The 256,753-nt window shown below is 41.4% G+C and overlaps 7 protein-coding genes, 2 long non-coding RNA genes, 1 other non-coding gene and 1 pseudogene across 37 annotated transcripts; 7 read left to right on the top strand and 4 right to left on the bottom strand.

Moving 5' to 3' along the window:
* Window positions 1-17,858: 17,858 nt before the first annotated feature.
* On the top strand, window positions 17,859-18,767 carry FELCATV1R1 (vomeronasal 1 receptor felCatV1R1). The gene is given in 1 exon segment (NM_001167473.1): window positions 17,859-18,767. A coding segment is annotated over 1 exon segment (909 nt).
* An 11,326-nt stretch (window positions 18,768-30,093) lies between these two features.
* On the bottom strand, window positions 30,094-31,085 carry LOC101100524 (annotated as a pseudogene).
* Window positions 31,086-32,555: 1,470 nt separating this feature from the next.
* ZNF283 (zinc finger protein 283) lies at window positions 32,556-49,550 on the top strand. 14 transcript variants are annotated; one of them, XM_045045707.1, is made up of 5 exons: window positions 33,954-34,178; window positions 34,871-34,922; window positions 39,824-39,911; window positions 41,745-41,871; window positions 47,753-49,550. In XM_045045707.1, the coding sequence occupies exons 3-5, from the start codon at window positions 39,903-39,905 to the stop codon at window positions 49,417-49,419; spliced, it is 1,803 nt and encodes a 600-aa protein (XP_044901642.1). In that variant the 5' UTR covers window positions 33,954-34,178; window positions 34,871-34,922; window positions 39,824-39,902; the 3' UTR covers window positions 49,420-49,550. The 14 variants fall into 14 exon arrangements, 13 of the variants coding, with proteins under 13 accessions (XP_044901652.1, XP_044901646.1, XP_044901641.1 ...); XM_019819441.3 differs by having other exon boundaries at window positions 34,868-34,922; XM_045045708.1 differs by having other exon boundaries at window positions 33,954-34,259.
* A 5,851-nt stretch (window positions 49,551-55,401) lies between these two features.
* Window positions 55,402-90,040, top strand: LOC109494782. Of its 2 annotated transcripts, XR_006590199.1 has the most exons (4): window positions 55,402-55,931; window positions 66,259-66,307; window positions 80,471-80,572; window positions 89,509-90,040. It is a non-coding gene; the product is annotated as an uncharacterized LOC109494782 (long non-coding RNA). The 2 variants fall into 2 exon arrangements; XR_002149830.3 differs by lacking the exons at window positions 80,471-80,572; window positions 89,509-90,040 and having other exon boundaries at window positions 66,259-66,571.
* Window positions 69,046-91,910, bottom strand: ZNF404 (zinc finger protein 404). Of its 5 annotated transcripts, none has more exons than XM_045045720.1 (5): window positions 91,708-91,761; window positions 90,774-90,858; window positions 80,435-80,510; window positions 77,496-77,622; window positions 69,046-70,690 (listed from the first exon to the last, which is right to left on the bottom strand). In XM_045045720.1, exons 3-5 carry the CDS (start codon window positions 80,441-80,443, stop codon window positions 69,168-69,170), a joined length of 1,659 nt encoding a protein of 552 aa, XP_044901655.1. In that variant the 5' UTR covers window positions 80,444-80,510; window positions 90,774-90,858; window positions 91,708-91,761; the 3' UTR covers window positions 69,046-69,167. The 5 variants fall into 5 exon arrangements, with proteins under 5 accessions (XP_044901655.1, XP_044901654.1, XP_003997749.2 ...); XM_045045719.1 differs by having other exon boundaries at window positions 91,687-91,726; XM_003997700.5 differs by lacking the exon at window positions 90,774-90,858 and having other exon boundaries at window positions 91,708-91,910.
* Window positions 91,911-103,077: 11,167 nt separating this feature from the next.
* Window positions 103,078-172,108, top strand: ZNF45 (zinc finger protein 45). The gene is made up of 13 exons (XM_045046936.1): window positions 103,078-103,376; window positions 118,952-119,105; window positions 119,198-119,270; window positions 121,282-121,332; window positions 125,498-125,624; window positions 126,945-127,040; window positions 131,759-133,589; window positions 156,887-157,058; window positions 157,171-157,261; window positions 159,612-159,738; window positions 160,260-160,352; window positions 161,694-161,788; window positions 167,767-172,108. The coding sequence occupies exons 4-13, from the start codon at window positions 121,318-121,320 to the stop codon at window positions 169,158-169,160; spliced, it is 4,041 nt and encodes a 1,346-aa protein (XP_044902871.1). The 5' UTR covers window positions 103,078-103,376; window positions 118,952-119,105; window positions 119,198-119,270; window positions 121,282-121,317; the 3' UTR covers window positions 169,161-172,108.
* A 4,153-nt stretch (window positions 172,109-176,261) lies between these two features.
* On the top strand, window positions 176,262-196,475 carry LOC123378931 (zinc finger protein 234-like). Of its 5 annotated transcripts, XM_045045705.1 has the most exons (7): window positions 176,262-176,439; window positions 178,425-178,496; window positions 181,646-181,753; window positions 182,863-182,957; window positions 185,634-185,777; window positions 186,604-186,691; window positions 193,652-196,475. In XM_045045705.1, exons 4-7 carry the CDS (start codon window positions 182,949-182,951, stop codon window positions 195,517-195,519), a joined length of 2,109 nt encoding a protein of 702 aa, XP_044901640.1. In that variant the 5' UTR covers window positions 176,262-176,439; window positions 178,425-178,496; window positions 181,646-181,753; window positions 182,863-182,948; the 3' UTR covers window positions 195,520-196,475. The 5 variants fall into 5 exon arrangements, with proteins under 5 accessions (XP_044901640.1, XP_044901637.1, XP_044901636.1 ...); XM_045045702.1 differs by lacking the exon at window positions 186,604-186,691 and having other exon boundaries at window positions 176,263-176,439; window positions 181,646-181,717; window positions 185,634-185,760; XM_045045701.1 differs by lacking the exon at window positions 186,604-186,691 and having other exon boundaries at window positions 176,263-176,439; window positions 185,634-185,760.
* Window positions 196,476-207,633: 11,158 nt separating this feature from the next.
* LOC111556191 (zinc finger protein 226-like) lies at window positions 207,634-221,990 on the top strand. Of its 2 annotated transcripts, XM_045045700.1 has the most exons (6): window positions 207,634-207,760; window positions 208,283-208,330; window positions 214,148-214,204; window positions 215,302-215,428; window positions 216,267-216,359; window positions 219,789-221,990. In XM_045045700.1, exons 3-6 carry the CDS (start codon window positions 214,190-214,192, stop codon window positions 221,972-221,974), a joined length of 2,421 nt encoding a protein of 806 aa, XP_044901635.1. In that variant the 5' UTR covers window positions 207,634-207,760; window positions 208,283-208,330; window positions 214,148-214,189; the 3' UTR covers window positions 221,975-221,990. The 2 variants fall into 2 exon arrangements, with proteins under 2 accessions (XP_044901635.1, XP_011288234.3); XM_011289932.4 differs by lacking the exons at window positions 214,148-214,204; window positions 215,302-215,428.
* On the bottom strand, window positions 218,963-219,046 carry TRNAQ-UUG. The gene has a single exon. It is a non-coding gene; the product is annotated as a tRNA-Gln (tRNA).
* Window positions 221,991-222,134: 144 nt separating the features above from the next.
* LOC109494780 lies at window positions 222,135-241,036 on the bottom strand. Its single transcript, XR_002149828.3, has 3 exons — window positions 240,926-241,036; window positions 231,238-231,280; window positions 222,135-222,936 (listed from the first exon to the last, which is right to left on the bottom strand). It is a non-coding gene; the product is annotated as an uncharacterized LOC109494780 (long non-coding RNA).
* Window positions 241,037-241,303: 267 nt separating this feature from the next.
* On the top strand, window positions 241,304-253,942 carry ZNF227 (zinc finger protein 227). Of its 5 annotated transcripts, XM_019819436.3 has the most exons (7): window positions 241,304-241,436; window positions 243,402-243,471; window positions 243,914-243,975; window positions 245,027-245,112; window positions 246,084-246,210; window positions 247,271-247,393; window positions 250,873-253,942. In XM_019819436.3, exons 5-7 carry the CDS (start codon window positions 246,177-246,179, stop codon window positions 252,987-252,989), a joined length of 2,274 nt encoding a protein of 757 aa, XP_019674995.3. In that variant the 5' UTR covers window positions 241,304-241,436; window positions 243,402-243,471; window positions 243,914-243,975; window positions 245,027-245,112; window positions 246,084-246,176; the 3' UTR covers window positions 252,990-253,942. The 5 variants fall into 5 exon arrangements, with proteins under 5 accessions (XP_019674995.3, XP_044901634.1, XP_006941226.3 ...); XM_045045699.1 differs by lacking the exons at window positions 243,914-243,975; window positions 245,027-245,112 and adding an exon at window positions 246,960-247,048; XM_006941164.5 differs by lacking the exon at window positions 245,027-245,112.
* Window positions 253,943-256,753: the final 2,811 nt, after the last annotated feature.

Raw genomic sequence — 256,753 nt, 5'->3', positions numbered from 1 at the left:
ATTATGGTGAGGTATGTTTATTCTAAACCCACTTTTTTTTTGAGAATTTTTAGTATAAATGGATGTTGAATTTTGTCACATGGTTTTTCTGTGTCTATGGAGATGTTCATATGATGTTTTTCTTTCATTTTGTTAACGTGGTGTATCATATCAATTGATTTGTGGATATTAAACCATTCTTGCATCCCTGGAATAAATCCCACCTGGTCATGGTGTATGATCCTTTTAATGTATTGTTGAATTCAGGTTGCTAATATTTTGCTGAAGATTTTTACATCTATGTTCATCAGGGATATTGGCCTTTAATTTTTTTTTTTTGCATTTTTTTTTTTTTTTGGCTTTGGTATCAAGATAATGCTGGCTTAGTAAAATGAGTTTGGAAGTATTTCATCTTATTCAACTTTTTTTGGAATAATTTGAGAAGAATGGGTATTAATTTTTCTTCCTTCCTTCCTTCCTTCCTTCCTTCCTTCCTTCCTTCCTTCCTTCCTTCCTTCCTTCCTTAAATGAAATTTATTGTTAAATTGGTTTCCATACAACACCCAGTGCTCATCCCAACAGGTGCCCTCTTCAGTACCCATCACCCAGCCTCCCCTCCCTCCCACCCCCCATCAACCCTCAGATTGTTCTCAGTTTTTAAGAGTCTCTTATGGTTTGGTTCCCTCCCTCTCTAACTTTTTTTTTCCTTCCCCTCCTCCATGGTCTTCTGTTAAGTTTCTCAGGATCCACATAAGAGTGAAAACATATGGTATCTGTCTTTCTCTGTATGACTTATTTCACTTAGCATAACACTCTCCAGTTCCATCCACGTTGCTACAAAAGGCCATATTTCATTCTTTCTCATTGCCATGTAGTATTCCATTGTGTATATAAACCACAACTTCTTTATACATTCATCAGTTGATGGACAACTAAAAGACAACCAACGGAATGGGAAAAGATATTTGCAAATGACATATTGGACAAAGGGCTAGTATCCAAAATCTATAAAGAACTCACCAAACTCCACACCTGAAAAACAAATTATCCAGTGAAGAAATGGGCAGAAAACATGAATAGACACTTCTCTAAAGAAGACATCCAGATGGCCAGCAGGCCCATGAAAAGATGCTCAACGTCGCTCCTCATCAGGGAAATACAAATCAAAACCACACGCAGATACCACCTCACGCCAGTCAGAGTCGCCAAAATGAACAAATCAGGAGACTATAGATGCTGGAGAGGATGTGGAGAAATGGGAACCCTCTTGCGCTGTTGGTGGGAATGCAAATTGGTGCAGCCACTCTGGAAAACAGTGTGGAGGTTCCTCAAAAAATTAAAAATAGACCTACCCTATGACCCAGGAATAGCACTTCTAGGAATTTATCCAAGGGATACAGGAGTACTGATGCATAGGGGCACTTGTACCCCAATGTTTATAGCAGCTCTCTCTCTTTTTTAATGTTTATTTACTTTTGAGAGACAGAGAGACAGAGGCGTGAGTGGGGGAGGGGCAGAGAGAGGGAGACATAGAATCTGAAGCAGGCTTCAGGCTCTGAGCTGACAACACAGAGCCCAACGTGGAGCTTGAACTCACAAACCACAAGATCATGACCTGAGCTGAAGTCAGATGCTTAACCAACTGAGCCACCCAGGCACCCCCAGTATTAACTTTCTTTCAAATGTTTGGTAGAATTCACCTGTGAAGCCATCTGGACCTGGACTTTTGTTTGTTGGTTATTTTCACTACTGGTAATTTGTCTATTCATATTTTCTATTTCTTCATGATTCAGTCTTGGAAGATTGTATGTTACTATGGATTTATCCACTTTTCCTGGGTTGTCTAATTTTTTGGCATATAATTGTTCACAGCATTCTCTTGTGATGCTTTATGTTTCCTTGATATTGGTTGTAATTTCTCCTCTTTCATTTCTGATTTTATTTATTTGGGCCCTCTTTTTTTCTTGATGAATCTGCTAAAGTTTTGTTGATTTTGTTTATCTTTTCAAAGAACTAGCTCTTAGTTTCACTGATCTTCCTTTCTTTCTTTCTTTATTCCTATTTCACTTATTTCCACTCTGATCTTTATTATTTTCTTACTCCTACTAACTCTGAGTTTTGTTTTTTCTTCTTTACCTAGTTCCTTTAGGTTATGAACTTCCCTCTAAGAACTGCTTTTGTTGGATCACAAAGCTTTTGAAACATTGTTTCCATTTTCATTTGTCACAAACTATTTTTTTATTTCCTCTTTGGTTTCTTGATGCCTTGGTTGTCTAATAGCAGTTGTTTAGTCTCCATGTGTTTGCGTTTTTTTCCAGTTTTCTTCTTGAAATTGACTTCTAGTTTCATAGCATTGTGGTTAGAAAAGGTGCTTGGTATGATTTCCATCTTCTTAAATTTATTGAGACTTGTTTTGTGACCTAACATGTGATCTTTCTGGAGAATGTTCCATGTGGACTTGAAAACAATGTGTATTCTTCTGTTTTGGGATGAAATGTCCTGTATATATTTACTAAGTCTCTCTGTTTAATGTATTGTTTAAGGCTAATGTTTCCTTGTTGATTTTTTATCTGGATGATCTATCCATTGATGTAAGTGGGGTTATTAAAATGTCCTACTATTATTGTATTGCCGTCTATTTCTGCATTTATTTCTGTTAACATTTGTTTTATGTATTTAGGTACTTCTGTGTTGGGTGGATAATTGTTATAAATGTTATATCCTTTTGTTGGGTTGACCCCTTTATCATTATGTGATGCTCTTCTTTGTCTTTTGTTAGTCTTTGTTGTAGAGTCTGTTTTGTCTGCCACCTGAGCTTTCTTTTCATTTCCATTTTCATGGTATGTTTTTCCCATCCCTTCACTTTCAGTCTGCAGTATCTTTAGGTTTGAAGTGAGTCTCTTTTAGGTAGCATGTAGAAGTGTCTTGGTTTTTTGGTGTTTTTTTTTTTTTTAATCCATTCAGCCACCCTGTGTGTTTTGATTGGAGAATTTAATCCATTTACATTTAAAATAATTATTAATAGATATATACTTACTGCCATTTTGTTAATTGTTTTCTGTTTTTGTAGCTTCTCTCTGTTCCTTTCTTCTTTCTCTCTATGTTCTTTTGGTTTGACTGGTTTCATTAGTGTTATATTTAGATTCCTTTCTCTTTTTCTTTTGTGTATTTACTATGGTTTTTCTTTGTGGTTACCATGAGGTCCACATATAATATCTTATGTATGGAGCAGTCTCTTTTAAGTTGATGGTAACATAATTTTGAATACATTTCAAAGCTTTATATTTTTACTTCACATGCTCAACATTTTATGTTTTTGATGACACATTCTGCATCTTTTTATTTTATGTATCCCTTCACTAATTATTGTACTTTAAATTAATTGTGCCACTTTTGTCTTTCACCTTTCATACTTGCTTTGTAAGTATTTTATACACTACCTTTATTATTTATTTACCTGTTCCAGTGAGATTTTTACTTTAGTATGTTTTATTATTAATTATGCCTTTTCTTTTTAGTTTAGGGAAGTCCCTTTAACATTTCTCATAAGGCAAATTTAGTAATAATGAACTGTTTTCGCTTTTGTTTGTCTGGAAGACTTCTAATCTCTTCTTCAATGTTATATAGCCTTGCTGAATAAAGAATTCTTGGTTGGCAATTTTTTTCTTTCAACACTTTGAATATGTCATGCCACTCTCTTCTGGCCTACAAAGCATTTGCTGAAAAATCTGCTGACAGCCTTATGGAGTTTATACATGGTGTGTTGCTTTTTCTCCTACTGCTTTTAAGATTCATTCTTTATCCCTAACTTTTACCATTTTAACTATAATGTGTCTCAATGTGTTTCTCTTTGGGTTCATCTTATTCAGAACTCTCTGGACTTCCTAGATCTGGATGCCTACGTCCTCCCCCTAATTAGGGAAGTTTTCAGCTATTATTTCTTCAAATGAGTTTTCTCGTTCTTTCTCTCTCTCTTCTCCTTCTGCGCTTCTGAGACCCCTATAATGTGAATGTTCGTCTGCTTGATATTATCCCTGAAGTCCTTAAGGTATTCTCACTTCTTTTAGTTCTTTTTTTTTTTTTTTTTTTTTTTTTTACTTTGCTGTTCTGGTTGGGTGTTTTCAATTGCTTTGTCTTCCAGATTGCTGATTTGCACTTCTATTTCATCTGTTCTGCTGTTGAAACCCCCTGTGTATTTTTCAGTTCAGTTATAACTTCTGTTTGGCACTTTCTTATAGTTTTTTTAAATTAAAAAAATGTGTTTATTCACTTTTGAGAGAGAGACGGAGACTCTCTTTGTTGAGGTTCTTGCTGTATTCATCCATTCCTTTCCCAAGATAAGTAAGCATATTTATGACCATTACTTTGAACTGTTTATCAGGTAGGTAGGTTATCTCCTGTGAGGAAATAGGTTTTATCTACATAAATGGGTTAGAAAAAAGCTTAGGGAGGAAAGCTGCCACCATGGGGCAAAAGCACCCAAGGTTAGCTAGCGAGATATTGTAATAGGATCACAGGTAACTTGTTATATCACCTGCCGGAAATTACTCTCCATTTGTTGCCAATGTACCTGATCACAAACACCACTTGCCCCCAAACCCTTTGCTTCTTACTCACGTGAGTTAATGATTACTATCTGATTGTTTTCTTCACATTTACCATATTTGTAAGATCTTGAGAGCTCCATAAATACGGAGACGAAAGCCCTGTTTGGGGCTCTTGTCTCCTCCCGAACACTAGCCTCTCTCATATTCAGTTCTGTGTTTGCTCTCTTGTTGGACAATACAGAACCTCAGAATCATAGTCTGCGACAATCTCCATTGCATTAAGTTCTTTTTCTGGGGATTTCCCTTTTTATTTGGTCTGGGACATATCACTCTGCCTTCTCGTTTTGCCTGTCTCTCTGTGTTTGTCCATATGTATGAGTGAAGGAGTTACCTCCCTTATTCTTAGAGGAATAGTCTTGTGTAGGAGCTGTTTTGTGTGGCCCCAAAGCACAGTCTCCCCTGGTCATTGGAGCCAGGCACTCTAGCCATCTCTCATGTGGGCTGTGTATTTCCTGGCCATGATAGGGTTGCAGCTCCTGCATGGGGAGGGTGGGCCTCGGGGAACTAGTTGGCCTGGTTGCAGCTTGGCTCCTGGGCAGGGAATGTGGGGCTTGAGCCACTTGCCTGTCCTGGTTATGGCTTGGTCTCTGCAAAGGGAGGACAGATGCATGGAACTTGGCTCATCTGTGGCTTATATGCTATGTAGGAGGTGTAGACTATGGGGTGCTCATCCAGCCAGGTTACTGTGGGGTGGAAAAAACAAAAATCACAGTTGAGAAAGACAGGAATAAGTAAGTTGACAACTAGCTCTTCTTACTGAAGGGACATCAGTAAAAAGGGTGCTCCAATCCCTCCTCCAGTGCTAGCTGGCTAGAGGGAGGGCACCAAAAATCTTGCCTGTTGGTTCTGTCACCAGCAAATTAGGATGAGATTGCAAAAACGGTGCCTTCCAGTGCTTCTGCCCCCAGTAAAGTCCCTGCAGGTTCCTGCCTCTCCAGTCACCACTTGGAAGTTAGTAAATGGGTTTCCCTCATTTGTGATCTGGGCACTTTTTAGGTTTTTTTAAATTAAAAAAAAAATTTATTATTTGTTCTTCCAAATTTTTATTTAAATTCTAGTTAGTTAACATACTTAAGAAGTAGTTAATAGTGGCTTCAGAAGTAAAATTCAGTGATTCATCAACTACACACAATACCCAGTGCTCATCATAGTAAGTGCCCTCCTTAATATCTATCTATCACCCACGTAGCCCACCCCCCCACCCAAATCTAGGCACTTTTCAATGTGTTGCTTTTGTGCTGGATCTCACGGCGAGTAGGTTTGCGTGCAAAGCCTTTAAGAGCAAGATCTCTATTCCCTATAGTTCAATGATTCTCTTGGTCTTAATCCCCACTGGTATTCAAAGCTAGATGTTTTTCTGGTACTGGGATTGTTTTTCTGGTACTGGCTCCCAGGGTTAAGGTTCCTGGTGTAGAACATTCCCTCCTTCACTCCTTGAGGGAATGTTCCATATTTTTGGGATCCCTCCTGCTTGTGGGGTCACTGTGTCTTGGGTGGAGGCTTAGGTTAGGCTGTGTCTCTGCCTCTCTTACCTTTCTTGAAAGTCTCTTTATCTTTTGTTGTGGAAGCACTATTTACCTATTTCTCAGGTTCTTTTCAGAGGAAAATTATTCCATATGAATCAGTAAATTTGTTGTGTCCAGGAGAGGAGGTGGGTTCAGGTCTTCCTATGCCACCATCTTGAACCTACCCCCCTCGCCCCACCTTTTTGTCAAATTAAAAAAAATTTTTTTAAGTAATATCTACATCTAATGGGGGTTTGAACTCACAACCCCTAGATGAAAAGTTGCATGTTCTACTGGCTGAGCCAGGTGCTCCACACCCATTCCTTTTTAATGCTATTTTAAATGGTATTACTTTAAAATTTCATTTTATAATTGTTTTCTAGTTTATAGAAATGTAATTGATGTGTAAACATTGACCTCATATCTCCCAACATTTCTAAATTTACTTATTAGTTCTAATTGTAGATTCCTTTGGCTTTTCTATGTACAGTTGTATCATTTGTAAATACAGCTTTACTTCTTTTCCAATCTTTGTGCTTTTTCTTTTTCTTGTATTATTGCACAGTATGAAATTGAATAGAGTACGCATTCTTGTCTGTTTCTGATATTGCTGTATAGTTTGAATATCACCTCTGTTCACACTTCTCAGAGTCTATATCATCCCCTAAACCCTTCAATTTATCACCTTCACAACAGTAAAACATCAAGGTCATGGGCAGTGGGCCCTCTGTCCAACCATGTAGCCTCCAGGATTCAAGGCCAGCATCTAGGCAGGGATCTAACTGAATTTCTCAGGGCCTAACTGCTCATCAGGGTTAACTCCACATCCTGGGGGCCTGGGTGTATGGGGGAGAGACAAGGAGGTCAAGAAGCCATGAGATACCTCTCAAATCCTCTGTCCAGAGTCAGTTTCCTTGCACATCTGTCTGGGAGTCTACTCAAGAAATGCTTCATCAGTATCTTGTTCTTGATGATATCTTTTAAATCATTAAGTTTGATATTGGGTAAAGTTGTACATGACTACTTAGAGTTCTTCTGGTTGTGTTAACATGTTAGACAATAGGAGGGAAAAGAACCAATTTGTTGGATAAACACATGGAAAAATAGTGGGATAGCCATGGGGGTAGACTGAGTCTTTTTTATTTTTTAATATTTATTTATTTATTTTGAGAGAGAGAGAGAGAGAGAGAGAGAGAGAGCGAGCAGTGGACAGGCAGAGAGAGGGGGAGAGAGAGAGAATCCCAAGCAAGCTCCATGCTCAAAATGGAGCCAGACAGGGGCTTGATCCCACAAACTGTGAGATCATGACCCAAGCTGAAATCAAGAGTCAGACCCTCACCCAGTTGAGCCACCCAGGCACCCCTGAATAGGGAGTCTTAATTGAGTTTTAGCACTTTCAAGATAGCTGGTAATTAAAACAAAGTTTGGTGGTTTCTCCTTTTTCCTTTTTGCATTTGATGATCTGAGGAAAAAAATACGAGGGTGCTTTGGAAATTGCAAATAATGGATTTTTCATTAATTAGGAATGATCTCAGTGGCATGGAGGAAAACTTAAATACAATTCCCAGATTCCCAGACCCTTAGTGGACAAATACAGGATAAGATTGTGGACCTAGAAACTGGTCCAAGAAGAAAGATACCAGTATTTTAACAGGAAAAGTCACAACAAATACATAAAAGGCTATTAGACCCGAAGGCATGATCAAACCCCTTTCTTTGGCAGCATTTGTATAGTTCTGACACTGGTCTAAAATATGGTAATAATATTTTTTAAATATTCTCCTTTTTGCTTAACAAAGCTGTAAATAAAATCAAGAAGTGAATATTTTGAATTAACATAGTACAAGCAATGCTTCATAGATTAGCTTTGAAATGAAGGATAATATGGAATGGTAGAGAATCATGATATCATGAAAATAAAGGCCATTTTCTTAAATTGTATTGTGGAAAAATTTAAAGGTGCAAAGGTGTTGAAATATTGGTTCAATGATCATTTAAATTCCTACAATCTAGATCAAAATTATTAACAGCTGTCACACTTGTTTATTCTATCTGTATTTCTGCACAAGTTATCTTCTGATGCATAAGAAATTGCAAATAAAACCTACTGGCTTAAAACAACAAACATTTTATCTTCTGGTAAGGATTGACTGGACCCATCACTGTTAAGACCTATCATGTGTCAATGGTCAGTTGGTGGATTGGATGGTGGCTGCACGATCTAAGATGATCCCATTCACAAGACTGATAGTTGGCTGGCTGTCATCCAAGCCTCAGTTCTCCTCCACATGGCCTCTCATCCTCCAACAGGCTAGACTGGACTTTTTTCTTATAGGAGTGGCAAGGTTCTAAAGGGCAGCAAGAAAGGGCAATCAACAAGTACTTCCAATCAACAAGTACTTTTTATGCCTCTCCTCAAGTTATGTTTGCTAACTTGTCTCATTGGCCAGAGCAAGTCACAAGGCTAGCAGAGAATCTGTGTGGAAGGGCAGTAAGCAAAGGTATGGATAGATAGAGGCAAATAACTTGTGGTTGTTTTTTCTATCTATCTATCTATCTATCTATCTATCTATCTATCTATCTATCTATTATTGTCGAACCACTAAAAGCAAATGGAAGATATCATTTTGCTTCACTCCTAAATAAAAATCCTGGAGTAGGCAAGGAGTTTCCCTTCCCTCTCTGCGGGTTATTTTTATTACTGTTTCCCCCTGCAGGTTATTTTTAACAAGCTAAATGATTTGAACACACACACACACACACACACACACACACACACACCACATTCCATCTGTCATAGGACATCCCTGCCCTCTCGTGTGCCCAGTCATGCAAATACAACATCACCTTTCCCACAGTGTGACACACTCTTGACTCTATCACGCGCCCAATGTTCACATACAAACCCTCCATCATGTGTGTGCCTCACCATCATGAAAACACACTCGGGCTCTGTCCCACGCCTGTCCCTACATCACGTGAGCTAGGGAGACACCTGACTCTATTTTGCCCACCTTCTCCCTCAAGTCTGTCACACCATCACCTCCCTCAGCTGCTCACGCCTTCCACCTCCTAACCCCACCGTCAGCTGGGGTCAGAGGGCTTTACGTACTCTCTACCTGTGTTGATTTCTCCTTTTCAAAGACTTGCTCACACGCGGAACCCTAGAGCCCGCGGATGCTCTAGGGGACCTCGGAGACCCTCCATCATTGGGAGCCGGTGGCCTATGGGAAATGTAGTCCAGTGCAGGAAAAGCAGGCGACTAGGAAAGCCAAGGGCCATTGGACCGCCCCGCCTCGGGGGTTTCTGGTAGTTGTAGTCAGTCTCTCAGTGCGCAGGTGTAGGCTCGAGCCAACCTTGCACAGGGAAAACTGTCAGCGTGGGGTAGTTTGGTGCACGTCCAGGGCTAGTGGGCCCCTGAGTTCTGCGGTCGGTAAGGCGGAGTGTTGTGTACGGTGGCCAGTGAAGGGTTCCAGCCCTTGGAGCAGGGCTCGGAACATGTCAGGTGGCGTGTGTGTGTACACGTATGTGTGCCTGGCGCGTCAGAGGATTGAGTGGCGGTAGACGGATGCAGTTCTTACTGGCAGATTCTCAGAACACTTGACACTTGTTTTAAACACAACCATTATTTTTAAATTATGTAAACGTATAATAAATACACTAGTAACTACGCTAACAAATAGTCCAACGCATCACTTTCTAATTATTTTATTATCTGTGCTCTTGAGATTATGTCTTTAGGGTCTGTATGGTGAAAATAACTTTATCACGATGTACTACTGCGTATCCCTTCCCAGCTCCACCTTCGGCGATACCACTTTGGTGGCTAGAAATTGGCCATGATGGGACTGTTTACACTATGGGAATTGACAGTCACTACAAATTAGGCTTGATTCATTGTTTTTGTTGATTGTTTGGGGATGGGGGAGCTCTCCAAAGTCTGATCTCTTGCTCCTAAGTGTCCTTCCGACGCCCTCTTCTGGTAGAGCGTGCTATTTGCGCTCACTTTGAAGGAGAAATACGTAGGATAATCCCTTTGTTTATCCCAGAGCGTATATCGAAGCGTGCATTCGGAGCTGAAGCGATAAAATGATAACAGAAACAAATGTCATACCACGTTTTCAATTATCAAATTTCAAAAACAAATCTAGATAGCATACAATATTTTTCAGAATGTGGGGAAATGAGAACTCTTGTAGGTCGCTGTTGGGAATGACTACAGCCTTTCTAAAATTAAATTGAGTAGTAGCTATCCCAATGTCTGAAGGCAACCCCCTAACAGCCAGTGTTTTTATATATAGGAACATACCCCACAAAACTTCTGACTTGAAAGGAAAAGATGTGGCGACAGTAATGCTTACTAAAGCCGTGTTTGTAATACTGAAGAGCTCAAATCAATCTCAATGTTCACTTCTTGAGGAATTGTTAGTCTATGCTGACCAATATGGTAGTTATTTGTGGCTATTTAAATTTAAAGTTGTTAAAATCAAATGAAATTTAATATTCAGTTCCTTCGTCACACTAGTTACACCTGAAAAGCTCCTTAGCGAATGTAACCAGTGGTGACCGCATTGGACAATATAGATATAAATAAAACATTCCCAAAGTCACAGAGAGTTATATTGGGCAGAGCTGGCTTAGACAAGAATTCAGCAATAAAAAGAATGAGTTAGAGCTCTATAAGACTGACCTAAAAGAGAGGAGTTGTGTTCAAGCAAAGAGGGCAAAGAGAACAGCATGATCCCATTTCCATATAAAATAGATGATCTTTGTACATATATTCATTGTACAGAAAAGTCTGATAGAAGATCTAAAAATGTTAATTTTGGTCAGTTCCGTAGAGAAGGAACGAGTAGAAGAAGATTCCTCTACGTCAGAGTCTTAACAACAGAGTACAAACTGATGGTTGCCAGAGAGGAGGGGTGGAGGGATGGGTTAAATAGGTGATAGGGATTAGGGAGCACACTTGTGATGGGTACCGAGTGTGGTATGGAAAATTTCGAATTATTATATTGTATACCTGAAACTAATATAACACTGTATGTTAACTGGCTGGAATTAAATAGAAATTAAAAAAAAAAAAAGATACCTGTGATTCTTTCATCAAAGAAGATGGCTGTTGGGTGGGACACCACCAGTGACAGCCACACTGGGAAAAATCTTCACATCCGAGGAGCAGAGAAAGACGTCTCAGACCTGGAGGAACTCAGCAGTTACGCCAACCATCTAAACTGTCTAAGGGAACTCTAAGGAGAGGGCATTCAGCCAAATAACACTTAAATCAGAACTAAGCTTTCAGTGAAGGGGGGAGGAGGTGAACACCAGGCAGTGATACTCCTGCTCTGACCTTTCAGTTCCTTTCAAAGCCTCTGAGCACTTTCCCCTCTTGAGGCTTTTGTAACGGCAGGAATTCTCTTCTCCCTGTCTTTGCCTGAGACACGCATCCTCTTTTAGCTGCAGCTTAATTACTGATTTCTCTTACCGGCCTTCTTCTACCCCAAGTCACGTCATGATCACCCCCCACTGGTTCTCAAAAAACCCTCCTCTTTTTTGTTCTTGTCACTACTTGTTACATGGGTAATTTTATGTTTATGATGTTCCAACTATTCTATTTCTCTGTCATCTGGTCAAACAAAATGTCCATTAGGGCAAGAATTTTGACTCTTTGACTATTCATCAATAGCGGGCATCAAAAAAACTATGACCCCAGGCCAAATCTGACCCGCCACCTGTTTTGCACAGCTAGTGAGCTAAGAATCATGGTTATTCCATTTTTAAGCGGTTGAAAAAAGAAAGATGAACAATATTTATGGACAGTTGAAAGTTATAAGGTTCAGATTTTACCGCCCATAAATAAAGTTTTATTGGAACACGGCTACACTAGATTGCTTACATATTGTCCATGGCTGCTGTCCCACTGCTATGGCAGAGTTGAGTAGTTGCAACAGAGACCCCGTCTAAAATTCTTACCATCTGGCCCTTTCCAGGAGAAGTGTGGCAACACTGTACTCAGTAGAGAGACAAATGCCTGGCAGATCATGGAATCTATTGGTCCAAATTCAGTGTATCACTTAGATGTCAGGCATTTACCTGAAGAGCTTTTACTTTTTTCAAAGTTTATTAATTTATTTGGGGACACCTGGTTGGCTCAGTCGGTTAAGCCTCTGACTCTTGATTTCAGCTCAGGTCATGAACTCATGGTTTGTGGGATCGAGCCCCGAGTCAGGCTCTGCGCTGACAGTATGGAACCTGCTTGGGTTTTTTCTCCCTCTCTCTCTGCTGCTCCCCTGCTCTCTCTCTCTTTCTCCCCAAATAAATAAACAGGCTTTTAAAAAAATGAATAAAAGCAATCACTTGTTCAGCAGTGGGATGACAAGAGGCCCCCCTAGAGCTAACAGGCAAAAGGAATCGTTGGCTGCTGAAAGGTCAAGTTTGTGGAGTCAGACAAGGAGACACTGGAAGATGAAAATGTCACTGTGGGGACATGGGAGTTTGCACTCATCCACACAAGTCCCCTCTGTACCATTCTCAAGACATGTCTGTTTCCACATATCACAGAAAAGTTTCTCTACAGGTTATGTTGGTCTCTCTGGGTTTTTCTCACTAAGTGTTGCTCATGTTATTTATTTCTCTTGGGCCAACAGTTTCTCCGGGATATTATCAATTCCCCTTGTAGACACTGTCATTGCTACTGGTGACATTATAATTGCTGCACTGGTGGGAAATGAGATCATGGTGTCCCTTATCTATAACTTGGCGTCAGGTGCTTTCTCACACTCTCAGGCATAAACCTCGGCAGTGCCAGACTCACTATCCAGGTAGCAGAGATCTGCTTGGTGAGTTTTTTTTTCTTTTTCCTCCTTTTAGAAAATATCAGAAAAAGTCACTTTCAGTGTTAGAGCTTTATCTTAGAATCCTAATATGCTTCTTACCTGGGAAGCGATGCGTGCGATATTAAATCTGAGGATTAGAGAGAAATACATTACCTTCAGGAGGGCACTAATATATCTCGTGTTTATACTTTATTTGGAGTTATCCTCTTTCCCTTGATTTCCTTTTTGTTCTTGGCTTCCTGAAACCTCCTGTCCATCCTGTCTCACTATCAGACTTGCCATAAATCTCCTACTTTCTCTTCCAACCTTTTAAACCCTCTCTTTAAAGTTGGGGACCACAGGGGCGCCTGGGTGGCGCAGTCAGTTAAGCGTCCGACTTCAGCCAGGTCACGATCTCGCGGTCCGTGAGTTCGAGCCCCGCGTCAGGCTCTGGGCTGATGGCTCAGAGCCTGGAGCCTGTTTCCGACTCTGTGTCTCCCTCTCTCTCTGCCCCTCCCCCGTTCATGCTCTGTCTCTCTCTGTCCCAAAAATAAATAAACGTTGAAAAAAAAATTAAAAAAAAAATAAAGTTGGGGACCACAGACTCTCCACTGTAGGAATATTATGATGAATAAGTAATATACGTGTCTGGCTTTAAGCATGACATTTTTTTCTTGTTTTCTCAGTGGTCAAAACTGGCTTCAGAAGAAAGCCATCCCTTTGGGCAGTGCGAGGAAAAGGCATAAATCATATCCTTCTCAAGTTCTTCTTAGACCAAAGGAGAGAAATGTAATTGTTGACTCTAACTCTCTTAAGGAGAGAGATATTCCTGAATTTATTTCCCAGAATCAATAATGAACATAAAGCCACTCATTGACCACATCACCAGTGCTGAGCCAGGGTCATAAATGGGCCATGGCATTAAGACAGGAAATCCTGAGTTTGGGGCTCTAATTCAGGGAATTATCCCTAGGTCTGACCCTACCCTGCCCTTGGTGTGACAGGAAATGAAACATGCCATCAGGAAAATGTGCCATACAAGGGCAGGGCCCAGCAAAGAGCCCATTGAATATAGAGTTATTTTTAACATTAGTTGTTGGTACCTGCAGGAGCCATGTGAAGGCCACCACCTGGCGTCCCCCCACCTGGCTAGAGGCCACTGCCTAAAGAAGGGCTTTAGGTCTGCCTTTTCTGTCTGAGTATGTGACTTCCTGCTACCTTCCCTTTAATGACTGACTCATTAAAGGGAAAATAGCTAGCAGTCCTTTGTTGCCCTTATATATAGTACTCTTTTTTGACAAAGGAAGCCTGGATCCTAAATATTTGGATGTCCTTGTTCTTTTTTCTTTTCTGGGTGTTTTTTTTTTTTTAATGTTTATTTGTTATTGAGAGAGAGAGAGAGAGAGAGAGCAAGCAGGTGAGGGGCAGAGAGAGAGGGAGACATAGAACCGGAAGCAGGCTCCAGGCTCTGAGCTGTCAGCACAGAGCCGGTCGCGGGGCTTGACCTCATGGACTGCGAGATCATGACCTGAGCTGAAGTCGGACGTTTAACTGACTGAGCCACCCAGGCACCTGTCCTTGGTGGTTTCATATTTTATTTTTGGAAAATGTAGAACACTAACATGGTCTGAAAACTCAAAAATATATGAAATCTTATTATCAGAGAAATGTCCTTCCCTCTCTTAACTCTCTTTTGAGTCTGGGAGCATGCACTCTCCATCCCTGCCTGGTAATCTCTCTCTTGTGGAAAAGTCACAAGGCTCTTGGTGCCCTTCCTCAGTATAAGGAGAGGAGAGGGGAAGAGCTGTAGGTCAGAAAGCCCCAGGTCCCACGGAACCACTAATCCTGCACTGAACCCCAGGGGCGCCTGGGTGGCTCCGTCAGTTGAGCCTCCAACTTCAGCTCAGGTCACAATCTTGCAGTTCATGGGTTAGAGCCCCGAATCGGGCTCTGTGCTGACAGCTTGGAGCCTGGAAGCTGCTTCCGATTCTGTGTCTTCCTCTCTCGCTCTCTCTCCCCCTCCCCCTGCTCACACTCTGTCTTTCTCTCTCTCTCAAAAATAAATAAACATTAAAAAAAATTTTTTTAGGGGCGCCTGGGTGGCTCAGTCGGTTGGGTGTCAGACTTCGGCTCAGGTCACGATCTCATGGTATGTGAGTTCGAGCCCCGCGTCGGGCTCTGTGCTGACAGCTGGGAGCCTGGAGCCTGTTTCGGATTCTGTGTCTCCCTCTCTCTCTGACCCTCCCCCGTTCATGCTCTCTCTCTGTCTCAAAAATAAATAAACGTTAAAAAAAAAATTTAAAAAAAAAATTTTTTTTTTAAAAAACCCTGCACTGAACCCCAAGTTCGGTTGCCCAGTCGCTTGAAAGGCCAATACTCAAGAGACAGTTTAGATCAGAAAGGAATCTCAGCTTTATTCAGGAGGCCATACATCTGGGGAGAAGCTGAGCACTTGTCCAAGATTTCTGCTTGGCGCAGGGCTTTGTTTTGTTTTGTTTTTTTAATTTTTTAAATGTTTATTTTATTTTTGAGACAGAGAGAGACAGAACATGAGTGGGGGAGGGGAAGAGAGAGAGGGAGACACAGAATACAAAGCAGGCTCCAGGCTCTGAGCTGTCAGCACACAGCCCGATGCAGGGCTCGAACTCTTCAAACGTGAGATCATGACCTGAGTTGAAGTCAATGCTCAACCAACTGAGCCACCCAGGCGCCCCTGGCCCAGTGTATTTTAAAGAGGTTTAGGGATGAGTAAAGGCAGTGAAATAGTCTGTAACTTTTCTTTCTTTCTTTCTTTCTTTCTTTCTTTCTTTCTTTCTTTCTTTCTTTCTTTCTTTCTTTCTTTTATTTTAAAGTAACCTCTACATCCAACATGGGGCTCAAAACTCACAACCCTGAGATCAAGAGTCACATACTCCACTGACTGTGCCAGCCAGGCACCCCTGTAACATTTCTTGATTACATGTGGAGTCAATGGTGCCAGCGACAAGTATCACCTCAGTGCTCATGGGTTGTACGAGGGGCTCCAGTTTCTGTTCTGTGATGTACAGGACTCTGTTCTTTCTGCAAAGGAGGGCAAGATCCACAGATACACAAAGGGAAGTCAGGAAAATCATTTGTGTGACCTAAAACAAAGAGCATTTTACTAAAAGAAAAAAAAAATTGCTAGGCTAATTATAAATTGAGGTGGCTTCAAACAGATTTGCTGACCTCTGTAGCACAGGAAAATTCTGGTCCTTCTCTCCTCAAGGCCAGTTATCTGTCTGCTATGGATCTAAGGACTTAGGTCAGCAAATAAGCAGTGTGTTAACTTGAAGGCAGTTAACCCTTAAGACCAGCTGGAGGGCTGTTTACAACTCCTCTAGAAAACTTCTCTGGCTCCACTTTAAACACTAACAAGGGAGCAGAACTTTATGGGGGAGATTTCTTCCATAATCTGCCTTTCTGGGTTTTGGTGGAGAAAGAAGAGAGCGTCTGGGGAGAGCTGATTATCCGACCTCTGATGTCATCATTTTCTCAATTCAGCAAGACTTTTAATCTTCCTGGATAAGCCCCTCCAATGTCATGCCACCTGAGATATGGCTATCTAGTGCTACGGATAGGGATCAAGAAATATCCTGTAACTATGATATAAGGGAGAAGCAAGTGCAGAATATCAGAGCTCTCCAAAATTATTTCCTTCTTCTGCATCCATCAACAAAAATGTTTCTAAAGCTTGTGCATGTAATATTCTCTTATGATGCTTAAAGCCTATCTATGTCTACTGTAATATTCTTTTACCATGATAAAGTTGTTAGTTTTTTCCCTTTTGTCTTGACCATATTTACCAATGTTAGACTCATTTATATATCTTTTATATTTTTGTCAATTATAGTTATTTTTATTTCTGTTTATTATATTATCTTTAGTGCTGTCTTCCTTCTACTGTCTTCAGTAAAATTAGGAGAATGCATAGTTTAATTTTAAAATGTTTTTTTTTTCAGTTTAAAATTATTCCATAAAATCTGTTAAATCAGGCAGCCTGACGACGTTATTCATATCCTCTATATTTTACCTATTTTTGTGAACTGAGTGGCATTCTCACAGAGAAATCTGTTAAAATCCATCTTGTGTCCTTATATTTCCCAAAGCTTTTTATGTGTAAAGAGACAACTGTCAGTTCAAATCTTACAGGGTTGAGCCATTAACATGAACGGATAAACCTGGTTTCACGAAGGCTGTTATGAATTAGGGGGTGCCTGCCCTAGTCAGTGGAGTCGACATTACCTGGCTCCATCAACCATTTATTATGGGAGAACAGTGGTCACACCATAGAATTTTCTAATTAAAAAAAATTTTTTTAATGTTTATTTTTGAGACAGAGAGAGACAGAGCATGAACGGGGGAGGCTCAGAGAGAGGGAGACACAGAATCTGAAGCAGGCTACAGGCTCTGAGCTGTCAACACAGAGCCGACGCAGGGCTCGAACTCACGGACCGCGAGATCATGACCTGAGCCAAAGTCGGATGCTTCACCGACTGAGCACCTAGGCGCCCCAGCATTTTCTAATTTTTAAAAAGAAACAAAAACTTTCAGATCATGTAGAAGTTGGCAGAGAATCTAAAATATTTAAACTACAGAGTGGGAAAAGGAAGTGAAATATTGGGACCATAAACTTACCATTTCCTACCCTTGTGTAGCCTATGTTTAGAAAACTGTCATTCATAAATGTGCATCCACATACCCTAAATGAAATGCTAGCAAATCATATACTCTTGGAAGAGAACTAGGTTCCTCTTTCAGAGTAGTTCGACTCAATATTTGTATATCCAATAATATGAAGTAGGATTTTGCAAAGAGTAGTAAAGGTGAAATTTGTTAATAATGAATTTGCCATGCTAAAGAAAATAATGCACATATTATTTCTCTCTAGATCATCTGGCTTTGAATAAAACAAGCTCCTTCTGGGCATTGACATTATGGCTTCTTGTGAGTTTGTAGTGGGGATTCTCTTTCTCTTCCAGACTGGAACTGGGCTCCTAGGGAATTCCTTACTCCTTTATTTCTGTTTGTTGACTTTGTTCACTAAACACACTAAGAGACCTACAGACCTAATTCTCAACCATTTGGCCTCAGCCAACTTTCTGATCCTTTTCTCTAGGGGAATCCCTCAGACACTGGCTGCTTTTTGTTTGGACAATTTCCTGGGAGAAGCTATGTGTAAGGTTGTCTTTTATACTCACAGGGTGGCCCGAGGGGTTTCTCTCTGCACCACCTGCCTTTTGAGTGGCTTCCAGGCTATTACTATTAGTCTTAACAATCCCAGGTGGGCAGAACTCAAACTGAGAGCTCCTAAGTTTGTTCAACCCTCCTGTTGCCTCTGTTGGATTCTTCATCTCCTGATAAATATTGTCATGCCAGTGAAAGTGACTCACCCAGGGAGTACTAGAAACATTACAAAAAGGGATTTTGGACTGTGTTCTGTCAAAGGGTCCAATTCATTCATAAGCTCACTCTGTGCATTCCTGTTTACCTTCCTTGATATTTTGTGTTTGGCACCCATGGGTTGGGCCAGTGTCTCCATAGTGCTCTTCCTGCAAAGACATAAGCAGAGAGTCCAATACCTTCACCACACCAGTCTCTCTCCCAGAGCCTCCCGAGAGACCACTGCCACTTTTACTGTCCTGCTTCTAGTGAGCTTGTTTGTTTCCTTTTACTTTCTGTCCTCTATCTTGTCACTCTATATGACTTGCGTTGTCAACCCAAGCCTGCAGCTGGTGAACATCGGTACATTCCTTTCTGCTTGCTTCCCAGCTTCCAGCCCCTATGTGCTCATCAGCCATGAAATTAAAGTCTTTGTCAGTTGTAAAACAAAAATCTCCAAATAGTCCGTTTACAAACAGCTACCCTTCATTCCACAATTTTTTTGAATACAAAATATTCGCAACTGTGAGTCTAACTGTGGACTCATTTAAAATATATCCTGGTTATGTTTCAGTGTGAGATTTGTCTCGTGATTTAATTTTCTAAATGCATTTAGTTTCTTGTTGAATATTGCCTTCCAATGTAGCAAAATATGTTCCATTCTCTGCAGAAATTGCATAACCCAAGAAAAATGGGCTCACTTATTTTGACACTTGGCTTCACCCTAATGACATGGCAGGACCTATATAATAACCTTAATAGGAGACCCACTGGATACTCTTTGTGCCCTACCACACATGATCTGAATTCGCTTTCAAAGGCCTCATCCTTTAATATGAATCAGCCAAAGGCCAGCAGTCATTTGAAGAAACATTCTACCTTGATAGAAAAACACAGGGATGGGGGGGGGGGAAGTAACATGGAAAAAGACAAAGCATATTAAGGAAGTAGAATAAAGTCCTGCAATTTGTAAGTAATATCATTGATGAGATATGAAATTCCACTGCATGCATGAGGCAAGGATAGGATGCTATTAAAATGAATGACAGAAGACTAAAATGAACTTTTGGGAATCAGGACCATGACAGAAGAAAGTACTCAGGCAGAGGGGTTGGAAGGTAATATGAAGCAACCTCTAGGAAATTGGAAGAAGGGGAAAGAACACTGGAAACATTGGAAAAACAGCAAAACTTTACTGGATGAATAATAGATAGCGCTTGGAGAAAGAAATGTAAATGTGGAGAGGAGAATAACATCAAAGAAATTCTACAAGATGGTTTGTCACATCCATTAACAGACTAACGGGGCCTATTTGTTTAATGGGAAATGGATCAAAATAAGCCCATATCTAAATTTTAAAATATTGGGGAGACTAATATTCTATAGTTCCATCCATGGCATTGCAAGTGGCAAGATTTCATTCTTTTTTATGGCCGAGTAATATTCCATTGTATGTATTTCACTTATGTGGAATTCAAGAAACAAATGAATATTGGGGGGAAATAAAGAGAGGCAAAGCAAGAAACAGACTTGTAATTATAGAGAACAAATTGATGGTTTGCTTGGGGGGGCAGTGGGCTGGGGATGGGTTAAACGGGGGATGGGTATGAAGGAGGGCACTTGTGATGAACACTGGGTATTATATATGAGTGATGAATCACTAGCTTCTACACCTCAAACTAATATTGCACTGTATGTGAACGCACTGGAATTTGAATAAAAACTTGGATGAGAAAAAAGTATTGGAGAGAAATAACAACTTCCTAAAGATTCTGGAGAGCAAACAACTGGTCGTATCCAAAGGGAGGAAAATCAAAATGGCCTCAGGTTTCTAAAGAGCAACATTGAAAACTGGGATGTGATGGAACAATGCTGTCAAAGTTCTGAGATAATGATTTACAAACTCAAATTGGATACCTGTCAAACTAAATTTAAAAAAATTTTTTTAACGTTTATTTATTATTGAGAGACAGAGAGAGACAGAGCATGAGCATGGGAGGGGCAGAAGGAGGGGGAGACACAGAATCCAAAGCAGGCTCCAGGCTCTGAGCTGCCAGCACAGAACCAAATACGGGGCTCGGACTCACAAACCGCCAGACCATGGCCTGAGCTGAAGTAGGACGCTTAACCAACTGAGCCACCCAGGTGCCCCTCAAACTAAATTTTTTTAATGTTTATTTTTTAGAGAGAGAGAGAGCACAAGCAGGGGAAGGGCAGAGAGAGAGGGAGACAGAATTCGAACCAGGCTCCAGGCTCTGAGCTGTCAGCACAGAGCCTGACATGGGGCTGCAACCCACAAACCGAGAGATTATGATCTGGGTTGAAGTCCTACACTCAGCCGACTGAGCCACCCAAGCGCCCTGGATGCCTGTCAAACTAAACTCAGGGATGATTTAAAATAAAGGTGTTTTCAGGGGCGCCTGGGTGGCTCAGTCAGTTAAGCGTCCGACTTTGGCTTAGGTCATGATCTCACGGTCCGTGAGTTCGAGCCCCATGTTGGGCTCTGTACTGACAGCTCAGAGCCTGGTCAGATTCTGTGTCTCCCTCTCTCTCTCTGACCCTTCCCTGTTCATCCTCTGTCTCTCTTGGTCTCAAAAATAAATAAATGTTAGAATTTTTTTTTAATTTCTAAAAAAAATAAAGATTTTCAGGAAGGCAAGGTCTCAAACTATTCTATTAATGCTTTCCCAGGAATTACTGAAGGCCAAACTCTGTAAAGAAAGTAAGTGAAAAAGGGGGCGCCTGGGTGGCTCAGTGGGTTAAGCGTCTGACCTCGGCTTAGGTCATTATCTCGTGGTTCATGAGTTTGAGCCCCACATCTGTGCTGACAGCCCAGAGCCTGGAGCCTGCTTCAGATTCTGCGTCTCCCTCTCTCTCTGCCCCTCCCCTGCTCATGTTCTGTCTCTCTCTCTCAAAAATAACTAAACATGTGAAAACAAACAAAGAAAGAAAGAGCATCATATATGAGCTTTCTGAGAAAAACTAGAAGAAGGATGATCCAAATTTTGTTTATGACATTGAAGTTGAGTTCCCACAGGATGAACAACTGCAGTCTTGTGGCTGGGACACAGAGTAAGCTGATGAATTCTGCTATATAAAAACCTCAAAAAAATATATCGGGCTGGCAGAAAATCTATGTTTATACAAAAAGTGTATGAACGCGGTTCTAGCAAAATCCATTAAAGAACACTAAATGAACGTGTTGGGTCATGTTTGGATTGACCATGTTACTTTTCAAAACTGGGACATGTAGAGTATCTACTACTTAGATGCATGAGGAAAATAAGGAAAACAAAATATAGGAATCTGCATTTAAGGAGCTTACAATCTTGGGATGAGCACTAGGTGTTGTATGGAAACCAATTTGACAATAAATTATATTTAATAAAAAAAGGAGCTTACAATCTAAATGCAAGATAAGTAAAAAACTTGTGAAAAGCTAATTAACAGTATTAGGCAGAAAAAATATTACAGCCACATGCTCTTTAAAGATTAAAGAGGGTCACAATATTCAAAGATACAATGTCAGAGAATGACCTAGATTGTAAGGAAGTCATGAAGTAGCAATGGAATAACATTAGCACTTAAATCTAAATCACAATCTTCCTGACTCACCAATCAGATGTGGACTCCAGAGTCCATTCAAAGATTAGCGTTTCCTTACCTGGTTGTAGATAACGTTGTAATTGGGGCATTTTCTGTCTCCTACTTGTGTGTTACCCATAGATACTGCATTTTTCCTCTTATCTCATGTTTGATCTGGGTTTTTTAGTTGCGCTGTTGTTACATTTTGCATTTGTTTGTTGAGGATGTGTTAAGCAATTCAGAATAAAAGAAACCAGGGGTCCTTAAAAAAAAAAAAAAAAGGATTGAAGAGGGTCAGATTACCATAGGATAGGACAGTCAGGGAAGACTTTGTCCTTTAGTGGTGAGATCAGACTTTGCCTGGTGCTTGAAATGGTAGTATTTGGATAGAAGTTTATATAGAATTCCAGGTGAAGGAAACTGGGAGGGAAAAAAAAGGCGAGGGGAGGAAGGTAGTGGTAAAGAGATAGGGATTAGGATATTTTATTTGAGGAACAGTAAGCAGATTACGGTTTGATAAGGTTGGAGGGCATGGATGGTTACCAGGGGATTATTCTGTATGCATTATGTCTTTATATGTATTTAGCTCTGTTAGTTATGTAGGTTCCTCATCTATTTGTTATGTATTTAACTCTGGAGTAGAAGAATGCCCTGCAGTTGCAAGTGGGTGTCATTTGATGGACAACAGGGGAAATCTGTGCCCCTGGGATCAGGAAATATATGCTAAAGACTTTCTGAAACCCTGAAGCTCTTCCCATACATAGAGGTTTGCTTGTAAAATGGGAAATCTACTCATAGTAAATGAACATAATAAAGGCCAGTTTAGGCCTGTTCTTGAGTTTGGACCTACAAAGAGAACATCTTTGTTGAACAAGGTTTATGTGTACAAATACAACTTTTGTCATATTAGAATACTGTGTAATTGGCAGAAATTCTGTTTTCTGCAAGGAAATTCAAACTCATTAAATAAATGTTTAAACATTTTTTTTTTAAAGAAATATACTAGGTAATATGGAGAATGGTAAACGATGGGATCAGAAAAGTGACGGGGGCAGATCACGAAGGAGATTATAAGCTACACAGGCCATGCTTCAGAGTTTGTCATTTGGCTTTCGTTGTGTGGAAGCCTTTTTTTGAATAGTTACTTCATTCTGTTAACTGTTACACAGCTGGGCTGTGGGAACTGAGTATTTTGTTCTGATAACGCGATCCTGACTTCCGTCAAACTCAGCCATCTCTGATTTCCCATCCTGCGCGCCCATTTTTGTCATCCATTATCTACAAGGCTTTCTGGAAGCTGATGCAAAATTCAAATACTGGAATCCGTATTTACCCTACCAATTTAAAGTATAAAGAAATTTAAGAAAATAAACACAGGCTTACAAAATCATCGAGTGTACTAGAGAAAAGAGATCTAGACAGGACTTTCAGGAAGTAAAAGATGGCCAAACTGGAAATTTTATTTCTGCAGTAGATTTCTGTCACAGACAGGAGGGTGGGATGTCATGAGGGTACCACCGGAACTGTCATGTTCAAGACCCAACACCATAGCTAAATCTGGGCATTAGAAGCCTTTGCCACTGACACCTCATCGGACTTTCAACATTTTAATAGCTAATAATTGGGGATATAACCTTCTGTAAATAAGATCATTATCTCCACAACCTTGCCTGACAGACCAATCAGCAGGAAACTAGCATGCCTCACTTCTATCTTCCAAACATCAGCCAAGTGTTAAGAGAACTTAAATTTTATTTGGATTTAAAGAAAAATGTAAGACAATTTTTAAAACCTAGTCCACTCCCACTAACCTAGCCAAAAAGGAACTGGTGAGTTTATATTTTTTAGCATTACAGCTTCCTCAGTTCAGGAAGGCACACTGAGAACACAGTGGATTGATCCTGAGGGTCAATTTACATCCATCAACATAATCGAGAAAAGATTAATCTAGAAACCAAAGCATGAACATTACAAAGTCTGTTAATATAATTCACCGTATCAATTCTGAAAGTAAAAATTCAGATGTTACTCTCTCTAGAGTCTTTTTTTAAATTCCAGTATAGTTAAACGTATAGTTAAATATACAATGGTATATTAGTCTCATGTGTACAATATAGTGATTCAATAAATCCATACAACTCAGTGCTCATTATGGTAAGTGTACTCTTAATCTCTCTCATTTATTTCACCCAGCCCCCCACCCCCCTCCCCTCTGGCAGCCATCAGTTTGTTTTCTATAGCTGAGTCTGTTTTTTGGTTTGCTTTTTTTCTTTGTGTTGTTTCTTAAATTTCCCAGGCGAGTGAGATCATATGGTATCCGTCTTTCTCTGACTGACTTATTTCACTTGACATCCATCCATGTCATGGGAAATGGCAAGGTTCCACGGTTTTTATGGCTAAGTAATATTTCAATGTATATAGATACCATCTCTTCTTTATCCATTTATCTATCCATGGAAACTTGGGCTGCTTCTGTAATTTGGCTATTGTAAATAATTAATAAACATAGTGGTGCAAATGTCTTGTTGAAATGGTGTTTTAATATTCCTTTTTAAATGTTTATTCATTTCTGAGAGAGAGAGAGAGAGAGAGGGAGGGAGGGAGGGAGGGAGGGAGAGAAAGTGAGCAGGGGAGGCCAGGGAGTGAGGGAGACACAGAACTCAAAGCAGGCTCCAGGCTTTGTGTTGTCAGCACAGAGCCCAACGCGGGGCTCAAACTTACAAACTGAGAGAACATGACCTGAACCGAAGTTGGACTCTTCACCGACTGAGACACCCAGGTACCGCAATATCTTTGGATAAATACCCAGTAGTGGAATACTGGATTGTATGACATTTCTATTTTTAATTTTTTGAGGAACCTCCATACTGGTTTCCACAGAGGTTGCACCAGTTTGCATTCCCACCAACATTGCACGAAAGTTCCTTTTTCTCTACATCCTCACCCGCACTTGTTTCTTGTATTTTTTATTTTAGCTATTCTGACAGGTGTGAGGTGATATCTCCTTGTGGTTTTGATTTGCATTCTCTGATGATTAGTGATGTTGAGCATCTTTTCATGTTTCTTTGGACCATCTGTATGTCTGCTTTGGAGAAATGTCTGTTCATGTCTTCTGCCCACATTTTAATTGGATTATTTGTTCTTTTGGTATTGAGTTGTATAAGTTCTTTTTTTCCTTTCACCGATTTTTAAAAAATTTTTAATTTATTTATTTAAATTCAAGTTAGTTAACATACAGTGTAGTATTTTTTTAATGTTTATTTATTATTGAGAGAGAGAGAGAGCATGAACAGGGGAGGGGCAGAGAAGGGGGAGACACAGAATCCGAAGCAGGCTCCAGGCTCTGAGCTGTTAGCACAGAGCCCGACGTGGGGCTCGAACTCACAACCTGTGAGATCATGACCTGAGCCAAAGTTGGACATTAACTGACTGAGCCACCCAGGCACCCCAACATACAGTGTAGTATTGATTTCAGGAGTAGAGCCCAGTGATTCGTCACTTACATATAACACCCAGTGCTCATCCCAACAAGTACCCTCCTTAATGCCCATCACCCATTTAGCTCATCCCCCCCCCACCTCCCCTCTAGCCACCCTGTTTGTTTTCTGTATTTAAGCATCTCATGGTTTTTCCTCCATCTCTGTTTTTATCTTATTTTTCCTTCTCTTCCCCATGTTCATCTGCTGTGTTTTTTAAAATCTATGTGAGTGAAATCATATGATATTTGGCTTTCTCTAACTTATTTCGCTTAGCCGAATACCCTCCAGTTCATCCACATTGTTGCAAATGGCAAGATTTCATTCTTTTTTGATCACCAAGTAGTATACCATTGTTATTGTATAATTATATTATATTTATTATATATATATAACATAGATATTATTGTATAACATGTTATTGTATAATTATATTATATATTATATAATTATATATTATATATGTGTGTGTATATATGATATATTATAACATGTTATTGTATAATTATATATTATATAATTATATACTATATATGTGTGTGTGTGTATATGTATATATATATGTATATACATAATTTGAGGCCTCTTATTTGGTAGGGAGGCCTACCATTCATGCATCCTGTGTTCTGACTCTTCAGAGGGCTGCCCATTTCTGTCTAGCTTCATCCACAGCACTTAATACCTGAGGGCTGCTGAGAACAAAAAAAAAACAGGTGGGGAACAGCTTGCTGCAGTCAGTATGCTTTGGTTTGATCAGGAGAAAGAGCATAACCTGAGGCCTCTCCCTTGGAAGGGAGGGAGAAAGGTGGAGCATGCACCCAGCTCCATGCAATCCAGAAGGCTGTCTGAGGGACAGGTATCTGTTTTACCTGACTAGGGCACAGATGCGGAGTCAGCATACTTGGGATGCCTCCTGGCCATTGAGAACAAGGGAGAGAGGAAAGCTTGTTGCTATAGAATGAGACAACTTGCAGTCCCACAAACCTATACCAGAGGTAGTAAGAGATCACATACTTCTATAAAAGAAACCGGCAAACCTAACTGAGAAACTGTACACACAGGCCCAGAGAAGTTGCACCCCTCCTAAAAAAAGGTCTCAGAGTCTTCCAGAATCTCTTACCAGGCTTATTGGTAAGGGTCTTCTCCTAAATGAAGCCAGTCCATAAAGACTGGAGAAAGTGGTTGTCTTTTGAAATGCATGGATCTTAACACAAAGTTATGATACATATAAAGAAATAAGCATGGCCTAAACACAGGAGCAAAATAACCCCCCAGAAGTTGGTCCTAAAGAAATGCAGTTATATGACTAACTTAAAAATAATTCAAAATAATCATCATAAAGATGCTTTACATGCTCAAGAAAATGATGCATGAACAAAATAGGAACACCAACAAAGAGACAGAAATTATAAAAAAAGAATCAAAAAGAAATTTTAGGACAAAATAATATAATTGAGCTGAAAAATTTACTAGAAGGGTTCAACAGCTGACTTGATCAAGCAGAATAATCAATGCATTCAAAGATAGATCAATTAAAATTATACACTCAGAGAAATAAAAAGAAAAATGAAAAAAAAAGTGAAGAAAGCCTAAGGACTTATGGAATGACATAAAGTGGACCAATATATGCATTATGGGAGTCCCAGAGAAGAAAGGAAAGAGAAGGGGGCAGAAAGCTTATTTAAAGAAATAATGGCTAAAAACTTCCCAAGTTGGGCAGAAGAAAAGGATATCAGAATCAAGAAACTCTGTAGACTTCAACTAGGATGAATCCAAAGAAATCCACACTGAGACACTTTATAGTTGAGTCTTGAACAATGTGGGAATTGGGGGCACTGACTCCATCTTTTCAACATGCAGTCAAAAGAAATTCCATGTATAACTTTTGACTTCCTTTAACCTTAATAGCCTACTGTTGACCAGAAGCATTACTGATAACATAAATAGTGACTAACATATATGTTGTATGTTATCTGTATTATATACTGTATTCTTACAATGAAGTAAACTAGAGAAAAGAAAATGTTATTAGGAAAATTATCAGGAAGAGAAAATACATGTACAGTACTGTACTGCATTTGTAAAAAAAAAAAAATCTGTGTGTAAGTTGACCTGTACAGTTCAAGCCCATGTTGTTCAAGAGTCGACTATATAATCAAATTGTCAAAAGTCAAAGACAAAGAGTATTTTGAAAACAGCAAGAGACAAGCAGCTTGTCACGTATATGGGAAACCCCATAAGGCTCTCAGCAGATGCCTTGCAGGCCAGAAGGGAGTGGGATAATATATTCAACATGCTGAAAGAAAAAAAACATGCCAACCAAGAACTTCTATATCTGGCAAAACCATCCTTCACAAATGAAGGAGATGCAGAGACTTTCCCAGAAAAGCAAAAGCTGAGGGAGTTTATCACCACTAGACCTGCCTTACAAGGAATGCTAAAGAGAGTCCTTCAAGTTGAAATGAAAGGATGCTAAATAGTAACATAAAAGCATACGAGGGGCTCCTGGTTTGGCTCAGCTGGTGGAGCATGCAACTCTCGATCTCTACATCATGAGTTCAAGCCCCACGTTGGGCATAGATTACTTAAAAAAAAAAAAAAGCATATGAGGGGTGCCTGGCTGGCTCAGTTGGAAGAACTTGCAACTCTTGATTTCAGGTCCTGAGTTCGAGCCCCACATTGGGTGTAGAGATTGCTTAATAAATAAAACTTTAAAAAAGCATATGAAAGCATAAAGCTCACTGATAAGTTCACAGACAAATACAGCATACTATAAAACTGTGATGGTGGTGCAGAAATCACTGTATGGTTTAGAAGTTAAAAGAAGTATAAAAAAGCTGCAACTATTAAAATATGTTAATGGAGGCACAATATAAAAAGACACAATGTATGACATCAATAACAAGGTGAGGGGAGAAAGGTGAAAGTGTTGAGTATTTCTTTGCAAGTGAAATTAGGCAGTTGTTAGTTTAATATAGATAGCTATTTAAAAAATTTTTTAAGTGTTTATTTATTTTGGGGAGACAGAGAGACAGAGCACAAGCGGGGGAGAGGCAGACACAGAATCTGAAGCAGGCTCCAGGCTCCAAGCTGTCAGCACCGAGGCCAAAGCGGGGCTCGAACCCACGAAGTGCAGTATCTTGACCTGGGCTGAAGTCAGATACTTAACCAACTGAGCTACCCAGGCACCCCCAGATAGTTATAATTACAAGCTGTTTTATGTAAACCTCATAGTAACCACAAAGGAAATACTTATAGACTATACCCAAAAGATAATTTGAAAGGAATCAAATCATGACACTACAAAAAAATCAAGGAAGCACAAAGGAAGAGAGGAAAAGAGGGAGGAAAAAAAGCCGTAAGACAGGGGTGTCTAGGTGACTCAGTCAATTGGGCACCTGACTTTGGCTCAGGTCATGATCTCATGGTTGATGGGTTCGAGCCCCATGCCGGGCTCTGTGCTAACAGCTCAGAGCCTGGAGCCTGCTTGGGATTCTGTGCCTCCGTCTGTCTCTGCCCTTCCTCTGCTCGAGCTCTGTCTCTCTCTCAAAAAATAAATAAAAATGTTTTTAAAAAGCCATAAGACAAACAGAAAATGACTAACAAAATGATAATAGTCTTTCTCTATCAACAATTATTTTAGATATACATGGATTAAATTCCCCATTCAAAAGACACAGTGTGGCTGAACGTATAAACATAATCCAACTCTATGTTGTCTACAAGAGAGTAATTTTAGATTTAAGGACACACATAGGCTGAAAGTGAAGTATGGAAACAGACTTTCCATGCAAATGGTAACCAAAAGAAAGCAGGGGTGGCCATAATTGTATCAGACAAAATAGATTTTTAAAGTTTTTTTTAACTTTATTTATTCTTGAGAGAGAGAGAGAGAGAGAGAGAGAGAGAGAGAGAGAGAGAGAGATATGGACTGCAAGCAGGGGAGGAACAGAGAGAGAGGGAAACACAGAATCTGAAGCAGGCTCCAGGCTCTGAGCTGTCAGCACAGAGCCCAACGCGGGGCTCGAACTCACAAACCGTGAGATCATGACCTGAGCCAAAGTCAGATGTTCAACCAACTGAGACACCCAGGCGCCCCAGACAAAATAGATTTTAAGTCAACAAATGAAGGCCATAAAATATAAGGTGAAAAACACCTGAAAGCCTACTAGCTTGTGATAATAATTATTATTTTTTATGTATCTTTTAACACACATATGTAAATAACAGCGGTGTAGGTATGCCTTTTACACTTTTAACGGGAATTTCTTTTTACACAGGTTATGTATTAGTTTCTCCTCTGTACATACCTTCACAAGTTCCCACAGTCCCCTTGGGTAGAACATGTTAAAAATCGGGTGTACATATCCCCCTCCCAACACACACAGTTGCATTCAATTCCTATACCAAAAAAGTTTTAAGATCTCATCACGAATAAACAAATATTTACAACTAATGAGGAATATATCAAAGTAACAGTATACAATTATTTAATATAATCCAGTTTAAGAAATACAATACATAAAATAATTGTGCTTTGTTTTCTTGTAAGAACAGCTCAGCAAAATAAAATTCCAGTTTATTGTTGGAAAGCACTGTTTCACACACACTTCAAACAGGACAAACAATAAATAAACAGCAACTTCATAGACAAAAAAGGGGGAAAAAGAAATTTTATCTTGGCCCTTTTTCATTAAAATTTTTAAAGTTTATTTATTTTGAGAGACAGGCTGCATGGGGGAGGGGCAGAGAGAGAGAGAGAAAGAGAGAGAGAGAGAGAGAGAGAGAGAGAGAGAGAGAGAGAGAGACACTACCAAGCAGGTGCAGGGAAGCATCTCACCAACTGTAAGATCATGACCTGAACCCAAATCAAGAGCGGGAGGCTTGACCCACGGAGCCTCTCAGGCGCTGGTAAGTTTTGATTCTTTTCTCCTCCCTTGTTGCAGATTCCCGCTGTGGTTCTGGGGGGCTGGCAGAGCAAGAGGTCATCTGTGGGTGGCGCTCCCCACGATGGGACTCTCCACTCAAAGATGACCCTCTTTACATTTTCGGACTGGACGTGGGGGATGAAGAGGTCCTGGTGGCATTTTTTGTCGTTGTTTATCAAGTTTAACTTTCCCTTTTTCACTGTCTAGTCATCATCATCGATCTTCCGCTTCGTGGTGTCCACATCAGCATCCTCACCATCTTCCGCTGCCCGTGTGTCCGTAGCTGCCTCGGCCTCATCATCTTCCTCTCCATCCTCTTGCCTCACCTCGGCCCTCCACCTCCTTTCCCTCCTCCCCTTCTTTGTCTTCCTCATCTACCTCATCGTCGGCCTCCTGCTCCTGATTTTCCTCATTAGTGTTCCCATCAGCAGGTGCAGCTCTTCCCTTCTCCACCTCCTCCACAACTTCCTTCTTCTTCTGTAAGTCCTTGGTGGCGATATCGGAGCTGGGGTCCACGGCCGTGCCTGAAATGATGGGGCATGCAAGCGAGAGTTGGAGGACCATCATGGAGCAGGCATGCGCCCGAGGTGGGAGAGCGGGTTACCCGAACAATGCAAAGATGGCTTTTCAGAGCAGCCCATGGGGCCATGAAATGGCTTTGAATCCCTTTAAAAACTACCTTTTCATCTTTCCTCCTCTCTGAACTTCCCACATTCCTGAATTTTATTCACCATGCCCTTGTTTTCCATTGTCTTCCACTTAAGCACAAAATATCATTGTTTTTCTTCCTTTTTAAAATTTAAAGTTTTTTTAACATTTATTTATTTTTGAGACAGAGAGAGACAGAGCATGAACGGGGGAGGGGCAGAGAGAGAGGGAGACACAGAATCGGAAGCAGGCTCCAGGCTCCGAGCCATCAGCCCAGAGCCCGATGCGGGGCTCGAACTCACGGACCGTGAGATCGTGACCTGAGCGAAGTCGGACGCTCAACCGACTAAGCCACCCAGACGCCCCTCCTTTTTAAAATTTTATGAATGAAACATCCTGCAGATATATTTCTATGGCTCAATGCTCATGTTATGATAGATTCAGTAACTTTCACTGCTATGTACTATTCTGATGTAAAGGTACTCCAGACCTAATTGTTCACCCTACTTTTGATGGGTGTGTTTCATTTCTAGATTTGTTACTGCAATATTAATGAGAGCATTGCTACTGTGTTTGATGACAGGGAAAGCATTTTAAGAATTTGTGGCTGTGATTAAGGCACTTAGGGGGAAGCAAAAGACGGACTTTTGGAAGAGGAACAACAACAAAAAAGGTCAAACAAACAAACGTTTTTCTCCCCAGGAACACTGAGGAGTTTCTTCTGAAATTGTGTTAGAAAAGGAATTTTATCTTCTTCCCTAACAGTATAACCATTAGCTCTTTATCTTTGTTTCTTTTTTTTTTTATATGAAATTTATTGACAAATTAGTTTCCATACAACACCCAGTGCTCATCCCAAAAGGTGCCCTCCTCAATACCCATCACCCACCCACTCCTCCCTCCCACCCCCCATCAACCCTCAGTTTGTTCTCAGTTTTTAAGAGTCTCTTATGCTTTGGCTCTCTCCCACTCTAACCTGTTTTTTTTTTTTTTTCTTCCCTTCCCCCATGGGTTCCTGTTAAGTTTCTCAGGATCCACATAAGAGTGAAACCATATGGTATCTGTCTTTCTCTGTATGGCTTATTTCACTTAGCATCACACTCTCCAGTTCCATCCACGTTGCTACAAAAGGCCATATTTCATTTTTTCTCATTGCCACATAATATTCCATTGTGTATATAAACCACAATTTCTTTATCCATTCATCAGTTGATGGACATTTAGGCTCTTTCCATAATTTGGCTATTGTTGAGAGTGCTGCTATGAACATTGGGGTACAAGTGGCCCTATGCATCAGTACTCCTGTATCCCTTGGATAAATTCCTAGCAGTGCTATTGCTGGGTGATAGGGTAGGTCTATTTTTAATTTTCTGAGGAACCTCCACACTGCTTTCCAGAGGGGCTGCACCAATTTGCATTCCCACCAACAGTGCAAGAGGGTTCCCGTTTCTCCACATCCTCTCCAGCATCTAGAGTCTCCTGATTTGTTCATTTTGGCCACTCTGACTGGCGTGATTTATCTTTGTTTCTATCTACTATTTGATATCTGAAGGAAAAGTGTCAGAAATGTCAAAGAAATACAAATATTTTAGGTTCAAAATTGCCAACTGCAACAGAGGAATCAGGCACTGTTTAGGAAGTGGTTTTTGTATACTCAGGATATAACAAAATGTAATGACCACTTTTTGAAATAAGACAAGTAGTGTTCTGATGGACTAATTATGTAGTCTCAAACAGGTTCCTTGCCTTGCATGACCTATAAACTAGTACATCTGATTCCCTAATTCTGGGCTCTGTTCTAATCTACCTGCGTTCACAAGCAGGAAATTATTTCCTTAGTCTAGGGCTTTCAAAGTTATCTGGTTAAGTACCCTTAACATCACAGAAGAATGGAAACCTACAGCAGCCACTCTATGACTGGATATTACTTTGATTTCTTCTTGCTTTTAAAACGTTATGCCAATTTGCATTCTTTCCCATAAAGCATCATTGATTCATTATAAAATATCTAAATTATTTGGCGGATAAATTGTAAATATTTTTCTGCATCTTAAATTTGATGCTCCAAGAAGATGTAATTGTACCACTCTTAGAGATAATGAAACTGTGGAAATAATGAAACTCACTATCCTAACAGTTACAATTTTCCAGGTACATATAGCGATTGGCAGTCAGATCATCAAACTAACACATGCTAGGCCACACAACACTGCACTGTTTTTCGATCTCAGCTGGACAGTGATCCACTTTCACAATCACCATAGTATGCAAAAGAAAAGCCTATTAAAAAAACTTCACAAATACTAAATTGTCCTCGGTTACTGACATTAACACACAATGTCCCAGATCTCATCTCTCAGTCCTACGGGGACCTTTGCACATGATCACAGTATCAATTCACGACCACGTATTGTTGCTTTTCTCTTGAAAAAATATATAATCTCTAACAGAAACCACCTTACACGTAAGGAAACAAGGATTCACACCAGCAGAAACTATCCCATGAATATAAACAACTCCACACGAGGTCCTAGTCACCGAATTGGACCCACAAACTCAGAGCCACACGTATCCATCTGTTCAACCCGCCAGACCCTACTCGAGGCCCTCGTAAACCAGGTAAGCCCGTGGCCTCGCTCAGGGTTATTCCCACGGACCTTACTTGCGATGTTGCCGCCCATTGAAGCCTAAGTCCCTGGTCATATCCCCCCACGCCCCTCTCCGCCAACGCTCCCCTTCCAATCTCTAACACTCTCAGAATGCATTCCTCAGCCTTCCTTGAAAACCATCTAATTCTCCCTCAGTCACATCGAAGATTATTGAGATGTGATGTTCGCCTAGCCGGGACCTACTCGCTGCAGCAAAAACTAGAAGTTCGGGTTGACTTTGGAAAAAGCGCCTTTGCTAGGCGTAGCCGAGTTGCATGCTGGGAGCATTCTAAGGGTCCTGGGTCCCAGCTTCTGAGGATTTGCCCGCCGTGGACTACATTTCCCAAAAGTCTCCGCGCACAGGTCTTCTTCCGGGCGGGGTGAGGTTGCCCGCGGAGAGCTCTTTGGATGGCCCGGTTCTCGCCCTCCGAGGACTTGCCGTCTCTTATTTCCCATAAGCCTGTGGGTCCGTTTCCGGTGTCCTGAAGGTTCTCGGGCTCCGCGCGGTGAGTTGCCCGCGTCGGAGGAAGTAGTCAGCGCCGGGTCAGAAGCCGCAGCCAGTGTGGGGGTGACTTCGGGAAGCGCCCGAGGTGAGGAGGCCCGGCTAGCGGACTGGGTGTGTCGCGTTCGGAGCCTCCAGCCTGTGTGTGCGCTGGCGGCTGAGCAGGATGGTGCGTGACAGGGCCGGGGTGTGCCTCCGTGATGGTGTATGCGATTGGGAATGTGTGCCCGGGTGATGGGGTGCGTGGCCTTGTGGTTTTGCTTTGGCTGTGTGCTCTGGGTTCCCTCTAGACTTTCTTTGGGCCTGCCAAAGTTAAATGCCCGCAAGAGAAGGGGTCCTACCCTAAGCCCTAGAGGGAACGTTTCACGCCAAGAAGGCAGAGGGCTAGTCTTGGGATGAGAATCGTACATCCGGAAGTGTCCTCGTGACACGCTTCTAGGAAGGCGTGATGGGGGAGGCCCCAGAGGTAAGGTTCGTAGAAGGGGCGCGCGTCTCGGGGCTCCTTGGGAGCCAGCTACATGTTTCAGAGCAGCCAGACCTTCGTGCCCAGCAGCTGCTGTCAGCTCAGAGACAGATTGCAACCTTCCTTCCTTTCAATTCCGTTGCGTTTTGTGTGGCTGAAGGTGAATACGGCTCTAGGCGGTGTTTCGGTTTTCCTTTTTTGTTTTTTGGTTTTAGTTAGGTCTGTGCTCCAAGAAATGCTGGTGTCTCATGAGTCTTTCGGTGTCCCCCTCCCGCACCCCCACCTGCACTCCCCCCTGCTGCCGGGTTTCTAAGAAGGATCCTGAGGAGGAGGGAAGAATTGTTGCATATTTTGAAGTCAAGGATCAGGGTGAGTTTGTGTTTCTTTATTATTCACACAGTTAACTTTCGTTTTTAGATCATGAGAATATTTGCTTTCTTGGCCTGAAATATCACTAGTAGTGACTATCCTGGGTTTTCCTCCTGATGAATGACCTACCCTGCTCATGCATCCCTCTTCTTAGTCTCCCCTTATTGACCTTACTCTCAATTAATAGCCAGCTATTCAAGTTTGAAAAAGTGATCTAGTAGAGGAAATCTTAACCTGAGGTTTTGTCCCATTTATAATTGCCAGATGATCACAAATCTCTTGGATTTGAGACCGAATTTTTTTTTTTTTTTAATTTTGTTTTTTCAACGTTTATTTATTTTTAGGACAGAGAGAGACAGAGCATGAACGGGGGAGGGGCAGAGAGAGAGGGGGACACAGAATCGGAAACAGGCTCCAGGCTCCGAGCCATCAGCCCAGAGCCCGACGCGGGGCTCGAACCCACGGACCGCGAGATCGTGACCTGGCTGAAGTCGGACGCTTAACCGACTGCGCCACCCAGGCGCCCCATGAGACCGAATTTTTATAAATATTTGTAAATTTATTTTTTTAGTGGGCAAAAAATGTCTATACTTTCATGAGATTGTCGAATGTACATGACCCAAAAAAGATCCAGCTCCATTGGTCCGGGATTAGGATTTAATAGCTGCGAAGGAGATTTTACAAGATTAGTGTCCAGTGATATGGAAACAGTTAAGTAAATTGCAGTTGTCTCCTGTAATGGAATAATGTGTACTTGATAAAAATTATGTTTATAAAGAATCAGAAGGAAAATGTAAGTAATAAGATATTAAGTAATAGTTATAAACAAAAGTCCTCAAGAATATTGTGAGTTCTATATGAATCCCATTCAGTGAGAGTTATGGGAGACATTATTCTCAAACATTTTTTTTTAATGTTTATTTTATTTTTGAGACACAGAGCACGAGTGGGGGAGGGGCAGAGAGAGAGGGAGACCGTGATTCCGAAGCAGACTGCAGGCTCGGAGCTGTCAGCACAGAGCCCGACAGGGGCTCGAACTCACCAACCGTGAGATCATGACCTGAGCTGAAGTCGGATGCTTAACCAACTGAGCCACCCAGGCGCCCCTGAAAGACATTTTTCAAGGATTGTCTCCAAAATGTTTTAATTGACCGCAGTGAACAGGTGGAGGGGTGTAGCCACACTTGTTGAGCATCTGTTCTGTACCAAATATTATTCTATTTATGTGCATATGTTTCCTTCCTCAAGACTTTGAAGGTGGCTTAACGTAATTGGTGTGTTGGTTTCAGGGGAATCTTGATAATGAAAGTGTCTCAGTGTAGGGGTCAGCTCCAGCTCCAGCATGTTCAGCAGCTGGTCAGTGTACTTTGTTTCTGGCCCACTGATCTTCAAGGTTGGCTCTGTTTTTTTCAGTTTTCTTAATGACTGAAATATGGCCCTTCCCTATCATTCAGTTTTTTACATTTGGAAATATCTTTATATTTCTGGTTATGGAATTAATGCAGGTTTGTTGCAAAAAATTCAACAGTCCAGGGAACATAGAGAAGGAAATTAGAATTACATCCTCTAGAGGTAATCATTCTTTAAAAAAATTTTTTTAACGTTTTATTTATTTTTGAGAGAGAGACAGAGCGTAATCAAGGAAAGGACAGAGAGAGAGAGGGAGACACAGAATCCGAAGCAGGCTCCAGGCTCTGAGCTGTCAGCACAGAGCCCGATGCGGGGCTCAAACTCACAAACCGTAAGATCATGCCCTAGCCGATGTCGGACGCTTAACTGACTGAGCCACCCAGGCACCCCTAGAGTTAATCATTCTTAATATTTTGGTGCATTTCTGTTTAAAAATTTTTTTTCCTGTGAGCCTATGTGTCTGGTTTTGTTTCTGCTGAATAAGATAACAGTAATTGGTGATACAACTGAATTGAAGACTCTCTAGCTTTTATTTTGATGGAGAAGTCCAACCCACGTGTGGGTTTTGTTTTACTCTTGAATGTGCAGGAAGAAGAGAGAAGTGTTAGTGATTTCTTCTTTATTTAAAAACCTGAAGTATTCACAACTTTTAGGAATGTAAACACCATTTAAAAGTTAATTACAGGGGCGCCTGGGTGGCGCAGTCGGTTAAGCATCCGACTTCGGCCAGGTCACGATCTCGCGGTCCGGGAGTTCGAGCCCCGCGTGAGGCTCTGGGCTGATGGCTTGGAGCCTGGAGCCTGTTTCCGGTTCTGTGTCTCCCTCTCTCTCTGCCCCTCCCCCGTTCATGCTCTGTCTCTCTCTGTCCCAAAAAAATAAATAAACGTTGAAAAAAAAAATAAAAAAAATAAAATAAAATAAAAATAAAAGTTAATTACAAGAGCCTCAAAGACAGACTTTCAGAATTAGATTATTTTAAAGGTTATTTCCACAGAAAATGATGATAATTTCCAGTGTCTTTCTTCTGTCTTATAAAAACCTATTTTACAAATAATATTTCCAAGGACAGATATTAATAACAGAAGGTAGAATAAGAAGGTTATAGTTATGGACATTTAATAAACCACCGATTTGCACAGAACAAGATCACACCTCTGGTTAATGTTCTCCTATTGACATCTAATTGGGTTGTATTTTCTGAGCCAGCTTTATGATGTTGAGTCCTGTCTCTATCTGCAGCTTCTGGGAGTGGGGGGATATCTCCTCTGTGTCTTTCTGAGAACCTGTTGTGCTTATGTTGTTATTTAGGAAGAATAGTGGGCTTAAGGCTGGACGGTGAAACTTTAGTTAACTTTGTAAGAAAACACACCTGAGAAGCATGGATTTTATTATGAAAATATGGAAAGGGTCATTAACTTTTCTTATTATAACAGAATAAGGGACAGTAATCTCCATTTTCAGTAATGGCTAAAACTTAGGTTAAGTAATTATCGTACACTAGGTTTTTTTTTTGTTTCTTTTTTTAACATTTATTTATTTTTGAGATAGAGACAGTGCTCGAGTGGGGGAGGGACAGAGAAAGAAGGAGACACAGAATGTGAAGCAGGCTTCAGGCTCTGAGGTGGGGCTCAAACTCATGGACTGTGAGATCATGACCTGAGCTGAAGTCGGACGCTGTATTTATTACCTGAGCCACCTAGGCACCCCACTATTTTTTTTTTTTTTTTTTTTTTTTGTAATTTAAGAAATCTCTACACTCCACATGGGGCTCAGACTCACGACCCTGAAATCAAGAGCCTTATGCTCCTCCGCATGAACCAGCCAGATTCCCCTATCGTACACCAGTATTATATGTGGATTTTCTTACTTAATCTTCAGTGCAGCCCTCTGTAGCAGACAGTGTTCCTATCCTTCTCTTATTCTTTTATTGACGAGGAAATAGAAGTGTTGAGAAATTGGTCACTGTCGAGCCCAGATTCACATCCTGAAAGTCGACACCAGAGCCTTTATCTTAATTTCAGATACACTTCCCACATTGTGTATCCTTTACAAACCTGCCTGTATCACCAAGAAATTATGTGTGTCTTTCTTCAATTAATATGGTCTAATACCACCGAACTAATGAGGGCACAGCAGGCCACAGTTGAGCAAACCTTTTGCTTACTGTTAGGTAGTTTCTAATTCTTGGTTATCTCATAAATGATTTTTGGTTGAATATTCTTGTGTAGACATCTGTACTTCTCTAGCTATTTAAGGACACGTTTCCATAAGGGAATTTTGGGTAAAAATTTGTCCCAAATTTAAGGCCCTGAGATAGGACTTGGGTAGTGATACAGTAACTGAAAGACATGGTTGTTGCCTTTAAGACAAGGAAGACTAAATTTACATAGGAATGAAGTTAAGGCTGCCAGCAACAAAGGCCAAGAAACAGCTCTGGTAACCTGTCTTGGAAACTCATAGGAAGGTAATTACGGGCAATACTGTTGGGTCACGACTGGTTTTGCAGAGGCAAATAGAATTTGTCCTGCGTGTTGGATACCCTGTAGTTTGTATCCTACTAATGTTAGTTGCTAAGTGAGACCAGTAGGATCAGTTCCGCAATTATCAGGAGAGTATCCTGTCTAAAAAGACAAGTTCAGATATAAAATAAACCCATGTGTCAGAGGACATGAAGAGAAGCAGGATTGAGATCTCATGAATATATCCATGACATTTCTTGGGGGAATTTCAGCCACTTTTTTTCTAGGCAAAACGGGAGTGTATGTAGAAATTATATTAGTTAGTATAATGCATGGCCATGGTTACAACAGTTATGCAGAATACTTAAACAAAAAGAACATTATGACCACAATAAAAAGAAAACCCTTATTGTATATAGATGTATAACTTTCTAAACACTTTTTTTTCCTAAACACTTTTTTCATCTGTGGACACGTGATTGTCAGTCTTTTCTATATTGTTATACACATACAATTTATAAATATAATCATATTATACATCCTGCAAGCTGTATTTTCTATTGACAGTATATTTTGATTATTTCCCCTGACTTAGCTTAGTTTCTCGTATTCTGTTGCGTGTATGTTCTGAACGCGTTAAGAGGTCAGCTTTTTGGGCTCAGGCAGTTGTACATCCTGTCCACCCCTGTGTCTTAATCAACCTTCTTGAGCCCCGAGCCCATGAAAGATGTTCTCACTTGGACTGTGTTGCTCTTTCTCAGCTCGGAGAGGCAGAATGGTGGGAGGGAGATCTGGTCTGGGAAGGACCGGTGGTCCAGCCTCAGTCTCATATCAGCATCCCCAGTATCAGGCACTGCCAGAAACCTTCCTACTGAAGGACCTTCGGGTTTGAGGGGAGAGTTTAGATTTCAAAGATGGTGTGGGAGTGTGAGGGGGTAGGAGGAGGAATGGCAGAGGCAGAAGTTTATATTAGCTTAAGTCAGGATGGGAGCACTTCACATCTGGTCTAAAGCTTTTTTTTCCCCTCCCCAGCTCTGACTTTTCTGGATTCTGTGCTTCACCAATAGAGGAACCCCATGGATTATTAATTAGTTCTTGCAATTCTAGAACCATGACTGATGTAAGTTGGTTATTTCTCTCTCCTTGAAATACTGTGATTTTTAGGTCATATGAATCTTTTCCTTAATTGTCCGAATGCTTTCTGCATAACAGAACCCCACTCCTGAACCTGCCTCTCAGTTCCCCCTGTGCCAGTAAAGGATAGTGCCAAGTAGCCCAGTGTCCTTCGTATGCGCCTTTCCATTCAGTGTCGTCATGGTCATTGAACACATTCAACATCTGTGTGCTCGGTCTTCTATCAAGAGCAGCGAAGGGATGGAATCTTTTGAGGGAAATACTTGAGCTTCTGTCAAAGAATAACTTGAAGAAATGTAGTTAACAGCACACTTTTACTTATATATAAGGAAAACCAGCAGTAGACTGATTTCATCTATTAAAACACCAACGATTTATTTACAAGGGAAGGAAAAAACGGGAGAATGAAGACTGTAGACATTTTGAAAACAACAGTTATTCCTTTTTCAGGTTAAGGTGCTGATTGGCTGGCATCTAGGAAAGAAGCCAGTCAGGATACAATGCCCTTAGACAGCTGGATGGTCACCCAAGAGAACAATTTCAGTTGCTTGTGCCTTCTCTGGAAGAGCTTTGGTGTTTACCTAGGACATATCCATGGTAGGCTGTCTTGGGTGGTGCCCTTCGTAATCACTTCTGTCTTTGGTCCACTAGGGCTGCGCCATTTCCCTTATCAGAATTCCTTATTCCCATCTCAGGTCTGTGGTGTGATGAGTCAGTGATGAGGGTCCCATTTGGTCATACAGGCAAACTTGGAACTTCTTCATGGACCTGAGTCTCCCAGAGAGAGAAGATGGAATTTGGGATTTCTTGGGCTCAGCCTCAGTCTCTGTGAGGCTTTGCAAGGCTTTTTGGATGCAGGGGCTTGTGAGTGGGTCTTTCCAGGGAAAGTGTGGTTCCCCAATCAATGAACACCAGTGTCAGAGTCCATTTGGTTATTGACCAGGATGCACAGCTCTTGGTGACACCTGTGTCATATATGATGTGCTCTATTGGCAGTCTCCTGCTTGGGAATGAGGAGGGTGTCAGGTGAGGTGTGGTTGATGGTAGCAAGTAAGAAGGTGACTGAGATTTCTAAATACCGGATGATAGTAGATTTCTAGAATTAAGAAAGTCTTTGGAAGTTTTGTTCAACCTAAATGTATAAATATAATGGAGATACTAATTTCATATACCTATATGATGAACTGAATGCAGCTAATAAAAACATGTATTTGTAAGATGTGTAAGAAAAAAATGCTTACATTGTAATCTAATGGAATGGTTTACTTGAGGCTTAATGATAATCTGTAATTTAATGGAAGTCATTTTTCTGAAATAGAGATTTTATAGTGCATTTGGGAAAAAAATTTTCTTATTTGTGTTTTCTGTTCCTTAAAGACTGAAAGGGAAAAGATGGTGTAGCAGTTTACGTTTATAAAGAATTTACGAGGCAGGCACATAGCAGGTTGTATGTATGTTTACATACTCATAAACAACCTCCCCCCCCAACACCACTTTTATTTAATAGAAGAGAAACTGGGATTATTTTATATATTATCAGACAAGTCTAGATAGCTTAGTTACCTATCTCACAATATCCAAGAAATTTTTTCTGCTGTAACAGGATTCTTCTAGAATGTGTAACACTCTGCTTTAGTTGTACTAATTTCTTTACTTTTCTCTACCTATATGTATCACAGGCCTCCAGCCTACTTGGTTGTTACATTTTCCTCTTCTTGCGGTTTATCCTTCGTAATCCTTTTTCCCCCTCTTAGAAATATTTTCTTAAATTCTTAAATTTCTTTAATTTCTCAAGTAATGTATGGGTTTTTGGTTTTAGGGCTTGGTGACTTTCAGGGATGTGGCCATCGACTTCTCTCAGGAGGAGTGGGAGTGCCTGGACCCTGCTCAGAGGGACTTGTACGTGGATGTGATGTTGGAGAACTATAGTAACTTGGTCTCATTGGGTAAGGTCATCTGCCTGAAATACTTGAGAATCTTCTCTGCACCATTGGCTTTCCCTGTGGGAATTATAGGGCTGTCTTTGAAGAAACCAGGTCAATTTCTTCTCCCTGTTCTCAAAGGGACGACTTAATATTTGTTGGATTAGAAATGGGTTCAGCAAGCTCCTTGATCGTCCCATACCTTCACACCTTCCTCTGGCTTTTCCTGTAGTGGTCTCTCTTCTTTACAAGGAGCTGGATTTGCATTCTGGGGCATTCAGTTCGTAACCATTGTCAAAGAAACCAGGTTTCATACCGTGTTTAACTTCAACGTGTCTAACGATTATCTGTGTGCTTGCTCCTCAGAATGTGATTGTTAATGTTTGAGGAACCATAGGAAGACCAGAAGAGAGTTAGTGAAGGAGAGGATACCAAGAAGTTAGTGAAGGAGATAGGCAGGGCTCAGACGGTAGGCAGTTTTGTTGGTTTGGGGGAGGAATGTGGATTGTTTTCTGGGTGATTAGAAGCCTTTATTTGGTTTACTGGGGTTTTAGCTTTTTTTTTTTTTTTTAAGTTCATTTATTTATTTTTGAAAGAGAGTATGTGAGCAAGCGGGGGAAGGGCAAAGAGAGGGAGGGGAGAGGGAGAATCTCAAGTAGGGGTTTGAGACGTGAGGCTTGATCTCACTGAATGGAAATCAAGAGTTGGACGCTCAACCAACTGAGCTACCCAGGTGCCCCGGTGTTAGGTTTTTTATTGTTAAATATTACACACATACCTAACATCAGCTGCTTCTACCAGCTTGTCTTTTTTTTTTTTCCCCCCCAAATTAATATTTAAATTCTAGTTAGTTAACTTATAGTGTCATAGTGGTTTCAGGAATAGAATTTAGTGATTCATCACTTACATATATAAGTGAATGAATTAATGCATGAAGCATTAAAAAAAGAAATACAGTTGCCAGGTCCTATCCCAGACATGCCGAACAGAGTCTACGTTTACACAAGATCCCTAGGTGATTTTTATACACATCAAAGAAGCACTGCTCTTTGTTAGTTTTTGACCCACATGCAGAGAGTGCAGCTAGAAACAGGGTCCTGATGTACTCCGACTTTCAAAAGAGCCCCTTCACTTTATGCAGTGGAGGATTGAATAAACAATTCATTTCACACTAAGCGAACACATTCCTTTCAACATGTTGGAGGCTGAAAGTTGGGATCTGTGAACCTTGTATTTTACAAAGTTAAACTCTACACAGAATTCAATCCTAAAAATGTCTCCTGAAACTTCTTTTCCTGTTAGCAAAATAACAATAGTAACTCTGACAATATTAACACTTAACACTGTGCCAACCATACGCTAGGCTGTGTTGTTTTCTCTTTTTTAAGTTTATTTATTTTGAGGGAGAGAGAGAGCACATGTGCATGTGAGAGCTCGGGAGGGACAGAGAGAGAGGGAGAGAATCCCAAGGAGGCTCCATGCTGTCAGTGCAGAGCCTGACGTGGGGCTCGATCCCCACAAACTGTTGAGATCATGACCTGAGCCAAAATCAAGAGTCAGCTCCTCGACCGACTGAGCCACCCAGGCGCCCCAAACCAGGCTGTGTTCTAAGCAGAGCAAGTACATTAGCTTAATTAACTTCCACAACATCCCCATGAGGCAAGTATTGCTTTTATCCCCTTTTAATGGATGAGAATACAGAGACACATATAGTGTAAGTGACTTCCCGGGGTCACACAGCTGGTGGGAGAAGGTTGCAGCAATTGAGCCTGCAAGGAAGTCTGGCTCATGAGCCTGTATTCCGGACCCTCGAATATGCATTTAAAAAATATCCTTTGTGGTGAAATGGGAAATCTTCACTAAACTCTTCTGCTGTGTACCCAAGTGTGGTGCGTGCCTGGAAAACCACTGGTGCAGGTGTTTGAATTGTGAGTTAAACTGGCTGTTCTGTTCATGGGACACCACTTTGTTTTTGAGAGAGTGCCCAACAGATGAACTATTACACGATTACTGAGACTTAGGGAGTTAGAAAAATTTTCTCACAAGTGAGCCCGCCACTTGAAAGACAAGTAACAGTATTTTTTGCCAGTGATAGAATTCAGACTTTGAAGTAAAACTTAGAATTGTGTGAAACTTACATCTACCATTTTGAGCTTTTACAACTTCCCAATACGTAAACATTTTTCTGATGAGATAGAAGGTAATATTAACACACGATTTTTTAAATATTATGTAATGAGATGTGTGAACATTTCGAAGATCTGCATAACTCCACGAGCCACCATTTTTCACATGACCAGTGCACGATATTACAAAATTATGCCCGGATAAAAGATCATTCAAAGTGCAGTGGATTTTAAGGTAACTTAATATGAAAAGTTCATGGGTATATTTGCATATTTCACCTTGCAACTAACCTTTATGAAACTATCCCTTCTCAAGTTTTACTGTAGCATCAAATAGTAACATACCCACGGTATCAAAGAATAACAGTTGCATATATGTGGGAGGACAGTTGCATATATGTGGGAGGCTAGATTTCCTTCGTATACTTCAGTCACAATAGCATATTGCCATAGAGTGAATGCAGAAGCAGATACGAGAATCCAGTTGACTTCTGTTAAGCCATATATTAAAGAGAGTCACAAAAAATTAAGATAACACTTATTTTTTTGTTTTAGAAAATGTAACTTTTATATTTATTGTACTGACAGAGAATGATTCATTATTTTCAAGTGAATTAATAAATATCTTTAATTTTTCCATTTTAATTTCTAGTATGGTAAATATTGGAAACTTGCACAAACAAAAGCTATTTTGAGCCCTCAGTGATTTTTTTTTAACATTTATTTATTTTTAAGTGTTTTTATTTTATTTTTTTGAGGTGGGGGGAGCAAATGGGTGAGGCGGGGGGGGGGGGGGAGAGAGAGAGAGAGAGAGAGAGAAAGAAAATCCCATGCAGGCTCTGCACTGTCAGTACGGTGCCAGAAGTGGGGCTCATTCTCACCTGATGCAGAACTCAAACTCACGAACTGTGAGATCATGACCTGAGTGGAAGTCGGATGCTTAACCGACTGAGGCATCCAGGTGCCCCGGTTTTTTTTTTTTTTAACATTTAAAAAGTAGTTAAATCTCTTTTCATTTACTCATATTGTTAAGCCTTCCTTACCAAGTAATTGTAATATAAGCTCTTGCATGGCAGTTCAGATTGGTTGAACTAAATTCAAGTTTACTGAACTATCTGTTGATGCTAAGCTATACAAAAGTGCATTGCATTTAGTTTATATTTGGCCATCTCAAGGTAGTTGTAAGATTAGATTGGTCAGTTTAAGTTCTGTGACTTCCTTTTGGATGTACACACAGTTCTTATACCCAAATGTTCATGTATACAAAGAAATAAAACATCGTTAAGTAAAGCAGCAATAGTTACTACAGTTTATCTATGACCAGTTAAACATCATTAAAATTACTTCCCACAGGCATATCCCACAGTACTCCTCTACCCTTTAATAAGTCACCTAAGATGTCATAAAATCACCATTACACAAAAATACTAACCTTGTATATTTTGTATTGCAAATACACTTATGCATGAGCAAGCAAAGAATTCACCAATGATTAAGAGTATAAGGGGTTCTGAGACCGAGTTTGAGGACTACTGCAGCAGATGATGAGTCTTGCACTATATGGTCTTTGTGAGGCCTCAGATGAATGCCTCTTTCCGCTCAGTCTGGGTTGGTACTCCAAGTACCTTGTGGAGAGTCACTGTATGGATGCATAAATTAATATTTAGTTACAGATTCATGGCTCCTTTACTTGCTAAACCATGAGCTACAAATTCCAGCTGCCTTAGCAGTCCTGAACTCAGATACCAGTATCCTTTGCCCAGTGAAACCACTGCTGTATATTTGGACTTCATTTTCCTGTACCTTATTTTGGAGGACGCAGCCAGGCAGAAAGGGTGAATATAAAGTTCTCCTAAGAATTGTCTCTAAAAGTTTTTCAGCCCTGTGTCTGGTACACTGTTTGTTTTTTAATTTTTTTAAACGTTTATTTTTGAGAGACAGAGCACGAGGAGGGGGAGGGGCAGAGAGAGAGGGAGACATGGAATCTGAAGCAGGCTCCAGGCCCCGAGCTGTCAGCACAGAGCCCGACGTGGGGCTTGAACCCACGAACCGTGAGATCGTGACCCGAGCCGAAGTCAGTTGCTTAACCGACGGAGCCACCCAGGTGCCCCATCTAGTATACTGCTTTATAGCTTTAGAGCTGTTTATAGTGTGAGAGTAAGTCTAATACCAGATTTTTCTTCATGGCTGGGGCTGGAAATCTCTCATCTTCATTTTGAAGAATACTTTGTGCTTTATATAGAACTTTAGGTTGAAAGCTTGCTTTCTTTCAGCCATTAAAGTTATCATTCCATTGTCTTGTAGCTTCCATTGTTACAGATGTGAAGTCAGCCTCAATTCTTATAGTTGTTCTCTAACTTTAATGTCCCCCCTTTGCCTCCTTTTATTATTTTTCCTTTATTTTCAGTTTTAAACTGTTTGATTATGATGTTCCCGGTTGTTGCTTTTCTTTGTATTTATTCTGCTTGCAGTTTGCTAAAAAGTCGATTGCTTATTTATACATTTCATACATTTTAAGAATATGGCAATAATAATCTTTTCAAGTACTTATTTGGCTCTTTCTGGAACTGCTGTTGTCTGAAGTTGGATTGTTTAATATTGTTGCACAGGTCTGACTCTATTTTTTTTTCCCCATCCTTTTTCTCTTTGCGCTTCAGTTTGGGTTTTTTAGTTGTAGAATTTCCATTTTATAATTTTAGAGTTTGTGTTTCTTTGCTGAAATTTCCCATCTGTTCTCTATCTTTTCTTCCAGAATCTGTAAAATATAATTCAATGGCCTTGCCTGCTGATTCTAATATCTACGTCAGCTGTTCTTTGTCTCTTTTGTGTTTTTTTTGGGGGGCTGGGGGTGTGATTTTAGGTCACACTTTCCCTGTTCCTCACCTACCGCATAAATTTTCATTGTGTGCCAGACATTTTGAAGAACAGTAAAGAATAGATCCCTGCCTGTTTCTCAAATCAGCTATTTAGGGGGAGGGGCTGATAACTCAGATCCCCCCAGGCTTAGAGCTGAGCTGGGACTGGGTCATAGCTTTCATTAGTTTCAGTTTATTTCTGGTTTCAAATTAGATTGAAAAATTGTTCTTTGCTCTAAACTTCCTGCATGACCACTGATGTGCTTATCTCTTTGATTGTATCAGGATTTGAGCTAAGTGGAGGTTCTATTACAGTTTTAGTTGGTTTTGTTTCACATGTTTCACCTCCAGTAGATCCTTGGAACTTAGTAGTTTTGTCTGCTTTCATCCCAACACCAATCCCTCAGAAAAATTCCTGTGGAGTATTATGTAGCTTAGTGTTTTGTTTTTTTAAGTGTAGTTGACATACAATATTAGTTTCTGGTGTGCTTGATTTTCTAGATTCCAGTTCATGATGCCAACCCGCATAGTTGTGAAAAAGTTCAGCCGAACCACCCCTGTGCACATAAGGGCTTGCTTGATGGAAAGGCATTTTGTGTAAGGGGTCATCCACACAGGAAGATAAGGAACTTGTTAAAATGATCTTTGAGGAATCCTCCAGAAAACTGTCAGATCAGAACATTAAGAACATAAGAGCTGAAAAGTCAAAACTGAGATTGTTGTTCCAACAGGGTAGACACTTGATGCTTAGGAGTGAGCTCAGGAAGTCTTATAATCCAGTTCTTTTATGGGTATTCTTTCTTTCTTTTGTTTTTTTTTTTTAATGGGTATTATTTCTAATTTGCCTTGTATTTCTATTGAGGGTTTTTTTAATTTTTTTCTGGTAAACGAAATAAAATATGTGGTTTTCTTGTTTTCTTTCAGATTTGGAGTCAACATATGCAACCAAAAATAAAATTTCAGAAAAAGACATTTTTGAAATACATTTTTCCCAATGGGAGAGGACGGAAAGAAGTAAAACTCTTGGCCTTGAGGCATTCATTTTCAAAAATAATTCTAAGTGCAAAAGCAAATTGGAGGGACTACAGGGACATCAAGAGGCATACTTTAGTCAAATGATAATTAGCTATGAAAAAATGCCCACTTACAGAAAAAGCAAATCTTTTAGTGCACATCAAAGAATTCATAATAGAGAGAAACGCTATATTTGTAAGGAATGTGGGAAGGCTTGTAGTCACGGGTCAAAACTTGTTCAACATGAGAGAACTCATACGACTGAAAAACACTTTGAATGTAGTGAATGTGGGAAGGACTTTTTTAGTGCCTATCAACTTACTGTGCATCAGAGATTCCATACTGGTGAGAAACCCTACGAATGTAAGGAATGTGGGAAGACCTTTAGTTGGGGATCTAGTCTTGTTAAACATGAACGAATCCATACTGGTGAGAAACCCTATGAATGTAAAGAATGTGGGAAGGCTTTCAGTCGTGGCTACCACCTCACTCAACATCAGAAAATTCATATTGGTGTGAAATCTTACAAATGTAAGGAATGTGGGAAGGCCTTTTTTTGGGGCTCAAGCCTTGCTAAACATGAGATAATTCATACAGGTGAGAAACCTTATAAATGTAAAGAATGTGGGAAGGCCTTCAGTCGTGGTTATCAACTTACTCAGCATCAGAAAATTCATACTGGCAAGAAGCCTTATGAATGTAAAGTATGTGGAAAGGCTTTTTGTTGGGGCTATCAACTTACTCGACATCAGGTATTTCATACTGGCAAGAAACCCTATGAATGTAAGGAATGTGGGAAGACCTTTAATTGTGGCTCAAGTCTTATTCAACATGAGAGAATCCATACTGGCGAGAAACCTTATGGATGTAAAGAATGTGGGAAGGCCTTCAGTCGTGGCTATCACCTCACTCAACATCAGAAAATCCATACTGGTGAAAAACCTTTTGAATGTAAGGAATGTGGGAAGGCTTTTAGTTGGGGTTCAAGCCTTGTTAAACATGAGAGAATCCATACTGGTGAGAAGTCCTATGAATGTAAAGAATGTGGGAAGGCCTTTGGTAGTAGCTATCAACTTACTCGACATCAGATATTTCATACTGGTGAGAAGCCCTATGAATGTAAGGAATGTGGGAAGACCTTTAATTGTGGCTCAAGTCTTGTTCAACATGAGAGAATCCATACTGGAGAGAAACCTTATGAATGTAAAGAATGTGGGAAGGCTTTCAGTCGTGGCTATCACCTTACGCAACATCAGAAAATCCATACTGGTGAGAAGCCTTTTAAGTGTAAGGAATGTGGGAAGGCCTTTAGTTGGGCTTCAAGCCTTGTTAAACATGAGAGAATCCATACTGGTGAGAAGTCCTATGAATGTAAGCAATGTGGGAAGGCCTTTGGTAGTGGCTATCAACTTACTGTTCATCAGAGATTTCATGCTGGTGAGAACCCTTATCAATGTAAGGAATTTGGGAAGACCTTTGTTCATGGCTCAAACCTTGTTCAACATGAGAGAACTCATAGTAATGATAAACCTTATGAATATAAAGAATGTGGGGAAGCCTTTATATGGACAACTTAAATGAGACAATTGATACTGATGAAACTTTATGATTGAAGAGATGTGAACACATTTTTTATGTGTACGAACAATACAAGGAGAATCTTACTCTTGAGAAAACTTATAAATGTAGCGAATGTGTAAAACCCTTACCTGTGTGTGGACAGTTTACTTGATATATCAGAAAATTCATACTAGTGAGAAATGCTTTGAATATAAGGAATATGAAAAGACCTTTAGGATTTTGTACAATCTTATTGAACATCAGTTTATACCGATGTGAAACCATTCAAATGTGAGGAACGTGTGATGATCTTTATTCTTGGCACAAAGTCTGGTAAACATTGGAGAATTCATACTCATTAGAAACACTTTAAGGAATGTAGGAAGAACCTAATCGTAATTCAGTTTTTGCTCTGCACATTAGAGAACTCATACTGCTGTGAAATATTATGAATGTAAGGAATGTAGGGAGACTTAGAGATGTGATAAGTATCTCAGGGTACATCATAGACTTCATTCAAGTGAGAAACCCTTTAAATTGGGATGTAGGAAGGCCCTTAGAGAAGTACTACTAAAACTTGTCTAGAGCCTACTGCCAGTCCACAAAATTGTTACCTGTCCATCATGAGATGAATGCAGAAAGCGAGAGTAAATGCTTGGAAATTTTTATAGCAATTTGTTACTGCCATAAAATTATATTTTATAAAAGTATCAACCACTTTATGAATGATTAGAAATTAAGAACTTTGCCCTTTTCCAGAAATGACGTGAGAGACAACATTCACAGTTTCAAGAACATGACACAAGTCACAAGACGATTTAATTAGAATAAGAAACCCCTCACTGTCACCTCTCTGATTAGAATGGCAGAATATTCACACTATAGGATGATTTGGCTAATGTGAGACACAACTTCCTTATGCTTATAAAAGCATAGAGAATTTACAATAAACATGTTCGTTTAATGAAGGTATAGAAACGTTCTAACACTACCTGATCTTTTTTTTTTTTAAGTTTATTTTATTTTTGAGAGAGAGCAGAGCACAAGTGGGGGAGGGAGAGAGAGGGAGACACAGAATCCGAAGCAGGCTCCAGGCTCTGAGCCGTCAGCACAGAGCCCAATGCAGGGCTCGAACTCAGGAACTACGAGATCATGACCTGAGCCAAAGTCTGCGCTCAAACGACTGAGCCACCCAGGTGCCCCTATCCAATCTTTATAAAACTTAAGTGAATTCCTCCTAGAGAATAACCCTATTAATGTAGCAAATGTAGGAAATCCCTCCCTCATGGCACAAACCATACTCAGTGTCCTCACAATTCCACTTCCTTACTACCTTTGGGATGTCGGGCCAAATGCTCCTCTCCTCTGGGCATCATCTTTAAAATGCTAGTGATAGTAACTTTCTGTCCTGTTGCAGAGATTGGGCAGATTTAGTATGCATCCGATCTTTGGAAGAATATCTGGTATGTAGCGTATGCTCAATACAAACTTGCTATTGTTCTTATTATCCTCATCATTAGTATTACTACAGTGAATTCTTAGGAAGAGAATGCTCATTGGTGTAATGAATTTAGAAAAGCTTTCATAACCACTCATCCATCTAAATTTCAGATAGTCCATTATGGATACAATTTAGAAAAACAACTCGAAAGGGTTTTTATTCAGTTTATCCCTTAAGCTGCATAAAAAATGAAGGCTGAAAAGAAATGTGGATTTAGAAAGTGTTAAGATGTTGGGAATGTACCTCTTGAAGTGCAGGGGGTGTAAAGCAATTTGCCTGTAATGAATCCCAACAGAGAGGTAGCCAGTAGTTAAAATTCTCTGTTCATATTTCAAGATAAATTACAAATTAAAAAGAAACAAAAAGTTGTGCATTTGGGAATTCTTTCCCCAGATATTAGGACAAATTTCAGACACTGAAAAACTTAAAGAATAGTATAATATCCATATATTCTATTTAGAATCAATAATTGTTAACATTTGGTCATATCTGTTTTCTCTATGAATTTATACGTACATATGTGTATGTATACTCATGTCATTTGACTTACGATGTAGAAATTATGACACTTCCTTCCTGAAGATATTAGCGTGCATCTTTTAAGAATAAGAACAGTCTTGGGGTGCCTGGATGGCTGGTCAGTTAAGTGTCCAACTCTTGATTTTGGCTCAGGTCATGATCTCATGGTTGTGAGATTGAGCCCCATGTCATGCTCCATGTTGAGTGTGGAGCTTGTTTGAGATTTTTCCCTCTTCCTCTGCCCCTCCACTGCTCGTGCTTCCTCTCAAAAAAGATTTTTAAAGAATAAGCACAGCCTTTAAGACCATGGTCATACAGGAAAATTATCAGTAATTCTGTAATATTCTTTTATATTAACTTTATATGTCCCAGTACTCCCAAGCTACACTATTGCTTTGTATTTTCTTTTTATTTTATTTTTTATTTTTATTTTTTAACATTTATTCATTTTTGAGAGACAGAGGGAGACAGAGCATGAGTGGGGAAGGGACAGAGAGAGGGAGACACAGAATCTGAAGCAGGCTCCAGGCCCTGAGCTGTCAGCACAGAGCCTGACACGGGACTCGAACTCACGAACTGTGAGATCATGACTTGAGCTGAAGTCGGACGCTCAACCGACTGAGTCACCCAGGTGCCCCTGCTTTGTATTTTCTAATGAGCATCTCATCTATACTCATGCATTGCATTTGGTTTTCATGTCTCTAGATTTTAATCTTGAACAGACTTAAAAAAATGTTTTTAACATTTATTTTTGAGAGAGAGGGAGACACAGAATCCAAAGCAGGCTCCAGGCTCCACGCTGTCAGCACAGAACCTGACACAGGGCTCAAACTCACAAATCGTGAGATCATGACCTGAGCTGAAGTCGGATGCCTAGCCGACTGGACCATCCAGGCACCCCCTTGAACAGACTTTTTGAAAATTAAGGAAAGCTGGTTTGTAGAATCCCATGCATTCTAGATTTGTTTTTTCCCTCGTGGTGAAATTTAAGTGTGCCTCTGTCCTTTGTATCTCTGATAAAGTCAGGTTAGAGCCAGAAGCTTAAACATTTTTGGCCAAATACATCATAGGTGGTTATAGGTACTTCATATTTGCAACACACCAGAGACACTTGCCAAAACTAAGTTTGCTCATTTGATTCTGATGGTGACTGCTAGAGCTCCCCATCATAAAGGTCCATTATACAACTACTTGGCCAACTACTTTTGAAAATGTAGTCCTATCATATGTATATATAAGTTCTGAATTAAAGAGAATTGAAACAATTATAGGTTGTTCGAAAAGTGATGATGAAATTGTGTATCAGAACTTGTAGAATGTGCCTGAAGCTCTGTTCCTTGGAAAATGCCTTTTAAAGTGTCTTGGAGAAAACCAAGATGCATCTGGCCAAATGGAGGGCCAGACCTATGCCTTGTTTTCCCCAGTATCTACATGGTCCCTGTCACACTGAACTAAGAAGCTGTCAAAATAACAAACCCTAAGCCAATATACAGAAACCATTTATACCACTAAAATTGTCCCAGAACTTCTGAAGTTATGTGTCAAAAATTACCAGTACTGAATAGTGCTTGAGATATCGTGGGAATCCCTGGTTAAAGAAGCTTATGAAGTAGCACTTACTAAATCTCTCAAGGAAAAATCAAACGCACCGTATCAATTTATTGGAAAACTAAAGAGTATTCTAGTGAATAAAGTTGTTCAACTTCCTTTAAGTTGGTGTATCTCAAACTTTGCCATGGAAATACAGATTCCCAGTATGTATTTCCATCTTAGGGATATGAAACTGTATTGGGAAATGCTGCCATAAATAGAGGCCCTAAAGTTGGGCATTTCAGTCACCAAACCTGCCTGGGAGCTATGAGGGAACGGGCAGTTAGCATCATGCTCTCAAACAATTGCCTTCTAATGTTTTCTCTTACTCGTGAGTAAAAATCTTTGTTGTAGCTAAGTCGAAATGTCTCCTGAGTCTTACCAAATGTCATTTCATCATCCCTTCCTGCAATGTATAGTATTTAATTTGTCAACATGATAATTTATATTGACAGATTCTCTTGAATCTTTTTCCCATTCCCGGATAAACCCAGGTTAATTGTGTATATATTTTGATGTATTTTATTTGATATATTTATTTTACTTTGATATATATTTTGTATGTATTTTGATGCACTGCTGGATTTCATTTGCTCCCACTTAGAATATTGACATCTTATGAGTGAGATTACATAATAGTGTTATTTTTAACACTATATATACATATATATATACACATATATATATATACATATATATATATACATATATATACATATGTATATACATATACATATCATAGATATACATATCTATATGTATATATATATATCTATATATATATCTATATCTATATACATATTTGTATTGCAATTACCTGTTCTTTAAAACTGTATTGGGGTGTTTTGAATTGGAGATCTTTAATCACATTTCTAGTTCTATCTGTTGATTTTTCTTGTCTTTGAATTCTGCTTTGGACACAACAAGTTCAGAGTGCCCAGCATAGTTCCTTTAAGGAGACTTTTCAGCCATGTTGTACCGGTCACGATCCACATAAACGAGCATTCCAACATGGCCCCTCATTGAAAATCCTTCATTATGTGTTCTTGGGAATACTATGTTGGGAAGTCAGAGCTCCTCATCAGACTATTATGATCATACTTGTACATGTCTTTCTCCATATACTGGAAGTGGAGTTGTTTGGGTTTGGTCAGGGATATATGCTTGTGTTCAACTTTAATTCTTCTAAATACATTCCCAAACAAGTGTACCAACTGGCACTCCCACCAACAGTTGTATGAATGTTCTGCTTTCTCTATATCCTTGACAACATTTGGCATCAGTTTAAAACAATGTTTGCTACTCTGGTAGGTATCATGGTTTGCATTTCCTTTTTTTTTTTTTTTTTTCTGATTATTTATTAGCTGTTTGGATATTCTTGCAATTTCTCTACTCCTTGCTCCTGACATTGGATGCATTAGGTGTATCTGGTTTCACAAAGCATTTGTAAAACATGTAGGGCAGGATGTAACACCTGGGCAGTGATAGGCAGTGACTGTGTGTGTGTGTGTGTGTGTGTGTTCATCCCCCAGCAGACATGAGCTGGGTGATGGCTGTGGTGGAATCAATTTTATCTTTGCCTCTCTAGCTCCCAATATGGGCCATGACCCTTAGTTATTTGATGTAGTTAGGATATACTCAGCAAAAATCAGAATACCAAACTAGCTGAAGCAGTGAGGAAGTATACTGAGTCAAATAACAGGCTCTTGGGAGGAGAGGAGTTTCCAGAGATTTTTGATTCATCAGCAAAAGGAAATATTCAGAGACGCAGATTCTCTTCTGGTTTTTTTTTTTTTTTTAATTTTTTTTTTCCAACGTTTATTTATTTTTGGGACAGAGAGAGACAGAGCACGAGCGGGGGAGGGGCAGAGAGAGAGGGAGACACAGAATTGGAAACAGGCTCCAGGCTCTGAGCCGTCAGCCCAGAGCCTGATGCAGGGCTCGAACTCACGGACCGCGAGATCGTGACCTGGCTGAAGTCGGACGCTTAACCGACTGCGCCACCCAGGTGCCCCGATTCTCTTCTGTTTTTTACTATGCATTCCTCAGTGTTGACTAGGGTACCATGATGGCTGACAGAGTTTTAGACATTATATACAGGCATGACAATATTCAGGGCAAAGAGGATGAGAGATCATTTTTGTGACTTTTAGGAGCAAGGAACATTTCCCATTAGCCAACAGTGTATGTCTGCTTTTATCCTAATTGTTAAATTGGGTCACAGGTAATTTCTGAAATAATCACTGGTATTACTTTAAGTTAATCACAGACTCTTGAAGGTTTTATTTAAATAAATAGGTCAGGCTCAAAGATTTCATTATCTTTTTTTTTTTTTTTTTGAGAGAGCGAGCGAGCACAAGCAGGGGAGGGGGCAGAGGGAGAGAGAGAATCTTAAACAGATTCCACACTAGCCCAACATGGGGCTCAATCCCATGACCCTGTTATGACCTGAGCTGAAACCAAGAGTCAGACACTCAACTCACTGAGCCACTCAGGTGCCCCTTCATTATCTTTTTATGCATGTATGAAGAAAGAACCAGTGATCCTTTATTTTAACAATAACAAAAAATTTTACATGTATGCATGTCACAAAACAGATGACAATTTAAAATTAAATGTATATATTAAGACCACCAAACATAATCACAGACTAATCAGAGGTTTGCGTTTATTTCGCAAAGACAACAAAAATTCTGAAGTAGTCAATATTATTAGAACATTTACTAGTACTTTTTTATCATCTGATTTTTTTGTGTGTGTGCAGCTATGAGGGACAGGGGAGATATTAATGGTTTAACCTTGTAAAGTGTTTTTTTTTGTTCCCAGAGTCAGAGAAGCCTACTCTTTTAACTCCTGGAATTCTGTTAGTTTCAAGGATGAGAAGGTCAAGGTTGGCAATGTGGAAATGAAGTCAAAGGTGTAAGTAGAATTGGGGGGAATGTATTTGCTAAGTTTATTTTTATAGCACACAAACATAGTGCTAAATACAAAAGAAGGGTTATTCTGTCCCCTTTCCTATACAATGACTATTCAGAGAAAACTACATTTTTCATCTTCTTCTGTATTCTTGGGCAGATATTCTGTATAAAATAGCAGAATATATTGCCTCAGAGTAGACATTCAAGACTGAAAATATTCCATTAATGCCTCATAATTCAGTGTCACCCATATGCCATTATTATGGATTTCACCAATAAAAATTTTCATTCAGTTTACTTTTACTATTCCTGAGTGTTTACTGTGGAGGAAAGGGTCTACATTATCCTTGGCCACAATTTTTAAATATTATCCATTCTTAATGCTTTTTATGCCTGTTGCTCAAGAGATGTTGTGATTTCCTCTACCACCATCACTATGGTAATTTTCTTTACTTCTCTCCTATGTTGAATTTTTAATTTTCTTTCATTTATCTGGTGGAAAACCTCTAGTTGCTTTCTTAGAAGTGATTTTGAAATCATGTGGTTAAAAAAATTATTCTACCCTTCTGTTTCTAGTGTCTCCTTATTTGGGTCATATTGTGTTAAATTTATGCCTACGTATAAATGATTGCTTTTAAAAGTCTAGCTCTTGAGGTAAATGCCTGATGTCTAAGTGCTACACCAGACTTAGACCAATCCATTCCATTACCTGCCAGGCATTGTTCTCCCTACTGAATATAGTGCAGGGGTTGGCAGATTTGTTTCTGTAAAGGGCCTGACAGTCAGTATTGTAGTTTGTGAGCCACAGGGCCTTTTTTTGTTTTTAAATGTTTGTTTATTTCTGAGACAGAGAGAGACACAGCATGAGTGGGGGAGGGGCAGAGAGAGAGGGAGACACAGAATCCGAAGCAGACTCCAGGCTCTGAGCTGTCAGCACAGAGCCCAACGTGGGGCTCGAACTCACGAACTGTGAGATCATGACCTGAGCTGAAGTTGGTTGCTCAACCGGCTGAGCCACCCAGGCACCCCTTCATGGGGTCTCTACTTGATCACAACTACTGAGCTCTGAGGTTGTAGCATGAAAAGAAGCCATAGATGATATGTAAATGATTGGGTGTGGCTATGGTCCAATGACATTTGACAGGACATTGAATCTTAAAATTTTCAACTTCCACAAAGGACTGTCCTTTGATTTCTTCCAACACTTAAAAATGGAAAAACCCCAAGGGGCGCCTGGGTGGCTCAGTCGGTTAAGCGTCTGGCTTTGGCTCAGGTCATGATCTCACAGTTCCTGAGTTCAAGCCCCGCATCGATCTCTGTGCTGACAGCTTAGAGCCTGGAGCCTGCTTCGGATTCTGTGTCTTCCTCTCTCTCTGCTCCTCCCCCACTCATGCTCTGTCTCTCTCTCCTTCAAAAGTAAATAATTTTTTTTTTAAATGGAAAAACCCCATAACCTCAAAATGTAAAAACTGTTCTTACTCTGGTGATTGGCCATCGCCAAACAAAAAAAGACAGTGAGCCAGATTTGCCCCATAGGTCATAATTTTCTGACTCCTTTTAAAGATGAATAACTGAAAAGTCAACAATCATGCTGTAATGGACATTTTATTTGGCCTTTGGAGATGGACTTAGGAAAATCCAAATATAAATAAATATAAAATTACACATTATGATGAATGATAATGAAGAACAAGAAGGATTTTTTTTTGAGAACCAATGATGGGTGATCTTGATTTAAATATGGATATAAAAAAAAGGCCTGTAGGAGAAATTAATAAATACACTACAGTTTGAAAGATGAGAACACATTCCTATGGCAAAGACCAGGGGAAAGAGAATTCCTGGTACCACAAAGTCCCCAAGAAAAGAAAGTGCTCGAGACTCAGAGGAACCGGAGGAGGTTCAGAGATGTGGGAATATCAGTGCTGGGTGTTCACCTCATCCCCCTCCTCTGTGAAAGCTTAGTTCTGATTTAAATGTTTAAATGTCATTTGGCTGGATCCCCTTTCTTAAGAGTTCCCTTAGACAGCTTATGTGGGTCACTTACAGTAAATGGCAGAATTGCTGAGCCCTTGTATGCCTGAGATTTCTTTTGCTCTTTTATCAGTCTGGGTTCTCCAGAGAAACAGAACCAATAGGATAGATAGAAAGATAGAAAGAAAGATTAGATAGATGATAGGTAGGTAGGTAGGTAGATAGATAGATAGATAGATAGATAGATAGATGAAATCTGTAGAGTACTATATATGTATGTCAATCCATCTGTCTATCATCTATTGAACCAATAGGATGGAAAAAGAGAGAGAGGTAGGCAGTCCAAGAAGTCCCAAGATCTGAACTTGACAAACTGGAGACCCAGCAGAGTCAGTGATACATATATCACCATATACAGTGCCAGTTGGAGTTTGAAGGCTAAAGCTGATGATGGTTTAAGTTCCAATTGGAGTCTGAGTCAGAAAGCAGGAGGAGACTGATGTCCCAGCTTCAAAACAAACACAGAATTCTTTCTTATTCAGCTTTTTAATTCAATGCAGGCTTTCCCTGGCTTGGGTGTGGCCTCCTCACACAGGGGAGGGCAATCTGCTTCACTCAGTCCTGATTCAGGTGTTCATCCATACAAGACACCCTCACAGACACACCCAGAAATAGTGTTTAACCAAATACCTGAACACCTATGGCCTAGTCAAACTGGCAGATAAAATTAACCATCACAGCTGTGATATGATAGGGGGATTTTGGCTAAAGCAATAGATGCAATTCGTGTTCACCCTAACGATCATTGTCAGTTTTATTCCAGCGACAACATGCCTACCCCAAGGAGGGGGACTAAGTAAATTATGTTTATGCTTAATGTGTCTGGTGCAGTGCTAAAAGATTCATATAGTTAACCAATTTAAATCTAGCAACAAAACCCTGCATGTATGGTAATATATTGCCATTATAACAAAGAGGAAAAATAGAGCTTATGAAAGTTAAAAAACTTGTCCAAGGCCCACCAACTTCCAAGAGGGGGGACATGGATTTGAACTGAAATGGTTGTGGCTTAACCACTCTTTATATATAATCTTTGATTATACAAATATTAAAGAAGGAATTATTATCTTCCTAAGGATGAAGAAACTTGAATTTCAAATTTTTATCAACTAGTTAGAATTAGCCAGTGTCTAGTATCATATATACTCTTAAAAATGCTGTTTATATTACAGATTTATATTTTAGGGCACATCTACAATTATACAAAATTGGGGAGACCTATTTTTGTATGTAACCTGTTTTTTCTTATTTCTTGAAATGTTGTGACTATCAGCCATTATACCTCTACATAATTACTATTATTAACACCTGCCCAGATTCCCATTTTTAGAATACAATACTTTATTTGCCTATTCATAATTATTGTTTGCTAATATAATTAATCCTATGGAAAATAAATTTTTTTTCACTCTATCCATTACTGCGAAGTATTCTTTTATTTTTGTTTATTTTTTGTTTTTGTTTTTAATGTTTATCTATTTTGAGAGAGAGAGCACATGTGCACATTGTAGGAGTAGGGGTGGGGCAAAGAGAGAGGGAGAGAGAGAATCCCAGGAAGGTTCTATGCTATCAGCCTGGAGCCCAAACCTGGGCTTGATACCACAATCTCACAAACTGTGAGATCATGACCTGAGCTGAAATTAAGAGTTGGACGCTTAACTGACTGAACCACTCAGGTGGCCCTGAAGTATATTCTTTTAAATGGTTGCTGGATTAAAGAACATATTTTATTTTATTTTCATTTTCTTAGAACATACTTATTTTTTTTTAATTTTTTTAGAGAGGGAGAGAGAGAATTCATCATCAGGGGAGAGGGGCAAAGGGAAAGAGAATTTTAAGCAGGCTCCATGCTCAGCATGGAGCCCAATGCAGGGCTTGATCCCATGACCTTGGTGTCATGACCTGAGCTGAAATCAAGAGTCAGACTCTTAACCAACTGAGCCACCCAGGTGCCCCTAGGGCATATTTATTTTAAATAAGGACATAAAATACCCTCTAGGAAAGTTGTATATGGATTATTTTACACCAAATTAACTTGGAATTGATAGCACATAAAATTTATGGTACAATGGATATTATTTTTATAAAAGTTTGCCAGTTTTTAGGCTAATACGTAATATTTAGTAACGTTTCTACTCATGTCATAAATTTAGATATATTTTCGTGTACACATTTGTTTTATTAAATCTCCATTTATATCCTTAGCTCATTCTTTTTCATATCAGAGTGTTCATCTCTGTATTGCTGTACATAAGCTGCTTACTGAGGTGCCTGGCTGACTCAGGCATGTGACTCTTAATCTCAGGATTGTGAGTTTGCACCCCACATTAGGTATAGAGATTACTTAAAAATAAAATCTTTAGGGGTGCCTGGGTGGCTCAGTTAAGCATCTGACTTTGGCTCAGGTCATGATCTCACAGTGCGTGAGCTCAAGCCCGACATCAGGCTCTGTGCTGACAGCTCAGAACCTGGAGCCTGCTTCAGATTCTGTATCTCCCTCTCTCTCTGCCCCTCCCCTGCTCACACTCTCCCTCTCTGATGGATTACATGGTAATTCTATAATCTCTGTTGGATTATATGGTAATTCTATATTTAAAATTTTGAGGAATCATCATAGTTTTCCACAGCAACTGCACCGTTTTACATTCCTGCCAGCAATGCACAAATGTTGCTGTTTTTTAACGTCTTCATCAACCCTTGTTATTTTTTTTTCTTTTTAAAACATTTTTTTAATGTTTGTTTATTTTTGAGAGAGAGAGAGACAGAGTGCGGGGAGGGGCAGAGAGAGACAGAATCCAAGGCAGGCTCCAGGCTCTGAGCTCTCAGCACAGAGCCCAATGTGGGGCTGAAACTCACCAATCACAAGATCATGACCCAAGCCGAACTGACTGAGCCACCCAGGCACTCCTCTTTTTCTTTTTTTAAATAGTCATCCTGCTCAGGGTGAAGTGGTATCTATTTGTGGTTTCGATTTGCATTTCTTTAATGATTAATAATATTGATCATCTTTTCATGTGCTTTTTGGCCATTTGCATATCTTCTTGGGAGATACATATATTCATTTGCTCTTTTTAAATTGGGTTGTTGTTTTGTTGTAGAGTTGTAGTAATTCTTTATATATTCTGGATATTAATCTGCCAGATAGATAACCTGAAATATTTCCTTTGTTTCTGAGGGCCGCATTTTCACTATATTTATAGTAACTGTTGATATACAAAGGTTTTTAATCTTGGTGAAGTCCAACACATCTATTTTTTCTTTCCTGTGCTTTTAGTGTTATATCCAAGAAATCACTGTCAAATCCAATTTCATGAAGATTTCCTCCTATGTTTTCTTCTAAGAATTCTACCAGCTCTTAGTTTTGATCCATTTTGGGTTATTTTTTGTATATGGTGTGAGACAAGGGTCCAGCTTTATTCTTCTGCATGAGGGTATGCAGTTTTCCCAGCATCATTTGTTGAAGAGACTGTTCTTTCCCCATCGAATGGTCTTGGCCTCCTTGTCAAAATCAGTTGACAGTATAGTATATGGGTTTATTTATGGTCTCTCAATTCTGTTCTATTCATGTGTATGTCTATCACTTATGTCAGTAACAGTTTTGATGATAGCTTTGTAGTAAGTTTTGAAATCAGGATGTGTGAGTTCTCTAACTTGGTCAATCTTTAAACAACCCATATACATTTTATTCAGTGCTTGTTAAGTACATGGCTTTTATAATATGCTCATAAGATCAACATATTGATCATGCAATTTCTATCTGTTTGAACTTTTTACTGAGAGATGTGTTAAAATCTCCCACTATGTATATGGATTTGTCTGTTACTCCTTGTAGCTTCTAGCCTTGTTTTTGTCTCCAGGTCCATTCATTTTGTAACATCCCAAGTAGCCTCAGCATTATTGCCTTTTCAGTTAACTTTTTCATTTTTGCCCCAATGCAGATTTAATATTCTCAGATACTCAGCTCTATAACATTTATAGAATATCTATCAGCATTTGAGATAATTTTTCTATTTTACTGAGCATTTCCTGATGTTTTGTAGGATTTTTCAAGTTATCTAGTCTGCTCCAAATAGAAGTCTTCATATTATTTCATGAAGTCCTGCCAGACTCTGTTTGTTTTCAGTGCCTACCTACCTCTGCCCCCTTTACTCTTATTTCATAGCTCTTAGTTGTACGGCATTATAAGTGTCATTTTATTGGTCTTCCTTTCTAACTCAACAGGCAGATCTTTGAAGGGACATACATTTCAGATTCATCTCCGTGTCCTCAGTAGAAGAGCTATCTCTAGGTTAAAAGAAGGTTCTTGGTCCCAAAATCCTGACAGGAAATGAAATCACAAAGTGTCAGAGGTCATGATTGGAACTAATGCAAATTTAGTAAATAGTAGGCTCATGGAAGAAGTACTTAAAATATTTGTTTCTGGGCTAGGTGAGAGAAGGGCCAATCACATGTCTGAAGGGGATAATTTGGGTCTAAGAGTTCACAGGAGTATTTACTTATCCCAAGCTTTAGGGCAAAAACCTTCATCCTTACAGTGCCCAGGACTTACGTCATGTATCTGGTTCTGTCAGGAATTAAGGTCAGGAAAGATTAAGGACAAACATCCTAGCCTAGACCTCAATCCTCAGACTGTTCTTTGGGTCTAGTTTCAATTCTACCCTTTGTAAGGAAAATTGTAACCCCTTTCTGCAAATTTTGAATGAATCAGGATATGGCATCTAATAGGCTAGAGTTCTGTCTCCACTCTTGAAAGAACCTAGGGTTCCCGAGGTTGGAGGTAGCAGTCCAGATTTGTGAAGTGTGAGTTGCAGAATGGAATTACTGTAAATTGCCTAATTAGGAGGGATAAGTCAGCACTGTTCATTCATGGATTGTAGCTCCTCTTTCTCCACCTGCTTCAAAGCAGTTTTCTGTTTCAACTTCCCAAAGATAGACATGGGGGAATAATCAGTTTAAAAGCCAAGGATAGCAGGCTTTGATAATTCCACTATCTTCTGCTAATGCTCACTGCTTATGTTTCCCAAGCTTAGAAGCATTTATTTTACTTAAGTTCCTATTTTACAGTGTTCTATAAATTATCTTAGCTCCTCTTCCCCAAGGAAGGTCTCAAATAACAGCCACTAATGCCTTTTCCTCCAAAGTTCATGTAGTCTTCCAAAATGTCATTTGGCACTATTTGAATTGTTAAAAAAAGCAGAAAAGCATGTCCCTAAGGAGGGAAATATCAGTGTCTCACCCTTGCAGGTATTCTGAATTTTTGATGAGGTGGGAATAAACACTTACGTGGGAATATTTATGTAAAATCTTTGCTCTGTTTTTGGTTGAGGGGAGATAGGAACATGTGATAGCTGTTTTTAGTATACAACAACCTGGGTGAATCAGTAGAGATTATGTTCGGCTTTAAGACAGAGACAGAACGACTGGCTCAAACAGGAAAATTTTTCTGTCACCTAGAATTCTGGAGGTGGCAGTCTAAGCCTGGTTTTGTGGCTCTGCTCCAAAGTCCTCCAAACCATTTTATCCAAATCCAGGCAGCAGAATGGAGACACGGAGTAAGGAAGAAAGGGAGATAGCCAGGCGTGTTTAAGGAAGATTTCCCCAAACTGCCACACAATCTCAATGGTCTCCAGTTGGCCATAACAGAAGATCCATAATAAGGCAGGGGAATCATCATTCTGAGTTATGCACATAAGCAAATAAAGAAATGGTCATTATTTTATTATGGAAGAAAGTGGATGAATATAGGAGATAATTAGCACACTTGGCCCTAATTCAAATACGGACTATGGAAACTATCTTCTTGGATACCAGTATTGAACAAAAACGCTAAGGAGTAAATAATTGAGGGGTGCCTGAGTGACTCAATCGGTTAAATGTCCGACTTCGGCTCAGGCCATGATCTCATGGTTTGTGGGTTTGAGCCCCGCATTGGGCTCTGTGCTGACAGCTCAGAGCCTGGAATCTGCTTTGGATTCTGCGTCTCCGTCTCTCTGCCCCTCTCCCACTTGTCCTCTGTGTGTCTCCCTCTCTTAAAAATAAACATTAAAAAAAAAATTTTTTTTAAATAATTGAAATGGGAGTTTACAGGTACACGTACAGTGTTTAAGTTTTTCTGGGGGCGCCTGGGTGGCTCAGTTGGTTGAGCATCCAACTTCGGCTCAGGTCATGATCTCACGGTTTGTGAATTCGAGCCCCGCACCGGGCTCTGTGCTGACAGCTCAGAGCCTGGAGCCTGCTTCGGATTCTGTCTCCTTCTCTTTATGCCCCTCCCCACTTGTGCTCTGTCTCTCTGTCTCTCAAAAATAAACAAATGTAAAAAAAAAAAAAAAAAAAAAAAGTCTTTCTGGAATTTTTGGTCTCTTACATCCCATTATGTCCTGCTAATTCTACTTAACATATGAAAATTTTTTGACTTTTTTTCCTACCATCACAGCTGTAGTGAATCTTCCTTATATGCAGCCTGGATTATTGCAGTCCCTAGTAATATTGGACAGATACTTTGTATTCAGTTTTTCCTGATGCTCCTCTCATTCCTGTCCTATATCCAATACATACTATATGGCCACCCAATTGAACTTTCTAAGACACAAGGCTAGTGTAACTGAGAAATTGATTTAAACTTTATCTAATTGTAGGTAATTTAAATATACAAACAAAAGCAGTATAGGGGCAACTGGCTGGCTCAAAGAGTGTGCAACTCTTGATCTCTGGGTCATAAGGTCAAGCCCCATGTTGGGTGTAGAGATTACTTAAATGAATAAATAAAACTTTTTTAAAAAGCAGTTTTGACATATTTTGCCATTACTGACAACTTTATTGTTTTGGAAGGACTACATTTCACTTCAACCACTGCATAGATCTTATTTTTGTATTATAATGTACATGTCCTGTGTAGATGTTGTTTCTAGTGTTACACGTAATCACATCACTGATGTAGCTGATGTCAAGCCATCGATGGGTTTATTTGGGTATTTTATGAAGACAACGTGAGTTGCAGTGATATGAAGGAAATAATAATTGGCAATTAAATATAAATACTACTTTAATCATAATTAAATTATTCTAGGTTAAATAAATATGTATGAATTTTAAAAGTTAAAATGAAAGCATACTAATGGCCTGTAGTCAAATGGAAGCCAGTACTCTGGCCAGAGTAGTAAAACATAAGAGGCTGGAAGAAGTGCTATGAATTTCACCATAAATGCCAATTGCAATTTGCTGTGAACAGAGCAAACAAACAAAAAATTTTTGAAAATTTTTTGGAAAAAAAATTGATGAAAATTTTCCTTTCAATAACCAAAAAGGAATAGATAAAATCACTTACCTGGAAGCAGCATTAAATGGGCAATCAAAATATTTAAATAACTTTGAAACATAATCTGAGCTTATAACTGTGTGTAGCTATAAAATGGCTTTGTGTCTTACACACAAAATATCAATTTTCAGATGGAAATATAGAAAGATAAATTATCTTAGTTATGGAGTTTTGTTAGGATATGAAGACTAAACATTATATTTTATAAAAAAAAAAAAAGGGGCACCTGAGTGGCTCAGTTGGTTAAGCATCAACTTCTGCTTAGGTCATGATCTCACAGTTCGTAGGTTCGAGCCCCATGTTGGGCTCTGTGTTGACAGCTCAGAGCCTGGAGCCTGCTTCGGATTCTGTGTGTCCCCCTCTTTGCCCCTCCCTGGCTCACGCTCTGTCTCTCTCTCAATAATAAATAAAAACATTTAAAAATTTTTCAAGTAAAAAAATTTTTTTTAAATTAAGGCACCAGTCAACTGCTCATAAAAGATCTTTCTAACAATATTAAAGATTAATTCAAAATTAGTAAAGCTACATATATTCTTCTTTAGTTTTTTTTTTTTTTTCAACGTTTATTTATTTTTGGGACAGAGAGAGACAGAGCATGAACGGGGGAGGGGCAGAGAGAGAGGGAGACACAGAATCAGAAACAGGCTCCAGGCTCCGAGCCATCAGCCCAGAGCCTGACGCGGGGCTCGAACTCACGGACCGTGAGATCGTGACCTGGCTGAAGTCGGACACTTAACCAACTGCGCCACCCAGGCGCCCCTATTCTTCTTTAGTTTTTAGGTGAGTTGTACAATATGAAATATTGCCAAATTAACACTCTGGGTACATTTTGTTTCAAAGACTTCCAAATCAAATAGAAATGTTGTCAATTTTCAGCCTACAAAATTAGATTCATACCATAGATAATTAAAAATCTTCTATATATGTCAAAAAAAGAATTTCCTCTAGATATGAAAAAAAATAACTTCTATTACAATAGGTGGTGCTCCAGCCATGCTGTTAAAATGTGGACTCCTTGGAATTTTAAGGTAAGAGCCTAATGTCTCCCTAATTGACTTGCTTCCCAGTATGAAAAGTATGCTGGCTTGGTATATACATGTAAATGTTATGAATCATTGTCATTTATGGAGCTGTTGAAAGAAACAGAAAACAATGAATTTATTTATCTTATGTTTTTTGCCAGTGCTCATTGGTTGAATGGTGGAAGAGTTATACAAAGATTTACGGTACTTTCAACTCTGAGGCTTTCTTTAAAAAAAAAAAAAATACTTGGGGTGCCTGGGTGGCTTAGTCGGTTAAGTGTCTGACTTTGGCTCAGGTCATGATCTTGTGGTTTGTGACTTTGAGCCCCTCGTCGGGCTCTGTGCTCTCTCAGTCTCTCTCTCTGCCCTTTCCCCACTTGTGCTCTCTTTCTCTCTCTCAAAAATAAACATTTAAAAAAATTTAAAAATACTTGGCAAATATTTCATAATCAAGACCCCAAAATGACAGTGTGATTTGCTTTCTCACAAGTATCACACTGCATTTGAACAAACAAAATCTGAAATTCCAAGGAAAGGAAAAACTGTTTTTATGACTTAGCTAAAAGGGTAGGAATATTTACTGAAAGTGATACTTTTCATAAGTTAATACTAATTTTACTAATTTTCCTATCATGAATTGATATATGAAAGATTTTCTTCAGAATCAAAAGCATTGTCAAAATATGCAATTAAGAAACAGGAAATCTTAGTAAGGAAATAGAAGCTATAAAAAAAGCACTAAATGAGGACTATAGGACTAAAAAGTGCAACATCTCAAATTTAAGACTTGATAGATAAGCTTAACAGCATAATTGAAATGAAGGGAAAAAGAATCAGTGAATTTGAAGATAGAGTAATAGAAATTATCCAATCTGAAAAACAAAAACAGTTGAAGAAAACAGAACAAGTGACCTGTGGAATAATATCAAAAGATTTAACATGAGTACTTGGAATCCCAGAAGGAGAGGCAAGGGCAGAAAAAAAAAATCTGAATATGGATAAAAGTTTCTGGAATCTGGGGAAAGGCATTAGTGTACAGAGTTCAGAGGCTCAGAGAACTCCAAACAGGAGTAACATAAAACCATACCTAGACCAGCACAGTCAAACAGATGAAAAACAGATAATGAGAAAATCTTGAAAACATGCAAAGAGAAATGACACAGAAGGAAAATAATTCAAATGACTTCTCATCATAATCTATGGAGGCCAGAAGTCAGCGTTACAATATCTTTTTCAAAATACACAATAAAACCCATAAATCTATTTTAAGAAAAATACCCCTTCAAGAACAAAGGCATTCAGTAAAAGAAACTGAAAATCCATCACCAGCAGATGTGCACTCCAAGAAATGCTAAAGTTCTTTAAGGTGAAGGAAAATGATACCACATGGAAATTCAGACCATTGGGAATTGGTAACTGGGAATAATGAGGAGCATGGGGAAAGGTAAATATATGGATAAATACAAAATATGAGGAGTTTTGGGGGGGGTCTTAATTTCTTTAAAATAATAACCAATTTAAATTTCAAGTGGAATGCCAATGTGACTTTCCGTGGATTACTAATTGCAAAGAAAAAATGTACCAGTACAACGGAGAGAAATGGTGATCAATACATGAACCAAGAGACCAAACATAGTTTCACTGGTATGCCAACTGATATTTTATAATATTAAGTACACTATTACCTATGAAGTTGTCTTGTAAAAAATGTGTAATCTGAAACCTAATCAAGCCTCTAGACATAACCTTCAGTTCAAAATAAATACAAAGGAAAGAGGAAAAGTTAAGCCCACCTTGAGAAAAAGGACAAATATGGAATTAACAATATTATGTAGGTTACTTCTTCTGAGTCTTCAAAAAAGGTAAGGAGGTGGAGAGTAAATTCTTGACCAATTCTTATCAGCCTCAACAAGGCACAGTCATATAACATATATGAGCTTAGTTTGGTTTTTGACTTTTTAAAAATCCAGCACTTTTAGATGATGTTCTTTAAACAATCAGAAAAATTTGTAAATGGGCTGAATGTTGTGAAACAATATAGGGTTATTGTTAATGTCTTTTTAGGTAACAGTGGGTTAATGGTCATCTAGAAGATTATCCTTAATTCTAAGAATTGTATGTTGACTTTTTAGAGGTGAAGTGATATCTAAAACATTCACTGAAAAACACAGCAAAATGACATATGTAAAATACATTCAATATGCAATAAGAATGATATATGGTATTTGTGCATCTGTACATATACATGTTCATACATAGAGAAATATTAGATATTGAATCTAGGTGGAGGGCAAAAAAACATCATTGTAACACTGCTGTACCTTTTATGTAAGTTTGGAAACTTTCAAAAACTTGAGGAAAACTTTTCCAAGTCAACGTATGTCTTTGGCTACCAAATTATTAATTTTTAATTTATTTTAATTGTAGGGAATGTGGATTGTATGTTATCTGTGTTACAGAATTGATTGTAAGAAAAGTTTCTGCAAACTACTTTCTAGTTTTTCAACAGCTAAATTCTCAATATTCAATAAAGGCACAGGGTTTCTTCTTATTAACCTTCAAGGGGTTGAGCTTTGAATAAAAAAGGGTCTTGTTTAATATATTCTATGGGATTTTGTCCAGAATGAATTATCTGAAAAAAATATGCTTATAGAGTCCTCCTTCCACATGAATTTATATACAGTAATACTAGTGATTATCATTTAAAAACCACAATACTTAGTAAACAAACACTATGTGCCAGATGCCTTTCTAAGCATTTATATTTTTATGTTAAATAACTTAATCTTTACCATAACATCATTAGGTGGTGGAATAGTGACAATGGTAAAGGATGTGCCATGGCTAAAAGGCTTTCTGACTCTCACTACATCAAGAGTTTCTCACCACTATGAAATCTTTGATGTTGGGTAAGTTGATAGCAATGAGTAAAGGCCTTTCCACAGTCCTTACATTTGTGTGGTTTCACACCAGTATGAATTCTCTGATGCTGAGTCAGACGATCACTACGATTAAAGGCCTTACCACATTCTTTACACTCATAGGGTTTTTCACCAGTATGAATTCTCTTATGTTGAGAAAGACCTGAGATAGAACGAAAGGCCTTTTTACATTCTTTACATACATATGGTTTCAAACCAGTATGAACTGTCTGATGATAAATCAGTTGAGAATTAAGTCTAAAGGTTTTTCCACATTCCTTACATTCATATGGTTTCTCCCCTGCATGAATTGACTGATGTGTTTTAAGGTCTCCAACACGACTGAAGGCTTTCCCACATTGTTTACATTCATGTGGTTTCAAATTAGTATGAATTATCTGATGTTGAATAAGGTATGAATGAAGCTTAAATGTCTTCCCACATTCTTTGCATTCATGTGGCTTCTCACCAGTATGAATTCTTTGATGTTGTGTAAGTTGAGAGCCTCTACAGAAGGCCTTCCCGCATTCCTTACAATCATAGAGCTTCTCACTACTATGAATTCTCTTATGTTTAAGAAGGCTTGAGCCCCTACTAAAGGCCTTTCCACAGTCCTTACATTCATGAGGCTTCTCGCCAGTATGACTTCTCTGATGTTCAATAAGTAGATAGCTGCGAACAAAGGCCTTTCCACATTGTTTACATTTATATGGTTTCTCACCAGAATGAATTTTCTTATGTTGATAAAGACTTGAGCGATGACCAAAAGCCTTCCCACATTCCTTGCATATATAGGGTTTCACACCATGATGCATTTTCTGATGTAGGCACATATGTCGGTACAATCTAAAAGTTTCCCCACATTCATTACATTCATAGGGTTTCAAACCGATATGAATTTTCTGATGTTCAGTAACGTGAGAATAACGTCTAAAAGACTTCCCACATTGCTTACATTCATAAGGTTTTACACCAGTATGAATTATCTGATGTTGAATAAGCTGTGAATAAAACCTAAAGGCCTTCTCACATCCATTACATCCATAGGGTTTCAAATCAGTGTGCATTTTTTTATGTCTAATAAAATGCTGGAGAACTATAAAGGCCTTTCCACATTCTTTACATTCATATGGTCTCACACCATTATGGTCTCTCAAATGTTCAGTAAAGTGTGATTTTTTTCTAAAGCCCCTCCTACATTCCTTACATTCATAGGAGTTCTCTCTAGAGTGAATTCTCTGATGTAGAGGAAGAGATATATGTTTTATAAATGTCATTTGACTAAAACATCCCATGTTGGGTCCCTGTTCTCTCCCAAATTCAATTCTGCACTGTGGGTCATTTCTGAAAATAAACCTCATTAGGTTGAAGGTTTTACTTCTTTTCATTGTCTCCCGATGGTATGAATTTACTTCATAACTGCTTTTTTCTGAAGATAACTTGTTGGTCTCAGTTGTAAAATCAAAGTCTGAAAGAAAATGAGAAAATAAATGCTATTTTCCTGTACTGGGGGTGAGGAGGGGCCTTCTAGAGTAAAAATAGGGATAAATTGAGAAGTATACTCACTGGAAGTGAAAGGGTTATAAAATCCTAAAATCGTGTCATTAAATTTTTAAGAGGCAAGAAGGCCTCAGGAAATTATAAAAGTTCATACGAGACTTTTAAGGTTTGTGAGTAGGCAAAGAGAAAAAGTCAGTAGTTCTCATATTTAGTGTGGGTCAAAATTACAGAGAGAGCTTTTTATATATAGTGCCTTTTAGAGATCCACTGAGACTGAATCAGATTCTGTAGGAGTAGGTTCTGGTTATCTACATTTCTAACATTATCTATCAGAGGCTCTATGTAATTTTTTCGGTGGGTTGTCTTTATCTTAGCATGAAACCTAAATACACAATCATGAATAAAAAGGATGTCTTATTTACACAGATTCATTTCAAGCCCTTGGCATCTTTGTTCCCTATATACTATCCCAATGCATCTCTTCAGCTACTAAGATGTCCCATGACCTTTCCCATTCCCTGGGGCTCCACCTTTCGGAAATCCTCTCACCTCACTCCTTTAAATTACTATCTTCAGGTGTTGCAGGTTAGAAATCACTTCTTCAGAAAGGCTGCCTCCGCTAACTCTAAGTAAATTCATATCCTTTATCCTGTACTCCAACACCTAACTTTTTGTCTTCAAAATACTTTTCTCTATTACATACTTATATTCTCATTTGTTTTACTACTTAGTTTCTTACTCTAAAACTCAAAAATTCTTGCAACTACTACTGCAAAACAAGTCCTTACTTGTAGAATAAAGTACTGAATTTTAAAAAATAACTTGGATGAAAATAAAGGTAAATAAGGCTGAAAATCAAGGTCACTGGGGAAGACAGCCAAGCAAAATAACCATTTAGTTTCTGAAAATGATGCAACAGTTATCAACTATCTCTCGCTGATCCTAATCTCTCATGCCTTATTATAGTAAAGTATGCTTTCCTCTATCATTTACCTTACAGGTGAGAAAAATGTACATCCGAACTAGCTTAGTCAAAAATATAAATGGAAAGAGGTGATACCTGATCGTTCTCCACCTGCTTATCCCCTTAAATTGACGTACACTGTTCCATCCTTCCTGTGCCAAGTCATGATTGTTTTTCTGCTTTATCTCAATCAAGATAATCAGATGGTGTATTACCTTCATCAGTAGAACTTTAACATTGTTTATCCATCCTACTGATGCTAACTGTGTTCTGTTTCTCTAATGACTTTCCCAAATTCTCCCTTCCATTCCTTTATAGGCAAGGCAAATTGTCCTTGAATTTCACAGAAATGCATTTCAGGAATTGCAATAGTTAATATTTTTTTTTCCAACGTTTTTTAATTTATTTTTGGGACAGAGAGAGACAGAGCATGAACGGGGGAGGGGCAGAGAGAGAGGGAGACACAGAATCGGAAACAGGCTCCAGGCTCTGAGCCATCAGCCCAGAGCCCGATGCGGGGCTCGAACCCACGGAATGCGAGATCGTGACCTGGCTGAAGTCGGATGCTTAACCGACTGCGCCACCCAGGCGCCCCAGTTAATATTATTTTTAAATGCTTATGAACATCTAAGAAATTAAACTTGAGGATGTTGGGGAAAAATAAAGTAACTAAATACCATGGGAACAGACCCTGGGAAACCAAATGCCTGGGACGCTGCAACAAAGAATACGTTCAATGTAGGCTAAAAATGGGCTGTCTGGATGGTGGAGCAGCCTGAAAGACTCTCATGTGCTAAATGGGTCGAGTATGAGGTGAAGACAAGTGGGATTCTTCTATGAATGAAGTACAATATGTTCACAAAGTTGAAGTAAAGCAAACAATATTCTCTGAATCAATGAAAAATGAATAGCAATCTCAAAAAGCCAAAACCCTTTCTCTGGATAAATAAAAACCAACAACTACTGTTAGAGAATGATAACATACAAACTGAAACCACAGAACATCTTGAAAAGAATGATAGTAAAAATACAACACATCAGAATCTATGGCCTTCAACTGTATTGCTGCAAACACATGGACCAAAAGGCGTACATCAAATGAAAAATTAAAGATTTAAAATGAATAAATTAAATATGAAATCCAAAATTAGGAAAAGACAAAAATTAGAAAAAGAATGATAAAATATATTGAAGGAAAGCAGAAAAGGAAAATCAATAAAAACAAATTTTAAATAAAACTGTACAATTAACACATACGAACAAACCACTAGCCTACCTATTCAAGGAACAAAAGATAGGAGGACAATCCAAACGCAATGACGACAGGCAGTCAGTCATCAATAAAGAAACAGAGAATGTTTAAGAAATCCTTAAAGACAACTATGCAAATAAATTTGAGATGTACATGATGACGTTTTTTTCTGAAAATATTATTTATAAAAACTGACCCCAGTGAGATTTACTGACTTGGTCCTAACAAATAGAATATGAAAAGGAAACAAAAATAGTAACTTTTCAGTGAAGAAAACTGACAGACACCACTTTATACAAGTTTTTAAGGTTAGCACACTGATAAATCATATCGATATCATGTACTCCCGTTATACAATGAGAAGGGTACTTCTCTGGTATTCTTCCCCCAAATCCATAATCTCAGTTTGATCATAAGAAAACAAACAGCCCAAAATTTGGAGGCACTCTACTAAATACCTGACCAAACTGTATCTTCAAAAGTATCAAGGTCAAGAAAGAGAAGAAAAAACTGAGAAACTGTCACATTTGGAGGAAACTAAGGACACGTGATGACTAAAAGTAATGTGGTATCCTGGATTGGATCCTGAAACAGAAAAAAAGACATTAGTGCAAAAACTGGTGAAATCTACATAAAATATTTAGTTTATAGTAATTGTAAAATGTTAATTTGGTAGTTTTCACAAATGTACCATGGTTATGTAAGATGTTATCATCATTATGGGAATGGTATACTAGAACTCTTTGTACCACATTTATAACTCTTCTGTGAATCTAAAATTATTTCAAAATAAAAAGTAAGACAATAACAGAAATAGACCCCAGAAGAGATGGAAAATCTAAACAAACCAATTTCCATAGAAGAAATAATTTAAAAAATGTGTATTTATGCCCACAAAAAGGTGATTACAATTAGCTTCCCTGTTGGCCAGGTTTCAGTCTCTGTAAACTATTTCCCACTAATGTGAACTAGGGTGCCTTGGAGAAATAGCTAATTCCTGGTCCAGGGCAGGGAAGATATAAGGTGAGTCTAAAACCTCTTGTATTAAAGTGCAAAGAAGCTCTCAAAGACAGAGTGAGTAATTTGTGATTTTGGTCATGTAACATTAAGAGGGATCAAATTTACCCTCCTACCTTAAATAACTAGAAAACCCAACAAAATAGATGAAACAATATCATTCAAATATTGGAAAATAGCGCCAGACAGAAATCTCCTGAGAGAAGGGAAACAAATGAAGTATGCCCCACAAGTGCCGCATCTGACTGCCTAAAGAGAATTTCCAGAACAAAGCACAAGGAGGGGAAACTAAAACAGTGCAGCTATATCCCTGAGTTGAGAAGACAGAGTAGAGAATGAAGGGACAGAAAGAGATGCAGAATTTGCAAGTTGGAGTACTAGAAAGGAGGAAGAGAGATCTCTAGAGATCTGTAGAGGAATCTCCTTGAAGCTGGATGAGTATGAATCTGGACATCTGTGTGAGGAAACAAATAACAAAGAATGTACTACCAGATAGAAGTAGGCAGAACATCCCCTGGAAGTCAGAAAGGGCCTGGGAAATTCCTGTTTCCACCAACCAGAATGGAAAGACCCCATAACACGAGGCATCAAACAGAGTCCACAGAAGGATACGGCCTCAGTGGGGTGGGGGTGAGGGTGGGGCAAATTATCCCTAGACTAAAAGCTGTTCTGGACCCACCCTAACAAAACTTAAAAGCAAACCACAAAAGGATCAACAGATTCCAAATTACATAACTGTATCCCAGACCAAAGCCCAAAAATGTGTAAAAGAATATTAGAAATCCAGCATCCCAACACAGTAAACTTCACAATGTCTGGCATCTAATAAAAAATGATCAGGCATGCAAATAGCAGGAAAATGTGACCCTTACTAGGAGAAAAATGAATCAAAAGAAACAGACCAAGGAATGATGCAGATAATATAATTAGTAGGCAAGGATACTGGAAAAAGCTATTGTAAGTATATCCCATATTTTAAAAAGATGGCTACTCTTCTCATCTTTTAATGTTCTTTTTTTTTTGTTTCAAGTTTTTATTTAAATGCTAGCTAGTCAACATACAGTGAAACATTACAGGAACAGAAAGTGATGCATCAGTTACCTACAACACCCAGTGCTTATCACAGCCAGTGCCCTCCTTAATACCCATCACCCATTGAGCCCATCCCCCGCCTCCCTCCTTCCCTCAACCCTGTTTGTTCTCTGTCGTTAAGAGTCTATTTTATGGTTTGTCCCTCTGTCCATAGTTTATTCTTTGTTAGACTCAACATGCAAAAGCATTTATGGGGAATATTTTCCCAAAATTCTTACATGTTCAAACTGTTGCACCTATACTTTAATGACAGATGATTTAGGCCTGAATCTTCTAATTCTGGGGGAGACTCTTGATGACTGATTCAGTTCCTTTAGTGCTTATGAGACTTTTCAGGTTTTTTTTCTTGAGTGGAAATTTTTGTAGAATAAAATTTTCTAATCATTTATTTCATTTGATTTTTCGTTTCTTTTTGGCAGGATGATTTTCAAAATACCGTATTTCACGGCTTCAAGGTTTGTAATGAGGTGGCTTTTCTCCTTACACAGGTTTTTTTTTTCTTGATTCATGTTGAGAGAGAAGCAAATTGATTTGGCTTGCTCTTTTGTGTTTGGCTTTCATTTCATTACTTTCTACTTTCTTTTACTATTTCCTTTCTTCTCCTTTCTCTAAGTCTGTTATGCTCTTCTTTTCCTGGCATGTCAAGCGGATGATTCACTTATTGCTTCTCAACAATTCTTCTGGAATCAAAAAAATCCATTCAGAGGGGCACTTGGGTGACTCAGTCGGTTGAACGTCTGACTCTCGATTTTGGTTCAGGTCATGATCTCACAGCCGTGAGATTGAACCCTGCATCAGGCTCTATGATTGGGATTCTCTCTCTCTGCTCCTCCCCTGCTCCCTCTCTCTCTCATATAAATAAACATTAAAAAGAATTTTTTGGGGGGGGGCGCCTGGGTGGCGCAGTCGGTTAAGCGTCCGACTTCAGCCAGGTCACGATCTCGCCGTCGGTGAGTTCGAGCCCCGCGTCGGGCTCTGGGCTGATGGCTCGGAGCCTGGAGCCTGCTTCCGATTCTGTGTCTCCCTCTCTCTCTGCCCCTCCCCCGTTCATGCTCTGTCTCTCTCTGTCCCAAAAATAAATAAACGTTGAAAAAAAAAATTAAAAAAAAAAATTTTTTTTTTAAAGATCGTTTGGGAGAAGCAGCTTAAATCGACACAGATAAACAATAAGAGCCATGAAGAAGTGGTGAATTGGTCCTGAGGATCCACTACTCTTCCCCTGTAGAAACTCTTTGATTCCGAGTGCAGCTAGCAGTAAAGTGATAAAAAAGAGGTAGCTGACCATTACCCAAACTGAAAACTAGCACTGACCCAGCTCATTCCCTGATTGTATTATAGTGATCAGCCTGCCATCCTGTCAATTAATAGAGGAAAATGTAAATACTCTGGTGGAAGATCCCATCATATGGAAACTGTTCAGTTCTTGTGAACATGATGTCCAGCATACAATCACAATTCCAGGTGACTTAAAGAGGAATTACCAGATGACGAATAATGAGAGAAAAAAAGAAAGAGAATCATACCCAAGGATAGTACAAAAAATGAAGGCCTTCAAGAATTCCATAATAGCTTTGATTAAAATGTTTAAGAAAACAGATGAGAACACAGTAATGAAAAGAAAGTAAATAAAAGAATGAAGAATTTCAACAGATAATTAGATGCCATAGAAGACCACCAAATTGAATTTCTAGAACTGAAAAAGACCACATCTGATATGAAAAATCCATCTTTAAGAGCAGACTCATCATAGCAGAATATGGGATAAATGAGCTGAAATACACGTCAACAGAAAATAATAGAGAGAAAGGGAAATAAATACATGATAGAACTGTGCGATACACTCAAAATATCTAACATCACCTTAACTGGCATCCCAGGAGAAATAATGGTCAAGCATTTTCCAAAAACTGAACAAAGACTTTCACTTCTCAGTAGAATCTATAAAAGCACTGCAAACCAACTTTTCTCCTGCTGTAAATGCAAAAATAATACTAAGCAGATAATACTCTTGATTCATTCTACACTGTAGAAATTACCATGGTTCTTTTGTAGCAAAGAGAAAACCAGGACCCCATGTTATCTATTCTCCATGTAGGTGGACCAGCAATTAAAGTGGAATATTTGTAGATATTCTGGACATACACATAATATGAAATTTGTTTCCTTTGCATTGGTTATGCAGGAAAAAGTCCAATAATTCAAACCTTTATTGATTTAGAAAAAGAAGAAATTGTAGGATGGGGCGGAGGGAGGTAAATGAAAGACAGAAAAGATTCAGGTGCTGAAGAGAGATGCCCGTTTCCACCTAATAAAGGTCAAACTAGGCCTTGGAGAATATGAATATGGAGACATTTATCTGGTTTCTCGCTATAGAACATAAAATACACAGTGGAGAAAGCAGCTATTCCAGACAGTAGATTCTACATCACTTCAGGCAGATGTCCTTACCCAGTGAGACCAAGTTAGTATAATTCTCCAACATCACATCTCTGTACAAATCCCTCTGATCAGAATTTAGGCATTCCCACTCCTCCTGAGAAAAGTCTATGGCGACATCACTGAATGTCAATGGCACCTGAAATGACAAACCCACGTATTATTTGTAACAGTAAAGAAAAAATGTTCAAGATGGAATGACTGAATTGCAGTAAGGGGGCAATACAGAAAAACAAGTAAGCTGAGTTACAAGGTCATGACACGATCAGACGAAGATAAATAAATTAGCTTCTGAAGTAGAGTGCCAACACAGTCTTGAAGAATCCTGTTGGAGTACAACAAATTTCTTTAAAAATAGAGGAAAACTTTAAATGTACGAAAATGAATTAAGTAACCAAGACTTTCCCAATTAAATGAAACAGTATATACAAGCACATTACCTACTATGTACCTAAATCAGACACTATTAGTAAATGCACGTTCTGACATTTTTTCTCCTCAGTGTATATGTAAGGAGCATTGTTCACTTTCTTCCCCAAAATGAATTAAAAAAATCTATCCCAGCAAAAATGGAGTAACAGGGATTGGATTTACCTTCCCATGTGAAATAACCAAAAACATGGACAAAATGTATGAGACAATAGTTTTCAAAACAGAAAATATTAGGTAGTGATCCTTGAGAGATAAGTAACAAATGAAGTGAACTCTATGATTGCCCTAGCTTCCTGCTAGGAGACAGTATTCTACATAATTATTAGAATGGCTAAAATTTAATAGACTGTGTTAGGTGTTGCCAGGGATGTGGAAAGAAATGGAACTCTCAAATACTGATGGTGGGAATGTAAAATGGTACAATCACTTTGAAAAACGGTTTATTTCTTTTTAAAAAAAATGTTTTAATGTTTACTTATTTTTGAGAGAGAGACAGCGCAAGTGGGGGAGGGACATAGAGAGAGGGAGACACAGAATCTGAAGCAGTCAGCACAGAGCCTGATGCGGGGCTCGAACTCATGGACTGCGAGATCATGACCTGAGTCAAAGTCAGACACTTAACTGACTGAGCCACCCAGGTGTCCCACCCAGTTTATTTCTTAAAAAGTTAAACATCCACATTACCCAGTCATTCCACTCCTGGTGTTCACCCAAGATAAATGAAAGCATATGTCCACACAAAGATTTTGGCATGAAGCATTTTGGCATAGCAGCTTTACTTGTAGTAGTCAAAAAGTGGAAAGAACTTAGGGGCACCTGTGTGGCTTAGTCGGTTAAGCCTCCGACTTCAGCTCAGGTCACGATCTCACGGTTTGTGGGTTCAGGCCCCGCATCCGGCTCTGGGCTGACAGCTCAGAGCCTGGAGACTACTTTGGATTCTGTGTCTCCCACTCTCTCTGCTCCTCCCCTGCTCACGCTCTGTCTCTCTCTCTCAAAAGTAAAATAAAAAAAAAATTTTTTTTTAAAGTGGAAAGAACTCAAACATCCATCAACAGAAGAATGGATGGAAAATTTTGGTATATCCTGAGACGAGAATACTAATCAGTAATTAAATGGAATATACTACTGGAATGGAATATATACTGGAATAAGATATGCAACAATATGGATGAATCTCAACATAAATATGCTGAATGAAACAGGCTAATGAAAGAGCACATGATGTATGATTACATTTATATAAAATTCTAGAAAAATGCAAACTAACCTATAGTGACAGAAAGCAAGACAGCAGTTGCCTGGGCACAAAGGGCAAGGTTGGGAGCAGGTAAGGAGGGGGCGATTATAAAGGGACATGAGAAAAATTTTTATTATCTTGATAGTGGTAAGAGTTTCACAGGTATATACCTAGGTCAAAACTCATTAAATTCCACACTTTAAACATGAGCAATTTATTGTAAATTAAATTTCAATAAAGCTACTCTAAAGAGACAAAATACACTCAATTATATGTCAGTTATACTTCAAAAAGCTGATAAAGTTTCTATCTTCGGAAATAGCTTCTATAAAATTAAGTAATTTTATCAAGACGTAATATATGTCAGGTTGTGTATCATAAGCATCTCCTTTATTTTCACAAGTTAAAGTTTTCATTTAGTCCCTCTTAAAGACATCAGATACAATTTGTCTTAAAGTCTTAAGGTGTTATTAATGTTATTAAAATAATATTAAATGTAAAGTATTATGCTATTTTGATATTTAGGGTGGACCCAAATCGTAAGCTTTTCCCCACTGTTCAGTATCATCTAGGACATGTAGTTCTAGATGATCTTCCTTTCTACAATCCCTTACTGAATTCCTGTTCCTGCGTTAGAACACACTAATATAGGATGATCAGACCAACACTGATTGACTCAAGACCAGCTATTTATCTTCCAATACAAAATGGACCTTACTACCTTATTCAGTTCTCAGTAATTCCTTAGCCAGGGCCCTGATGTCTGTCTGTCTGTCTGTCTGTCTGTCTGTCTGTCTGTCTGTCTCTCGGCACCAATACCATTTCTACCCAAACTGAAAAGCTTTTCAAAGCTGAGGTTTCATCTCACACCTGACCCTGAGAACATTCCTAACCCAATTCTCCCTTACCTCCCTGGAAAACTATGGAGAAAGTGTACCCTCCTGTGATCAAATAGGACCATCACTTCTATCTCATGAAACCACAAAACTGATAAGGGAAGCTCAAATACTTCCTTCCAGGTACTTTACTCTTTCACTCCTTTAACAATGCTCGCGAGAGAAGACTGAACACATAGAAGATAAATGAATTATTTGATGAATAACTGAAAATCAGTTCTAAAAAAACAAGGAGCAAATGAGGAGGACATCATCCTTCTCTGTAAGGGGAGAAACCATGAAATAGGGTCAGAGATACAACTTTCCTAGATAGGGGGCTTGGGGATAAAGAATGAAAGTTTTATATGAGCTAAAAAATCACAGTATTTCAGGACAGAGACACCTACCTGGGCCATGGTTTTCAAACCACCTGTCTTCCTCAGGTTTCCTCTATTAGGGAAGCTGAGTTCAGAGAAGCCAGAGCTGAGAGAGGAAAAAGAGGCCTTGAGACCTTGTGTATCTCGGAACTCCAAAAATTATTTAAGGTAGGAGAACCTTTCTTTTTTCTTCTTTATTTCTGCTTCCCACTGTTCTTTCCCACTCTCCACCCTCCCAAACACATTAACACACATCAGGGGATATGAGAAGTCCAGAGAAACCCAAGCCCTTCCCCATACCTACAGATACAAGCCACACAAGAGTGGATACAGAACAGGGGCACTCTTGCACCAAAGCTCGATCCGGACACCCACAGTGCCTTATTTTTCATTCTTACCAAGCCAACTGAACCCTGCCTGGGTTGTTCAGTGATACTGAATAGATCCTCCCCCATCCAGGCCTATGTTCCAGGGTAAAGACCAAGTCATGCAACACAAACTGCAACAACCTTTATCCTTCATGGACCTGGACATAAAATCTTTTGCACCAAAGACAGAAAACAGTAGAGACAAACCTGGAAACCTTGACCACTGTAAAACTGCCTGCCCATGTGAAGTCTTTCCCCTAAGCCAAAACTCTGACTTCTAAGATCCTCTGGGTTAACCAACCTGGATTTCCCTATCAGGATCTACTTTGCTGGCACGAGTCCTTGCCTGTGCCCGCAGCTCCCGACCCACCCAGTACCCACAAGAGAGAAGTGAATTTCTGCTTACTGAAACCACACAGCAACATACAGATTTTTGCAACCTTACGTGATAGGTAGTGTGTACACATTAACATTTAATTAAAGCCTTTTCCCTATATCACGAACAATCAGTAGAAGTGATATGTTTTGAATTTAATTTCTACAATTATAGGGCCAACTTTTTCCCCCAACTATTGCCTTTGAAACCCAGATTTTTTGTTCCCTTGTGTGAAACCTAAGAATAGGTAATTAAAACTTCACCTATCAAAAGATTTACTAAACAGATGTTTTTTAAGCAATAAGGTACTAACATTTACAGGTATTCAATTGTTGGATTTCAAAGGTTGATGATGTACCACATACAGTAAGGTTGTGGGGAAAAGAACATTTTTTTTTTTTTTAATTAGAGAGCGAGAGCGAGAACACGCAAGCACAGGAGAGGAGCAGAGGAAGAGAGAGAGAATCCCAAGCAGGGATTTTCTGTTCAGTGAGGAGCCTGATATAGCACTCAATCCCATGACAGTGGGATCATAACCTGAGCCGAAATCAAGAGTCAGATGCTCAACAGCCACCCAGGTGCCCTAAGAGCATTCTTATGGTGTCCTGTGGACTTCTGAAAACCTAGTGCAGTTGAGACATGTAAGTAGAATTTTCCATAAGAATTTAGCCATGAAAGGCCATTTGTGAGTTTCCATCCAAAGGAAATAACTGTAAAATTTGCCTAGAGATGTATAAAGGAATATTATAGATACTAGTTAAAATTAAAAGAAAAAACTGGAGAGAAATCTAAAGGTACTAAATCTAAAGGTACTTAGATAGATGGTCAATTAAATAAATTATAGTGCGTTCATGCAATGAAAAGTGAAGCAGACTTTGAAAATGACTGTACAGACCATTGGTTCTCAACAGGGGAACATTTAGCAATGTCTGAAGACATATTTGGTTGTCGAAATATGGAAAGGGCTGCTATTGTTTCTAGTGAGTAGAGAACCAGAGGTGCTGTGAAACATCCTGTAATGTACAGGAAAGCCCCCTCCTCCCCACAACAAAGAATTATCTAGCTGAAAATATCAACAGCATTAAGACTGAGAAACCCTTGGGGCACCTGGATGGCTCAGTCGGTTAAGCGTCCGACTTAGGCTCAGGTCGTGATCTTGTGGTCCGTGAGTTCAAGCCCTGCGTCGGGCTCTGTGCTGACAGCTCAGAGCCTGGAGCCTGTTTTAGATTCTGTGTCTCCCTCTCTCTCTGCCCCTCCCCTGCTCATGCTCTGTCCCCCTCTGTCTCAAAAATAAATAAACGGTAAAAAAAAATTTTTTTAATGAGAAACCCTTAAGTAAACTCATTAAAGGAAGATAACCTAATCCAGAGTCTGTATATTATCCACAATGCCAGCATACAATAAAAATTATTAAACATGCAAAGAAACAGGAGAAGGCTACTGATAATCAACAGAAAAAAAATCTCAGTATAAACAGATCCAGAGATTATCTACATAGTGAAGCTAATAGACAAGGACTTAAAAACATTATATTAAGATGCTCAAAAAAATAAAGAAAAATATGGGCAAAATGGGATGCAAAATGGGTTCAATTGGTAGATCACATGACTACTCATATCAGGGTTGTGAATTCAAGCTCCATGTTGAGTGTAGAGCTTACTTAAAAAAAGTGGGGGAGGGGGGCTCACCTGGCTGGCTCAGTCAGACTGCAAAATGAAGCATATCAATAGAGATTTAGAATCTTAAGAGATTCACATGAACATTTTATAAGAATAGAATACTGAAAATTAAGAATGTATTGAATTGTCAATGTAAAGTCAAATTAACAATAATCTTATGCAGAGAGAAAAAAGGAAAGAACAGAGCAGAACGTAAGAGAAATACATGAGATAGTCAAGACATGAGATTGAACACCTAAAAAAAATAAGACAGGAAATTTACTTGAAGAAGCAATGGACAAAAACATCACAAATCTCGTGAAATGCTTTGATGTATGAATCAAAAAACTCATCAAACCTAACCAGATAAAATGCGCAAATCCATACCTAGGCACAGCATGGCCAAACAACTGAAAAACAAAGTTTAAAAACATATCTTAATAGTATGTTGTTAAGGGATATCAGTTATAAGAACACAACAAGAGAAAGAGTTCATTTCTCAACAGAAATTATAGTAGCCTAAGAATGGAATCAGATCTTTAAAGTGTTGAAAGAAAAATATGACAACTGTGAATTTTATACCCGAAGAAAATATTGTTCAGAAATGAAAGTGAGGGGCGCCTAGGTGGATCAGTCAATTAAGCATCTAACTCTTGATTCTGGCTCAGATCATGATCTCATGGTTCGCAGGATGGAGCCCTGCATGGGGCTCTGCGCTCACAGCGTGGAGCCTGCTTGGGATTTTTCTCTCTCCCTCTCTTCTGCCCCTTCCCCCCTTGCTTGCTCTCTCTCTCTCAAAATAAATAGATAAACAGTTAAAAAAGAAATGAAAGTGAAAGAAAGACCTTTTCTAACAAAAGCTTGGAGAATTTCTTATTAACAGACCCACAATACAAGAAATACCAAAGGACAGCAATCGGGCTAAAGGCAAGTAATCCCGGATGGAAGTGTGGATGTACAAAAAGTTAGGACAGTATATATATGAATAATATGACTAAACAAATGGACTGTTTTAAAGCAACAAAAATAATTACACTTGTGGGGCTTGTAATGAAGAAGAAATGACAGTAACACCATAAATGGAGTTAAACTTAAAATGGTCTCACATTATTTGGTAGGTAGTAAAAGCCCTAATCTAAAGGAGACTATATTAAAGATGCAGTCAAAAATAGCTCAGTTAAAGAATTATAGAATTATACAAAGAATTAAAGAATTATACAAAGATGTACAACCAGAAAAACCTAACAGAGAGATAAAATGAAATAATAAAAAATACTTGATTAATTGAAAATAAGACAGGAAAGGAGAATGAGTAGGACAAACAAAATATATCCCAAGATTACAGACTTAAACAAACTCTATCAGTAATTATAGTGAAATATAAATGTACTAAACATTGCATTTAAAAGCGAAGATTGTCAGATTAGATTGAAAAGAACAACAGGATCAACTATGCTGCTTATAAGAGATACATTTGAAACATAAAGACACAGACATATTAAAGATAAAAGAGTGGAAAAATGCATTAGACATTAATTAGAAGAATGCTGATGTTAGTATATTAATAACAGATACAAGGGGCTTCAATGCAAGCAGCATTATAAGTGACATGTTGTACAATTCAACAAGAACAAAATGGGAGTCTTACATTTCTTATGTACCTAATAACACAGCTTTAAAATATATAAAGCGAGGGGTGCCTGGGTGGCTCAGTTGGTAAGTGTTCAACTCTTCGTTTCAGCTCAGGTCATGATCTCACAGTTTGTGAGTTCGAGCCCCACATTGGGCTCTGTGCTGACAGTGCAGAGCCTGCCTGTGGTTCTCTCTCTCCCTCTCTCTCTGCCCCTCCCTTGCTCGCTCACTCTCTCAAAATAAATAAATAAACTTAAAAGATTAAAATAAATAAATAAAATATGTATAGGAAAGCCAACAGAATTAAAGGATAGTTTAAGATTTTAATACCCTTTCAAAAGTTTGAGATTTTAATACCCTCCATTGGTAACCAATGACAGGAAGAGAAAAAAAATAAACAAGGCCATAAAACTTTGAACAGGAGTAATCAAATTGACCTAATTGAACATTGTACTCCCAAACTATAGACTATATACACATTCTTTTCAAATGCTCACAGTGTATTTATCAGAATATTCTGGGCCATAAAACAAGCATCTATAAATTTCAAATGATTAATATCAAAAAAGAATGCATATATTCTGAAGCCTCTGGAATTAACTTAGAACTTAAAAACAGGTATTTCTCAAATGTTTCCAAATATAAAAAGTTCACTTCTAAATAAATACAGGTCAAAAAACAAATCATAATGGAAACCAGACCTGAATGATCCTGAGAGTATGATATAACACAACTTGTCAGATGCAACCAAACCAATACTTACAAAGATATTTTTTACCTTAAAAAATTTTGTTTAATGTTTATTTATTTTTAAGAGAGAGACAGAGACAGAGCGTGAATGGGGAGGGGCAGGGAGAGGGAGACACAGAATCCAAAGCAGGCTCCAGGCTCTGGGTTGTCAGCATAGAGCCTGATGCGAGGTTTCAAACCCATGAACCATGAGATCGTGACCTAAGTGAGCTGAGGTCAGACATTTAACTGACTGAGCCACCCAGACGCCCAACATTTTTTACCTATGGTTTTTTTTTAAATAAATGCTGCAGATAAATGCCATTCATTGTTTAATCTCCATCATAGTTGTTAGATGTACTACAGATATGTTGACAAAGCAAGTAAATTAGTAATGAAATTACGATGGAAACCCTGTGTCAAATTATGTCAATGCTAATAAATCTGGAATTTATTTTCTCCCAGTGGACAGCGTGAGCATTTGTAATAATTGTCCACTTAGGTTATTCTTTCTTTACACTCTTTGACCCCCTTCAGCTAAACATAAATGTATGTATTATCAAAGTATAAAGGTTAAAAATCAATGATCTACCTTTGGAAGCTAGAAAAGCAAATTTAGAAACCAGTGACATAAAAAACCCACATATACAACAGAGAAAAATGAATAAAGCCAAAAACGATTTCATTGAAGAGATAATATTGATAAGCCTCTAGCTATACTGGTCTAGAATATAAATGCCAATATCAGGAATATGAAAGGAGGTATCACTACATATATTATAGACATTAAATTGATGACAGAATTTCATGAACAACTTTATGCCAATAAACTTGAAAATGTAGATGACATTTTAAAATTCCTTGAAATAAATTTAATTGAACTGATATAAGAAATGGAAATTCTGAATATTGTTGTATTTACTAAAGAAAGAAAATCTTTGGGGCACCTGGCTGGCTCAGTCAGTCAAGCGTCCGACTTTGGCTCAGGTCATGATCTCACTGGGTTCATGAGTTTGAGCCCCATGTTGGGCTCTGTACTGACAGCTCAGAGCCTGGAGCCTGCTTCGGATTCTGTGTCTCCCTCTCTCTCTGTCCCTCCCCAGAAAGAGTCTTTCTCTCTCTCTCTCTCTCTCTCTCTCTCAGAAATAAACAAACATTAAAAAAAAAAAAAAGAAATAAAACCTTTATTAAGGAACTTCCCATAAAATGTCAGGCCCAGAGGCTTCAGTGGCAAATTCTCCCAAACACTGAAGGAATTAAAAATACTAGTAAAACTCAGTATCTTCTAGAAAACAGAAAAAAAATGGACCATATCATGAGGCATAACTGTAGTATCAAAACCTGACAGGGATATTAATCACAAGAAATGAAAATTACAGCATATCTCTCTCATGAACATAGATGGAAGCATATTAAACCAAATATTAGGAAGCATAGTAAACCAAATAGTACCAGTGATAATAGATGATGAGAAGGATTTAATGTAGAAATACAAAGGTCATTTAATTTTCAAAAAATCAATGTAACCTTCCAAACGTAAAAAATAAAGGAGGGGGGCGCCTGGGTGGCGCAGTCGGTTAACCGTCCGACTTCAGCCAGGTCACGATCTCGCGGTCCGGGAGTTCGAGCCCCGCGTCAGGCTCTGGGCTGATGGCTCAGAGCCTGGAGCCTGTTTCTGATTCTGTGTCTCCCTCTCTTTCTGCCCCTCCCCCGTTCATGCTCTGTCTCTCTCTGTCCCAAAAATAAATAAACGTTGAAAAAAAAAATAAAGGAGGAAGCCATTCATACATTTTGTCAGATGGAGAATCTTTGATAATATTCAACCATAGTTCATGATAAAAATTCTCGACAAACTAGGAAAAGAAGGGAACTTCTTTAATTTGATAAAGGGAATCTACAGAATAAAACCACAGCTACCATTATATGAGAGGTGAAATATGGGTCGCTGGCCTTCTGAGTTCAGAAACAAGGTAAGGTTGTCCACTCTTACCAGTTCCATTAAATTTTATACTATAAGACCTATCCAGTACCGTAAAGAAAAAAAAAAGTGAAATGAAAGGTAAGATTGGAAAAAAAAAAAAGTAAAGCCATCTTTGTTTGCAGATAACATGGTTTTGAACACTGAAAAAAAAATTCAGTTCTACAAACTATTAGGATAAATGAATTCATTAGCAAGATTGTTGAATAAAAGGTCAAAGTATAAAACAATTAATTGTATTAAAGCAAAGTTACTGGAAAACGAAATTTCAAAATCCCAACAGTTTATGAAAAAAAAACTAAAAAATACAACACTTTGGAAAAACCTAACAAAAGAGATACAAGACTTTTAGATTGAAAACAACAAAACATTAAGAAATTAACAGTTAAACAAATGGAAACATATTCTACGTTCAAGAATTGGAAGACTCAATTTTAACTTTTAATTCTCTCTACATTCATCTAATGATTCAATGCAACTCCAACAATATCAGCAGGATATTTTTTTAAAGAAAATTAACAGCCAATTTGACAAGTTATATTAAAAAAAAAAGACAAAAAATTAACAAACTTGTTCTACATTTATATGGAAATGCAAAGAACACAGAATAGTCCAGGCAATTCTGAAGAACAAAGTTGTCAAAACCACATTACTAGATATCAAGACATGACAGAAAGCTACTGTAATTAAAACAGTGATAGTGACACAGGATGGAAAAACAGACCAATAGAACAGATTCCAGACAGATACTTGCACATATATAGTCACATTTTTCAAAAAAGTCTGATTGCAATATAAATCAGAAAGGATAGTCTTTTTCAACAAATGGTGCCTGAGCAATTGAGTATCTGTGTGCAAAAAAATGATTTTGACCCTGATTCTACTACATAGAGATATAAATTCAAGATGGATCATATGCCTAAGTTTGAAAACTGAAACAATAACCCTTCTGGAAGAATAGGAAAATATCTCCAAGATTATGGATGTGCAAAATTTCCCCCGTTTTTAGTTTAATTTCTATTTTTACTTATTTTAGACTTAGCGAAAAGTTCCAATAGTACAGAGAGTTCTTTTTACCCCTCACCCCAATGTTAACGTCTTACATAGGACAGTAATCAAAACCAGGAGATTAACAGTGGGACAATACTAGAATGGCACATCTTATTCAAATATCACCGGTTTTTCACACTAATGTCCTTTTCTTTTCCAGGATCCTATACATGATCCCACATTGCATTTAGCTACTATTTGTCCTTAGTCTCTTCCAATCTCCACGGTCTCCTCACGGTAATAGTTTTCAACTGCTGCCATAACAAACCACCACAAATTTAGCTTACAACAACACATATTTATCATCTCACAATTTCTGTGGACCCAGAGTTTGCACACAGTTTTAGCAGGATGCTCTCCTTAGGCTGATCTCATAAATTGCAAACAAGGTGTTGGCTGGGCTGTGTTCTCATTCAGAGGTTCACCTGGGGAAGAACCCACTTCAGAGTTCATTCGGATTGTTGGCAGAATTCATTTCTTTGCAGCTATACGACTGAGGGCCCCAGCGTTTTGCTGGCTGTCACCTGGTGGACACCCTCAGGTCCTAGAGGCCACCTGCGTTTCTGGCAATATGGGCTTCTCCCGCATGGCCGCTTACTACATCAAGCCCTCAAGGAGAGTCTAGCTCTAGTCTGCTATAACGGAGTCTTCCACGACATGATATAACCACAACAGTGACATACCATGACTTTGACCATAATGTAACTTTATCACAGGAGTGACATCCCCTCACATTTGCTATTTTCTCTTAGTTGAAAGCAAGTCAGACGCTCAGCTTGTATTCCAGGGGTGGGGATTATACAATGGCACAGACACCAGCAGGCAGGAATCGAGCGGTCACCATAGAGTCTGTCTACCGCACCTATCTTCATGACCTTGCCATCTTGGGGGGAATACCAATTATTTTGTCAAATGTCCCCCCACTTGGTTTTTCTAATATTTTCATGATTGGAGTGAGGTCACGTATTTTTGGCAGTACCACAATGATGTTGTGTCCTTCTCTTCACACCATAAGAAAGGGCCCATGATGCCAATGCCTTATTACTGGTGAGGTTAACCTTGAACACTTGATTAGACTGCTTTCTGCTGGGTTTCCCCACTGTAAAGTTACTATCTTTCCCTTTGTAGTCAATAGGCAGCGTGGGAAATATTTTGACACTACAAATCCTTTCTCTCCTCAAATTTTCACCCACTAGTTTCAGCATCTATCAGTTGATTGTGTCTGAAACAACTATTTCTGTGGTGTTTGCCTAATTGCCATTTTCTATCTCCCTCTTCCCTTCTACACTCAACACCTGGAATTCCACCATAAGGAAGAGCTGACCCTTCTTCCCCAGGAAAAGATGTTTTAAACAGAACAAAGATGCAATAACCGTAAAGAAAAAGACTGGTTAAAATTAAGAACTTCTCTTCATTACAAGATATCATTAATAAAGTGAGTAAGAAGCTCTAGGCTAATGAAAGATATTCTTTCTTTTTCTGTCTCTGTACACACACACACACACACACACACACACACACAGGCATGCATATGCTTACATACACACACAAAGGACTTGTATTCAATATGTATATAATTCCTACAAATCAATAGGAAAATGGCAAAAAACAGACCAAAAAATGGACAAAAGATTTGAATACTTAGTAAGAGTATATCAAAATGGACAGTATCATATGAAAAGATATTACATAACCACTTATCAGAAAATGCTAATTAAAATCACAATGAGATACTACTGTGCACCTATCAGAATGGACTAAAATGAAACGATTAACAATATCAAGTGACGGCCAGTTTGAAAAGTAACTATACTTTGCAGTGGAGAGTAAATTAAGTCAATCACTTCCGCCCATAAGTACATACCCAGGAAAACCAAGAACAGATGTCCACATGAAGCCTTGTACAAGAGTGTTCATAGAAGGTTTATTCCTAACAGTCAAATACGGAAAACAACCCGTTGTCACAAGAATGAATAAACAAAGTGTGGTATGGTGACACAAGGGAGTTGGCATAATGTGATCGTATTGTGACAGGGCTGCTAGAGACAGAATGGTGTCTCTTCCTGTGAACTCCTAAAGCAGATCACCTGAATTTCTCCTCGTGGCCTCTCACATAGTCTATCTTATTCCTACTTTGATTTCATTTCCTTACTGGATGACAAGTAATTTGAGGATAGCAACTATATCTTTTTGTCATTGTATTCCAACGAGTACAAGCATATGGATATATTGTAAATATCTGATATTTGACTCAAATTTCAAACCTAGAAATTTATCCTTAGGGAATGACTGTAAAAGGACATAAAGATCTATGCATTATGCATAATGATGTTCACTATAGACTAATTTAGTTGGTGATCAAAAATTAGAAACATAATAGCTAACGGTAGGCAACAGATTAAATTATGGGGAGAAGGGCTTGGGGGTCCTGAGAAGGATGATCCACCTGCATGACCTCACACACAGTTCACAGATAATGTCACTGGTAGGCAGGACATTTCAGAAGGAGGAAAAGAAAGGGTCTCATAACTTTACAATTAAAGTGCATTTTATGAATAATGAGGATATACAAACTCACCTGAAGTTTAACTTTTAGATGTGTAACAAAAATTCTTTTTGCTCTCAGTATCTTTTTTTTTTTTTTTTTTAAGAGACTGGCAGCACTGGGAAAAGAGAAAGCAATCATGAGACATCAGGATTTTCTTGGATAGCACAGTAACTTCTAACACCAGTCCCACACACACAACCAGACTGGGAGTAGAAAGGCTACTAGAGCAGTGTTGACCTTCCCAGTATGAGAGAGGCCAGGATCACTGACGTCTCGGGTGGAATCTGTCTCCAATTCACAGCATGTTCCTGGGGCCGGAGTTCTGGAAATGCTGTGGTTAGGAAACATGTAGGTGACCTCTAGGAGCTTCCAGGGGGGATCCTACTCCTACTCCTGGGACCTCATCAGGTCTTCCCAAAAGCCTGCCTTGGGGCCACATCGAGCTTCCAAAAAAAAAAAAAAAAAAAAAAATCTCATCTCAAGATCAAGTCTGTGTGACCTTGCTGTAATTCTCCATTCTTCCATTCTAAGGCCCCGAATCTGGCTTCCCTCTTTTATCTGCGGCCGTCCCCAAGTGGCTGTGAGGACACAGGGCGGAGGATCCGCGGAGCCTAGAGCCATGCGTTCCAATGACAACCCACACCGCCACACAACCGTCGGTCACCCATAAGCCATGAAGTTAAATAAGCACAAATCAAGTATCTGTCACTGACATGCAAACGCAGACGACGTCACGGAGACACGCTGTCACACACACACACACACACACGCACGCATCTCGGGGGCACACAAATCTCTGCTGCTCGCGCAGACACAGGCCTGAGACTCCTGGCTCTACACGCCCTGTCATCTCCCGGATTGTTTTCTGCCGGAGAGCCTCTCATCCCCTCCGCGGGTTGCGTCCCGCTCTGGTCAGAGTGCGGAAGCCTCCGCTGATTTTTACCTTTGGATAGGTCTTACTCACCACGTAGGGACCACAGCTGTTTGGACACCGGAAAAGGACTCAGGGGTCGAGGGGGATGCGAGCCCGGTGGCTTCTGGGAAATGCAGTCCAGCGGGAGCAGCCCAGGCAGCAGGCAGCGGGCGGTGCCGGCGCCTGTGCTCAGAGTGCGCAGGCGCAGGCGTGCGCCTGCGCGCGGCGGAAGAGAAGCGGACCTGTGGAGGGCGGTGATCTCACGTGGTCCCGCATGGGTGGAGAAGGCGAGTGGGACGTAAGTCCAGGCTGTAGGGCGCGCAGCAAGAGCATGCGGACTCCGGGGCCTCGACCCTGCAGGCGGGAAGTGGAGGTAGCAGGCTCCTGGGCACCATAGTTCCTTAGGTGCGAGCTCTGTGAGGGGGCCTGGACTTTCGTCCTTCGCGCCCCAAGGGTGGCACCTGCGCCTGCAGTAGAGCCAGGACCACCGCGGATGTTAAGTATGCGTTTGTTTTAAAGAAACAATGCCTCGGTGTGTGTAGGTGTGTTTGGGTTTTCATTCTCCGTGACACTGGGGAACCCACTGTGCGTCTGTACTGTGTGTGTGTGTGTGCGCGCGCGCGCTTGTGTTTCTGTGTGTGATTCAGACCTTGTTACTTTGGATGCAAAAGTGGTTTGTTTTTCAGATTTTAAGGCTGTATAAAATTTATTAAGCCCTGTTCTTCCTTACGCCTACGTCTCCGTCCCAAAATTCCTCGTGCCCAGTAAGTTGTCTTTCTATTAACGTCGAGTCTGACTGACTTCTGTCCTAGAGGTGACCTAGCAGGGCCAACTCATCCATGAGGCAAGGTGGCAAAATGCCTAGGGCCCACAATACTTTTGGAGGCCCACCAAAAAAAAATTCTTTTAAAATCAGAATTAAAAATGAACGTTTAGGTCAAAGCGGCCCTATTTCTTTCCATTTTTAAATACAATACTAAATACTTAAGTATGCATCTCCTATAGGGTATAGCTCCTATAGTGGCTGTACCTGTCCATTGTGAGTTGGGTTCTCTCAGACTCACTAGGTCATAACATTGTAGATGAAAGTGGTACATCTGGAATCAAGTATGATCAGGACCAGAGTGCACAAGCAAGCTACCTGAGTATGTAACCCCGGTTCCATTTCATTCACCATGGTTGCATCAGCACCTCTCCCTCAGCTCATGTGTGTACATGGCTTCCTGGGGGATCATTTATGACCAGCAGATAGAGGAGGAGAAATCCTGAGTTTGATTTCATGTATGTGTTCATTCAATATGCAAGCCAGGAATAGATGGGCAGGATACCATCACCCCATTCAGGAGTGGCCCTGAAGAACAGTGACAAATGAAAATTCTCCCTGTGGAGTAAGAAATTTATCAGTCTATCTGGTGACCCACTTCGTGTGAAAGGATAAGTGACCTAAAGTTAGAACGTATATAAACTCATGTGCAGCGGTACATGGATTGTCAATTGGTAAGATATTTGAGAAGAACAGTATTAGAAGACCAAGGAAAAGGAGGTCTGAGGAAGAGGGATGTGGAGAGACATGGTAGTAGGCATGAAGTGTATGTAAACAACCTTGTATTTCATGTTAGTACCCACCAGAGAGCATGTGTGAGCGACACCAGATCAGGTAGGCAAAATGTTGCGGTCAGTTAATATCATTTAGTCTTGTCATGTTTTACTAATTGTGGCACTATGGTGGCAGGGATAGAAGCTACCTCTGGGCCAAACAACATGGGCTTTCATTTACCAAAAATGATGTAACTATTAATACCACCATATATTCAACTTGCTAGCAACAGAGACAAATTCGGAATCCCAGATATGACATAGTCCCTCAAGGAGACCAGTCAACCATTTGGTGGCAAAGCAGAACTGCTTCCACACTGGACAGGAATTAACACATATTCTGATTATGGGTTTACCTTTCCTGTCCACAAAGTCTGCAGCTAGCCCTAGCATATGAAGGCTTACAGAGCTTTTGACCGTTGTCATGGATCCCAATAACATTCCATCCAACCAGGAACCTACTTTTCTCTAAAGGAGATGCAGGAGTGGGCTCATGACCGTATGTTCCACGGTATTATATATTATACCAACCAAAAACTGCCAACCGGATAAAGCATCAAAAGGCCCTTTGAAGACACAGCTAACATGCCAGGTTGGAGGCCATACTTTGCAAGGCTGGAATGCCATCCTCTAGGATACAGTAATCCTTTGAATAAAAATTAAGTGAAAAATATAAATTTATAAATCCCAGAAGTTCAGTGAACTCTAAGAAGGATGAATAACAAAGAAAACTACAGGGAGGCACAACACAATAAAACTGTCTTAAAGCAAATATAAAGAGAGATTTGTGAAAGAAGATGTATAAATGACAAAAATGATTGCCAACTTGTCATTAAAAAATTGAAAGACTGAAGACAATTGAACAACATACTTACAGGGCTGAAAGAAAAGAAATAAGAAAGAGTAACCCCAAATTATTCATCCAGTAAAAAATCCTTCAATAACGAGAGCCAAATGAAGATATTTTTAGATTAAAAAGAGAGTTTATCATCAGAAGACCTTAACTACAAAGAATGCTAAAGGAATTTCTGCAGGCCGAAGGGAAAGATATCAAATGAAAACATTTTTAGGAAGAAAAGAAGTGTGCACAAGACAGTAAATGTGTGGGTTATCTTTTTTTTCCCCAGTGCCTTTAAAACACATGACTGTTCAAGCAAAACTATAACATTTTGTTGTGTAATTTAAAACATATGTAAATGTGGGGCGCCTGGGTGGCGCAGTCGGTTAAGCGTCCAACTTCAGCCAGGTCACGATCTCGCAGTCCATGAGTTCGAGCCCAGCGTCAGGCTCTGGGCTGATGGCTCAGAGCCTGGAGCCTGTTTCCGATTCTGTGTCTCCCTCTCACTCTGCCCCTCCCCCGTTCATGCTCTGTCTCTCTCTGTCCCAAAAATAAATAAACGTTGAAAAAAAAAATTAAAAAAAAAAACATAGGTAAATGTAACATATTTAATAAGTTCAATATAAAGTATAAAAATAAATGGAACATTACAGGTGCAGCTAAGATAGATTAAGTCCACTACAGCCTATATTCCCCATGGATTACAACCAAACTCTGAGAAAAATACAAAGAGCAACTACCTGAGGGCTTTGAAAAGCAAATAATAGCAGGAAGATTAAGGAGGGAAGTCAAAACTTCAAGATCGATTAGTGTGGCATGGTGAATCCATTTATTATTATTATTATTATTATTATTATTATTATTATTATTATTATTACTACTACTACTACTACTACTATTACTATTCCCCCCTTTTATCTCCTGGCTTTAAACTAATGGTTGGCCAAATTGGGAAACACCTGAGAACAGAGAGGTAAAAATTCTGAGAGAAGCTTATCTTCTGACCCAAGCACTAGAAAAGAGGGCCCCTGTGACTCTTGAGAGTATGGGGGGGGGGGGTAATCCCCTTTTTTTCTTTTTTTCCACCCCTTTCCTGGTGCCTGCCCAAGGCCAACACCATTGGTGGAACTGCATTAACGTCAGTGCATATGAAGTCGTGAGTTAAAACCCATTTCTCTAGATACAGGAACTGAGAAAAGAGCTTTTCTTATGTAGAGTGTGGGAGTAATGGCCAATGTATGTTTCACTTTCACCACTGTAACCCCACCATTGTCATCTGGTAGTGTAGAAATATGTGATAGGGTATGAGGCTAAAACTCTGATAGAATCTAATCTTTTGGTTCAAATAAACTTGAAAGAGGGCCTTTAGAATCCAAAGTTCAAGAGGAGATTGAGAAGAGGACATTGCTGAAGGAGACACTTTAGTTCTGTGGATGAACTGATAAAATTTGAGGGTCACCCATAAGCTGCACATTCACAGAATATACCCAAAGAAGTGCAGAAAAGACATTGCTCGGAACTCAACTAATTTCTGAGTGGCTTAGTGAATGACAGACCCAAACAGTATATTCAATGTTTTGGAACCAACACATACAGAAAGTGAGGCAGACTTTGTGATTTGAACCTAATCCAGTTGATTGCCTGCTAAAACAAACAAAAAAAAATCAATATACTCCAGAGATTTTAATAGGAACCACAGTCTCTTAATGTTTCATTAAAAATGTCTGGGAGGGCACCTGGGTGACTCAGTCGGTTGGGCGTCCGACTTTGGCTCAGGTCATGATCTTGTGGTTTGTGGGTTTGAGCCCCGCGTTGGTCTCTGTGCTGACAGCTCAGAGCCTGGCTGGAGCCTGTTTCGGATTCTGTGTCTCCCTCTCTCTCTCTGCCCCTCCCCTGTTCACGCTCTGTCTCTGTCTCAAGAAAAAAAAAATTTTTTTTAATGTCTGGGATACAATCCAAAATTACCTGATACACAAGACCCAGGAATATCTGACCAACTTCAAGGGAAAAGACAATTAAGAGATGCCAACCCCTAAATGTTCCAGTTGTTTGAATTACCAAAGATTATTTTGTTACAATAATAAAGCAAATATTATAACCATTTTCCATGAAGCAGAAGTAAACACTCTTGAAATGAATGGAAATATAAAAGTTCTCAGGAGAAAAATAACAACCATATTGAAATTTTAGAACTTTAAAATACAACGACAAACTTAAAAATTCAACCAAAGAGCATCATGGCAGATAGAGATGACGAAGGCAGCTCAGTAAACTTTAAAAGTGATCAGTAGAAAGTATCCAATCTGAAGTAGGAAAATAAAAATTAGAAAAATCTCAACTGAGCCATAGTGACCTTTGGATCTGTATCAAAAAGCCTAATATACGTGTTGTTGGAATTCCAGAAGGAGAGAAGAAAGAGGTATAAGATAAATTTTGGAGGAATCATAGTTGAAAACTCCAGTTTTTCAGATTCAAAAGGACATTTTTCATATTCAAACAGCTCAATAAAACCCAAACATGTTATAATAAAAGAAAGTCACTGGACTTATAATAGTTAAACTATAAGAGAAGAGACCAAAGATAGATTTTTAAATTCTTAAAGGCTAGTAGAAAAAAATTTCACATTATAAATAAGAGAACAATGTTTCACATCACTGCATATTTCTGATTAGAAACTATGTATGTGAGAAGACAGTAGAACAACATTTTAAATATGCTGGAAATCGGGGCGCCTGGGTGGCGCAGTCGGTTAAGCGTCCGACTTCAGCCAGGTCACAATCTCGTGGTCCGTGAGTTCGAGCCCCACGTCAGGCTCTGGGCTGATGGCTCAGAGCCTGGAGCCTGTTTCCGATTCTGTGTCTCCCTCTCTCTCTGACCCTCCCCCGTTCATGCTCTGTCTCTCTCTGTCCCAAAAATAAATTTTAAAAAGTTGAAAAAAAAATTAAAAAAAAATAATAAATATGCTGGAAATAATGAATTGTCAATCCAAAATTCTATATCTGGGAAAAAAATTCAAATGTGAAGACAAAATGATGAAGGAAAACTAAGAATTAATCACCAGCAGACCTACTGTAAAAGAAATGCAGATGAGAAATGATACTAGATGAAAAATCTCAGGAAGGAAAGCAAAGCAACAGAAATGGTAAATATTTAAGTAAATATAATATGGTATTTCTCCATTTAAGTTCTTTAAAATATGCATGATGATTGAGTAAAAAAATCATAATGTCTGGTACGATTTTTTTAAATAAGTTTTTTTTTTCATTTAATTTTAGAGAGCATGAGTGGGGGAGAGGGACAGAGGCAGAGAGAGAGAGAGAGAGAGAGGGAGAGAGAGAGAATGAATCTCAAGCAGGCTCCATGCTCAGTGTGGAGCCCAAGGTGGGGGTCAATCCCATGACCCTGGGATCACAACACAAGCTGAAATCAAGAATTGGATGCTCAACTGATTGAGCCACCCAGATGCCCCCTGGTATGATTTTTCAATGTAGATACATATAATACATATGGCTGCTATAGCATAAAGAGAGATGACAGAAGGACCTGAAGGAAAGTTGTAAAGTTTCCATGTTTTATGTCAAGTCATAAAATATTTACTCAAAGTAGTATGCAAAAGTTTATACACACACACACACAAGTTTGTGATTATATATATATATATATATATATATATATATATATATATTTCCCAGACCAACACTAAAACAAGTGAACAAAACAATAAAACACCAAACCAAAGTAATAGACTAAAAAGACAATATATAAATAATAATGGAATACCCAAAAATACGCAAACAATGCAGAAGAAGATAGAAAACGTGGAGCATAGAAACAGAAAAGGACAGAGAATAATAAAATGGTAACCCAAATCAAACCATATCAATAATTAAAGTCTAAATATACTGAGTAAAAGGAATGTTTGTCATATGGTACATAAAACCATGACTCAACTGTGCTGTCTTCAGAAAAATCACTTTAGGGGGAGCTAAGATGGCAGCATAGTAGGAGGAACCTAGGCTTGCTTCTTCCCTCGAACATAGCTAGATAACTACAAATCATTCTGAAAACCCGAGTGTCTGCATGGCTCAGTCAGTTTAGTGTTAGGCTCAGGTCATGATCTCATGGTTTGTGAGATCAAGCCACACATGTCAGGATTCTTTTGGGATTCTCTCTCTCCCTCTCTGCCCCTCTCCTGTGTGTTCTCCTCTCTCTCTCTCTCTCTCTCTCTCTCTCTCTCTCTCTCTCTCAATAAACTTTTAAAAAATCATTCTGAATACCCAAGAGATAACCCGAGGACTGATAGAACAAACTGCACAACTAGAGGGAGAGAAGAGACCACATCAAGGAAGATAGGAAGTGTGGAGACATAGATTGAGGTGGGGGGAATTGGATCATGGGTGCTGCAGAGGGGAAGGAACCCTGGCTGCAGAGGAAGGTGAGAGAAAGTGGAGTGCACAGAGGTAGGCCCAAAGAGAACACTTCCCCAAAGCCATTGGCTAGGAAAATTAGAAGGGCTGATTTTCCTGAGTTTTTGCAATGAGCAGAGCTCAAATACTGGAATTTTAGAGGTCTGTGGCTAGAATTCTAGGCTGGGATGGAGGCCTGAGGCCACTGCCCTACTCCGGGAGAAAAGGCAGACAAGCAACCCCAGGGCAGATGGTGCTATCTGAGGATCACCTAAGGCGCATGGGAGAGACTGTTCCCTCTCCTTGGAGTGCATCTGTGAGAAGTCGCATTGCCTCTCCAGGGACAAAAGAGCTGGTGGGTGGCATTTCCCTCCTCCACCCCTCAGCATAGGTGCAAAGACACCTACTGAGGATGGCTAACCTGGACACTGGCTGTTTAGCCTGCTTTGCTCCAAATCTCATAGCCCTGCACTCTGGCATGACTGCCTTTCTGAGTCAAACCTGCATCAGTCCCAGCCTGGTGAGAACCTCTCCTGGAAGAGCAGTGCAAGTCCCTGCCACACCAGGTCCCTAAAGTTTGGAGTTATAAAAGTCAGCAGGCTTGGGGCACCTAGGTGGCTCAGTTGGTTAAGCATCCAACTCTTGATTTTGGCTCAGGTCATGATCTCACAGTTCATGGGTTCCAGCCCTGAGCTGGGCTCTGTGATACTGCATGGAGCCTGCTTGGGATTCTCTCTCTCCCTCTCTCTCTCTGTGCCTCCCCTGAGCTTTTGCTCTCTCTCAATATAAATAAATAAACTTAAAAACAAAAACAAAGCAGGTTTGGCTGGGAGAGAGCCCAAAGTGTATTGACCTGCCTCAGGCAAGGCAAGCAACCCAGAGACAGTGTGAAAACAGCGATCTGAAAAATGCCTAGGATGCACAAGGGGAAATTATTTGCTCTTCTGGGAGGGCTTTCTTGAGAGCAGCAAGCACAGTCATCCATCTCCAGACACAAAAGAGCTGGCTGGTGCCATTTCCCTCCATTGCATAAGCAAACCAGTAAACAGCACAGGACCAACACTGGCTGCTTAATCTGCTTACACCAAGTCCTTCCCTTTTGTGTTCTGCTGGTACTGCTTTTCTACAGCAAGTGTGCCTTAGGACAAGCACAGTGGGTCCCTTCCCAAGAAGACCAGCACAAACCCCTGCACACACCATGTCTGCTGACCACAGGGTTTTATAAAGGAAATAACATCAGGTATCATTTAACAAGCAGATGAGAGCACACCTAGTTAAAAGTCACCACATTCTGGCCAAGGTCCAAACACTCCCCACTGTAGCCAAGCAGACCTGAGGGAGTGGCCAAAACACAGCAGCAGAGTGCATGTGGTATACACCAGAGACACTTCCTGAAGTGCCAGGACCTAGAAATTATATGACCTCTTCTTCATAAAGCCATTACTCTCAGGAGCAGGAGGCATAACAGAATTTTCTAACACAGGGAAGAAGACAGAGACCTAGACAAAATGCCAGGATGGAGGAATTCATCCCAAAAGAAAGAATAAGGAAAGGTCATAGCCAGAGACCTACCAAACAGATACAAGTAATATGCCTGACACAGATTTTAAAACAACAATCATAAGGATACTTGCTGGTTTTGAGAAGATCATGGAAGACATCGGGGACAGTCTTACTGCAGAGATAAAAGAGCTAAAAACCAATGAGGCATAGGGGTGCCTGGGTGGCTCAACTGGTTAAACATCTGACTCTTGGTTTCAGCTCAAGTTATGATCTCATGGCTCGTGAGTTCAAGCCCTGCATCGAGCTCCACATTGACAGTGCAGAGCCTGCTAAGGATTCTCTCTTTCCCTCTCTCTCTGCCCCTCCCCCACTCGTGGTCTCTCTCTCTCTCTCTCTCTCTCTCTCTCTCTCTCTCAAAATAAATAACCATTAAGAAAAACCAATCAGGCAGAAATGAAAAATGCAATAACTGATATTTGAAACCAGCTGGATGTAATGACCACTAGGATGGAAGAAGCTGAAGAACAAATAAATGATATAGAAGATAGAATTATGGAAAATAATAAGGCTGAACCGAAGAGAGAAAGAAGAATGATGGATCATGAGAGTAGACATAGAACTCAATGACTCCATCAAACATAACAGCATTCGTATCATAGGAGTCCCAGAAGAAGAAGAAAAGAGAAAGGGGACAGAAGGTTTTCTTTGAAGAGATTATAGCTGAAAAATCCCCTAATCTCAGGAAAGAAACAGACATACAAATCCAGGAGGCACAGAGAACTCCCATCAAAATAAACAAAAACAGGCCAAGACATACTGTAGTTAAATTTGCAAAATATAGTGATAAATAAAAATTCCTAAAAGCAGCAAGACAAAAGAAGTCCCCAACTTATAAGCAAAGACCCAGAAGGCTAGCAACAAATCTCTCTACAGAAACTTGGCAAGCCAGAAGGAAGTGGCATGATATATTCAGCATGCTGAATGGGAAAAATCTACTGCCAAGAGTACTCTAGCCATCAAGGCTATCATTCAGAATAGAAAGAGAGATAAAGAATTTCCCAAAGAAAAACTGAAGGAGTTCCTGACCACTAAACCAGCCCTGCAAGAAATACTAAAGAGGACTCTTTGAGTGGGAAGGAAAGACCCAAAGTGACAAAGACTGGAAAGGAATAGAGAAAATCTCCAGAAACAACGACAAAATAAGAAATAAAATGGCACTAAATATGTATCTATCAATAATTAATCTGAATGTAAATTGACTAAATGGTCCAATTAAAAGACATAGAGTATCAGAATAGGTAAAAAACAAAAACAAGACCCATCTATATATTCCCACAGGAGTCTCATTTTAGACCTAAAAACACCTGCAAATTTAAATTGAGAGGATAGAGAAATATTTATCATGAAAATGGTTGTCAATAGAAAGCCAGAGTACCAATACTTCTGTCAAACAAACTAGATTTTATTTAAAAAAATTAATGTTATTTATTTTTGAGAGCAAGACAGAGCATGAGACCAATACCCCAAATATATAAAGAACTCATACAACACAACAACCACAACAACAATAACTAATATGGTTTATAAAAATGGACAGAGGAACTAAACAGACGTTTTTCCAAAGAAGACATCCAAATGGCCAACGTGTACATGAAAAGATGCTCAACATTGCTAATCATCTGGAAAGTGTGGATCAAAACCACATAGATATCATCTCACACATGTTAGAATGGCTATCACAAAGAAGACAAGAGATAACAGGTGTTGGTAAAGATGTGGAGGTAAGGGAACCCTTGTACATTGTTGGTGAGAATATAAATTGGTTCAGCCACTATGGAAAACAATATGAGGTTCCTAAAAAATTATAAATAGAAGTACCATATGATACAGCAATTTTACTTCTGGAGATTTAACCAAAGGAAATGAAATAGGAGTTTTAAGAGATACATGCACTGCCATGTTTCTTGCAGCCAAAGTATGGAAACAATCCAACTGTCTGTCAACAAATAATTTGTGGTATATATACAGTGGAATATTATTCAGCCATGAGAAAGAAGGAAACGCTGCTGTTTGGGACAACATGGATGGACCTTTAGGGCATTATGCTGAGTGAGATATGTCAGAGAAAGACAAATACTGTATATCATATGTGGAATCTAAAAAGGGCAAATTCATAAAAGCAGAGAATTTGATGGTTACCTCTGATGGTTACCAGAGGCTGGGGGGGGGGGGGGTGGGAGAACTGGGGATATGCTGTTTGGAATATACAAACTTGGAAATAGTAGATGAAGAAATCCTGTAGAGCGAATGCACAGTATAGTGATTATAGTTAACAATAACTGTATTATAAACTTCAAAGTTGCTAAAAGATTAGATATTAATTGTTTTCATCACAAAAAAGAAATGACTAAGGGAGGTGACAAGTGTTAGCTAAGGCTAAGGTGGTAATCACATTACAATATGTAAATGTATCAAATCAACATGTTTTACACCTTAAACTTATACAATATATATGTCAGTTACATTTCAATTAAATAGAGCAAAAATTATATATGATTCCTTAATTTGAACTCAAAGAGTTTTTAAAAAGACATTGTATAGGGTGGACCCTATTCTATATTTCCTCCAATTCCCTGCCAATGCAAGAAAAAATTCCTAACGTCTTTCCTAAAGCGAAGGTGAAGCGGAAAAGTTTGCTGCTTCTGTTTTATATCCTGTTGGATGGTTGCATCTCCTTTTTAATGGTTTCTTGGTCACAGGTGAATCCAGGCCCATGTAATAACGACTTGTTGAGTGCAGCTCAGGCGTCACTTTTCTGATCTCTGTTTTTACCTAACCCATAGCACGCCTTTGCAATTATTTTACCTTTGTTTCTCATATTTCCAACTATGTCACGTATGATAGGGAGGAGTGAGGGAAAAAATAGGCCAACAAAGTTCCACAAACACCGAAGGGCTTATTTAGACTTTACCTGCTAATTCAAAAGGAAATTGCAGGCAGGCGGGAAGCACAGCCCTTCAGAGGATTCTGGGATGTGTAGTCCACGCGCTTTCTGGGATTGGGACACTTCCGCTCCGGGAAAGCGCGGATGTCTTTGCTCCGCTCGAGAAATAAGAGCGTATAAAACAGTGCTCCGCATTTTCGGAGGCATTTCTGCTATCGGGGGTTAAGAATGAGAAGCCCTTTCCTTTCGTGGACTCTGGGAATTGGATTCAGGCTGTGGGTCTCGGAGCCGGCTTCTCCGTCTCACACGGAGGCGGGACCGGGCTTCGGGTTGCTCTCGGGGATGCTGGGAAATGTAGTCCAGGAGCTCCGCGTTGTTGGAGGTATTTCCGCTGCGGGAGGTTAAGATCGCGGCCTTCATTTCTGTCGGGGAGGTGAGTGATACCCGCGACCCCGCGACTTCTTTTAACTTTTGATCTGGTAGTGGAATCAGCCGCGCCACGCCCTCGGTACCGGGGGAGGAAAAGCCTCGGCCAACGGCAGAGAGCAAGGTTAAGGGACGGGGGCGGCCGCTTGCCTTCCCCTCCCCTCGCCGTAGCCTGTGCGTTTGGGGCGGTTCGCGAGTCTCCCCCTCCCCCGGCCTGGAGGCGGACCTAGATCCGCAGGGTTTGAGGGTCTTCAGCTCTCCGCTGCCCTGCCCGGCTCACCTTCCGCACGCTGTGTCACTTCCTAGAACTTAATCTTTCTGTGCCTCAGTTTGCTTTTTTTTTAAGAAAAAAATTTTTAATGTTTATTTATTTTTGAGACAGAGACAGAGCATGAACGGGGGAGGGGCAGAGAGAGAGAGGGAGACACAGAATCGGAAGCAGGCTCCAGGCTCTGAGCCATCAGCCCAGAGCCCTACGCGGGGCTCGAACTCACGGACTGCGAGATCATGACCTGAGTTGAAGTCGGAGGCTCAACCGACTGAGCCACCCAGGCGCCCCTCAGTTTGCTTTTTTTGCAAACGGTGATATTACGAGTACCTACTTTACACATTTGTTTTGAGAATTAATGGTATAATACAAGTAACAGGTTTAGAGCTATTCAGCCATGTGGCAAAGTGTTAGCTGTGAATATACACTCTGTGATAGTAGTGATCAGGAAGGTATGTCTCTGGAAGCTTTTTGAAGTGGCCCTGGCCCTTCTTTCTGATCCGTATGGGAAAGGAGGCTGAGCCTGGACTACTTCTGACTCGTTTAATAAGAAAGTGCTTCACCCCCGGATTATCTTCTGCGGTTTTAACAGGGCCACAGACAAGATCATAGTATCTCGGCCTCCTTTCTTTCCGCTTTCTTGACTTCTAAAAGAGGGCTCCTGGCAGCAAAGCCCCACTGAGACGGAACTTAACATTCCTCTTCCTTTTCTGCGGTGGTAGAAGATACTTCATTCATTAGCAAAATGTTTCCGTTACAAGGGTGCTCAGTTAAACAGTTGGGAAAATCTGTAGAATATGTACAGGGCACGAATGATGGTCATAATGATTAAACGTTGAGCGCTAAGTGTCATCCTAAGGGCTTTATGAAAATTAACACATACAGTTTCCACAAAGCCCTTATGAAGTGAATAATGTTATTACCTGTATTTTACAGCTGAGGAAATGGAGGCAGAGGAGCATAAGTTACTTACCATATGTCACACTGCTAGTAGGAACAGTGGGATTTGAGCACAAGGTGTGTGTTCCTTATGTCTGCGGATAGATATCCTTGGTCCCAAAGTGTAAAGTCCCCAAGTTGGAATTAGGACACAAAATAGAAATATATGCTACATAAGTATTTAACTATAGGAAACTGCCTGCAGAAGAGTCATTCGGGATCAAGTTGTGGAGTTTCGTTGGACTTTTATTGCAGTGGAATTTGAAATCAGCATTTGTGAGTTTGGACTTCTTTATAAAATTTTGGAAGCATTCTCATTTAGTTTTATTTCAGAGAGTATTTGTAATTCATGTTCTCATTATGGGAGATATGCACACTCGGGCGCCTGGGTGGCTCAGCGTGTTAAGCTTCTGACTTTGGCTCTGGTCATGATCTCACAGTTGGTGAGTTCGAGCCCCACCTCAGGCTCTCTGCTGTCAGCACCCAGCCTGCTTTGGATCCTCTGTCTTCCTCTCTCTCTGCCCCCCCTCTGCTCATTCTCTGTCTCAAAATGAATAAATAAATACATAAAGAAGATAGGCACACTTACTGTAGGGAATTCAGAAAATATAGAATATATAAAGCATTAAGAATAACTAAAAAAAAAACCTCATAGTACTACAAAATAGACAGTGTTTAACATTTTAATGCACTTCTGTTTAGTAGTTTTTAATTGTGTATTTATTTTATGAAATTGTTATCACACTATTCATAGTTACTACCTTAAGTCTTTACTATGAAAATTTCCAAACATACCCAAAGTGTAATGTAATGAACTCCTATGTAACCATCCCCCTGATTCAGTCCTTGCTAATTTTGTTGCTTCTCTGCTTCCCATGTACACATTTTGTTCTTCTAGAGTATTTAAAAAAAATTTTTTTAATGTTTATTTTTGAGAGACAGAGACAGAGCAGGAGCAGGGGAGGGGCAGAGAGGGAGGGGGAGACAGAGTCAGAAGCAGGCTCCAGGCTCTGAGCTGTCAGCACAGAGCCTGATGTGGGGCCCAAACTCACAAACCACGAGAGATCATGAGCTGAGCCACCCAGGCGCCCCTCTCCTTGAGTGTTTTATTTTATTTATTTATTTTAAAATATATAACTCTTGATTTATTTTCTGTCTCCTGTTGGCTGTAGGGACCACTGTTTCCTGGACCTCATCATACTTTATTCAGAGTGCCTAGCACGAGGTGGTCAGAGAAGAGTTATTCAGTGAGTGTGATTCACATAGCATTCCAAAAGGGAGCCGCAGCCTGGGATTAGAGGACAAAATAGAAAGATAATCTGGGCAGTTGGGTGACTCAGTCAGTTAAGCGTCCGACTTTGGCTCAGGTCATGATCTCACAGGTCATGAGTTCAAGCCCTGCATGGGGCTCCACGCTGTCAGCTTCGGATTCTGTCTCCCTCTCTCTCTGTGCCCCTCCCCCACTCATGCTCTCTAATGTTCTCAAAAATAAATAAACGTTAAAAAAAAAAAAAAGAAAGATAATCTCTATCCACATTCGTTGTCTTTTATCTCACTTGGGGTGGGCTATAGAATACATCAGTGCAGAAGTTGATGTACAATTATGCGTAATATGTCATGATCTAAAACAGATGTCCTTAGAAACAAATCGGTGTTAATGTTTCGGTTTTTGTTTGTTGCGTGGAGATCATTAGGGGGGCGATTAGAATAGCTAATATTTGGGGTGCCTGCGTGGCGCAGTCGGTTAAGCGTCCGACTTCAGCCCAGGTCACGATCTCGCGGTCCGTGAGTTCAAGCCCCGCATCAGGCTCTGGGCTGAGGGCTCAGAGCCTGGAGCCTGTTTCCGATTCTGTGTCTCCCTCTCTCTCTGCCCCTCCCCCGTTCATGCTCTGTCTCTGTCCCAAAAATAAATAAACGTTGAAAAAAAAAAATTTTAGAATAGCTAACATTTGTTGGGCAGCTCTCATGACTCGGAGAATTTCTAATGCTTTACACGTGTTAACTCACTTATTTTTCACTACAATGCCAATATTATTATTCGCATTTTAATGGTGAATAGACAGGCAGAGACAATTGAATAAATGACCTGGTGGCACAGTTGGTGGGAAGCAGAACCAGGGTCAAACTTCAGCAGCTAGGTTTGAAACCCAGCTCAAGCACTTTGTGACTGGATAACCTTGGGCACATTATTTAACTTCTGCGTGCCTCACTTTTCTAACCGGTCCAGTAGGGATAGCAGTACCTCCCTCCTAAGGCTTTTGTGAAAATTAAAAGAGCCATCTATTGTGGGGTCCCTGGGTGGCTCAGTTGGTTGGGTGTCAGACTCTCGATTTCAGCTCAGATCATGAGTCCAGGGTTGTGGAATCGAGCCCCGTGTTGGGCTCCACGCGGAGTATGAAGCCTGCTTGAGATTCTCTTTCTCTCTCCCCCTCTCCCCCTTTCCCCTGCTTGTTCTCTCTCATGCTCTTTCTCTCTAAAATTAAAAAAAAAAAAAAAGGGGGGAGCGCCTGGGTGGTTCAGTCAGTTGAGCATCTGACTTCGGCTCAGGTCACGATCTCACGGTTGATCAGTTTGAGCCCCACATCAGGCTTTGCGCTGCTGGCGCGGAGCCTGCTTCAGATTCTCTGTCTCCCACTTTCCGTGCCCCTCCCCTGCTAATGCTTTCTCTCTCCCTCTAAATAAACATTAAAAAATTATCTTAGGGGCGCCTGGGTGGCTCAGTTGGTTGAGCGCCGCACTTCGGCTCAGGTCATGATCTCATGGTTTGTGGGTTCGAGCCCCGTGTCGGGCTCTGTGCTGACAGCTCGGAGCCTGGGGCCAGCTTCAGATTCTGTGTCTCCCTCTCTCTCTGCCCCTTCTAGGCTCACACTCTGTCTCTCTCTCTAAAAAATAAATAGACATTAAACAAATTTTTTTTAATTATTTTAATTAAAGATTTAAAAGAGCTATGCTATGTAAAGTGCTTGAAATAGTGCTTGGCATGTTGTAAATCCTCCATGTGTTACAGACTGAAGTTATCTTACCGTTATAGATGACTTTACAACATGGAAAATGCAGCCAGTTATTGAAAGGGCAAAAGGAGATTTTAAGGTATTCGTTTTTTCATGCACCTTCTGCTTTCACTACTTCGGTTCTGTCATTCAGCTGAACAGAAATGGTTAGTTTCTGTAATACCCATTGGTTAAACTTGCAACTGACACGAATCTGCTGTCTTTTGAACCTAGAGAGTCCCTGGGAGATGGTTATATGGGCTCTGTTGCTTTAAAAAGGTTCAAGTCTGCACTATCCAATATGGCAGCCATCAGGCACATGTGACAGTTGAGCACTCGAAATATGTCTGGTGCTGAGATGTGCTGTAAGTATAAACCATAAAATGGCTCAGGAATTTTTATAGCAATTGCAGATTCAAGTGGTAATATTTTGGGTATATTGGGTTAAATAAAACATATTGTTTAAATTAAGCCCATTTGGGAGCACCTGGGTGGCTCAGTTGGTTGAGCGTCCGACTCGGTCATGATCTTGCGGTTTGTGAGTTCGAGCGCCACGTTGGACTCTGTGCTGAAAGCTCGGAGTCTGGAGCCTGCTTCGAATTCTGTGTCTCCTTCTCTCTCTGCCCCTCCCCCACTCATGCTCTGTCTCTCTGTCTCAGAAATCAATAAACATTAAAAAAAAATTAAAAGTAAATAAATAAAGCCCATCTGCTTCTTACATTTTTTTAACATGGCTACTAGAAACATTTGAATTACACGTGGGGGCACCCGGGTGGCTCAGTCGGTTAAGCTTCTGACTCTTGATTTGAAGAGTCATGATCCCACAGTTTGTGAGTTCAGGCCCTGCATTGGGCTCTGCGCTGACAGTGTGCAGCATGCTTGGGATTCTGCCTCCCTCTCTCTCTGCCTCTCCCCTGTTCTCTCTCTCTCTTCTCTCTCTCTCTCTCTCTCTCTCAAAAATAAATAAATATTTTAAAAATAAAAAAATAAATTACACATAGAGCTCGGATTACGTTTCTATTGGGCGGCGCTGATTTCAGTAGAACCTCCATTTTCACTCTGGGGATCTGCCTGCAGGGGCGTCTTACAACAGAGAGAAGCAGGGATTTGGGAAAGCAGGAGGCCTGGGTGCCAGGTCTCATCCTGCCCTTGACTTTCTGGGTGCCCTTGGGCAGTACAGAGAACTCCATGAGAGGCAGAATAGAATAACACAGTGGTTCTCAAACTTTGGTCATAGCAAAATCACGTTAGGGAACTCGATGCTGTTCTGCTCTCTGCTCACTCCCTGTTCACGCTGTGTAGGAAGGAGAGTCCTTGTCCTGTGTAGGGTGAGATGCTGAATGGGTGACACGTGACACCGGGGAGGCGAGATGGGCAGCAGTTTACCCACAGCCTTGTGGGAAGGACACTGCGTGTCCTACAGGGCCATCCAGGGGCCGGCACTCAGGAACAGAGCGAACCAGCAGGGGCCAGGGAGGTGGGTTTTGTAGTGACGAGGTACGGTGACCCTGGGCTCCTGCAGGAAGATGTGGCCAGCCTGTCTGGCAGGGAGGTGAGACCTGTTAGGTTGATGACTGAGTAGTGTGCAGCTGGTCCGGTTAGTAGGGGGAATTGTGTCAGGTCTTAAGTTATAAAGGTGATTGAGTGACAACATGGAGAGGTTGATGCCATTAAGAAAGAAGGTTTTTAATTCAGTTCCGCCAGAAACGAGAGACACAGCCTGCCACACAGGACCACATGAAGCCTGTCACACGCAGGGTCGGGAAGCAGAGAGGGCCTGGGCTCTGCCTTTATGACGATCGTGACAGGAAGTAACTCCGTGGAGACACCCACCTGGGGTACCAGTGAAAACAGGCTGGGCTCAGTGGTTGGGGGAATTATATGACTCCTGCGTGCCCTCGGGAAGCTGGTTTTGGTTGACAGGCTGGCCTTGGGATTCAGCAGACTTATGCAGAGGTTAGGAATACCAGATGTCAAATAGCCAGTATAGAACCTAAAACCCTGGTTGATACATAGGGGGAGTAGCTGGGGTGGGAGCCTTTCCCCCCAGGGTCAGGGCCGTATCTGGAGACAGCAGAGGAATTCCTGGCTAGGCCTTTGGGCCCCAGGAAACTCAAAGATGTCCAGGCAGCACATGGAATTTCAGGCCCTACAATTCAGTTGCACACTGGAGTTTGAGAACCACTACACAAATAGGACAAGGGCCTGGGCCTAGGCGACCTGCTGCCTGGGTTCTTTAGTGCCTGGTTCAGTGTCCTGACTGGCCAATGAAACTGTGGCCTGGGACAGTGGGAGGGGTGTAGAAATGCACTTGTCAGCCGCCCATGCCAGACCTGAGTTGATTAGTTGTGGCTGAGGCCTGAACCTTTTTGTTTGTTTGTTTTGAAGTTCCTTCTGAGTCTACTATGCTGCCTGAGTTGAGAACCAGGGTCTGAGTAGTAGATGAGGCTCTGGGTGAAAATCTTGACCCTTCCGTAGGGCACTGGTTAATCATGAGCCAAGCTACTTCTCTGTGCTCCGTGTTCTTTATCTGTGAAATGGGGATAATCACTGTCCCAATTTCTAGATTTGTGAAGATCAAATGACGTAGTGCATGTAAAGCTTTCATGTAAGTAGTGCCTTGGTAGGTAGTAGGTCAGTTGCTGTGTCAGTTGCTGGAACTATTACTGGGAGTATTTTTATGAATGGGGTGGGGTTTCCTTGTGGGTAAAATTAGGTGCTTAGAGTTGCTCTTGGAGTGCTTTCTGATCTTAACAAACCTTGATTCTGATCCTGTTGTTAGAACCCTAGAGAAAGAGAAGTTTGCAATTTGTGTTTACTTTCTTTAACTTTTTTGCTCTTAGGCAACAGGGCAGTCTGTTGTAGTTAGTAGAAAAGGTGGAGGTGAAAACCTTGAGTCCTGAATCTGATGGAAAATATCTGGAGGGCTGGGTTTGTTTTTTTTTTTTTTTAATGTTTTATTTATTTTTGAGAGAGAGACACAGAGTGCAAGGTCGGGGGGAGGCAGAGAGAGAGGGACACACAGAATCCAAAGCAGGCTCCAGGCTCTGAGCTGTCAGCCCAGAGCTCCACGCGGGGTCAAACTCACGAACCGAACCGTGAAATTATGACCTGAGCCAAAGCCGGACGCTTAACTGACTGAGTCACCCAGGCACCCCTGGAAGGCGGTTTTTGACTGATACTACTCAAATAGTGACCCAGAAACCAACGGCATCAGCATCACCTGGGATATTGTTAAAAATGTAGATTCTCAGTCCAAATCCGAGACACAAGTACCTGTGCCTTCCCAGAGTCCCCCAGGTGATTCTTGGAACATTAAAATCTGAGAGGCAATAAATAAATAAATAAATAAATAAATAAATAAATAAATAAATAAATAAATAATCTGAGAGGCACTGGTAGAGAGAACAGACTTGTGGCTTTTTAATAAAAACAATTTTGTTTCTCTCTGGCTGAATTCTGCATCCTTCAGATACCAGATAGCCACATGGCTCTCTCTCTCTCTCTCTCTCTCATGATTCAAGTCTCTGCTCAAATGTGGGAGAAGCCTCCGTGACAGAAACTTATTCTGTAACGGCCCCTCCTTTCTTCTTCTCTCTCTTTTAAAATGATCATATGGTTTTTATTGATTGATTTTTCGAATATCGAACCACCCATGTAACAGGAATAAATCCCACTTGATCGTGGTGAATGACTTTTTAAATGTATTGTTGGATTTGGTTTGCTGATACATGCTGAGAATTTTTTGCATCTGTGTTCATCAGAGAGATTGGCCTGTAGTTCTCTCTTTTTTTGTGATGTCTTTGTCTGATTTTGGTATTGGGGTAATGCTGTCCTAATAGAATAAATTTGGAAGTTTTCCTTCCTTTTCTGTGTTTTGTTTTTGTTTTTGTTTTTGTTTTTTTGAGTAGTTTGAGAAGAAGAAGTATTAACTCTTCTTTAGATGTTTAGTAGAATTCAGGGTGCCTGAGTGGCTCAGTTGGTTAGGCATCTGACTCTTGGTTTCAGCTCAGGTCTTGACCTCACGGTTTGTGGGTTCAAGCCCTGTGTCAGGCTCTACTGACAGCATGGAGCCTGCATAAGATTATTTCTTTCCTTCTCTCTCTGCCCCTCCCACACTCTCTCCCAAAAATAAACATTAAAAAAAAAAAAATGTTGAGTAGAATTCACCTATGAAGCCTTCTAGTCCTGAACTTTTGTTTTTTGAGAGTTAGTTACGGATTCAATTTCTTTGCTGGTGATAGGTTTGTTCAAATGTTCTGTTCCTTCCTGTCTCAGTTTTGGTAGGTGATATGTTTCTAGGAGTTTGTCTATTTCTTCTGGGTTGTTCAATTTGTTGGCATATAGTTTTTCACAATGTTCTCATATAATTGTTCATATTTCTGTGGTTTTGGCTATTTCTCTTGTGTCATTTGTGATTTTATTTGAGTCTTTTCCCCCACTTTTTTCTTTATAAGGCTGCTAGACATTTATCAATTTTATTGATTTTTTTTTCCAAAGAACCAGCTACTGGTTTTATTGATCAGTTGTTTTCTTTTTCCATCATTTAGTTCTACTCTGATCTTTAATATTTCCTTTCTTCTGCTGGCTTTAGGTTTTATTTGTTCTGTTTCTAGCTCCGTTAGATGTAAATCTAAGTTGTTTGAGATTTTTCTTGCTTCTTTAAAAAAAAAACATATATATATAATATATATATATATTTTTTTTACCATTTATTCATTTTTTGATAGAGACAGAGAGTGAGTGGGGGAGGGGTAGAGAGAGAGGGAGACAGAATCTGAAGCAAGCTCCAGGCTCTGAACTGAGAGTGCAAAGCCCGATTCGGGGCTCGAACTCACGGACCGTGACATCATGACCTGAGCTGAAGTCGGAAGCTTAACCGACTGAGCCACCCAGGTGCCCCAGAGATTTTTCTTGCCTCTTGAGGTAGGCCTGTATTTCTTTAAACTTCCCTCTTGGGGGTGCCTGAGTGGCTCAGTGGGTTTAGTGTCCAACTTCGGCTTACATCATGATTTCAGGGTTCATGGGTGCAAGCCCCATGTCGGGCTCTGTGCTGAAAGCTCACCCTGGAGCCTGGTTGGGATTCTATGTCTCCCTCTCTCTCTGCCCTCCCCTGCTCACGCTCTCTCTCTCTCTCTCTCTCTCTCTCTCTCAGAAATAAACATTAAAAAAAAAAAATTAAAAAAAAAAGACTTTTAAACTTCCTCTTGAACTGCTTTTGCTGCATCCCAAAGGTTCTGAACAGTTGTGTTTCCATTTTCATTTGTTTGCATGTACTTTTGGATTTCTTCTTTTATTTCCTGTTTGACCTGTTCATTGTTCAGTAGCATGTTATTTAACCTCCCATGTATTTGTGGTCTTTCCAGGTTTTTCCTTGTGGTTGGCTTCTGGTTTCATAGAGTTGTGGTCAGAAAGGTGCATGGTATGACTTACTGAATTTATTAAGGTTTGTTTTGTGGCCTTAAATCTGATCTCTTCTGGAGAATGTCCCACGTGCACTTGAAAAGAATGTATATTCTGCTGTTTTAGGATAGAATGTTTTGAATATATCTGTTAAATCCATCTGTTCCAGTGTGTCATTCAATGCTATTGTTTCCTTGTTAATTTTCTGTTGGGATGATCTATTCATTGATGTAAGTAGGGTGTTAAAGTCCCCTAGTATTATTGTATTATTATGGATTAGTGCCTTTATGTTTGCTAATAACTGTTTTAGGTATTTAGGTCCTTTCATATTGGGTGCATAAATATTTACAATTGTTATATTTTCTTGTTGGATTATCCCCTTTATTATTATATAGTATCCTTCTTTGTCCCTTGTTACAGTCTTTGTTTTAAAAGCCATTTTGTATTTAGGGTATTGCAATTCCAGTTTTCTTTTGACATCCATTTGCATGATAAAGGTTTCTCCATCCCCTCACTTTTTAAAACATTAATTAATTAATTAATTAATTTTATTTTTTAAGTAAGCTTCCTGCCCAGCATGGAGTCCAACGCAGGACTTGAACTCATGACCCTGAGATCAGGACCTGAGCTGAGATAGTCAGACATTTAACCAACTGAGCCACCCAGGGGCTCCACCATCCCCTCACTTTCAGTGTTTAGGTGTCGGTCTCCTGTAGGCAGCATATAAATGGGTCTTGTTTTTTTAACCATTCTGTCACCCTGTGTCTTTTGATTGGAGCATTTAGTCCATTTACATTCAGAGTAAATATATATTTATTGCCATTTTATTACCTGTTTTGTCATTGTTTCTTAAGGTTTTCTCTGATCCTTTCTTGTCTTTCTCCCTTTTGTGGTTTGGTCATTTTCTTTAGTGCTATATTTGGATGGCTCTGTCTTTATTCTTTGCATATTTATTAGTGGTTTTTCATTTGTGGTTACCATTAGGTTTGTATATGATCTCTTTTGCATATAGCAGTCTGTATTAAGTCGATGGCCTTTTATGTTTGAACCCATTCTTTTCTCCTCTCCTCCCCACGTTTTAGGTCTATGGTGTCATGTTTTACATCCTTTTCTTTTGTGAGCTCCTTTTTTTACCTTTATTTTACAGAAGTAGTCAATTTTTACTGCGTTTGTGTGCCTACCTTCTTACTGTCACTTTTGGTATTTCCTTTCCACTCAGGGAGTCCCCTTTAATGTTTCTTGCAGGGCTGGTTTAGTGCTCATGAACTTCTTTAGTGTTTGTCTGGAAACCTCCTTATCTCTCCTCCTGTCCTTTTTTTTGTTTTGAATTTTAGAGAGAGAGAGTATGTGGATGGGAGAGGGACAGAAAGAGAGGGAGAGAGAGAATCTTAAGCAGGTTCAGTCCCCTGCGGTGGGCTCCACGACCCTGAGATCATGACCTGAACCAAAATCCAGAGTTGGGCGCTCCACCGACTGAGCCACCTAGGTGTCCCTCTCCTTCTATTCTGAATGACAACCTTGCTAGATAGAATATTCTTGGCTGTAGGTTTTCTCCAGTCAGCACGTTGACTATATAACGCCACTCCCTTCTGGCTTGGAAAGTTTCTTTTCTTTTCCTTTCCTTTTCTTTTCTTTTCTTTTCCTTTCCTTTCCTTTCCTTTCCTTTCCTTTCCTTTCCTTTCCTTTCCTTTCCTTTCCTTTCCTTTCCTTTTCTTTTCTTTTTTAAACTTTTAACGTTTATCTATTTTTGAGACAGAGAGAGACAGAGCATGAACGGGGGAGGGGCAGAGAGAGAGGGAGACACAGAATCCGAAGCAGGCTCCAGGCCCCGAGCCGCCAGCACAGAGTCCGACGCGGGCTCGAACTCACGGACCGTGAGATCATGACCTGAGCCGAAGTCGGATGCTCAACTGGCTGAGCCACCCAGGTGCCCCTCTTTTCTTTTTTTAAAGTTTATTTATTTTGAGAGAGAGAAAGAGAGAGACAGACAGAATCCGAAGCAGAGTCCACGAGGTCAGTGCAGAGCCCCACCCGGGGCTTTGACCCACAAACTGTGAGATCGTGACCTGAGCTGAGATCGAGAGTCAGATGCTTAACCAACTGAGCCACTCAGGTGCCCCGGGCTTGGAAAATTTCTGCTGAAAATCCCTTGATAGCCTTATGGGGTTTCCCTTGTTCATAACGGTCTTCTTTTGTCCTGCTGCTTAAATTTTTTTTTTTTTTAATTTTGTATGTTTGCCATTTTAGTTACAACATGTCTTGGTATGGATCTGCTCTTGTTGATTTTGTTGGGCATTCTCTGTGCCTCCTGGTTCTGGATATCTGTTTCCTTCCCCAGATTAGGGAAGTTTTCAGCTATTATCTCTTCAAATAAATTTTCTGCCCCCTTTTCTCTAATTCTGGGACGCTTATAATGCAAATGTTGCTAACGTTTGATGGAGTTGTAGAGTTCCCTAAGTGTATTCTTGTTTTGCATGATTCTTTTTTCTCTCTTTTGTTCAGCTTGATTGCTTTCCTTTACTCTTTTAGGTCATTAATCCGTTCCTCTGCTTCTTCCAGCCTGCTCTTCATTCCATCAAGCGTGTTTCTTGTTTCATTCATTGAGCCCTTAATCTCTATGTTATTCTTTATCTCTGTGATAATGGTCTTACTGAAGTCTTTCACTCTTTTCTCAAGTCCAGTGAGTATCTTTATGATCATTCCTGTAAATTCTCCATTAGGCATGTTACTTCAATCTGTGTCACTTTTATCTCTGGCCATGAGCTTGTTCTGGTCTTTCGTTTGGAACAGATTCCTCCGTGTTCTCATTTTGTCTGGGTCTCTGCGCCTGTTTCTCGGTGTTAGGAGAGTCAGCTACATCTCCTGTAGTTGATGGTTATGGGCTCACGAAGAAGAGGTCCTCCAGTTCGTGCAACGTAGTGTCCTCTGTTTTCCCAGGGCCTGGTGCTTCCGGGGTGTCTCCAGTGTGTGCTGTGTGCACTCTGCTTGGTTTAAGCAAGAGCTTAAATTTAAGGAGTGTCAGTGCTGCTCTGGTTCCTGCAGGTGGCTCTGTGTTTACGCTAAGGGGCGGGGGATGAAAATGGCACCTGCCAGCTTCTTTGTTCCGGGAGGGCCTCTCCGTGAATGCTGCCTCTCTGGAACACACTCCGAGATGAGCTAATAACCTCCCCACTGTGTGTGCCCCAGGCGCGCTTCAGATTGCTGTTGCCACGTTGTGTGTCTGTGGTCTGGTTCTGTGCTGCCTTCTCTCCGAGAGCAGTCCCGGTGTCTCCCGGCTGTCCCCAAGCCAAGCCTGCTGACCTTTAATACTCCAGGCTTTCAGGGCGCCTGGGTGGCTCAGTCAGTTAGGCGTCCGACTTTGGCTCGGGTCGTGATCTTGTGGTTCATGGGTCCGGGCCCCCGTGGGGCTCTGTGCTGACAGCTCAGAGCCTGCAGCCTGCTTCGGATTCTGTGTCTCCCTCTCTCTACCCCTCCCATGCTTACTCACGATCTCTGTGTGTGTGTTTCTCTGTATCAAAAGCAAATAAACACTGAAACGAAACAAAACAAAAAAACCCCACCAGGCTTTCTGCCTCGCTGGTTGCAAGAATTCAGCTTCTCTTTCTTTCCAAGCCCACGGCTCTGAGGATTCATTGTCCCTGTGCGCTCCCCTGCGTGCCAGTCTGTCCCTCGCCTTCTGTGCAACTGTGGCTTCCCCTTCACCACTGAGGCCATCATCTGTTTCTCTCCAAAACTGCATCTCCACACTTCCTAACATCTTCAGCCGGGCTTCTCCTCCACCCTTAGTGGAGTTTGTGCTACCATTGTTCAGGTTGATTTCTGGGGTATTTAGGATGGTTTCGTAGTTACCTAGTTGTGTTCGTGGGAGGAGGCGAGCTTAGGGGCCTCCTACTCCGCCCCCATCTCCCCCTCTCCAGGAAGGAGGTGATTCTTGACGTGGCTCTCCCAACAGTGCTCTCTGGCCCCAGCCACTTCCCCCTCGAGTCTCTCTGCTGAAAGAGTAATCTGTTTCCAACACAGAAGGAATCTTTTTACCCTCCCTTCCTCAAGGCCTTTGCTGCTTTCCTGCTGAAATGCAGATAAAACTGGGACGCACCTCACCATAGTTTGTTTTTTATGTTTACTTTTGAGAGACAGGGGCAGAGTGTGAGCGGGGGAGGGGCAGTGAGCGAGGGAGACCCAGAATCCGAAGCAGGCTCCAGGCTCTGAGCTGTCAGCACGGGGCTTGAACCCACAAACCGTGAGATCATGACCTGAGCCGAAGTAAGACGTCTAAGCCACCTGAGCCACCCAGGCGCCCCACATCACCATAATTTGAATCCTGCTTACCTGCTTATCTGTTGCTGCCTCTTGTTTGTATTCACTCCCATCATAACTTATGTTCCCATGAGGTTTTCTAGCGATTCTGCTTCTTTTTGGCTAACAGAACTCCATCGTCCCCCACAGCTCAGCGAAAGCCCTGTTTATGTAGGACCTGCTGTGTGGGCCGTGGGGCACCAGACCCTGTGCCCTACTCTGCCCTGTAGCAGTGTGTGATCACCAGACCGTGAGCAAGTTGGCACTGGGTAATTGTCTTCCTTTCAGGGAGGTTTCCCTGAGTGTTCAGTGAATTAATAAACTCAGTTATTTAATGAAGAGTTTATAAATTAGCCTGTCTAATGCTTAACTATGTAGGCAGTGGGTTGGTGGTTCTGAATATTTTGATGGACACATTCTGTGGATTTTGTATCAGAAGTTCATGTAGGCACTGACTGTGAAGAGCAGACATCACCTTCTAAGATGGCATTTAAGAAAATTCAGAGGCTCTTTTCCTTCCACAGATGACCTTGGTCTTACAAATATCGTGAAAGAGCTGGAGGAAAAAGTTAGAAATAAAACCCCCACTCTCCAAATCCTCCCAACTGGGATCAGCCTCAGAATTTTACAACTCACAAAAAAAATCTCAGACCAATGAGTCTTGTCTTCCGTGTGCCTCCGCCTGTCTGCCTGGTGGCAGGTTCATTCGTCAAGACACTGACACTGACCGCTGAGTGACTCCTGAGCAGTTTCTGTTACAAGCACTGTTTCAGGTGCTTGAGCTGTAAAGCTGGGTAGGTGTTAATGACGAGGTTGATTTACCGATTATGTTCCTCCCCCCCCCATAGGTGATGGAAAGATCTCCCCACAGAGCCCTCTTAACGAACAGAAGTTGTTGGGCAAGCAGTCAGAACCAAGTGAATCACAAATCCCGAAAGGGTATTTCTTCCAGGATTAGGAGGTCTTCCACTGCCCTTTTCCATACTGGCGTTCTCGTATCTAAACATGGCGCAGTCACTAATAGTAATTAACAAATTGTCCAGCAGTGAACCAGCAATATAACCTGAGTACTTTCAGTTTCCACCCTCCCAGAATCAGAATCCTACCCTGAGAGCTACAAGCAGAACTTGTATTCAGGCCACCAGTGTGGCTGGGTGGGTCGTTCACTGCCCGGGGGCTCTCACCTGGAAGGGGAGTGATCTCTGGAATCTAGCCCACGCACTGCTCAGCAAACAGTGCTCAGCTGCATCCACCCTGAGGAAAGGGGTGGGGGGCGGGGGGTCCTTGACGGTTCCGTGTAAAGCAGCTATATGGGTAACCCGTATTGAACGTTTTAGCTGCAGACTCTGTTTCAGATGTTTGATGTATAGTCACGTAGGCTGAGTACCCTTCCCCTGGGGTTGGTAGTATTATTGTTGTCATTATCATTATTGTTTCCAATTTATAGATTGGAATTTGAGGCACAAAGTAGTAGCAAGTTGGGGATGCCACTGTTCCCGTCCTGGTCGTCTGATTCCAGAGCCTACGCCCTTCACAACTCTGTTCTCTTCTCCCTCAACTAGATCCTGTGGCTTCAGAGTCCTCTCCCCGTTTCTGTGTCTATCATCCCCAGCTCTCAGGCTCTCGTGTCCCTTTCTGTGAGACCTTAGAGTCCCGTCTGCTTGTTTTTGTCTTTATAAACCACAGAGGGACAAGACCTAGAATGCTGGTTCTGGGGTGAGAGCTGGATTCCGATTCCGCCCCTGCATTTTGACCTTACCAAGCCTCAGCTTCCTCGTCTGTTAAATAGGAGCGACTGTCCTCATCATCATCATTGATTGAGAACTTCCTAAAATGCCAGGTACAAAGCCAAGGGCATTGCGTGAATCCGCTTATTTATTCTCCCACAATACTCCTATGACTGAAATTCTGTTTTTATCTCCTTGTTAATAGCTGAGGATGGGCTCAGACGTGTAGGTGATTGGACCAAAGTCACACGACTTGTACAAGAGTAGCTTCCTCACAGGTATGTGGGTAACACCTCGGTGAAACTGCGCGTGCCAAGCGCTCTGCCAGGTCCCTGACATGTACTCGGCGCCCATGTAATGTCACACATTGCCATTTTTGTTGTTTTTAACCATTTTCTACGATTACCGTAGCTTGTGAGTTCGAATGGCCTATTGATTGCCTAACTGTAGTTAAACGAATCTTGCAGGGTCATAGGCTTTTATTAATTTGTCTTCCGTCTTCATGATAGTTTATACATATATACATATATGTATATATTTTAATTTATTTATTTTTAGAGAGGGAGAACATGAGCAGGGGAGGGGCAGAGAGAGAACGAGAGAGAGAGAACCCCAAGCAGGCTCCAAGCGATCAGCACAGAGCTCGACACAGGACTCGTACCCGCGAACGTGAGCTCACGACCTGAGTCGAAACCAAGAATGGGACGCTTTAACTGACTGAGCTGCACAGACGCCCCTTGATATGGAGTCCTTTTTAAGGCCCTACTGTTAAACAGAGTAAACTTTACAAGATCTCATATCTTTCAAAAACCAGTTGTCCATAAAAACAAAACAAAACAGTTGTCTGCATAGTCAAATTCACAGAGAGAAAGTAGAATAGTGGTTACCAAGGGTAGAGGGGAGGGGTGATGGGGAGCTGCTGTTTAATGGATACAGAGGTTTAGTTGAGGATGGTGAAAAAATTCTTGAGTTGGATGGTGGTGCTGGTTCACAACAAGAGGAATGCATGTAATGAACTGTACAATACTTTAAAATGGTTTAAAATGGTAAATTTGGTGTTGTGTATTTTTTACACAGGGAAAAAAGTCATCCACGTAGTCTTAAATATTATTGCAAAGACATTGTGTTAAGAATGACCGACCAAGATGGGGCGCCCGGGTGGCTCAGTCAGTTGAGCATCCGACTTCGGCTCAGGTCATGATCTCGTGGTTTGTGGGTTCGAGCCCCACATCGGGCTCTGTGCTGACAGCTCAGAGCCTGGAGCCTGCTTCGAAGTCTGTGTGTCTCTCTCTCTCTCTGCCCCTCCCCCACTCATGCTCTGTATCTCTCTGTCTCAGAAATAAATAAACATTAAAAAAAAAAAAGAAAATAATAAATAAAAAAAGAATGACCGACCAAGAGAGAATACCATATTTCAGAGGTTACAGCTGGTTTTCATAGGACAGAACAACAGCCTCTAAAGACACCATTGATAGAAACCATTTATGAGGACAGGTATTTTTTTTTTTTAATGTTTTTATTTATTTTTGAGAGAGACAATGTGCGAGTGGGGAAGGGGCAGAGAGAGGGGGAGACACAGAATCCGAAGCAGGCTCCAGGCTCTGAGCTGTCAGCGCAGAGCCCAGTGCTGGGCTCGATCCCACAAACTGCAAGATCATGACCTGAGCCACAGTCGGACGCTTAACCGACTGACCCACCCAGGCGCTTTGGGGACAGGTTTTATGTTAGCGAATATTACCTGCTTTTCTACAGCTACTAAGAAATAAGGTACTCTGAAAGGGCTCTGTGTGCTTTGTGCCTGCTGGTTTAATTCTTAAAACAGTCCTATGAGGTAGGCATTGTTAATCCCTCCATTTTTGCAGGTGAAGGAATTCAGGCACGGAGATATTAATAATTTGTCCAAGATTTCACAACTAATAAGTAGCAGTACCATGAGCCTAAAACATTTGGCCCCAGAGACTGCTCTCTTAACTTGACTGTCAATTTCCACCTTCCCTAGGATCAGATTCATACCCTGAGAGTGACAAGGAGGACTTATATTAGGACCACCATGTGTGCTTAGGTGGTTGTCCCTTGTGCAGGGGCTCTCGGCTGAGGGGGTGAGTGGTCTCTGGAATCCAACCCACGCTCTGCTCATCGAGCCCCCTGAGGAAACGGCGCTTTTGCAAGTGCATGTAAAGCATGAAACCTAGGTAGTGATGTGTGTTAGCCATATGGGTTGGCGACAGTCTTGGCCAGACTCTGATGGTTTTGTTTTCTCCTTCCTCTTCCCTTTTTTTGCCTTCTCAGGACTCAGCCCTTCCCTAGAAGTAGAAGGAGGACAAAATGACCAAGTTCAAGGTGAGTTGGGCTTCCTTTCTAGATTTGAAATTACTGTCTCATTTCTCAATGATTAGTTGCATCCTTGAAAACAATAGATTAATAGGCCTTTCAAAACCTCTTCTGTGCCAGAGGATCACTACTTCCTACTTTGGTGTGGTTTAATTTTTTTTTTAATGTTATTTATTCTTGAGAGACAGCAAGCCAGGGGCAGAGAGAGAGAGAGAGAGAGAGAGAGAGAGAGACAGAGACAGAGACAGAGACAGGATGCGAAGCAGGCTCCATGTTGTCAGTGCAGAGCCCAGCGTGGGACTCAAACTCACGAACTGCCAGATCATGATCTGAGCTCAAGTTGGATGTTTAACTGACTGAGCCACCCAAGAGCCGCTAATACAGTTTAATTTTTGTTGTTTTATTTTATCTTTCATAATTTCACGAATAAAATAGAGGAGAAAAGTGAATAGCAGTGAAAAAAGCCTCCCTAATTTTACTACTGTTTTTCTTATAAAAACTGTTTTCATTTTCCCATGTCCTTTCCCTCATAGGCATTGGTAACTGTATATATATTTTTTTAATTATTATTTTTTTAAACATTTATTTATTTATTTTTGAGACAGAGAGAGACAGAGCATGAATGGGGGAGGGTCAGAGAGAGAGGGAGACACAGAATCTGAAACAGGCTCCAGGCTCTGAGCTGTCAGCACAGAGCCTGACACGGGGCTCGAACTCACGGACTGCGAGATCATGACCTGAGCCGAAGTCAGACGCTTAACCGACCGAGCCACCCAAGTGCCCTGGTAACTGTATATTTTTAATAGTTACATAAAAATTCTCAAATTATGCTTTTTCTAATTAATACAAATATATTTTCTACATTTATTTTATTTTATTTTTTTTACATTTAGTTATTTTTGAGAGACAGAGCACGAGTGGGGGAGGGGCAGACAAAGAGGGAGACACAGGATCCAAAGCAGGCTCCAGGCTCTGAGCTGTCAGCACAGAGCCTTATGCGGGACTCGAACCCACGAACTGTGAGATCATGACCTGAGCCAAAGTCGGATGCTTAACCGACTGAGCCACCCAGGTGCCCCTATTTCCTACATTTTTAATGGCTACATTATATTCCCTTATATTGATGTAGTCTGTGTGTATGTCTCATAACTTTTACCCCATTCACAGACATTCAGGTAGTTAAGAATTTTTACTCTTTTATTTATTTTAATGTTTTATTTATTTTTGAGAGAAAGTGCAAGTCGGGGAGGGGCAGAGAGAGAGGGAGACAGGATCCCAAGCGGTGAGCGGTGACAGCAGTGAGCCTGATGTGGGGCTTGAACTCACGAACCGTCAGATCATGGCCTGAGCCAAAGTTGGATGCTCAACTGACTGAGCCACCCAGGCGCCCCCAGAATTTTTACTATTTCAAAGGACATTGTTATGATGAGCACCAGCTATTGTACAGAAGTGCCGAATCACTCTATCATACACCTGAGACTGATATTACACTGTATGTTAACTAACTGGGATTTAACAAAAATTTAAAAAAATGAAAACTAGGAAAGTAAAATTATAATAAATTCTGATTTTGACATACTTAAAAAAGAACATTGTAGTAACAGTTGGCCTAACGTAAACCATTTTCTTCAAAAAGGAATTTTGAGGGGTTTGCCATTTGTTGTTCTTAATGTTTTTAGGAATGTAAATTGAAAAAGTACCTTTGATAGGCAAAATCCTCAGGGATATTGTATGTAGAATACTCAGATATGACAGTGCAACCAGGTATAACTGATGCTTTGCACAGAGAGAACATTCTTCCATATTTTCCCATAAGAAAGCTAGATACTTGGGGCGTCTGGGTAGCTCAGTCAGTTAAGCATCCAACTTCAGCTCAGGTCATGATATTGTGGTTCATGAGTTCAAGCCCCACGTCGGGCTCTGTGCTGACAGCTCAGAGCCTGGAGCCTGCTTCGGATTCTATGTCTCCCTCTCTTTCTACCACAACCCTGCTCACGCTCTGTCTCTCTGTTTCTCAAAAATAAATAAACATTAAAAAAAATTTTAAAAAAACTAGATTCTTTCTCATCCATGTCTGAATCCTATTCATGTACATGTTTTATTTACTGATTTATATTTTTTTATTTGGCTATTGATTGATTTTTATCAAAGTAATAATGTGCTTTTCTTTCCCCCTCCCTCTTTTTTATTCTTTTCAGTTTTTTATTTAAATTTTCGTTAGAATAGTGTTGGTTTCAGAAGTAGAATTCAGTGATTGATCACTTACATGTCACACCCAGTGCCTTTCCCAACAAGTGTCCTCCTGTACCCATCACCCATCCAGCCCATGCCCCTCCCACCTCCCTCCATCAACGCTCAGTGTGTTCTCTATCACGAAGAGTCTTTTATGGTTTGTTTCTTCCTCTTTTTCCTTTTTTTCCCCCTCCCATATGTTCATTTGTTTCTTAAATTCCACATATGAGTGAAATCATATGGTATTTGTCTTTCTGCTACTTACTTACTAGCATAATACCCTCTGGCTCCATCCGCCTCGTTGCAGATGGCAAGATTTCATTCTTTTTGATGGCTCAGTAGTAGTCCATTAGAAGGTACTTAATTTTATAAAGTCCAGTAGCACAGGGAGACATTCCAGATGCTTTTCTTACTGCGTTTAGCTTCCGACTGACCTTAAGAGGCAGTACTTTATCTCCTCTGCATTTTAATTACAGAGACACAGGATTGTAGAATTTCAGAAAACGGTTTAAGTTCACACAGGAAAGCAAAGGTCTAACTGATCCAAAAAGACTCCGTGGATTTTTATTTGGATAAAGAGGGAGGCAAGGGCAAATAATTCTCCAGTCAGGGTCTTGGCCCTTCTACGTGCACTTGGTTGCCCTATGCATGGAAGACAGCACAGATAATACTGCCTCTACATGGTCACTCTTCAGAGGCTCCTTCTTTAGGATCTCTGATGCTCATTCAGGACGCTTGGATGTGCAGGGCTCCGGCGATGAACACACAATTCTCATATGAAAAGTTAAGACAGGGGGCGCCTGGGTGGCTCAGTCGGTTAATCGTCCAACTTTGGCTCAGGTCATGATCCCAAGACTTGTAACTTCAAACCCCGAGTCAGACTCTGTGCTGACAACTCACAGCCCGCACCCTGCTTCAGATTCTGTGTCTCCCTCTCTCTCTGCCCCTTCCCTGCCCTCATGCTGTCTTGCTGTCTCTCAAAAATAAATAAACATTAAAAATTAAAAAAAAAGAAAAGTTAAGACAGTACCTTGCATCAGCAATTCTTGACCGTGGGTGATCTTTGCCCCCAGGCAGTGTCTGGAAACATTTCTGGTGTCACCACTTGAGGGAGGCTTCTGGCTTTCAGTGCATAGAAGCCCGGGATGCTGGTAAACATCCTGTGGTGCGTGAGACAGGCCCCCGCCCCAACAACAAACATTATCTGGCCCAAAATGTGTGTCGTGTCAAGGTCAAGAAACCATGCAGTGCACGAAGCTCTACAAGAACAATAGCAAAACGTGGATGACAGTATTTAAATATGTTAAAAAAAAAAAAGCTTCAAATCTCTAATAGAAATTTTGCAGTCATAAAGTAAAACTCTGGTTGGACTATGAACAAAGAACATTAACTGGCAATGTACTGAAGCAAAAAATAAAGATGGCCAGTAAATATATGAAAATACGATAGCTCCTTAATTACCGAATTAGTACGAAAAGAACAAGTTGCTTTTTGCTGATCAAATTTCTTAGGACTCAGAAACACTGGTTATATTCAGTGTTGCGTATGATGTGGAGAATCAGGGATATTTATATTCTCTTGGGGGAAGCGTAAAATACGGAGAAAGTTGAAAAGAAAACCTGGCATTGTACGTAGTAGTTTTGAAGTGGCATATTCTTCAACGCTGCAATTTTTACTCCTTGGAACTTATCCTAGGAAAAGAATTAGACGGGAGGCTAGTATTTATGGAAAAGGTTGTTCTTTTCAGTATTCATTTTGAAAAGAAAGAATGCCAGGTAAGACAGTATGTATTATTTGAAATGTCTAATCAGATAGTAGTGAAGATCTGTGGTCTCTGAAAATCTGGAACCACTTTGTACCCACCCTTTCCAGTTTTCTCAGTGCTCTTCCTCTGAGTGGCCATCGGGCGCAAGATTGAGCTTATGTGTGCTTGATGTTGTAGGAGGCGGTGACGTTCAAGGACGTGGCTGTGGTCTTCACGGAGGAGGAGCTGGGGCTGCTGGACCCCGCCCAGAAGAAGCTGTATGGAGACGTGATGCTGGAGAACTTCCGGAACCTGCTCTCTCTGGGTGAGGACAGGTGCTCTGTGACTGAATGTCACCCCCTCTGTGTGGTTTATTTACCCTCCGATGTGTGGGGCTTTGGAGCTCTTGACCTGGTTTCCAGTGTTCTAATCAGCATAAGACGCAGAGAGGGCATTTTTCTGGTCATCCCGCCCCCAACAAAGTTTGTGTTTTGTACATGAGCCGTAAATTGACGCCATGACTGCTGTATCCACATTTTTGGCTTTTCTCCAGTTGTGGTCATTTCCAATTAGTGGGTCATGACACATATTTAGGGTGTTGTACCAGCATTTTTAAAGTTTATTTATTTATTTTGAGTGACAGAGTGTGAGTGGGGGAGGGGCCAAGAGAGAGGGGGACAGAGAATCCCAAGCAGGCTCTGGGCTGTCACACAGAGCCTGATGCGGGGCTCGAACTCACGAACCGTTGAGATCATGACCTGAGCTAAAAACCAAGAGTCAGGTGCTTAATTGACTGAGCCACCCAGGCTCCCCTATACCAGTATTTTTAATGAAATACAATAGGATAGGGCACCTGGGTGGCTCAGTCAGTTAAGCATCAGACTTTGGCTCAGGTCATGATCTCACAGTCTGTGGGTTCAAGCCCCGTGTCGGGCTCTGTGCTGACAGCTCAGGGCCTGGAGCCTGTTTCAGGTTCTGTGTCTCCCTCTCTTTCTGCCCCTCCCCTGCTCGCACTCTGTCTCTTTCTCTGTCTCTCTCCAAAATAAGTAAACATTAAAAAAATTAAAAAGAAAAAAGAACTACAATAGGGTAGAAAACGTCAGAGCCCTTGGCAATAACTACACATTGGAGCAGCAAAAACTACAGCCAGTTGCTGAAAATTGTGTGAGCAGTGGCGGAAAAAATCTGAAGAAAACAGCCTTTTTTTTACCCCAGTAGTTCACACTTAGATCTACATATCCTGGATTTTTGCAATAAAATGTCGTCCTCTGATGCATCATAATTAACAGTTTGGAAAACACTAATTCTGATGTCCTAAACATGGTGTGGTGAAAACGCATGTGTTGTGATTTTGGCCTCTACTATATTAACTTAAAATGTTTGTCCTTGGGGCGCCTGGGTGGCGCAGTCGGTTAAGCGTCCGACTTCAGCCAGGTCACGATCTCGCGGTCCGGGAGTTCGAGCCCCGCGTCAGGCTCTGGGCTGATGGCTCAGAGCCTGGAGCCTGTTTCCGATTCTGTGTCTCCCTCTCTCTCTGCCCCTCCCCTGTTCATGCTCTGTCTCTCTCTGTCCCAAAAATAAATAAACGTTGAAAAAAAAAAATTAAAAAAAACTAAATAAAATGTTTGTCCTTGCCTTTCCACAGGGCACCAACCCTTCACACCAGATGCAGTACCCCAGTTCAAGAGGGGAGGAAGGCTTTGGATGATAAAGGCAGCAACCCAGAGCCACGGCTCCACAGGTGAGAGCCATGCGGCTCAGTCTGTCACGTCTCTTGTCACCTCCACAGCTCTGGAGCGGGTCGCGGTCAGTGCCTTGTCTCTGAATTTCTGCAGCAGTTTTTAGCACTCTCCCTCTCTCCTTTGCTCATTCCAGTTCTCCACTGGAAGTGACTCTTTTTTATTTTTATTGTAGAGAGAGCGAGAGCAGGGGAGAGGGGCAGACAGAGAAAGAACCTTAAGCAGGCTCCACGCTCCACACGGAGCCCGACGCGGGGCTCCACCCCACGACCCTGGTATCATGACCTGAGCTGAAATCAAGAGTCAGGTGCTCAAGCGGACGGAGCCCCCCAGGAGCCCCTCGAAGTGATTCTTTTGCATGTTTGTCAGGTCTTGTCAGGCCTCTGCTTGAACCTCTGGTAGCTTCTTACCTGATTCAGAGCAGAATCCAAGTACTTACAGTGACTTCTGATGTCCCACCTGTCTGCTCCTTGCTCATCCTCCATCCCTCTGCAGACGTGACCTGTCGCTTTCCCCCATGCCTGTCTGTTCCGTCCAGTTTTGTCGCTCTGCGATGCTACCCGTGGCCCGGCCTCGTCACCCTCTACCTGTTCTTCCTTCTGTCATCCTCTTGGCCGCTCCCTTACTTCCCGTAAGTCCTTCTCAAATCCTAACATCATAAGAAAGACCTTCCGTGACCACTGTGTTCCTGACCCCTTCTTCTTCCCCCGTTCTCCTTTCCCTTACCCCGACTGATTTGGTGTCTAGGCATTGATCACCGCTTACCATATTAACATATATTTTTGCTTCGCTCACTCTATTCTCACTAGAATGTAATTATCAGGAGAGAAGAAATTCTGTTGCCTTTATTGCTATATCCTCAGTGTGTAGCTCAGACTTGGCAGAGGACAGGTGTGCTATAAATATTTGTTGTGTGAATGAATGAGCTGATAATGGTTACATGGACTTTTTCCCATTAGTCGTGGACGTACTTAAAGGGTGTTAAACAGAAATGTGTGGTGAAGGCATCGTCTGGAACAGCCCGTGATTATCGTGATTATCTAATCGAATGTAATTGTTTAGGTCCTTTTAGATATGTGTAGTTTGTATCCATTAAACCATATCCGATGACAGCTTAACTTTGCACTTGTAACCACAGTGAATATCATTTCAGCTCTGTGGCTTTCCTGCAGGTTTTAGTAGTGAGTCCTACTGTCTGAGTGAAGAACCACTTTTTAGAATGAAGAATCTGATAGGCACTTTTGAGGCAGGTCTCCTCTTGAGGAAAGTATCAGATATTAACTAGCTTTCAAGTTAGTCTTTCCCTTCGTCGGTTTTCCTCGTGGCAACCACCAACCTCATCCAAACAGTTAAAGAAAACGATGTCACCCACCAGTATCCGTGTGTGTGTGTGTGTGTGTGTGTGTGTGTGTGTGTGTGTGTGTGTAGTTCTAACATGCATTTTATCCAGAGAAACGTTTACTTACAAAGCACTTTTAATATTTTACCATTCTGCTAATGCTTGTCATAAGCTGCTAAATTTATTTCAGACTCACTGAGTCCAACCTGTAGCTTGTAAAACAGTGGTGGTGTCCATACAGGAACATGTTTCTGTATCCATCAGTTTGACAGCCTGCTTTCAGAGTCATTATTCCTGAGGCTCTAAATATTGACTCCTATATGAAGAAGGAAAAGTTTTACACACATAGGAAGAGATTACAAAAATTCAGAAGGGGGTGCCTCGGTGGCTCAGTCGGTTAAACATCTGACTCTTGATGTAGGCTCAGGTCATGATCTCACAGTTTGTGAGTTCAAACCCCATGTCGGGTTCTGCACTGACAGTGTGGAGCCTGCTTGGGATTCTCTCTCCCTCTCTCTCTGCCCCTCCCCCCATGTGTGTGTGCTTGTGCCTTCTCTCTCTCAAAAATAGATAAGTAAACATTGAAAAAAATTTTTTCACAAGCAATTGATCCATAGGCCCCACGGCCGCTTGTATGCCTTACGCTTTTTTTTTTTTTTCCTTCTTTCCTCTCAAGCGATTCTTGCCATGATTTTATGATCAACATGATTTTATCATCAGCAACATCCACTTAGGTTAGCCCTGCCTCTGGTGAAGCCTTTCAGCTTCCCAGCAAAGTTGCTGCTTCCATTCCTGTTATGGGTAACTTCCTTGAAAAAGCTCTTTTACTTTTGTAACAGAGCTCAGACTCTCGCAAAGAAGTCAAACTGGGGCTTATTTGTGTGTTCAACATGTACTTGCGGAACACTGCCATCTGGGAGTGCTGATAAAGCAATGAATGATCTAAGTGCTCATCCTGGTGGATATTGCATTCAGGTGGGAGAAGACATAAAACGATAAAGGGCATAGATAGTGCATCTGATGTAATACGTGCCACGTAAAAACAACACAGGGTAAGGTGAATGCCGAGAAGGTTGCTGGGGGTGTCAAGGGATAGGGAGAATTTCCTGCTGGATGCTGGATGGTGAAAGAGGCCTCACTGATGAGGTGTTATTTGAAGAGAGAGCTGAAAAGAAGTAGGTAGCAAGCTCTATAGTTTATTGACGGAACAGAGTCCCATGGTGTGGAGAATCCACACCATGCCCTGCTCCTTCTCACAGGTTCTTGCTCTGTTCTAAAAGATGAGCATCTAGGGGCGCCTGGGTGGCACAGTCGGTTAAGCGTCCGACTTCAGCCAGGTCGTGATCTCACGGTCCGTGAGTTCGAGCCCCGCGTCAGGCTCTGGGCTAATGGCTCAGAGCCTGGAGCCTGTTTCCCCTTCTGTGTCTCCCTTTCTCTCTGCCCCTCTCCCGTTCATGCTCTGTCTCTCTCTGTCCCCCCCCCCAAAAAATAACGTTGAAAAAAAAAATCCTTTAAAAATAAAAATAAAAAAAATTAAAGATGAGCGTCTCAGGGGGACCTGGTGACTCAGTCAGTTAAGTGTCCGACTTCAGCTCACGTCATGGTCTTATGGCTAGTGGGTTCTAGCCCCTCATCGGGCTGTGTGTTGACAGCCCAGAGCCTGGAGCCTGCTTCAGATTCTGTGTGTGTGTGTCTCTCTCTCTGCCCCTCCTCTGCTCACGCTCTGTCTCTCTCTCTCTCTCAAAAAAATAAACAAACATTAAAAAAGTTTTTTTAAATGAATAAAAATAAAAGATGAGCTTCTGATTTTCCACTCTTTTCCCCCCCCGAGGTGATAGGAACTTTATTGCTATGAGGTTTTAGAATAATGTATGTTAGTACCGTAAACCTCTTCCCCGATTGCCGTCCTGAAGGACATTTTCCTGCTTATACTGTGAATTTCAGGCACTTGGGTGATAAGATCTGTTCTCCCAAACACCTGTCTTTCCAACCAACCCAGTACATCAAGGCTTCTAACATGGAATAAAGTCCAATGAAATAATTTGAAGCAAAGGTTTTCAGATGTGTTTTCGGCACATCTTCTGATCGTCTGTCTGTAAGGGTCCTGCTGGACATTTTGAGCATTTGGTCAGATGTGCATGCAGTAGGTAGAATTATGTGGAGACTATTTATCGGACACCTGGTTTAGCAAAGAAGAGAAAGCTTTTAGGTGGGTGCAGCTTCGTCTTTGGAAAGATTCCCTAGGAAGTGTTTTTCTTGATCTGCAATCACCAAATTTCTAACCTGTTTCTCACATATAAAACTTAGTATGATTCTAAGTGGAATCATACTACATACTACATATCTCATTAAGGTGTAGTGAATAGGAGCCTAGTGGACCATCTCTGGGTTTTCGATGATAAAAATGGCAGGGTGTCACAGACTTTGAATCTGGAGTTCTCTCTTGTCCAGCAAGAGAGCGGACGCAGACTTGAATATGAGAGAGGCTAATGTCCGGGAGGAGACAAGCGTCCTGAGTAAGGGTCCTTGTTCCGTATTTATTAGGATCGGAAGGCTTACAAGTGTGATGGACATGCAGAAAGCGACGGTGAAACATTAACTCGTGTGTGAGAGAAAGGGAGTTTCAGAGGTATGAAGTGTTAGGGGTTGGGGTTAAGACAAATCAGAGTCCTGGTGCCGAGCAGACAGCCGTTTACTGCAGGCACCAGGCACCGTGTCTGTTTATCTTAAATTTAAATTTCTAGGGGCCAAGACAAATAGAGCATGCTACCTCAGGGCTAACAAGGCATTTTTCTCACCAGTTAGCTCTGGGCACTTCCACCTGGTGGCGGCTTTCCACTCTATGCTTTGTTTTACTTCATGATAAATCCTGGGCACTTTTGCCCTGCTGTGGCGGCTTTCTGCCTCTAACTGTTCCCCTACCTGTTCTTAGACACTTGCATCCTTTGGGAGCGGCTTTCCGCTCTATGCTTTGTTCTGTGCTTGGCTTTTTCACGCTGTGGCAGCTTTCCACCTCAACCTTGTTAACCCATTGGTGCAAGCTCAGGGAATCCTTAAACTTATTCCCTACAGTGTGGCGCCTGGGTGGCTCAGTCGGTTAAGTGTCCCACTTTGGCTCAGGTCATGATCTCACGGTTCATGAGTTTGAGCCCCGCACGGGGCTCACCGCTCTCAGCACAGAGACTGCTTGGGATCCTCTGTCCTCCCCCCACCCCTTCCCTGCTCCCGCTCTCTCTCAAAAATGAATAAACATTTTTAAAAAACGGTACCTTCTCCTGGTTCATGTTAAGCCTTCAGGTGTGGGCCTTAAGTTTATAACCTTGGTACCTCTGACCAAAGCATTTAATGTGCCCCATCTCTAAATTCTCTTTATCCTTTTAGGAGACAGGAATCTAAATGATGCGGAGACTCTTCAGGAAATTGGATTAAAGTACCTGCCACATGAAGAGCTTTTCTGCTCACAAATCTGGCAACAGGTTACAAAGGAGTTAATCCAGAGCCAAGATGCCATGGTAAATATCCAAGGAACTGGCTCTCAGCTGGAAAAACAGGGTGATGCACTCTATAAAGATGGGGAGTTTGGTAAAGGCTTTAATCAGACTTCGTGTCTTCAAATTCACCACAGAGACCACACAGGAGGAAACCCCTATAAGGGGGGAGAGTGTGAGAATGGTTTCATTGAGCACTCTCATCTTCAGACTCACCAGACAGCCCATGTGGGAGAGAAGCCCTATAAATGTGAAAAATGTGGAAACACCTTCCGCCGACTTTCAAGCCTTGAAGCCCATCAGAGAGTCCACAGCAGGGAGAAATCGTACAAACACGATACATCGCGTAAGGGTCTCAGACAGAGGTCACATCTTCGCCATCCGCAGAGAGCCCCCCCTGGAGAGAATCCACACAAGTACGAGGAGTGTGGGAGGAGCGTCCGGAGAAGCTCCCAGTGTCAAGCTCCTCTGATAGTCTGCACGTTGGAGAAACCTTATAAATGTGAGGAGTGCGGGCAGAGCTTCAGTCAGGGCTCGTATCTTCAAGTCCACCAGAGAGTCCACGTGGGAAAGAAACCCTATAGATGTGAAGAGTGTGGGAAGGGCTTCAGTTGGCGTTCGCGACTGCAGGCTCACCAGCGAATCCACACAGGAGAGAAACCATACAAATGCGAGGCCTGTGGCAAGGGCTTTAGTTACAGCTCACACCTTAACATCCATTGTCGAATCCACACAGGAGAGAAACCCTATAAATGTGAAGAGTGTGGGAAAGGCTTCAGTGTGGGCTCACACCTTCAGGCCCATCAGGTCAGCCACACTGGAGAGAAACCTTACAAATGCGAGGAGTGTGGGAAGGGCTTCTGTCGGGCCTCAAATCTTCTGGACCATCAGAGAGGCCACACTGGTGAGAAACCGTATCAGTGTGATGCCTGTGGAAAGGGCTTCAGTCGTAGCTCGGATTTTAACATTCACTTTAGAGTCCATACGGGAGAGAAACCCTATAAATGTGAGGAGTGTGGGAAAGGCTTCAGTCAGGCCTCAAATCTTCTGGCCCATCAAAGAGGCCACACTGGAGAAAAACCGTACAAGTGTGGTACGTGTGGGAAGGGCTTCAGCCGGAGTTCAGATCTTAACGTTCATTGTAGAATCCACACGGGAGAGAAACCCTATAAATGTGAGAAGTGTGGTAAGGCCTTCAGTCAGTTCTCGAGTCTTCAAGTGCACCAGAGAGTCCACACTGGAGAGAAACCGTATCAGTGTGCGGAGTGTGGGAAGGGCTTCAGCGTGGGTTCACAGCTCCAAGCCCATCAGAGGTGCCACACTGGAGAGAAGCCGTACCAGTGTGAGGAGTGTGGGAAAGGATTCTGTCGGGCCTCGAATTTTCTGGCTCATCGTGGCGTCCACACGGGAGAGAAACCGTACCGGTGTGACGTGTGCGGTAAGCGCTTCAGACAGAGATCCTATCTTCAAGCCCACCAGAGGGTCCACACTGGGGAGAAGCCGTACAAGTGTGAGGAGTGCGGGAAGGTCTTCAGTTGGAGCTCATACCTTCAAGCCCATCAGAGGGTCCACACTGGAGAGAAACCATACAAGTGTGAGGAGTGCGGGAAGGGGTTCAGTTGGAGCTCAAGCCTTATAATTCATCAGCGAGTGCATGCTGACGATGAGGGTGATAAAGACTTTCCCACCTTGGAGGATTCACGCAGGAAGGAAGCTCCAGAAAAGTGATAATGTTTTAATACCTCAAATGGGTGCTGAAACAATCCCGTTACCAGACCTGTCATAGGAGACAAAACATTTGTTTAAAGAGAGTCCGTATTTCAGCCGGAGCTCCGCATGTCCCAGTGGTTGGGCGACCACATAGCAGAGAAGCCTCATGAGAGCGGAGACTTAAGTAAGGGCTTCATTTAGAACGTTGACACGTAGCAGATGTGACACAGAGGAGAGGCTTAGGAGGGATGAGTCCGTCTTCCGCTAGAATATAAGCTCCAGGAGAGTAGAGATGCGTCGGCTGCCAAATCTATTCAGCCTTTCAGTGCCTCACACGTTGCAGGTGTTCGGTAACGTTCAATCAGTGTAGGGAGAAGAGTCATCGTTGAGATTTTTTCTTCGGTTCGTCTGGCAAAATGTCTATGAGATGTACTTAGAAGAGCAAATCTGCAAGGCTTAGAGGACACGTAAATTAGGCATGTGGGCTCATTTCCCCAACCCTGCAGGTCCTGTGAACTGGTGTTTCTCAGCCTGTCAGGAGGTCCAAAAATCAATTCAGTGGGTTGTAACCAGCACTTATGTGTGCGGATACTTTACTGAGGTATAATTTGCATGCAGTAACATGCATAAATCTCAAGTTTACAGCTTCCTGAAGTTTTGCAAATGTATAACACTTGTGTAATCCTCACCCAAATTGATGTGTGCAGTATTTCTATTAAACCAGACTGTTTCCTTGTGTGCATTTCTAGTCATTCCCACCTCCGGTGGCGACAAGGATGGTTTTTATATCTCACGTTGGTAGAGGCTGTTCTTGGACTTCCTGTGGCTTCAGTATGTACTCTTTTATGTCTGGATTCTTTGGATCAAACATGAAAGCAAAGTTGAAAAAATTCAGTATCTATTCACGAGAAAAATTCCTCAGGGAGATAAGAGCCTTCTATGAAAATTCTACAAGTTAGCGTTCTTTAAATTTTTTTTTTAATGTTTATTTGTTTCTGAGACAGAGACAGAGCATGAGCAGGGGAGGGACAGAGAGAGAGGGAGACACAGAATCTGAAGCAGGATCCAGGCTCAGAGCTGTCGGCACAGAGCCCAACGCGGGGCTCGAACCCACGAACCCTGAGATCATGACCTGAGCCGAAGTCAGACACTTCACCGACTGAGCCCCCCAGGCGCCCCTACAAGTTAGCATTCTATTTAAAATTATTATTAAGGATTAATTTATATGCAGTAAATTGACTCTTTGGTGTAGGGTTCTGTGTTTTGGCAAATGATTACTATTGTGTCACCACCCCAACAGTCAAGACATTTAACAGTTCCGTGACCCCCCTTGCCCTGAAATTCCTTTGTACTCTCGTGGTCAGCCCCTTCCCTATCACCCCTCCCTACCTTTGGCAACCATCTACCTGCTGTCTGTATGCATAGTTTACTTTTTCTGGAATGTTCTAAAATGGAATCATTCAGACTGTAGTCTTTGGAGTCTGGCTTCTCCCACTTAATGCTTCTGAGATTCATCCATCTTGATGTGCGGATTGCTAGTCATTCCCCTTGTCGCTGAGTCGTGTTCTGTTACGGGGCTGTACCATGTTTGGTTTATCCATTTATCACTTCAAGGATATTTGAGTTTCCAGTTGTTAGTGGTGATAAAGAAAACGGTGACTAGTGTTTGCATACAGGGCCGTGTATCAACACAAGTTTTCTTTGTCTTCGTAAATACTTAAGAGGGGGGTTGTATGCATGTTCAACTGTATGGAAAAAGCTAACGGCTCTAAAATGGATGTACCGTTTTGTATTCCCACCATCAGTGCGTATCAAAGTTTTGTTTTGTTTTTAGCATTTCGCTAGGTTCATAGTGGCATCTTTCTTTGGTGTTAATTTACATTTCCCGGGGCACCTGGGTGTCTTAGTCGGTTGGGCATCTAACTTCGGCTCGGGTCATGATCTCATGGTTTATGGGTTCGAGCCTTGCGTTGGGCTCTGTCCGGACAGCTCAGAGCCTGGAGCCTGTTTCCAATTCTGTGTCTCCCTCTCTCTGACCCAACCCCGCTCACACTCACTGTCTCTCTCAAAAATAAATAAACATTAAAAAATTTTTTTAATTTACGTTTCCCTAATGACTATGTTAGGCATCTTTCATGTCTGAATGTTTGCTATACATGTATCTTTTCTTTGGGGGACTGTTCTCTTCTTGAATTTTGAAAGTTTGTATGTTCTGGATGTATGTCCTTATATGTTTTGCAAATGTTTTATCTCTGCGTGTGGTTTATGTTTTTATTCCATTACAGTATTTTTTAAATTATTTTTTTAATGTTTGTTTATTTTTGAGAGAGAGGAAGACAGTAAGTGACAGGGGAAGGGGCAGAGAGAGAAGGAGACACAGAATCCGAAGCAGGCTCCAGGCTCTGAGCTGTCAGCACAGAGCCTGATGCGGGGTTTAAACCCATGAACAGTGAGATCATGACCTGAGCCAAAGTTGGACGCTTAACTGACTTAGCCACCCAGGTGCCCCCATTATCAGTATTTTTCACGAAGCAGGTGTTTTGTTTTTGATGAAGTTCAGTTTTCATCTTCTGTGGATTCTGCTTTTGGATTCAGATCTGAGAACTCTGCCTAATCCAAGGTCACAAAGATTTTTCTCCTTTTTTTTTCTTAAGTTTATTTATTTTGAGAGAGTGAGACACGTGTGTGCGTGTGGGTGGGGGAGGGGCAGAGAGAGGGGAAGAGAGAATCCCACACAGGCTCCACACTGTCAGCACAGAGCCTGACATGGGGCTCCATCTCATGAACCATGAGATCGTGACCTGAACCATGAGATCGTGAGCCATGAGATCAAGAATCTGATGCTTAACCAACTGAGCCACCCAGGTGCCCCTCTCCTCTTTTTTATCTAAAAGTTTGTTTCAGGTTTAACATTTAGGTCTATGATCCATGTGAGTTAGTCTGTATAAAATGTGGGGTCAAGGGCCAATTTTTTGGCATGGAAACATCCAGTTAACTATCCTTTTAACATCAAATTGCTGTTGTACCTTTGTGAAAAACCTGTAGATCATACATGTGTGGGTCTTTTTCTGGCCTCTCTTTGGTTCCATCAATCTATATGTCTATCATCTTGCCAATATGTAGCTTTATACACTAAATCTTGAGATAGTATGAGTCTTCCAACTCTATTCTTTTTCAGAATATTTTGGCTATTTTTTTTAAGTTTAAATTGCCTTTTTTTTTTTTAAGTTTATTTAATTTTGAGAGAGAGAGAGAGAGAGTGTGTGTGAGCAGAGGAGAGAGGCAGAGAGAGAAGGAAAGAGAATCCCAAGTGGGCTCTGCATTGTCCGTACAGGCTTAAACTCACGAACCATGAGATCATGACCTGAGCTGAAATTCAGAGTTAGAATCTTAACCAACTGAGCCACCCTGGCACCCCCTATTTTGGCTATTTTGTCTGCTTTTCCATAATTTGTAGAATAAGCTTTGTGACTAAGCTTTGTGAAATTAAGCTCATTACTGGGAATTTTATTGAAATTGCATGGAATATGTATAGGTGAGTTTAGGGAGACTTAGCATCTTATCAATATTGGATATTCTTTTTTTTTTTTTTAGCAATATTTAATATTCTAAACCACAGATACCATATATCTGCCTATTTGTTTAGGACTCCTTTAATTTCTTTTATCAGTAATTTGTAGTTTTCAGTACATAGATCCTGTACATATTTTATTAGATTTTGGGGCGGCTGGGTGGCGCAGTCGGTTGTGCGTCCGACTTCACCTCAGGTCACGATTTCACGGTCCGTGAGTTCGAGCCCCGCGTCGGGCTCTGGGCTGATGGCTCAGAGCCTGGAGCCTGTTTCCAATTCTGTGTCTCCCTCTCTCTCTGCCCCTCCCCCATTCATGCTCTGTCTCTGTCTCAAAAATAAATAAACGTTAAAAAAAATTAAAAAAAAAAAAAGATACTTAAGTACTCTGGTTTTTGGTATTAAACTAAATGGTACTATTTTTCAAATTTCAACTTCCAGCTGTTCATTGCTAGTATATAGAAATGCAATTGTTCTATGTTAACCTTGTAGCCTACAATCTTGTCAAACTTGTATATTAAAGTAGCTCCTCTATATAGATTTCCTGGGATTTTCTGTAATCAGATAATGTCATCCACAAAAAGATCAATCTTCCCATGCCAGTTGATGTGCATGTTCAGCAACTTCACTGCGACGTAAGGAAGCTTCCCCACCAACATTAGGTTTGGGTCACAAAACTCATGACAGACGCCCTTTGGGATGATCAAAGGTGGAGAGAACACGTCCAGGAGAAGGTCCAGAGCAGAAAGAACAGTCAATGTTCAGGTATTTTATCGAGTAGAAGTCCTTTCGAAGTTAAGTTTAAAAAATGAGTGGTGCCTGGGTGGCTCAGTTGCTTAAGTGTCTGACTTCGGCTCAGGTCATGATCTCGCGGTTCGTGAGTTTGAGCCCCGAGTCGGGCTCTGTGCTGATGGCTCGGAGCCTGGAGCCTGCTTCAGATTCTATGTCTCCCTCTCTCTCTGCCCCTCCCCCATTCATGCTCTGTCTCTCTCACTCTCAAAAATAAATAAATGTTAAAAAAAAAATTTTTTTTTAATGGTTGGAGGTTGCTTGTACTATGTGAGTGAACCTTACCCCAGAACCTTACCAGAATTGTGAAGGAGGCAGAGGACACGGGCAGATGAAGCTTACAAGTTGCTGACACAAAATCAGATGTCTATGTTTCTTTCCGATGGCCTTCACAATTGACTCCTTTTTTTGTTTGTTTATTTTGAGAGAGAGAGAGCATGTTCGTGCACATGCGCATGGGTGGGGGAGGGGGCAGAGAGGGGAAGAGACAGAATCCCAAGCAGGCTACATACTATCAGCAGAGAGCCTGGCATGGGGCTCGATTTAATGAACCATGAGATATTTGATATGACTTCAGTATTAAAATTTTTAGACTTCTTTTGTGATATAACATATGATCTTTCTTGGAGAATGTTTTGTGTGAGCTTCAGAAGAATAGTCTGCTGCTGTTGGATGGAATGTTCTATGTTGGGTCCCTTTGGTCTAATGTAGTTCATGTTCAATCTTATTGATTTTCTTAATTTTTTTAAATGTTTGTTTATTTTTGAGAGAGAGAGACACATACAGAGTGCAAGTGGGGGAGGGTAGGGAGAGGGAGACACAGAATTCGGAAGCAGGCTCCAGGCGCAGAGCCCTCAGCACAGAATCCACAGCAGGGCTCAAACTCATGAACTGTGAGATTATGACCTGAGCCAAAGTCAGACAGTTAACCGACTGAGCCACCCAGGTGCCCCTCCTTATTATTGATTTTCTATCTGGATGATCTATCCATTGTTAAAAGTAGGGTACTGAGGTCCCCTTCTAGTATTGCATTTTTATTTCTCTCCAGATCTGTTAATATTTGCTTAATATATTTAGTTTCAATGTTGGGCACACATTTACACTGGTTTTATCTCGATAAATTTACCCCTGTAACACTGTATAATTACTTTCTCTGTCTCTTGTTACGGTTTTTGACTTAAAGTCTGTTTTGTCTGATATAAAAGCTTGTGCTTTCGTCAGTTTCCATTTGCGTGAATTATTTTGTATTCGTTTCTTCATTTTCAACCTATGTGGGTCCTTAAAGCTGATGTGAGTCTCTTGTACGCAGCATGTAATTGGTTCTTCTTTTTTGATCCATTCAGCCAAGACTGTGTCTTTTGGCTGGAGAATTCAATCCATTTACATTTAAAGTAATACTGATAGCTAAGGACTTAATAACGCCACCTTGTTAATTATTTTCTGACTGTTCTGTAGTTCCTTTGTTCCTCTCTCCCTCTCTTGCTGTGTACTTAGGTTATCTGAGGATTTTCCATAGTGCTGTATTTTGATTCCTTTCCCTTTCTCTTTTGTGTATCTACTACAGGTTTTGTTTTGTGGTTTCCATGAGCTTTCATAAAACATAACGATTATACCTTTGATCACATACAAAACTTTGTGCTTTTCTCCTTAGATTTTATGTTTTTGATGTCACAATTTATATATTTTTATATTATGGATCCACTAATAAATTTTTGTTGCTTTTTTTTTTCAAGTTTTTATTTAAATTCCAGTTAACATACCTTGTAATATTAGTTTCAGTTGTAGAATTTAGGGATTCATCACTTACTTACGACCCCTGGTGCTTTTCCCCTGTACCCGCCTTAATCTCCATCACCTATTTAACCATCCCTCCCTCAACCTCCACTCTGGTGACCATCAGTTTGTTCTCTGAAGTTAAGAGTCTATTTTTTGGTTTTCCTCTCCCCATCCCTCCTCCCCACGTTCATTTTTTTGTTTCTTGAAGTCCACATATGAGTGAAATCATTTGTCTTTGAGTGACTTATTTCACGTAATACTTGTTAGCTCTATCCATGTCATTGCAAATGACAAGACTTCATTCTTTTTATGGCTGATTTGTATTCCATGGTGTGTATATACCACATCTTCTTTATCCGTTCATCACTTGATGGACACTTGGGCTCTTTCCATAATTTGGCTGTTGTTGAATCAAATGCTGCTATAAACATCTGGGTGCATATATCCCTTCCAATCTGTATTTTTGTATCCTTTGAGTAAATACCTTGTGGTGCATTTGTTGGATCGTAGGGTAGTTCTATTTTTGACTTTTTGAGGAACCTGTAGTTGTTTTAAATGCTTTTCTTTTTTAACCCTAGAATTAAGGAATTGATCACAACTAGGAGAATTTGACAATATACTTCCCTTTCTTTACCAGTGAGGTTTATACTTACATGTTCATTTTACTGATTCGTATCCTTTCATTTCAGCTTGAAGAACTCCCTTTAGCAGTTTCTGTAGAGCAGGTCTAGGGATGATCAACTCCTTCGACTTTTGTTTGTCCGGAAAAGTCTTTATTTCTGCGGCACAGCTTTGCTGAGTAGCATTGGTTGCCATTTTTTTGTTTTTTGTTTTTTTCCCTTTCAGCACTTGGAACACATCATCTCTCTCCTAGCTTACGAGGTCTTTGATGACATATCCTATGGTGATGAGTTTCTTTTCCTGTGCTGCTTTCAAAATTCTCTCTTTAATTTTTTAATAGGTGTATTATAATGTGTGTCAGTGAAGTCCTCTTTCAATGGAAAATGTTCCAGGACCTATGAAGTTCATGTACCTGGGTGTGCATATCACTCCCCAGATTTGGGGATTTCTCAGCCATTAGGTAATTTTTTAAAACATTTTTATTTATTTTTGAGAGACAGAGTGTGAGTGGGGGAGGGACAGAGAGAGAGGGAGACACAGAATCCAAAGCAGGCTCCAGGCTTTGAGCTGTCCTCACAGAGCCCTACAAGAGGCTTGAACCCACGAACCATGAGATCATGACCTGAGCTGAAGTCAGACACTTTACTGACTGAGCCACCCAGGCGCCCCGTCAGCCATTATATAATTTTTTTAAATAAGCTTTCTTTCCCTTTCTTCTTCTGGGACTCCCATGATGTATATATTGTTTATCTGTATTCGATCCCATAATTCACATAGGCTTTCTTCACTCTTTTTCATTTTCTTTTCTTTTTTCTTTTTTTTTTTTTTTTAATGTTTGTTTATTTTTGAGAGAGAGAGGGAGACACAGAATCCAAAGCGAGCTCCAGGCTCCAAGCTGTCAGCACAGAGCCCAATAGGGCGCGAACCCACGAACCGTGAGATCATGACCTGAGCCAAAGTCAGATACTTAAAACCGGCTGAGCCAACCAGGCACCCCTCACTCTTTTTCATTTTCTTCTCCTCTGACTGAAAATTTCTAATGACCCCTCTTTGAATTAACAGATTTTTTATTCTGCTTGATCAACCCTTAGGTTCGTGCTCTCTGTCGCACTTTTCATTTCATTTATTGTATTTTGGGGCTCCAGACTTTAACTTTGCTTCTTTTTTTCCAACTTGTATCTCTCCGTTGAAGCTGCTGTTTTGTTCATGTATTCTTTTCCTAATTTTGTTGGGTTGTCTATCAGTGTTCTCCTGTAGCTTACTGAGCTTCCTTAAAAGTTATTTTGAATTCTTTGTCAGGCAATGCTTCACTCTCCATTTCTTTGAAGGTACTTACTGGAAAAGGAGCGTGTTCCTTTGGTAATGCCAGTTGCCTTGATTTCTCATATCCGTTGAACTGTGTTGCTGTCTTCTCATGTGAAGAAGCAGTTACCTCCTCTAGGCTCTACCGACTGGCTTCAGGGGAGAAATGCTATCACTGTCAGCTGGCTGGGGATTCTGAGTCTTTCTCAGAACTTTTCTATCGATGTATCCACTCCACACTCGTGTTCCCTCTTGGTGGGGGAGTTTATAAGATTGTATGCTTTTTCCCAGCAAAGCCAGGCTTGGTGATGAGAGCGTCCCTTTTTCTCCCCCTTCGAGTGTTGTCCTGAAGCGCTTACATTTGTGTCCCTTTTCCCAATCCTGCAGAATTGGGATGACCGTCTGTGTGTGCCAGAGGTGTGCAGAGGCTCATGCTCATCATCTTCTGGGGTGGGTGCAGGCAGCTAGCCACAAAGTGGAGGGAATGAGGCATGTGGCGTGTTGGGGTGCTAATGGGCAGTTTGGGGAGCCTGCAGGAGAGGTATCCCCAGCACTTGTGGGCAGGCTTCCTGGCAGTCTGTGATGCACTTAGTAGAATCTGTGTACCTTTGATGAGTTCCAAGCCCTGGTTGCTGTGCTCCCAGCCTCTCCCAACCCTTCGGCCATACAGATCACCTCGGTATTGTGGGTAGAGCAGGAAAGAAGTGGGCCTTTTGAGTACAGCTGGGGAAGCCTAGCACTTGACTCACATGATCTTACTTCCCCACCCACATGGGAGAAATTGCAGGCCAATGGGATCTGCCTTCACGGTGAGCTCTGCTGTCGTGGAGGAGAGGTGACACAGGGAAAGAGAAACTCTTCTCCCCTTCACTGCATCTGTTCTCAGATTTGTTGCTGCTCCACCAGTGCTGGAACTTTTCTGTTGGAATACGGAATGCCTACAAATGTCCTCGTGTCCAGGAGTGATTGCCCTCAACCCCCTGAATTTTGCAAAGCCGTCCTTGCTGCTAGAAGCAGCCATTCTGCTACTGCCTGAGGAAAATGACCCCTTTTGTCCCCAAAGAGCATGTAATGGCTTCCTCTGAGATAGAGACCTTGAAAGACAGGGGTGCCTGGGTGGCTCAGTCGGTTAAGCATCCGACTTCGGCTCAGGTCATGATCTTACAGCCCGTAGGTTCAAACCCCACGTCGGGCTCTGTGCCGACAGCTCAGAGCCTGGAGCCTGCTTCAGATTCTGTGTCTCCCTCTCTCTCTCTGCCCCTCCCTCTGCTCGTGCTCTTTCTCTCTGTCTCTCAAGAGTAAATAAACATTAAAAAAATTAAGAAAGACACTGCTGATTCTCCTCAGGACCGAATCCTGCCACACCTCTTTGCTTCCACAACTATACGTAGATTCAAGTCACACCTGGTTCCAAAGCCTTAGGTACAAATGACACCGAAGTAGTACTCTGCACATTGAAAGAATTTCATGATTTTTCAGCTTAGGTAGATAAATCTGGGAACATGTCTGGGGGTGGATCTTTGGGATATGGGGTTGTGACACAAGGAGTATAAAATTGGATGAGATAAATATATTGAAATAGGCTCATTAAACAGATTCTGAATTCAATATTTCAGCTCCATTGGTTAGAAAGGTGTGAGTTTTTTGTTTTGTTTTTTTGTTTCTGTTTTTTGCTTTGTTGTTGGTGGTTGGTTGGTAGGTTGAAAAATGGATGGAAATGTAGCTTCACTAAACTGAGTTGAAATTCCAGAATTTCGGGGCACCTGGGTGGCTCAGTCGGTTGAGCATCCGACTTCGGCTCAGGTCATGATCTCGCCGTTTGTGAGTTCGAGCCCCGCGTCGGGCTCTGTGTTGACAGCTCAGAGCCTGGAGCCTGTTTCCGATTCTGTGTCTCCCTCTCTCTCTGTCCCAAAAATAAATAAATGTTGAAAAAAAATTAAAAAAAAAATAAACGTTAAGAGAAAAAAAAATTAAAAAAAAAAGAAATTCCAGAATTTCTTTGGTACGATGTAGAGGGAAATGTTCAAAGTCTTGCGGAAATTTGAATGTTAGAGCAGATTTATCATGTGGACATGTCACCCGTCCCTGGAGGAATAGAGAAATCATAATTCATCATGACCTTGAGAAATAATTTGAGAGGAACTTCAGCATCTTTGAAGAGCTGAAGGTTTGGGAACTTCAGCATCTTTGAAGAGCTGAAGGTTTTTATGCTCTGTAGAGGAGGATCTCAAAATGAAATGAAATGAAATGAAATGAAATGAAATGAAATGAAATGAAATGAAATGAAATGAATGAAATGGAATGGAATGGAATGGAATGAAATGAAATGAAATGAAATGAAATGAAATGAAATGAAATGATGAGATCCTAGTGTGGTATTGGTCAAGTGGTGGCATTTCATCCCAAAGGCAAGTTGGATAGGGATACTATAATGGACAGCAGAGCCAACATCATACTCAGAATAGTCTGATATGTGACATTGGCTATTGACTTTGCTGTCCCTGAAACATAAATAGACGTGAAGTATACGTGATATGTACAAGTGGAATAGTTCTAGGTCATGTGAACAGAAGTCTACCTTTATCCTAAAAACAGAGGTTGACTACCTCTTAAACAGTATCCAGACATGAGCCAGTTTTCACACCCAGAATTTAGTGGATTAAGAAAAGGCGCCTGGGTGGCTCAGTTGGTTAAGCGTCCAACTTGGGCTCAGGTCATGATCTCGCGGTCCGTGAGTTCGAGCCCCGCGTCAGGCTCTGGGCTGATGGCTCGGAGCCTGGAGCCTGTTTCCGATTCTGTATCTCCCTCTCTCTCTGCCCCTCCCCCGTTCATGCTCTGTCTCTCTCTGTCCCAAAAATAAATAAACATTAAAAAAAGAAAGAAAAGGCTTCGTCTTCCTAAGTACCCTGCTACCCTGCCAAACATTGCAATGTTAATCTTTCTCCTGGGCTTCCCTCCAGGGGACCATTTGGCTGGGATTACTGGATCATGGCTCTGAACTGGCCCATTGATTGATGCTGCTTGGCCCTGGTGAGTGGGAAGTCAAAGTTCTCCTAGGCATATTGATAAGACTATGCCAGGGGATGGGAAATAAATTCCCTAAAAATCTAGGTGCCTTCTACTTAAGTAAAGTTTCTAAGGGGTCATTGGTGTTGGCATGTTGAAATGCCACTTCTAAAGTAAAGGACGTGTTGCGTCCAGGTCCCTCCTACAACCAAAAGAGAGTCACCATGCCTAGTGTGCTCCCTCAGATTTTTGAACACGCATATTTCTCATTGGGGTGTTCTACTATGCCCTTTTATGTGTGACCTGAAAACCTTCTGCCTGGAGCCCAGAGGAGAATAAGGCTGTCAGGTCCAGGCTTCCATGGAAGCTCTCTACCACTTGGGCCATATGACCCAGCAGATTAAAAGGTTCTTGAAATGTCAGTGGCAGACAGAAATGATGTTTGGAATGTCTGGCTAGCTCCTAAAGATAATTCACAGCACAGACCCTTAGAATTTTGGCATCAAGCCCTGCATCCTCTATAGACACCCACCTCTCTTTAAGAAATAATTTTGGGGGGGCACCTGGGTGGCTCAATCAGTTAAGCGTTCCAATTCTTGATTTCAGCTCAGTCATGATCTCAGGGTTCGTGAGTTCAAGCCCTGCATCAGGCTCTGCGCTGATAGCATGGACCCTGCTTGGGATTCTCTCCCTCTTTCTCTCCCCCTCCCCCACTCATGCTCTCTCTCTCAAATAAATAAACTTTAAAAAAGTTATATATATTATATTATACATAAAGAAACCACTTTGGTTTTGTCATTGCACTTTACTAGACTGAAGAGTTAACCATGGGCTCCCAAATTACCACACACTCTGACTCTCCTTCATGGACTAGGTGTCAGCTCACCAATGTAGGCTTGGATTTGACAACAGAAGCACTCTGTTGTCAAATGGAAGAGATTTACATGAGAAGTAAATGGAAGTATATTTATATGAAGCATTGGAAGCATCAGTAAATGGCCCAAATGCCCACGGTCCATACTTGTATTATGTTACTTTCTCCCAGTGTGCCCCTATAGCTTCGTGGAAAGTTCCTTATGACCAGTTGGGCGAGGAAGGGAAAGTTCACTCCTGGCCAATTTGCAGATGGTTCTGCATGGTAGGTAGACAGGCACCGACCTGAAATTGTTCAACTAAAATATAACACCTTCTTTCTGGGATGTCCCTAAAGGGCAATTGTGAAGGGAAAACCTCTCAATGGGCAGAACTTTGACCAGTGTGCCTTCGTTGCTCATTTGGCCTAAAAGAACAAATGGCTAGAATTAAGAGTCTGTATAGTTTTACAGGCTATGGTCAAAGGTTTGGCTGGATTTTCAGGTTCTTCAAAGATACGTGATTGGAAAATTAATTGCAAGGTATCCTAAGGGAGAGGTATTTTGGATAGACCACTCTGAGTGGGGAAAGAATGTGAAGATAAGTGTGCTCCACATAAACAACCACCGTATGGTACTTTGAGTAGAGGAGGGTTTCAATAAACAAGTAGTTTGATCCAATGTGTCTCTCTCTTTTAGCTTCTGTCAACAGCCACTTCTGTCATTGCCCAGTGAACTCATGAGCCAAGTGGCCATAATGGCAGGACTGGAGGTTATCCATGGTTTTAGCAATGTAAACTCCATGTACCAAGGCCATCCTGGCTATAGCTATTGCTGAGTGCCATGTGCCAGCATCGGAGACCAACATTGGTTCCTTGATATAGTCCCTTTCCCCAGGATGATTGGTTCCATTAGACCATTTCCATCATGGAAGGGGCAGTACCTTGTTTTTAATCGAATAGGCACTCTGGATATGGATTCACCTTCCGTACCTGCAGTGCTTTTGCCAAAACTACCAACTAGGTACTCTAACAGTCCTTTTCCACTATTTTTGTGGTATTCCACGCAGCATTCGTTCTCTTTTTTTTTAACTTATTTTTATTTCAATTCCAGTGTACTTAACATACAGTGTTATATTTATTCAGATGTACAATATAGTGATTCAGCAATTCCGTATATTACTCAATGCTCATCAAGATAAGAGATAAGTGTACTAGGGGCACCTGGGTAGCTCAGTGGGATGAGCATTTGACTCTTGATTTCAGCTTAGGTCGTGATCCCAGGGTTCTGGGATTGAATCCCATGTTGGACTCTGCGCTGAGTCTGGAGCCTGCTTAAACTTTCTCTCTTTCTCTCTCTCCCTCCCTCCCTCCCTGCCCCTGTGCCCCTCTCCCCCACTTGTGCCCCCTTGCTCTCTAAAGTTAAAAAAGGGAAGAAAAAAAAAAGATAAGTGTACTCTTAATCTCCTTTACCTATTTCAACCACCCCCCACCCCACCCTCCAATGGTAACCATCACTTTGTTCTCTGTAGTTAAGAGTGTTTTTTTGCTTGTCTCTTTTTTCCCCTTTGTTCATTCGTTTCTTAACTTCCACATGTGAGTAAAATCGTATGGTATTTGACTTCCTCTGAGTGGCTTATTTCATTTAGTATTGTACTCTCTAGATCCAGCCCTGTTGTTGCAAATAGCAAGATTTAACTTTTTTTAAATGGCTGAATTTAACAAAAATCACATCTCCTTTATCTCTTCACCTATCAACGGACACTTGGGCTACTTCCATAATTTGGCTATTGTAAATAATGCTGCAGTAAATATAGGAGTGCATATATCCCCTCGAATTAGTGTTTTCACATTCTTAGGGTAAATACGCAGTACTGCAATTACTGGATCATATGATGGTTGTATTTTTAATTTTTTGAGGAACCTGCACACAGCATTGCTTCTGATAAGGAATTCACTTCATAGCAAATGAAGTGTGGCAGTGAGCCCATCCTTGCGGAGTGCATTGTTTCGATCCTGTTCCCCATTACCTTGACATATTTGGATTGATAGAAAGTGGACTGGCCCTTTGAAAATTCAGTTACATTACCTGGTAGGTGGCAGTATCTTGTTGAGCTGTGGCAGTGTTCTCATAGATACTGTATATGATTTAAATCAGTGCTCAGAATATGGTGTCCATAACCAAGCTTCACAAGATCAGGAATCCAGGGGTAGAAATTTGAGTGGCTCCACTTACTACTACTTCTAGTGTTCCAGTAGCAAATATTTTGCTTCCTGTCTCCATGAGCAGGCTCTAAAGAGACCTTAATTCCAAGGGGATGAATGATTTCATCAGAAAACACAACAATGATTCCACTGTTCATTGTTCATTCCATTGAACTTGATATTTCAGACTGGGCACTTGATGTCTCCTACTTCTGAATGAATAGTCAAAGAAGGGGGTTATTTTACTGGTTGGGGTAATTGATTCTGATAACAAACAATTGAGTTGCTACAGCACAGTGGAGGTAAGCAAGAGTACGTCTGGAATGCAAGAGATTACTTAGGGGTCTCTTAAAAGCACCATGGCTAATGATCAAAAACCAGTGGAAAAATACAACACAGTTCAGGCAGGACTGTTAATGTCTCAACCTTGAAGAATGAAAATTTGGTTCATCCTGCTAGGAAAAGAACCACAAAGAACTGAGGTGTTTGCTGAGGGCAAGGGGAATATGGAATGGGTAGTGAATGATGATAGCTGTAGGTCATTACATCAGTTCCAGAAATGATGACTGTAATACTTATAAACATTCATTGTTTTGTTATATTTTCACATACTCACAAAATATTTATTTTCTTTTTATCCCCAGTTTTATTGAGAAATGATTGACATACATCACTGTATAAGTTTAAGTCATACAGTATGATGGTATGATTTACATATATTGTGAAATGATTACCACGGTAGGTTTGGCTAACGTCCATATTCTCATGTAAATAAAAAGAAGGGGAGCCTGGGTGGCTCAGTTGGTTAAGCATCCGACTTTGGCTCAGGTCATGATCTCATAGCTCGTGAGTTCGAGCCCCACGTCGGGCTCTGTGCTGACAGTTCAGAGTCGAGCCTGCTTCAGATTCTGTGTCTCATCTGCCCCTCCCCCGCTTGCACTCTGTGTGTGTCTCTCTCACTCAAAAATATACAACAACAAAAAAAAGAAAACATTTTCATCTTGTGATGAGAACTCTTAGGATTTACTCTCACGAAGTTTCCTATATATTATCTGACAGTGTTCACTTTAGTCATCACGTTGTACATTACATCCCTAGTACTTACTTATAGCTGGAAGTTTGTACCTTTTGACCACTTTCCCCCAATTCCCCTTCCCCCCCATCCTCTGCCTTTGGTAACCACAGTCTATGAGTTTGTTTCTTCTGTGAGTTTGTTTTTTTGTTTGTGTTTTAGATTCCACATATAAGTGAACTTATGCAGTATTTGTCTTTCTCTGACTTTTCATTTAGCATAATGTCTTCAAGTTCTATCCATATGGTTGCAAATGGCAGGATTTCATCATTTCTTTTTATGGCTGAATAATATTCCATCGTAAATATATACAAAAGCTTCTTTATCCATTCACTCATTGATGCAAACTGAGGTTGTTTCCTTGTGTTGGCTATTGTGAATGCTGCTGCTGCTGCTGCTGCTGCTACAAACACGGGGGTGCCGATATCTTTTCAAATCAGTGTTTTCATTCCTTTAGATATATTCCCAGAAGTGGAATTGCTGAATCCTACAGTAGTTCTATTTTTAATTTTCTGAGGATCCTCTGTACTGTTTTCCACAGTAGCTGTATCAATTTACAGTCGAACCAGCAGTGCACAAGTGTTCTCTTTTCTCCACATCCATAACATCATTTGTTATCCCTTGTCTTTTTGACGATGGCTGTTCTAACAGGGATGAAATGATACCTCCGTTGTGGTTTTAAGTTGCATTTCACTAATGACTAGTGAAGTGGAGCATTTTTTCATGTACCTGTTGGTCCTTTGTATATCTTCTTTGGAGAAGTGTCTACTTAGGTCCTCTGCCCATTTTAACTAGATTATTTGTGAGAGGGGTTGTTTTGCTGTTGAGTTGTTTGAGTTCTTATATATTTTGGATATTAGCCTCTTATCAGATACGTGGTTTGCAGATATTTTTCCTCATCCCATAGGTTGTAATTTCCCTTTGTGGATGATTTCTTTTGCTCTGCAGAAGCTTCTAAGTTTGATGTAGTCTCGCTTGTTTACTTTTTATTTTGTTTCTTGTGCTTTAGGTGTCATATCCAATAAATCATTACTAAGGGCCTTGTTGAGATTTATTCCTGTTTTCTTTTAGGGATTTCTTACATTTAAGTCTTTCAATTCATTTTTAGTTAATCTTTGTGAATGGTATAAGATTTGGGTCCAGTTTCATTCTTTTGAATGTAAATGTCAAATTATCCCAGCACCATTTATTGAAAAGAGAGTCTTCTCCATTGAGTGTTCTTGACTCCCTTTTCAAATATGCGTTGACTGCATATGCTTAGATTTATTTCTGGGCTATCAATTCTGTCCCATTGGTATTAGTTTTTGTGCCAGTACCATACTGTTTTGATGACTATAACTTTATAGTATAGTTTGAAATCAGGACGTGTGATGCCTCCTGCTTTGTTCTTTCTCAGGATTTATTTGGCTATTGGGGGTCTTTTGTGGTGCTATGTAAATTTTTGGACTGTTTTTCCTACTTCTGTAAAAAAAAAAAAACAAGCTGCCATTGGAATCTTGATGGGGATCTCATTGAATCTATAGATGCTTTTGGTAGTCTTGATATTTTAACAGTATCAATTCTTCCAGTCTATGAACAGGGATACTTTTCCATTTATTTGTAACCTATCAGAATAGGGCCCCACTCTAATGACCTATTTAATTGCCTTCTTAAAGAGCCTATCTCCAAATACAGTCATATTGGGGCTTAAGGCATCAGTATGCATGGGCAGGGGGCACAAACCAGTCCATAGTATCTTGAGAGTGGGAAATAGTTTCAAACAGACCAACCTCTCTTTTTGATTGAGATATAATTGAGATATAATTCACACTTGTAAGATGTATAATTGCATGATTTTTGGTATATTCACAAAGATATAAACTATCACCACTGTCTCATTCCAGAGCTTTTAATCAGCCCACCAACCCCTCCACCCCGCCATCCATTAGCATTCATTCTCCACTCCCAATGAACAAGTCCCTGGTAATAACTAATCAAATTTCTTCCTCTATGGATTGATGTATTATGCACATTTCATATAAATGGGATCATAAAACACATTTATTGTGTCTAGATTCTTCCACTAAGCATGTTTTCAAAGTCAATCCTTGACTGAATCAGTATTTCATTTTTTAATTGCACAGTAAGATCCCATTGTATAAATATATCACATTTTATTTACCTAGTCATCAGTTGCTGGATATTTGGATTGTTTCTACAATTTGGCTATTATCAATAATGCTGCTATAAACATTTTTGTACAACTGTGGGCATATGATTCACTTCTCTTGGGTATATACCTGGGAGCGGAATTTCTGTGTCATAGACCCAATCTTTTTGAAGGTCAGTTTTGCTGATATCCGGCTAGGGCTGACATCATAGATAAATAAAGATACTCATGGCTGTGCAGCTTATAAGACTATGTGTGCTTAAAGAGGTGAGAACATCTGTTAGAATAGAGGAGACTGTATCGCTCTTAGGTCCAAGTAGGTGGGGTCAGGCCCTGTGCCTCAGGAGGGCCTACAGTATGCAGTGCCCAAATTTTTCATGTTGCCCTCTGCTGCCTGAGTCTGGTTATGACTAGTAGTGTTATCCAGTTAGGGTGTCTAGAGCCTGGGTCTGAACCTGTGTGTGTCCAATCTGGTTTCTCCTTCTGGGGTTGTCTCTGGTCTTTATCCCATTTGAGTGGTCTATCAGATACCCCAGGAAACTTCCAAGACTGGTGCCCATGAGGTTGTGTCGAGGTGCCTTGGTGCTTGCTTCCCTGTGGCACAATATTTTAAGCCATCACATGATGAGTGTACTGCCAGAATGGAGGTGACTCATGGATTCTGGCACTCATGATTCAGACCCATATGGAAGAGTAATAAAGAATCAGTCAAATCACCGTAACTGTTTTGGGCCCATGAATTTTGTAGTACAGTTTTAAAGTATTTTTATCAACAGTTCTGCTGTGTAGATTTCCAAATGAGCAGCTTAAGCCTTCACCCTGTGCATTCTTCAGAGTATCTGAAGTTCACCACTGCAACTGAACTGAACTTTCCAATGATATATTAGGGATATATATCATTTATATATTCCTATATATATATAGGAAATATATATATATATATATATATATATATATATATATATATATATATTTGATATATTTGGATAACAGCTAGATTTAGTGTTAGAGACAAAACTAACAGCAGCTTAAATAACCTAGAATATTTTCTGCTGCCGGATTTCGGAGAGGTTAATTCTTGCCCCCACTGTGGGAACCCACGTTACTACTGCCCTTGAAGTCGACAGTACGAACTCCGCCCCCATGACCACTGTGGGAACTATACTACCGAATCTCTCAGGAGGCGCAAGCACTTCCGGCCAAAGAGGGTGGGAATGGGACGGTGGTTCTCTGGCTTCCTGGGAAGTGTAGTCCGGAAGTCCCGTAGACAGTCGTACACTTCCCCAAGGCCGTCTGGAAACGTGAATTCTGGGTAGTCGATCCTCCCGCAGCCTGGGGCGGGGCGGTCTCAGGCACTTCCGCTCGGGTGGCCAGGTTGCTACAGGCTCTTCCGTCGCTGTGGTGAGTGGGTTCTCGTTTCGAGACCCTTTTGAATTTCCCTGGGTGCCAGTACCACCGGCCATTGATTTGGGGAAAAGAGCTGCGTCAGACAGCGGTGGTTTGAGGACTGGAGGGGTGTTTCCCTCCCCAGAGACCCTCTTGGCGTTTGGGGATCTTGTGCTGTGCATGGCCAGGTGGGGGGGGGGGGTCTCCCGGGCTCTCTGCCTACGGTCCTGCCCCCCACCCCAGGGCAGCCACCTTTCCCTCGCTCCGCCTTTTCACTCGGTTGAACATTGGGGGACTTAACATCTGTGTCCAATTTTTTTTTTGTAACATTGGGGTGACTTTCCTACCTTCCTATAATACAGCGGTTTGAGAATTAAACAAATGGGTTAAGTAAAGCCTTAAAGACAGTTCCTGCCACGTGGTGAATGGGGATCTCTTGGTATTAGACTCTTTAATTTTTTTAAGTGCTTAGTAACCTGAAAGCCATGAATATCGGATGGAGTGAGAGCTTCAGCTGCAGTGACCCCTGTCATTTCTCTTTGATCCCAATCGTTAGCTTCATAGTCCCCAGCCCCTTCTGAAGAGTTACTCCTGTGAAAGTTAGTGAGAAAACCTCCTTTAGGATGGCGTCCGAGGCTGGCAGGGAGAGCCCTCACACCCTGTCGCTCTTGTCAATTGTAAGAGACCCAATTGGAAGGCCCTATTGGAAGAGACCACCTTGCAGGCTGATAACTACCGTAGCTCTTCGTTGCTATCCCAGAGGGAACCAGAATGGCTTTCCTCCCCCAGCTCCGCATCAGCCCAACCAGTGAAAGATTGTCAAAACTCAGCCAATGAAAAGCCACCATATTTCCAAGTCCCGGTTAATCCAATGGGCTTTTTGTTTATGACAGCCTGCCCAGTTTCTCCCTTTCCTCTGCAAAAGAGTGGGTTTCTCCTTTGTTCTGCGGACTTGCCTGTGGTTTTGCCGTATCCTGCTCGTCCTGGATTGCAGTTCTCTACTATTCCAGTAAAATAACTGGCAGTTTTATTTTTAAGGTTAACATTCCCAAACCGTTTCTGGCTGAAAGTAGGGGGTCTGGAGGAGGGCAGAATATCTCATGATTTCTCAGGGACAGAGACATAATTGTGGCATTTCAGAGCCTCCTCTCTTTCCTTGGTTTTTGTCGCAAAAAAAAAAAAAAAATTGTGTTTCTCGCTGCACCATTGTGGTTATGTCTAAAAATTGCTGATACTTTTGGAGTTACGTATGATGAGTTGAAGACACCAACACCTAGCTGCTGCCAGCTGTCAACTGTCCTTGCCCCCCCCCCCTTTTTTTTTCCTTCACGCATCTCTTTTTTTCAAGAATTGGGGATTATGCTGTAGAAAATACTTCTTCGTCCCTAAATATTTGTATTAGCAAAAATTCAACTGAGTAAACGTGAAGACTTCATTGGCTTTATTAAGCGGTTCATAAATTGGGTGGCATCCCATAAAACAAGTAGGAGGGATCTCCCAGGAGTTGTACAGAATGGAAGGTTTTTATGGGAAGGAGGGTGGGGCAAGGAAGTTATTAGCAAGTGGAAAGAAAGGATTGTTCTGGGCATGGTCACTTTCCCTTAAAGGGAAGAGCAGGGGATCTTATGCATCTTGCCGGGATGGAGAGGGTCTGTGTGACAGATTACTCAGCTGGTGCTTATCGGAGAATTTCTGAGTTTCTGGGGGAGTCTGAAAATGCAATTAGGTTAGGCATTAAGCCCCAGTTTGGTCACTTGGCCTAAGTGACAGCGTTTTAGGGCTGTGTTTTTCTTTTAAACAGTGTTTATTTTCTACGAACAAGGATATTCTCTCCTATACTCACAGGGTCAAAATCAGAAAATGACATTGTTAATATGCTGTTATCTAACCCACAGTCCATATTTAAATTTGTGCTGTTTTTTTTTTTTAATTTTTTAAATATTTTTTGAGAGCAAGAGTGCAGGCTGGGGAGGGGCAGAGAGAGAGAGAGAGGGAAACACTCTTTAATTGACTCCTTTAATCTGGAATGATTCCTTCATTTTGATCATGATGTTTTTGTTCACGATGTGTAAGCACACTGTATTGGAGAAAGTCCATCTTGTGAATTGTGAAGTTTGTGTGATAGATTTCATGGTTTGATTCAAGTTTTTATTTCAATTACAGCTACTTAACATACAGTATAATATTAGTTTCAGGAATAGAATTCAGTGATTCATCACTTACGTACGACACCCAATGCTCATCACAAAAAGTGCCCTCCCTGGGGCGCCTGGGTGGCTCCGTCGGTTAAGCATCCGACTTCCGCTCAGGTCATGATCTCGCAGTTTGTGGGTTCAAGCCCCTCATCAGGCTCTGTGCTGACAGCTCGGAGCCTGGAGCCTGCTTCGGATTCTGTGTCTCTCCATCTTCCGGCCCCTCCCCTGCTCATGCTCTGTGTCTCTGTCTCTCAATAATAAGTAAATGTTAAAAAAAATTTTTTTTAAAGAAAAGTGCCCTCCCTAATACTCATCACCCACTTAACACATCCTGCCATTCACCTCCCCTCCAGCAACCCTCAGTTTGTTTTCCAGTTAAGAGTCTCTTTTATAATTTGCCTGTCTCTCTTTTCCCCCCCTATGTTCATCTGTTTTGTTTCTTAAATTCCACACTGAGTGAAATCATATGGTATTTGTCTTTCCCTGAGTGGCTTAATTCACTTAGCGTAATACACTGTAGCTCTACCCATGTCATTGCAAATGGCAAGATTTCATTCTTTTTGATGGCTGAGTAATATTCCATCATATATATATATATATATACACACACACACACACACACACACACACACACACACACACACACATATATATCCATTATATATATATATAGAGAGAGAGAGAGAACATCTTCTTTATCCATTCATCCATTCTTTTACATTTGGGCTCTTTCTATACTTCGGGTATTGTTGATAATGCTGCTATAAACATCGGGGTGGAGTAAATACCTAGTAGTGCAATTTCTGGGTCATAGGGTGGTTCTATTTTTTCTTTAATTTTTTTAATGTTTATCTATTTTTGAGAGAGAGACAGAGACCGAGCATGAGCAGGGGAGGGGCAGAGAGAGATGGAGACACAGAATCTGAAACAGGCTCCAGGCTCTGAGCTGTTATCACAGAGCCTGACATGGGGCTCAAATTCACAAGCTGTGAGATCGTGACTCGAGCTGAAGTCGGACGCTTAACTGACTGAGCCATCTAGTCACCCCAGTTCTATTTTTTCATGTTTATTTATTTTTGAGAAAGTGAGAGAGCACGAGAAAGCACAAGCGGGGGAAGTGCAGAGAGAGAGGGAGTCAGAGGATCGGAGGCAGGCTCTTTGCTGACGACAGAGGGCCCAATGCGGGGCTCAAACTCAAGAACCATGAGATCACAGCCTGAGCCAAAGTCAGACGCTTGAACGACTGAGCCACCTGGGCACCCCAATAGTTCTATTTTTAACTTTTGAGGAACCTTTATACTGTTTTCCAGAGTGGCTGCACCAGTTTGCAGTCCCACCGACCATGTAAGAGGGTTCCCCTTTCTCCGCATCCTCTCCAACACCCGTTATTTCCTGTGTTGTTCATTTTAGCCATCGGACAGATGTTAGGTGGTATCTCATTGTAGTTTTGACTTGTATTTTTCCTGATGATGAGTGACATTGAGAATCTTTTCATGTGTCTGTTAGCCATCTATAGGTCTTTTTTGGAAAAATGTCTGTTCATGTCTTTTGACCATTTTTTAAGTGGATTATCTGTTAAGTCCATCTGGTCAGTGTTTCATTCAAAACCATTGCTTCCTTGTTGATTTTCTGCCTAAATGATTTGTCCATTGATGGAAGGGGAGTATTAAAGTCCCCCACCATTATTGTATTATTATCAATGAATTCCTTTATGTTTGTTATTAATTGTTTTATATATTTGGGTGCTTCCATGTTGCGGGGGAAAACACTTGTCCACAACAATTTAAAAATTATTGTTCAGCTAACACAATATTAGGGAAGACAATGAAGCAGAGTTAACCGATTTTTCAAAGGTTATGAGTGACCTCAGAATAGTCAATGTCAGATTCGGATATCATACAGTGTCTTTTGGTAGAAAATCATATTTATAAGAGAAATTTCACATTACAGAATGTCATCTTTTTTAATATTAGCTACAAAAATAAGAAACTCTGAGTGTATTCAAAGTGTTCTCCAGCTCTCAACAGCTCTAGGATTTGGAAATATTATTCTCCCATTTGTACAGATGACAAAATTGAGGGAAGGAGATGTTATTAAATTACCCAAGATGATACAACTAGTGAGAAGCGGAGGTAGAATTTGAACCCAGATATGATCGCCCCAGAGATGATTCTTAAGTGTTTTGTTTTTTTTTTTTTAGCATTTATTTATTTTTGAGCAATAGGGATAGAGCATGAGCAGGAGAGAGGCAGAGAGAGAGGGAGACACAGAATCCAAAGCAGACTCTAGGCTCTGAGCTGTCAGCACAGAGCCCGACACAGGGCTCGAACCCATGAACCGCGAGATCATGACCTGAGCCAAAGTCGGACGCTTAACCCACTGAGCCACCCAGGTGTTCTGCCCCAGAGATGATTCTTGTTGGGTGCATTGTCTCAATTTCCATCATATCAGAATCTCAGCTGCCACCTTGGAAGCCACAAGATGACACAAGTCAACACACAACAGTGAATGTGCGTGGGGGGCAGGAATGGAGTATCCGTGCCCTGATCTGCTCTTCAAGTTGGGTATGGCAGGAGCCACCCCAAGAAAGGGGCTCCTGTGTAATTCACAATAAGCATTCATGTGGGTGAGCATCGTCCCTGGTCACCCATTCATGTCCTTTTCTGCCTTTTCCAGACACTACCAGGCACAGATCTGCCTCAGCAGGACTCTATTCCCAGAATCTGTACATCTCCAGAAGTAGCAAGAGAAAATGACCACATTCAAGGTGCATATGGCTTCCCTTTCTTCCTGGTAAAATTCCATTTCACTCCTCAAAGTGTTACACATTTGTGTCTTTTCCTCGGTGACTCAAGGAGAGCACCAGGCTAAATGACCTGTTTGGTTTTTTTTGTTTGTTTTTTTTTTTTTAGCATTTGTTTTATTTTGCCATTATTCATTTTATTTGAAAACAAGTGTGGACAACTTAGTAGGAATGCTTGCTTCACTGCTGACACATTAACTATTTTTATTTCCCCGTACTCTTTCTTGTGCACATTCGTAGATTTATTCGCATTCGTGATATACATCTAATGTTGACTTGTGTCTTTTTCATTTAGCATTATATAACAGCCATTATTTATAGTTGCTCCTAGACATTAAGGTGGCTTAGGAGTTTGTCGTAAGGCACACGGCATTGATCATTTTCCTGCCTGCAGGTTTTTCTCCAAAAAATCAATTCTCCGAACACGCTGCCTATTTTTTGTCCTCAGTGTACTAAGAACTCAGTAACGAAAGAGTACACATGATACGTGCCGTGTTAGGATTTTGTAGACAGATATTCAAATACAGCATAGTGCAACAGGCTCTAACCACTGCTTTATGCAAATATTGTTGGAGATTTTCACACAGGAAGAGCTAGATTCTGTCTTTCCTGTGTCTGAGTCATACCCTGCACGTCTCTTATTACTTACTGGTGTACTTAAAAAAATTTTTTGGGGGTGGGGGCTCCTGTGTGGCTCTGTCGGTTAAGCATCCGACTTCAGCTCAAGTCATGATCTCATGGTTTGTGAGTTTAAGCCCCGCCTTGGGCTCTGTGCTGACAGCTCAGAGCCTGGAGCCTGCTTCAGAGTTTGTGTCTCCCTCTCTCTCTGCCCCTCCCCTGCTCATGCTGTGTCTCTCTCTCAAAAATAAATAAACGTTAAAAAAAAAAAAGAAGAAACTTAAAAAAAATTTTTTGAAACTTTTTATTATCTGTATTTGTTATTATTTAATTATTTTGAGAGAAGGAGAGGGAGGGGCAGAGAAAGGGGGAGAGAGAGAGAATCCCAAGCAAGTTCTGCACTGTCAGCACAGAGCCCGATGTAGGGCTTGAACCCATGAATGGTTAAGATCATGACCTGAGCCGAAACCAAGAGTCAGACACTTAACCAACTGAGCCATCCAGGGATCCCTGGTCTACTTTTATTCCTTCACGTATTGATGAGTTTTTTTCAAAATAACATATAACCTTAGGTTTGTATATGTGTTTTTCAATAATAGATTTTATTTTTTTAGGGCAGTTGAACACTGACAGTAAAATCCAGCAGAAAGTACAGAGATTGCCCGTGTACTCCCTGCCCCCACACACCCACAATCCCTCCCATTGTCAACATCCCCCACCAGAGTGGTGCAGTGTTACAGTCGATGAACCTGTATTGGGACATCATTATCACCCAGAGTCCCTAGATTACATTAAGATTCACTCTTGATGTTGTTCTTTCTGTCGGTTTGGACTTTATAATGATATGGCCCCACCATTATAGTATCATACAGAGTAGTTTCACTGCTCTAAAAAATCCTGTGTTGCACCTATTTACCCCTCCCTTTCCCTAACCCCTGGCAACCACTGATCTCTTTACAGTCTCCACAGTTTTACCTTTTCCAGAATGTTATATGGTTGGAATTGTACAGTATATAACCTTTCAGATTGGCTGCTTTTACTTAGTAATGTGAATTTAAGGTAAAAACATATCTTTTTTTTTTGTGGCTTGATAGTTCTTTTTTTCCTCCTTAAATTATATTCTGGTGTTGGGCACCTGGGTGGCTCAGTCAGTTGGTTGAGCATCTGACTTCGGCTCAGGTCACGATCTCACGGTTCATGGGTTCAGGCCCTGCATCGGGCTCTGTGCTAACAGCTTGGAGCCTGGAGCCCATTTTGGATTCTTTGTGTCTCTCTCTCTCTGCCTCTATCTCTCAAAAATGAATAAATATTAAAAAAAATTTTTTTTAATTATATTCTGGTATGGATGTGCATAGTTTATCCATTCACCACCTAAGGGACATCTTGCTTGCCTCCAGCTATAAACTAAGGTATAACTTTAGTTTAAAATATCCAGTCTTGCTGGATTTTCCAGGCACTTAGTTCTGTCTCTGCATTTACTCCTCAGAGCTGTTGTATAAGGAGGTTCTTGATTGCATCTTCCACTTACATATGTAAAATATAGGAAACCTGCTCAGGTTTACACAGGAAACCAATGGTCAAGAACATTAGCCATTCCGTTGAGTAAAAGTGACAGATAAGAAGATAGTATCTCGGCGCTATCCCTCACAGTGAAGGTTGGTTGTAAGATTGAGGTTATATGTGCTTGGTGTTGTAGGAGGTAGTGACATTCAAGGACGTGGCTGTGGTCTTCACGGAGGAGGAGCTAGGGCTGCTGGACCCCACCCAGAGGAAGCTGTACCGAGAAGTGATGCTGGAGAACTTCGGGAACCTGGTCTCTGTGGGTGAGGACATGAGCTCTCTGTAACTGAATGTTAGTCTCCAGGAGTAGCTTTGTATCCGTGGGTTTTTGAGGCTTTGGGGCGCTTGAAATGGTTCTCTGAGTTTGGGGATATGACTTTCCTAATATATATGGGACACACAGCATTGTTTTGTTTTGTTTTGTTTTGATCAAAGGGCAAGTTTTTGTTTTGTTGAAGAACTAAATGAACGGTATACAGCTCTACTTTTTGTATTTCTGATCCTATCATGAGTTATAAAACCAGTACAGGGAGCCCTATTATCAACTTTTAATGAAATAAACAAACGAGATGTTAGCAAGCTTCTCCCACTCTTCCAAAACATTGAAGAAGAGTATTTCTTAACACATATGTGTAGGAGACTTGGCAAATGATATTTCTTCAAATGGGTCATGAAAAAAGAAAGTTTGAAAAATGCTGCTTCTGAATGCTTGAAGAATATGTAGTGGGAACCTAATTCTCCAGTGAATTTTACCTACAACACGTATGACTTTGTGTGCTCGCAGGGCATCAACCATTCAAACGAGATATGGTCCACTTGGTAAGGGAAGGAAAGTTTTGGATGATGAAGTTAGCAACCCAAGGAAAAGGCAATTCGGGTAAGATCCAAGTAACTGTGAGGCGTGGAGGCAACTCACCTGTCTGTCACATTTTTCCATGCTCATTTCCATCGCCTTGTTCTAAACTGCCAAACCTCTTTCCTGGATTATTACAACAGCCTTTTTATGGGTTGTCCTGCTTCCACACTTCCCATCCTATATGTGTTATCCACGGGAGCAGCCACAGTGATCCTTTGGAAGTGTACACGAGATTGCCATTCCTCTGTTCAAAATCCATTATGGCTTCTTTTTCCCCCTTAAAGTTAAAACCACTTAAAGTGGCTCTTTTTTTTTTTTTAATTAAAAAAAATTTTTTTTAATGTTTATTTTTTTTGAGAGAGAGAGAAAGACAGAGCTTGAGGTGGGGAGGGGCAGAGAGAGAGGGAGACACAGAATCCGAAGCAGGCTCCAGGCTCCGAGCTGTCCGCACAGAGCCCAATGCGGGGCACGAACCCACGAACCGTGAGATCATGACCTGAAGTGACATCAGGTGTTCAACCGACTAATCCACCCACGTGCCCCTAAAGTGGCTCTTAGAGTCCTCCCTGGTCTGTTCTGCATCCCCACTCTCTCTCCTTTGAATACAACTCCTGTTCTCTCTCCATTTTTCTTTCTTAAGATTTAAAAAAATTTTTTAAATTTTTTAATTTTTTTAACGTTTATTTACTTTTGAGAGAGAGAGGGACAGAGCACGAGCAGGGGAGGGGCAGAGAGAAAGGGAGACACAAAATCTAAAACAGGCTCCAGGCTGTGAGCTGTCAGCACAGAGCCCGACGCAGGGCTCAAACCCACAAGCTGTGAGATCATGACCTGAGCCAAAGTCAGATGCTTAACCGACTGAGCCACCCAGGCACCTCAAGTTTTTTTTTATTTTTAAGTTGTCTCTACACCCAACATGGGGCTTAAACTCACAACCAAGATCAAGAGTCACATGCTCTTATCGATGGCGCCAACCAGGTGCTCCTCTTGCTCCATTTCTCCACCCACATCGCCCTCCCTGCGGTTACCAGGACCTGCCAAGTATACTGTACTTTGCTTATTGCTGACTTTCCAAATTACTATGAGTGTAGTAGACTAAACGACAAAATTTTAAGGTGTGTTTGTTCTTGAGGTGTGAACTTTGACACATCTCCCTGGGATAATAGCAAGGTGCCGTGTTCCTCTTTGGATGCTCGAGGGGAGAGATTTTTCCCTCGGGCTACCAGCATGTGCGGCCTGCCCAGTTCTCGACTCTCATTCTCCCTCCTCCGTCTTCGAAGCCAGCGACACTGCATCTCCCTGACCGTTCTTGGGTACTCTCCCTCTGCCCCTCTTCTGCCTCTTGTGTCTGCTGCCTTTCAGGACCCTTCTGATTACATTCCTCCCGGATAATCCAGGACGATCTTCCTCTTTTTCTGATCAGCTGATCAGCAGCCTGCATTGCATCTGCAACCCAGGTAACATAGCAAAAGTTCACGGGTTCTGGGGATGGGACGCGGACATCTTTCAGGAACCATTATTAAGTCTGTTACAGAAGCTTCTCCCTCAGGGTCCTTTACTTCTTTGCTCTGCCTGGAACAGTCTTTCCCCAAAACTTCCTGCCGGCTCTTCCCTTCTTCATTCCAGTCTCTGCAGAGTTTTGCTACCATGACACAGGCCTTCTGACCATTCTGTTTAAAATACAATGCTGTCTTTACTCTTCCTGCCTTATATTGTGTCTCATATATATGTCTTTGCCTCTTACCCCTCTCTCTCCAGTGGATATAATCTTCAGGAGGAGAATTTTGATTGATTTGATTATTGATGTGTCCTCAGTGCCTAGACTAGTCCTGGGATATGGCAGATACCTGTAAATATTTGACTTAATGAATGTCTTAACGGATAGGAGAAATGGACTGTATTTCTTGCTTGTGGTGATGCAGGATAGTTTGTTTTTCTGAACGCTTATTACAGGCTTTTAAATTTATTTTACAGTGCACTAAAAGGTCTTTCGTTTGCAATTTGGAAAAAACTGCTGAAGACCAATTTATCTATGTCCAAAGTTTTTCCACCCCATTTTCAACGAAACAGCCCAAAGAAACATCCAGACCTTCTCTAAGAAACCAGTGTGTAGGCTTCCTTTTCACCCAGTCACTCCATGACTCATGGAAACCGCTAATAAGTGATCCATAAACCAGAGTGAATTGAAGATACTGCAGAACATGTCTTGTCCTCAAATGGCCGGCTATCTGGTTTCTACTTATTTAGATGTAATCACACTTAAGTTTGATTCTTTATGTACCCTTGACTTGTATCACAAGGAAATTTCTTTTTTGATGTTTAAAATATTTATTGATTTACTTTTTATGTATTTTTAATTTATATCCAAGTTACTTAACATACAGTGTAATAATGATTTCAGGAATAGAATTTAGTGATTCATCACTTACTTTGAACACCCAGTGCTCATCCCAACAAATGTCCTCCTTAATGCCCCTCACCCATTTAGCCCATCCCCCCCACCCAACACCCCGCCAGCAACCCTCAGTTTGTTCTCTGTATTTAAGAGTCTCTGATGGTTTGTCCCCCTCCCTGTTTTTATATTATTGTTGCTTCCCTTCCCTTATGTTCATCTGTTTTCACAAGGAAACTTCTAAGCACTGTGCTTGTGACCATACAGGCAAACATGCTTTCCCTATGGCTTTCCTTTTAGAGGGGGCATAGTCATTTCTGGAAAGAAATACTTCTTTTTTTAAAGATTTTTATTGTAATTCCAGTTAATGTACCATGTTACATCAGTTTCAGGTGTACGATATAGTGACTCAGCAATTCCATACATCACCTCACGCTCATCACAACAGATGCACTCCTTGATCCCCATCAGCCATTTCACCCTCCCCCCCCCCCCCCCACATCTCCCTTCTGGTAACTACCAGTTTTTTCTCTGTAGTTTCTTGGTTGGTCTCTGTTTTTTTTACCCCCTTTGTTCATTTGTCTTCTTTCTTAAATTCCACGGATGAGCGAAATCACATGGTATTTGTCTCTCTTTGACTCATTTTACTTAGTATCGTACTCTCTAGATCCATCCATGTCATTGCCCATAGCAAGATTTCGTTCTTTCTTCTAGCCAGATAATGTTCCATTGTGTATATATACCACATCTTTATCCATTTATCGGTTGATGGACACTTGGGCTGCTTCCACAGTTTGGCTATTGTTAATAACACTGCTATAAACATAGGGATGCATGCACGTATCCCTTTGAACTAGTTTTTTTTAATATTCTTTGGGTGAATAGCTGGTAGTGCAATTGCTGGATGGTAGGTTAGCTCTGTTTTTAACTTTCTGAGGAGCCCCCATACTGTTTCCACAGTGGCTGAACCAGTTTGCATTCCCACCAACAGTACACAACTCTTCACCAACACTTGCTGTCTTCTGTGTTTTTGATTTTAGCCATTCTGACAGGTCTTTTGATAGGGATTGCATTAAATATGTAGATTGCTTTGGGGAGTACAGACATTTTAACAGTTATTTGCTCTTTCAGTCTCAGAGCATGGGATGTCTTTCCATTTCTTTGTGGTCGTCTTTAGTTTCTTTCATCAGTGTTTTATAGTTTTCAGAGTATAGGTCTTTCACTTCTTTGGTTAGCATAATTCCTACGTATCTCATTATTTCTAGTGCATGTGTAAATGGGATTGATTCCTTAGTTTCTTTTTCTGCTGCTTCATTACTGGTGTGTAGAAACGCAACGGATTTCTGTACATTGAATTTGTATCCTGTGACTCCACTGAATTCATTTATCAGTTCTGGCAGTTTTTTGGTGGAATCTTTCAGGTTTCCTATATAGGGGATTATGGCTTCTGCAAATAGTGAAAGTTTGACTTCTTCTTTACTGATGTGTATGCTTTTTATTTCTTTCATTTATTTATTTATTTATTTTTAATGTTTATTCATTTTTGAGAGAGAGAGACAGAGACAGGCAGACAGAGCACGAGCAGGGGAGGGGCAAAGAGAAGGAGACACAGAATCCGAAGCAGGCTCCAACCTCTGAGCTGTCAGCACAGAGCCCGACGTGGGGCTCGAACCCGCAAACCATGAGATCATGACCTGAACTGAAGTCGGACACTTAACCGACTCAGCCACTCAGGTGCCCCCCAGGTGCTCTTCAGATCTCCCGTTTCCGTGCTGTATGTCCGTGGGCTGTTTGTCCTGCTTTGCTTCCAAGAGCAGCCCCAAAGACTTCAGGCTGTCCCCGAGCCAAGCCTGCTGACTTACAGCTCCAGGCTTTCAGCACCGCTGGTTGCAAGAACTCATGAAATTTGGCCCCTCTTGCTTTCCAAGCCAGTTGCCGTGGGGATTCATTTTCCCCGTGCGCTCCCATGTGCTCGTCTGTCTCACCGCCTTCTCCACAACTACAGCTCCCTCTTCACCACAGCAGCCATGATCCGTTTCTCTCCCGAACTGTGTCCCCACACTTCCTGACTTCTCTGCGGCTTCTTCTCTACCTTTAGTTACAGAGTTTGTGCTGCCATTGTTCAGGTTGATTTCTGGGGTATTTAGGATGTCTCATAGTTACCTACTTGTATTCATGGGACAGTCCATGGGTACTCTTATTCCGTTGCCATCTTCCTTCTTCCCCCCAGATACTTCTCTTTTAAAAAAATATTTTTTTAAGTAATTTCTACACCCAACATGGGGCTTGAACTTACAACACCAAGATCAAGAGTCATGTGCTTTACTGACTGACCCAACCAAGCACCCCTAGAACATCTTTTTTTTTTTTTTTTAAAGTTTATTTATTTTTAAAGAGACAGAGGCAGCATGAGCAGGGGAGGGGCAGAGACAGGGAGAGAGAGAGAGAGAGAGAGAGAGAGAATCCCAAATAGGCTCTGCACTGTCAGCACAGAGCCCAACACGGGGCTCAAACTCCCGAACTGTGAGATCATGACCTGAGCCAAAACCAAGAATCGTATGCTTAACTGACTGAGCTACCCAGGCACCCCAAGAAAATCTTTTTTTAAAAATGAGGATTCTGATGTCTTTTCCTAGATAGCTGCCCAACAAGTGGAGAAAAAAAAAAAATCTCAACTTCCTGATCGCTCAAGATAGTAATCAGCTTGAAAGGTTTTGTTTTGCACAGTTTGCCCATCTACAGCACACTGGCATCTTACAAAGCCTACATCCACCCCACTGTTGCCAAGTTTCCTCTCCATGTGCCAGAAGGGGAGGAGATGAAAGTAACCCCAGTCACACAGCTGAATGTTGTCTATACCTGATCATTTTGGTCAAAAATTAAGGTATCTATTTCTGCACCTTTATTTTCTACAAATTTAGCCATTAAAGAATAATCATTTCACATGATTTCCATACATTTATCATGAAGCCTATTATTTCCATCTGCAATTGATGAACATTATAACCTGGAAAGTATCAGGAAACAGCCCACTCAAAATTGTCACATCCTTGGAGAGACTTCTTATATCCCCCGCCCAAAGAAAACTATTTTAATGTTTATTTATTTTTGAGACACACACACACACAAAGTGTGAGCAGGGGAGGGGCAGAGAGAGAGGGAGACACAAAAGCTGAAGCAGGCTCTAGGCTTTGAGCTGAGGGCACAGATCCTGATGCAGGGCTTGAACCCACGAACCATGAGATCATGACCTGAGCCGAAGTCGGATGCTTAACCGACTGAGTCACCCTGATGCCCCAAAGAAAACTATTTTAAAGGGACAGTTTATTAAATATAACCATAAACTAGCATCTACCAAGAGGCGCATACACACCTGTTAGTATTTTTCCAAGTTTTTGCCCTTAGGACTTTCCATTTGAACGCTTTGTTTAATTATAGACTTGCTGAGTTCCTGAACTAAGTTTTCAAACTTTTTAGAGCACAAGCCCTACTAGGAAATGCATCTTTCAGTGTACCCAAAAGAAACATTTCATTTGTGTGTAGATTTATGTGTACAACTTTATAAGAATTCTTGCAATCACCCCATTCCTATGAATAATGATACTCTGATGATTTCTGTCCCTTTTTTTCTAAATGCTTATTGAATGATTTTAAATTTATTTTACAGCCAACTAAAAGGCTATAGTTTTCAGTCAGAAAAACTCATGTGAAAGCCCAATATTCTACACAAGATTTTCCACACTCTGTTTAGTATGAGATAGTCCAGAAGCCTCAGAAGAAACCGGTGCATAAGCCTTTATGTATCCTTTCCACCCCTCGCGGTTCTTGCCATCTTCCAGTTCTTTCATTAGGAACACCACCCTCCTTGTATTCCTGTGGGGTACAAATTTCTGACCTCACAGTAAAACTGCAGTTTCCTGTCCCTTTTTAATTTCAGGTATCTTAATTAAGTTACTACATATATTAGCACAAAAATAAGATGAGCTACCCATATTGTGTAGAATTTGCGGGAACACTTAGAACATATAGATATAATCAGTTCTGGGTGCTTGATATATAGGATTGCAAAGAGTCTAAGCAACTGTAAGGTTTTGAGGGACAGTTCACACAGACCTCCTGTACTTGACACCAACTAAAAGTTTGAGGGGTTCCCAAAATTGCCTTCAGATTGAATAATTTTCTAAAAGGGCTGGTAGAATTCACTGAAAGCTGTTATGCTTAGTTTATTATAGGAAAGGCATGAGAAAAAGCATAGGAGAGAGAGTTTAGAGAAGTACCATATGCAGTTTCCATTGTCTTGTCTCCATAGAATCAGGGACTTGTTATTGTGTTACTTTCCAAAATGAAAGTGTACAGTTATACACAGGATATTGGCAATTAGGGGAACTCATGTGATCCTCAGTGTCCAGAGTAATTATTGGAGCTCTGTCACATGACCAGTATAGACTGAATGGTTTCATATGGTTATTCTCAGTCTCTTGGTCCACGCTACCAGGTAAATGAAAGCCCCACCCAACATCATGTTCTTAGTTTTTCTGGTGTGGTCAGTGTCATCCCTAAATCATATTGCTAAAGTAATCTAATGTGACTGAAGTCCCTATTGCGCTCATTTCAGGCATGGCATTCCAGGGGCTTAGAACTGTCTCTTTGATGTTGAGGACAGGCCTCGTTGTTTATGTAACTTATTTGCTGCATATTTTACTATTTAAGAATTTACACCGATTTATGAAATTGAGTGGAAGTCGCAAAATTAGTACGTATCATTATCATTTTCGTTAATTCTTTGATTTCTAACTTGTCCATTACATATGAGGCTTGGCATGATTCTAAATTTGTTTCATTGGTGCTTAGTGGATAGGACCCTACTGGATTACCTCTTGGTTTCTGTAGGCATTTAAACCAGAGACCATGGTACACACTAGAAGGATGTAGGGAATATTCCCTGGGTTCATTAAACTCTCATGCTCTTTCCTAACTGTTAAATCTTGAGGACACCGAACAAAGCCTTCATTTGCCCACATCTCTGCATTCTTTGTCTTTTAGGAGACAAAATCCAACACAAGATGGAGACTATTCCTAAAGTGGAACCACATGAAGAACTTTCTTGCTGGCAAATCTGGCAGCATATTGCAGATGACTTAACCTGGTGTCACGACTCCATGATAAAGAGTTCTCAATTCCACAGACAATGGGATTTACCCAGCCACGTTGAGGCAGCACGGTCTAAAACCCACACAGGCCAGAAGACTTCCCTGGGAAATGAGTGCAAAAAGATCTTTAGTGATACCTCCCACTGTGATCTTCAACACATAAACTCAGGGGAGAAGTCTCACACATGTCGCGAGTGTGGGAAATGCTTCTTTTATAGCTCAGCGCTTCGTATTCATCAGAGAGTTCACCTGGGAGAGAAACGGTATAGGTGTGAGGAGTGCGGTAAGGAATTCAGTCAGAGCTCATGCCTGCAAACTCATCAGAAAATCCACACCATAGGGAAGCCATTCAAATGTGGGGAATGTGGGAAAGGCTTCAGTCGTAGATCAGAACTTAGTAATCATTGCAGGTTACACTCGGGAGAGAAACTTTATAAGTGTGAGGGATGTGGAAAGGCCTTCATTAATGCTTGCCATCTTCAGGACCATCAGAGAGTCCATACCGGGGAGAAGCCATTCAAGTGTGATATCTGTGGTAAGAACTTCCGTCGTAGATCAGCACTTAATAGTCATTGTGTGGTCCACACGGGAGAAAAACCATACAAGTGTGAGGAGTGTGGGAAGTCCTACACTTGGCGTTCACGTCTTCGTATCCATAAGAAGGTCCACATGGGACAGAAACCATACAAATGTGAAGAATGTGGAAAGAGCTTCTTTTCTAGGACACATCTTTATTATCATCGGAGGTTCCACACAGAGGAGAAACCTTATAATTGTAAGGAATGTGGGAAGAGCTTCAGGTGGGTCTCACCTCTTTTGACACATCAGCGAGTCCACAGTGGAGAAAAACCATTCAAATGTGAAGAATGTGGGAAGGGATTTGGTCAGAAATCGTGCCTGCAAGCTCATCAGAAAGTCCACACCAGAGAAAAGCCATACAAATGTGAGGAATGTGGGAAGGGCTACAAGACGAGCTTGGATCTTGATGTGCACCAGAGTGTCCATTTGGGAGAGAACCCATACACCTGTAAGACATGTGGTAAGCACTTCACTAGGACCTCAAATCTTAAAGTTCATCAGAGAGTCCACACTGGAGAGAAACCGTACAAATGTAATGTGTGTGGTAAGGTCTTCAGTCAATCTGGACATTTAAAATCTCATCAGAGAGTTCACACAGGGGAGAAACCTTACAAGTGTGAGATATGCAGTAAGCAGTTCAGTTCAAGTTCGTATGTTAAAATTCATCACAGAATCCACGTTGAGGATAAATCTCATTCTGTCTCATAGGAGGGAAAACATTTGTTTCATTAAAGTGAATGTTTCAGCCGTAGCTGAATGCATCCTGGTGATCCCAAGGTCACATAAGTGGTGCAGTGTACAAGGTACAAGAACCTTGGCAGTTGTAGCTATCACTCCAGAAAAAGGCCTAAATATAACAATTTCTTTAGGCCTTTATCAGATTCTAATGGTGGATGTTAAAATCGATGTCCCCTGAAATAGAAGCTTCATGAGGGCAGGGAGTTTGTTTGCTGCTGAATCTATACAATCAGCATTGAATAGCACTCTGTGTATGCACTTAGTACACATTTGTTAAATGAATCAAAAGGAAGAGAGAATTAGGGAAGATTGTGGAGTAGGAGGACGCTAAGCTCCACTCCTCTCATCGATGCAACTAGACAACACTCACATCAGCGTAAATAACCCAGAAATTGACCCCGACACTGGCAGAACAAAGTCAACATCTAAAGGTAGAGAAGAGGCCATATCAGAGAAGGTAGGAAGGGCAAAGATGCAGTTTGGGAGTGAGCCAGACTGGCCGTCTGTGGAGGAGAAGGAACCAGTGGTGTGGAGAAGACAAAAAACAGACTGTCACACTGGGGAGCCCACATGGGGAAGATGAATCCCTGTAACACTTGGCTTTGAAAGCAAGAGGGGCCAAATGGCATGAGTTCTCAGCAGCCAGCTGGACTTAAAGCCTGGATTTCCAGTGTCTGTGGGCTGGGCTCTGGGAGAGCACGATGAACAGCTGGTGGAGACACAACCAGGAATCAAGTTTGGCAAATGCCAGGGGCAGACAGCAGGGACAGCAATTTACTGAGTGTGGCCTGGAGAGGCAGGGATCATGGGGACACTCCTTTGGGAACAAAGGAGGGAACCATTTCCCTCCCTGGCCCCCCCAGCATAAGCACATGGGTACCTGCTGGCACCAGCATGGCGCCCACACTCCTTACCTAACTTGGTTACACCAGCCCCTGCCCCCCTGTGCTCTGGTGGGTCTGCCTTTCCCAATCACACCTGCTTCAGTCCCGGCACGGTGAAGACCAGAGCAAGCCTACCTTGTCTCCTGACCTGTGTGTTTTGCAGAACATCAGTTCCAGAGGTGGCAGCTTCAACAGGTCTCATTTCACAAACAGACCAGCACATATTAAAATGGGCTCTACCCAGCTGGGACCAAACACTGCCCACAATAGGCAAAGAGAGCCTCTGCAGGTGACCAGACTGAATAAAAAGAGCCCAGGACACAGCACTGGGGCACAAGCAACACACATAGGAGACCCCGCCCCTGAAGCGACAGGTCCCAGGAAACAGGAGACCGTGCACTGCAGGGCACTACAGGACTTGTTCTTCATAAGGGCATTACCTTCGAGAGCAAGAGACACAGCTGACTTTCCTAATATGCAGAAATAGACATGGAGACAAAATGAGATGGGAATATCTCCCAAATGGAAGTACAGGACCAAACCACAGCAAGAGACCTAAGCGAAATGGATATAAGTAATATTCCAGACAGAGAATTTAAAGTAATGATCACAGATACTCACTGGGTTTGAGAAGAGTGGAGGACATCACTGAGACCCTTAATAGGTCTCAGGACCCTTAATAGATTAAAAAGAACCAAGCAGAGATGAACACAATAAATTAAAAATGCACTTGATGGGATAAGAAGAAGGTGAGATGAAACAGGAATGAATGAATGCCCTGGAAGAGAGAGTAATGGAAAGTAAGCCACACAAATGAGAGGAAGAAAATCATGGAGATTGAGGATAGGGAACTCAATGACTCCATCAAGCATAATAGCATAATAACATTTGCATTAAAGGGACCCCAAAAGAAAAGGGGGCAGAAATTTTACCTGAAGAAATAATAGCTGAAAACTTACCTAATGTGAGGAAGGAAACAGATAACCAGATCCAGGAGGCACAGAGATCCACCCAAAAAATCAGCCCAAGGATGTCCACACCAAGATACATATTTGTTAAAATGGCAAAAAGTGATAAAATATTTTAAATGAACCAAAGAGGCAAAATGTGCAATCTTTACAAGTTGTATTTGGAAAAGGAAACCAGCAAAAAACTAATAAATAATTCTGAGGAACAAATAGTTGAAATGCAGAAATACACTGAGTACTGTGTTCCACAGCATTATTTTGGTAGTTTCCTATTATGGTTGGCTCTGGCTATCAGCCTGTGTTCTGAGGTTGAGTTCTTATTTTTCTTGTCTTGATCTCATATCCCATTGGTTTACGCAGTAGCAGTTGAACTCGTGATTTTTTCTCACATTGCAGACTGAAACCATTTAACTTCACAATAACTGGCCACTGCACATATCTTAATTGAATTTTCTCAACAAAGTTAAGGCAAGGGCTCAAAGAAACACTAAAAACATCAGATTTATATAGTAGTGATAAAAACTTTTTAATTTTGAATTTGTCATTGAGTTTTAAATTTCTGCATTTCCATGTAGTCTTTGATATGATTGCCTTCTAATTAGGATTTTTTTTAAATCAAACTTCTGTGGTAGAAATTTATGCCAATTTGAAGGACATTTGTCAGCTTCCCATATTTTCCCCTCATCCCCATGAAAATAAATACTAGAAAAATTTGGGATTTGGTGATTGCATCAAATACATTAATTACAGGGTGCAGAAATGACAGTTACATGTTTTTCTTGGTGACAATAAAAACATTTTTTTGAAAAGCAGTATACTTCAGAATGTGTAACATGCAACTTCGATCTGGAAATCGTACTATAGGAAACATACTATGAGATTCAAACAATGAAAAGATGAATACCACATCAGTAATGTCACAGAGTTTTAACAATGGATATAACAGGTGTTCAATAAGAATTTGTTTAAATTTCACATATTCCCGTAATAACATGGGGCCATTAAATTAATGTCAAGGACATGTAATAGCAGGAGAAGAACATAATAAAAGTTTTGTCAAATCAGACCATAGCCTTCATAGTGTAATAAATTCATAATTCTGTGTATTATGTGTTTATATACATACATAACATAGAAATGGATACTCTAAATGATATTCTTTGGCAAGGAGTATTTGGTGGCATTTTCCATTCTGTAATTCTACTGTGTGTTATTTCTCAGTGAACATCGATTTGATCAAACTGGCAAATTACAATAGAATTTGAAAGATGATTAGGAGTCCCTTATAATTGGGTCACCTACTAAGATTGTTCTGCATTATCATATGGCAGATAAGATCAAAACTAAGGAATAAGACACAATTTGTATTCACAGATAAACTAATGAGTATGGTCAGCCATGTTTGTTGTTGATGCACAAGATTCATCTTGAGGCATAAGCCAGGGAGCAGGCAAATACTGGAGATAGTAAAGTGGTTATGTTGTGGAGGTTAAGAAAAATGCTTTGAAGAAAAAATGTGCATGGGTAGGGATCTTACAGAGCATTATAGCATTGGAGCCTCTAAGGAGAAAGAAGCTTTGGATGCCATTCCACACTCCATGGATGCCGTGGTGATATTTTAAGTGTATTGACTGAGGGGTTTACTTACAAAGTGTATCTAATAGATTCATTTTCATAATCAATTTTCTGTATCTCCACAGAATACTAGATACTGCGATCCATGCTATCTCAATTTGCATAGTGGCTTGAGGGTCCCTTCTACCACCTTCAGGTTCTGTGACTTGCTGAGAGGACACAGAATATAGCTGGATTTAGGACTATATTTCAGTGAAAGAATACATGTGTGAAATGTCTACAATAGGACTACAAAAGAAAGGGGTTTTAAAAGGGGTTCTTTAAAAATATTTATTCATTTTTGGTAGCATGAGTGGGGGAGGCACAGGGACAGAGGGGGACAGAGGATGCGAAGTGGACTCTGCACTGACAGGAGCAAGCCCAATGTGGGGTTTGAACTCACAAACTGAGATCATGACCTGAGCCAAAGTCGGATGCTCAACCCACTGAGCTACCCAGGCACCCCTGAGAACCTAGGGCTCTTGTTTTTTTTTTTTTTCTTTTGCTAATGTTTATTCATTTTTGAGAGACACAGACCGTGTGAGTGGAGGAGGGGCAGAGAGAGAGGGAGTCACAGAAGCTGACGCAGGCTCCCGGCTCTGAGCTGTCAGCACAGAGCCCGACGCGGGGCTCGAACCCACGAGCTGTGAAATCATGACCTGAGCCGAAGTCGGACGCCTAACCGACTGAGCCACCCAGGCGCCCCTGAGAACCTAGGGTTCTTAATGAGGGCTGGTCATGTAGGCGCCATCTACTTAGCACGTGACAAAATTCAAACCTTCAACAGAGAAAGCGGATGTTCAAAAGAAACCTTGTTGCGCAGTTGAGACACAGTGAACAGCTCTGACCAGTGATGGACGGAGCAAGTCTTCCCAAATCCATGTTCCCTGACACCAGCCGAAATCCAGCCTTGCAAGCAGGCCTAAGGACCATATATAATAGCAAACCTACTACTCCTCAGGGGATGTGCCAAAACGCTTAATTCATCCAGAAACACGCCGGTAGTTGGACAAGTTGGGCTTATTATTTGTTGCAGTGGAGTACACCCACCAGGGAAAACCATGAAGCGTCACGAGAGAAAGAGGGTGTCAGAAAGAATCTATTCTAGGATTTGAGCTCTGTTTGGGTGGTTTAGGGAAGGCCTAAAGAAGCAGGGTTCCTGGAGATGAACTACCGTCGGAAAGCAGGAGGAATTCTAAGAGTGAGTATTTCAATAGGTGTTACCTTTTGGGAAGGCAGCCTGGAACAAGAATAAAGGTCCAAGTGACAAAGAAGTAGCAGTCACCCATCTAGCAAAAAAGGGATGCTTGGCATTGTGTGATGGCATAGTGACCTCGTTTTTGTGTGCATCTCAACAAAATTAAGAAGGGGACTTGTTTCGTCTCACTTTACCATGGTCTCAGAGAACGCTCATTCGAAGATGGTATTCTGTGATTCATTTATGTCCCAAAGGAGACTAACATGGCCTAGCTTCGAGGGCTACACCAGCTTCCAGATGTCGGGCAGTTTTCGTTTTTAGTTCTCAGTCCATCCAGTGTAACATTCTACAGCCATCATTTGGAAGGAGTTAGACTTCTTTCAAAAAAATTTTTAAATGTTTCTATTTATTTTTGAGTCAGAGAGAGAGCATGAGCAGGGGAGGGGCAGAGAGGGAGACAAAGAATCTGAAGCAGATTTCAGGCTCCGAGCTGTCGGCACAGAGCCCAACGCAGAGCTCAAACTCACAGACGGCGAGATCATGACCTGAGCTGAAGTCGGATGCTTAACCGACTGAGCCACCCAAGCGCCCCTAGACTTTCAAAACTGGTATTACAAAATGTTCAGCTTATATGGATATAGAACATGAGACTTCATTTTATTTTTCAATTACTTTTTTTTTAGAGAGAGAGAGAGAGAGATTGTGTGTTTGTGGGGGGTGGTCAGAGGGGCAGAAGGAGAAAGAGAATCTTAAGTAAGCTCCACACTAAGCACAGACCCTGACAAAGGGCTTGATCTCATCACCGTGAGATCATGGGCTTGATCTCACCACCGTGAGATCATGCCCTGAGCCAAAATCAAGAGCAAGACACTCAACCAACTGAACCACCCAGGCACCCTGAGACTTCATTTTAAAAATTAAATATAGGGGCGCCTGGGTGGCTCAGTTAGTTGAGCGTCTGACTTCGGCTCAGGTCATGATCTCACAGTCAGTGAGTTCAAGCCCCGCGTCGGGCTCTGTGCTGACAGCTCAGAGCCTGGAGCCTGCTTCGGATTCTGTGTCTCCCTCTCTCTCTGCCCCTCCCCCGCTCATCTGTCTCTCTTAGAAACAAATAAACATTAAAAAAATTCTTTAAAAAATTAAAAGAATAAAAATTAAATATATATGTTGATAGATAGCTAGATATAGATAGATATAGATATATATTGATATATGTTTATGGGGAGACAATTTTTATCTTCAGGAGGAAGGATTCTAGGTGCATTTTTCTTATTTTGCTTCATACTATTTTTAGTTTTTAGTAACATACATCTTTTAAAATTAACTATATGCAATAAAATAACTATAAAATATAAGATTTTTATCAGAAAGTATAAAGGAAAAAACTCAATACTAAAATATGCTCTCTCACCTACAGAATCCTCCTCCATGATTTGCCTTTAAATCATGGGCTTTGGGTGTCAGAATAACTCCAATGTCAAGTTCTGCAGCTATTACCCTTGCTTTGAGATACTGGACAATTTTGTAACTTCACAGAAGCTTGACATGTTCACCTCCAAAGTAGGGATAATAAATTAAAAAAATTTTTTATTTTAGAGATTGAGTGAGCGAGAGCGCACATATAGGGGAGGGGCAAAAGGAGAGAATCCCAAGCAGGCTCCCTGATCAGCGCAGAGGCCAACGTGGGGCCGGATCCCACCACCCTGAGATCATGACCCGAGCCAAAATCAAGAATCACATGCTTAACCTGCTGAGCCACCCAGGCACCCCGGGATAACAATTTTAATATACAGTTTAAATAAGGGAAGCGTGCTTTTCCATGAGGACAAGCTTCCACTTGGGCCCTAAATTCCTCCCAAGTCTGTGGTGTGTCTGGAGTAGAAGCGGGTAACTTCCTCGCTTCTCACCGCCCCTCCCGAATAATTCTCCCTCACCCATTCTTTGAACTCTGTTTTGGCCTCATATCGTCAGATTACATTAAACATCCTCCCCCTCTCAGTCGTCTAGTGTCCCTTAAGCAATCATTCCCCGTTAATTTCTTGAAGATTGCACCTCCTCACCTAATCCCTTTCCAACAACACTCCTGTCCCAATTGGAGGCATTTCGAATTCGAAAGTCCGTGTCCATGGAATAATTTCGCTGAGGACTCAGGCAGAGGTAACGCAGACTCTTAACACGGAAACCCGTATTACCACCTAGGAAGTCGGGACTGCGTGACCCCTTCCATTCTGGCATTTGGGGAAGCGTAGACAAGGAGCTTCCAGCAGCCGCACCTTGTTTAGGAGCGCGAGCCTAAGAACGTTTTGCCTTTAGCATTCTGGGAGATGTAGTCCCCGCGCTCCGTGTAGTCGCGCTCACTTCCGCTCAGGAAGGAGGGTCTGGTGCATCCTGGGAGATGTAGTCCAGAAGCTCCAGGTTCTCGCGGGCACTTCCGCTGGGGGAGTGGGAGGTTGCTCCTGAATTTTCTATGGGAGCGGTGCGTCAGTTCCGCCTCTCCCAGCGCTTCCAAACTTCCTGAATCTGTGCTTGGAACCTGCAGCGGCAGGGCGGCTTAGGGGGGAAAAAAGCCTGAGCGGAGCACGCAGGTATTAGCGGGGGGGAAGGCAGTGGTGTGCGTCTCTGGGGGAGTCTCTGCGTTCGTGGTGGGTCCCGAGGCCCGGGGTGGGGCGTGGGGTGGGGTCACCTATCGCCTGGCTTGAGTTTCTGCTTGTCTCAGCTCGCCCCGTCCGCCTCCCTACACCCACGCGTGCCTGTGCTTCCTGGTGTTCCAGGATTGCAAGAGGTGGTGAAAGAGGACTTCAGCTGCCTCCATTTTGACCTCAGACTTTCTGGTTGGCTTCTTTCCAGCTTGTCTCTTGGCGCAGGTGGCACAGCCTTGAGGGCAAAGCAGCCCCTGGTGAGAACCTAAACTAACCCCTCAAGCCGTAAGGGCTGCCCTGCGCCAGCAAGACCCCGTTTGTGATTGACCCCAAGATAGTAATCCATTTGACCTTCGCTGCCCACCTGCAGTACCCGCCCGCCTTCACCCCACCTTTTGCTTGTATAAACCTGGACGTATTTTCAGGCACTTTGAAGACAGTCTTGGAGCCGTTAGTCTGCAGTCTTTTGGCGTTCGCCTTACTGAGATAAATTCTTTTTCACCTGGACTAGATTCTCTGCCTTCGGATTTTGTCAGCAGCGAGGGACCAAATGGGGTCTGTTTGGGACCTCCCCAAAGCCAGATGCTCTTGCCCCCTCCTCCCCACCCCGCCCCCGCTCGCCAGCTATGGCTGTGGAAATAAAAATCTCAAAACAGCTCCTGGCTCATGGTGAATGGTGATCTGTTTTTGGTATTAATTTCCCGAGCATCAGTCAGGTCCCCAGGTTAGGGTCACATATCCAACTGCGGTGATCTTTGCTCTTCTCTGATTCCTGCTGGATCAGGTTGCTGGATCATCCTGGGCCCCTTCTTTAAAAAAATTTTTTTTTTAATGTTTTTATTTGTTTTTGGGAGAGAGACAGAGCATGAGTGGGGGAGGGACAGAGAGAGAGGGAGACACAGAATTCGAAGCAGGCTCCAGGCTCTAAGCCATCAGCACAGAGCCTAATGTGGGGCTCGAACCCACAAACTGTGAGATCATGACCTGAGCCGAAGCCGGATGCTCAACTGACTGAGCCACTGGGGCGCCCCATCCTGGGCCCCTTCTAATCTCTCTTTTCAGAAGGTGTGGGTAGAAACGGAACTAAGGTTGAGTTCCCACCTTGGTGACTCAGAAACCTTACCAGATTGAGTTGTTGCATAAAGAAAACTTTGATTTGCAAGCAAAGAAGGAAATCACAGGGGAATAGCTTCCGCAGCCGGGAATCCCCAAGAGAGGGTGGATGGGTTCCTTTTGTTTAGGGTTAGGATGGATATTTAGATAGGGAAGGCTTGTCATGGTATGTAGAGGTAGGCATAGGGATGAGCATGCGCCCTAAGGAAACATGCCTATATGTTGTGTGTTATGTACATGAGGCTGAGGCTCCTCCTTGGGCAGAAATTTTAGGATTATAATGAGGTAAAGGTAATTGTAGGTCAGTCCAGAAGCCACTCCATGGTCCTTCTGTGCAGGCACGAGTTGGGGGTCTAGCTCAGAAGTTCTGGGTGGTCTGGGTCTGCGGCAGGTCTTGTCAGGGCAGTTGTCATCACCTGAGGTGGTTTCCGGTTTCATTCGCCTGAGTTAAGGGGTAAGCTAGAAAAGAGAGCTTAAGGGAAAATGTAAGACATAGGTGGGTGAGTACAAGCAGGTGGGCGTTAGATGTCAGGTCTTGGGGTCTAGTTGGTGATGAGGGTTGCTTCCAGATTGCATTTTTATTATTATTATTTTAGAGAGAGAGAGAGAGAGAGCATGCATGAGTTGGGGAGAGGGGCACAGGGAGAGAGAGAATCTTAACAGGCTCCACAACCCTGGGATCACGACCTGAGGCGAAATCAAGAGTCTCGTGCACAACCAACCAGCTGAGTCACCCCAGGCGCCCCCCTAGATTGCACTGTTATTGAGGACAGTGACATGACCATGGCATTTCATGACATTTTTTTTTTCTTCCCCAGCCTGATTTCTCAGAAAGGGCTGCACAGAGGTGGAAAGAGTGACTCCCCTGGCTACTGACAGCAAAGTTCCACGTGAGTGGGATTTGGCATCTTTCTTTCTTTCTTTCTTTCTTTCTTTCTTTCTTTCTTTCTTTTCTTTTCTTTTCTTTTCTTTTCTTTTCTTTTCTTTTCTTTTCTTTTCTTTTCTTTTCTTTCTTTTCTTTCTTTCTTTTCTTTCTTTCTTTCTTTTCTTTCTTTCTTTTCTTTCTTTCTTTCTTTCTCTCTCTCTCTCTCCCTCCCTCTCTCCCTCTCTCTCTCCCTCCCTCTCTCCCTCTCTCCCTCTCTCTCCCTCCCTCCCTCCCTCCCTCCCTTCTTTCTCTCCCTCCCTCCCTCCCTCCCTCCCTTCTTTCTCTCCCTCCCTCCCTCCCTCCCTCTCTCCCTCCCTCCCTCCCTCCCTCCCTCCTTTCTTTCTTTCTTTCTTTCTTTCTTTCTTTCTTTCTTTCTTTCTTTCTTTCTTTCTTTCTTTCTTCTTTCTTTTTTTCTGTTTATTTATTTTGAGAGAAAGTGTGTGTGGGTGAGTTGGGGAGGGGGAGAGAGAGGGAGAGAGAGAGAATCCCAAGCAGGCCCCCTGCTGTCAGCACAGAGCCTGTCACAGCCTGGGAGGAGGAGGGGGGTTGCTCATTCTCCCTACCTGAGATCATGACCTGAGCAGAAATCAGGAGTCAGACGCTTAACGGACTGAGCCACCCAGGGGCCCCTGGGCATTTTTCTTTTACAACGATAGTCACATCAATTTGATAATGTATAGGTTGTGTAATTGGGCATGGGTATTAGTAATAATCCTTAATTGCCAACCTCAACCATGATGGTTTTATACAAATAAATATATTGGGCCACACCACAGCTATGCGAAGAAATTCTGCCTTTTTTTTTTTTTTTTTTTTCCCCTAGTCAATAAAATGAGATTGAGACCCAGGGAGCATAAGTGATTTGCCCACAGTCACCACCTAGTAAGAGGCTGAACTGAGGTTGGAATGAAGGCAGCCTGAGTCCAGAGCTCAGGTTGCTAATCTCTTGAGCATGTTCTGCAGCTGTAGGAACCAGCAGGCATCAGACCCTGGGGTAGTTAGTACTTGGGTCTGGAGGACCTTAAAAGCAAGGCTAACGGGCTTTGACTTTTCTGAGTTTTTAAAAGCATTGTGAACTATTTTATTCTGCTTATTACTAGTAATATGCTTTATTCTTTTTTTTTTTTTTGAAGTTTATTTATGTATTTTGAGAGAGACAGAGGCATTGTGAGTGGGGGAGGGGCAGAAAGAGAGAATCCCAAGTAGGCTGAGCAGTGCCAGCACATAGCCCAATATAGGGGCCCAGACCCATGAAACCATGAGACATGACCTGAGCTGAAACTAAGAGTCAGACACCTAACCAACTGAGCCACCCACGTGCCTCCTTAAAGAACTGTATCATTATGGAACAATCAAAAAATACAGAAATATGAGGGAAAAATTATTTTATTTTTAAAAAAATTTTTTTAAATGTTTACTTTTTGAGAGAGAGACAGAGTGTGAGTGTGGAAGAGACAGAGAGGGAGACACAGAATCCTAAGCAGGCTCCAGGCTCTGAGCTGTCAGCACAGAGCCCTATGCGGGGCTTGAACTCGGGAACCACGAGATCATGACCTGGGCCGAAGTCGGACACTTAACCGACTGAGCCACCCAGGCGCACTGGAAAAAATTTTTTTAATTACCCAGTAATCGAGGATGTAAAGATAACTGTGAAGCTTTTAATGCATTTCTATTTGGTGGTTGTGTATATTTGTATGTTTGTTTATGAACATTTTACACAATGATCATATTTTTCTGTGTGTAACCTCTGATGTATTTTAACTATGGAAATTTTGTTTACGATTTAAAAAAAAATTTTTTTTAATGTTTATTTATTTTTGAGAGAGAGAGAGGGAGAGACAGAACACAAGCAGGGGAGGGGCAGAGAGGGAGACACAGAATCCAAAGCACGCTTCAGGCTCTGAACTGACAGCACAGAGCCCGACGCGGGGCTCGAGTTCATGAACTGTGACTTCATGACCTGAGCTGAAGTCAGAGGCTTAATCGACTGAGCCACCCAGGCGCCGCTTTTTTTTAACGATTTTTAAGTAACCTCTACACCCGTTGTGGGGCTCATATGATCAAGAGTTGAGCCAGGCAAGGTGCCACAGAGCTATGGCCAATTTTTAAACATTGCCAAGAAAAATGAATTTCCATTTAATTTCATGATCATCTTTATTATTCCCGTTATTATTGTTGTTCCTGTGACTGTTTCCTGGCAGTATAAGACTTTATTTTTGCATAATTTAAAATTAAAAATTTTTCCGTTGAAAAGTTGCAAAACTAGTGTAAGGAGTTCTCATATACTCTTTTTAAGTTGTTTTCTTTTTTCTAACTTATGTGTTTTGAGAGAGAGCGAGTTGAAGAGGGGCAGAGAGAGAGGGAGAGAGAAAATCCCAAGCAGGCTCCTTGCTGTCTTGTGCAGAGCCTGATGCAGGGCTCAATCCCACGAACCTTGAAATCATACCTGAGCTGAGATCAAGAGCCAGATGCTTACCTGATTGAGCCATCTAGGTGCCCCCTCAAATACTCTTTACACAAATTCCCCAATTGTTTACATTTTGCCTGTCTGTCTTGTGGCTCCGTCAGCCACATAACACCAGGAATATACCTGCAGTTCAATGACAGCTTCTTTTAGCTTTCTGAAGGAAGGAAGCCCCACATATGGGTAGTCAGGTATCTTGGTAAAAAGGATTTAGGGGAGGCTGATTATAGAATTTTAACATCCCATGCTTGGTAATATTGGATGTTATACTATATGATAGAAGTATCTATCAGATGTTAGATGTTTAGTAAGTAATTATAAATAGTAGTTAATGGTGTTGTTACTTATTAAATAATACTAGATAACATATAACATCCTGGTTTGTAATCTGCAGTCTTCTTTTTAATTTTGTTCTGTTTTTCATGTAAACGCCTTATAACCAGTCTCCCCTCCCCCATCTCATTTCAAAGTCCAATTTTATGTACTGCCTTAAACTGTATATTTGTTGATAGACATTGTACAAAAATTTTATCATAAACTTGATGTTCTTTAATGTGGAATGCATTCCATAATCTTTGTCTTTTTTGTTGATGCTACTTCTTTCTTTTTTTCTTTTTTTTTTTTTTTTTACTTTTTGTTTTTCACGTAAGCTCTACACCCAACGTGGGGCCCGAACTCACAACCCGGAGAGCAAGAGTCACACGTGCCATCGACTGAGCCAGGTGCCCCTGTTCTTGATGCTTTTGAAGAGTGTAGAGGCAAGTTAGTTTGGAGAAAGTTCTTCATTTGGGGTTTATCAGATGTACTTACTACGTGTTTAGGTTCGGTGATGCGTCATTAGCAGGGATCGCATAGAACATTGAGGCGTCCTTGACATTGCAGCATAACAGGAGCCAAAGGACGTCGGTCTGTCCCTATATCGGTGAACTCAACGTTGTTACCTAAGCTAAGGTGATTTCTATTAGGTTTCTCCACTGCGAAGTCACTAATTTTTATTTATTGTATTTTTTTAAAGATTGTATTTTTTAAGTAACCTCTATACCCAACGTGGGGCTGGAACTCACAACCCCCAGATCTAGAGTCGCACGCTTTACCGACTGAACCAGCCAGACTCCCCTGAAGTTACTATTTTTTAAATCAAAATGAGTAAAGTTTATGGGGAGATACATTTACTGGTTGGCATTCTGCTGTGAGGCCAGGCTTCCCCATGTTCCCTCCATATTCACTCAAATATAAATACCTTTATCAAGATGCACTCAGAATCTGTCAGTTAGTTTTGTAATTTAAATGACACGTAGATGAACAAACATTTATATCAACTTGATGTGTATTGTACATATCATAGAATCTGCCCATTTTAGTTGCACAAATCGGTGATTTTTAGTAACTTCGCTGAATGGTGCAGCCATTGCTGTAATTCAGTTTAGAACATGTTCATTCCCCCAGTTGGATTCCTCAGGCCCATTTTCAGTTCCCCTCCATTTTCTCCCCTAATACCCAGGTGACCGCCAACCTGCTTTCTTTCTCCTTAGATTTGCCTCTTCTGGACATTTTCTAGAGATGGAATCATAAAATATCTGGCCTTTTGTGACTGGCTTCTTTGACTTTCAGCAGCGTTTACCAGGTTCATCCATGTTGCAGCATGATCCATACTTCCTTCCTTTTAATTACAGTGAAAGTATCTGAAAAACATTCCACTGTACAGATTTGTCACAATTTGTTTATTCGTGCATAGGTCATAGGTCGACATTTCGGTGGTTTCTGGTTGGAGTGTGAACACTCATGTACGGATTTCCAGTAATCATCCCGGGACGGGAGGGGAGTGACATCCCGGGCTACCTTTAATGTCTTTTTTCCGCCTCCCTAGGCCCCCCACCAGGCGCCGTTCTGCCTTCCTGGGATCTGTGCAACTCTGCGCTCTGCACACTACCAGAAGTAGGAGGACCCGTGACCATGTTCAAGGTGAGTAGGGCTTGCCTTTCTCACTTTCCAGATTCCATCTCATTATTCAGATGGTCACACCTTTTTCTGGGGATGACTCAAGCAGAACTCCAGGCGTTTGAGGACCTGTTTTGCGCCAGGGTCTTCCCTTGTCCCTTTTGAATTTACTTTGCATGTATTTTTAGTTTTCGTTTTATTATTATTTTTCTTACAGAGTAGAGAAGTTACTAGAAATGAGCAATTCTTCCAATTCATTACTTCTTTTCTGACAAGTGAGCTATTTTTATTTTCTCCCTCTCTTATCCTTGTCAGTATCCATAACTGAATTTGTATTTGTGATATACATCTAATTTTAATTCTGATTTTTTCCTTTAATGTTTTGTAATGTTCATTTTTCACAGTTGCATCCTGTCCCCATTGAATCGATGTACTTTTTATCTTTACTTCCTGTTCAAAGACATGTATGTGGTTTAGGGATTTTACTGTTTTTTATTTTTTTATTTTTGAGAGAGAGCGTGAGCAGGGGTGGAAAGGAGAGAGAGAGAGAGAGAGAGAGAGAGAGAGAGAGACAGACAGAGACAGAGAGAGAGAGAGAGAGAGAGAGAGAGAGAGAGAGAATAAAAGCAGGCTCCATGCTGTCAGCACAGAGTCCAATGCAGGGCTTGAACCCACAAACCATGAGATCGTGACCTGAGCTGAAACCAAGAATCAGACGTTTAACCAACCGAGCCACCCAGGCACCCCTCGAGAGATGATTTCCACAGCTGGCCTGCTCCCTGACCCCTTTCTCAGAGTCACCCGACCACACTGACCTGCTCGGGCGCTGCAGGCATGTTGATAGCAGTTAGCACAGTCGTTTATAAAATTAAAATTTTAAATGTAAAATCTTTAAATTTCTCTGTGGCCAGAGATACCTGATACGGAATTACCAGGAGCAACAACCTGGGGCAAAAATGCTTGCTACAGGGATGCCAAGATAAAAAGGCAGAGCCCATAATAGGAATCTTGTGCATATGGTAAAGGGCAAAAATGCAGTGAAATACAAACGAGGATGAGAGTAATAAGCATGTGAAAAATGAGAAACACAAATAAACATCTCAAAGGTGGTTATGTTAATTTACAGTCAAATAAGTGGCAATAATAATACAAGTTGTTCTTATAAACCAGATTACCAAAACTGTGGAAAAATGTGTAGCCTGCTCTTGGCTGTCATTTGGAGACCCAGGACTGTTGTATTCTTTTGAAAGATTAGTGGTGTAGGAAAAAGAGGGGGAAGAAAATCTGCCATCATATGGTCACAATTTTAAACGTGCTCATTTTTGACGTTTTAATTTTCCTTTGCGATCATTTTCAAATGGTCAGGGAAACAAGGTCTATGTAAAATGATGTTCTTTGCAGGATACGTTGTAATGAGAAAAATGCGTAAAATTAAGTACTGTTTAATCGGTGTCGTTAAGTATAGTTTTCTGTTCTCTGGGATAACAGCCACAAAATGAGATGAAATATTTTTTTAATTTATTTATTTTAGAGAGCCAGAGCAAGTGGGGGAGGGACAGAGGGAGAAGAAGAGAGAGAATCCCAAGCAGGTTCTGCACTGCCAGCACAGAGCCTGATGTGGGGCTTGAACTCTCTAACCATGAGATCATGACCTGAGCTGAAATGAAGAGTTGGACACTTAACCAATGAGCCACCCAGTCACCCTGAGAGGAAATATTTTTATTTTTTATTTTTTTTAGAGAGCTTGGGAGCAAGTGTATGCAGGTGGGGGAAGGGCAGACGGAGAGAGAGAATCCCAAGCAGGCTCCACGCCTGGTGCAGACCCCACCCTGGGGCTCGAGTTCACAACCGTGAGATCTGAGATCATGACCTGAGCCAAAATCAAGATTGGACGCTAACCAGCTGAACCACCCGGGTGCCCTGATGAGATAGTTGTTGATAATGGCAACGTGAAGAAATAATATGAATAATAAAGGTCTGTTAGGCACTTACTCTGTGCCATGCACTGTTCCAAGTGCTAGGGATATTCCCTTGTTTAAATCTTGAAGGAACTCTGTCACAGAAGGACCACATACGGAGAAGAAACTCAGGCACATGGACAGACTTGTCCAAAGTCACACAGCTAGTAAGGCACAGGCCCTTGGGAATCGCACGGAGGCCTGCTGGCTCCGGAACATGATGCTGAACATTACATGGGAGAACCACGTAGCTGTCCCACGAGGTTAGCAAAAGCTCGTTAGTGGCACATGTGAAAGCAAAGTGATAGGGTTCGTGCGTGTGTGAGAGGAAGAAGGTGGGTGTCGTCAAACGTTTGAACTAAATTGCTGAATGCTTCTGGGGCAGTCAGCACCACGCGTCGCGAAGTGAAACGTGTGTTGTCCAGGATGCGTGTTTAGAGTTTTTGGCGGTTACTTGTAAGTAGACTCCACGAGGACACAAAAACACAAGGACGTTGTAAGTAGACTCCACGAGGACACAAAAACACAAGGACGTTGTCATTGCCACACATTTTGGTGAGGCTGACGAAACTCACCGTGGCATTGGCAGGGTAGAAGGAGAAGCGCCTGGAAGCCTACAGATGGACTTGAGTCCCTCACACTCTGGAACTACCTCCCACCATCCTCTCCAGCTTTTCCGTGCTGCCCCGCTCCCAGTGGCCTTTGGGTGCGAGATTGAGGTTATATGTGCTTGGTGTTGTAGGAGGCAGTGACATTCAAGGACGTGGCTGTGGTCTTCACGGAGGAGGAGCTGGGGCTGCTTGACCCCGCCCAGAAGAAGCTGTATGGAGACGTGATGCTGGAGAACTTCCGGAACCTGCTCTCTCTGGGTGAGGACAGGCGCTCTGTGACTCAGTGTCAGCTTCCTGGATTGGCTTTGTGTGTTTGTGTGTTCAAAGCTTTGGGGGTCTTGAAATGGTCCCTTGTATTTATGGTGTACTAACAATTTTTAATAACATAAAGTGGAAAATCTCAGTTTATTAGAACAGAATATATTGCAGCAAGATCTCCCACCAATTTTGTCTGTGGTGTAGGAGCCCAGTGGGAGATTTAGTGAAAATAGACATTGGTTAGAAATAGGTGTTTGTAATGCACGTTTCTGCATGTATGTCTGGGTCTTGAAATATGGGCCATGTTTGTTTGTTTTTTTAATTTTTTTAATGTTTATTTTTGAGAGAGAGAGACAGAGTGTGAGCGGGTGAGGTGCAGAGAAAGAGGGAGACACAGAATCCGAAGCAGGCTCCAGGCTCTGAGCGGTCAGCACAGAGCCCAACTCAGGGCTCGAACCCACAAACCGCGAGATCATGGGCTGAGCCGAAGTCGGAGGCTTAACCAACTGAGCCACCCAGGTGCCCCAGTATGGGCCATGTTTTTAAAAATGTTTGAAAAATGCTGGTTTTGATTAATTGATCAGTATGTGCAGGAATCCAAATGTTCAGTCGATTGTACCTTTAGTGTGCATTCTATTTATTTCTAAATGTCTTTCTAGTTTTGAGAGCATGTGTGCTCAAGCACGTGAGTGGGGGAGGGGCAGAGAGAAGGAGAGACGGGATCTGAAGTGGGTTCGAGCTCACGACATCACGCGTTGAGCCAAAGTTAGATCCTTAACCAACTGAGCCACCAGGCGCCCCTAATGTGTTCATTTTAAATACGGACTTTGCATGCTCACAAAGCACCGCCTCTTCAAACATGATACATTCCGCTTAGAGAAGGTAAAAATGCTTTGGATGATGCTAGCAAGCCACAGACGAGAGAAATCAGGTAAGAGCCAAGCAGGTGGGAGTCCTCGTAGGTGTTCTCCTGTGTGTCTTCCCTTCTTTCCGCCCCCTTTGCTGTCACCTGGTCCAAACTTCTAAACTGTTTCTTGAATCCTTTCAGCCGCTTGCCTGTTTCCACGCTTCCTCTTGTTTGTCTGTTCTCCGCGTAGCAGCCCGTGTGATCCGTAGGAACTGGAAGTCAGAGCCCCGTTCCTCTGCTCAAGACCCTTTGGGGCTTATTTTTCCCGGAGTTGAAACCTCTCGAAGTGGCTTGAGTCCTCCACGGTGTGCTCCCCGTCCCCCACTTCCTCTCTGAATACCTCGCCCGTCCCCTTCCTCTTGCTCCGCCTCGTCCACCCACACCATGCCCCTCGGGGCTCCCAGACCTGCCAGGGACGCTCTAGCGCCTGCTGCCGGAACAAACTGCCACGCACTTCATGGCCTAGAGCAACACGGTTGATTACGCTTCTCTGGGTCAGAAGTGTGGCATGGTTCTTAACCAGGCCACAGTCGAGGTGTCTGCACAGTTGCATTTCTTTTTGGAGGCTCTAGGGAAGGATCTGTGTCTTGGCTTTTTCAGCTTCTAGAGGTTACCCCCCGTTTTTGAACTTACGGCCCCTTTCTTTCGTCTTCACCGCCAGCACCCTGCTTCTCCCTGCCCGTTCTCTTGTGGTCGCATTGCCTTCCTCCGCCCTTCTTCCGTAGCTTTCTTGCACTTTGAAGGATCGTCTTGATTGCCTTGAGCCCACCTGGGCAATAGACGATAGTCTTCCATTTTAAGGTCAGCTGATTAGCAGCCTTAATTTCCATCTGCAGCCTTAATTCCTCTTTGCCAAATACTTAACGTATTTTAGGCTCCAAAAATCAGGACGTGGATTCTTCCAGAGCCAGTTAATCTGCCTACTACACATACTTCTGCCTCAGAGCCCTTACTTACTCTCTGTGGCTCTCTCTGACATATTTTTTTGCCTGAAATCCTTTTGTCCCTTCCCTCCTTCCTTCCTCCCTTCCTGTGTCTGTTCAGTTTTAATGTCACAGGAGCGGCCTTCTCTGACCAACTTAAGTAAAACATCACCCTCTTTACTTTTCTTGTTCTGCCTTATGTTGTGCCTCATACATTTTTGTTTGCTTGTTCATCTCCTCTCTGTCCCCGCTGGAGTTTGATCCCTGCCCCCCACCCCCTCCGCCCCCGGCAAGGGATTTTGCCTCTTTCGTTCATTGCTCTATTCTCAGTGCCTAGAATCGTCTGGTATGTGGCAGTTGTCTGGAAGCATGTATTGACTTCGTGAACGTGTTAATGGAAGGAAGACCTCCACATGTCCATGGGTCCTGGAGATAGCTATAGGTCGTGTGCAAACCAGAGCGAAGGAAGGATGTTGCAGAACATTGTTTGTTTTCTGATGAATGCCTATCCAGTTTCTTTCTGTTTGTTACTTTCTTGGGTGCCCTTGGCATGAAAGTGTGTTTGGGTATGTGCACTTGACCCGTGTCCCAGGGCAACTGGTAGGCATTGTGCTTGTGGTCATACTGAGTAACATGCTTTGTCTCTGTGCTCTGTGGCTTTCTTGGAACCTTCTGTTGGGGAGCATTTTCTTTTTTTTTTTTTTTCTTTTTTAATTTTTTTTTTAATGTTTGTTTATTTTTGAGAGAGAGACAGAGTATGAGCAGGGGAGGAACAGAAAAAGGGGGAGACACAGAATCCGAAGCAGGCTCCAAATTCTGAGCTGTCAGCACAGAGCCTGACACGGGGCCCAAACTGACAGACAGTGAGATCGTGACCTGAGCAGAAGTCAGAAGCTTAACTGACTGAGCCCCCCAGGCGCCTCAGGGGAGCATTTTCATTTCTGGGAAGAATACTTTTGGAATGACACTTCTTTTTTTTTTTTTTTTTTTTGAGAGCATATGTGTCCTGGGGAGAGGGGCAGGAGGATGGAGAGAATCTCATGCAGGTGCCACACCCAGTGCTGAGCCTGATGCAGGGCTTGATCTCATGACCATGAGATAACGACCTGAGCTGATATCAAGAGCCAGATGCTTGGGGCACCTGGGTGGCTCAGTCGGTTAAGCATCTCTTTTTTTGGTTTTGGTTTTGTGTTTAAATTTATTTTTATTTATTTTGAGACAGAGAGCAAGCCAGGGAGGGGCGGAGAGAGGGAGACAGAATCCCAAGAAGGCCCCGCACTGTCAGCACAGAGCCTGATGCAGGGCTCAAACTCATGAACCATGAGATCGAGACCTGAGCCGAAATCAAGAGTCGGACGCTTAACCGACTGAGCCGCCCAGGCGCCCCTGGAATGAGGATTCTGATGTCCTGTTCTCAGATCCCCCAACAGAAGGAAGAAAGATATGTTTCCTCTTTCTTCTTCTATATGTTTCTTCTACCGTATCAGGCAGTATCAGCCAGGTTGCAAGCTGCCTTCCTTTTGAAGAGTTGCCATCTGCAGCCCATTTGCCTCTTTCAAAGCACCCACCCACGTTACTGCCTCCAGGTTTCCCCTTCCCTGTCCTCGGAGGGGAAGATTTAAGGTGAGAGCGATAGGAGACACATACCCGAATGCTGCCTGCATCTGGTTCAAAAATAGATCATGCTTTTTATTTTCTACAAAGTTAGCCATTAAACAAATGTGAAAGAATATAGATTTCATACAGTTTTTCCTTGATTTTTTAAATGAAGATTTGGTGCTTTTCAATTAGTAAACATTCATTGTGTTTTAAATTTTTTTTTTTTCAACGTTTTTTATTTTATTTTTGGGACAGAGAGAGACAGAGCATGAACGGGGGAGGGGCAGAGAGAGAGGGAGACACAGAATCAGAAACAGGCTCCAGGCTCTGAGCCATCAGCCCAGAGCCCGATGCGGGGCTTGAACTCACGGACCGTGAGATCGTGACCTGGCTGAAGTCGGACGCTTAACCAACTGCGCCACCCAGGCGCCCCTCATTGTGTTTTAATTAGAACTTTTTTTTTTAATTTTAGACCGAGAGAGAGCAAGTAGGGGAGAGGGGCAGAGAGGAGAGAGAGAGAATCTTACATAGGCTCCATGCTTAGCACAGAGCTAGACACGGGGCTCGATCCCGTGACCCTGGAATCATGACCTGAGCCAAAATCAAAAGTCGGACATTCAACCAACTGAGCTACCCAGGTGCCCTTCAACTAGTGAACATTCTGATGTAGAAAGAATCAGGAAATTTCCTGCTTAAAATTGTCAACATCCTCAGAGAGGCTCCCTGTTCCCCTCACACAACTCCTCCTTTTAGGGGTCAGTTTGTTAAATATAACCATAAACGGAATTACTCACCAAAAAGTACATACTCACCTATTAGCGTTTTCCCAAGATTCTAGTAACTTATCTTTCCATTTGAACAATTTAATTAGGGACTGGGTAACTTGTAGAAGCAAAGTTTCCGAGTGTTTCCGAGCGTGAGCCATAGTAAGAAACACATCTTTCATTGTAACCAGAACATTTTGCATGTTGTAGATTTATATGTGACTTTCACAGGCATTTCGTATAATGACACCTGTCCTGTTGGCAGTGATGCTCTGATAGTTTCTGTCCTGGTTCTTTTTTCTGAGAGCTTATTACAAGCTTTTAAATCTTTCCAGCTTACCAGAGTCTCAAAAGTTTTCGAGTTTGAAAAACTGTTGTGGTGGGTTATGTTATCCACACATCCATACATCCACAGTTCTTCCACATCCTGTTATCACAGAGATCGTCCTAAAGCTTCAGAAGGAACCAGCAATAGGCCTTCCTTTCTTTTCACCCCAGAGACGCTTGCCACCTTTTATTGTTTTTGTTAGCATCCTGGTTGAGGTACCCCTGTCTCTCGATGTTCCCTGTGCAGCTTTTCAGCTTCCCAGCAAAACTGCAATATTCTTTCCCTTTCCTGTATCAAATAACTTACCTGGAAAAGATATTTTCTTTCTAGGGTGTGGCTTCAACTCTCACCAGAATAGTTGAACCAGGATTCATTTATTTCATTTAACATGCACTTGTGGAGTACTTTCCACACTCCAGGCAGAGTTCTGGACATTGGTTATAAAGTCGGAAAGTGTAAAATGTGTTCACCGTACAAGGTATAACACGCTTCCCTCCTTGGTGCTGCATTGTGGTGGGAAAGACATATGGTGCCCGACAGATGACCTAGCAAGTCACATGGTGAGAGGGGTGCATGGAACATAAGGAAGGATGGGAGTTGCCGGAGGTGAACTGGGGGCAGACAGGACTGATTATTTTATGCTGGGCCGTAAAGTGGCTTGTTGCTGGACTGACTTTGAGCAGAGACCTACAAGTCGTGAGGAATCATCCTTGTGTCTGTCCAGGAAGTGTTCCTGGCAAGATCAGACTCCCGCAGTTGGGCTGGTTTTCGGGGGTTACACCATAACCTCAACTTTTCCTTTTCCCAGGCTCTGTCTCTGTTGTTTTTACTTTTTTTTCTAGAGCTCTGAATTACCATCAGGTTTTAGAACCATGTATGTTTTCTGTTCAACTTTATTTCCCTTTTGTCCTCACGAAGGAAACTTGCCCGTAGAAGATAAAGTTCTGCTGTCTGCTTTATGCTGTGTTTTAGTCAGTGTGCCATTAGGTATTTGCTCCCAAACCCGCAAGTCATTCTAGATATTCCAGGTCACCTGGACGCTGAAGTAACTTTCCAATAAAGTGACCCAAGGCGGGGCTCTGTAGAGGCTGTTTCCCACACGTCTAGTGGATCGAAATGGGGGCAGCTTTTAATTGACTGTTCATACAGGGAGGCGAGTGAATTTCCCTTTTAAACATTTCTTCAGCAGTGTTTTCAAAGACTATCTTTCTAGAGCAGTTTTAGGTTCACAGCAAAATTGAGCGAAAGAGACAGAGATATCCCATGTATCCCCTACCCCCACACACTCACCTCTTACATGATCAGTATCCCCACCAGATACAGTTGATGAACCTATATGGACACATCATTGTCACTGAGTCTATAGTATACATTAGGGTTTACTCATGGTATCATACATTATATAGACTTGGACAAATGGATAAAGCCACATATCCATCTTTATAGTATTATATAGAGTAGTTACACTGCCCTAAAAATCCTCTGTCCTCTGCCCGTTCATCCCTCCCCTCTTAACTCTTAGCCACCGTTGATCTTTTTTTTTTTTTTTCCAACGTTTATTTATTTTTGGGACAGAGAGAGACAGAGCATGAACGGGGGAGGGGCAGAGAGAGAGGGAGACACAGAATCGGAAACAGGCTCCAGGCTCTGAGCCATCAGCCCAGAGCCTGACACGGGGCTCGAACTCACGGACCGCGAGATCGTGACCTGGCTGAAGTCAGACGCTTAACCGACTGCGCCACCCAGGCGCCCCCCCGTTGATCTTTTTACTGTCTCCATACTTTTACCTTTTCAATTATGTCATATAGTTGGACTCATACTTTTCAGTTTGGCTTTTTTCACTTAGTAATACGCATTTACATTTCTTCCATATCTTTTCATGGATTAGTAGCTCGTTTCTTTTTAGCACCAAATAATATTCCATTGTGTGTATGTACCACAGTGAATTTTTATCTGTCCGCCTACTGAAGGACATCTTGGTTCATTCAAAGTTCGGTCCTTGTGAATAAACCTTGTCCAGGTTTTGTCTGTGTATAGATTTCTGTGTGGGCGTACATTTTCAGCTCCCTTTGGTTAATAGCAAACTGTGCAGTAGTGGGAGAGTATGGTAAGGGTATGTTTAGTTTTGTAAGAAACCACCAAACTGTCTTCCAAAGTGTCTATACCATTTTGTATTCCTATCAGCGATGAATGAGTTCCTGGTGCTCCACGTCATGGCCAGCACTGGTGGTGTTGGTGTTCTAGATTTGGGCCATTCTAATACATGTGCAATGGTATCTTGGTGTTTGGATTTGCATAAAAATAACATGGGGAGCATCTTGTCATACACTTACCGCCATCTGTAGATCCTCTTCAATGTTTTTTTTTTTTTTTTAATGTTTATTTCTGAGTGAGAGAGAGAGAGAGAGAGAGAGCGAGCGAGCATGAGCGGGGGAGGGGCAGAGAGAGAGACACACACAGAATCTGAAGTAGGCTCCAAGCTCTGAGCCATCAGCACAGAGCCTGATGCAGGCCTTGAACCCACGAGCCATGAGATCATGACCTGAGCCAAAGTCAGACGCTTAACCAACGGAGCCACCCAGGTGCCCCGATCCTCTTTGATGTTAAGAAGGTCTTTGGTCCATTTTTTAATCAGGTTCTTTTTCCTTATTGTTGAGTTTTAAGAAAAGTACTTTTTGAAAAGTTTATTGAAAAAATAATCTTCAGATGTTTAGATAATCTTTATGTAAATATAGAGACTTGGGAATATGAATGGGGTAAATGTTTTAGAAAACACATTTCTGAACTTGTTATTAGAGGTGGTCAAAAGTTTGTAATAGTAGCCAACCCATTTAATGTCTGTCAACACAGAAAGATAAGGTTAGGTGAACATGTGCAGAATTTCCAGGAATACTTTGAATATAGAAATATAAATATTTCAAGGTATTTGGTATTAGGACATATAATAAATCCAAAATTTGGTTATGTTACTGCTTTTCTTTAAGTTCTAATTGATTGATATTATCTATATAACTTTTCTGACTACATAATTTATTAACTACATAATTTTCTATTCAATATTCTACACTGACTTTCAAATTCAATAGAAATGGCCATAGAGGCAAACCATAAGAGACTCTTAAATACAGAGAACAAACTGAGGGTTGATCGAGGAGGGGGAGGGAATATGGGCTTAGTGATTAGGAGCCCACTGGCCCCCCTCCGGTGTTCCCTACACCTGCAAATCAGAGACTGTGATACGTGGTGGAAAAGACCGACTGGACATTCTCTGGGTTCAGTAAAGTCTTACGGTCTCTCCTAAATGCAAAATCTTGAAAATACTGAACAAAGCCTTCAGTTGTCCACATCTCTGCATTCTCTGTCTTTACAGGAGGAAAGATCCAAAATAAAATGAAGACTGTTTTAGAAACAGAACCACACAAAGAGCTTTCCTGCTGGCAGATCTGGCAACAGATTGCAAGTGACTTAACCCAGTGTGAAGGCTCCATGATAAAGAGTTCTCAGTTCCCCAAACAAGGTGATTCACCTGGACAGGTTGGGGCCGGACTGTCTGAAACTCACACAGGTCAGAAACCTGATCAGTGCAGTGAATTTAAGAAATATTTCAGTGATGTCTCCAACTTTGATCTTCATCAACAAGTACACTCAGGAGTGAAGTCTCACACATGTCGTGAGTGTGGAAAAAGCTTCTGTTACAGTTCAGCACTTCATATTCATCAGAGAGTTCACCTGGGAGAGAAACGCTATAAGTGTGATGAGTGTGGGAAGGAATTCAGTCAGAGCTCATGCCTGCAAACTCATCAGAAAGTCCACACCGTAGAGAAGCCATTCAAATGTGAGCAGTGTGGGAATGGCTTCTGTCGTAGATCAGCACTTAATGTTCATTATAAATTGCACATGGAAGAGAAACCTTATCGTTGTGACCAATGTGGAAGGGCCTTCATTCATGCTTCCCATCTTCAGGAACATCAGAGAATCCACACCGGGGAGAAACCCTTCAAATGTGATAAATGTGGTAAGAATTTTCGTCGTAGATCATCACTTAATAGTCATTGTATGGTCCACACGGGAGAAAAACTGTACAAATGTGAGGAGTGCGGGAAGTGTTTCTTTTGTAGCACAAATCTTCACATCCATCAGAAGGGCCACACGCGAGAGAAACCTTATAAATGTGAGGAGTGTGGGAAGGGCTTCATTCAGCCTTCTCATTTTCGGGCCCATCAGAGAATCCATACTGGTGAGAAACCATATGTATGCAAAGTGTGTGGTAAAGGCTTCACTATGAGTTCAAATCTTCAGGCACATCAGAGAGTCCACACAGGAGAGAAACCATACAAATGCAACGAGTGCGGAAAGAACTTCGGGACGAAAACCCGTTACCAGGTTCATCTGGTGGTACACACGGGAGAGAGACCCTATAAATGTGAAGTATGTGGGAAGGACTTCAGTCAGAGAGCATATCTTCAGTCCCATCTGAAGACGCACAGCGTAGAGAAACCTTACAAGTGTGAGGAATGCGGGCAGGGCTTCAATCAGAGTTCCCGACTTCAGATTCACCAGCTGATCCACACCGGAGAGAAGCCACACAAATGTGAAGAGTGTGGGAAGGGATTCAATCGTAGAGCAGATCTCAAAATTCACTGCAGAATCCACACTGGAGAGAAACCATTTAATTGTGAGGAGTGTGGGAAAGTATTCAGGCAGGCCGCAAATCTTCTAGCGCATCAGAGAATCCACAGCGGAGAGAAACCTTTCAAGTGTGCAGAGTGCGGGAAGAGCTTTGGTCGCAGTTCACACCTGCAAGCCCATCAAAAAGTGCACACTGGAGAAAAGCCATACAAGTGTGAGGAGTGTGGGAAGGGCTTCAAGTGGAGCTTGAATCTGGACATGCATCAGAGGGTCCACACAGGAGAGAAACCCTACAAGTGTGGGGAGTGTGGTAAGCACTTCAGTCAGGCCTCAAGTCTTAAGGTTCATCAGAGTGTCCACAGTGAGGAGAAACCGTACAAATGTGATGTGTGCAGCAAGGTCTTCCGCCACTCTTCACAGCTACAGTCTCATCAGAGGGTTCACACAGGGGAGACCCCTTACAAGTGTGAGACCTGTGGTCAGAGCTTCCGTTGGCGATCCAAACTTTCACATCATCGCAAAACTCATGGTGGCAGTACGGTTTATGAAGGTAACAAGAGTGGTAAGAACATGAAGGAATTGTGTGTGGAAAGAAGTTCTCCAAAATGACGTTGTGTGGAACCCTGAATTCTTACCATCATCGAGTCTCATAAGAGAGCAAATACTTGTTTGGTTTAGTTGGTATTGAAGCAATAATTGAACCGATCTCGGTTTTCACCAGATCACACAGTGGAGAACCCTTAAGTGGTGTGATACGTCTTTGTTCAGAAGCACTTAGATAGTACTTAGGAATAGAGTTTGGTCTGGCCTTTAACACAAGTATAATGGTGTGCATGCCAGAATTCATATGCACTAGAATGTAAGCTGCATGAGGACAGGGACTTTGCTGCTAAATATACATAGCCCTCAAAGCTGGAGGCATCATAATTCTGGACTTCAAGTTATATTGCAAAACTGTAACAAACAAAATAGTATTGTACTGGCACAAAAATAGACACATAGGTCACTACAACGGAATAGAAAACCCAGAAATGAACCCACAAATACATGGTCAGTTAATCTACAACAAAGCAGGAAAGAATATCCAATGGGAAAAATAGCGTTGGGAAGACTGGACAGCAACATGCAAGAGAGTGAAATTGGACTGCATTGTTACCCCATACACAAAAATAAATCCAAAATAGATTAAAGACCTAAGTGTGAGACCTGAAACCATAAAAGTCCTTGAAGAAAGCATAGGCAGTAATTTCTCTGATATCAGCTGTAGCAGCTTTTTTTCTAGATTGATCTCCTGAGGTAAGAGAAACAAAAGCAAAAATAAACTATTGGAACTACATCAAAAGAAAAAGGTGCACAGCAAAGGAAACCACAAAACTAAAAGGCAGCCTACTGAATAGGATATTTGCAAATGATGCATTCGATGAGGAGTTACTATCCAAAATAGATGAAGAAATTGTAAAACTCAACACCCCCTCCCCCAAAAATCCAATTACAAAATGGGCAGAAGACCTGATTAGACATTTCTCCAAAAAGACATCTAGATGGCCAGCAGACACATGAAAAGATGCTCAATGTCTCTTCTCAGAGAAATGCAAATCAAAATTACAGTGAGCTATCACCTCACACCTGTCAGCATGGCTAAACTCAAGAACAAAAACAACAGGTGTTGGCAAGGATGTGGAGAAAGGGGAACCCTCCTGCACTGTTGACAAGAATGCAAACTGGTGCAGCCACTGTTAAAAACAGTATGGAGGTACCTCAGAAAATTAAAAATAGAACTGCCCTATGGTCCAGCAATTGCACTATTAGGAATTTACCCAAAGAATACGAAAACACTAATTTAAAGGGATACATGCACCCCGATGTTTATAGCAGCATTGTTTACAATAGCCAAAATATGGAAAGAACCCAAGTATTCATAAGTTGATAACTGGGTAAGGAAGATGTGGTATGTGTATATATATACGACGGAATATTACTCAGCCATAGAAAAGAATGAAATCTTGACGTTGGCAATGATGTAGATGGATCTAAAGGGTATATTGCTAAGTGAAATAAGTCAAAGACAAATATGTAATTACACTCCTATGTGGAATTGAAGAAACAAGAAACCAGCAAAGGGCAAAGGAGAGGCAAACCAAGAAACACTCTTAACTATAGAGAACAAACTGATGGTTATCAGAAGGGAGGTGGGTGGGGGGATGGTTTAAATAGGTGATGGTGATCAAGGAGTGCACTTGTGATGAGCATCAGGTGATATGTGGAATTTCTGAAGCACTATATTGTACACCTGAAACTAATACACTGTATGTTAACTAACTGGAATTTAAATAAAAACTTTACAAAAAAAAAAAGTCTGCACAGCCTTAATATTGACTAGCCCTTGTAGGTGTGCTCTCTACCTGTATGTTAAATAAACAACATATGAAAATTGTATCCAGAGGAGGAAACCTGCAAAGTAAATTTCAGTACAAAGCAGTACATCTGTTGAACTGTAGAAAACCACTGGATATTACAATTCACAACGTTAATGTTACTCCTCTACTATAAATGGCTCCTCTCCTCCCACAGCCTCTGTTCTCAAGTTGGGTTCTTATCTGGGGCCCTGTGTACTTTTCCAAGCATTGTATACAGTTATGTTGAACTGTCTTTTGTCATTTTTCTGACACTACAGACTGAGAAAGTTTTGTTTTGTTTGCAAGGACTTAACTACATTTCACACAACTGCTTTTATCTATCAATGTTAAGGCAAGAATTTACTGTAACACTTTGAAAATGTCACAATTAATTACCAATAACAATTTTCTTAACTGACCTTGAGTTTATTGTTGATTTAAAACTGCATTTCCATCCAACTCAAAATGTTGCCTTCTAATTACTGTAACAATTTTTTTTAATCAAAATTTCATGTGGGGTCTATGCCCTCTTTCTCCCCCATGCTCATGAAAGGAATACCCCCCCACACACACACATTTGTGGGAATTTGATAATTTGATCAAATTTTTTTTAAATTTTTTTAATGTTTATTTAGTTTTGAGACAGAGAGAGACACAGCATGAGCAGGGAAGGGGCAGAGAGAGAGGGAGACACAGAATGTGAAGCAGGCTCCAGGCTCTGAGCTGTCAGCACAGAGCCCGACGCGGGGCTCGAACTCACGAACTGTGAGATCGTGACCTGAGCTGAAGTCGGACGTTTAACCGACTGAGCCACCCAGGCACCCCTGATCAAATGTATTTTGAGGGGAAATTGATACATGCTTTTCCCTACTGGCAGCACTAAAGCATGGTTCTTGGAAAGGAGTATATGTCAGAATATAGGTTGTACATCTCTCATTTGGAAATCATAAAATCAGAAGTTAACATTATGAGATTAAAATACCAAGAAGATGAGCACCACATTGATGATATCACTGATTTTTTAATAGGAATAAGTGCACGTCTGTAGGAACTTGAATTTTGCTATATTCATATATTAACTTGAAGCCATTAAGATTATGGCAGATATCTGTGACGAGAGGAGAAATAATATGGGCTTTGAGAAATCATAGATTGTAGCCTTCATAGCATAATCACACATAAATCTTTGTGTGTTTGTGGGAATGTATGTATCTACATACATAGATAATGTGTAAAGGGATCCTTTTTCATAGTGGTTTTCCTTCTCAAGGAACATTTTATAGCATTTTCACATTTTTCATCCCCCCCCCCATATTCTTCCATTTAAGTTATGTTTCAGTTTTTCATGGAATAGTACCAAAGCAGTAAATTACAATGGAATTTAGGAAAGTACCAAATAATTATCCCTTGCAGTTAAGCTGCTTTGAATGTTCTGTATTGTCATCTGGCATATAAGATCAAAATTAAGGTATGGTCTCTGGAAGCCAATTGCAAAACCAAAAAATTCTCCGGTGGTTTTGCATATACAAGAATTGGATGAATTTTAACAATTGTAGTTAACGCATGCTGTGCTTTAAGTATAAATTCATAACAGGGAGAAGGCAAATCCTGGAGCTACAAACAACATTGGTATAAATGCATTGTGGAGGCATTAAAAAACAAAACATTTCCTTTTGAAAAGGTATGCATGAAGGAAGACCATAACAGCAATGTGGACCCTCTGGCTGTAGAACCAGTAAAGGTGAAGACCAGGTTTGGATGCTGTTACATAGACATGATAGTGATTACTCATTATAGTTGATTAAAGGGGCTTTCCTCAGCAAACTCTATTTGCTGGAGACAGATTCCCACAATTGATTTTGTGGACCACACCCTCATCGGATGTTAGGTACTTAATTAGGTCCGTGCTGTTTCAGTTTCGTGTATTGGGGGTTCCTAAAGCTGTTCCATGTTCTTTCATTCCCTAGGAGTACCCAACAACTGACCTGTTAACTGAAAGGATACAAAATAAAATGAGCAAAAAGAGAGGGTACATAGGATGAAGTCCGGAGGAGGAAATTGGGTGCAAGCTTCCAAAAGTTCTCTCCCTGTGGAATCACAGTGTACCGAATTCCTTTGGCACTGAATTGTGGTAACACGTGTGAAGTGTCACCATCAGAGACTCTATGCCCTAGGGTTTTTTTGGAGGCCGGTTACTTAGGCATTCTCTGCCTGGCATGTACCAAAATTAGAGATTCTCAGAAGGAAAAGAGATATTCAGGATAAATCACTTTGCACAAAGAGGTTAGGCACTGTGAACTACTTAGGGAACGGTAGGAATCCTCCTGACCAATCCAACTACCCAGATATTTGTCAAGAGCCAGCCTTGCACACCGGCCTTTCTAAGGGTCTCAGTCTCAGCTCTATTTTAAACTTTTCTGTACACATGACATCAGAAGCCCAGTGCCTTCATTTTGGTTTCGTTTTTTTGGTTTTGTTTTTTTGTATTTTGTTTACCATTTTTTGCTGTTATACCATAATGTGTCGTCAGGGAATTTGTGACAGAAAACTCAGTAGATGAAAAAAAAAAAAGATTTGCCCTCACAACTTCTAAGACTGCAGGTACGGCTTACTGGTTGAAAGTTACTGAAGAACAGGATGGGTGCTACAGAGCCCAAAATATCTCCACAAAGTACAGTATTATTATAAAAAGAAATATAGGGGCACCTGGGTGGCTCAGTTGGTTAAGCTTCCGACTTTGGCTCAGGTCATGATCTCACGGTTTGGGAGTTCGAGCCCCGCGTCGGGCTCTGTGCTGACAGCTCAAAGCCTGGAGCCTGCTTCGGATTCCGTGTCTCCCTCTCTCTCTGCCTCTTCCCCTGCTCACACTCTGTGTCTCTCTCACAAATAAAAACACATTAAAAAAAAATTTTTAAAGGAAATGTAGGTATATCATGGAGAAATCTGGGTGAACATTCCCTTAGCCAAGATGTTCATATTATTGATAATAGAACAAACCTACATTTTAGATCTCCTGATGTGTACCAAGAAGGACATGATGTTGCTTCACTATTATTGCTGCCAATACAATATTTTTATTTTTGTATCCTGCATTCTGACGGAATAGCAGATAAACCCAAATTGATAGTTTCTTCACAATTGCCTGACTGCAGGAGTATAATTGGCCAAAGGGCCCAGCTGCTGTGCTCTAAAATGCACCACCACACTACATTTACATGGAGGCCAATCTTCCCATGATTGCTCCCCGTCAACACAATAGGGGTCCTAAAATGGATCCATTCTCGGAGGCTGGGACTCCTCTGTCCAAAGCCTTTTCTTCAGGGACCCCCTCCCCCTGACAGCTTTCAAGATCTTAGATATAAAGCAGTCTAGGATGATCACGAAATGTTCCAAAACTCCTTCACTCAGGGTCACGTTTGTACCATGATCTGATGATTCTGATGATTCCCTCCCTGAGCTCCCAGCCATTTTCTCTCTCAGATGTTTCCCCCTAATAAAATATCTGTTCTTTAAAAGTCTTGCTTAACATCTTGGCGTCCACTCCTTGGAGAACCAGGACAAACCCAACATCTTAGAAACACACCTCTCGGGCTCATTCCCGTTATTTCCTTTTCTCGGTGGTAGCCACTAACTCAATGGTGCAGATTCATTTAGCCTGTTCTGTATTTTATATAAGTGGAATTGTACAGTATACACAAAATACATACACGCTGGCTTCATTCACTCAACATCATGTTATGACATTCACCAACATTGTTGGGAGCAGAGGACTTTGTTTTACTTTAATTGGTGGAGATCATTGTAGTGTGTAAACATACCATAATCTATTCATTCTATTGTTGATGGGCATCGGGTAATTTCTAATTTTTGGATATCACATTTAGTACTGACATGAACAGTCTAAAATGTGTCTTGTGTTTAATATATGATACATTTACTTGAGGAATATTTATATGGATAGAACCAAAACATTAGAGGTAAATGTTCAACTTTAGTAGATACTTAGAATATTCCAAAGTAGTGACACCAGTGTAGTCACACTTTCTCAATAGTGATATGCAAGTGTTGGCATCTTTACTCAGTATTTTTCTGTGTTTTTTTTTTTTAATTTTAGCCTTTCTAATCAGAATGTGCTGGTATCTCATAACAACATAATTTGTATTTCCCTTATGGCATGGAGTTTAGTACCTTTTCATGATTACTGGCTCACTTGACATCCTCTTTTCTGAATTTGCTTAAGTCTTTTTTCCATACTTTGTGTCGGGATGCCTATCTTATTGATCTGAAGACTTCGATTTTACATAACAGTCCTTTGTTCCACACATTTTGAAAATCTCTCTTTTTGCCTTTTCATTCTTTTAGTGTGTTTTGGTTAGCAGTGTTTCTTAACTTTAAAATAGTACAAGGGAACGCAAGCTGGTGCAGCCGCTCTGGAAAACAGTATGGAGGTTCCTCAAAAAACTAAAAATAGGACTACCCTATGGCCCAGCAATTGCATTTATCCAAAGGATACAAGTGTGCTGTTTCAAAGGGACACATACACCTCCATGTTTATAGCAGCACTATAAACAATGGCCAAAGTTTGAAAAGAGCCCAAATGTCCATCGATGGATGAATGGATAAAGAAGATGTGGTCTATATATACAGTAGAGTATTACTCGGCAATCAAAAAGAATGAAATCTTGCCATTTGCAACTACGTGGATGGAACTGGAGGGTTATTATGCCAGGTGAAATTAGAGAAAGACAAAAATCATATGACTTCACTCAAATGAGGACGTTAAGAAACAAAACAGATGAACATAAAGGAAGGGACACAAAAATAATATACAAACAGGGAGGGGGACAAAACAGAAGAGACTCGTGGAGAACAAACAGGGTTATGGGAGGGGTTGTGGGAGGGGGGATGGGCTAAATGGGTAAGAGGCACTAAGGAATCTACTCCTGAAATCATTGTTGCACTATATGCTAACTAATCTGGATGTAAATTTAAAAAATAAAACAAGTTTAAAAACTATAAAAATATATATAAAATAGTACAATTTTTCAATTTTTTATTTCAATATTTGATTTTTGTTTTTGTTTTTTTGGTTAAGAAATTCTTCCTACTTAAAAAGAGGGAGGGAGAAATTCTTTCTAGTCCGAGTAAGAAAGAAGTTCCATTTCTTTCCTTTTTTAAAAAAACTTATTTTATCTTTTTAAATTTATTTTTGAGAGCAAGAGAGAGCATGAGCGAGGGAGGGGCAAGGAGTGAGGGAGACACAGAATCTGAAACAAGCTCTGAGCTGTCCGCACAGAGCCTGATGCGGGGCTCAAACTCACAGACCGTGAGATCATGAACTGAGCTGAAGTCAGACACTTTACCGACTGAGCCACCCAGGCACCCCTGTTTCTTTCCTAAATTATCATTGTTTGCTCTTCAAATTTAAATCTGCAGACCTTCTGGATTTGTATTTTTATATTCTATGAGACAGTGATCAGCATTTTTTCCCTGTAGAGATATCCAACTGACTGAGAACTGTATATTAGTGAGACCTCTTTACCCTCTCTGTTGTAGTGTTTTCTTTATACACATCAAGGTATAATGTCTGTTTCAATATAGATTTTGATGTCTATTCACTCATTCGTCTATTCTTGAGCAAACTCCAGACTTATATTGTAGATTTTTAAGAAGATTTAGTGTATACTAATATAAATAAGTCCTCTGTTTTATTCTTATTTAGACTCTTCTTAGCTCTTTTCTAATGTTTCTAATCATCTTATCATTTTCTAGGGGAAAATGCTGATATTGTTACTGGAGTTTGGTTGATACTATAGATCATTTTGGTGAGTATTGAGATCTTTGTAATACTGAGTCTTGAAGCCATGAATATCATTATTTTTTAAGAGTTTTTCTTAGAGAACATAAAAGTGAATCCCCATATAATAAGATGCACATACATAGACTCCAAAACATTTAAAGGACCTACATATGAAAGACAGGTCTAGAAATTTATTTTAAGCAGGAAGAAATAGATACTTTTGCCTTAGGAGTTTCCAAGGACAGAGATTAAGAAGAAATTTAGTAGTTGTCTTACAATTAATGATTTCTATTCAATGAGGGACACAATAGACAAAATTTAAAAACACATGCCCACTTAGGAAAGAATATTTGTAATTTCTAAAACTGACAAGGTATCAATAATCAGAATGTGCAATGAAAATGAGGAAAGAAAAAGGTAGCATCCACAAGAGAAAAGGGGCCAAGGGTATAAGTAGGCATTTACAAATGAGGCTCCTGAGCATTTGAAAAAATTATCACACTTATTAGAAACTAGAGAAATTTAATTAAAACTGTGTGATACTGGGGCGCCTGGGTGGCTCAGTCGGTTAAGCGGCCGACTTCGGCCCAGGTCATGATCTCGCGGTCCGTGAGTTTGAACCCCGCGTTGGGCTCTGTGCTGACAGCTCAGAGCCTGGAGCCTGTTTTCAGATTCTGTGTCTCCCTCTCTCTGACCCTCCCCCGTTCATGCTTTGTCTCTCTCTGTCTCAAAAATAAATAAACGCTAAAAAAATTTTTTTAAATAAAACTGTGTGATACTACTATACATTTAATAGTATCATAGTTATACTGCCGGTAGTAACAACTGGCAAAAGTTAGGTTGACAGGTCTTCCAAATGGAGGTGAAGAGATAGTTACACAAAAAGACAGCTCTTGTTAATGTGGACTGGTATAATGATTCAATCTGGCTGATACTAAATTTAAGTATACATGTATGCTATGAAGTAATTTACCTCTTGGATATGTCTTCCCAAGAAATTCTCACATAGGTCTGTAAGTGAACATGTGTGTTCATTTCATTGTTTCTGGCAGTAGGAATGGGAAGAGTAGATAGATGAATGTTGGGAAAAAAGGTAGAGGCAAACCAAGAAACAGACTCTTAACTATACAGAACAAACTGATGGTTGCCAGAGGGGAGGTGTGTGTCGGATGGGTTAAATAGGTGATGGGAGGGGCACCTGCCTGGTTCAGTCAGTAGAGCAATACAACTCTTGATCTCAGGGTTGTTGAGTTCACTCCCCATGTTGGGTGTGAAGCCTACTTAAAAAAATAAATAAAATCTTAAATGAATAGAATAGAATAGAATAGAATAGAATAGAATAGAATAGAATAGAATAGAATTAAGGAGTGCACTTACTGTGATGAGTACCAGGTATTGTATGTAAGTGCTGAATCACTAAATTATACACCCGAAACTAATATTACACTGTATGTTAACTAACTCGGATTTAAATACAAACTTTAAAAAAATGTGGGTGCAGAAAATGGAGTTCTATAAACTAGGTAAGATGGGTGGATAATCTTAAAAACATACACCTGAGTGGATAATATAAACACCAGGATAAATTTTATGACACAGTATCACTTATATAAAGTAAAAACACATGTGCACAAACTGCATCATACTACATTTAAGATTTCAATTGACTTGTACATTGGGAAGAATTTCTGTGTCTGCTCTATGTGCCATGTTGCATTCAGCCAGGCACAGTTCTTAGAGGATGATTTCCCAGAATTTGGAACACAAAAACATTTTAAAAAGACACAAGAATACTGTAATTATTATCCCACTGACTTCTGGGTTTCAATGTTGTTGAAGCAATGAACCAAATCCATAATACTGCAAGTGTAGGGAAAATAATGTGATTTTCCATGAATTCAGTCACATACTTAAAAAAGAAAAAAGGAAGAGTGCACGACTATAGAACTATTTAATAGTGATAACCAATACATTCAAATATATGGATTCAAAAAAATTTAATATCTGGATTCAAAAAAATTTAGTTTAGGCCTATTTCACACAATAGTAAAATTTTTTTTTAACCGGGGCTTGAATATAAATTGTTATTAAACAAAGATTTTTCCTTTTCCTTTTTTCTTTTAAGTTTATTTAAGTAATCTCTACACTCAACCTTGGACTTAAACTCATGATCCTGATATCAAGACTTGCACGCTCTTCTGACTGAGCCAGCCAGGTGCCCCCTAATTTTATTTTTCTTAAACATAATTGCACAATATCTTTAGGCTTTAAAAATGTTCTTATCAGGGGTACTTGTTGGTTCAGGCAGTGGAGCATGTGACCCTTAATCTCCTGGTGGTGAGTTCAAGCCCCACATGAGGGGTGGAGCCTACTTAAAAAACATGTTCTTATCAGTAAGAGATAGATACTAATATATTTATATGTGAAAGTACATCCCTGGAATTTGCTTTAAAATAGTCAAGGCAAAAATAAAAATTGAGAATGTGTTAGAGGAAATAAGTGGTCTTGGCCAGTTCAAGAAGGAATGAAAAATAAAGAGAAGGTATACAAATTGGAAAGGAAGAAATAAAATGGTTGTTACTTAAAATTAACATGATTTTTTAAGTTTACTTATTTTGAGAGAGAGAGAGCAAGCAGGAGAGGGGGCAGAGAGAGAGAGGGAGGGAGAGAGAATCCCAAGCAGGCTCCATGCTGTCATTCATTGCAGAGCCCAACTCGGTCCTCAATCTCAGGAACCTTGAGATTATGACCTGAGCGAAAACCAAGAGTCAGTCCCTTAACCGGCTGAGCCACCCAGGCACCCCACTTAAATTAACATGATTAAGTGTATAGAAAGTCCAGATGAATGTGGTGTTAACACTGAAATTTATAGATGAGTTTGGCAAGTGAAGTTTCTGTCATTTCATCAAGTATTACATATATACATATACATATACACATATACATCTATATATTTCACAGAAATATATGTACATATATATACATATATTACATATATATACATATATACATATATATACATATATATATATATATATATATATATATATAGTTGTTGTTGTTAGAGAAAGTAGTACAAGCAGGGGAGAAGGGCAGAGGAAGAGAGAGAATCTTAAGCAGGTTTCACACTCAGCTCAGAGCTGATGCCAGGCCTGATTCCATGACCCTGGGATCATGACCTGAGCCAAAATCAAGAGTTGGACGCTCAACTGACTGAACCACCCAGACACCTCTACAAATATATTTTTATAAAGGTGTTTACAATATCATCATAGTATCTCATGATGTTCTCTTTAATTTCTGATACTTGCTATTTTTCATATATGTCTTTTTAAAAAACCATTCTCACCATACTTTTATCAATTTCATTGCTTTCCCCACAGGGTGATCTTTTGACCTTCTGTGGAAGGCGGGATCCACTTAATTTTGTTGGTAGTTCACTAATCTGCTCTTATTTCCTTCTGTCTGCTTTCTTTGGTTTTGTTATTCGTTAATTAAATTTCTGAGATTAGTTTTTTTCCGGAGGAATTTTCAGCTCCTCCTCTATTTTAATACATGCATTTAAGGCTCAACATTTTCCCCCTATGTGTGTATCTGTTAAAATCTCCAGTTCCAACGGAGTTTCAATCTTTCTCTGTCATCGTTCAATTTTCGCTTTATAAAATACAAACTGAAGTTATTACTTTCTGGTACCTTGAAACTCTTATCATTACGAAACGTGGCCCTATGCCAAGTAATGTTTTTCCCCCTTAAAGTTCACTTGGCCTAATACTGATATGAGAAATTTTATAATGATAGGAATAATTTGAGGCTTAGGATGATGACCGACATCTTCCCGTACAAAGGATTTCCACTCGCTCTGCAAGGGTCAGAAGATGCCAACAATTCACTTTCATGCAGTTTCAAGGACTGACGTTTGCCAATGAAGGCCCAGTTTCCTTTTGCTCCTATTCCTATGGTGGAGCTCTTTGGGGTTTACTAGGAAGCATCTGTGGTAAAAAAAAAAAAAAAAAAAAAAAAAAAGGATTTACGTGCTTTAGTCCCTTGAGCATATCGAAAGTGCTACTTAGCTTCTCGGCTTTTCGTGAACAGAATCTACACTCTTCTAAGTGCTGAGATGACGTGCTAAAATGGCAAGGCAACTGCAGGAGACCCTTTCAGGGATCCCTGGAAGTGAACTAGAATAGTCGAGCACTTCCGCATCAGGGGCGTGGCTTTGTCTGTTTTCCGCTCCGACCTTAGGCGAAGGGTAGTCTGGAGAGCCTTGTGGTCACCGTAGCCGCAGCGCGACGCAGGTTGGCCCCTGCGGTCCAGACCTCCGTATAGTCTCGCACTCCGCAGCGACTGTAAGCCCCGGCTGTAAACGTTTTCCCCTGCGGCATTCTGGGAAGTGTAGTCCAGGAACTCCGAGTAGTCGCAGGTACTTCCATTCAACACGGTGGTGCTGGTGAATTCTGGGAAGTGTAGTCCAGGAGCTCCGGTGACGGCAGGCACTTCCGCCCCAGGAGGACGCCGTAGCAGCCATCTTTTCTCTGATTGTAGGGTTTCAGGTCCGCTGTTCACGACCCGTTCAAACTTCCCCGGAACGCACCCGGGGCCAGCAGCCACCAGCCTTTCGTTGGGAGAGAAAGAGGAGCAGCGGCTAAAAACGGAGGTTAGATGGCCGAGGGGGAGGGGGGTGATTTGCGTTCTCCTGGGCGGAGCTTCTTCGCGTTGGGGAAGTTCCCGGCATGGGGCGGGTTCTGGTTGTGCTTCTCCGGGTTAGAGGGTGTCCCGGGCTCTCTGCACCTGTGTCCTGGCTCCCCACCTACGACCTACCCCTCTTCATGCGGTATCGCATTGGGTGAGTTACTTAATCCCTCTATGCCTTGGTTTGCTGTTTTGTAAAAGGGGAGTAAAAGTAATACCTTCCTAATACAGTGCCGTGGGGAGAAAACCAAGATAGTACAAGCAAAAGATTTAAAACTACCTGGCGGGAGTGTTGTGGTTATTAATACTACTGTAATTATCCGAGAAGCGCCCGTTTCTCAGCCTCTGCGAGCCCAGGATGCTGAATTGTCCTGGACTCCTGACCTTTTTTTGGAAGGAGAGGGTTGCTTCTAGTTGATACCGGGGAATGTGATTTATTGGGCATGGAAAGAATACTGGTATTTCACAACCTCCTTTCCTTCCCCAGCCCTGACTTCTCAACGAGCACTGCAGGGAGGAGGCAACAGAGCCCCACGTGAGTAGGACTTGCCTTTCTTCTACCAAGATAGTCACGTAAACTGGAGAAAGTGTGGGACACGCACTTGGGCATGGGTGATGATTACAACTGAGCCTTCGTTGCAGAGTTCCATTCTAAAAGCTTTACACAGATGAACACATACCCCCTCACATAATGGCTCTTTGAAGTACTGCTGTTTTTCCTACTTAAAAAAAAATTTTTTTTTTTTAATATTTTTAATTTACTTTTGAGAGAGACAGAGCAGGAGCAGGAAGAGGGGCAGAGAGAGAGGGAGACACAGAATCCGAAGCAGGCTCTATCTAGGCTCTGAGCTGTCAGCACAGAGCCTGACCCACGAACCTTGGGTATCATGACCTGAACCAAAGTCAAATGCTTCACGGACCTACGTGCCCCCATGTTTTTCCTACTTTAAAGATGAGGAGAGACTGAGGTGGAGAACATAGCCCATTTGTCCATGGGCATCCAGGTAGTAGGAGACAGAGCGGGACATTCTGAAGCCATCACCTGAGTTCATGAATCTCTTTGATATATTCTCCTTGAGCATAAGGGACTGGCTAGAATCATTGTGAAAACATTTTGGGACTTGACTGCAGGGACCTTGAGAGCAAGGTTTAGGGTATTCTAAGAATTTCTTATATTTTTTTAAACCGTTTTTTAAGTGTATTTATTTTGAGAGTGCGTGCGCACAGGTGGGGGAGGGGGAGAGGGAGAGAGAATCCCAAGCAGGCTCCTTGCTATCAGCGCCGAGCCCTGCTTAGGGCTTGATCCCACAAACCATGAGATCATGACCTGAGCTGAAACCTAGAATCTGATGCTTAACCTACTGAGGCACTCGGTGTCCGAAATCTCTAAAGTAGATTTTTGGTCTGTGTCATTTGTTTTAAATAATATACATATTTTTTAATTTTTTTTTTTTAAATTTTTTTTTCATCGTTTTTTTTTTATTTATTTTTGGGACAGAGAGACAGAGCATGAACGGGGGAGGGGCAGAGAGAGAGGGAGACACAGAATCGGAAACAGGCTCCAGGCTCCGAGCCATCAGCCCAAAGCCTGACGCGGGGCTCGAACTCACGGACCGCGAGATCGCGACCTGGCCGAAGTCGGACGCTTAACCGACTGCGCCACCCAGGCGCCCCTATTTTTTAATTTTTAAAAGTTTATTTGAGAGAGAGAGCAAGCACAGTGGGGGAGGGGCAGAGAGAGAGAGAGAGAGAGAGAGAGAGAGAGAGAGAGAGAGAGAGAGAAAATCCCAAGCAGGCTCTGCACCATCAGCACAGAGCCTGATGCGGGGCTCGAACTCAGTGTGAGATCATGACCTGAGCCAAAGTCAAACACTTAACCAACTGAGCCACCCAGTCGCCCCTAAATAATACTTATATCATAGAAGTAATCTAATCATTATGGAAAATACAGAAATGCATATAAATACAAATGTTAACTACCCATAACCTTGGAATGTAACAGTAACAACAACAACATTTTAGCCTGTCTGGTTGCTCTATGTATATTTGTGTTTAGTGGAGGTTGCTTTCTTTGGTCCAGGTGGGATACTGCAGTGCTCCTGAAACTGTGGCCCACAGAGCAGTGGCCTTGGCATCACTTGGGTAGAAATGCTCATCCTTGAGCCCCTTCTGAGACCTTTTATTTAAACTTTCTGCCCATGGGGCCCAGGAATCTGCATTCCAGCAAGATTCTGGGGAGATTCCTATGCACGTGAAAATTCCAGAAGCTCAGGAAAAGGCTCTTGTCTGGAAGCTGAGACCTGGAAAATGGACCTTGCTGGAGGTCACAGATAAAACTGAGCTGGGTACACCATAGCCCCGCTCAGTCCAGTGGTTTCTCCCCCCCCACCCCCGACTCGTTCTTGTCAGCTGTCATGTCTGCTTGCAGTGTATTGACTTGAGCAGAAGGCAGCTGGCAAGTGTAGAGTCAAACTGGAAGGAATTAGAGGATGTGTGTAATTGGGGAGTGAATTTGTTGCCATCTTTTGTAATAGAGAAATTCTTCTGGAAGTTTGAAGATCAGCTAGTAGTTACTGTTAACATAAGATATTTTTGCTATACTCACCTTTATCAGAACTACTGCTATTATTACTATTCTTTTTTTTTTTTTTAATGTTTGTTTTTGAGGGACAGAGCGTGAGTGGGGGAGGGGCAGAGAGAGAGGGAGACACAGAGAGAGAGAGAGAGAGAGAGAGAGAGAGAGAGAAAATCCCAAGCAGGCTCTGCACCATCAGCACAGAGCCCGACGCAGGGCTCGAACTCACGAACTGTGAGATCATGACCTGAGCCGAAGTCAGACGCTTAACCGACTGAGTCACCCAGGAGCCCCATTACTGTTCTTATAGCTATGACTATTTCCTATTTTCTTTCACCTTTTTTTTAAATATATTTTTTAAATGTTTATTTATTTTTGAGAGAGAGGGAGAGAGGGGGAGAGAGAGAGAGAGAGAGAGAGAGGGAGGGAGGGAGGGAGGGAGGGAGGGAGGGAGGGAGAGAGAGAATCCCAAGCAGGCTTCACTGCCAGTGCAGACAGAACCCGATGTGGGACTTGAACTCAGGGACCGCAAGATCACCACCTGAGCTGAAATCAAGAGTTGGACACTTAACCAACTACGCCACCCAGGCACCCCTCACTTTTCTTTTTATGTACCTTCAAACTTCTAGAAAAGTTGCAAAAATAGCATAACGAAGTCTCATATCTTCATCGGATTCATCAGTTACTAACTTATATTTTGCCTATTTGCTCTGTCAGTGAGTGTCAGCCCCAAACCACCAGGGACGTCTCTGTAATCAAAGCATTAGGTTGGTTTCAGCTTGTGGAAGCAAGGAAGCCCACACACCCAGGGTGTCTTGGTAAGAGGCTATTAAGTGGCGCTGCTTACAGGGTTTTTGCCTTGTGTTAACTGAGTTGGGGAGTTTTAAGCAGTGAGAGTTTGATCTGGTTTGGATGCTGTCAGGAAGCAGAAGCAATTTGATGACTGAATGTTGTAATAATTTTTGTCTAGTAGGTGGGAGAAACAAAATGAGACTGCAGTTGTCACTATTAATAAACTAGTCACTCATGTTAGCTGGGGGTGGGCTACAACAAAGAATGTCTTTGTGTCTGTGTTACAAAGTGTCTCATCTTTTTAAAAAAAATTTTTTTTAAATGTTTATTTATTTTTGAGAGTGAGAGAGAGAGCATGAGCAGGGGAGGGGCAGAGGAATCAAAGGATCTGAAGCAGGCTCCAGGCTCCGAGCTGTCAGCACAGAGCCCAACGCAGGGTTTGAACTCCTGGACCGTGAGATCATGACCTGAGCCAGTTGGACGCTTAACTGACTGAGCCACCCAGGCGTCCTGTGTCTTGTCCTCTTCCTGTGCATCATGATCACTGAGTGGCCCTGTCAGATTCTCACTGATCGGTGGCAAACACCAAGCTCTAGCTGTTTGCTGCTGTTAGCTTTCAAGGCCTCCCCCCCTTTTTTTTTCCTCTTTCACAGCTTTATCATACTTGTATATTGTTATGTTTTTTTGCTGAACCATTTGAGAGCGAGCTATAGACTGATCAATATGGAATTAATTATGATAATGTACTGTTACCTAATCCACAGTACAAATTTCAGTTTTTTTCAGTTTTTCCAAGAAAGTCTTTGAGAGCAGTTTCCTTTTTCTAGTTCAGGGTTCAGTCCTGTGATGTGTGTTGAACTTAGTTTTTGTTTTATTAGTCTTTATTCTAGAATGATTCTGAGGCGCCTGGCTTGCTCAGTCTGTAGAGCATGCAACTCCAGATTTTGGAGTTAGGAGTTTGAGCCCCTTGTTGGATATAAAGATTACTTAAAACTTGGGGCGCCTTGGGTGGCTCGGTCAGTTGAGTGTCTGACTTCGACTCAGGTCATGATCTCTTGGTTTGTGGGTTCATGCCCCATGTCAGGCTCTGTACTGACAGCTCAGAGCCTGCAGCTTGCTTCAGATTCTGTGTCTCCCTCTCTCTCTTCTCCTCCCCTGCTCACATGCTGTCTCTCTCTCAAAAATAAACATTAAAAAAAAAAAAATTTAAAAACCTTGGGGCACCTGGATAGCTAGTTGGGTAAGCGTCCGACTTCGAGTCAGGTCATGATGTCACAGTCCATGAGTTCAAACCCCGCGTCCGGCTCTGTGCTGACAGCTTGGAGCCTGGAGCCTGCTTCGGATTTTCTCTTTGCCTGTGTCTCTGCTTCCCCCCTGCCCCATTAAACATTAAAATAAACATTAAACATTAAACGTTTGAAAAAATTTTTTAAAGGTTACCTAAAACAAAAAGATAGAATAATTCCTCAGACTTCATTTATGTAATTTAGAGGATGGTATTCTTGAAGAATATTGGCAAATTATTTTGTAGAATGTCCCTCTTTTTTGGTTTATCTGATATTTGTTTATGATTTGATTCAGGCTGTACGTTAGCAACAGGGATGCTACAGAAGTCAGTGGTAAGGCCACCTTCTTGGTGCATCACGGGAGGCACCTGTCAGTTTGTTGGTTTGACCCAACTGCTGGTGTCAAATTTGTTTTCTTGGGTAAGGTGTCTGCCAGGTTCCTGTTTTCCCTTTTGCAGTTAATATTTTATTTATTTATTCCCAAACTTTCACCATTTTTTGGCATCCATTGATGATTTTCTAACTATCTTTCTTTCATTCTACTTTTTTTACCTTGCCTTCTGCCAGAGGGGGAACTTTTTCTTCCTACCTATTTATTTCTTATACATTCCTTTATTTGTAACAGTATGGTTACAACTCAGATGTCTGTCTTTTTTATTTAAATTAGGTCAGGACTGTCAACCTATTTTTTGTTGTAGAAGCTTGGGTTTTATTAGTTTTCTTTATCTCCATGCATACTTGTCAAAAGTGCACTTCCTGCTTAAAAAGAAACTTCACTTGGGGTGCCTGGGTGGTTCAGTGGGTTAAGCATCTGACTTTGGCTCAGGTCACAATCTCACGATCCGTGAGATCCAGCCCTGCTTCAGGCTGTGTCCTGACAGCTCGGAGCCTGGAGGCTGTTTTGGATTCTGTGTCTCCCTCTGTCTCTGCCCAGACTCTCTCTCTCTCTTTCAAAAATAAATAATAAACATTAAGAAAAAAAGAAAGAAACTTCACTTATTTTTGTAACTTTTATAAAAAGTTGGCCATGTCTCTCTAAATATTGTCGTTGAGGTTTCAAATTATTAGGAAGACAACCGGAGATGTGGAGCAGTTAATAAGACTCTCACCTGACAGAGTGACAACCTTTGATCTCTGTGTATTTTAACAATATTCTCTCAGTAGAGAGAATCTAAACTATAGAGTCTTATTCTGCAGAATGTGTCCCTGCATTTGCAAAGAAATAAGGAACTGGCAGGGCTCTGGGAGCTTTCCACCTCTTCGTTGGTAGTGTTATTCTCCCCCACTTGCACATGACAAAATCGAGGCAGAGAGATGTTAATGATCTGCCCAAGATGACACTGCTACTGAATAGCCTAGCTGGGATTTCAGCCCATGCACACTGACTCCAGAGCCAACTCTTACTGGTGCGGTCTCAATATATATCATACCCGGGATAAGAATTCCTACGGGGATTCCCTGTAGCGGAAGCTACAGGGGCACTGTGGTGGAGCCATTTTTGTGGTTGGGCAGCTGTTCCTTGAACTACTATGGAAGGGATAGAGGGCGGGTATCTGGTATACATGTCTCATTCTGCTTGTGAAGGCTTGTTCACCTGCGCCGTGCCGAGGAAGGAGTGCCCTTGCTGATTCACAGTGAGCCGTCCCCTAGGTTAGTGACTACCTGACTGATTGCCACTGACTTCTTTCTCCTTTCTCAGTCTGTCTTCCTAGGATTCTGTTTCTCCAGAAGGAAAGGGAAAATGAGCTTGTTCAAGGTGAGTAGGGCTTGCCTTTTTTGCTGTTAAAAATGTCCTTTTAGTCCTCCAAGGCTGGACATAAGTTCTTCTCTCTTTAGTTTTTATTTGTCTTTTAAATTTGTTAAAAAAATTTTTTTTAACATTTATTTTTGAGAGAGTGAGTGGGAGCTAGTGGGAGAGGGGCAGAGAGTGAGGGAGACACAGAATCCGAAGCAGGCTCCAGGCTCTGAGCGGTCAGCACAGAACCTGATGTGGGGCTCGAACTCACAAACCACGAGATCATGACCTGAGCCAAAATCAAAATCAAGAGTAGGACGCTTAACTGACTGAGCCACCCAGGCATCCCCATCTTCATTTTAAATATAAAGAAAAGGGGTTGGGAAAAAGGTACCTGCTTAAGTTCACACAAGAAAACCAGGGATCTGGAGGCAGAGTTGTGGTGGTCAAGTGAAGACAGGTACAGGAGGAGTGTTTCATTCAGGGACCTGGCGTGCCCTTTGGATTATTTCCACACAGAATGCTACTTCTCACCTGATCCCACCTCAGTGGGACGGCAGGTGCCATCAAACAGTGCTGTGGCTAAACTGTTAAATGTTCCTGGGGTAATTGACAACGTTAGTTAAAAAGTAAAACCTTTTTAGTATAGGATACAGCGATTCAAATTCTAGGGAGTTTGCTTTTTGTAGTGTTCACTGAGAGGGCCGGGTGAATAGACAAGCTTTCCTTTCCATAGCAACACTTTTTTTTTTTTTTTTTTTTAAGGTTCTGTATTTATTTTGAGAGAGCGTGAGTGGGCTAGGGGCAGAGAGAGAGGGAGAATCCCAGGCAGGTTCCATGTTGTCCGTGCAGAGCCTGATGCAGGGTTCGAACCCAAAACACCGTGAGATCATGAGCTGAAATCAAGTCGGATGCGTAACCGACTGAGCCGCCCAGGTGCCCCTCATAGCAGCACTTGTGACGAGGCTGCGGGAAATCCGCGTGTGGCACTGGTGGGGTAGGAGCGGCGCTGGGAAACCTACACATTGCTCAGGGGCCAGAGCAACTTCCCCCCCATCCTTCCCACCTCTCGCAGTGGACATCGGGTGTAAGATGGAGGTTGTGTGTGTTTGTCGTAGGAGGCAGTGACGTTCAGGGATGTGGCAGTGGCCTTCACGGAGGAGGAGCTGGGACTGCTGGACTCTGCCCAGAGGAAGCTGTACCAGGATGTGATGTTAGAAAACTTCAGGAACCTGGTCTCCGTGGGTGAGGACAGCCCCCCTCTGGAGTATCTTTGTGACCTTTGGGGGCTCTTGAGATGGTTCTCTGAGTTTGGGGATTGAAATTTTCCATTTCCTACGGGACACAGGATGTCTCTGGTCTTTGTGAACGGGATCTTTCAGGTCTTTTTTATTTGGGTTTGGTAAAGAACTATAAATGGACTATGTATACTGCTACGCTTTGCCTATTCGATTTCAGATTTCACTCCTATCCCATTAATGCATTGTAAAACTGGTTTATTGAGGTCTGTGAGCAACTTTGAATGAAATAAATAGAGTAGAGGATATCAGCTTCTGAGGACGCATTGCAGCAAAAACTGGCTGAGTGCAGGAGTGTGTGAGGGCCAGTGGGAGGGATTTAGTGAACACGGACATTGGTCAGAAATAGAGCATTCAAACGTTGTTTCAACAGTACATATCTTTAGGTATGTATTTGGGTCATGTTAGCTTTTGGGTCATGATTTAAAACAGGTTGGAAAAACACAACTTTCGATACCTCGAATCTGCAGTTGGAACTCAAAAAGTTTCCAGTAAATTTCAGTAAATTTTAGCCCTCGTGTGTTCGTTCTTTGTTTTTAATTTTTTTTTAACGTTTATTTATTTTTGAGAGAGAGAGAGACAGAGCAAGAGTGGGGGGAGGGCAGAGAGAGACACACGCAGAATCTGAAGCAGGCTCCAGGCTGTCAGCGCTGAGCCCGATGCGGGGCCTGAACTCATGAACTGTGAGATCATGACCTGAGCCGAAGTTGGCCGTTTAACTGACTGAGCCACCCAGGCGCCCCTCTCATGTGTTCGTCCTAACTCGTGACTTTGCATGTTCTTAGGACACCAATCCTTGAAACAAGATAGATGGCGTATAGAAAGAGAAGAGAAGCTTTGGTCGATGAAGACGGCAGCCCAGATGGAAAGAAATGTGGGTAAGAACCAAGCACGTGTGAGTTCTCAGTTTCCTGACCATCCTTGTTGTTTCTCGCCACCCCTGTGCTGTTGCCTGTGCCCGAGTTGCCACAGCTCTTTCCTGGATTGTGTGACTCCTCCTACAGTCTGTTCTTCGAGTAGCAGTCAGTGATCCTTTGTAACTTCAGGCCAGGTTAGGCTAGTCTTCTGCTCAGAATTCTTTTACGGCTTCATTTACGTAGAATGAGAACCACTGACAACAGCCTCCGGAACGTCCTCTGTGGTCTGCCGTTCATCCCCCACTTTTTGAATACGTCCGTCCTCCCTCTTGCCCCATCTTTTCTGCCTACAGCGTCCTCTCTGCCGTTCCCCAGAACCGCAAAGGAAGCTTCCGTCTCAGAGCCCTTCACTCGTTCTTCTCTCTGCCTGGAATACTTTTCCACCTGCAATCCTTCAGGCCCCTTCTCTCCTTCTTTTGGGTCACTCAGTTTTAATATCATGTTGGGCTCTGACCGCCCTGTTGAAAATGCCTTCCCCTTTCTACTCTCTGTGCCCTGCTTTATTCTGTGTCTGAGCCCTGGTCCTCATCTCATATATTTTTGTTCATTGCTTATTACCTTTCTCTCCTCACTGGAGTGTAATTTTTTTTTTTTTTTTAATTTTTTTTTTCCAACGTTTATTTATTTTTGGGACAGAGAGAGACAGAGCATGAACGGGGGAGGGGCAGAGAGAGAGGGAGACACAGAATCGGAAGCAGGCTCCAGACTCTGAGCCATCAGCCCAGAGCCCGACGCGGGGCTCGAACTCACGGACCGCGAGATCGTGACCTGGCTGAAGTCGGACGCTTAACCGACTGCGCCACCCAGGCGCCCCTGGAGTGTAATTTTTTAAAGTGGGGGGATTTTTCTGTTTCTTGTTCACTATCCTTAGTGCTTAGAACAGTCCTGGTACGTGGCAGGGGATCTGTAAATATTTGTTGAATAAATGAGTGAGTTCCCTTAGAGGGAAACCTGCCTTCAGTGGAGATAGCTGATAGGTGGTGAACAGATCCACGTGAATAGGGGATATTGCAAACCAGTTTTTGTCTTTAAATGAATTCCTGACCTAATTCCGATGTTTCTGGTGTCCCTGGTATACGTGCGTGTGCATGTGTGTGTTTGCCTTTCTGTACAAATTGACCCGCACCAACTTGTACAGAAACCTATACAGAACCTGCAGCACTGTCATTATAACCAAACTGAATAACATTCTTTCCCTGTGACTTTCCATTAGTAGCAGAGCATATTCATTTGGGGAGGAATTGTTTTGTTTTTTTAATTGTGGATTCTTCTGTCCAGTTAGGCAGCTCCTCCATAGAAGGGAAAATATTCAGTTTCCGTGTCTCTTGTATCAGAGAATGAAAGGTCTCAGAAAATAGCAAGCTTGTGAGTTAGCCTTTCCCTTAAAAGATTTGCCCGACTGCATCCCATTTGCTGCTTCCAAAATCCACAGGTATAATAAGAAGTGGATCTTAACGTTGTTACCTCAGACATTGTGTTTGTGTATGTATTTAAATGTATGACTTTTGAAGGCGTTTCGTATAATGACACCTTTATTGCTTGCGATGATTCTCTAATCGTTTCTGATCTGTTTCTTCTAAATATTGTAAGCTATGGAATTGATTTCCCAGCTCACTAAGAAACCATTCTTCACTTTGAAAATTATTCTTGTTGAAGACCAATGGATCTATATCCAAAATTTTTCCACGCTGTCTTCAAAAGAGTCGGCATTCGTCCCTGGCCTCTAAATTTGATTCTTACTTGGCAGGGTAGTGTGGGGAGGGTGATTAGGGTATATTTAGAGAGATAGTACAGGGGCGCCTGGGTGGCTCAGTGAGTTAGGTGTCCGACTTTGGCTCAGGTCATCCATGATCTCACAGGTGGTGAGTTTGAGCCCTGCGTCGGGCTCTGTGCTGACAGCTTGGAGCCTGGAGCCTGCTTCGGATTCTATGTCTCCCCCTCTCTCTCTGCTCCTCCCCTGCTCATGCGCGTGCGCTCTCCCTCTCTCTCTCTCTCTCAAAAAAATAAAAACATTAAAAAAAAATTTTAGATAATACAAAAGTCTCAGAAGGATCTAGTGCATAAGTCTTCATGCTTTTCTTTCTTTAGCACCTTTGATTTTCTCCTCAGTACCCCCTTGGTGTACTGCTGCCTCTGGTGCCGCCTTTCACTTTCTTAGTAATCTGTTTTTACCTGTCCTTTTCTTATTTCAAAAAATGTTTTATTTTTATTTTTTTTTCAATTTTTATTTACTTATTTATTTAAACATTAATTTATTTTTGAGAGACAGAAAGACAGAGCATAAGCAGGGGAGAAGCAGAGAGAGGGGGAGACACAGAATCTGAAGCAGCCTCCAGGCTCTGAGCTGTCAGCACAGAGCCTGATGTGGGGCTCGAACCCACAAATCGTGAGATCATGACCTGAGCCGAAGTTGGACACTTAAACAACTGAGCCACCCAGGCGCCCCTCAAAAAATTTTTTAAATGTTTATCTTTGAAAGAGAGAAAGAGCACAAGCGGGGGGGCCGGAGAGATTGGGAGACACAGAATCCAAAGCAGGGTCTGGGCTCCGCGCTGTCTGCAGAGAGCCTGAGGTGGGGCTCGAACCCACAAACATGGAATCATGACCCGAGCCAAAGTCGGTTGCTTAACCGACTAAGCCACCCAGGCACCCCTTATTTCAATTTTTTTTTGTTTTAATGTTTGTTTTTGAAAGAGAGAAACAGAGAAAAGAGTGTGAGCAGGGGAGGGGCATAGAGAGGGAGACCCAGAATCCAAAGCAGACTCCAGGCTCTGTGCTGTCAGCAAAGAGCCTGATGTGGGGCTCGAACTCAAAAACCATGAGATCATGACCTGAGCCGAAGTCGGACACTCACCCAACTGAGCCACCCAGGTGCCCCTTCTTTTCTTACTTCAAATACTTGTAAAAGTTCTTTGGCTCCTCTGTCCTGTTCACACTTAAACTGGGATTTATAATTCTAATTCTAATCATCATCATCATCATCATCATCATCTCAGACCTCAAACTGGGATTCATCTATGCATGCGTTTCTTGAGTGCCTGCTAACTGCGACACACTGTCAAAAGCTGTCAACACTGCAACACGCTTGTCCTTAATGATCATGCATTGTGGTGGGAAAGACATGTCATTTCTGACATGATTTAAATGGTATGTCAGATGGCAGTAATTTTGTTTCAAGTAGGTTTCATTGATGCTAAGCGGTTGGGAGTTTAATGGACTACCTCTTGGTTTCTATCAGTATATAAGCCAGAGTATTTCATACTCTGTGGTGAAAAAGATAAGCCGGACCATCCTGAGGTTCAGTAAAGTCTTGTACTGTGTCCTAAGTGTGAAATCTTGACCCTGAACCGTGCTTTCACTTGTCCTCATGTCTGAATTCTGTCCCTATAGGAGGGAACAGTCAAAGTGAGCTGAGGACTCTTCAAGACAGAGGACCACGTGAAGAGCTTTCCTGCTGGCAAATCTGGCAACACATCGCAAGTGACCTAACCAGATGGCAGAACTCCATGAGAAATAGTTCTCAGTTTCACAAGCAGGGTGATTCCCCCTGCCAGCTTGGAGCGGGACTGTCTATTCAAATTTCTGAAGATGAGAACCGTATGCTAAATTGCAAAGTGGCTGGTCCCAGTGGTACTGAAAACTCAGAGCTTCCAATTCTGAGAGTCCAGGACTCTTGGAGGAAAACGTCTTTGACCGAGTCGCAGAGTTATCAGAGCAGATATCAGCAAATTTCCATGAAAAATCATCTGTGTCGGTGTAAACAAGATGTTGACGCGATCGGTTGGATTTCACATCCCCTTAATCATGGAATACACGGAAGTGACAAATCTTATTGCCACGATGATTATGAGAAAGACGGCATGAAGGTTTCAGCATTGAACCAGGATAGTGTGTTTCACACAGGACAGAAACCTTACCGATGTAATGAATGTGAAAAAACCTTCAGTGACCTCTCCACCTTTGATCTTCATAAACAGTTACACTCAAAGGTGAAGTCTCATACATGTAGTGAGTGTGGGAAAGGCTTCCGTTACAGCTCAGTTCTTCGTATTCATCAGAGAGTTCACGTGGGACAGAAAGGCTATACGTGTGGTGAGTGCGGCAAGGGATTCAGTCAGAACTCACTTCTGCAAACCCATCAGAATGTCCACACTGTAGAGAAGCCATTCAAATGTGAGGACTGTGGGAAAGCCTTTGGTCGTAGATCAGCACTTACCGTTCATTGCAAAGTCCACACAGGAGAAAAACCGTATAGTTGTGAGGAGTGTGGGAGGGCCTTCAGTCAGGCCTCTCATCTGCAGGACCATCAGAGGGTCCACACTGGGGAGAAACCATTCAGATGTGATGCGTGTGGTAAAAGCTTCAGTCGGAATTCACATCTTCAATCCCATCAGAGAGTCCATACAGGAGAGAAACCATACAAATGTGAGGAGTGTGGGAAGGGCTTCATTTGTAGCTCAAATCTACACATTCATCAGAGGGTCCACACGGGAGAAAAGCCCTACAAATGTGAGGAATGTGGTAAAGGCTTTAGTCGGCCTTCAAGTCTTCAGGCCCATCAGGGAGTCCACACTGGAGAGAAATCCTATATATGTAATGTGTGTGGTAAAGGCTTTACTCTGAGTTCAAATCTTCAAGCCCATCAGAGAGTCCATACAGGAGAAAAACCATACAAATGCAATGAGTGTGGGAAGAGCTTCAGGAGGAACTCCCATTATCAAGTTCATCTGGTAGTCCACACAGGGGAGAAACCCTACAAATGTGAGGTATGTGGGAAGGGCTTCAGTCAGAGTTCATATCTTCAAATCCATCTGAAGGCCCACAGCGTGGAGAAACCTTACAAGTGTGAGGAATGCGGGCAGGGCTTCAATCAGAGTTCCCGGCTTCAGATTCACCAGCTGATCCACACCGGAGAGAAGCCACACAAATGTGAAGAGTGTGGGAAGGGATTCAGTCGTAGAGCAGATCTCAAAATTCACTGCAGAATCCACACAGGAGAGAAACCATATAATTGTGAGGAGTGTGGGAAGGTATTCAGGCAGGCCTCAAATCTTCTGGCTCATCAGAGAGTTCACAGCGGAGAGAAACCTTTTAAATGTGAAGAGTGCGGGAAGAGCTTTGGTCGCAGTTCACACCTGCAAGCCCATCAAAAAGTGCACACTGGAGAAAAGCCCTACAAGTGTGAGGAGTGTGGGAAGGGCTTCAAGTGGAGCTTGAATCTGGACATGCATCAGAGGGTCCACACGGGAGAGAAACCCTACAAGTGTGGGGAGTGTGGGAAGCACTTCAGTCAGGCCTCAAGTCTTCAGCTGCATCAGAGCGTCCACACTGGAGAGAAACCGTACAAATGTGACGTGTGCGGCAAGGTCTTCAGTCGCTCTTCACAGCTACAGTCTCATCAGAGGGTTCACACAGGGGAGAAACCTTACAAGTGTGAGACCTGCGGTAAGAGCTTCAGCTGGCGATCCAACCTTACCATTCATCACAGAATCCACGCCGGTGATAAATCTTACAAAAGCAATAGGAGTGGTAAGAACAGCAGAGAATCTACACAGGAAAATAGTTGCATAAAATGATTTTTTAAAAAGAAAACCCCAGTGTCCCGTGAATTCTTCCAATCATAAAGTTCAAAAGAACTTGTTTGTTTCACTAAAGTCAGTGTTCAGCCCCAGCTTAACATATCCCAGTAGTCAGGAGGCCACGCAGCAGAGAATGCCTGTGGGTTGTATAGCGAAGTACAGTTTGAACTCTGAGCTTTATTATTAAATACTATTCAGGGGAGAGGCTTTGGAAAGGACGAGTTTTATCAGGCCTTGTACAGAAGTCTGATGGACATGCTAGAATGAATGCCCGTTAGAATGTAAGCTCCATAAATGCAGCGACTTGTTCTGGATCTGCAGAGTCTTAACATGCTGGGGACTTTGGAGGTGCTCAGTGTTTGTTAAATTAATGAATGGGGGAAGTGGTATATTTGAAAATTGTGTTGAGATCACCTCTGGAATTTCACAAAAATTTATATTCAGAAGAGGTGACCTAAAATCGGCCTTAATAAAATTAGTTCAGGGAGACAGTTGAACTGAGACCACTCAGTACTGCAGTCTGTCCTGGTAGTTTGACATTGCCCTGTTGTGAGGAGCTCCTGTCTTCTCCAGCCTCTCATCAGGTTGGGTCTTATCATTGGACCTTGAACTTAGTCTGCATAAGATCAATAGAATCCCAGACAGTTACCTTTTGTGACAGCATAGACCAAAAAATTGCTGATCTTACAATAATAAGACCTTAACACTGTCGATTATTATTTTCAAGAATATCAAAGCAGGCGTTTAAGTGTCAAAGTTCCACTAGTGACACACATCTCTTAGTAAATGTTGAATTGGTCATTGGTGTCTTATTCTCCATATTTCCATCCAGACTTTGACGTCATTGCCTTCTAAGGGTTTTAGCATTACTTTCATCAAAACTTCTTAGGTAGAGAGGCTATTTGAAGTTGATTACTTTTGTCAAGTTCTCTATCCCATTACTGCGTCCTCTCCCCACCCTGAGAAAGAAGGAAAGAAAAATTATTTGTTGGAATTTGAGAATTTCCTCAAACACATTGACCATTGAGGCATGACTGACTTTCACGCTTTTTCCTAGCAGTGGATTGAATAATTGCTTTTTGTTTTGAAACTGGTCAGTATTTATCAAAATGTAGAATGTGGAATCCCTTTGATCTGGAGAAGGTAGAATATGGACTTATGATTTGGAGTTTCAAATAGAAAAGGTCAGTAGCACATCAGTGCTGTTAACTAAATTTTTTTTTCTTTAACATGTATTCATTTTTTGAAAGAGCAAGAGTAGGGGAGGGGCAGAGAAAGAGGGAGACACAGAATCCGAGGCAAGCTGGAGGCCCTGAACTGACAGCACAGAGCCCGGTGCGGGGCTCGAACTCAAAAACCGCGAGATCATGACCTGAGTTGAAGCCAGATGCTTAACCGACTGAGCCACCCAGGCGCCCCGTAACTGAATTTTTTAAAAGTGGAAATAAATGTTCATCAGTAGGGATTTATATAAATATGTTTTGATATACAATAACATTCATTAAAATGATGGCTAAGGCTTAAAGCCAAGACAAGAATGTAACAGTTTAAGGCAGTTTAGGAACATCAAGTACCTTAATCAAACGTGTGTCTATGAATGTGTTAATAATGCATCCAGTCATGTGAAGGGATATTTACGTTATGTAAATAGTGGCAAGGAAGATTCTCAGAGATTTTATAGTATTTAACTCAGATTTTTCGTTGAGCATCAGTTTTATAGTAAAATACTGTTATTTTACAGCAGCAGAGTAAACTATGTAAAATATAATTTTAAAAATTTCTAAGAACATATCTCTTACGGCAAACTCGTATCATGTGGCACGTAAGGCCAAAATTAAGGAATAGAACCCTGGAAATCAGTTGTAAAAAGAAAAAGAAAATTCTGTAGTCATTCAAAGATACAGATACATATAGTGAGTGTAACTGTGTATTTGTAATTAATATATTTGAAGCTTAGGCATAAATCCATGTGGCTTAGGAGATTCTAGTGTAACTCCCAACAGTGGAGATTTGTACATCCCCTACTTCTTGTCAGACTTCCCTACTGGGTGAACGGAATCCCACAGTACTGGCTTGCTCTGATTAGGGTGGTAGCTGGCTCTTTCCAGACACCATGAAACCGAGAACCTTGAGCTGTGGGAGAAAAGGGATGATGAAAAACTTGTTTACAGAGTAACTGGGCAAATCTTGAAGATGGAGAACGAAAGTACATCTGTTTTGAGGTAAAATTTAACAAAGATTTCCTAAGGAAAAGATGTGCATAGGGGAACATCTAGCATGATGGAAGCAAGCTGTGTGAGGTTTGAATATCATTTCTACTTAGTCATTTTACTGATATTTAATGCTTACTTGGTTAAAGGGCTTTGCTCAGCAATGGAGATTTTATATATATATATATACATATATATATATATATATATATATATATATATATACACACACACACACATATACACATATACATATATATACACACATGTATATATGCATACATATACATATATACACATACATATACACATATATGTATATATAATGTGAAAGGTTTCCAAGTTGATTTCTTGGACCACACCTTCACATGCTATGTGAAGTCCATGCTACCTCAAATTGCATTAGATATGAGAAATCCTAGGCCTTGCATGTTTTGTTTTGTTTAATGGATACCAGGATAGCCTGTCATTTCAAGGTAATTTGTAGTTTAATGGGTTAAACCAGTTTGGCAAGGTATTGAAAGCTTTATTGGAACATAGCAATGCCCATTTATATATCATCTGTGACTGTTTTCTCATTGCAGTGACACTTTAGTAGTTGTGACAAACACTGGCCCACAAAACCTAAAATACTGAACTTTCTGGCCCTATACAGAAAATGCCTGTTAATCCCTGTGTTAAACCAAAGACATTTGTCTCCCATAACTGGAAAGACTACAAGTAGAACAGAACTTAAACCTGGTTCAGTCAGGATTTCAGAATGGTTTCCTTCTGATTCTTGTATCTGCCCTTCTGGTTGATCTTGTTCTTTTGGGTTGGTCCAACCAAAGATGCTGGTAGCAGTGGGACTACCTGTTTCTTCACAGTCAGTGAAAGAGAATTTCCTTTGTAATACTGGGTAGTTCACTACTCTCTCCCAGTGTGCCTGGCTCCTCTGACCTTGACTCCCATCTACATAAAGATTAAACCTCTAGCTGTGTATCCAGTTCCATTGGCTTTTGTAGGCCATTCGGTTTCAACTCCCACTTGACACCACGGGCCCACACTCATGGCCTCTGGAGGATTTTCCTATCTTAGATTTGAACTTGGCTACATACTAATAGTTTGAGGGCTTGTTGTAAAGAGTTGGCTTGCTTCTTTCTTGCTTTCTCCCTCCCTCCCTCCCTCCCTCCCTTCCTTCCTTCCTTCCTTCCTTCCTTCCTTCCTTCCTTCCTTCCTTCCTTCCTAACAAAAAGGAGACCCAAAGTCAAATTCAGTAAGCAGCTGAATGATAACACATCGATTCACAAACTTGTAGATTCTCTTATGGTACAGAGCATCAAAGGGAAGGACTAGAATCCTGAAAAATTGAGGAAGAAATAATATGGGTAGATTCCAACAAAACGGAGGCCTTTGATCTCTAAACTTAGGTGAGCCTCCTTTGCCATTAGAAGGAAGCCTTTTTCTCTCTTCTGATGTAGTTTTTTCTTGCCTGAAGAACCTGTTATGATCTCCCCCAAGATGGGTTCCTTGCAGGAGACTAGATCCTTAGGACTTTTCTCTACTGCCTCTCATTTTTCTAGACCTGTTAATCATAACTAAATCCTCGCAGGGAAGGGGAAACTAGTGGGAGTGGAGGGAGCCATCAGGTATAAAGTATAACCATGAGGAGACACTATACCTTGCCAAAATATTTTTATATAATTTGTATCAATAGAAACCTGAGAAATCTATATGGTTGTGGGTCTTAAGGGTATGGAATCAGGTGGAAGTAATATAATATTGGAGTAGGGTGGATTTGTTGATACGAGTGCACTGAACATCAATTTCAGACTGAGCATCTGTGAATGCCTTCAACAGTTTGTTCAGTAAAATGACTAAAACCTGAACCTAAAGTTATCCTATATACACTAAAGTCAAAATGCTAGAACTTTATAAGTATGTTGTAAAATATGTTCTCAACCTTGACACAACTGACATTTTGGACTGGATAGCTCTTTGGTGTTGGGGGCTGTCCTGTGCATTGTAGCATCTCTGCAGCAGCATCTCTGGCCTCTATCCACTAGATGCCAGTTGCACCCCCCCCCCAACAGCTGTAACAATAAGAAATGTCTCAGGACACTGCCAAATGCCCCAGGGTGGGGGACAAAATTGTCCCCAGCTAAGAACTGCTGTAGAAGGTATACAAAGACATGGGAATGTCAGACTGCTGAAGTGAATTTGTCATGTAAGACCCACTCAACGTAACCCTCTATGTGCCCTGGGAGGGTTTAAAGAACACTGCCTTTGCCAAAGATTTAAGAAGTTCATTGGTGAGGGGAGCATTGGCAGTCTTGGTGAGTGAGTCCATTCCCATTTCCAGAGCATCTTAAAGAACAGGCCAGGTTCCCTTGAGGAAAGCATCTGATATACTGCCAAAAGTATATACCATAAATTGTTCTAGACTTCCTCAAAGTGGCTTGCAGCCATATTTATGGAAGTTTTGCATTAGATAAGTGGAAATAAGTAGAATACGGAGGGATTACTGGACAGTAGACATGACATTAATTCCTGGAACCTCAAATGCATTGTGCCCACCAGTTAGTAGTTGGGGCTTATAAACAACAAATAATAACCTAACTTTTGCTCAGGTCCATATGTGGTGGAACCCATTGTATGGTTATTTCCGAAGTTCCAGAATGCCAAATTGCAATAGAAATACCCAGCCACTGGCAGAATTCTCACATTGGTTCCCTCACCCATGAGACAAAGGCTATTTTGGTAAGAAAGGACAAACAAACACTGTAACTGCCTTGTATGTACCAAAATAGAAAAACAAAAGAAATGCCATATTATTCAAGGGATTCTAGAGATTAGTGCCACAGCAGTATCTTGAAAGTCATAGATAGGAGTCCTGTTATTCTATCATATCCCTCTAGTTTACTCATTAAAAAAAAATTTTTTTTTAATGTTTATTTTTGGGAGAGACAGTGTGAGTCAGGGAGAGACAGAGAGGGAGACAGAGAATCCAAAGCAGGCTCCAGGCTCCGGGCTGTCAGCACAGAGCCTGATGCGAGGCTTGAGCCCACGAACTGTGAGATCATGACCTGAGCTGAAGTCGGATGCTCAACTGACTGAGCCACCCAGGCGCCCCTAATTTACTTATTTGACCTGTGAAAAAAGACAGGTGGATCTTGGGGGAATGACCTGGGGTTATTGTAAATTTAATTAGGACTTGACATCACTTGTAGCGTCAGATGAGGTTTTATTGCTGGAGCACGCCAATCATCTGCTGACACCTGATATGCAGCCATTACACCAACATGCTTTCTTTTTCTTTTTTTTCCCTATACCTGTTCCTATACCTGTTTGAATGTTAGTAAACGTTCAAAGAAGTTGAGTTTCATCTGGTAGGGCCATCAATACACTTTTATAGCTCCAGCTCAGGGCTACACCAACTTTCCAGTCTTCGTAGTTTAGTTCCGAGGATTGACCAACTACAATCCATGGGTCAAATCTGGCTGCCACTTGTTTTTTGTAAATAAAACTTTATTGAAACATAGCCATGACGACTCTATACATATTGTCCACAGTGCTTTCATGCTAAGATGGCAGAGTTGAGTAGTTGTGACAGAGATCTGTGTGGTCTGCAAAGCCTAAAATATTTACTATCTGGTTCTTGACTGAAATAATTTTGTGACCCCTGATATATATCTGATGATGTATGAAGTGTCTGACAGGTAGGGTCACTGCACAGAACTTACAGCATGCATATTTAGGATTTGGGAACAAAATTATGCCATTCTCTGCTGATAGCATTAATCCTGAGAAAGCAACTTCTGGGTTTTTCAATCCCTAATTGAAACTATCTGGCCATAAGCCAGAAAATTACCATGTGATGAAGTCATAAATTTGAGTATACCAGCAGCTATACTGGTGCTGATGTTGAAGTGATCCATATGAGGTTGGGTCTAAACAGAAGTCACAAGTAAGCTGCATGAACGAGTGACTCAGATTTCCATAGCTCCAATTCTTGCTACTGTGAGTCCCATCTTTCAACCCATGCCTGTGGCTTCATGAGGAGGTGTCTGTGATCAGCTGAATGAGAAGGGAAAATTTTGGTGCCGTTCTCCAAAGAGAACTACCCAGGCCCCTGCTAGGAATTTGATTACACAAGACCACTTCCATCATGGAAGGGACAGCATTTTGTTTTCACTGGAGAAAAGTTGCTTTTAGATATGGAACTGCCTTTCACGGTCCAGTGCTTCTGCCAGAAACACCATCGGTGGACCTCACAAAATGCCTTATTCTCTCTCATAATATTCCATCCACCATTGCTTGTGACCAGGCAAAGAATTTTACAAAAAGAAAAAAGAATTGTAGCAAAATTAATGTTCACAGGATTCACTGATCTTACACGATGTTCCCCATTAACAATTCTGCTTCAGAAGCTGGATGAGCTGGGCTTCTCAGAATTCGTGAACTCTGATTTCTCCTCCCACATTTGTGTAAAGTCTAATTCCTATTTTTTAAAAAATGTTTCTTTCTTTTTGAGACAGAGAGAGAGGGAGACACAGAATCCGAAGCAGGCTCCAGGCTTGAGCTGTCAGCACAGAGCCCGATGTGGGGCTTGAACTTAGGAAATGCGAGATCATGACCTGAGCTGAAGTCAGACGCTTAACTGACTGAGCCACCCAAATGCCCCAAATCTAATTCCTTTTTAAAAATACACTTATCTCTAAAGTCATAATGACACAACTTTTCTGATTGAACCCTGGGTGATATTGAACCCTGCAGTGTAAGTGCCTGACATCAGCCTATTGATTCCTGAGGCATCCGCTTAAAAAGATACTCACTCATTTTGAATAAACATATTGCCAGCTATATGGCAGTTTCTAGCAAAACAACCAGATAAGGAACTAGGCCACCCACATTCATGAACTTCCCTCTCAGAAACCCTGGGTGACCCTGTCTCTACTCTCCCATCCCCTAATCCCACTTGTATGTTTCAAATAATTAAGTGAACTCTTGTGAAACCCCAGACACCCCACCCTTGGACCCAATTAAACGCAGAGCCCCAGGTCTCAGCTTGCTCTTTCTCTCTGATCTCACTGTGTGGTCCTTTGGCATACCATGTACCCTCCAGGACATGGGAGTTATAAATCTTACTCCTGGTTTTTTGCTGAAGTGTGTCCTGTGATCATAATAACCAATAAGGGCTGGTCCAGCCACAGCATTGGCCCCAGTTGGGGAAATGTCTGTGGGGCTCTATACAAGTAATACAGAGTCTGGGCCAGTACTTCAGGCATCCACAACCAAGACCATTACCATCAATAGGCTCTAACAGACACAACAAACCATTACTGCTGCTCCTTTTCAGTTACTACCCACCCACCTCAAGCGCACTTCCCTAACTTCTATTACTATTGACTACTTTTCCTTTTGTTTATCTTTACATAAATGGGATTACGTTGTATATATTATTTTGTGCCCCGCTTGTTTTGCTCAACATCGTGTTTGTGAGCTTGAACCATGTTGCTGTTTATAAGCAATTGTTTACGTGTTTACTGTAGAGCAGAGGTAGGCAAACTACATCCTAGGGGCCAAATCTTGCGTATATTTTGGGATGTGTGTGGAGTGTGTTTATTTTTCTGCTTGCCGGAAGTGGAATTGCATGTCATGGGTGATGCATATATTTAATTCTAGCAGACACTGCCAAACATTTTCCAAGTCACTGAACTAATGTACACTCTCACATGCAAAGTGATAGAGTTATGGTTGCTCCATATCCTTGTCAACACTTAGTAGTTTGCTTTTGGACTTAAGAATTTTATTGCCCTATTCTAAGGTAACAAACATTCTCTCTTAGGTTTTATTCTTAAGGAGCGCCTGGCTGGCTCAGTCGGTTAAGGGTCTGACTTCGGCTCAGGTCATGGTCTCGTGGTCTGTGGGTTTGAGCCCTGCTTTGGGCTCTGTTCTGACAGCTCAGAGCCTGGAGCCTGCTTTAGATTCTGTGTCTCCCTCTCTCTCTGCCCCTCCCCTGCTGGAGCTCTGTCTCTCTTGCTCTCAAAAATAAATAAACATAAAAAATTTTTTAAGGTTTTATTCTTAAAAGCTTCATTATTTTACTTCTCAAAATTAGATCTACAGTCCTTATGAAAGTTATATTTGTAGATTCTGTGAAGTAGAAGTAAATATACTTTTCCATATGGATGTCCAATTGATGGAGGAACATACATAAAAATACTTCTCTCTCCCTCTATTGCAATGTCTCATTTTCATGAATCAGATGAAAGTGTCTGCTTTGATCTGGTCTCTATTCTCCTCCCTTTTTTATCTGGCCGTCTTTAAGCAAACACCATGCTGTCTCAGATACTGTAGCTGTATAATATTATTTAATATCTGATAAAGGCTTCCATTTTGTTGTCTTAACATTATCTTAACTATTTTTAGCCCTTTGCTTCTTTACAAAATTTTTATAACTACTGCATCAATTTCCAGGAAAAAAAGTATTTCTTTTTTTTTTTTTTTGATGTTTTTTAAAATTTTTTTTTAATTTTTGAGACAGAGAGAGACAGAGCATGAGCAGGGGAAGGGCAGAGAGAGAGGGAGACACAGAATCTGAAGCAGACTCCAGGCTCTGAGCTGTCAGCACAGAGCCCGACGCGGGGCTCGAACTCACAGACAGTGAGATCATGACCTGAGCTGAAGTCAGACGCTTAACCGACTGAGCCACCCAGGCACCCCAGTATTTCTTTTTTTGAGAGAGATAAAATGCAAGTGGAAGAGAGGGGCAGAGGAAGAGAGAAAGAGAATCTAATCAGGCTCCATGCTCACTGCAGAACTTGACATGGGGCTCAATTCTACAACACTGGGATCATGACCTGAACAAAACTCAAAAGTTGGATGCTCAATTGACTGAGACCCCCAGGTACCCCATAAAGCCAGCATTTTTATTGGGTTTGCACTGATATTGTAGATCACTATACTAGTTTAGCATATTTTAAATTATGGAATTTTCTATCCATAAATAGCACTACTTGTTTTTAAGCATTTCTTTTGTATATGCAGAAAAACAAAGTGGTTCCTCACCTGATAACACATGCATCGGTAGACTCCAAAAGGATTAAAGGCCCTAAATATAAAGGATAAATTATAAAGTTAATTTTGAAAATTTGAAACTTGGGAGTTTCAAAAGCCCAGAAATTAAGACAAAGTTTGTTAAATTGATTTCTTCATCATCAAGGTTGTTTATCCAATGTAGGGCACGATAAATGAATTTTAAAAATCCAGTTAGGGTGCCATGACAACTCAATGGCAAAATAACAGTCTCTTCAACAAACGGCGCTGAGACAATGGATATATACACGCAGATGAAGTTGCACCCCGTACCACACACAATTTTCAAAAACCAACTCAAAATGGATCAAGAACCTAAATGTAAGAACCAAACATTATAAAACTTTTAGCATTAGTCAGTGGTTTCTTGATATGACATGGAGGCACAAGGAACAACAATAAAAGATAGATTTGGGGGCGCCTGGGTGGCGCAGTCGGTTAAGCGTCCGACTTCAGCCAGGTCACGATCTCGCGGCCCGTGAGTTCGAGCCCCGCATCAGGCTCTGGGCTGATGGCTCAGAGCCTGGAGCCCGTTTCTGATTCTGTGTCTCCCTCTCTCTCTGCCCCTCCCCCGTTCATGCTCTGTCTCTCTCTGTCCCAAAAATAAATAAATGTTGAAAAATTTAAAAAAAAAAAGACAGATTTGTAGGACATCATCAAAATTAGAAACTTTTGTGTCTCAAAAAATACCACCAGGAAAGTGAAAAGACATCCACAGAATGGGAGAAAAAAATACTTGTTTTCATATCATATGTGAAGTTGTATCTCTTATAATGAAGTTATAACTAGAATGAATATATAAAGATCATTTACAATTTGGTAATAAAAGACAAATAGCCCACATCATCAATAAAAAGACAGATAGCCCAATTAAACCATGTGCCAAAGCATTTGGTAATAGACATTCTTCCAAAGAAGATACGCAAATGGCCGGTGAGCACATGAAAAGATGGTCAACATTAGGAAAATGTAAATCAAAACCATAATGAGATAGCACTCCACATTCGCCAGATTGGCTATATACAAAACAAAACAAAACTTGATAATAAAATGATTGGAAGTGGAGAAATTGAAACTGCCATATGCTGTGAGATGTGGAGATGTTTTGGAATGTGCAAAGGCTTTGGAAAATCAGTCCAGCACTTTCTCAAAAGGTTAAATTAGCAGGGCGCCTGGGTGGCTTCATTGGTTGAGCATCCAACTCTTGATTTCAGCTCAGGTAATGATCCCAGGGTGGTTGGATCGAGCCCCACACTGAGCCCTGTTTGGAGCCTCATGTTGGGCTCTGCACTGGCCATGAAGCCTGGTTAAGATTCTCTCTCTCTCTCTCTCTCTCTCTCTCTCTCTCTCTCTCCCTCCCTCCCTCCCTCCCTCTCTTTCCCTCTCCCTCTTTTTCTCTCTTCCTCCCTCTCTCCTTCACACACGCTCTTTCTCTCTCTCTCTTGAAAATAAAAAAGATTAAACTAGCTATTATTTATAAATATAAGTATATGGATATGCTGTGAACCAACAAATGCACTCCTTAGATATGTGTCCTAAATAAATTCTCATACATTTGTATAGGAGTATGGAGACATATCACATCATTATTGCCAATGGAAAACTGGGTATCTTTCATGGAAGAGTAAATAGATAAGATGTTGTGTGTGAATTTTATAAAATAAATTAGATGTATGCTAAAAACATGGACAAATCTTAAAGATATAATACTGAATGAAGAAAGTTAAAAAAATCAATTAAGTTTTATAACACAATACTGACGTGTTTTTGGAGTGATGATGGGGTCCAGAGCCAACGACCAAGAAAGAATTCTTGAGATGTCTTTGGTGCAAAAAGATGATTTTACTAAATAAAGGGGACATGATCAGTGGGTAGAAAGAGCTGCACTGGGGTTGTGAGGAGTGACTGATTGTATATCTGGGAGTTGAGGGGGTGGGTAAAGACAAGGGGAAGTTCCCAAAAGGACCTTCATATGCTAAAGAAGACTCACAAGATACTGGAGATCTTGCTATGGTTGAGCCAAAGTTATTTTTCCCTCTAGTAAGGCATTAACATTAAGAAAGATGGGAGTTTCTTGGAGAAATGTTTTACTCTGCCTATCTCAAGTATTTGTCATTGGGCTGCAGGTTATAAACAAATTTAATTTTGTGTACATTTTCTTCTTGCCTTCATTACCCACGTCACTATGGAGGGGAGGGTGACGTTGGGGCTCCAGGAAACTGAGTCTATAAGTTTCTGGAGATTTCCTTTTTTCTTATAAATCATTAAGACAGTTGCAAACTGATGGAGATTCATGCCTTGCATGATTGTGATCTCCATCATTTAACCATTTGTTTTTCCCTTTCCTTTGTTCTTGGGCAGCTAGGGGTACCTGAGAAATGTCACACATATCCCACCTCGGGGAGAGAGGAGAGTTGCATGGTGTTAGCTTTACCCTCAGCTTGCCTTTGGCTCCCTCATCAATACTACTTACATAAATTAAAAATATGTTCACACAAAAACACACCACACATATTCTGCATAAGAAGACACACAAAAAGAAATACAGCTGACCCTTGAACAACACAGGGGTTAGGGACACTAACCCACCCAGTAAAAAATCTGTGTATAACTTTTGACTCCCCCCAGACTTAATAGCCTACTATTGACCAAAGCATTACCAATAAACAATTAATATCTGTCATAGACTGGGTCTAAAGTTCTCTCTCGTCTAGCAAGAGAGAAGGATATAGGATAAAAAGTGAGAGATGGTTAATGTCCAGGAAAAGACAAGAGCCCCGAATAAGTGTCCTTGCCCCATATTTATTAAGATCAAAAGCCTTACAAACACGATGGGTGTGCACAAAGAGACATTGAATCAGTGAACATTAGCTCATGGGCATGAGGGGAAAAGGGGGTTTTGAAGATACACAGTGTTTGGGGCTTGGGTCAATATAAAACAAAATCCTGGTGCCGGGAAGATGGGCAGATGGTTGTTAACGGCAGACAGAAGGTGCTGTATATGTTTATCTTAGCTAGCCTAGGGGATAAGACAGATAGGGGAAATAACCTCAAGGTTAACAAGGCACCTTTTCTTTTGTTAATCATCTCCGCTCTGGGCAACTTCACCCACAGCACAGTGGTCTATAACTCAATTTACCTGTTTACCTAATTTGTTCCTTCCCTCCTGCGAAAGCAGCTTTATGCTATAATACTAAATTGGGGGGTGTTTTCGCCCTGAATGCCTAATCTTGCTTACCTCATATAACTTTGTATTGGGGGCCTTTGCACCCCTCTCTATTCTGGGGTGCCTTTGCATCTCCCTATTCTTGGTGCCTTTGCACCTCCCTATTCTGGGTTGCTAATCTTGTTTACCCAAACTCGGGTGTGAGCATCCTATCACTTTGTAATTCTTTATGCCTTGTTAACCCATTGGTGTAAGCCCAGGGGATTCCTAAGCTTATTCCCCACAAATATGTTGTTACATGTATTTTGAATGTTGCACTGTATTTTCAAGTAAGCTAGAGAAAAAAATGTTATTAAGAAAATCATAAGAGAAGCGTTCCTGGGTGGCTCAGTCTTTAAGTGTCTGACTCTTGGTTTTGGCTCAGATCATGATCTCATGGTTTCGTGAATTCGAACCCCAAGTCAGGCTCTGTCCTGGAAGCGCGGAGTCTGCTTGGGATTTTTTGTCCCCCTTTTTCTCTCCCTCTCCCCCTCTCCTGCTGTCTGTGTCTCATTAAAAATAAACTTTAAAAAATTTTTTAAAGCAAATCATAAGAGAAAATACATTTATAGTACTGTACTGTATTTATTGAAAAAGAATCCACAAGTCTACCTGCACAGTTCAAACCTGTGTTGTTCGAATCAACTGTACTTCAGATGAAATAATATCCTATGGGTCAGAGGAGCAAATGAAAGTGTTCGATGAGGAAAAGAAAGGAATAAATACAAAATTATTTTATCACATGTGTCCAGGATTTCAATTTAATTTTACTGAAAAAAAGGTTCTGCAATTTGCTTTAAAATACTCCCGCAAAAATCTTTTTAAAAAGTGTGAATAGGCTAAAAGGAACAAGAGTTCTTTTCAACGTACAAATGAAAGAAAAATAGATAAGAAATGTAAAGATTGAAAAAGAAGACACAAAATTGTCATTATTTACCAATGGCGTGCTTATGTATTTAGGAAATCTAAAATAATTTACAACAAAGTTATTGGAATTGACAAGTAAATTTGACCAGTTTGCTGGATACAAGGCCCAGTACAATTTTATGAAAGGGGTGGTATTTAGCATTCTCTTCTGTTTCCTGTTCTCAAAGATAAAAATTTCAACATTTTATCACTAAGTATTATGTGTAATTGTTGTATACGTTTATTTTAGGTATCTTTCCACATTAAAAAAAATTCAAGTTAGTTGACATATAGTGTAATATTGGTTTCAGGAGTAGAAATTGATTTTAGTTTTAAGCTGGAGTTTTCTAGGAGTTTATAACCATTTGACATATATTTTCAAATTTATCATTGTAATGTTCTGCACAATGTTTTCTTAATATCTTTATTGGTGTTTCCATTTTTATCACTGAAATTGGTAGTATGTCATTTCTGTCTTTTTTTTTTTTTTTCTTAGCCACTCTTACTGGACGTTGTCAATTGTATTGGTTTATTCATTGACTCGTCTTTTGGCCCTTCACAAAAACTTCAGTCTATTTTGTTTTCTATTTCATGAATTTCTTATTTTCATCATTTTCTTCCATCTACTTACTATAGTTTTTGTTCTCTGTTTATTAAATTCCTGAGAAGGATGTTTCCATTTTAATTTTCAGCTTCTCTTCTGTTTTAGTAAATTATCTCCAGACTCTACATTCTTCCTAAATATGTGTTAAAACTTCCCAGTCTAATTGTGAATGTTTTTCTCCCTATAATTCTGTCAGTTTTGCTTTTTAAAGTTTGCTTTTGATCATGCACAGCTGTTATTCTTGATAATTTGAAACTTATGAAGTGTTTCTTTCCATGCCTCATAATGGTTTTATCTCCAAGGGCTATTTTGCCCGCTATTAATATATTTTAGTATTACAGAAATAATTTGAAGCCTAGGATGATGCTCTCTTTCTCTAGAAAAGATTTTCATTTGTTTTTGGTAGGTGGTTGGAGACAGTAACAAACGTTTCACTCTAATCCAATTTCAATTAGTGAGGTGATTTGGAGTTTGTCTTCGGTCTCTACCAAAGACAATCCATTTCCCTCTTATGTTTACCCCTACAGGGCAGCTTTTTGGGATTCTTCACTGCCCTACCCCGACCTCCTTCCGAGCGCCTTGAACGCGACTAAAGTGCTGATCAGCTTGCAGCAACAGAATCTGTAGGAGCCACCTTGGAAGACCCTTGCAGTCTAAAATGACACAATTCCGCCAAGATTCACTCTGGCATTAAAGTAGTTAATACCCAGCCGCTCAGGGTACCCGGAAGTATTTCCGCTTTAGGAGGCGGAGCTGAGGGCATCGTTTATCTCGGGCCTTCTGGGAGATGTAGTCTAGGCTACATGTAGCCTGGAGCACTTCCGCTTCTGGAAGGCCTGGCGAGGGAATTCTGGGAAGTGGTCCATGAGCTCCCTCTAGTCGGAAAGAGCCGCTTTCGCGGTAGGAGGGCGAGGTTGGCGGGCGCCTTCCTGTCCAGTAGAGGAGTCTTCCCTCCCAGGGAGCTCTCCGAGCCCGGAGCTGCCCGAGGCAGCGGAGGGTGGAGTTGGAAGAGGTCTGCGTTCCCCTCTGCCAAGCCTCCCGTCTGCAGCGCCTCTGGCTTCCCTGGGTCGGGGCGGCCCAGGTCTCCGTGTCCCCTGGTCTGCGGGTCTCCCGGCGCTCCAGCCGGCTTTCCTCACCTACCAGTCAGCGCTGCCACTTCCTAGTACAACAACGCTATGCGAGTTACCTAATCTCTCTTGGTCTCATTATGCTCATCTCTCAAGTAGTGTCATTGGTATAGTGGTCCCTCATCATTTTTATACGAATTAATTTATGAAATGACCTCAACAGCCTTATGAGCCAGGTAATGCTATTCGCCTTTTATTTATTTTTTCAGCAGAGGTAGCTGGAAATACAACCTCCTACTAACACAAAGTTCTCGCTACATAATGTAGAAAAGCAAGCTTATTACTGAATACTCATATTCAGAGTACCGTATTGTAGGTAATTTGCGGGAAGAGATTACAGGTAAAGAAGCTTCGCCCTGTTTATACAGGCAAGCAGTTACAAGCTTTTTATACTGTTAAATGTTTAACTACTGGGTACACGTATTCTCAGTATTAACGATATCTTGTCTTCCTATAAGAGGGCTTGATTACACCATTTGCTGCAAATTCGTTGATAAATTTATGCTAATTTTTCTTGGGAATTTTCTTAGTTAATTGACCTTATCCGAGGGAATAATGAAATGTATCTTATCTCCCCTGCTAGCAGAGAAAGAAACCTTGGTTAAACTCCCACAGTGATAGGGACACTAGATTATTTGCCCGGACATTTACATTTAAAAGGGACAAAGCCCAGACCTTTGAAAAACACTTCTGGAAACTTGGTAAGAAGTTACTTAGCCTCTAACAAGATTTACATATGTATTTAAAGGTCAGAAAAAAGATCCAAAAAGCACTGGGTTTCCTATGGAAATGCTCTAAGAAAAAGGGCAGAGAAAATGCATCTTTTGGACAAGGAAAATTATTTTTTTTCTTTTTCGTTTACTCTTTGTGAGTTTACACCGTTTGCCCAAAACTTAACGCTTTAAGAGGCAGAACTGCCATTCGAGCCCAAGGTGTTACAGCCTCAAGTCTGTGTTTTTAATCTCAATGCTGTACATTAAAACAAACAAACATAGGAAATAGTTCTTTTTAAAAATTTATTTTTATTTTATTTTATTTTATTTTATTTTATTTTATTTTATTTTATTTTATTTTATTTTATTTTATTTTATTTTTTTATTTACTTTAGAGAAAGAACAAGCCAGGGAGAGGGGCAGAGGGAGAGAGAGAATCTTAAGTAGGCTCCATTATCAGCGTGGAGCTCAATGTGGGTCTTGATCCTATGACCCTGCGATCATGCCCTGGGCTGAAATAAAGAGTTTGGGGTGCCTGGGTGGCTCAGTTGGCTAAGCGTCTGACTCTTGATTTAGACTTAGGTCATGATCTTACAATTCTTGAGTTTGAGCCCCCCAAACTTGAGCTGAGTTCTTGAGCCCCCCACTACTACTGCAGAGCCTGCTTGGGATTCTCTCTCTCTCTCTCTCTCTCTCTCTTTCTCAAAAAAAAAAAAAAAAAAAAAAAAGAGTTGGATGCCCAACTGAGCCACTCAGGCGCCCTGCTCTTAATTTTAATGATCTTAAAGCAAAGTTGCTAAACCACTCATCCCTTATTCATGTTTCCCGTCACCTGAGGATAATATTTGCTTTTTATAGGGTGGTTATGAGTCAGGTAGAGTTTCCAGTGCCCTTCAGTGTAGTTACTAATTTATCATATCAGTCATAGTATTATTTCCGTTTTGCAAGTGAATAAAAATGGAACAGAGTTCACAGAATAAGTGGAAGAACTGAATTTTAACCCAGGCAGCCTGATTCCAAATCCGTAGTCTGTGTTATTACACACGGCTTTTATTCATGTATGAGACAAAACCCACAAGAAGTCTTATGGGAACAGGGAAGATTTAAGCTGTAGATGAAGACTAAGCCCTAGAAGGGAATAGAGCAGTGGGGTGTGATGTAATGAACAGTAGATACAAAGAGGCTTTTTGTAGGAGTACAAGTTATTCACCATGGCCGGACATGAGTGGAAGACGGGTTTGAAGAGGCAAACGACATAGAAGATTCCTGTTTGTGTGACTTGCCTTGAGGGCACTGGATAGAAATGCAGGTGAAGATAACTGAATTTCCATGTTATGTTCTATCTCTTTGGCATCAGGGAGGCCAAAAAATTGATTGAAATTAAGTATCTGTTCGTGTTGATTATACAAGATGTGCCTAATGAGTGGTTAGCACTCAGGCTCTGGGTGTCAAATGCCAAATTTTGAAACCTGGCACTGGCACTTACTAATTTAGTAACGTGGAGAAAGTACTTACCCTTCCTCTGCCTCTGCCTCCTAAACTGTAAAATGGAGGAAATTATAGTATTTACCTCAAAAAGACAGTTATGAATGGAGAATCCCAGAGTCTCAAGCGTTTGGAATAGTCCCTAGCATGCACAAAGTACTTCACAAGAAACGGTGTATAACAGAAGGAATGGCCCCACAGAAACTCTGGGCTATGTGCTTATATCAATTTTTTCTTTTGGAGGGTCCTTGGATCTCAACATTTGATTGACGGGCCTGGATTACATGCTAATTAGCTACACATGTCCTTTCCCAATATGTATTCGAAATGCTTGCAGGGGAAGGAAACCGCAACATTATTTCTATTCATATTTCTAGAGATCTAAGCTAAATAAGGACAACAGGCTGCTTTCTGCACAAGTGCAACAAACTTAACTCTTCCTCTGCTGGGATGTTGTAACGCAAACCTACTGCTAGGTGGATGGAATGGGGTGGTCCCTGGGCGGTCCTTGGTTGGGGGTCTCTGCCAGGACATCTAAGGTCCATCCTCCTGTCGCTCATGCCTATTTTCCTGCCTAACATGTTCAGTAAATAAGAAATGCAAACATATATTGTAGTGGATATGTGGATATTTTTAGGTATTCCTCTCTGCTCTCCACCCTCATTTCTTTGAAACATCTGTTCTATCATAGATATCAGCAAACAAGAGTTTTACAGTGACTGTTGCATAAAAATCTAATTAATAATGTATTCATCCTCAAATTCGGAAATTTCTCTGAGGAATGTTTACAACCCCCCCCCCCCGGTTGGGAAATTGATCATACAAATATGCTGAAGCTTGTCTTTTTGCTCTTGAGTATGTCTGGCTGTCCTCAGTAGCCAAGTTCTTAATTATTTGTGCTATTCACAAAAGTTGAAATCTAGAATACATTTTGCCTCCATTTTTTATTTTTGGTCTTTCATTCGTTTTTATATCTAAAAAGTGTCTGAAACTGCAAAATAAAGGCTATCGTTTTCTCTCGTCTAGTAGTAGGTACAATTTCGTTATTAAAGGATCACGTGATCTTCTCACAAACTGTTTTTAAGTCTCTGACTCTTCAAATATTTGCTAATTACTTTTTGTCAGTGGGAAAAACTCAATTTCACTGGCGTCACAAAACAGCTTTAGGGCGGCAAAATGGGAAGCCATAAAGCGGTTTCCGATCTTTGTAGTCCTCGCATTACCAGCTGGGAGATTTGCTGGGAGGGAAGGGAGTGGCCTAAGGCGGGCGGGCAAAGTTCTTCCTCCTCTTGGAGTTTCTGGGAAATGTAGTCCTTAACTCTTTCCGGAAACAAGGGGCCGCTGCGCCGCCTGTTCCCCCTGGGGCTTCCGGGAAGTGTAGTTCTGGGGCGCCGTGTAGGCAGAGGCACTTCCGCCCCGGAAAAGCGAGGCTGCCACCATCTTTTCGGTCGGGAGGTGAGTCAGCCTTGCTCCCCCCACCCCTCCGAGCCTTTTCGGCCTGAGCGTGGGACTAGTCGCTACCTAGGCGGCCTTTTTAGGATGGAGGAGTCGCGGCCGCCGGCGGAAGCCGGGAGACGGAGGGCGGAAGTTTGGATTCCCTCAGCTCTCCTCCCCCACTTACCGAGCAGCGCTGCTACTTCTATCGGTACAATACCCGGCGAGTTGTTCTCTGCGCTCTACTTTCCTCCTCCGTACGGTAGCGAGCGAGCGAGCGAGCGAGCGAGAAGCTACTGGGTAGGGTTGTGATTCCAACTGAACGAGACAGTACGTGTCCAGAGCTTAGAACGGCGGGACACGGGATGACGGGTTGGCTCTCGCTCGTGATAGAGTAATTCGGTCACCAGCGCCCCTTCGCCTGGAAGCCCCAGTGAAGACAGGGAGCTCCGGGCTCTAGGGGCATCGACAGCGTGGCCCTGCTGTCGTCGTCCCGGGCACCGAGGTCTTCCCCAGCTCTATCGATCTCTTTTAGGAAGCTCCGAGGCACCCCGCGCTAGCGCCTGGGGATGTCCGCTACGCTTGATCCCGGAGACAGAGCCAGCCGTGCCGTCCCACCGCGTCCTTTTCTTCCGCGTCCCTGGGGTCGCAAAGGGGAGAAAGGACGGACTTCTTGGCTGCCCACGGCATAGCCCCGGGTACGTACCAGCGAAGGTACTTTCTTGTCCTGTCCTCTGTTTTCAGTTCATCAGGTTTCTTTCAGTCAGTAACTTCGCAGTAGGAAAATGTGCAAATATTTGTCGCATCAGCCTGCCGGTGTTTAATCTCCCCGTTGGTAGGTGTGAGTGTGGATTTTATACCACACGCGCATATGTTTTAAATATGTCTTCATTTTTCAGTTTACCACGTTTTACATTTCTTCCTTTTGCTCTCTTTTCTTCTTATTCCTCTTTTACTTACTCGCAACTGCTTTGGGATAAAAAACGGTTATCTGTCTCTGAGACTAATGTTTTCTTTTTTTTTGAGAGAGAGCGAGAGCAAGCAGGGAAGGGGCAGAAAGAGAGGAAGAGAAAGGGAATCCCAGGCACGCTCTGCACTGTCAGCACAGAGCCGGATGTGGGGCTCGAACCCAGACTGTGAGATCATGACCCCAGCCGAAATCTGATGCTCAACTGACTGAGCCACCCAGGCGCCCCAACGCCACCACCTTTTTTTTTTTTTTTAATTTTTTTTTAATGTTTATTTATTCTTGAGACAGAGACAGAGCATGAGTAGGGGAGGGGCAGAGAGAGAGGGAGACACAGAATCCGAAACAGGCTCCAGGCTCTGAGCTGTCAGCACAGAGCCCGACGTGGGGCTCGAACTCCCGGACCATGAGATCATGACCTGAGCCGAAGCCGGAAGCCCAACGGACTGAGCCACCCAGGCGCCCCCCCCCCCCTTTTTTTTTTTAAACTGTAGGGTAGGTTCTGTGGGATAGGTTATATTTTTGTTCTAACTACCCTCCAAATTGGTCAGATCTTTCTTGGGCTTTTTGTTTGTTTTAAATCACAAAGACGTTACCAACATACTTACAAGGGTCTTTTTGTTTGTTTTGGGGTTTTTTTTGTTGTTTTGTTATTTTACCATTGCTTCTTCAGGGCTCATTTAGTTATAAATGTTTTTCGTCTTTGTTCAGCTGAAAAAAAATTTTTTTTTTCCTCCCTTGTGTCGGTAGTCACTCTGTCGAGCATAGAATTCAAGGTTGACCGTTATTTTTTTTCCTTCCTTTTGGAGATCTCGTTCAGTTGTTTCAGATCTCCATTCTGTTTCCCTGATTCTGTCAGTCTAATGGTCATTTCTATTAGGTAAACTGTATTTTCTTTCTGGGAGCTTTAAGGATTTTTGTTGTTGTTTTTAGTTCTTATTTATGTACAGTTTTTAGTTCTTTGCATTCTTGAGTTTCAGTATGATTTAAGAGAGTATTTTTATTTATACTGTTCAGAATTTCTATGTATGAACTCACAATTATCTTTTGAAGTAAGACCTCTCCGCCATTTCTTTCATTCTCTTTTCCTCATACTCCTATTGGACAAATGTTGGAGCCTCTCAATCTGTCTTCTGTGTTTCTTGATTTTTATTTTGTATCTTTCTTTATCTCTATGCACATAGGATTAAAAGGCTCTTACCAATAAGCCTTTTATTGACTTCATGAAGTAAATTGACTCGAAATGATGCTCTTTAGAAAACTAATACCAGTGTCGAAATGTTACTAGCTGGGCAACAAATTATTATTTTTTAAATGTTTATTTTATTTTTTCTTTGAGAGAGAGAGCATGCGTGGGGGAGAGGCAGAGAGAGAGGGAGGCACAGAATTCCAAGTAGGCTCTGCCATGTCAGCGCAGAGCCTGATACAGGGCTAGAACTCACTAACCAGGAGATCATGACCTGAGCCGAAACCAAGGGCCAGATGTCTAACCAACCCAGCCACCAGGCACCCCCGGGGAAAGAACTGTTAAGTAAGAGAAAATTGTAAGTCAAAATTAGGATTTTCAGAGAAGAAAGGTGAGTTTCATAGGAGAGTGTTATGAAGTCCAGGTACTTTTCTGGTCTTTTTTGCTGCTTTGAGAAAAGACCTGTGCAAATACAGTTTATAATGCAAAGTATCATCTGCTTTTTTGCAGGTGCAGGAAAAAAAGATTCCTGGCTCTTTGAACTTTCCATCTGCTGTTAATCCGGGGAAAACCTCGTGAGGTGAGTATGATTTGCAGTTCATATCCTGTCCTCACGTGCAGATGACCACAGTGAGGCACAGAGTTTTTTCTTTAACACCCCTGACATTACATAGATGCAAGTATCATTTCCAGGATTTAAACTGAGGCCTTTGACTTAGAACCACATTTTTTTTTTAAGCCTATACATGTTGTTAACAATGCCCTTCATTTCCTACTGTCCCCAGGATGGAAAATTCTTATAGTAGGGTTACTGCGTTTGATTCTGCAGGCTATTGACTGTCCAGTGGCCCCTGACTAACAAACTTATTAGTAGTTGGAATCTATTCCATGCTTTCCTTACCATGCTGTATGTGACTGCAACTGCCTGGAAGGAGGAGAACTCTCGTATAATTTCTGCAAAGATCCACATGGGCTCATGGCCGCCCTGGCCTGCATCTCATGGCTTCTTTGTCCTTCCCCAGTTATGCCTTCTCAGGACTCTGACCTTTCCGAGAAGGAGCAGGAGAAAATGACCAAGTTTCAGGTAAATAAGGCATTCTTTTGTGGCTCCCAAGGTGTGTTTTTACTTTTCAGAGATTAGGCACATCCTTTTTTCTCTTCCTTGGAAAGGCTAGTGGAGAACAACAGATTTTGAGTGCATGTTCTGGCCAGACTCTGTGTGCATGTGTGTGTGCTGTTTTATCTTTATTATTTCACAAAATGATCTCTGAAAAAAGTAATAGCAATTTGAAATAGACAAAAGTAATGTACACTCCTGCTTTGCTTACAAACCAGCTCTTTGCACTTTCCCCCATTCCTTTCTCACTTGCATTCTTAACTCTGTATTTGCAATATTGGCATTGGTGGGATCTACAGTTGACCCTCAAACTATGCTGAACCCCCTGCACAGTTGAAAATCCACATATTAACTTTTGACTCTCCAGAAACTTATCTTTTAAGCGTACTGTCGACCAGAGGCCTTACCAATAACATAAACAGTTGATTAGTACATATTTTGTATATGTTATATACTATGTTCTTACAATAAAATAAGTTAGAAGAGAAAAACATTATTAAGAAAATTTTAAGAGAGGATACATTTACAGTACTGTAGAAAATTTGTATATAGGGTGGACCCATGCAGTTCAAACCCTTGTTGAAGGGTCAGCTGTACTTACATACATTAAAGAAAGGCTTAATAACTCTATTAAGATTAGTAAGAGGGGTGCCTGAGTGGCTAAGTTGTTTAAGCGTCTGACTTCAGCTCAGGTCGTGATCTTGCAGTTCGTGAGTTTGAGCCCTGTGTCGGGTTCCGGTCTGTGCTGACAGCTCAGAGCCTGAAGCCTGCTTCAGATTATGTGTCTCTGTCTCTCTCTGCCCCTCCTCTGCTCATGCTCTGTCTTTCTCTCTCTCTCTCTCAAAAATAAATAAACATTAAAAAAAAGAAAGACTAGTATGATAAAGAAAAACCTAATTGGTATATGAGTAAAAGAAATGGAGTGTTAAAAAAGGCAAATTTATGGAGAAAATAATGGCCACTCATAAGTAAACGTATGCAGATGTGAACAAAGTCTTTCTGTGTATTTATCACTTAGGTTGTCGAAGATTTTTTTAAACAGGAGTTCTGTCCTCTTTGGCCAGAGTCTAGAGATTCAGGAACACTTGTGCTCTTGCATGAAAGGTGAACTGGGAAAACCTTTTGAGAGGGAAATCTGCTATTCTTTGAAAAATCTGGAAGTGTTTATTCTGTGACTTTGCAATTGCTGCTCTTAGCCAAAATCTCTGTAAAAGGATCTTTGCAGCGTTGATTAAAATTAAAAATCTGTCACTATGAGACTCCTGGATGGCTCAGTCGGTTGGGCGGCTGACTCTTGATTTTGGCTCGGGTCATGATTTCATGGTCGTGAGATCGAGCTCTGTGTTGGGCTCCGTGTTGGGTGTGGCGCCTGCTTAAGATTCTCTTTCCCTCTGTCTCTGCCCCTCCGCCAACTCGGGTGTGCATGCTCTCCCTCTCTCAAAATAAATAAACTGAAAAAATAAATACAAAATAAAAATCTGGAACTAATTATACATGATTTGTATTGATTAAAGACAAATCGTAAATTCTAAGGAATGTTAGAGTCTCTGGTCGCAAAATGGAATGAGACCGTATAATAGTAATTGTTCACATTTATTGAGCACTTTGAGATGTGCCAGGCACCACTCTCTGTGGTTTACGTGCACTTACTCATCTAACGTTTTCAAACACCTTGTGGTTTAGACACCATTAAAGAAAAGAGGCAATTGAGATAGTGGCAAGTTATGGAATTTCCCCCAAGGTCCTGTAATTAAAACTTTGAAATTTGAACTCAGTCTGTGCCTTCACCAGCTGTGAATGCCGCAGGTGGATACGGCATGTGCATTGAACACAGAAAGCCGTGTGCCTGTCCTGGAGGACTGCCAAAGGCCTGTGAAAATTGCAGGGACAGAATCCAAGCTTTGTGGGGCGATCGGGAGGGGACGGTGAATGGGGGACAGCTCTGGGACTGAAATCTGCCTGGGTTCCCTTCAAATCAGCAACAAGATTTTTGGTAATCCTCTTTACCCTTTTCAGTCCCGGCTTTTTTCCAGTGGAGATCATGGGATCGAGGTTGTGTGTGTTTGATGTCGTAGGAGGCAGTGACGTTCAAGGACGTGGCCGTGGTCTTCACTATAGAGGAGCTGGGACTGCTGGACTCTGCCCAGAGGAAGCTGTACCGAGATGTGATGGTGGAGAACTTCGAGAACCTGCTTTCAGTGGGTGAGAACAGGCGCAGTGACACTGAACCTCACCCCTACTGAGAGCCCGTGTCCTCATTTCAAAGCTTTGGACCTTTCAAAAGGGTTCCCTGACCTTGAAAGCACAAGTTTTTCTAATCCCTGGGACTGCAGGCATAGTTTTTCCTGGTCTTTCTGCTCAGGCAAAGTTCTGTCCAGGGATGATTCCACCCTCCCCCCCCCCCCCCCCCCCATTAGGCAATGTCTGGAGACTATTTTGATCATCACAACTAGAGGGGAGGGGTGCTACTGCCACCTAGTGGCTGCCAATGCTTCTATACCTACAGCGTGTAGGACAACCCCCACCACAAAGAAGTAGCTGGTCCACAATATTCATAGTGCCGCAGTTGAGAAATCCTCTTTAAGTTAACTATAAATGAGGGGCACCTGGGTGGCGCAGTCAGTTGAGCGTCCGACTTCGGCTCAGGTCATGATCTCACGGTCCGTGAGTTTGAGCCCTGCATTGGGCTCTGTGCTGACGGCTTGGAGCCTGGAGCCTGCCTCAGATTCTGTATTACCTCTCTCTCTGTCCCTCCCCTGCTCGTGCTTTGTGCCTCTGTCTCAAAAATAAATAAACATTAAAAACAAAATTAAAAAAAATTAACTATAAATGGGAATTATAAATTATAAATTGGCTTCTATGTTTTTCAAATACTTTATCTTTCAGATTATGGCTGTGACCCACTGGTGGGTCATGGAATTAATACATTGTACTGGAATTTTATTTTTCAGTGAAATAGAATAAGCAAGAATAAGGGCAGAAACCATCAAAGTTCCTTATCAAGACCTGCTCACGTTGAGGCACAAACTGACCATTTGCAGTGAGTGGTGTGAGAATGGGAAATAGGATGAGAACAGCCATTGGCTAGATCTAATTTTATCTCTGTCTAGACACGGACTAGGTCATGACCTCAATCCATTTCTTATGGTTTGTGATCAAAAAAGTTCTTAAATTGTCACTTTAGAGGTTCTAAGGATTGTAGAATTTGGACAAAAATACAGCTTTGTGTTCATCTTAAAAATACGTATCTGCCTTTTCATAGGACATCTTCCCTTCAAGCCAGATATGATGTCCCAGTTGGAGGCAGAAGAAAAGCTTTGGATGATGGAAAGAGAAACCCAAAGAAATGGATATTCCAGTGAGAACCATGTGGCTGTTCCTTCAGGTACCAGCTAATCTGCTTCTCACCACGCCCGTGATTACCACTCTTGTCCCAGTACTGTCATCCCTTGCCTGGACTGGGAAAGCAGCCTCCACATTGGTCTCCCTGCCTCCTCCCTTGCACTCCTGTCATCTGTTCTCAACATGGGACCTGAGTGATTCTTTAGGGAGCAGGTGGGATCACGCCGTTCCCCTGCTGAAAACCCTCCAGAGACTTCCCATTTCTCTCCGTGTCCTCACAGTGGCCTGCACGGCCCTACCTCATCTGGATGCCTCACCAGGTTCCTCTATGATCAGCCTTGCTTTTACCCTGGATTCCATCATCCCTGGTGTCCTGGCCCCCTTGGAGTGTCGTCTGCTGTTTCAGGGCCTTTGACTGGCTCCCCCTCTGCCTGAGCATAGAGTCCGCAGCCACTCCCTTACTCAGGTCTTTGCTCGGGTTTCACCTACATCAGCTAGGCCTTCTGTGTCTGCTGTTTAATGTGTCATCCTCTCCCTTCTCCATCCCTTCACCCTGCCTTATTTTGTGTCTAAGCACCGATCACCTCCTGACCTGGTAACAGTTTTATTTCCTTGTGCGTCCTCTATCTCTCCAGGAAGTAGGAATTTGGGCAATTTTATCTGCTGTGTCTACTCAAAGCCTCGGGTGGGCCTTCTGCACAGAAGGTGATCCCATACGTGCTTGTTAAGTGAGTAAGTCAGTTACCTAGTTACTGTTCTTGTAGAAGTGAGCTACAATACCAGCCTTTCAATAGCAGCCTTTCCCGGATGGGAAGAATGCCTTGTCCATGTCCCCAGACAGGCTGGTTACTTTCCCGCCCAGCCTTTTACCGCCCTCCTTTCTCCTGCCTTCTCTCTCTCCTTCACCTTTCACTTCACTCTTCGATCTCCTTTCCTTTCTCTCCCCTAGTGTCCTTTCTCTTTAATTGGCATATTTCTCAGTTCTACCCATTTAGAAGTTAAAAATTAGATATTCCTAGATCAAGTAAATTAATAGGCTCTCCCTCTGCCTGAAAATGAAACAGTAGCTTGTCTGCAAACGTGATAAGTTAGGCGATGAATTCTGCAAGTGGTTGATGGATGTACCCCTTCTTTTGTCCTTTTCCCTTCCTATGTCGTTTCATGGTTGATGCGCTCAGGGTGTTGGATACTTGCTTCCCTTCACTGGGTCTCGTTTTCACATGCAGACTCAACCTCAGGAATGCCGACCCTAAGTATTGTCACTTCTCAATTTTGCATAATAGACCAAGTCTGTCTTTTAACAAATCTTGTAGCATTTGCTGTCACCTTGTCTCAAAGGTTTTTTGACCTCTTCACCATCAGCATGTTTCAGGATTTTGCAGCCATGCCCCACATACAAAAACTAAAGTGCTAAAGTGTTCTTTGCAGGTCACAAGAGGACAAATTAAAGGGCTTATTTTTGTAGATTCTTAAAAACAAAAAGCTTACAGATACTGGAGACAAGTGGGCATCCCATCTCTGTCACTCCTAGAGGTGGCTCATAGGTTTAGAGCACACTTATGTGACTAATGGATTGTTCTGGAACATCATCTCCCAGTGAATGTCTAACATAGTTCTCATTTCTAAGATGTCTTGGAATATGTAAAGATTTATACTGAGTAAACTTAGAAGATAAAAGCTATTCCCAGTTATCAGAATGGATAACTAAACTATCAGAAATTATCAGTGCCAAGGACGCAAGGCATTTCAGTTCATCAGTTCTCAGGGAAGAGGCTCAGGTTGTCTACATATGAATGGAAGCCACCAGCTTCCCAGCTGAACGCCTGCCCCTCTCGCTAACACCTAAACGATCACAGAACGCATATATGGTAGATGTTCAGTAGTTTCAAATTGGACATTTCCAGGCATCAGAAGACTGGTATACGTACCTGTGGACATGAGAAGGGTCCTGACAGGAAAGAAAATTACAGACTTTCTAAATTTTCCAGTGTAATTTGCATCCTAGTGATATTAACTAGCTGATAGAGCAACGTGAGAAGCCTTTTGACATGCTGTAGTGAGTCCTGATATGAAACACCCGAAGTTAGCTCCAGCGTCACAGGTTAAGGGCACAGACCTCTATGAGACCACCCACCAAGACGTCAGACACCAGCTGGGCTCTCCAGGGCCACCCTCTTAGGACCCAGCTGGCATTCACTAAAATGACAGAACACAGGAAAGCTCTATACTTACAATTATAACTGCATTATAGCCAAAGGAATACAAACGCAATGAATTCTGTGAGCGAGTGATGGATGTACCCCTTCTTTTGTCCTTTCCCCTTCCTATGTCGCTTCATGGTTGATGCGCTCAGGATGTTGGATACTTGCTTCCCTTCACTGGGTCTCGTTTTCACCTGCAGACTTAGCCTCAGGAGTGAGGTTCAGCCTTTTTATTTATTTATTTATTTTTTAAAAGATTTTCTTTATTTGGTAATCTCTACACCCAATGTGGAGCTTGAATTCACACCCCGAGATTGAGTCACGTGCTCAACCGACTGAGCCAGCCAGGTGCCCCGAAAAGAATACAAATCCGAACCAGCAAAAGGCAGAGATGCATAGGGTGAGGCCCGGGACAGTTCCCTCCCACCTCCCTCTGATAATGACCCTTGTGATGACTTTGGACACATCCACATAATCCAGGATAACTTCCCCATCTCAGGATCCTTAATTTAATCAGATCTAAAGCCCTTTTGCTACATACATGAACATACAGGTTCCAGGGATTAGGGCATGGACATCTTCACCTAACATACCTAGAAGTGTGTATATACCTATTGAGATGTTTCAGCTTATGTTATTAGAATGTAACTTTCTGCTTAGGCAAATTAATGAAGGACTTTTGGTACCCAGCCCCACTCAAACATTTTAAGCCAGTGGCTTCCATACATTTTTAGCCATGACCTTCGATCAGATATTTTACATCTTTATCCAGCATAAATATATTTAGGTGTGTGTTTAGAACTAAAACAAGCATTTCTTTCTCTGTTTCTTGTTTTTTTTTTTTTTTTTTGAAACAAGCATTTCATACAGTGGTGTCCTTACTATGTGTGATTTCTGCCAGGACCTAAAATATTATTTAATGCCTGTAAGCTTTTTTAATCTTACTGGGGAGGATGCCTCTTACCATAAGCCTACTAGGGCAAAGGTGAGTAGGCTTTTAATTGATGTTATTGGAGGATAGAATGTGGCTTGTCTTTGTTGCCCTGCAGTCATTTGATTTCAAACTTAAAGCTCTCCTTTTAATCTATGAAATTTATGGTTCTAAAATGGGTTACATTTACACTTAGTGGCTAAGAGTCTGTTGACCCCATTTTTTGCTTCCACTTGCATGGAAACGCATAAAAGGTTACATGATTCTGTATAGACGTGACCCTCCCCATGGTTTGTGGAGGCCTTATCGTAGGGCCAAATGTGAAATCCTGACGTTTCTGTACCTAAGCATTCACTTGTCCTTCTCTCTGAATATTGCTTTTTCTTATAGGCAGCAAGAATCAAAAGGAGATGGAGACTCTTCGAAAAGTTGCATTAAAATACCTTTCACACGAAGAACTATCCTGCTGGCAAATCTGGAAGCAGGTGGCAAGTGATTTCACCAGCTGTCTTCAGAGGAAGCATTCCCAGTTACTCCACGGTGATTCTGTTCAGGTTTCTGAAAGTGAGAATAATGGAATGAATCCTAAAGCCGGCAGCTCCAGTTACCCTGCAGGTGTATCTATTTTGAGAACTCAGGATTCTTGTGGGAATACCTACCCGCGTGAGTCACCGGAGCAGAGTAGAGGTCAGCAAGTAAATGTGAAAAATAACCTGAGTGTATGTGAGGCCTTCATGAAGCAGTCACTTAGTGATTGTATTAGCACTGGCACAGAACAGAAACCCTATGAATACAATGAATGCGGCAAAAGCATTTGCGATGGTTTCAGTCGACACGTACCCCCAGGAGGCGATCTCTTTCCGTGTCGTGAGTGTGGAAAGGGTTTCAGTTATAGCTCAGTGCTTCCACTTCACAACGTTCACCCAGGAGAGAAATGCTCCAGGCGGTGGCCACACCTGCAGGCTCTTCAGAGAATTCGCCCAAGAGAGAAACACAATAAATGTCATGAACCTGGCGATTGCTTCGGTAAGAGCGCTTTTCATCCTCATCAGTCTAACCACACAGGGGAAAAGTCCTACAGATGTGACAGTTGTGGCAAGGGATTCAGTAGCAGCACAGGCCTTATCATTCATTACAGGACTCACACCGGAGAGAAACCTTACAAATGTGAAGAGTGCGGTAAGTGCTTTAGCCAGAGTTCAAATTTTCAGTGCCATCAGAGGGTCCACACTGAAGAAAAACCATACAAATGTGAAGAGTGTGGTAAGGGCTTCGGCTGGAGTGTTAATCTTCGTGTGCATCAGAGGGTCCACAGGGGTGAGAAACCCTACAAATGTGAGGAGTGTGGTAAGGGCTTCACTCAGGCTGCACACTATCACATACATCAGAGGGTCCACACTGGGGAGAAGCCTTACAAATGTGACGTCTGTGGTAAGGGCTTCAGTCATAATTCACCGCTAATATGCCATCGGAGAGTCCACACTGGAGAGAAACCATACAAATGCGAGGCGTGTGGGAAGGGCTTTACCCGTAATACAGATCTTCATATCCATTTCCGAGTTCACACAGGAGAGAAACCCTACAAGTGTAAGGAGTGTGGGAAGGGCTTCAGTCAGGCTTCTAATCTTCAAGTCCATCAGAACGTCCACACTGGGGAGAAACGATTCAAATGTGAAACGTGTGGGAAGGGCTTCAGCCAGTCATCAAAGCTTCAAACCCATCAGAGAGTCCACACCGGAGAGAAACCATACAAATGTGATGTGTGTGGTAAGGACTTCAGTTACAGTTCAAATCTTAAATTGCACCAGGTAATTCACACTGGAGAAAAACCATATAAATGTGAGGAGTGTGGGAAGGGCTTCAGCTGGCGATCAAATCTTCATGCTCATCAGAGAGTCCACTCTGGAGAGAAACCCTATAAATGCGAGGAGTGTGACAAAAGCTTCAGTCAGGCCATAGACTTTCGGGTACATCAGAGAGTCCATACTGGAGAGAAACCGTACAAATGTGGTGTATGTGGTAAGGGCTTCAGTCAGTCCTCTGGTCTTCAGTCCCATCAGAGAGTCCACACTGGGGAGAAGCCATACAAATGCGATGTCTGTGGAAAGGGTTTTAGATATAGTTCACAGTTTATATACCACCAGAGAGGCCACACTGGAGAAAAACCTTACAAATGTGAGGAGTGTGGGAAAGGCTTCGGGAGGAGCTTGAACCTTCGCCATCATCAGAGGGTCCATACAGGAGAGAAACCCCATAGGTGTGAAGAGTGTGGTAAGGCCTTCAGTCTCCCCTCAAATCTGAGAGTCCATCTGAGTGTTCACATTAGGGAAAAACTATTTAAATGTGAAGAATGTGGTAAGAGCTTCAGTCAGAGTTCACGTCTTCAAGCCCATCAGAGAGTACACACTGGTGAGAAACCATACAAATGTGATGTATGTGGTAAGGACTTCAGTCACCCTTCACGTCTCACGTACCATCAGAAAGTCCACACTGGCAAGAATCGTTAAAAGTGAAGAATGTCTTAATGGCTTCTGTCAGGATGTACGTCGTCACATATTTGGAGGGTCGTTGCTGGTGAAAACCTATCAAGTATTGAGAGTGGAAAGGGATTTCTTCAGATGGAATCTTTCTAACATCCATTAAAATGATGACGTGGAACCATAATGCCAGGAATGGAACTAATATTGAGGAGGAATAGCTTGTAACCCTCTTGGCAAGATCCATCTGCTAGAGTCTTTAAAAGTAAATACATGCCTAAAGATACTGTGTGAAAAGGATATTTGCCATATATATACTAGCTAGTTTTTTTGGCGGGGGCAGGGGGGGTGGTCAGGGAGGTTTCTGGATTACTTTAACTTATATTTTATACTTATTTACAGTGACCATTATTTTTACTAAAGCTGTGAAAAGTGAATAAAATTACTGACTTAAATTTCCTATAACCAAGAATTCATACTATGATTGCTTTATTTCATATGGTATATTGGATTAAAATTAAGGAATAGATCCCCTGGGATGAAGCTTTGATCTTCAGAAGTAAATTTGTATTTGCTACAGATGTATTAAAAAAAATGGTCATTGCATCATTGTTTATAATAGGAAACAATCAGTTGGATAGAGTATTTTATGATTTATTAATCCAGTAGGATACTATGCAAACATCAGATGGGAAAAGGTAAATTTGTAGTTCGGGATATTGGAAGATGTCCAGAATATATTAACCTGAAAAAAACAAGGCATGGGATTTTGTGTGATCTCATTAGAAAAGGTATAGATGAATAGGTATTTCTGGTTATCGCTAAATGATGATATTTTGTTTCATATGTATTTTTGCATTTCTTTAAATTTCTTATTTTGAAATAATATCAAACTTTCCAAAAAATGTAAGTTATATAACATCTCTTGTATTCCCTTTATTCAGATTGATGAGTTAACATGTTTGAATCATTCTCTCCTTGTATGTGAATGTGTGTATATACACACATATTGATATCTGTATGTACACATAGAACTTAAAATTTTTTTTTTAATGTTTATTTTTGAGAGACAGAGTACTAGTGGGGAAGGGGCAGAGAGAGAGGGAGACATAGAATTCAAAGCAGGCTCCAGGCTCCAAGCTGTCAGCACAGAGTCTGATGCAGGTCTCGAATTCACAAACCATGAGATCATGACCTGAGTCAAAGTCAGATGCTTAACTGCTTAACCGACTGAGCCACCCAGGTGTCCCTGCACACATAGAATTTTTAACCATGAGTATGTTACAGACCTCTTGCCCCTTGCAGCTAAATACATCAGTGTATGTGCTAAGAACAAGGATGTTTAATTTACTTACACAGCTACAAGTATAGTGATCAGGAAAATTTAATACTGATACATAACACTATTTAACTTACAAACCTTATTCAAATTTTATCAGTTGTCCTGATAATGTATCACATTCTTTCTGGTTTAGAATCTAGTCAAGGTTTATACATTTCATTTAGACTCCTTTAATCTGGATCACTGCCTTACTGTTTATTTTTAATGACCTTGATATTTTTGAGTGTTATACAATTTGGATTAGTGTGAGGTTTTCTCATTCTTGGATTTAAATTATGCATTTTTTGGCATAAGGATTCCATAAGTGATGTGTCCTTGGTGTATCCCATAAGGAAACATGGTATGTTAGTCCTATTATAGGTGATGTTAACTTGGTTAACTCGATTAAGGTAGGTAAGCTGGGTTTTTCCACTGCAAGGTTACCGTTTTTACCTTTGTAATTAGTACTTTGTGGGGAGGTATATTCTGGTTCTGTAAATAGCTTGTTTTTCAACAAATTTTTGTCCACTGGTTTTAGCATCTGTTGCTAAATGTGGCCTAAATCGACTTACTGATGGTTGCAAAAGAGTGGTTTTCTACCATCATCATTCCCTCAACATGTGTTAGCCAATATCTGTACTGTTTGCTCATTTTTTTTTTAAGTTTTTTTTATGTTGAGAGAGAGTGTACGGGTGAATAGGAGTCAGAGAGAGAGAGGGAGAGAATCCCAAACAGGCTTTGCACTGTCACTTAGAACCTGATGTGGGTCTTGATCCCATGAACTGTGAGATCATGATCTGAGCCAAAATCAAGAGTGAGACTTAACTGACATACCCACCCCCTCCCCCCCACCGCCAGTGCCCCTACTTATTTACTCTTCATAAATTTGATCACATCTTTACTTTGGCACAATATAATGTCCCATACTTACCTTGTAGTCCCCCACCCCAGCCATGGGTGTTATTTCTTTAGGAGAATCTGTTATTTCTTTAGGAGACCTTGTTCTTCACAGTGGGGAATGGTATTTAGAAATTAAGGCCTGAGAAATAGATATGCCCCTCACTACTGAGGGGATGGAAGTGATAAATAGGTAGGTAGATAAGGATGTTCACAGGTAGAAAGAATGAACCATGAGTTCCAACCACCAATTCTTAATTCAACAGTATAGTGTTCTTTCTAGCCTTGCCCCATTACAAATTGCATCTTCATTCTCTAAGCATAAAAAATGTTACTCCCAGTATCATCCACATATTAACTGAAGAGTATGGACATGCACTCCCAGCTACAACTTGGTTCTGTTGTTCACGGGAAAAGAATGGAGTATTGGACAACTTAAAGCTAGAAGTGACTTTTGAATGGCATAGTCTCCACCATAAGTTTTCCCAGTCTCAGGTCACCAACTCTAAACCAAGTAAAATATCCTTGTTGGACCATGAAGAAAAGTATCTGATAGAAACATTAATCCAAAGATGGGCATATCCAGATGAGAACCCACCGGTTAATGATCCCTTGCAGATACTAGGACAGCGAATGTAAAGGAATAGTTCCTTTGAAGGGTGAGTTGGGGAGCAGTTCTGGCCATTGACCAGCCCTGCATTATGTCATCTACTATTCACCTCCCATTCCCCCCTATACTTAAAAGGAGCTTGACAATTTTCAGGCCATTGAGGACCACACCCCTCCATTGCTTCTTGAAAAAAAACTAAAGTATTTTAGGAGAAACTAATGTTAAAGAGATCAAGCCAGAATGTTGGTTACAAAGCAGTATATTGTAATTAAAAAGCAGATTCTGGAACCAGACTTGTCCAGTTGAGCTGTTTGCTAGTTGACTAAGTGCAGACAAGATGCTTAACCTCTCTGTTCTGCAGCTTGTGTGTTCAGTGTGGGTAATAGCTCTTCTGTTATGGGGATTAAAACTATAATAGTAAGAGCTGTAGGTATTTAGGTATTATCTTCCACAGATGAAATTATTATTATATATTTATATTATTAAATTCTAAGCCAGAGAATAATAAACTATAGGCTCTTGGCCAAAGCCGGCTTGTATCCTATTTTTGTATGGCCTGAGACCTTGGAATTTCACATTTGTAAAGAATTGTAAGGAGAAAGCAGAGTATGGACCATAAAGCCTCAAACATTTACTGTCTGGGCCTTTATAAAAAGTTTGCCATCGTCTGGTCTGAGCAAATTTCAGTTTCTCAAAAACTCTTCTGAGATATATACATAATATGTGATAATACAGAAGAGTTTTAGCTCAATTTAGCACTTCTCAAACCACAGGATTTAAAACTTTGAGCACTTTAAACCTTCAGGAAGTCTAAAAAATGCCCAAAGCAACATCAGAAAACTTTTTTTTTAACACAAGGTTCTGGCCATATATGAAGAAGCAATATGCTATTATGCTATTATTAATGTCTGATTAACCTGCAGTGCTAAGAATACAGGTTATTTATTTCTCCATTTTTGCATGTAA

This window comes from Felis catus, chromosome E2 (assembly GCF_018350175.1).
Source record: "Felis catus isolate Fca126 chromosome E2, F.catus_Fca126_mat1.0, whole genome shotgun sequence".
NCBI lineage: Eukaryota > Metazoa > Chordata > Mammalia > Carnivora > Felidae > Felis > Felis catus.
This window is presented reverse-complemented; position numbering and strand designations above follow the sequence as displayed.

What these genes read in the sequence shown, in the direction of transcription:
- ZNF283 (XM_045045706.1), top strand. An exon ending in TTTTGAAGTCAAGGATCAGG is followed by an intron (nt 34,923 to 47,752) that starts GTGAGTTTGTGT and finishes GTTTTCTTTCAG; the next exon opens with ATTTGGAGTCAACATATGCA.
- ZNF404 (XM_045045718.1), bottom strand. Translation starts at nt 90,881, where the DNA reads ATGATTGCTTTCTCTTTTCCCAGTGCTGCCAGTCTCTTAAAAAAAAAA. An exon ending in ATCTAAAAGTTAAACTTCAG is followed by an intron (nt 77,623 to 90,773) that starts GTGAGTTTGTAT and finishes TTGTCATTTCAG; the next exon opens with GTGCCATTGACATTCAGTGA. An exon ending in TACTAACTTGGTCTCACTGG is followed by an intron (nt 70,691 to 77,495) that starts GTAAGGACATCT and finishes ATTTTCTTTCAG; the next exon opens with ACTTTGATTTTACAACTGAG.
- ZNF45 (XM_045046936.1), top strand. An exon ending in CCGGAACCTGCTCTCTCTGG is followed by an intron (nt 125,625 to 126,944) that starts GTGAGGACAGGT and finishes GCCTTTCCACAG; the next exon opens with GGCACCAACCCTTCACACCA. An exon ending in CCAAGGAAAAGGCAATTCGG is followed by an intron (nt 160,353 to 161,693) that starts GTAAGATCCAAG and finishes GCTGCCTTTCAG; the next exon opens with GACCCTTCTGATTACATTCC.
- LOC123378931 (XM_045045705.1), top strand. An exon ending in TGGGTGAGGACAGGCGCTCT is followed by an intron (nt 185,778 to 186,603) that starts GTGACTCAGTGT and finishes ATGCTCACAAAG; the next exon opens with CACCGCCTCTTCAAACATGA. An exon ending in CCACAGACGAGAGAAATCAG is followed by an intron (nt 186,692 to 193,651) that starts GTAAGAGCCAAG and finishes CTGTCTTTACAG; the next exon opens with GAGGAAAGATCCAAAATAAA.
- LOC111556191 (XM_045045700.1), top strand. An exon ending in CAGGAACCTGGTCTCCGTGG is followed by an intron (nt 215,429 to 216,266) that starts GTGAGGACAGCC and finishes GCATGTTCTTAG; the next exon opens with GACACCAATCCTTGAAACAA. An exon ending in CCAGATGGAAAGAAATGTGG is followed by an intron (nt 216,360 to 219,788) that starts GTAAGAACCAAG and finishes CTGTCCCTATAG; the next exon opens with GAGGGAACAGTCAAAGTGAG.
- ZNF227 (XM_006941164.5), top strand. Translation starts at nt 243,916, where the DNA reads ATGCCTTCTCAGGACTCTGACCTTTCCGAGAAGGAGCAGGAGAAAATG. An exon ending in AGAAAATGACCAAGTTTCAG is followed by an intron (nt 243,976 to 246,083) that starts GTAAATAAGGCA and finishes TTGATGTCGTAG; the next exon opens with GAGGCAGTGACGTTCAAGGA. An exon ending in CGAGAACCTGCTTTCAGTGG is followed by an intron (nt 246,211 to 247,270) that starts GTGAGAACAGGC and finishes GCCTTTTCATAG; the next exon opens with GACATCTTCCCTTCAAGCCA.